The sequence below is a fragment of the Microcaecilia unicolor genome, chromosome 14, assembly GCF_901765095.1.
Source record: "Microcaecilia unicolor chromosome 14, aMicUni1.1, whole genome shotgun sequence".
Classification (NCBI taxonomy): domain Eukaryota; kingdom Metazoa; phylum Chordata; class Amphibia; order Gymnophiona; family Siphonopidae; genus Microcaecilia; species Microcaecilia unicolor.
Window position 1 is genome coordinate 45,112,277 of NC_044044.1, and position 253,264 is coordinate 45,365,540.

Here is a 253,264-nt window from a genome sequence, read left to right on the forward strand (position 1 = left end):
AAAAGCATTTCTGTTACCTAGTTCTTTGATGCTTGTTTTTACTTTTAGTTTACAAGACTTTTGAAAGTCTGTTTCTTTGTCAGTTCCTTACCCAGAATAATTTGTTAAATTCTGAATGGTGACTGGTGATCTGGCGGTTGTGCAAACAGGAGAAGGGAAAGCTAAGAATCAAAAGATACTGTCTTCTTTTTTTTTGGGGGGGGGGGGGGGGGGGAGGGTATTAAAATGAAAGTGATATTCTTAAATTTGACAGATAGCAAGAAGAGAAAAGTGTTCTTAACTGCAGCTGCAAAATGGTGAGCTCCCTGTGAACAATAGATTGAAATTTTCAACCCAGTGTGCTGGAGATGGCAAACAACAATTTTTTTTTTTTAAAGGCAAGAGAATGTTAGAGATTATTCATAAAGACATGGAGAATGAGAATGAAGAATGCCTCTGTAGGGCTTCATGGTACGAGGGGATCTCCAGTATTCTGTGCAGTTTTAATCCCCAAATCTCAAAAAAAGATACAACAGACCTAGAAAGATTCAAAGAAAGGAAACCAAAATGATAAAGGGGATGGAACACCTCCCTTATAAGCAAAGACTAAACGGGTTAGGGCTTTTCCGCTGGGATAAAGGAGACCATAAGGGATCCTTTTACAAAGGCTCGCTGAAAAATGGCTTGCGGTAGCATAGGCGCGGGTTTTGGGCATGCGCCAATCCATTTTTTAGCGTGCCTGTAACAAAAGGCCTCTTTTTTGGGCCGAAAATGGACATGGGGCAAAATGAAAATTGCTGCATGTCCATTTTGGGTCTGAGACCTTACTGCCAGCCATTGACCTAGCGGGAAAGAATCTGGGCGGTTACGATGTACGCACATCAAATGCCACTTGGCGAGCATCAGAAAATAAAAACTATTTTGCGGATGTGTGCCAAAATTGAAATTACTGCAAGGGCCACGTGGTATCTGGGTGGTAAGTTCAATTTGGCTTAGTAATAGAGCCCCTAAGAGGGGATATGATAGAAGTTTAGAAAATCATGAGTGGGTGGAATAGTTACTTCTTGTCAATAGTACTAGGATTAAAGGGACACCCCATGAAACTAACCAGTGGTAGATTTAAAACAAATTGGAGAAAGTATCCCCCTACTACTACTACTACTACTATTTAGCATTTCTATAGCGCTACAAGGCGTACGCAGCGCTGCACAAACATAGAAGAAAGACAGTCCCTGCTCAAAGAGCTTACAATCTAATCAGGACAGACAGGACAAATAAGGGAAAAGGACAAAGAGTAGCAAGATTCCGTGCAGAATCTCAAAGAGTAGCAAGATTCCGGAATCCCACTGTAGCAACATTCTGTGCAGAATCCCAAAGAGCAGCAAGATTCCGGAATCTCAAAGACTACTACTACTACTATTTAGCATTTCTATAGCGCTACAAGGCGTACGCAGAGCTACACAAACATAGAAGACAGACAGTCCCTGCTCAAAGAGCTTACAATCTAATAGACAAAAAATAAAGTAAGCAAATCAAATCAATTAATGTGTACAGGAAGGAGGAGAGGAGGGTAGGTGGAGGCGAGTGGTTACAAGTGGTTACGAGTCAAAAGCAACGAGGAGGCTCTGGGCTCCGCAGCCAACGGGATATGAAAATCGCTGCCGCTCTCTACTGAAACGTGGTGGATGCATATCAAGGTATGGCGTGAGCTGCGGTTCGGAGAGCTCTAAACCGCTTTTAAAGTGACAAATTATAGCTTATGGTGGCAGGCTCAGGTGAGGGGGCAGGCAGCCCACTGAACTGGTCTGCACAGGGCCCCACAATTGCGAAGACTGGACCTGATTCACTCCACATTTGAACTAAAAATCCCAGTGAAAGAGGGGACTGAAAATTCAGAGAAAGAGAGGAATGCTTGATCCAGTGCTGGCTTTACCCCAGTAAATGCTGGAACTTGTACAACCTGCTTCACTTAGGGGAAAATCAGACCTACAAATTCACAGAGAGCTCAAGAAGGAAGATTTTTTTGGCCAGTCCTTGTCTGAACAGTACTGTCCTACCCATTGATAAGTGCTGCTCATGCCAGGGCAGGAAAGCTAAAATCCACTGGCCTCACATCTCACCTTTGGAACTGGGTTGCCGTAACTTGGCAGCTCTGGTAACGGATAAGATTGCCAACTGGATCCAGATTCGCAGGACAGGGTCAATCCAATCCTGGGTTTACCCCCATGCATGCTGGGACTCGTAGTCTTGCTTTTCTTAGGGAATGCAAAGGGAAATCAGAACTACAAATCCCTGCATGCCATGGGGTAAACCCACTCCTGTATCAACCCTGTCCTGCGAATCTAGATCCAGTTGGCAGTCTGAGTAATGGGGGGTGGGGAAAACGGAGCCAATCGACAGCTGTAAGACTTTAAATAATACGTGTAACTTTATTTAGGAGGAAAGAATATTAAAATAAATAGAGGGGGAAGCCGATGATCTCGCTTTCCACTATGTGGGTGGTCTTGCATTATTTATTGCTACCTGATGCCATCTGGAAGAAAAGAAGACCTACTGCAATTTAGTTTAGAGTTGCCCAGAAATATTTAATTTTTATTGCACACTTGATATACTGCTTTTCTGTAGATACAGTCAAGGTGGTTTGCATATACTAATTTTTGTAGGTACTTTTTGTAGTGGGGAAGCAAGTAAGTAGGAGGGGGAGGGGCATGCCTGGTCGAACGGGTCCCTGCTCCAAGGGTTATCACTTGTTCAGAGCTAACTGCTCATTCTCAGTGGCACTTAAACGGTTAATGCCACTGATAATATTTGGTTACAATCTAAGCCTTATAATCTAAGCTTATTTGTTCCCGGGGCAATGGAGGGTTGGTGACTTGCCCAGGGTCACGAGGAGCTGCGGTGGGAAAGGAACCCCATTCCCCAGCACCTCAACCCACTGCGCTATTTGGCTACTCCTCCAGTGAGGATTACTGCCTTAGATGGACACATAAAAGGGAGGGAGAGAGGGGGGAAGCTTGATGGGGCAAGGGCCTGGGTTCTAGATTGGGGGAGGGGGCTGCACAAGGTTGGATTAAGGGAGAGAATGCATTAGCGCAGGAAGTTGAATGCAAATGGTAGGAGGGGGAGGAGGAGGCAACATGGTTGCCATAACCAAGGTAGTGACTGGGGTAGACTTAATCCTCCGAAGTATCAAAAGGGATCACAAGATGTGGGTAAAGCTGTAATTTAAGAATACCATGTGGTGTTCAGTCTAAGGCAGAATAGGTTAGAGAAACTTTATTCACTTTCCCACTTGTTTTTAATACCTCGTTTGGCGTTATTATCAAGGTTGTGTTTTTATTTTGTATTATTTTATTTCTGCTCTAATTCATTTTACTCCGGTTTTTAGAAATCAAAGAGCGCAATGTTCTGCTTTTGCTTATACAGCACCTCTGTGATAGAAGTTTATCTATCTTGACCTCTGCTGCTCTGCATCTGTCGTTTATGCTCACGCAAGTTTATATAGATTTTACCTAGATGAGGCTGAAACAGAGCCATTGTCGGGTCTTCTTTTCAGTGGTGTAGCTAGGTGGGGCCACGGGGGCCTGCCCCCCCCAAAAAAAATTTTGTCCGGGCCCCTGGTTTTGCTGGCAGGGGTCCCCAACCCCCATCAGCCGAAGCCTTCTTCAGCGCTGGTCTCCGGCGTCGCCGCCACGTTCCCTGCCCTGCATGCTCAGTTTCACTTAAAGGAGTGTGCAGGGCGTGAGGAGGAAGAAAGGGCAGGGAATGCGGTGGCACTGGAGACCGACACTGGAGTTGGCGGGGGTTGGGGACCCTGCCAGCAAGGGTATTGGCTGCTGTGGGGAGCAGCGAGGCGGAAGGAGGGCAAGACGACAGGGCGGCAAACTAAAATGTGCCCTCCCACCTTGTGCTCTGGCCCCCTCCCACCTACTTCATTTTTGTACCTAATAAACACTCTTTTTGGAATTGATATCTCGTGTGTCTTGGACCTGGCTTTTGTCCAGTGAGTCCTTGAGATTTTTTATTTAACATCTGTGAGTTATGTTTGGGATAGTGTCATGGATAAGGGGGGGCTAGGGTTTGATGAAATTCTGAACCAGCATGTGGACATTCCTTAATGCATGATTGCAAGGGGTTTACGTGAGTGGAGAACAGGAGTGTCATCAAACAATGCACATAACTTCGCGGTTGCAGGCGTTGTAAAGTTCAGTTTTCCCATCTACACGGCCACTGACATGACGTAAGTTGACAGCTTCACACTAGTAACATATAGTAACATAGTAGATGATGGCAGAAAAAGACCGGCACAGTCCATCCAGTCTGCCCAACAAGACAAACTCATATGTGCTACTTTCTGTGTATTGTAAACGGGCCCGCTGCTCCAGTATGGGAGAGGGCGCTGCCTCCCCTGAATAGCCAGAACGTCACAAAACTGCCACTAGGAAATACTTCAAAAAACATTCCTTTATTTTCCAGATTCATAAACAAAACTTCCCTCCAGAGTAGAGACTTGCTTCTCCGGCAGGGCTGTTCTGCCTTGCTTAGTACATCAACCAATTACACAAAGACTTTGCCCCCTTCCCGGATGGGAATGCATTAGTCCTTTGGAAATCCCTGCTTTTTTGGTCCCAGTCAGTAGCAAACAAATAGTACTTTGTCCCACAAGCAGGATTTCCCCTCAAGACAGTGTTAATCACCAAGCAGCCTTTACTTTCAGGAGGTTCAATACTTTTGGGACTTCCTTCCACCCAAGCTATTTCAGCCTGCTTCAGTTCTTTAGGGACCTGTCTTGCCCAAGGATTTTCAGCCTGCACTGCTCCTCTCATCCTGAACTGAACCCCTCTCCCCCCTCCCCCAGGCAGCCCTCCTTCATAAACAAGCCTTCCAACTTCTCACAATAATCAGGTTTCAAAACAGGGTAGTAATTCCCCCACCACTCAGGGTTTAAACCAAAATAAATTCCCAAAACCATGTAGGTTCCAAACCTTCAGGGGCTGCCTTCCTCAGCTCTCAAGCTCCCATTTCATTCTGCTTTCTTCCCCTGCTCAGGCTGATTAATTCCCTCTTCCATCCAATCCTCCTCCTGCTTCTCAGCCCACCCCTCCCTATTACAGGTGGGCAGCATGATATACAGATTGCTGGTCCCGGGAACTGGCTCCTTCATTCACCCTCCCTCTTGTGGTCAGAGACGGTATATGGCCAGCTTGCCTATCCCCTGGGATCTCACTGCTAGGACTGGAAATGCATTCTGGGATATGTAGTTCCTGGTTCTGCTGCTTCACTCTATACATCGGGGATGTAGCCTTGTCACAGTATACCCTACCTTGATTTGTATCTGTCCTCTTCAGGGCACAGTATTGAATAACGTCTTAGGTGTGCCCACAAGCCATCATAAAATTGGTACTTAGCACGCCCCATCATGGTGCATATTCGCACATAGAGGCAGCAGTATTTAAAGTATCACCTGATGTCTTCTGCAGTGTTGTAGTGATTTGATCTCCACCACCTCCCACGGGAGGGCATTCCAAGCATCCACCACTCTCTCCGTGAAAAAATACTTCATTTTTTACAAACGTCCAGTAAGCGCAATGGAAACCTTCTAGCATGCAGCACTAACTGGGCGGTAATTGGTATTGTATGCATGTAGACCATTACCACCTGGTTAATGCGTGAGACCTTACCGCTAGGTCAATGGGTGGCGGTAAGGTCTCAGGCCCAAAATGGACACACGCCAATTTTTATTCTGCCGCATGTCCATTTTTGCCCCCCAAAAAGGCTTCTTTGCAGGTGCGCCGAAAAATGGATCTGCGCACATCCAATACAAGTGTCTACGCCGTCACAAGTCACTTTCTGGTGCACCTTAGTAAAAGGACCCCTGCATTTCTGGACATAATGCAAAACACAGAGCACAGCCGGCTGTGTTGTTATGGTCAATGTTGATGATACATTGAAACCCTCTGCTCAGTGTGCAACAGAGGCTATGAAAGCAAATAAAATATTTGGAAATATTAGAAAAGGAATGGAAAACAAAACTGACAATGTTATAATGTCTTCGTATTGTGCCACACCTCGAATACTGTGTACAATTCCGGTCACCGCATCTCAAGAAAGATATTATGAAATTAGAGAAGGTGCAGAGAAGGGCGACGAAAATGATAAAGGGGGGTGGGACAACTTCCCTATGAGGAAAGGCTAAAGCAGCTAGGGCTCATAATGAAACTACTAAGTAGTAAATTTAAAATAAACCAGAGAAACATTTCTGGAATTCGATGCCAGAGAATGTGGTAAAAGCAGTTAGCTTAGCAGGGTTTAAAAAGTTTGGATAATTTCCTAAAAGAAAAGAGCATAAGCCATTATTGAGATGGACTTGGAAAAATCCACTGCTTATTTCTAGGATAAGCGGCATAAAATCTGTTTTTTACGCTTCCGGGATCTTGCCAGGTATTTGTGACCTGGATTGGCCACTGTTGGAAACAGAAACTGAGCTTGATGGACCTTTGGTCTGACCCAGTATGACAAAGCCTATGTTCTTAGATGGTATTATTTAAATAGCTGAACTTGTGCACTTCACTGTTCGTTTCACAACCAAAGCACCTCCCTCTTATCCTTGCATTCAACATTGGCGTCACACCTCAGCTCCTTATCCCCTTGCCATTTTTTGACCCATCCTCTTCTACAAAGAAAAGGTTGATGGTCCTTCGTGCTTGAACAAGAGAGGAAAGAGGCATGAAATCCCCACTAAAGCTAGCTGAAGAATGAATTAACATTTTACTCCTTCTTGGAATAAGCATCAAAGCCTCAGTGTCGGAGTATTGTGCTCTCAGCCTTCAGGTCTTCTGTGTACTTCTTTGCATCCAGATTTAACAACTAATACCTTTATTAGCATTGGACTTAGATATGTAATGCACTGTCTGTACAAAAATATTTGTTTAGTGTTTTCTTATGCAAAAACTCCTTTCAGCAGAGGCCAACGCAACTAGCACAGACTCTTGTGCATAAAATCCACGCTAAGCTGTGTGTTGTTTTCCAGTCCCACCTGTTTATTGCATCAGCTCCCAAGTTGCTTTCTTTCATGTCTAAACATCCTCCAAACTAAGGAATCCTTTTAACAAAGGCGTGCTGAAAAATGGCTTGCAGTAGTGTAGGTGCGGGTTTTGGGCGCTCTCCGATCCATTTATTAGCGCACCTGTAAAAAAAAAAGGCCTCTTTTTTTCTTGCCAAAAATGGACGTGTGGCTAAATCAAAATTGCCGAGCGTCCATTTTGGGTCTGAGACCTTACCGCCAGCCACTTACCTAGCGGTAAAGAATCTGGGTGGTAACGACCTGCGTGCCTCCGTTACAGGCACCAGAAAATAAAAAAAATATATTTTTCAGACGCGCGTAGTGGACATGCGCCAAAAATGAAAATTGCCACAAGGGCCACACGGTAACCGGGCAGTAACTCCAATTTGGCGCATGTTCGCGCCTGCGCAGCTTAGTAAAAGGGGCCCTAAGGCAATTTTGCACAACTGCATGTGCGGGGGGGGGGGGGGGGGGGGAAGACACGAGAGACACCAAATTATCAGAAATGTGTATTTTTAATAGAAAACCTCTTTACAACAAATATAGTGAAGAATTGTTTTTCCTTCTTATTGTGTAATAATAATAATAATACAACACCATACAACACACACAAAAAAAGGAATATTAAAAGAGGTGCCTCTCTCTCCTTCACACACACACACACACACAGGTGCTGCTGCCTTAGGAGGAATAGGGTGGGAAGAGAGAAAAAGTGAGCAACTTCGCTAGGATTTAATGATTTGCAATAGTGGAGTTGGGCGTAGGACCAGGAACTAAGGATTCATCCGTGAAAAGAAAAGGTTTGTACAGGGTGAAGTTAGGCATTAAGGGTGCAGTTTTACGAAGCCGCATAGGCGCCTACTTGCACTCAACATGCGGCAATTCGGAACTTCCGCCCAGGCTACGCATTTCATTTCGTACGCGTGTCCAGTAGGCACGCTGAAAATTTTCCTGCATGTGGCGGTAAGCAGCATTCTACGCGCGTTGATGATTACCGCCCAGTTAATGCGCGAGACCTTACCGCCAAGTGAATGGGTGGCGGTAAGGTCTCAGGCCCAGTTTTATTTAGCCGCACGTCCATTTTTGGCCCAAAAAAGGCCTTTTTTGCAGGTGCGCTGCAAAACGGACCTGCATGCGGCCAATACATGCGTCTACACCAGCGCAGGCCATTTTTCAGCGCACTTTAGTAAAAGGACCCCTAAATTTGAGGGTAGGACGCAAATGCAAGGAGAGAGAATAGAACCCAAGAGAAATATTTCTTTCGGTTATCAGCACGTATGTTGTAAATAATTCAGACGTCTTGTGTGATTTACTGCTACATCAGTACTGCTGTCAGAAATCTTCTGCAAGTAAACAGGTGGACTAGAAAACTTGAGCACTGTCAGGACTCATACAATCTCAAGAGAGATACGAGGAATTTTTCATCCCCAAATAGGAGATTAGACACTTCTCCATGCCCAGCTCGGTATTAATGGAAACCTACGTCAGGATGGATGATTAGACGAGAAGTGACTAGGAAGAAAAAAAGGAAAACTTAATGTGGTTTGGCTCTAAAGCTGTGAGAGGGACGTTGCAGAAAAAAAATTCACAGAGGCGATAATCAAAATATTTTGAAGAACAGGGAAATGTGATTTGAATGGAGCAAGCAAATGGCTTCCAGCGCTGTCACATTTTTAGAAATTTCCCGTACAGGAAGCATGATTCTTTCAAAACTTGCTGTCAGGAACAAGGCAGAGAAGAACTGAACGAGAAGATGACAAAGCCACGGAGCTGGCGGGGGACAGAATTCAAGCATGCTTGGACAGATGTGGAGAGAGCGGGATGAGAAAAGCATTCAGAAGTTCAGCAAGAGAGGGACAGGTGTGTGGGTGAGCAGGGCGCTGCTGTTGGTTTTAAGTTCAGGAATTTAAACGCACAGCCACCCAAAGTGGCAGAGAACCAGAGAGGAACTCAGCTGGGCAAACTGGACAAGCCAAGTGGTCTTCATCTGCCATCACCTCCTTACCACTAATGAATAAGCATAACCACTTCAATCTCTATGTCGAATATGGTCTCTCCATAGTCAATGACCTAAAGAATGATACAACTACTACTACTACTTAACATTTCTAGAGCGCTACTAGGGTTACGCAGCGCTGTACAATTTAACAAAGAAGGACGGTCCCTGCTCAGAGGAGCTTACAATCTAAAGGACAAAATGTCAAGTTGGTGTAGTCTAGATTTCTTGAGTAGAGGTGTGGTGGTTAGGTGCCGAAGACGACATTGAAGAGGTGGGCTTTGAGCAGTGATTTGAAGATGGGCAGGGAGGGGGCCTGGTGTATGGGCTCGGGGAGTTTGTTCCACGCGTTGGGTGAGGCGAGACAGAAAGGGCGGAGCCTGGAGTTGGCGGTGGTGGAGAAGGGTACTAAAAGGAGGGATTTGTCTTGAGAGCGGAGGTTACAACCCAATTTCGTACTCAGGAACTTTCATGTATTACCATAATTTATTCTTCCTTAACATATATATGCACATGATATATATCTATACCATGATCTGTTCACGTATGTTATGTTACATGTATGTTACCATGTATGTATGCAACTGTTACCCAGAAATGACAAATGTAAGCCACATTGAGCCTGCAAATTGTTGGGAAAATGTGGGATACAAATAAATAAATACATTTATTTATTTTATTATTTGTGTTACATTTGTACCCTGCACTTTCCCACTCATGGCAGGCTCAATGCGGCAGGCAATGGAGGGTTAAGTGACTTGCCCAGAGTCACAAGGAGCTGCCTGTGCCGGGAATCGAACTCAGTTTCTCAGTTCCCCAGGACCAAAGTCCACCACCCTAACCACTAGGCCACTCCACACCAATCTATTAAGCCACTATGGAGGTAATGCTATAACATAGTAACATAACATAGTAGATGACAGCAGAAAAAGACCTGCACGGTCCATCCAGTCTGCCCAACAAGATAAACTCATGTGTATACCTTACCTTGTTTTGTACCTGTCTTTTTCAGGGCACAGACCGTACAAGTCTGCCCAGCACTGTTCTTGTACTAAGTTCTGAAGCTAACATCGTAACCCCTTAAACTTTACACTCCAGCCCATCCACATCTATTCAGTCACGATCAGGGCATAGACCGTACAAGTCTGCCCAGCACCGGTTTTGCGTCGCCACCTAATCTCCGCTAAGATTCCGTGAATCCATTCTCCTTCTAAGCAAGATTCCTTTGTGTTTATCCCACACATTTGAATTCCATTACCGTTTTCATCTCCACCACCTCCTGCGGGAGGGCATTTCCACATATCCACCACCCTCTCTGTGAAAACATACACATGTACCTTACCACATTCTACAAGTTACGCATGGGAGCCCCGCCTACACACTGCCAAAGTCTACGCCCACCTTTAGAATGTGCTCTATGTAAGATATGCACAATCTATGGAATAGAGCTTAAGCAGAGTTCGGGCATTCTGCACACACATTACACGTACGCCAGTTACGGGTATGACTGGCGTGTAAAATGGTAGTACCAGCATTACAGGCTTATCCCCTATGATGGTAAAAAAATTATTTAAACAAAAGAACTCTGCTCTCTGCTATTTCCAAGCAGAACTCCGTTGTGTGTTAAAAAGTAGGTGGGGGGAAGGGGAAAGAGTCACAACCGTATTTAGGGGGGATTCTTCAGGGTGTGGTCAAAATTCACCTTTTACCGCACCCGATACTCCGTGGGATCCCGGTATCGCAGCTTGCTGAATCGGGGTGCTTGGGATCCCTGGCAGAAGCAGCGTTATTCCCATGACCCGATGCTCCCAGCTCTGCAGTGCAGGTTCCCTCCTCCCTCTCTCCTGTATACAGTTTGTCCATGTAGAGAAAGAACCAACCACTGTGATCAGATCATGGTCTTTTATTCGAACCAGAGCGCCTCCCGGATCCCAGGATTTTCCTATCTTTTTATGTTTTGTTAAATGCACAGCTTAAAAAATTAAGGGGGGGAGGTCAGAAAAAATATATGTCCAAAACACTATTTACATATTTTTTTAATGTTTTTACTAACTGTACTGGTATATAGTTTCAAATTTTATTAATAAGTAGGAAGTACATAAGCTACACTCTTTTTGCTAGGTATAAGTCCCCCCCAAAATGTGAGAAAGCGGGACAAGGAGAAAATTTATTTCTAAGAGTCACCTTATCCTTCTTACCTACAAATGCACTCAGTCTGCTGCCCCTCACTATCTTTCTACCCTCATCTCCCCTTACGTTCCCGCCCGTAACCTCCGTTCACAGGATAAATCCCTCCTCTCAGTACCCTTCTCCACCACCGCCAACTCCAGGCTCCGCTCATTCTGCCTCGCCTCACCCTATGCTTGGAACAACCTTCCTGAACCCTTACGCCAAGCCCCCTCCCTGCCCGTCTTCAAGTCTTTGCTTAAAGCCCAACTCTTCAATGCTGCGTTCGGCACCTAACCCTTACCGTTCAGTGAATCCAGACTGCCCCAATTTGACTGTCCCTATCGGACCGACCGTTCACTTGTCTATTAGATTGTAAGCTCTTTGAGCAGGGACTGTCTCTCTTTGTTAAATTGTACAGCGCTGCGTAACCCTAGTAGCGCTCTAGAAATGTTAAGTAGTAGTAGTAGTTATCCATTCCCCAATTATTCACCCTTTTCACTAAATACCTTAATTTGCGTATTGACCACTTCAGTGCATAATGTATAACGTTTGGTTTTATCTGTATATTTATCTAAGTATCTTTTTATATAAAAGATCTTTGCAGCACATAACCCAAAAAACCCTACACACAAGCCCCAAGGTAATTTTTATATAAATGTTACTGTTTCTTGTTTTCTCATTAAGGAAAAGATAAAGGTTTGTTTTTTTTGTTGCTGTTTCTGGTTTGGGAGGGGGGAGGCCCAACGTTCAGAGAAGATGCTCAGATTTGCTGTTAGGACAGGCGCCACCAACCTACCCACAGACCTGATATGCTAAAGGGTAGACGTTTCCCCATTTCATCTTTACAACAACATTTTTAGCGTATCTGGGGCCCTTCAAGACAGCTAAATTGTCCTTGACGACCAAAAGATGTTCCAAACTATGCTCCCTTACTGAACTACACGTGGTCTATCAGCGCCACCCAGTGGCTAAACTATTTATCACAACTCTAATCTTTTCCCAGCCCGGAAATCATCCCTTCCCTATTTTCTAGCCTCCTCCTGTTTCAATGTAAAACATGAGTTTTCTCATACTTCAGATACATTTTACAGATACTAAACATCAGAGAAACACAGTATATCTTGAAAAAAAAGAGTTAACTGCATAGGAGTCAGCTCTGGAGGTGCTTGGGCGCCCCAGTATGGAAATTCTTTCTCTGTGTCTAAAAAAGTTTTTTGTTTTTGTACCATGCGCTTTCCCACTCATGGCAGGCTCAATGCGGCTTACATATTGTATACAGGTACTTATTTGTACTTGGAGCAATGGAGGGTTAAGTGACTTTGCCCAGAGTCACAAGGAGCTGCCTGTGCCTGAAGTGGGAATTGAACTCAGTTCCTCAGGACCAAAGTCCACCACCCTAACCACTAGGCCACTCCTCCACTGTTGCTACTATCTGATGTACATGCAGGAAGTCAGACTCACAGAAACAGAAGCCTGCGCAGCCTTCTACATGGAATGTTGCTAGTGAAATAGCAACATTCCATGTAGAATCTCCAATAGTAGCAACATTCCATGTAGAATCTCCAATAGTATCTATTTTATTTTTGTTACATTTGTACCCTGCGCTTTCCCACTCATGGCAGGCTCAATGCGGCTTACATGGGGCAATGGAGGGTTAAGTGACTTGCCCAGAGTCACAAGGAGCTGCCTGTGCCTGAGGCGGGAATCGAACTCAGTTCCTCAGTTCCCCAGGACCAAAGTCCACCACCCTAGTCGGCCCTTGCAGATCACCAATTTGGCCGTGCAGGCTTCTGCTTCTGTGAGTCTGACGTCCTGCACATATGTGCAGGACGTCAGACTCACAGAAACAGAAGCCTGCGCAGCCTTCTACATGGAATGTTGCTAGTGGAATAGCAACATTCCATGTAGAATCTCCGATAGTAGCAACATTCCATGTAGAAGTCAGCCCTTGCAGATCACCAATGTGGCCGCGCAGGCTTCTGCTTCTGTGAGTCTGACGTCCTGCACATATGTGCAGGACGTCAGACTCACAGAAACAGAAGCCTGCGCAGCCTTCTACATGGAATGTTGCTAGTGGAATAGCAACATTCCATGTAGAATCTCCGATAGTAGCAACATTCCATGTAGAAGTCAGCCCTTGCAGATCACCAATGTGGCCGCGCAGGCTTCTGCTTCTGTGAGTCTGACGTCCTGCACATATGTGCAGGACGTCAGACTCACAGAAACAGAAGCCTGCGCAGCCTTCTACATGGAATGTTGCTAGTGGAATAGCAACATTCCATGTAGAATCTCCGATAGTAGCAACATTCCATGTAGAAGTCAGCCCTTGCAGATCACCAATGTGGCCGCGCAGGCTTCTGCTTCTGTGAGTCTGACGTCCTGCACATATGTGCAGGACGTCAGACTCACAGAAACAGAAGCCTGCGCAGCCTTCTACATGGAATGTTGCTAGTGGAATAGCAACATTCCATGTAGAATCTCCAATAGTAGCAACATTCCTTGTAGAATCTCCAATAGTATCTATTTTATTTCCCACTCATGGCAGGCTCAATGCGGCTTACATGGGGCAATGGAGGGTTAAGTGACTTGCCCAGAGTCACAAGGAGCTGCCTGTGCCTGAAGTGGGAATCGAACTCAGTTCCTCAGGACCAAAGTCCACCACCCGAACCACTAGGCCACTCCTCCACAAGTATTCATCTTTCTTGAGACTTGGAGTAGCTAAACCTATTCTTGTTATTTACATAACTGTGTTTGTAAGATTATGGGGTGTTTTATGTTTCATGTTCTGGCAATGTAATACCTGTCTCTTGTTATCTTTACAGTGTATATACCATAAAGGTTGCATCGAAGGGAGGATTAATAATCTAGAGGGAGGGGAGAAAATTGTAAAACCTTTGATGATACAATGTACAATCTTGCTTATATTGATGGATATTAGATGTCTAATCTGCTGAATATTGCAATTTTGGGCTGTATTTTGACTCGTTATCATCAACAAAATTGGTTCAGCTTAAAAAGTATTCATCTTTGTATCTACAGTGTAAAAAATGTAACGAAGGATGCTATATTGGAGAAATAGGCCAAATGCTTAAGACAAGATTCAATTTACATAGACATCATATGAACAATACTGGTGCCAGTAGGGCTCCCACCCCTGTTGGTCAGCATTTTACAGGACCAGGACACTGTACCAGTGACTTCACAGTGAGAATCCTGAAAGGTAACTTTAAAACCATACAAGAACGTAAGACCTTTGAAGTCAGAATGATTGAATATTTTAACACCCAACAGAAAGGACTTAACAAGGATCTGGGGTTCCTAGCCCATTATAAACCATAAAGCTGTATGTCTCTGTTGATCACCCCACCCCTCACCTATCCACACCCATCCTGTTAGAATATCAATGATATGCTTTGATGTCCCCATGCATACCTCCGACCCACCCCCATCCTCCCACCCTGTCAGACTGTCATAATGCTTGAATGTTTTCACTTATTTACACTGTCAGCTAGCACATTTGCTTATTTCCGATCTGACGAAGAAGGGCAACCTTCGAAAGCTAATCAAGAAATGTATTAAGTTATGTCCAATAAAAAAGGTATCATCTTATTTTCTTTTCCATGTTTTATTTTGTTTGATTTCTATTGATAACCGTAGGAGGAACACAAAAGATCTCAAAGGGGCACACAAAAGTATATTTGACATGAAAATGACTCGTTTCAACAAACTCTTATCTGGATTTTGCAGAGAATTCTCCAAACCTTGGCCCTTGCTCCTAAGTGGTAGCCGCCACCCTTCTCCTCCAGGTGACTGGATCGCAAAGACCTTGGCACCGGCTGAAGAAAGACCCTGCAATCAATGCCCAGGCACAGGAGGGGAAGGATACCAGCAACTGCTCAGGACACAGGGCAAGGAGAGACCACCTCGAGCAGTCTGGTGCCACACAGCTGCCCCAAACTGGTTCTGTTCATTGCTCTCGGTCTTTATCTGCAGTCCATTTGCACAGCACCAGAATCACATCGACAGAAAGGTCACTCCATGGGATACAGTCTGTGCTTAACACAAGCTACACAAGGATCTGAAGCTGGGGTGTCTCTTCTATCCCTCAAAAAAGAAATTATGAGAAAAGAGCAATGGTCAGGAGAGGAAAGGAGTTATCTGATGCCTCCTGTCCCGTAAGGCAGGCTGGAGATGGAGTTTCTAAGAGGCTCAGTCTGTCCTAGGTGGTATGGAGTCCTTGATAATCCCAGATAGGAGACTGGTACCAGTGCACACATAAATAAACTAGATGGGTTTTATGACAGACTTGCTATAATTTCTCTGCTTTTCTCCCTAAACCTCTCCCGATTTATGGAATTAAAAACAAAGTGCCTGTAACAACTTTGAATATGACCTCTGTGCAGATCTACAGGTTGATCTGGAGGAACAGGGTAATTGTGTATTTCCATGACAGTAATGAACCTCTTTCCTAAGCCAGGGGATTTGGAGAATTATCTCTGTCCCTCACTTTTACTACTAATGCTCGCTGTAGTACCTGCGTCATGCCAAAGAGAGTTTCCTTCTGGAGTTCATAGCAACCTTGGGCAACCTTCAGTGTGTAAGGGCAGCTCAGTGCCTCTTTCTGCAGGGTTGAAATACTCAACAAGACCAAGGGATGTACCAGACTTGGGAAGTGTCCCATTAGGGAATGAAAGAGGCACAGGCTGTACACAAATTTGGGTGGGGCTACATTTTCAGCACTGCCCGAGGCTGCACACTTGGGAGGCAGCGTCATAAGGGTAACCAGGTCAAGGAAAGAAGCCAAAGGGCCAATTAGTTTTCAAACAAGCAGGTGCTTGTGAGTATCCACTTGCCAAAGGAGTGCCCAAATTGTAGGATGATCCCTGTCCAGCCACTGTTTCTGCAGCTCAGAAAAAGTGTCCTCTCATCCCAGGGAATTCTTGTTCAGAGTCCAGTGACGGCACCGTAACACCCAAGCCCACCTCCACCCTTCCTGCATGACTGCAGAAATTCCCTTAACACTGCGAACAGGACACCTTCTTTACTCTTGTGGATATTTTCCCCATCCCCTCCCCCTCTATGTGGTGGGGCCTCCGTTGGAAATGGACTTGAGGCATAAAGAACACAGCACGATTGTAATACATCTGAAGTGATTTAAAATGCATTCAAACCTGCATGATCCAGCCATGCCAGCTGACAAAGGTCTGGTTGGACAGTGTCCCTCTCTTTTGAGATGTCTCTTGGTGTGTTAGAACTTTTTCTGAATGATTCCAGTCCTGGTTTTAACCCCATTTGTAGCATCTACTCTGATGCTGAAGTACAAACACACAAGGGCAAAACATGTCTGATAAATGACAAAGGGGATGGGACTCCTCTCGTATGAGGAAAGGCTAAAGAGGTTAGGGCTCTTCAGCTTGGAAAAGAGACAGATGAGGGGAGATAAGATTGAGGTCTACAAAATCCGGAGTGAGGTAGAATGAGAAGTGAATCGAATTTTTACTCGCTCCAAAAGTAAAAACACTAGGGGACACTTATGGAAGTTAAATGGAAATACTTTCCAAACAAATAGGAGGAATTTTGTTTTTTCACTCAAAGAATAGTTAAGCTCCGGAACTCTTTGCCGGAGGATGTAGTAACAGACGTTAGAATATCTGGGTTTAAAAAATAGATTTGGACAAGTTCCTGGAGGAAAAGTCCATTGTCTGTTATTGAGATAGACATGAGGGAAGCCACTGCTTGCCCTGGGATTGGTAGCTTGGAATGTTGCCACTACTTGGGTTTCTGCCAGGTACAACGTTGCTACTCTCTGAGATTCTGCATGGAATCTTGCTATTCTTTGGGATTCCGGAATCTTGTTACTCTTTCAGGTTCTGGAATGTTGCCACTATTTGGGATTCTGCCAGGTACAACGTTGCTACTCTCTGAGATTCTGCATGGAATCTTGCTATTCTTTGGGATTCCGGAATCTTGTTACTCTTTCAGGTTCTGGAATGTTGCCACTATTTGGGATTCTGCCAGGTACAACGTTGCTACTCTCTGAGATTCTGCATGGAATCTTGCTATTCTTTGGGATTCCGGGAATCTTGTTACTCTTTCAGGTTCTGGAATGTTGCCACTATTTGGGATTCTGCCAGGTACAATGTAGCTACTCTTTGAGATTCTGCATGGAATCTTGCTATTCTTTGGGATTCCGGAATCGTGCTACTCTTTGAGGTTCTGGAATGTTGCTACTATTTGGGTTTCTGCCAGGTACTTGTGACCTGAATTGGCCACTGTTGGAAACAGGATACTGGTCTGACCCAGTAAGGCTATTCTTATGTTGTTATGGGAATAAAACCACAGGACCAGCCCAGCCTTCCAGGTGAGCTATGGCTAGCTGGGAAACTTGGCTCTCTGCAGCCCTAATACATATATTAACTATTATTTAAGTTGTCTAAGTTGACTCATTAAAAAAATGCCTCAATAAACTGGTTGGTCTATAAGGTGGTAACTGTTCTTTATTGTTATACACACTCATAAATGCACCCTCCAACATCATCTTTTCTTGGAATTAAGAGTTTCTGGACACCTCTTTCTTCCTCCAGCTTTTGAGTCTTGCTGATTACAGACTCCCTGGGGTGACAGGTGGATTCACAACCCCCTTCCAAAAAAAAGGAAAAAAGCCAGATTCCCTTCTCAGCAGCCCTCATTCTTATTTCTGTTCCAGGATTGGCAGAATTACTGAGCTCATCATAAAAGACCTTTTCATATTCAAACCATGGGAACCTTGAAAAACAGCTGCATATCTCCACATTTCTACAAAGTTATCCCACACCTGCAGAGAATCTTTGGCTTTTAGCAGGGATCAAGTCAACTCTGCTCGTTTCGGAACTAAAGCCAGAGGGAGATAGGGATAGTCAACCCCCGTCATGTACCTTCCAGGATTTTGGTGCCTTTGAGCTAACACTATGGATATTAACTCTTCACAGGCCTGGATACTCTTCCATCCAGGCACAAATTCTCTAAAACCTATTCATTATACATCCAAAGGTTTGAAGGTTAAGGACTGGAAGGAGGAGGTTTGGGAATGGGAGGGAGGAAGAGGTCAACAACTCAGAGAGTAGTAAGCTGTACAGTTAAGTTACTTTTAAGGTTCAATATTGTTACAATATACTCTGACAAAAATATAAATTTCATTTCATATCAATACAATCAGAAGAAAAGAGTTCCCTGGAACCTGTGCTAACATATTAAAACTCCTTATTTACAATTAGCAAGGTAATACCAATGGCGATGAGAAGGGAAGGAGATGAAAGGGGAGAAGGGAAGGAGGGAAGGAGAAATTTGTCTGGACAGTCACTCATCCCACCCCCCAGAAAATAAGATCCTTCAGAAGTTGATATGAAGAAAGACTACATTTTATGTGTATTATTTTGAAAATTATGTTCTGCAAACCACCAGAGGCCCTTGCAGCATGGAGTGGGAATTAGAAGTGGATTCTGGATTAAAATCCTTTTACTCTTAAGCAGCGAGTAACACAAGACGTTTAGGTAGGTGGTTTCCAAAGGATATTAGAAAAGGGTGGGGGGTATATTTTATTTGTTACATTTGTATCCCACATTTCCCCACCTATTTGTAGGCTCATATGAAAGGAAAGAAGGGGAAGGATGCTTCTATCCAAAAATAGGTGTATTCTGGATACAGTAAGACTGAACTTTCCCCTTAGTCAACCTGACCCAACTCCGGTCTGCTTCAACATCAGAACCCCATGACTTTAGAGTGGCAAAGTGTATTTCTGTCACTCTCCTCTTTCTCCTTACATCACAAATAAAAGATGGCTTTCTGCCCATGTGTTCTTAGGGCTAGTGAGGGTGAATTTTCTAAAGCCGATACCTAGTAAGCCCCATGAGATGATTTGTCAAAGGAAGATATAACAAGTAAAGTTTGCTGTTTGATATCATACTCCGTTTTCCACGGACTGTGACACAACTGACTGGGTCAAGACCACAAAGGATCCTTTCTGAATCATAACCAGCTTTCCTAACACAAGCAGGCGTTCTAGCAAATCATTGTGCAATTTTACTCAACTAAATGAGGTAGAAATCGATACCCTTCCGCCCTCACCCTTCCTTCTCTCTGTCCATCCAAAATCATCAATGAATCTTCAGCCGTTCGAGGAAATTGTAGTTTTTGATGGCTAAAAACAATGATATTTCCAAAACACACAGAAAAAAAAGTTGCAAAACAGTGGCTCTGAATTCTGGTCCTTGGGTACCTCAACCCCAAACGATGCAATTTTCGCATCGATTCACAGATCAAATGAATCCACAACCCCTCTCCAGACAGGAAAACCTCCTGCAAGGAAGGCGCAAAGACGGACTTCACGACCCCATCTCCGTCCGCCTAAACTTTGCCTCAAGGGCACCTATGCACAGATTGGGCATGCAGAATAATTCTAGACCTGGTAGGGGCTTATTCTCAAAAGGAATGAAAGCGCCTACTTGGGTTTAAAGAACACTATCGCATCACTTAAATACGCGTGTGCACGTCAGACACAAGCATTCACGTCAGCCACAGAAGACACGAAAGTGTTCGTGCCCGAGTCTCAGAGATATACATGCACAACTTAGGGTTTTCGATAAGTTATGCACGTGAGAGTTCACCCATGTGTATGCCCACCTGTCAAATGCGCTCTAAGGCGTGGTACGCCTACTGCGTGCTAAGAGATCACTACCACGGGATGCACTGAGGCACCCCATGGTAAGGTTCTGCTTAGACGCGCTAATCCTGTGCTAGAAAAATATTTTTTTTATTTTCCAGAGTGGGCGGCGTGCCTGCACTAATCGGGAAGCGCAGGCATATTACCGCTTGCTACCCGATCAGCGCGGGAGCCCTTACCGCATCCTAAATAGGGGTTCCCATGGCAATGGCCATACGCTAATAGGGAAATTAGCACATGGCCACTACAAAAATAATGACCGCAGTCATTTTACTGCCACGCTAAAAGTGGCCACACCGTGCACGAAACCCACGCGCTGATAGCAGCGTCGGCCACTTTTTAGCATGCGTTTACAGAAGAGCGCTTAGGTGGAATTTTTGCACCTATACTGGTGCCACAATTCTAAACACTAACACACCTAACAGGCGTGTAACTGTTATTTCCGTGCACACCCAATTTCATAGAAGTCCGAGAAGAAGTTTTATTTAAAAAAAAAAGACCCCCGTTGGGCACGAGTGGAACGATTCTTGAGGACCAGACTGGAAAAGCAGTTTCAGTTTCACTTACAAATAGGCCTTTTCCTTTCCATCTGGAATGTTCTGCTCTATCTGTAATCTTTGAGGCACCTGAATATTTCCTTGTGCACCCCAGCTGTCGCCTCCTCTCCTCTAGGGTATAAAAATTTAAGTCTTAAAATCCGATCTTACACCGTTTGCAATACAGAGGTGGCACTGTTTCGAATGCTCTTTTCTGGACTACCTCCAGTTTCATCTAGGTCTTTTTTTTGGAGTTGCAACTCATTCACTTATTCTACCAACAAGACAAGAAGGCCTCTCTCCAAGTTGAATCTAAGAATTTGACCAGTTTTAACCCCATACACCTGAGTCAGCTTCAATCCGACAATTACGTAAGAGTTTTTTTGTGTGTCTGTGTTTGTTTTTTTACTCGTCTGAAAAATCCAGGCACACATGAACTACTGTGGATTTCAGATTGAAAACAAAATAATTAAAGACATCTATGTTTGAAATGCTTGAAAAAAATGGAAGTCTTCGGACATCACAAAATGGAAGCCAAAGTCTGCAAACATTTGCAATGGAACTAGCTCAATGAAAATCCCAAATGGTTTGAATCAACTTGAGAATCGTCCTGGGATCCACTCCGTTATCCAGTTTCTCCAAGGGAACTGGTTTAACCATTAATTGAGAAACTGGCTATCCAAAAAGGACTTCAGTACATCCCACGGCATGAATGACCACCAAATATGTGTGTGGGGTGGGGGGAAGGGTCAGGAGGAATAAGGTAAAGGACAAGAAATGTGTTTTGAGAGGTGGCATCTTAACCCAGAAGGTAAAAGGACCAAGGATTGGGGGTGGGTGGGTGGGGGGGGGGGGGGGGGGGGGGGAGGGAGGGCGGTAAAATGGGGATGTTTCTATTAGACTCAAGAGAAAAAGAGCAAGACAGAAACTTTGGTAAGTAACCACACTTTTAAAAAGCAATAATATATATTTTTAAACATATCAGTGCATACTTCTTATATGAAAATATACACAAATCGTATTTCATTCTCAAAAAAAAAAAAGAAAAAACAAACAGTAAAAGGAACATTAAAAAAAAACAAAACAAAAGCAAACCAGCCAACACACAATATATTAAGTTCTTTTTTTTTTTGTCATTGTTTAAATCTTAAAACGCTACACTTTGTTGAGGTTACACTTTTTTCTCATTTTTGTTATTTTTTATATATTTTTTGTAAATGTTTCTTCATGCATTTTACACCTTTATAGCTTTTTGAGAATAAATAAGCTCATCTTTTTTCTTTTTTTTTTTTTAAACTACACTCATCTAAAAACTGCAGCATTTAACTGTGTTTTTTTTTTTGTTTGTTTCTGCTTTCAAAATCGTGCAATTGTATTTTATTTTTATTTTTTTTGCAACACCCCTTGACAAATTAAAAATGGAAACGAAACAAAACAAGGGAAGAAAAAAAACCTGTCATATACAACGCAAAATTCCAACTTTTGATTAAAAAAAAATATACACAATGTAAAAACACTGTCAACAGCACATATGAGCACAAGAAATAAGATTTAAAATTGGAAACACATTTATACAAGTTAAAACAGGGTGTTTATATAATATATATATATTTATATATATATATATATATTTTAAAGATTGTCATTCTTCAAAAAAAAATCAGCATGAGGTTTAATATACAGTCTGCAAGAAAATTAAGTTACAATTTCACAAAAAAAAAATAGTGAACGTGTAATGCCATTGCTAACACCCGATCTGCCAGACGGCCTGTGTCCCGGCCACCTTGCTTTCATAGTCAGATAACCCAACAGCATTTGAACACCCCCATCGTTTTCCCAACACTTCCCCCCCCCCCCCCCCCCCCACCTTGACATTTCCTTTTGTAAGATTTCAAATTTAGGCTTTTTTTCCCCTCTCAATTTAAGCAGTTTGGCATAAGGTCATTCTCCCTCTCGGGTCCCTCATGCGGGACATGAAGCTGAAGGGGAGAGGGAGGTGGGAGCTGAGCAGGAAGAGGAGAGAGGTGGAGCGGAAGGAGGAAAATGGCATCCATGAAATAAGTTTCCCCTGCACCTCCTGCAGTTCTCTCTATAAAGAGATCCATAACAGGGACCTCGTGATCACCTGCAATTCCTTAGCCATCTTGTTGTTTACCTCAAAGAGCCAACTTCTCCAGAAGAGCATAAAAGGACATTCCCTTCAGTACCACATTTCCCCACTCTCACACCTAATCAAGTGTTCCGACAAGAAACACTTCTGGCCTGGCATATGAAGCCAAGTCAAACAATTCAGGAGGTGACGGGGGGGTGAGCGAGAAGATACCTCCAATTCCACACCTAAGACTTTGTCTACATGGATGGCAGAAACCCTGTCCCTGAATGTGCTGTAAGCCTGTAAATGTTTTTTTCGAAAAGGGGCTGGGGTGAACGGTGGTCCTGTCAGGTAACGGATGGCCTTGAGACTCACGTGACGGGGGCATCAGTCAGCGAGTTCAAGCAGGAAACTGGATTCTTAAACAACATGAAAACCGTAAGCTTACCGAGCAACCTTCCACCGGCCTGTACCCATGACTTCACAGCAGACCAAGGTCTTCTTGGTGTTGAGGAAAGTTGAACACACGATATATGTATATATATATTTTTTTTGACATCACAAGGGGAATTATATTCATACAGATTCTGAAATTGTGCTCGTATCCTCTTCTCCCCTCCCCCATCAAGACTCGGCAGAAGGGGTTAATATGAAAATGAACAGACAGGGCAGTGATAAATTCACTTATTGCCTGGAAAAAAAACCAGCACTGCAAAAAACTATCCTGATCTCCTTTATGAAGGGTAGAAGGGGGAACTGATATACCGTCTTTCTGTGGTTTTTGCAACTACATTCAAAGCAGTTTACATAGTTTATACAGGTACTTATTTGTACCTGGGGCGATGAAGGGTTACGTAACTTGCCCGGAGTCACAAGCAGCCACAGTGGGAATCGAACCCAGTTCCCCAGGATCAAAGTCTGCCGCATTAACCTCTAGACTACTCCAGTGAGGGGGGGAAACTTCCTATAATCCACCAACACCAAAATCACTAAGGGTAAGCTGATACCTGCCCAGCTTACTGTGGAGGGGGCACAGGGTGAGAACAGCAACCAGAATAATTCAGCGGACAAGAGGGCAAAGGAAGCAGTTCTGAGTTTCTGAACAGACTAACCGTAAACTGGCAACTGGTCAAAGGTCTTTGCTAGCCATGTCATTTGCCACCAGTGGGTTAAGGTGCTTTCTTGATTGCCATGGACCCATTTTTGTTTTTCAAAAAAAACGTAACAAAACCTTTTTAAAAAGTTGTAATCGTCGTTTGGAAGAAAGAATTCTCTTGTGATAGCAGGCAGGGTACAGGGTATCGGAGTTCTCTGGCTCTCCAGGCTCATATTGGGACTGAACCTGGAAGGGACAAGTCTATTGCTCCTGAATACACCAGCTAAAAACCCACATTCTTCACAGATGGAGTAACAGCAGGAAGGTATCGCTGCTGGTCAACGGGCTTGAGCAGAAACTGGTTTTGCTTTGGAAACGCACAACACGTAAAGCCTAGGGAGGTTATGAAGATCGGGGACGTGGGGAAAGGGATCTTATCCTAAACTCCAGTGGGGTAGGTGAAGTGGGGTGGGGGGGAGGGACGGAGGGCAGCTTCAGAAGCTCCCAAGACATTCTCAGGTCCCTTTTCCCTGAAAAAATATATATATATATATTTTTTTTTGTTCTCACAAAGACTTTCTCAGTTTTATATTAAATGATAGTTCAAACAAAAATACCTCTATAAATCCTCCGAAAACTGGCTTCAAGGTTAACCCCAGAACTTTAAGAATCTCCACCCAGTCTTGCCTCCCCCACTGGCCTGAAAGGTTCTCCTTTTAAAGGTGATTTTAACCAGTAAACTGACACGCAACCCAGAAGCTGCACAGTGACCACTGTCACCCAAAGGTCAGTTTAGAATCATTATTTTAAGGATCAGGAGCTTAGAAATTGGAGTCCTTTTCAAAATGGAGTTAAAGAGTTGTTTTCTCCTTTGTATAGGAGGAAAATCTTACCAACGCTCAAAAACCAAAAATGAAGTTTTCAAAAAGATACTGCATTCAAAAACCAGTCATAACTCCTTATAAACAGGGGACCGTCTCCATCGTGTTTAAGGAAGGAAAAGCCCGTTTAAGAACAGAATGATTTTCAGCTGCACAAGCAGGTTGTGTGCATGATGTGAAATTTTGGTTGCTGGAGATAAAAGTGACCTGCTTGGGATCACGGAGCTAAGCTTCAGAACCGAGGCACAAGGAGAAAGTGAGTTCCCCAGAGTTAGAGAGAGTCAGGGGCAGAGCTGGGATTACAACCAAGATACAGGATCTGGCCCACTGGTCTAGGTGCCATATACTGTACAACTCCATGCCAACAGTTCCCATTTCGGTCCTCACGGTGAGTCTCCTGCTGCCCAGAGGCAGAAGGAATCAAGGTCATGCGGTGACCAGGTTTCAGAAGAGACTGTAGTCCCCTCCTTGGAAACAAGAGACCTGCTAGACTAATCCCGTTAATAAAATACAAATCGAATGCACAGCTCAAATTCACCTTCAAAGCTATTTCATGGATTGGAGAACAGGAAAGTGGTGGTAAAGAGAGCAACCGTCACCTGGGAGGGGGAGAATTGGCTGGCTTTTATCCTCTTGTGAGCCCTCGTGCCTGCACAGACAAGGCCATGAAGCCAGCACTTGGCAGGTAGACAGTTCACCAATAGTATGGAGCAGGCAGCAAGTGGACGGTAAGAGATCATGACTGCCTTTGCAAAAGACAGAACGCAAATTGAACGCTCACAAGAGCCGAGTGCGATCCTATCCCCCTTCACGATGGTAACTTAACGTAACTTGGCATTGCATATAAAGCTTGGAATAGCAGTAGTCACCAGTGACCAAATCATTCCACTGTGAGTCGCTGATTAGGTGTTGGTGTACGCACCCCCCTTCCCTCCCCCCACCAACACACAAACACACTCACTGCATGTCCCAAAGGAACAGAGCTGTCAAATGGCTCCAATTTAATAAGGACAGCTTGATCCACTCCTGGCTTTATCCTATTGCACATTGAGACTTGTCGTTCCACAGTCCCTACCGACTTCCTTGAAAAAAATGCGAGACCGGAAGCCCATAGAGGGTGTGCAAAAAAACCCACCCAGGACTGGATCAGCCTCTCCCAAAAATCAATAGTCATCTGGCAACCATACATAGGACCCATCTACTCTTTAGGATGTTTTGGGGGGATGGGGGTGGGGTAGTCGGGGCTAAGCATTGAAAGGCACTCTTCTTCAGACTGGAATTTCAGCGTAAAAACGGGGGAACCTGCATCAGCTGGGGTGGGGGGGGGGGGGTTGACTTCTTATTAGGCAAGTTTCCATTTCTCTTCGGTTTGTTTTTGGCCAGGGCCTGGCACTCTTCTGACCTTTTCGTTAGCACTGTGGCTTATTTGAGAAGAGTGAAGTCAGAGGGAGGGCCTCTCCGAGGCAGATCATTCCCAGGGAGGCTTCGGGGTGGGGAGGAGGGAGCAGGTGAAGTGCGCAAAATCTACAGCACGAACTGCAAACACTGCCCAGTAGCACTGGACTTTGTTACAAAAACGCCTACAAAAAAGACTTCTAAAGCTATTTTTTTTTCAGGCAGTTGATACCAGGGCCCTCCCCCAAACCCTACACACACACATACATACCCCCCTCCCTCATTGGTTACAGCCCCTCCCCTCCTCCCTCTCATTCCGACCCCAGGGTGGGGGAGGGTGTGAGCAGAAAGTGGCAGAAGGATAAACGTGCGCTGGGAGCAGCGGTTATGTCACCCAGGCGTCGAGACGCATACGCTTTACGGATGGGCTGTCTCCCTCGGCCTCGGTGACGGGTCTCAGGAGGCTGAGGGTGGAGCTGTAGTCGGCCCGGGTGTCCTCTCGATCGTTGCCCTCGAAGGAGCTTGCGTTGCTACTCAGGCTGTCGACGGGCGAGCGCCCCATGGTTTCGAGCCGTGTCTGCTGGGCATAGGATAATGAGGACGGCGTGTTACTGTTGCGCTCCTGGTTTGGCGAGACCGGCTCTGTCTTGATGTTGATGTTGGAGTTGGTGTTGACAGTCAAGGTGGCAGTGTGAGGCAGCTGTGTCCCAGACCTGAAGAACCAAAATAAGAAAGGGGTTACCAAAGGAATGGTAAAAACAAAAAAAAAGGGGGGGGGGGGGGATGAGAGGCAGACAGACCAATGTAAGAGGGGGGATGAGGGGAAGAAGTGGGGAAAATGTTAGTCATTTATTCTTAGTGATGGTTTCTACCCAATTTCCTCCCGTTAATGACACAGCTGGCAAGGACAGGAACCGTCCTATAAGGGGTGTAAATTCTAAGCCACTCCCTCTCCTCCTGATTCCCTATCACCTCTCTTCCAGGGTTGCCAGGTATTTTCTATTGGCTGCAGAACTGATCAGGCACACAAGTGAGCGATACCTTCCAACAGCACAGGGATGAACTCCCGTCCCCCAGCTCCAAGCTTTTCATGCAAATTTCTGAGCAGCAGTTTCATGGGAAACGGAGCTAGTTCCAAAGCATCAGTTATTAGGCAACTGTCAAGGAAGTGGAATGGACTATGTGCCTGATCAAGCCTGCTATCTAAAGAAAACATCCATTACAGGCGGGGGCATAGCTAGACCTCACGGTGGGAGGGGGCCACATCCCCCGCCGCCATACCGATCTCCACCCACTGCCGCAGAAAACACCTTGGCTGGTGGGGGTCCCCAACCCCCACCAGCTGAAGCGTTGTCAAACACCGGCGTGTGTATGTTTGAGAGAGAGTGTGTGGGTGAGAGATGGAGTGTGTATGTGAGAGCGACTGAGTGAGAGAGAGACAGACAGAGTGTGTGTGTGTGTGTTTGTGTGAGAGACAGAGAGAGAGAGAGTGTGAGAGACAGAGTGTGTGTGTGAGTCTGTGTGTGAAAGAGAGAGTGTGTGAGACAGAGTGTATGTGAGAGACAGAGTGTGTGTGTGTGTGTATGTGTGTTTGTGTGAGAGACAGAGAGAGAGAGAGTGTGAGAGACAGAGAGTGAGTGTGTGTGTGTAAGAAAGTGAAGCCTTCAAGCCTTGAAGCATTCGTGCGCTCTGTAAGGCTCCATGTCCTTAATTGACGACACGTAGTTCCGGAACGTTGCAGGAATGCTTCAAGGCTTGAAGGCTTCACTTTCTCGGCTTCAGAATGTTGGAGGTGCGTTTTATTACATAGGATGTTCCATTTGTATTTATTTTTGATATAACGTCTTCCTCTTCTGTAACCACTGTTTCTTTTTTTGATACAACATATGTGATATGAATATGCTTAGTAGATGATATATATTCTTTTGTAATCCGCCTAGAACTCTGATGATTAATCAGAAATATAAATGTCTATTTGAAATTAAATTAGACCTTACAAAACTTGTAATGATTATTTGGGAGAAAGAATTCACTATTCTTTTGTGATAGCAGGACAGAGGACAGGGCGTCGGGGTTAACCGGCTTTCCAGGCTCATATTGGGACTGGTGCATGGAAGGGACACGTGTGCTGCTCCTGAATACACCAGTTAAAAACCCTCATTCTCCACAGATGTAGTAACAGCAGGAAGATATCGCTGCTGGTCAACGGGCTTCAGCAGAAACTGTTTTTGCTTTGGAAACGCACGATACGTACGGCCTGAGGAGGTTATCAAGATCGGGGGGGGGGGGGGGGGAAGGGATCTATCCTAGACTCCAGTGGGGTAGGTGGAGCAGGGGATGGGAGGGCATCTTCAGGCAATGAGCAGGTAGCACGTCTGATCTCAGGACACTCTCTGAAACATTCCCCATGTCTGGGTATCTATGCCTTTATTATCTGTAGCTTTAGCTACTACAGAAAAGGGTTTTGCTTTGTTGTATTGTATTGAATATTGATGTGTTTTATTGTTATTAACTACATTGTAAGGGGGTTGTTTCCTCTGGTTTTTTTTTTTTTAATTCTGTCTTTGTAATCTGCTTAGAACCTATGGCTTAACGAAATATAAATGTAAAATTAAATTAAACGTCTCCTAAAGAGAGGTGCCCTCTGCAGGCCCTTTTTGCACCGATATATTGGCTACAGGCAGGGGTCCCAAATCCCTCAGTAGGTTTGGATTTCTAGGATATGGAAGCAAACACATGTAAACACAAAACCCATACATCTAATCACAGTGGATGTGCTGAAAGCCGGACCTGTCCAGCCATCCCCTTAGTCTAGACCAGGGAAGGTGAGAGTGAATTGTAAATTCTTCCCTTCGCTCTAAAAATAACATCACGAAATAACAATAGGACTTGATTTTCTGGTCAGCTCCTTCCAGCAGACTCAGGCTTAATTGCTGTTCCTTAATATGGAGCCACCCACGGGGACTCTTTACAGCATATGTGGGGTTTTTTTTTGTTTTTTTTAAATCTTGGATTAATAATGTGTGTGGGCGAGAGCTGGTGGAGGGGCACAGATTACAAGACAGACCCGACAACACCTTCGCTTCCAGCTTATTTAATAGTTAAGGATGAGGGGGGGCAGAAGGTTGTGTTCAGAGGGTAAAACTTCAAATGTCATGGCTGTAAACATATTTAGAGATAAATGGATTCCTTTTTCAGCTTTAGCATCCCTTCCCATGATGAAATAGGCGAGTTGAGACCTTTCATTTCTACTGCAGTGTTCCCTCCCTCGCCATAGGCAAACCCCACCCCCCCAATTCCATGTAGAATTTCAGGTATTTTTTCTTTTACATCATTTTCTTTCACAGCTGTTTCTGCACAGGAATCTTCTCCGGCACCAACCGCTTACACACAACCACCAGACGCTCTGTCCTCTGGCATTTCAGAACCGAACGGCAATTTGGCTACTTCTAGATACATCTCTCAACTCCTCCCTAATCGCTCACGTTCGGATCGAGGACTAGTCTAAAAAGAACCAGGAGGTGCGAGGAGTGACAAACTGTTCTCGGAAAAAAATGTTTCTAATTCTCTCCCCGTCACCCCCCCCCCCCCCCACACACACACACACACACACACACAACAAGCCCTAGAGAATTAGCTATGCAAGCTGACATCTTTAGTTTCCCATGAGTTTATCCGAATTATTTCACACATTCCCTTCCAGCCTTACTGACTGCTTAGGGTCAAAACCTATCAGGAAACATGCAGATAAAAATGAACCTAAACACTAGGCCAGAGCAGGAGCCTGGACCCTATGTTTAAAGGGCACTTGTCCCACTGACTCAAGAGGCAACGTCAACATGGCTGAGCAAACCAGCTCAACTGAAGGGAAGGGAAAGGGAAATGGGACTTGATATATCACCTTTCTGTGGTATTTTGCAACTACATTCAAAGCAGTTTACATGTATACAGGTACTTATTTTGTACCTGGGGCAAGTCACAAGCAGCTGCAGTGGGAATCGAACCCAGTTCCCCAGGACCAAAGTACATAAGTACTTAAGCACCACCACGCTGGGAAAAGACCAAAGGTCCATCAAGCCCAGCACTCTGTCTCCGACAGCGGCCAATCCAGGCCCAAAGAACCTGGCAAAAACCCAAAATTTAATAATGATCAATGGACTTTTCCTTCAGGAATCTGTCCAGACCCCCTTTAAACTCAGCAAGGCCAGCTGCCGTCACTACCTTCTCTGGCAATGAGTTCCAGAGTCTAACTACGAGCTGAGTAAAGAAAACCTTTCTCCGGTTTGTTTTAAACCTTGCACATTCTAATTTCAACTTGTGTTCCCTGGATCTATTATTGTTAGAAAGTGTAAACAAACGCTTCACATCTGTCCGCACCACCCCACTCATTATTTTGTAGACCTCTATCATATCACCCCTCAGCCGCTGCACTAACAACTAGGCTACTCCTCCACTCCACATTTCCGTTTTACAATACTCTTAACCTGGAAGGAGCCATTTTGTTTATCCCCAATGTCAACAATAATTCACAGCATGCTTCAGCATACGCTCAACCGCTTGCCTTTCTTGCTGATCTGACTTTCTTTTGGCCTAAAATGCATCAAAGGCTCACCAGAGAGTAAAAAACAAATAAAAAAAAAAACCACAGAAAAAGAAATTTTTAAAAAGTTATAAAAAAACAAACAAAAAAACATATTCACTATTATTGTACTGAAGGAATGAGTCATCAATTACATCATTATCAAACAAATATGGAGTCGGTCCAGATGACGGCCACAAAATTGGTCAGCAGTCTCTGTCATAAAGTGTATGGGGACAGACTTATAGACCGTACACACTTGAAGAGAGGCGGGATACTATAGACACGTTTAAATACCTCAGTGGAATTAATATACAGGAGGTGAGCCTTTTTCAAATGAAAGAAAACTTTGGAATGAGGGGGTATAGGTTGACGTTGAGAGATTATAGGCTCAGGAGTAAACTTAAGGAAATATTTTTTCACGGAAAGGGTGGTGGACGGTTGGAATGGCCTCCCGACGAAGGTCATGGCGACAAGGACAATGTCTGAATTTAAGAAAGCGTGGAAGAGGCATGTGGGATCGCTTAGGGAGAGGAGGAGATAGTGAATGTTTATGTTTATTAAAAAGCTTGATATCCTGCTATTTCTGAATGGCAGGTCATAGCAGCTTAGAGTTTAAAAACGCCATAATAAAACGGGAAAGCAAAGACCAAGGTTCATACGTACACATTCTGCAAAGATCTGGAAACACACACTGGGTCGCTGGGACAGTCAGACAAAGCCGCCCCCCCCCCCCAAAATAAATAAATAAAGGGGATTTGAAAACTGTTTCAAATAGATGAATTTTCAGTAAAACTGTAAACTTATTAAATGATAATTCAGATCGAGAACAGGGAGGGAGGGAGCAAGAAAGAAAATAAAAAGCAGAACAATGGGTAGACAAGCAAGGCGCAGTGCCACGCCAGGGTGCACGGAGCCAAAGATAATATGGCGCCGTGTCCCGACGGGCATACGCGCCGAGGACAGCGGGGAGCGAGGGAGGCGCAAGGGGGGGGCAGGAGCCCATCTCCGCGAGGCACCCTGCTGGCAACAGGCGGGGCTAGCAAAGGGGTTAAAAGACGCCCAAAAGAGCCTGGACGACCTCTTCCGGCGTCCAGGACAAGCAGACTACACGACTGACCTTCGCGCGAGCGAGCCTTAGCAGCAGACACGTGCGTTTCTGCTCCAGTCCCAAGCTCGGGTGCAGTGAGTACTGCCAGGGCGAGAGCAGTAAATAGGCGGAGTGCGCGGCAGCGGGGGCACAGGATTGAATTGAGGCGCGTTGTAGGCGTGGAGCATGGTCCTCCGAGATGCACGTAGTCAGTCGGCGTGCTGCGAGATACTAGCCCGGACGCTGAACGATAGCGACGAAATTAGCAGATGCATGGCAACCACCGTAGTGGGCAAAATTTTGCTGGCTATCGGGGGTGGAACGGATTGCGACGGGGGCAGGACAAGAGGTTAACTTATCCTTCCTTGCTTACCAAGCATGAGCTTTATCCTTCATTGCTCCTTGCTCATTCCTATTGGGTGGGAACAGCGAGTGTGCATGTGAATGGGGTCCTACTAACACTAATAAAACTGTAAACTTATTAAATGATAATTCAGATCAAGAATAGGGGGAAGCAAGAAAGAAAATAAAAAGCAGAAGAATGGTTGGAATCATAGTGTGCAATCCTGGGAGAAGGAAGAGCCAACCAATGAGCATCCAGTGAACGAAGAGTGGGAATGTAGAGTGCTGAGGACGGGCAGAGTGGATGGGGCCATCTGGCCCTTATCCGCCATCATGTTTCTGCTTCTATAACCATACTACCCGTAGGTTACAGAACATTCTTGAAACTCTGTCACAAATAGGCTCCAATCGGATTATGCAGCATGGGATATCACATGTGACATCACAGTCAACACGGACCAATCAGAGTACACAAGCAATGAGGTCATTTGTGAGCCACTCTGCCAACATGGCTGCCACCACAGGTCCAGTGGTCGTGATTGGCAGTGAGCCAGTGCCCTTCTCTGCTGTATTTTCCATTTGAAATACCATATAGCACAGAAGGCGCACGGTTTTCACCCAACTGTACTGCCAAAGTGCAAGGGCTTCCCTCTGTGACCTTTAACCTCCCAAGCAAGAGAACCCACCATACTTCTTACCTTTACAAACTCAAAGGAGAAATCTTAAACCCTATCTAAGTCTGTATAAATGACTTCTTTTATTTAAATGTATTATTCATTTTTCCGGTCTAGCTACCCCCCAAAAAATAAAATAATTAGGTGTCTCCTACCTTACCCACTCCATATTTCACCTTAGTTTTTCTCTACACACTGAGCTACGCACTGCTTAACCAAGAGCTTGCTTTACCCTCTCTAGGGTACACTTTCGCCAGTAATTCCTATCATCAAACTGAAAACAGCGGATTACTTGATATTAAAGTGAGTCTCTTCAGAAGCTGTCACCTAGAATCTTCACCTGTGTTAAGCATAAATTCTTTTCCCAATTAATATGGTGACCTATTTTAAAGGCCTTTTCAGTGACACACTTCAAAGGCTGATCTAAATAACAAGAACTTACACCTTCTCAATCACCTCTGCAGAAACTGTCCAATATCTGATTTACGGAGACTGGCTTCCATCATACATTAACACCCAAGACAATAAAATCTCCCAGTGAACTGTGAACCAACTTCAATATTGTATGTTCACTCTAATTAAAAATAGCGTACTTGCGCTGTCCGAATTAATTTTGTTATCAACAGCTCCACTATAAATAAACCGTAAGAAGGAGCTCACCACGCCTGAGCTCACATTTCTTGACGCTGCCTACCTCCTGCACCACGAGCATCAGGAGACAACCCAACCAGGATCCCAGGTACAATTTAAAAAAAAACAACCTACATTTAACCCCTTGGGTTACATCTCTTAGGTGTTTAGAAATTGTAAATGTAGGTGGGTTTTTTTTCCAGTTAATTAAGGAGTCTAAAAAAAAAATCAGAGTTTCTCAAGTCTTTATTTCCCACAGGTTGTATTGCGGAAAATCTCCTGGTGGAATCAAATAAGCACATTTAGGTGGATAGGGGAAGGGACTTGATATACCACCTTTCTGAGGTTTTTGCAACTACATTCAAAGCGGTTTACATATATTCAGGTACTTATTTTGTACCAGGGGCAATGGAGGATTAAGTGACCTGTCCAGAGTCAGAAGGAGCTGCAGTGGGAATTGAACCCAGTTCCCCAGGATCAATGTCTGCATTTGTATGACTTCATGACAAAATACTGAGCAGAGGATACAAGATAAGCCAGGGGAGAAGTTACGAGAGTATTTTACCACTGTTCATGTAATAAATGCTTTTCAAATTTCTTTTTGCATCAGGGTGTTTTATCAGTTACAACCTAAAATCAGAAGCCCTAAGTAAGCTTTCTAAGCTTGAAGCTGGTTCCAAATGGCCCAATAGCCTGACGAACAGCATTCAAGAGATGAAGGGTCGATTCCAGGATTGGGTCCTGCTCCTTCTCGGTCCAGCTAGAATTGGGAATGTTGGGGAATCAGAAATCATGGTTCTTCTCTACCCAGAGAGAGGAGACTCAAACATAATGACAGCAGCTACCGGCTCTCTCGAGCGTGCAGGACCTGGTAGGAGAGAGGTACGACAGGGGAACCAGAGCTTGTGCCTCTCAACCAGACGACCGTCACTGCAATGAAGGAGATGGCCGAGAGGGGGAACGGGATTGAGGAAACCTCTCCCACCCCAGGTACATTCAAATGGAGGTCGACGGGGCTGAGTGGTATGGGATCACAGCACCCATCAGACATCGCAAACACTTACACTAAGTTGCTTAGAGAGCTGGGGATCAGCTGCTGGTGCTGTTGCCAGGAAGAGATGTTGCCTAGCGACAACCCACCAGGAGAACTGAACGCTGGGAGCGAAGAGAGGTCCGCGCTGGTCAGCTGATAATCTGAAAAGAAAGAAAAATAAAACCAACGGTCAAAAGCCAGTTTTAACGATCACGCTCAGAGTCTGAGGTACTGGGAGTGCAGACGCTCTCGTTCACCGATCAGAAATGTGTGGTTAACAGGTTCCCTCAAACCTCCTTCCAAGACTATACGGCCTGCCTGCTCATTTCTGCAAGGGTTGAAAACCTCTCCGCCTTCCAGAATTACAGCAAAAATAAGAAAGACGTGGAAAAGACAAAAGGAAAGTGGAGAGGGGAGGTGAAAGGTTTTCTGGAGACACCTTCCAGTGTGTGCATCAGGCATTCAAATCACGTCTTCCTGTCGCAGAAGTCTACAAAAGTGTGCACTTATAGGTATGAGTTGATTATAAGCATAAATAGCACATACACACATGAACCCCAGAAATCCACCACAACACTATTCTTTAAATCAGGGGTGTGGCCTGAACTCAATCTGAGGGGGGGGAGCAAGTATTTCCTGTCAGTTCTCCTCCTTCCTGCACCCCGCCCCAGTTGCTGAAGCCCCACCAGTGAAAGAGACAGTGGCGTTTCTAGGGCGGCTGACACCCGGGGCGGATTGCCGATGCGCCCCCCCCCCCCCCCGGGTGCAGCGCCCCCCCCCGGCGAAACGGCCCCCCCCCCCCCAGGTGCATTTTTACCTGCTGGGGGGAGGGGTGCCGCGTGCCTGTTGGCTTCGCTCATTCCATGCTCCCTCTGCCCCGGAACAGGAAGTAACCTGTTCCAGGGCAGAGGGAGCACGGAACAAGCTGCGATGACAGGCACGTGGCACCCCCCAGCGGCGTGCACCCGGGGCGGACCGCACCCACCGCCCCTCCCCCTAGGAACGCCACTGGAAAGAGACGCTCTGCCGGAGCCGCGCCCGTACTGCTGAAGCAGCGAGGAAACCGGCAGGGTGCTCCAGCTTCCGATGTCGGCACTTCCGCACACGCTCAGTTCGAGGCATAAACTGAGCGTGTGCGGAAGTGCCAGCACCCCGCCAGCTTCCTTGCTGCTTCAGCGGAGGCTCTGGCGGAGAATCTCTTTGGTTGACAGGGCTTGGGCAGAACTCCCAGTTAGGCAGATAACCTAGAGAATACTATCAGGCCGATATTCAAAGCAATTAAAACTGGCCAGAAGCGGCTCTTGGCTGCTAAAACTGCTCGTTTGGGGACAAGCGGCCATATTTAGCGGCATTAAAGCGCAACCAACTCAAAACCAGCTATTTTAGGGGCGGAGTCAGCACTTGACCGGTTAAATGCCGATGTTCAGCACTTAACTGGCCAAGTTAACAGCGTAAATAGGGCCGTATTAATCATAGTCCTATCTTTATACGGTGCCCTATAGCTGGTTAAGCACTGAATATCGACCTTAGCTGGCTCTGCAAACCAGGGGCGTAGCCAGACTTCGACGGGAGGGGGGTCCAGAGCCTGAGGTGAGGGGGCACATTTTAGCCCCCCCCCCCCCCGCGCTGCCGACACCCCCCCCCCCCGCCGCGGCCACCAACAACAACTTTGCCCTCCCCCTCTGCCGATGACCCTCTCGACCCCCCCCCCTCCTGTCACCAACCTGTCACCGCCTACCTTTGATGGCGGGGGACCCCAACCCCCGCCAGCTGAGGTCCTCTTCTTCCCGCGCAAGGCTTCGTTCTGTTTCTGAGTCTGACGTCCTGCACGTACGTGCAGGACGTCAGACTCAGAAACAGAACGAAGCCTTGTGCAGGAAGAAGAGGACCTCAGCTGGCGGGGATTGGCCAGCAAAGGTAGGCGACGGCGATGGCAGGTTGGCGACGGGAGGGGGGGGGGTCGAGAGGGTCGTCAGCAGGGGGTCCAGGGCCAAATCTACACCACTGCAGCAAACCCGGAAATTCAATGCCAAAGCTCGGACACAGCCTGGTATGAATTTCCAGGGGAGAATGCCGGCGGCAGTCAGTAGAACACCGATCGCCACCGGCTGAATATCGAGCCCTATAAGTAACTCTCATCCAGCATTTAAGCACAAACATGCTGGTCTGAGACTGGCCTAAGCGTTTGCACCTACATTATAGGTGAATATTTCATAAAGGAAAAGTAGGTGATTATATCTCTTTATAAGATAGACACCTAATTACAGGTGCCCCATTAAAGAACTATTTTCATACGGACTACGGGGGATGGGAAGCATGGAAACATTCAATAATCATGGCGAAATTTCACACAGCACAATTTTTCAGTCTGCAGGACTATTAAGACCCAGATGGGCCTATGCGGACAGTACATGCCACGCCTCAGTTGAAAGAGCCACTGGACAAACAGAGCGAGCCAGCAGAAAGCCCTCTGCGCATCGATTCCTTCAGAACTGCCGGCCGCTGGCTGGAAACCGAGAAAAGGCGTCCTCAGTTTAAAAAAAAAAAAAAAGTTTCACGAAGTTCTCGCCCCTGGTCTTCGCTGGACTCACCTGTGTTGTATGCTGTAGGCATGGGAGAGAAGGAGAGGCCTTGCGTCAGAATGCTCGGGGTAGCCACGGAGACGACGGGGGTCGTTAAAGCGTGGGCTGCCTGAGAGACCCCTAACCTCTGTGCATTCTTGTATAGAAAAGAGAGACAAGACAGAACAGGGTCACATCACCAGATCTGGGCAAGAAAACCTACAAGTTTTAGAAGTCTCCTCACTACTCTGTCCTTCCCTTGCCACCATCACCACATTTCTGTGTTTATTCCCCCTCTGACCCGAGGAGGTGTTTGAACACCTGGGGACTATGGAATCGTCAGTGTATGGCAGCCTAATCTGCTCCTACCTTTACTTCCCCCCCCCCCCCCCTCCCAACTCACAAGCTCTAATCCATGACGGTAGGGTAAAACCAAGACTGGACAAATCTTGCTGAAAACATAGGAACCAGCTGACAAGCTTTGCACCCCATAGAAGACTCCCCAAACTGCTCAAATACACCCATGAAATCAGGCACGTGTTAAGAAACTATTTGCAAATGGCCGAATGGTTTCTTTGCAGAAGAGATGCTGAATCTGTTCCAACAGATCGGACAGCAAAAGTAAGGATATAACTCTGCTTTGCATCACATCCCCCACAGACATGTACACACCGTTATACATTCAGACAGGACAGCAGTGATAACTTAACCAAATCATATGTTTTAATATACAGACACACACACACCCCTATATAGATAAGGTATTTATTTTAATTTACTTATATTAGAATGAATGGTTCATGCTTACAAGAGAGATGAAACCCCAGCTCAATGGGATGTCACAACAGGCAGAGGGGTTGCAAAACTCTTTCAAATCACATTACGGTTGCAATTGTGGACAGTTTGAGGCCAATTGTGATTTACATCTTTTTAAGCATTATACCAGTCAACATTCAGCCGGCAGCAGCCAGTGGATTCCTAAATGCTGGCTGAATTAGGGGTCCTTTTACTAAGGTGCACTGAAAAACGGCCTGCGGTAGTGCAGGCGCGTGTTTTGGACGTGCGCACATCCATTTTTCAGCGCACCTGTAAAAATACCTCTTTTTTTGACCGAAAATGGCCATGCGGCAAAATGAAATAGACGCGCGTCCATTTTGGGTCTGAGACCTCATTGCCAGCCACTGACTTAACGGTAAGGTCTCGGGCGGTAATGCTCAACTCGCGTCAAATGCCTTTTACTGCCTGGAAGTGCCGCGCGCCAGAAAATAAAAATTATTTTGTGACGCACGTCAAAAATGAAATTACCACCTGGCCCATGCGGCTTAGTAAAAGGGCCCCTTCGTCTCAGATAACGCCAGCACTGAATATCCACGTGTCTGGTGGAGTCCGACGTCATCTGGGCACAGCCGAAATTCAGTGCCATACCCAGATAGCTAACCAGGCATGTTAGGGCTGCATTAAGTATCACTAGTACCTGCACAACGTCCAGGTCTGCCCGAGTACTAACTGGATGGCACTACCAAATATTTAGTAAAACTGTTTGGGTAAGGGGTTCTGTCAGTGCAATTTATTAGGCAGGAATCTCTCCTGCTCAGTTAAATCACTTTCTTTATCTGCCACAAGCAGCTCTTTATTGCTAAAATCTGATCTGTTAACAGAGGCCTGGACGGGGGATGGACACTCTATGCCTCTTCCAGATCCTAAGTACACTGCTTCTTCCCACCCCACCCCAGATTTATTTTTCAGTCTCTTTTTCCTGGTTACTGTGGAGTGGCAATGGATTACACCGCTCAGGCTGTGTTCACTCCATCTATGACAAGCAGCCCATGCCCATTGTCACAAGCACAGAGAGGACCATTTTGAGCTAAACGACGAGACAAGAATGAGATTCAAACTAGAAACCTGGGAAAATGGGACCCATATGACAGAGCATCAAGTTTAACTTTTACCAGTGCAAGATCATTTTCAAATAATGACCGCAATTAAACAAATTTAGTGATCTTTCTGTGAACTTGTGATAACATATTTATAGACTAGCAATACTCATTTTGTTAAGATTTTTTTAACGATAATTAGTCTAGTTGGTCTACGCTCTCGGATGGGGGGGGGGGGAGAGGAAGAGAAGTATCCCATGAAGGCTGTTACTTCCTCATGGCATTCATTCCCGATAACAGGGAACGCTCTGCACGCTCCAGAGCAGAGGGTCTGAAATCTGGTCATTTCCAGGATACAGCTGGCTCTTGAACTGAAAGTCTGCAAAGAGGGAATAGGTTTAGGTGTAACCTAAGGAAGTATTATTTCACAGAAAGGGTGGTGGAGGCGTGGAATGGCCTCCCGGTGGAGGTGATGGAGTCGAGGACTGTTCCAGAATTTTAAAACACATGGGATAAGCATGTGGGATCGCTTAGGAACAGGAAGAATTAGGGGTTACAGAGGATGGGCAGACTGGATGGGTCATATGGCCTTTACCTGCTGTCATGTTTCTATGTTTCTACGTCTCTGAAATATTCACCAGATACATTCTGACAACCAGATGCACTGTGCGAGGGTGAAGGGAGCTGGCTCAAGAATCAAATCTGAAACCTTCTGTTCTAGATACGGAGTCTCGGTCTTCCCCGGAACCACCCCGAAACCTAACATTTCCAACCCAAAATGAGAAGGTGGGTAAACACGCACTCTGTACTGAAACCTCCCACTAACCCCGGCACTGGAATACATCCTAGGACACAGGGTGAAGTTTACATAATCTGGGAGATGGGGAGGGGGGGCGCATTGCTGACCCAACACTGCCAGGTGTCAAGGTGAAACCTGCAATACAAGTGACGTGGGGACATCTAAATAATGCTTCTCCGTGTGGAAAAGGGAAAAACCTCATAGCTTCAGCTAGAGCTGCAGGTCATGGGAGGGGGAAGGGAGAGAATTACAGTGAGGAACGACCTCCCCAGGTAGAATAGACTCAAAACCCCGCACTGTCACACAAGGATAGTGAACAGGGGTCGAGACAGGCTCCCAAGGGCAGAAGCACGACCATACTCAGGAGCTACCCCTGACACAGGACAACAGTGGAGTGGAGGAGTGGCCTAGTGGTTAGAAGTCTTGCAATCCAGAGGTGGCCGGGTTCAAATCCCGCTGCTGCTCCTTGTGATCTTGGGCAAGTCACTTAACCCTCCATTGCCTCAGGTACAAACTTAGATTGTGAGCCCTCCTGGGACAGATAAATACCCAGTGTACCTGAATGTAACTCACCTTGAGCTACTACTGAAAAAGGTGTGAGCAAAATCTAAATAATAAATTAAATAAACAGGGTTTAGCACCAGTTCTGACCCGTTACCCCCTCTAGAAACCTCCCTGGCTTCCCTTGAGCACACTGTGCCAAATTATAAAGTGAGGTGTTTTTTTTTCCTGACGCAGAGGAATGCCTCACAGGGATTAGGTTAAATCCAAAATGATTTCACTTACAGACTCAAATGGATTTTGAAATCAGGTATCCAGGGATAAGAGACTTGGTATTATCACAGCAACTTCTCTTCCATCCTGTTTTCAAAAGCTTCTCTGCCACATATTTATGAAAGTCATGTGACTCTTTTTTTCTGGTTTTCATTTATTCTGGACACGAATAGATGTTTTCATAAATTATTTCTCTGCTGTGGTCTCCCCTCCCTGCCTTGTCATTAATGAATGCAAGTTACATCAAGGTGCTTCCACCTGTTCATCATTAGAAACCTGCAACAGCAGCACCTGGGTAACATCCAGATTATGAACACAGCTGCCAAAAAGGTGACCGCAAGTATGATTTAAAAAAAAATTTGATTTTGAAAGAATTCTGGCTTCACACAAAAAAAACAACCTTGGCAAATTCCATAAAGATGTAAAAACATTCTTGTTTGCATCATTGTTATATTGATAAAGCTGTTTTATTGTTACTTATTCAGAAAGTTTTGATGAATGAGATGTTCATTTGTTTTAAATAAATACAAGCAATTTTCAATTTTTCTGCCCTTATGATGGATTTATTTCATCGACAGCTCTCTGTGCATTTCCCCCTGAGAGATACAGACAGACCCTCAATGACTGAAGGTGGTCACTATAAAACTGTTTTTTTTGTCGGGGGTGGACACTCCCTATACTCCTTACCCCCGCTTCTTTCCATGGTTTGGGTGGTGTGGGTAAGGTTACCATATTTTGTTCCCCAAAAAGGAGGACACATGCTCCGCCCCCACAACACACCCCGCCCCCTTTCATGCCCTCGCTCCGCCCCCAGTCACATTTTCCCCTCCCCCCTGTCACACACCCCGTCACCCCCCTCCCCTTACCTAACTACTGCCCTGGTGGTCTAGTGACCTCTTCGGGGCAGGAAAGAGCCCCCTCTTTCCTGCCTGGAGCACTGCCCTGTATGCATCCTTTCTGTTGGTGATCTCGGCACTGATTCAAAATGGCCGCCGAGAGTTGAAGTCTCACGAGGCCACGTCAACTCTCAGCAGCCATTTTGAATCGGCGCAGAGATCACCAACAGGAAGGATGCATACAGGGCAGTGCTCCGGGCAGGAAAGAGGGGGCTCTTTCCTGCCCCAAAGGTGGAGGAGGTCACTAGACCATCAGGGCAGTAGTAACTAAGGGGACTGGAGGCTAGCAATCTGCCAGAAATCCGGACAAACGGGCAGATTGGGAAAACCCGCCCAGTTGCCTGGACATGTCCTCAAAAAGAGGATATGTCCGGGTAAATCTGGACATATGGTAACCCTAGGTGTGGGGTAACCTGTGTTACTGAATTACACCATGCAAGGATGGCATTAGGTGTCAGGGAGGTGGGTGGGAGGGAGGAAGTCTCTCTGAACCCCCACCCTCCCCCAAAAAGGGAGAATGCTTGGACCCTTTATCTCCAACAAAACACAGATAAGTGGGGAGGACACCGCAGAATGTGAACCAACATGCATGCAAAAAACACAGGCACATGCATGCAAAAACACGCACACGCACACGCACACACACAGAGTGTCTAATGGCTCACCAGCTCCAAGTGTTCCTCCGTCTGGGTGCAGAAAAAGCAGAAACATTTGTGCACTTAGACCAGGCTCCAGCTTGAATCCCTCCTACCACATCCCCTTCCCCATCCCCACCACCACTTAAAATGTGTCAGTGAAAGAAGGCGCATAGCCAGACCTGGGTGGGAGGGGGGGGGGGGTCCAGAGCCCAAGGTGGGAGTGGGGCACATATTAGCCCGCCTCCCCCAGCCACCGACCCACCCCCCGACCCTCCCCTGCCACTTTCGACCCCCCCCCCCCCCCCCCGCCACTTTCAACCCGCCACCACAAGGTACCTGTGCTAGCTGGGGTCCCCAACCCCCGCCAGCCTTAGTCTTCTTCACTCACTTCGCTGATCTGTGCTGTGAGTCCTGACGTCCTGCACGTTCCTTTAAGTGAAACTGAGCATGCTCAGTTTCACTTAAATGAACGTGTAGGAGCTGCTGGACGTCAGGACTCGCAGCACAGATCAGCGAAGTGAACAAACACGACGGACACTGGCGCTGAAGAAGACTAAGGCTGGTGGGGGTTGGGGACCCCCGCCAGCAAAGGTACCTTGCGGCGGCAGGGGGTCGAAAGTGGAGGGGGGCCAGGACTAAATCTTTGGGGGCCCATGCCCCCACTTAGCTACGCCCCTGAGCGAAAGGCAGTGAAAAACTAGCATGTGTATGTGGAGGCGAGTGCATTGTTGCGTTTCAAGAGTCAGATAAAAGCAGAATCACATTTGGGTGTCCCTTATTGTTCACTGCCCTGTCCCTGTACCCCTTCCCTCATGCTGTTGCCGTGCCCCCCCCCCCCCCTTTTCACCATGTTTCTCAGAAGTGGCTACTCACCAAATGATGCATTAAACCTTTCCCGCCCTGCGAAGTGATGACACGGAGGTCAGGCTTGCGGCTGTTGATGCTGAGCTGAGCGCTGAGGGATTGGGGTGGTGGGGATTTTGCCGGGATGATTTTATTTAAACCGTTGCCATTCGATACTGGAAGGAGACCTGGCGAGGCTCTGGCACTGATATAACCGTTTCCTGGAGGACAGGAAGACACAGGGAAATAGTGATCAGAACAGGCTTTCGACACTTGAATATCCACTTTCTAAAGTAAGCTATTACAAATATTGCATCCTTATACCATCCTTTGCTATAAATTTTCAGTATTAAGCTAAATGTTTTAAAACCCTGAATACTGCAGAGTCAACCTAACTGACAAAGTTCAAGCTGCATTCTCTCTCTCTCTCATTATAAACACTCCTCATCTTATGAGACAAACCCTTTAAAGTACCATGTTCTCTCCCACACAAGCAGTCAACTTTAATTACCCAGCATGTATGTGTACCACCTTGCAGAAACCTATAAAGTACATAACAAAATTCTATACAGCAGTCCTTAACAAATGTTCATTAAATCTGGGAGCCAGTCCAAAAACTTAGGAGCCAACAGCTGAGACCTCTCTTGCTTCTCCTTCCCCACCCCTCCAACATTGTCCGCAGTGAATTTTACTTTTTTCTTGGGGAGGGGGTAGAAGCGGGATGGGAATTCCTTGCCAGATCAGCAGCAGCTCTTTCAGATACCGATTACTAAATCTCCTTTCCTATAATATGTCCCTGGGGAAAGAAACTTTAGTAAATCAGTTCCTCAAGATGCCTTTGCAAGTCTCCCTTCCCCAAAGCACGCTGTCAGCTGTGTGGCAGTACTGACTTGATAGGTGAAGCTTTCACATATCACCATGGCCTGGGACCCCACCAATCTTTCTCACTCTCTCTCTCTCTCATGCCCCCCTCCAGCCTTAACCCAGTCAGTCACTCTCTCATGCCCCCAACTCCAGCCTTCACCAAATCAGTCTCTCTCATGTTCCTCTGCTCCAGCCAGGCACTATCTCATGCCTTCCCTCCAGCTTTTCCCTGGTCAGTTCATCCCATGCCCTCACCCCCACCCTCAAGCCTTCACCCAGCCAGTCTCTCATGCCCGAACCTCCTGCAAAGCGTGGCTCAAGTATGTGGACAGCTCGATCGCTCTGCAGAGCCAAGAAAGCCGTTTCAGAGGCAGCGCTGTGAATAGGGGAAAAAAAAAACAAAACTCAAGGGTATGAAATCCTGGGCACCAGGGTGCAATTTGGGATTTGTCAAAGACCTGTTATAAAGTACATGCGTACCTCTTTAAACTATAAAATACACGATTAACTCTTTACAGAGTACTATAAAATACATGCCGTTATATCGCTCCATGTTGCGACCGCACCTTGAGTATTGTGTTCAATTCTGGTCGCCGCATCTCAAGAAAGATATAGTAGAATTGGAAAAGGTGCAGCGAAGGGCGACTAAAATGATAGCGGGGATGGGACGACTTCCCTATGAAGAAAGACTAAGGAGGCTAGGGCTTTTCAGCTTGGAGAAGAGACGGCTGAGGGGAGACATGATAGAGGTATATAAAATAATGAGTGGAGTGGAACAGGTGGATGTGAAGCGTCTGTTCACGCTTTCCAAAAATACTAGGACTAGGGGGCATGCGATGAAACTACAGTGTAGTAAAAACAAATCGGAGAAAAATTTCTTTACCCAACGCATAAGTAAACTCTGGAATTCGTTGCCGGAGAACTTGGTGAAGGCGGTTAGCTTGGCAGAGTTTAAAAAGGGGTTAGACGGTTTCCTAAAGGACAAGTCCATAAACCGCTACTAAACGGACTTGGAAAAAATCCACAATTCCGGGAATAACATGTATAGAATGTTTGTACGTTTGGGAAGTTTGCCAGGTGCCCTTGGCCTGGATTGGCCGCTGTCGTGGACGGGATGCTGGGCTCGATGGACCCTTGGTCTTTTCCCAGTGTGGCATTACTTATGTACACAACTACCTGTTTACAGAACACTACAAAATACAGTATCTCGTAAGGAGGTACACGCATAATGTACATGACTATCTCTTTATAGTATGCATAATGTACATGACTATCTCTTTATAGTATGCTATAAAACACAAGTGTACCTCCTTACGAATACTATAAAGTACACGATTAGCTCTTCAAAGAACACTATAAAATATGTCCTTTCTCGTACAGTACAAAAACAGCTCTTTATAAAATACTATAAAAGATGCATGTACATCCTTACAGAGTATTATAAAATACATAAGTACATAAGTAATGCCAAACTGAGAAAAGACCAAGGGTCCATCGAGCCCAGCATCCCGTCCACGACAGCGGCCAATCCAGGCCAAGGGCACCTGGCGAGCTTCCCAAACGTACAAACATTCTATACATGTTATTCCCGGAATTGTGGATTTTTTCCAAGTCCGTTTAGTAGCGGTTTATGGACTTGTCCTTTAGGAAACCGTCTAACCCCTTTTTAAACTCTGCCAAGCTAACCGCCTTCACCACATTCTCCGGCAACGAATTCCAGACCAGCAATCACTGCTGTATGCTCTGCCAGTGGGCTAGTGTGGAATGATTTTGCTATTAAAGTGAAAAAGACCTCTTATGCACCCAGAAAAGTCTTATGTGCTCATTTATAGAGACAGGAAGCAGTTTTCTCACACAGGGCCAGAACGAGGGGCAGCACGGAGAAATTGAAGGAAACTAATTTTCTACCTGGCTGCGATTACAATAACTATTTCACCTAGTTTCCAAGAATCCTAAATTTGCCCTCTCCTCTCCCCTCCCTTCCTCGTTGCATATTGTTGGGTCACACAAATGGGAGCTCCAGGCTCGTCAGAAAAATTAATACGATAAAAACTGACGCTCCTTTGGTTGGGATGGATTTTGATAAAGTGATGGTAGGGGGGGGGTGCAGGGGTGGGGGATATTGTGATACCCTAAAACAGCTGGTCACCGTTTCAGCACTGTACAGTTTTGAATGTGTCTTTGTGTCTCTTATGTGACCTTAGTAAAATAAAATTTTCAAAAAAAAGAAAAAAAGGTTGGTGCTCCTTTCTGTGCATCACACGGAATATTCATTTTAATACCGATGAGCTTACTGTAATAGATTTGCATAGGATTATCAGTAGTTGCCTCGGCGAAGGGTAAAAAGGGACGCAGAACACCTTTGTGCATTACAAGCTAAATCACGTTTGCATTAGACCGACTACAACGTTGCAAGCAAGGTAAGCTTTGTGCATGGGCCCCTCAGTCTGCACACAAAGCCAGCTGGATTAAGTCAAATGCTTTATTTTCAAGCTGCCCTGAGAAAGGGGGCACAGCGAGATAAAACGACCTTGACTCAAGGTCACGCAGAGAGATGATTGTGCAGGGGAAGGTTGAACTCATATCCCAGGCCTTCTGAAATTCACAGTCCAACGTATCAGACATTAGATCCCACCTCCTCCCTGAGACAGACATGGAAGGGTACCTCTGGGCAGCCTTCTACATGACTTGTCAAGGAAACCAATCATGCCACATAACTGTGCCTCAAGGGCTAGAACTGTTTACCATGCAGTAAAAACTGAAGACTTTTGCCCTGTACATTCCTCGGTGTCAGCAACCAGAAGGGCGGCCTCGCTCCCTTCGCAGAGCACATGCTAAAGAGACCAGCACTTGATTAAAAAAAAGCCAAGGAGATTGCCCTAGGGGAAGGGGGGGGGGTCTAATCCTTAAAATTAATAAGGGAGCTGCAGCAGGCAGAAAAAACTCTGGAGGGGTTGTGGAGTGGGGGGGCAGGGGGAGCTGCTGTGTTGCTCTCCAAGCTCAGTCCTCGCTGGCGGGAGCAGGTCGGCTGTTCTCTCTTCCTGAAGCGGCTGAGGGAATGTGAGGAATCCAGCGGTGACCTCAATGCTGACATTCAGAGAAACCTGCCCTGCTAGAAACTGGAACAGCCGCTCTCAACAGCTGACGCTGACAGGAGAAGGGGGGGCAGCAAAAGGGAGAGGGGGAGGGATGGTGAACGCAAGGGAGATGGGAAAGAAGGAGTGACTGATCCTTACAGGCCAGGTCTTCAAGCTGCTGCTCCCACATGCCCCGATCCCTGCAGCTTCTGGTAAGATCAGGTACTTTACACACCACAACAGCAAAGGGACTGCAAACCAGGGTGGGGAGGGAAATTGGGGTTCAAATCCTGCTTTTTCCACTGACACCTTTTCTGTGACCTTGAGCAAGCCTCTTAGGCACCTACTTAGATTGTAAGCTCTTTGAGGAAGGGGTTTATCATACCAGAAAAAAAAAATACTGTAAACCACCTTATCCCTACAAATGTTTTGTAAAAAATGAATCCAAAAATTAAAAAAAAAAAAACAACATTTAGGGACGTACACAAGGAAAAAATGCAGTTCATTTTCGGCTTGTTTCACACATTCATGTTAATAAACATTTTATGGACATGAGAACTTTTTAACGTCAGTAAATCCACTTTATATTCTGACTATACAGATTAATGTGCGTTAAATCGCTTTTGTGCATGTTCCATTTTTTAAGGTGTTCTACTAAACCAAATTCCAGGCTAATGAATGCGCATCCCTAGCCAAAAAGAACTTAAATTACCAACCAAGACCAGGCAGATATCCGAGCTAAGAGGTCTTTTTGAAGCACAAACTGTTATCCGTCCATGACTCATTTAAGATCAAATGGACCAAGCAAGAACATACCCTTGAAGATTAATTAAGTATACACATTAAATTTATTTTTTTAATGTATTTTCCAAAGCCAGAAACAAACAAAAATCTGTCTTGTGTACCTCCTGCCCTGCCCGCTCACAGATCACTGGAAGATTTGAGAGTCTTGGCACAAATGGAGAAATTACTTCTTACCTGATCATTTTCTTTCCATTCATCCTTCCCACTATTCCAGAACCTGTGGAATAATTCTGTCCATCAAACAGCAGGTGGAGATAGAGAGCTGAAAACTGAGCTGAGAGACATCTCTCTTGGCATCCAGTATTTATGTAGACAAACATTAAGGATAAAGTCAGAATAAACACAACAACCTAACACTAACCAGATAGCAAAAATGTGTGGAACAACTTTCAGAGAACAAAGGTATGCAGTAAGTACCATGCAAGGTAACAGTCATCATTTGACCCATTACTTCACACCGACTAAACATCTCAGAAACCTCGGGCAGGCCTCTGGAATAGTGGGAAGGACTAATGGAAAGAAAATGATCAGGTCAGACCTAATTTCTCCTTCTATTATGTAGCTTCCCACTATTTCAGAATCAGTGGAATGTTGAAAAGCAATCCCTAGAGTGGGTGGGGTCCTGGTGCTGCCACCCTGAGGACCAAAGTCCCAAAACTGGCTTCCGAGCGCACCAAAACATCCACACTGTAGTGCTTGGAAAAGGTAAGTAGTGTCGACCATGTTGCTGCCTTGCAAACATCCACTGGAGACAGTAAAGTAGTCTCTGTCCAGGATGTCACTGTATGCCTCACAGAATGACCCGCAAAGCCTGAGAAGCCTGTTTCCCCACAAGCAAATAAGCTGATGCGATAGTCTCCTTCAGCCATGAGGCCAAACCTCTATTTACCAAAAAGCACAGTCTGTCCGACTTGCGAAACTCATTCACGACTTCCAGATATCTGATGAGGACTCTACACATATCAAGAAGCTTCAAGAAAGAATACTGAGCCTCCTTGTCCTTTCTGTGAAAGGACGGACGCTCCACAGATTGGTTGAGATGAAATGCCGATTCCATTTTTTGGAAGAACGGAAGGAACCGTGCGCAGATAGACCCTCACCTCCGAAAACCAGAGAAACAGATCCCAACAAGAGACAGCCTGATGCTCCGAAACCCTAAGTACTGATTTAACAAACACCAAGAACGTTGTCTTTACCATAAGATCTTTCAAGGAGGCCTTCCGAAGTGGATCAAAATGGAGGCTTCTGAAGAACTCGAAGAACTAAACTAAGGTTTTACTCTGGACATGATGTACAAAAGGGAGGCCACAAGTGGCCCGCTCCCTTCAAGAAATGAACATCTGGGTGAGCCACAAGAGACGTCTTCTATAGTCGGCCCCTGAAACAGGCCAAAGCCACAACCCAACGACAATCCTTTTTGAAGGCCTGCCTGGAGAAACGCTAGAATGTGCGAGATCTGAGCAGAGAAGGGAGAAAGTCCACACTCGGAATACCAGCCCTTGAATGTCCTCCACACCCTTGCATACTCCACAGATGTAGAGCCTTTCCAATCCTTAAGCAAGGTAGTAATAACCAAATCAGAATAACTTTTTCATCTCAACTGAGCCCTTTCAATGGCCAAGCCATAGGACCAAAGGAGCACGGACCCTCCATGAGTACCAGGCCTTGCTTCAGTAGCCATGTACCTGCGGATGATGGAGAGGATCCCCATCCAGCAGTCAAATCAGGTCCATGTACCACGGCTTCTGGGACTACGAGAATTATTCAACCCCAGGTGCAATGTGGATCCTTTTCAACAGGCAGCCTACCATGGTTTATTAAAACTTGCTATACCACTCCAACTGCCATGGCAGAGCAGAGCAGTGTACAATCTAAAAATTTAGAAAAAGAACTCCACAAAGGACAGGAAAGGTGCACACTCATTCTAGTAAAGAGAGAGGATAGAGGAGAACGGTAAAAGCTTGCTTGAAAAGCCAGGTCTTTAGATTGACGTTAAAGGATTTCAGGTAGGGGTCACTACAGAGGGAAAGGGGGAAGTGTATTCCAAATGTTGAGGAAGAGGAAAAAGAAGGCACTGCGTCTGGTGGATTCTATGTGGGCCAGGGAGGGAAGACATTTAATAGATGTATCTCCGGCCAGGGCTGCAGTAGGGAATCGATCCCCAATGAGCCAAGTACTTTCCAACAGCTGAAGAACTTGAGCACTTTGGCATTCCTTTTTGTTGCCTTCAGGTCCAGAAGCAGAGAACCCCATTGGTCCACTAAAAGCTGGAAATCCTGGCTGGATAGTTCCCATTCTCCCAGATCCAAGGAGTGCATCCTGAGAAAGTCCACCTCCACATTCAAGGACCCAGTGATGTAAGCTGATTTTCTCCACCCAACTCATCAGGGAGGTCGCGTACACCACCATAGGACGGCTGTGGGTCCCACCTTGTTTGCTGATATAAGCCACCACCAACGCATTTGTCAGAGAAAACTCGGACCGGAACCTCCGCCAGAAAGGGAGCCACATGAGACACCCCACAGTGCCCTGAGCTCCAAGTGATTTATCGACCACTGAGACTCCTGCTCCATCCAGGTACCCTGTGCCATATGGAACTTGTAATGAGCTCCCCAACTCGACTTGCTGGAGTCCATTGTCTCCACCTCCCATTGTGTTATCAGAAAAGGATCTCCAACAGTCAAATTCCTTGGCAACCTCCACTTCAGCATACTCCGTCTGGCAACCAGCGTGCAAGGAAGATGAAGGTCGTACTTCTGTGACACCGGAGACCAGCAGCTGAAAAGAGACTCCTGTAATGGCTGCATATGAGCTCTTACTTATGGCACCACTTCAATCACAGCCATCTTTGACCACAGAACCTGGACATAGTCCCAGACCCCCTCGGCCTGCCTTGACCGAGGAGAAGATAAATCTGTTGAACCAGCTTTGACCTCCTGCGTTCTAAAAGGAAAATCCTCTCCCTTGCTGTATCGAATAGAATGCCCAGATACTTCAGCGTTTGCGATGGAGTTAGTCTGCTCTTATCAAAGTATCTGCCTTGTCCCTGTTCGACCTGGGGAACTGGAGCAATAGCCTTGAGTGCCAGAAAGGGATCTACAGTGGCCTGAACCTTGACCGCCTTGGTTCCCTTTCGACAAGTAGACTGCAAAAAGAGAGAAGTGACTGGGCAGGAGAACTCAACTTGTAACCTTCGGTATGAATATCCAGAACCCGCTGGTCTGATGTGATTTTGCCTCACTCCTTCCAAAACTCCTGAAGATGTTTTCCCACTGGAGGATGAGAAGAGTGGTCCAGCCATGCATCATAGAAAAGCTCACAGTCTCCACAAGTCTTACTCCAGATGAGAAAGGGAGAAAGGATCAGGACTGATGCTCTGTCCCACACTTTCCAGTAAACCTCTTTCCTTCTCCTTTTTTTTTTTTTTTTTTAAGGCTGTTGTGCTGAAAAAGGACAGCTCCATAGGAAACAGGGCAGAGGTGAAGGGAAGGAAGAAGTAAATTTGCAAGACACCGGAGGCAGGGATCTGAAGACCTCCAGATATGACTCTGCAGACTCAAGCCACCCGCAAAGCTCAACTGGTGGCTTGAACCACAGGCTGAAAAGTGTGTCCATCCACCTGCTGGAGACAGAAAATACTGAGCAGCGGGACTGGATGCCAAGAGAGATATATCTCAGCTCAGTTTTCAGTTCTCTATCTCTACCTGCTGGTTGATGAACACAATCATCCCACAGGTTCTAGAATAGTGGGCAGCTATGTAATGAAATCAATTTTTTTTGTGAGTGTGAAGACAATAGGCCAGACCAGGGGTGGGCAACCACAGCCCTCAAAGGCCACAACCCAATCAGGTTTTCAAGATTTCCACAATGATTATTTATGTACAGTGGAAGCAGTATATGCAAATCAATCTTACGCATGTTCATTGTGGAAATCTTGAAAACCCAATTGGGTTGTGGCCCTCAAGGATCATAGTTGCCCACCCCTGGTCTAGATGACAAAGAAAATTAAAATGTCAAACACTGGGCCTAGCACTCACCTACTGGACTCGGACAGGCGCCATTGGAGTTGTTCAAGTCTCCTCCCAGCATTGCTCCTACATGAAAAGAAAGAAATATTGCACTGGTTAGAAATCTCCGGAGTATCCCTCTGTCCGTCAGCAACTTGAATGAGCGTCTCTCTCATGTCCTAGTCCCCATGTCTACACCACCCTGAAGAACCACCTGAGGATATAGTCTTTGGGCTTGCGATAGCAACTAGAATTATGCAAGCTCCACCATGCTTAAACATGACAGGTCTAAGGATGTGGCTGCCAATTCTCCAAGCCTGGCATCTCCAATTACTCCTAAAGGGCTCCAGGTCACCTAGAAGAGAGCGAGCTGGCCAAGGTTTTGTAGCCAGCCAAAGGATTTTATAGTAATTCCAGGTGTTCTAAGAACTGGGGAGGGGAGGAAGAGTTAAAACAAGAAATTGCTCAACCTGCCATAGCAGCCAAGGAACCATCTGAAACCCTTTCTGGTCTCATAAGCCATAAGCAACTTAGCCACAATTCACCTTGCCGTGTGCAAATCAGTCTCTGCCAGCTTTCCCTATCACCTTTCTTGCCCCCCCACCCCCACCCCACTTTCTCTGTCTCTTAAAATATTTCTTCAGCTCACATTTCCCTCACAGGAGCTCACACGCCTCGGTCTATGTGTGACTGGGAGAGCGCTGGGGGAGCTGACAGAGCTGCAGTCGTCTGTGCTAAGTGTTTGACATTAAAGGGGTGAGAATCTGGAAGGAAATTATGGCTTACGTGTGAAAACGGAGTGCTGTTTGCAACGCCACGTCAAATTCACTCAATTAAAGCCACAAAGCCAGGGAAGGAAAAAAAAATGTCTGTCTGTGCATCTGTCTGCGTTATTATGCAAAGAAACCCAGCGAGACCAGCACCAAGCTAGACTTTCTCTCTTCAGGCTGATACTTTACTTCTGAGGAGCGATTAAAGGGTCTCTAAGGCTAGTCTACCCTACCATTATGAAAATTGGGTTGCTCTGAGGTTTGATGGGGAACATAAATGTTTATGGGCTACTCCACATCAGAGCCCCATGCAGGTGTTACAACAATACTTATGAATACAGCACGGACAGGTGAAGATCAAATTCAGGGAAAACATACAGGTCAATATTCCAATCCTGAGATCAGTGTTTGTTTTAAACACCAGCTATGGTGGTTAAAATGGCCACCTATGTTCAGTGTCAGTGTCTGTAGAAGTGGTGGCCAGACAGTGGCAACATTCAGCCGCTATCTGAATAACTATGCTATTTAAATGTGCTTTTCTACGCTCCTAGCTTTATCCAGATAGTGGCTGAAGATCGCCGACTATCCATAGACCATCCAGATAGTGTCAAGGAGATCTATGAAACTTTTCAGCTGCGCTGACCTTATAGTGCTGATGTAAATTCATGGATAAAGCACTTATCCAGAGAGTGGATAAGTGCAGAAGACTCCCTCCCACAAAGAACCCATCCGGTTCAGGTGCTTTACCATTTTAGCTCTCAGAGATTTAACTAGGTGAGGACTGGGTTGTGAGGAGGAGGAGGAGGAGGAGGAGAAGGCAGTGTCGGGGAGCCGTGGCCACCAATGGGACTTACCTGCACTGGCTGGTCTCTGTGGTAAACCCGGTGACACCGTGTTGCGCTGCATCGTTGGCTGCTGCGGCGATAGGAGCCGGGGGTCTGTTAGTGAAGAGGACATGAGCGACTGGGTCACCAGGGAGCCCCCGGGGCTACTGAACTGTAACGCGTTCTGATTGGTCACCGGGACCGTCACTGGCATGGCGAAGTTCGGGGCTGGCACTGTGGACTGCAGAGACGAAAACAGAACAGAGAGACGTGAAGGAAAACACTTATTTTAGACAACGTTCTCTACGCAGCTAAATTGCTCAGTGCTCGATATTATTTCACGTTTTGTCTTTTGAATTTTTGCTTGACAAACATTTCCCCTGCAGGTAACACTAGCATATAGTGCTACACAATTACAGCGCAATTCCATCACAGTCATCTGTTAAGCGAATAAGTAAGCAAAACAATGTCTTTCATCCATTATGACTTTTAGCATTGACTGGTGACAGTCAACGTACGAAGGGCTTGATCTTCAGAGCAACTTAACCAGATAGGGCAGTCTCCTGGGTGTGGACCGGTTGTATGTTTCTATTTACGTGTAAGACTGTATAGGTTTTTCTAACCAGTACAGGGAACAGCATTGTATTAATGGACATCTCTGAGCTGTCAAAATGACTGGCATTGTTCCTACAGATTTACGTTCTTTGTATAAGCTATTTATCCAACAGTTCATTGTTTCTATATTCTGCACATCGCTATTAAAATAAAATAATTTTATTTGGTTAAATCACTTTGTCCGAGCTAGGGGTCAATATTCAAAGGCAGTTTACCGGACAGGGCAAATAAATATCAGCTCTGACCCTCCTGCCCAAATAGTAATCCAGGTACCGGCAAGGAATATCGGCTACATTCATAACTTCCAGCAGCCACAAAAGCCCTGGACATTCAGCGTCAGTACCCGAATTAGGCCCGGCAGTGAGTATCTGGGTCGAATTTGTCCTTCAGTGGTCTGCGCTTTAACAAACCGTAAGTGCCATGAGATGGGGAGTTAATAGTTCGGTACAGTGAATTTGGCATGTGAAAAGCCAAATCAAGAGGACATGCGTGACCATACCAGTTCTTCCTTCAGTCTGTCTTATCTGAATTCTCACGAGGGCCTTCTCTCAAAATACGGAACCTTCCTGCCACGGTCTGCTTTTCTTTCCCCCATGCTTTGGAGCTGGTTAGGAGCTAGACAGAAATCACCAAGTAATGGTCAAGACGGCAGGGAACATGTGGTGCGACATGGCCACAAGGCAGGCACCTCAAAATGGTGGCCAAAAAAAGGGGCCAGCTGCCAAAGATGAAAACAGGTGAGAAATGAGGTGGACAATATGTCCTCCATCCAGACAAACATTGGTTTCCCTTCTCAGTGAAGCTGAAAAGTCAGTTTCCAGCATTTGGCATGGTCTCTGTATTACGTGCCTCCATTCTGACTGCTGTCGGGAGCCACAGTACCATTCGTGACCTAGAAGTATATGGAAGTCTGGACTAATTTCTCTGGTACATCAAAAATGGATGTCATTTGGCTGTGGGATATGATAACGGATTCCAGGGCCTGGGCTTCTTACAACGTAATCACTTCAGAGCTCAGTCCTTCTTTGAATTACACTATCAACTTTACATCTTGCAAAAAGTCCAGACAGACCAGAAGAAAAAAAATCTTATACAAGCAATATTTTATAAAAGAAACTAGCTCTACAGAAGAGCATCTTGGGACTCGGAAAAGATTACCTTGGTAGTGGTGTACCTCCACCTTTGTGGTGGTTTTTTTCCCTTCCTTGGTAGTTGAAGGCCACAAGCTCTTGGTCAAAGTCTTTTCTAGTAGACCAAGGGCTTATAATTTAGAAAGGTTGACCTCACTAAGACACCCAAGACTATATTAGTAGGCTACTTGTAAAATTCACCTTCTCATAAGCAAGAGAAAAAACTTCAAGTAGAAAGGTCTCCCCAAGCTTCTTTGGACACATGGATGGTTTACACAAGACCATGATGGCTTGGGATTTAGTCTACAAATCAGGGGACAAGCTCAAACGCTGCTTCCCAAAGAACTTGGCATTCAGAAGAACTTTATTTTCCTGCCTCGTACTGAAAGCAAATGAAACACAAATTTCACCATGCAGAGCGGCCTGACTAGCATGTTCTCCCTCAGAAGGTAGGGTTAGTTTCCCAGCGGGCGAGTTGCGTTAGTCTTCAGATGAACGGATGGTTTCGTGAGCACACAAAGCCAGTTAGAGAAACAAGTCACACACACTTCAACCTCAAGAAACACTGTTGCACACGAGACTTGCTGTGCAGCTGCTCTGCCTCTGATATCGATCACTACATGGTCCTGAAGTCCCTCTGTTTTCCAAACACACCCCTTTTCCTCTCATGCCCTGACATTAGTCACTAACTGCTCAACTTTCTTCAGGCCAACAATTTCAACAAAGTAAACGCACAGATATCGTCGGCAGGAAAGGACCACTTGGTTCCCTCAGTCTTCCCATCGGTGACCACAGGTCTTACTTCATCTGTGCTCTTCTCCCTCCCTCCCTCCGTCTGACCCATGAATGCGGGAGTTCCATTCTGATTCCTCTAACCTCTAATGACATCTACTCCAGGTGTCCATCAGCCTCTCACATGCCTTTGGTGCCTCCTTACTTCAGTTTTATACGACCACCCATAGTCTTTGAGTTTGCATTCTATGGTAAAGGCTATTTAAGAACAAGAAAATAAGAATAGCCATACTGGGTCAGACCAATTGTCCACCTAGCCCAGTATCCTGTTTCCAGATTACAAGTACCTGGCAGAAATCCAATTGGAATGATTCTATCACAACTCCCCTTTCTTCAAGGTGTCGAATCTTCACCCCATCTCCTACTGCCTCTCTGCAAGCCATCTCGTTTTGGTGGCCCTCTGATGAAGTGCTTCTGCCTTGTCAGTGTCCATTTGAAGATGTAGGCTCCAGAATTCAAGGCGAAGTTTCACTGGAGACCTGTAGAGAGGTAATACTATGCCCCTCTCCCTTTCTACTAGTAGACCACTCTCTATGTAGCCTAGAATACTATTAGCTTCAACTGTTTTGCCATACTGAACCAATGTCAAAGACTTTATTAAAATTTAGATAAGCCATATCTGCTGTGCCTCCCTGATCTAATCACTTAAGAAACATTGATTATGTCCGTTTGAGAAGATCTTCGACCTTCAAAACTGTGTTCCCTAGGATATTTAATTCCTTGGCTTCAAGGAGCGGTGCTATTCCATTATTTGGTGGTCAGCTCCACTACAGGGGAGGCGAAGGGCCTCGGTGTACAGAGCCAGAGATAACATGGTGCCGTACCACTTTGCCCTGCAACCACCCGCGGGTGGCTCCACGCTATCGCAGGAGCCACATGGAGGCTATAGACATCATCAAGGCCCGCAGGAACCCAGGAGGTTGACTGGAGTGGGCTTCTTGGGCAGGATTGGAGTGGGCTGAAGCAGTCTTAAGCAGCCCCCACGGAGCACAAACACCCTTTGTTCAGGAGCGCATGACAGAGTCCCAGACCATCCACCCCAGAACAGCTCGACCTTGGAGAGACAGCTGTTGTAGCAGCAGGGGTACCCGAGCCAGAAAGGAACGGGATGGACTAGAGACTGTGATTGAGAGAGGGGTACCTGACTTGCAGGGCCAGTGTACCTCTCGGGGAATTGTGCGGCTCATACTTGAGCCTGTTCAAAAGTGGGACAGGGACGCTTTGCTTCACGGCGGGTGCCACCCCCAACCCACACTCATCGTGTGACAAGACAGCCTTGCTGTATCGCATGGCGGGCCTACACGATGGTTAATAAAGTACCAGATAGCTCAGGTACTAAGTTGTTAAAACATGTTGATGTATCAACAAAGATGCGACCTAATGTTTTACCAGTAAGAAACTGTGTAGCTGGTCAATCCTCATTTGGTGGAGAGCTATCCATCGTCTGGGGAGGCAGACAAGAAAGGCAGGAGACAGAAACGGCAGGGCAAGGGGAATGGTCACGGCCGCCTATGCTATCGGCCCATCGCCGAGGTTAAGCTAACAGATCTGGAGTTTTCCCACCCCTGCGACATGGTACTCTGTCGCTCGTCTCCGATGACTTGACATCTCTCCCATTTCACGTGACTTGTTGAACAGATGTGAGGGGTACAGTCAGCACCTTATTCACCTCTTTCCTGTTTTGGTGAACCAGAGCAGACTCTGTTCTCTTCCTCCTGTTACTCAGTCTGACACAATGATCTGTTGCCAAATCCGTGTTGCTTTTTATTGCTAAGCAAAGGGCCTCTGTACTTCCTAAATCCCCTAAATCCTGACCAGGCTTCCTTACTTACATTTATAGGTCCATGCACCCCCAGGCTGCTCCCACCTTAAGTATCTGCCCTGGTCAGTACACAGATCCTCTCCCATAAGAATAATATCAATTAGCTCAGCCAAGAGCCGCCTTCAACAATGGAGGAGAAGAGGTCGCTATGGTCCTGACATTTCTCAACTGGGACGTAATCTTCTAAAAAATAGAATTCAATCCTGCCCAATTACTAGCTTCCCTGACTGCTGTACCAGAAGGCAGCCCACATACGGACCTGAATATATAAGCCAAACCAAGACTAAAGTCACAACCCACTTCAAAAGGCAGGGTCTGTCATGCATTCCAGCTCACGTCCCTCCACTGGTGTTCCTGACCATCAAACCCTTCCTGTGAGGAAGCGATAAAAACATGGTACCCAAGCCAGACTTGATTATGAAGAAACTGCCTGTTCCTAGCCATCACAACATACGTGGGGTCGCTTCTGTTCAGTACCTTCTACACTCCGAGATGACCCAGAGAAACCACACTACCACATACTTCTAGAACGCTACTGGGCCTGCTGTTCTGTCATTTCTGACTAGGCCATGGCTGCAAACTCTCTCCAACCTTCCTATTTCTTACAGGAGGACTCTCGACTACTATCAGTGGACTAAAAGCCATCGTACAGCCGAAGGGACTCTACTTCATCATCGGTGCTGATCCAATGCATCCTCAAATCTAGGCGGCCATCGGCTTCGCTCTCCCCACCTCGGCTCTTCCTTTCGGGTGACAGTACATTTGCAACGTGGTTTTATCATTGCCCGTGAATTAAAATACGGGTTTTTGAAGTCTGCCTGTGGGCAACACATTACAAAAAGATCAGGAAGAAAAAAGGTGGGTAAGATTTTCCTGAACTGCATTCAGTGTAGTGCCCCCATCTCTTTTTTTCAGCATCGAAGAAGGGGGTGGCAGAGCAGTGAACAGACCAAGGCTCTGAAAAGCAAAGCCATGCAAAAAAAAGAAGACAATTACTCCCCCCGCCCCATCTCAAAGGTCTCTGTTTTCTGCAGGCACAGAGGTTCACTCCAACCCAGTACTCACTGCGAGTCTATAATTTTGCATCATTTTATCAAATTCCTCGTCAATCTTTTTATATTTCTCCTCCGTCTGTGGTGTCAGCGCAAACACCTCATCCGTACCGGGGCTCTCGCACTCCCTGTGTTTCTTGTGCAGCACCTGTCGTGTTTCAGATTGTTTCAGGAAGGAGGAAGGTGGGGAGGAAATGGGGTTGTTTCCATTCGGGGGGGGGGGGGGGGCAAGAGGGAGAAGACAGGAGGGAACAACGAAACAGAAAGGGGAGGGAAAAAACATCATGAGACCCACATGGAGAGAGAGGAAAGCTGAGAGTACTTACACCGTAGTGCTTAAAGAGGATGTCAAGGTCCTCGCTTGTTTTGCGGTATTTGTCCTCCAAGAGGGGACTCTGATCAATCGAGTCGTCTCCATCGGGCTCAGGGCTGTCGCAACCGTTAAAACCTTTCTTTCTTAACGTCTGAAAACACAACCAGGAAACTCTCAGGGCTTCATCATCTTGGGCAGGGAGGGGAGAAAATGGGGACATGGGGCGAACAAACGTTTAACAAAGTTATATCAAGTGTGGGATGGGGTTGCAGAAGAAAAGCTGTACCTTCTGGGCACAGCAACACCCAAGCCCTGCCCTTCACTCCCAATGTTCCAGCCCAGCCATTACTGCATTTATCTATTCCTGCAAGCAGTTCCCTTGAACCGCTGGGAGACGCCATATTTGCAATGACATCACCAGTGGAAGGAGGCTCTCATTGGTTCATGTGCTGTGCATGTGTGATGTCATCAGAGCACAACAGGAAGCTGTCAAAGTCTTCTAGAGGATCTTAAAATGCATTACTTAAAAATCATTTTTATTTGATGTAAGGGTGGGGATATGGCAGAGATTGTCCCAAACCCAAGACATAAATCACTCTTAAAGGAACAGCATTAGCAAAAAGAAATAACGGTTTAGATAACTCAGCTAGCAATTCAAACAGAATCATTATGAAGGCCTTTTTGGAAAGCACGTAGCCGCCGAGTGGGGGGGGGGGGGCAGGAGGGGCAAAATTCCCCAGGCCTGGGCCTCCATGGGGGCCTGGCGCAGGGGTCTCTCTCTCTCCTGCTCCTGTCGGGACCCAGGTGATTGCATCCCGACAGGCGCAGGAGAGAGAAAACTCCGGCACCAGGCCCCCCTTGCATTGCCTGACTAGCAGCTGCCGGGCCCTCAGGCCGCGCATGCTCAGTTTTGAGACTGAGCATGTGCGACCTGAGGAAAGCAGTCGCAGGGGCAGGCAATGCTGGGCAGAGGAAGGAGCCACGCTGCCTGCAGCTGGCGGGGTCAGCCAAGGTACTTCGGGCGGGCGGCGGCAATGAAGATTCTGCTCCAGGCCCGGCTCAGTCTCTGGGCGACCCTGGGAAAGCACCTCCTGCCTAGCTATGGCTTTCGTTATTGAACTTACACATTTCTAATATACAGGGAAGGGGCACTGGTGCCGCTGTACTGATCGTCATTAGAGGTTCTCTTAGAGGCATCATACTGCTAAACCTAGGAGGACAACTTCCTAAAGGATCTAGTCTGCTAAATCCACTAGGTCAAAATTCCCCTGAGCAAAGCGGCTGAAGCATAGTTTTATAGTTAATCTACTTCCAGGAACGCAGCAGATATTCGGCTGGCCCAGGAGCGGCACTTAACTGGACGGTACTGCTGAATATCCACTCCGACCACTGCAGCGTTTCTACTTAGAGACAGGGTGGTCTGGGGGCAGGTTCGGGCCGCAGCTGGGAGTTACACAGGCACCAGCAATATTCAGGCCAGTGCAGGCCACACGAAAGCTGACGTAGCTACGCCTGGTGAGTTATCCGGGTGCGGCACTGAATATTGGCCACACTCAAATAGCTTCCAGGCGCTGCCAAAGACTCAGGTATTCAGCGATGGTGCCCAGTACAGGCCTGGCAGCAAATATTCAGGTCTAATTTAGTCAGTGGCAGGAAGTGTTTAAAGAACCACTGACAGCTACAGGATGAATATTGCAGCCATGTGTAATTCAATTTTCAAACACACTCGCTTTAGAGAACTCAGGGGAACCCCAGTCACCAACATATCAGGGGGGTGGGGGGGGAGGGGCAGGCTCTCGTGTCCTTTCCTGCCATGTGAAATGTACCCTCATAAACTACATCACCGCAGGGACAGAGTTTTAAGGAGGTGCACCAAAAAAACACACACACAGCCAGGCAACACCCAGGTGCCGGCTGTATTCCCAGATATTCAAAGTTGGGTCATGTTCGGGCAACAGAACTGAATCTCCGGTTATATGTTGGCTGCTAAAACTTATGCAGTTAAGTGTAATATTCAGCCCTTAACCGCATAAAGGTAGGGTGGATTTTTACGCTGTTCAATTTATGTCGTTATTGTACGCCGTTAAGGGCTGAATACCGGCACGTAGCCACACAAATGCCAACTCTGCCCCTGAAATGTCCACAAGTTAGCTGGTTTCAGCTTAGGTGGAGGAGTGGCCTAGTGGTCAGAGCACCGGTCTTGCAATCCAGAGGTGGCCGGTTCAAATCCCGCTGCTGCTCCTTGTGATCTTGGGCAAGTCACTTAACCCTCCATTGCCTCAGGTACAAACTTAGATTGTGAGCCCTCCTGGGGACAAAGAAATATCCAGAGTACCTGAATGTAACTCACCTTGAGCTACCACAGAAAAAGGTGTGAGCAAAATCTAAATAAATAATAAATAAAAATAAATAAACCTTGGATACTCAGCAACACTATCCGGTTAATATTCGTGGTTAGCCCCGGATGAGCGATTTAAACAGTCGAGAGCCTGTCAGGACCATTTAAATCTCTTTGAATATCGAGCGGCAGGTGAGTGCGTGTAGACGGAAATTTATAATAGGGCATCGAGGCCGTCACAACAAACAGACACACGTGTTATAAAAGCAACACTCGTGCCTATGCGTGTTTCTACAATGACTCTAAGATAAGCAGGTTCACACCCGCTCAAAGATACAGGTAATTGTGTCTGCATATGCTGGAAAAAAGCAGCATATATGTAAGTGGTTTACAAAGCACACACAGAAAAGTACCAGTGCCAGACGTATATCCTATATGACGTAGGTGCTTTGGGGTTATTCTGTAACAGGGGGGCCTACTATCAGTGCTGGTCATCAAGTACCTACTTTCCTTTAAGGTCGTCAGACGCAATCACCCTCAAGACCCGAAGCAAGAGCGGGACTTGGGGGTGATTGTGCCTGACGACCTCAAAGCTTTCAAACAGGTAGAAAAAGCGACGGCCAAAGCCAGAAGGATGTTTGGGTGCATAAAGAGAGGCATGACCAGCAGGAAAAAGGAGGTGATAGTGCCCTTGTATAAGGCCCCATTTGGAGTACTGCGTGCAGTTCTGGAGACCGCACCTACGGAAAGATATAAACAGGATGGAGTCGGTCCAGAAGGCGGCTGCGAAATTAGTAAGCGGTCTTGAATGCAAAAATTATAGGGACAGGCTTATGAACCTCAACATGTATACGCTGGAAGAGAGGAGGGAGAGAGGAGACATGATAGAAACGTTTAAATATCTCAAGGGCATTTATGTACAGGAAGAAAGCCTTTTTCAAATGAAGGAGCGCTCTGGAATGAGGGGGCATACGACAAAGTTGAGAGGAAACAGGCTTAGGAGTAACCTAAGGAAGTATTATTTCACATAAAGGCTGGTGGAGGCGCGGAATGGCCTCCTGGTGAAGGTGGTGGAGTCGAGGACTGTTCCAGAATTTAAAAAGGCATGGGATAAGCTCGCGGAAGTTACGTCAGGTGAGGGCGGGACACGGAAGGAAGGAGTGGTCTGCTGCTGCTTGCTGCGCTTTCGAAGGTGAGGCGCTTAAGTTCAATGCCAGGGAGTGACGGAGGGCGGGTGGGCCGGACTGCAGCGGTGGCGCCGGGCCCCCCCCCCCGGAGGCCCGGGGAATTTTGTCCCCCCCCTGTTCCCCCCCCTCTTGGCGGCCCTGGACAAGCCTGCTTTATAGAGTAGGCTTCTACCAGGCACACAGTTATAGAAATGCCCTCTATGTGGGCATTTGTCCAACTTGGCACCCCGATGCTGCAAGGCGAGGGAGCCCGTAACCCTTTAGAGGGAGCGATATTTTTCTAGTGTCAAGCCAATAAACATCTATGTACATTTTTTTCAGCATCAAGGGAGTGTTTTATTAGTTGAAACCTAAAATTAGAAGCTCTACAGTGTCAGGCCATCTACACACGTAAACCCATTATTTACATGTGCAACAGCTGCTCAAGATTTCTAAAATGATCCTTAGGGTGTCCCTTAATCCTAGCGGGCAATATAATCAGACATAATTCATCAATCTGTAACTCACAGATCGTTCTAGTGGGTTCAATGTTCAATTGACGATCCAGATATACTTCACTTAAGGAGCCCGATGGCTGCCTGAATTTTAAAAAGAAAATGTATAATCAATTCCAAGACTCTGGATTCCAACTGTGCCTTTTAAACTTTCCAGAGGCTTTCATTGCCCACTTGCAACCACCAGGGTTTATTTTTCAAAAAAGAGAACATAATGAGAAACCCCTGAGACGCGAGACGTTCCGTTCCGAAACCCCTGTTGAGTCTGCCCAGCAGGAGAAGCATGGCAGCCATCCACACATATAATGAACACCTTCACTTCAAGAGCCAAAATCTTAGCGACTGTACTAGTGGAACGTTTGAACTAGAGTTGAGTTTTCATTTTGGATGAAATCAAGAGACAGTTTCATCTTTCCTCCCTGAGCCCCCAGACCGGAGAGATTAGCGTTTCGTATGAGGGCCGAAGCTTTGCTCAGGAGGAGCTCGACAACTCTCTACGTTTGACTTGTGAATATCAAGAAATCTGAAACAATCACGACTGAGAAATAGGTCACACTTGGAAGAACCACATCTAGGGATAGCAAGTTGATCCAGTGTCCGTGACAATTTAATCTCTGGTCAGCCAACAAGTTCTGTCTTAGGATCATGGATTTGGTGATGTAGGATACCTGGCCCCTAAGAGATCAAAACAGACCCATCAATTCATTTCACACAGGCCAAACAATGATTTTTAGACACAGGTGAAATTCACTCAGTAATAAAAATGTATCCCGTATTTCTACGTTCATAGGGAGAGGAGGGTTACTGCAAAGTCCATTCAGCCTCAGAGAAGGCCACCTACAGGAATTCAAAAGTTAAAAAAAGGGCAGGTTTCGATGCTGGGATGAGAGTGCAAAACCAGCTACTGAGTTCAGGACCAGAGAGAAGTAAAACAAAACCCAAAACCAATAACTTTTTTTAAGGGGCTTCAGAACTTAGTACACGCCCCCCCCAGCCACACCTATTTTGCCGTTAACGGTTATATGTAAGCCACATTGAGCCTGCAAAAGGTGGGAAAATGTGGGATAGAAATGTAACAAAATCTATATAAATAATTCTCACCTCCAACGTTTAGTGAAGCACTGAATCTACTGTTCCTAGGGTAGACTGGCAGGGCCACTCACCCTCCTAGGCTGTGACCACCACTCAACCTCACTCAGTAGCCACGCCCTCAGCCACGCCCCTTCCAGACATAATTTGCAACCCCAACATTTTTCAACTCCAACTTCCGTCATGGTGTAGATCGCAGGGGAACCATGACTGTCTGCCCCGCCCTCGCGTACAACGTCATGACGTCGAACGCGGAGCCACCGAACGACACACACCAATACACACGCACGAAGCACCAATCAACGAGCTGCAATAATTTTATTTTATTTATTTTTGTTACATTTGTACCCCGCGCTTTCCCACTCATGGCAGGCTCAATGCGGCGGGCAATGGACGGTTGTGACTTGCCCAGAGTCACAAGGAGCTCCCTGTGCCTGAAGTGGGAATCGAACTCAGTTCCTCAGTTCCCCAGGACCAAAGTCCACCACCCTAACCACTAGGCCACTCCTCCAGGATACGGGACCACACGCTGTCGGTATGTCACTGACCCCCCCCCCCCCCCCCACCACATCGCTAAAACAACAAAACCCCGCTAGCGCCCGTTTCATTGCTCTCCGAAAGATGTCTGTTTTAGAGGCTGTTTACCTTGAGAAAAAAAAATCTCTGCACAAATATCACAGTGCTAGGGTGACCCTATAACCAGCCCCTCCAAATGATACACTTTCTAACAAATGACCACTCAACCTGTGAAAAGTTATTCCCTTATTATACTTCCTCTGTGTACAACTGTATAGTGCACAAGCCAGCAATGTTTGAAAATATAAGTGAAATCATTTTTTTTAATGCTAAAAGCAAACAGAGAGGGTAATACAGCATACACAGAAAGTATACAGAGGAAAAAAGCACAACTGGGCCTTCAAGACTGAGACCACAGTTTTTAATTTGACCGACGGCGTTTTCACAGGAGCCAAATGAAGTACTTGCTTGTTCGAGCTGAGACAATGCTTTTACTTCTTCTAATTGGGGAACTGAATTCCCAAACTTTACGTATTTTGCAACTTAAAATTGGACCCCTGAGGCAGGCCTCGTTTGACGCCGAAACACGGCCCGTGTCGGGTCTCTTTTCAATGAAGGGCTCCTGTTGTGCTTTTAGAAATGCTACCCACAATATAAGAATGACAACGTGGACGCAGCAGCTCAGAGGTTACCGTTTTCTTACTTTGTTGAAGGAGAAACAGAGACTAACCTAGTGGCTTCAACTTTTCATCCTGTCTCCCTCCATGGTGCAGTCTCGGAAAAAAAAAAAAAATAGCAAACGCGAGCCGCAGCAGCCTTCAGGCATGCGCTGTCAGCTCCGGGGGCAGAGGACTGTCAGAACTGACAGCGCATGCCTGAAGGCTGCTGCGACTCCGCGTTTGTTTGTTTTTTGTTGTTGTTTTGCCGCCGCTGCTGCATTGGGAGAAGCAGCGGCGGCGGTGGTAAGAAAAAAACGATTCCATCTCAGCGGGAGACTTTCCCGCTTTGGCGAGAGTGCGGCAGATGGCTCTCCAAAGCGGGAATCTCCCACTGAATGCGGGAGACTTGGCCGGTCTGTGCGTATCTGGCGAGAGCTTTTGCCCCGGCTCTGGGGCACGTGGAAGTGCTTTCACCTCCATTATAAGCACAAATCTCATCTGTCGCGCTGCTTTCCTTTAAACGAGGGTCCTATAAGGACCCTCCAGGTGTCCATATACAGCCAGGTGCACTGCTACAGAGTTACCCCCATGTGGCCCAGTTTCAAAATCAGAAACTTGTAACACGTGAATGGAGCCATTTAACTAGCAAGGCCGTGAAAGGTTTATTTTTAATTCTGAAGCAAAAATAAGATCCGGGGGATTAAGGATAATTACTCCCTTAATCCCTCGGTTACAGCCCTGGCCGAATCCAGCACTTCTATAAAACCTACGCGTGCCTCGGAGCTGGCATAAGCACCGAGGGGGAAACTGTGAAATACACATGTATTTCGTATTATACAACGGCAATCGGAGAAATACATTTTCACCTGCCCTGGCCAGGCCTAAAAGGCCCCTGCTTGAAATCTCTGCGTCCTGACCAAGTACACATACATGGCAGCTTTCGAAATTCAAACGGAGACAAACGGAAACCCCATGAAAAAACGCCAAAGAGTCAGGTGGGGGGACAACAGAATAGCCCCACCAGCAAAACCAAAGGCAACTCCAGAGGTGAAACCACGGGACGAATTTACTGAAGCGCTAGATGCTAAAATAGACTGAAAGACTCGACATTGAACTATGTTTCGACGTGGACCGCCTGCTTCAGGAATCAAACAAACAGACTATCTGACTGAGCTGTCTAAATTCACCATTTACACGTACAGCCAAATAATACGCAAAAATGCTCCTATTTACATATGCTTCTGAAATAAGCCCCTTGACTCGCTTATGGTTAGTGTGGTGGACTTTGGTCCTGGGGAACTGGGTTCGATTCCCACTGCAGGCACAGGCAGCTCCTTGTGACTCTGGGCAAGTCACTTTAACCCTTCATTGCCCCAGGTACAAATAAGTACCTGTATATAATATGTAAGCCGCATTGAACCTGCTATGAGTGGGAAAGCGCATGGTACAAATGTAACAAAACAAACCAAACCAAAAAAATGGTATTTCACTATTGACTGGTCTCTTCACACATCTTCACCTGGAATGGTAAACACATCGCTGCCACACAGATCTCACCAATCTTACAGCCAGATGCACTAACTCCACGGAAAAAGCCCTTCCCTTACCGATCCCTTAGCGAATCGGTAAAAAACGGCCATGCATGAAGGAAATCGCATGCAAATGAGCTGCTCACTGTTAGCTCATTTGCACGCGATTTCCTTCCTAAGGAGGGGAAGCCAGTCGGCCAGCTGAGCATGCGCAGAGCAGCCAAGCGTTAGGCTGGCTGCTCTGCGCATGCCAAAGACGGCTTCATACACGTCACTCTCAAAAAAAATAAAGGACGTCCCTGACGAGCACTTGGGCGTTCTTTTCTTCAGATTTTGTGATGGGCGTCCTTCTCTTGGACGTGTTTTTCTTATGTGACCGAAATGACCACCACCAGAGAGAACCGGGGATCGGGACGTGCGAGGACGTCCAAATTAAAACTATTTGGACGTCCCTTTCGATTATGCCCCTCCAGGTCTCTCTCAGCCAATCAGTGCATTTAGCTGACACCAGTGACAGCTAAACGCGCTGTGATTGGCTGAGACCTGGAGGGGCATAATCGAAAGGGACGTCCAAATAGTTTTAATTTGGACGTCCTCGCACGTCCCGATCCCCGATTCTCTCCGGCGGTGGTCATTTCAGGCACCTTAGTCGTAAGAAAAACACGTCCAAGAGAAGGACGCCCATCACAAAATCTGAAGAAAAAAAACCGTCCAAGTGTTCGTGTCAGGGACGTCCTTTTTTTTTTTTTTTTTTTTTGAGTGAAGGATGTCCAAGTGTTAGGCACTTGAAAGGACGTCCCTGACGAGCACCTGGACGGTTTTTTTTTTCTGATTTTTGCAATGGGCGTCCTCCTTTGCATGGGTCCCGCTCACAGCAGCCCCAACGAGAGGTGCAGACCTCCCGTTAGGTTTTCCACGGTGCATGGGGTTGGAAACGGTAGTGCATCACATCGCATCGCATTCACATTATAATAGTAATTAGCTCATTTGCATTCCGTTTTCGTTAGCTGCTACCGTGACAGGAAAATGGCTCGGAGAACCCTTTTGTGCATGTCCCGGTTTACTACTTGCGCACTAAACTGGCTAGAACCAGTTTAAAAACCACGTTGCTGGCTCGTTAAGTTTAGTGCATCGGGCCCTTAGTGTCTAAACCTGTCCTCAATATCCAGGCCAACCACAAAGGAAGGCGACAGGTAAATCTGTCCTCAGTACTAAGGGCACCTTCCGAGGAAGGCAAGGTGAAAATCTGTCCTCAATACAAAGGCCACCCACAGAGGAAAGAAAGGTGTAAACCTGTCTTGACTTCAGAGTCTTACTAGGAACTACACATAAGGTCACCATACTCATAAGGGACGTAATAATCAATGCAGGAGGTGCTGGGGGGGGGGGGGGGGTCTCTCTGAATCTCTCCACAAGCCGCTCAGCTCAGAAACAGAGGAGCTGAGGGATGAGGAGGCAAAGAGACCACGAGGACTCCGAGATGAGAGATAAATTTACAGTCTTTGATCTTCCTACACAGCAAAGAGGTACGCAAACACCCATGAAACCAGATGAAAGCGCCACGTTACAGACGCCGCCAGTAAAGATGACAGTCGGACATTGGATGAGACGGTGAGAAAGGCAGAGACTGTTTAATTACAGATGTGCCTCCGTTTCCAGCCTCTCATCTCACCCTGCTTGACTTTTTCCCAGGAAAGCAGAACACGGGGAGGAGGGGGGAATGTCTCCAGATGTTCCCATGACACGGCTTTCCATGTGACTTCCCACTGGTAACCATTATACTCACATACATGCGGAGAGGTTTCCTGCCGCAGGAGGGTTTACCAAACAATTCACAGGACAGTTTCTTGTTCATATACAGGGCTCACGAGTGACTGTGGACAAACGTAGCAGTTCTCATCCCGGTCCTAGGCTCGGGGATGGGAGTAAAGGGGGAGGGGGGGAGGGGGAACAGACCGCACCATTCCTGGAACCTCACCCGGATGAGCTCTCTCAAATTAGACTAATAGATTTGATGTGCCACTTTTCTGTGGTGCAACCAAAGGTCTTTACATTTATAATATGAAGGAACATCTCATAGATCACAGGAGCAAAAACCTTGTTAAAATGTACACGATCCCCTCAGTGGTTCAACACAGTGAATACAGACGTCCATCCATCCCTCGATCTATTTCATCTACAAATTCAAAACACACAATTCAAGTGGCTTTTATTTTATCCGTTGTTCAGGGAACAGATGTGGGATAAAGCAGCTCTCCTGATATGTATATTATAAAGAAAACTAGTATAGAAGGCCCGTTTCGGTAGGCAATGAAACGGGCGCTAGCAAGGTATTCCCCCCTCCTCCCTCCCTCCCTGTCTCCAGACCCCCCTCCCTCCCTCCCTCCTCCCAAGTTCCAGACCCTCCCTCCCTTGCTTCCTACCTTCCTTTCCTTCTGAGTTCCAGACCCCCCTCCCTCCCTCCCTTCCTTGTTTCCGAGTTGCAGACCCCCCTCCCTCCCAGTTCAAGGCCCCCTGACGGCCGTCCCTCCCTCCCAGTTCAAGTCCCCCTCACGCCCCTCCCACCGAGTTCCAGATTCCCCCCTCCCTCCGATTTCAGCATCCCCCCTCACCGTTACTGATCCCGTGACCCCCGTGCCGTGAGTTGGTGAGTGTGAGTGCTCCGCCCTTGACGTCATCACGTTGTAACGCGAGGGCGGGGCACACACTCATGGGCAAAAGCGATCTACACAACTACGGAACTTCCGGCTTCATTAGAACGTTGGAGGTGCGTTTTATATAGAGAGATATGTTTTTGCTTAAGAGATTTGGGGGTTTCTAATGAAAGCCAGCCCTTCCCCTGCAACTGGACAGACCCCTTCGGATTTCCACCCTCCTCAACTCCCTTTGCTGCATCTGGCTCCACCACCGGTTCATCAGACGTCTCCGGAAGAGATGGGGTGTGAAAGAGCGGAGGTAGAACCACCGTGAACCAGGACGGAATTAAACGCCTGGCATTAGAGAGATATCTGCACATTAACATGTTTAGGGAAGAGGGCACAGTACCCCTTCGAACCAAATGGACAGCTGGTGAGTGAGAGGCGGTGAAAGAGTGTATGAAGCCTTCACCTGCAGCCTTCCTTATGAGCTTTGTCTTCCAATAAGCATGACAAATAAGTGGGGAGGGGGGGGGGGAACCGAACCTGTCTCAGAAGAGACTTCAGTGCTTCTGAAAGATGCGGGACAGATATCACCAGCAACCATAGTACTGAATCACACATAGCGCCACTGAGGGCGGGGGGGGGGGGGGGGAGGCAAGATTCCCCGGGCCCGGCCTCTAAAGGGGGGGCCCAACACCAGAAGGTTCTTCTCCCTTGATCTGTCGCTCTCCTGCTCCTACGTGTGACGACCCGGGTGATTGCGTTAATCAGCACATAGGAGCTGGAGATTGACAAACAGAGGGAGGAGCAGACGCAGGGACAGGGGCAGTGGTGACCCGTGTGGGGGGTAACAGCAGCAGCCCAAGTTGTTGGGGGGGGGGGGGGGGGGTTGGCCCTTCCCCGGACCCAGCTCTCTCAGCAGCCCTGGTACCACTATAGAACCAGCACACACACACACAGCCATCCAAACAGAGAACAGGTAGAACACAAGCAGCAAAAGAGAAAGCGTCACAGACAGGCAGACACACATAGTACCACACTGAGCAGGCAGAGCACAGCACACCACAAAGAACAGGAGCTGAAGGCCAAGAGTGTGTCATATGAGCCTACAAAGAGGACAGCTCAGAGGACACAGGAGCAGCGGAGGGAGCCTGGGACAGACACTAACAGATGCAGAGCTGGTAACAGCCTGAGCACCGATGGAGCTGAAGCACATTTGGGATTTCTAGAGAAGACGATGGCAAGGGAGAGAGAGAGCAACGGGGGATTCAGCTGCACTGACACCCAGCAGCCCGAAAGACTGGCCGGGCCCAAGAGGTACTTAAAGGCCACAGCTACTACTGCGTGTTCCCGGGACCCAAAGTCACCGAGGGCTGGGAAACACACCGGGTCACATTCCACCTCTCCTCATGCCAGCCAAGAAACCGACCCGGCCGAACTCTCCGGAGAAGGCCGGAACTCTTTCCCATCCTGCTGACAGGTTCATTAGGGTCATGCCGTTCTCATGCATACCAACCCAATTTCCCTGTTCTCACCATGAGAAATCCCAACTGCTCTCCCCTCCCCCTCTCCTCCTCCCCGAGTGCAGCAAGTCCCAGAGCAGCCCTAATTACTGAGCAGAAGAACATTCCCCATGGAGGCATGGGAGAAGCCACGTGCTCACCTGCCTCCTTCATGTTCTAGAAACATCCAAGACCTCGTGCCCTTGGCCACTTCACGGACCAGTGGTGACCCCTGCAATGGTAAAAATGCATCTATCTTTAAAGATAGGATGCCGACCCTACATTTCAAAGTATAACTGAGGATGGAACAGAGTCGCGCCCACGTAGAGAAAGTGATGCATCCAGGACTGAACCTCTGAAAACTCGACCAGACAAGGGCAGTGTTTGTCTGCTTCTGAGTGCTGAGCGGAAGGACGCCCTGGTCCGGCTTTGTACTGCTTGCCTACCGATAACTGTGCAAATGCTTTTTTTGTCGTGAGTCAGCAAGCACCGGCTGTCCCGTTGGTGGCCGTGCCACCCTTCAGACTTACCCTGTTTCTGGGAGTCAGTGTCTGTGCTGGCCCCTGCTTGTCTCTGTGTCTGTGTCTGTCTTAGGTTCTCTCTGGCTCTGTGTGCTGATTGCCCTACTGAACCTCACCTGTGTGGGCTTTGCCTCTTCCAAGATGGCTGCCGCCTCTTCGTCTCTGCCAGTATCCAAGATGGCTCCCGCTGTTACTTTCTATGGGATGCCTGCTCTGAGTGTCAAGCCTCTGTTTGGTTGCAAGGTGATTGCTGCACCTGTGGCTCTGGTGTTGATGGGCTTTATTAGTCACCTGAAGACTACAGTCCGGGCCTTTGTATCTAACCTCTACTCACCTCATCTAATCTCATGCAAAGGTCCTGGAGTATAGAGTGCTGTACCCGGTGTCAGTGTTTGCTCTGTGTGAGTGTTCTATGTTTGTTTGACTAGCTAGCTTAGGCACCGTGTAGCTTATAGCCTGTGTATAGCTTTGCTAGTGTTCTATGTTTGTTTGACTAGCTAGCTTAGGCACCGTGTAGCTTATAGCCTGTGTATAGCTTTGCTAGTGTTTTATGTTTGTTTGACTAGATAGCTTAGGCACCGTCTGGCTTGTTGCCTGTGCCTAGCTCTTCTAGTTCTCTGTGTTTGTTTCCAAGGTATGACTAGTTAGCTAGGGCATCGTCTGGCTTGTTGCCTGTGCATAGCTCTACTAGTTCTCTATGTTTGTTTCCAAGGTAGGACTAGTTAGCTTAGGCACCGTCTGGCTGGTTGCCTGTGCTTAGCTCCACTAGTTCTCTATGTTTGTTTCCAAGGTTTGACTAGTTAGCTTAAGGCACCGTCTGGCTTGTTGCCTGTGCATAGCTCTGCTAGTTCCCCGTGATTGTTCCCCATGCCAGCTAGCTGTCCGGTTAGCTATTTCCAAGACTATGTTTGTTCCTCGTGTCAGCTAGCCGTCCTGCTAAGCTATTTCCTAGACCATGTTTGTTCCTCGTGTCAGCTAGCCGTCCTGCTAGCCATTTCCAAGTCTGTGTTTGTTTCTAGTGTTAGACTAGCCGCCTTGCTAGCCACTATTCCAAGATTGTGTTTGTTCCTAGAGTGAGCCTAGCCGCCCTTGCTAGCCACGATTCCAAGACTGTGTTTGTTCTTAGTGTAGACTAGCCAGCTTAGGCCCCGCTGGCTTGTAGCCTGTGTCAAGCCTTGCTAGTCTTCTGCGTTTGGGTCCAGGGCATGACTTGTTAGCTGGGGCACAGCTTAGCTGTTAGCTGGTGTATAGCCTTCCAAGTCTCCTGAGTTTGCTCTGTGTATGTTCCTGTGTATGACTGGGTTGCCCGGGTACAGTGTCCCTATGAGCCTGGGTCCAGCTTACTAGTCATTGTGCTGAATCCTGCTGACTGCCAGAACCCGGATAGTTCCTGCTTGGCTGCCTTGCCTTCGCCTAGGTGCCCGGGGGCACCCCTGGATCTTCATTCCTGCTGCTCCTGTAAGTCCTACCGGCTGCCAGAACCTGAAGGCCCAACCCGAGGGGGTAGGCAGTCAAGTGTAGGTGAAGACTAGGTCCAGGGGGTTCCAGTTCTGTGTGTTCCGCTCCAGTGTGTGTTCCAGCCCAGCGGGTTTCACTCTTGTATGTTCCAGTCCAGTGGGGCCACTCCAGCGTGTCCAGGCCAGTGGGCCCCACTCCAGTGCGCACCCGTCCGGTGCGTTCCAGTTCCGAGGGTTCCGGTGTACAACTCCAGTCCGGAGTTCCGGTCCAGTCTTTTCTCTTTTCTACCTGGAAGGTGATTTTGCCTTAAGGACTCACAAACCCCGCGCTCCCGGGGAAGAAGCCTGAAGGTATGCCAAGGTCCTCGAGAGCGCGGCGAGCGCGTGAGGCGCGACAGAATACAAAGGCCATGAGTTCGGCGAGATCATCAGTCCAGGTGGGCTTCATGCCCATAAGTTCATGCCCCACGGACAACCCGGGGGGAACTTCTGAAAATTTTTTTGATTCCCAAGACAGTCCAGTTTCTACTTTGGATCCCGATTTAAGCCTGGAGGAATACCGAGAGGAACTTCTGTTGAATCCAGCCCTTACGGATACTCCTGAAGCAGCAGCGGAGAAAAGGCGTATCTACCGGAGTCTGGGCCACTATCACCCAGTTTTTGGCCACTCTGACCCAGTTTCTGACATGAATTCTGCCATCACGCTCCGTGAGTACCGCCTCAGACTTCGGGAAGACCCTGCTCTGCGGAATACTCCGGAGTCGGAGATCGAGAGAAGCCGCCGGGAATGTTCTCCGCCCGGGTCTTTTCAACCACCGAGGCCGAGTAGCCGGTGGTACCCTGGTAGAGTAACTCCGGATTCTTACGATGACCTTGACAACCCAGTTTCTAGTTTGGATATGATGATGACTCTCCAGGAATACCGGGTAAAACTGTTGTCTGATCCAGCCCTGGAAGATACTCCTGAGGCAGCCCTGGAGAGAGAGCGTGTTTCAGAGCGACGGTCTGTTGAAGACCCAGTTTCTGCTATGGATCCCTCCACCAGGCTCTTCTTTTACCGCTCCCAACTTTGCGGGAGGCCAGCTCTGCGGTATACTCCTGAGGCTAGGGCCGAAAGAAGGCGCCGTGGGATGCCTCCGCCCGAGGCTCTGCAGCAGCCTCACAGGTCAGGCCAAGTGAGGCATCGGACTAAGCCTCTGACTCCAGTTCCAGTAGTGACGCCACCTAGGAGCCTGAGTCCAGTTCAGGGGATGCTTCATACTGAACCCCCCATTCCAGTCCAAGTAACGAGGAAGTTTAAGGCTCCGAGGCCAGTCCAAGGAAGGTATTCGAGGGAGCCTCAGGTTCCTGTGCAAGTGGCGCTCCAGGTCGAGCCTCCAGTCCTCCTTCAGATGGCACGCCCTTTGAAGTCTCCGAGTCCAGTCCAAGGAAGGTTTTCGATGGAGCCTCAGGTCCCTGTACAAGTGGCGCTCCAGGTCGAGCCTCCAGTCCTTCTTCAAATGGCACGCCCTTTGAAGTCTCCGAGTCCAGTCCGAGGGAGGCCTTCGATGGAGCCTCAGATTTCTATGCAAATGGCGCTCCAGGTCGAGCCTCCAGTCTTCATTCAAGTGGCACGCCCTTGGAAGCTTCCGAGTCCAGTCCGAGGGAAGCTTTCGATGGAGCCTCAGATTCCTGTGCAAGTGGCGCTTCGGGTCAAGTCTCCGGTTCTTGTTCAAGTGACCCGTCCAGTCAAGCCACTGAGTCCAGTTCGAGGGGGGCTTCTAACCAAGCCTCCGGTGCCAGTCCACAGGGTGGTTCAGGTGGCACCACCACTTCCAGTCTTGAGGGCACCTCCAAGCAAGCTCCGAAGCCCAGTTCGAGGGGCGCTTCGGATCGAGCGACCGATCCCTGTCCTAAGGGTGTGTTCGGCCAAGCCGCAGTTAAAGTTTCGTCCCTGCCAGGAGGCAGAGGGCGCCTCGAGTTGCAAGTCCAGTCAAGACGCTGAGTCTGGATCGAGTTGCAAGTCCAGTCAAGATGCTGAATCTGCACCGAGTGCAGAGGTCAGCCAGGAAATTGAGTCTGCTCTTGAGGACGAGATGACGTTCCAAGAGAACTATGAGAGACCTTGTTTTGATTCAGCCGGGGAGAAGACCTCCGAAGCAATAGCTGAGAGAAGGGGTGTTCAACGGCTTGGGGCCCGGAGAACCCCATTTTCTGCATTTCAGCCTGCTAGCATGCCCTGGGGATACCAGGGCCGTCTCCTCTTGAACCCTGCTCGGCAGACGCCGCCTGAAGCTAAGGTGAGAGAGACGTCCCAGTCCGGCCAGAGGGGTGCGTCCAGCCCTGCAGCTGAGTCTCTTCCAAGTCCCAGTTCTAACCAAGATGCTAAGCCTGTTCCGAGTTCTAGTTCCAGCCAGGAGGCTGAGTCCGTGTCTAGTTCCAAGTCCGACCAAGATGTTGAGGTCGTCCTAAGTTCCAGTGTCCGTCAGGAGGCTGACTTTCTGTTGAGTTCTTGTTCCAGTCAGGCCCCTGAATTCAGTTCCAGTCAAGGGGTGGAGGCCAACCCAGATGCTAGGTCTAGATCCATTTCTGTTCAGACTTCTAGCTCATGCCAAGAGGGGAATGCCACCTTGAGCCTCAGCCCAGCTTCTAATGTCAGCTGGGGTAGTGACTCCAGTCCTGTTCCTGTCATTTCCTGGACTTGCCAAGAGGTTCAGGACATTGTGGGTTCCCTCAGGGGAGGGTTACTTTTGAATTATGTTCCTCTTGATGCATCCATGTTCCTGAGATTGCCCCGTGGTGACTCGAAGGAGCTTCCTGGTCACAAGTTCTATTTTAGTTTGCCAGTTTTGATCTTCCTTGTGACTTCCAGCCCAGTGATCTATGTCTGGCTTTTGAGACCTATCAGGAAGTTTCATCATAGTTACCCCTGGATACCCGACCACCTCCGGGAGACCGAGAGGGGGGTCTTGAGGAAGGGATACTGTCCCGTTGGTGGCCGTGCCACCCTTCAGACTTACCCTGTTTCTGGGAGTCAGTGTCTGTGCTGGCCCCTGCTTGTCTCTGTGTCTGTGTCTGTCTTAGGTTCTCTCTGGCTCTGTGTGCTGATTGCCCTACTGAACCTCACCTGTGTGGGCTTTGCCTCTTCCAAGATGGCTGCCGCCTCTTCGTCTCTGCCAGTATCCAAGATGGCTCCCGCTGTTACTTTCTATGGGATGCCTGCTCTGAGTGTCAAGCCTCTGTTTGGTTGCAAGGTGATTGCTGCACCTGTGGCTCTGGTGTTGATGGGCTTTATTAGTCACCTGAAGACTACAGTCCGGGCCTTTGTATCTAACCTCTACTCACCTCATCTAATCTCATGCAAAGGTCCTGGAGTATAGAGTGCTGTACCCGGTGTCAGTGTTTGCTCTGTGTGAGTGTTCTATGTTTGTTTGACTAGCTAGCTTAGGCACCGTGTAGCTTATAGCCTGTGTATAGCTTTGCTAGTGTTCTATGTTTGTTTGACTAGCTAGCTTAGGCACCGTGTAGCTTATAGCCTGTGTATAGCTTTGCTAGTGTTTTATGTTTGTTTGACTAGATAGCTTAGGCACCGTCTGGCTTGTTGCCTGTGCCTAGCTCTTCTAGTTCTCTGTGTTTGTTTCCAAGGTATGACTAGTTAGCTAGGGCATCGTCTGGCTTGTTGCCTGTGCATAGCTCTACTAGTTCTCTATGTTTGTTTCCAAGGTAGGACTAGTTAGCTTAGGCACCGTCTGGCTGGTTGCCTGTGCTTAGCTCCACTAGTTCTCTATGTTTGTTTCCAAGGTTTGACTAGTTAGCTTAAGGCACCGTCTGGCTTGTTGCCTGTGCATAGCTCTGCTAGTTCCCCGTGATTGTTCCCCATGCCAGCTAGCTGTCCGGTTAGCTATTTCCAAGACTATGTTTGTTCCTCGTGTCAGCTAGCCGTCCTGCTAAGCTATTTCCTAGACCATGTTTGTTCCTCGTGTCAGCTAGCCGTCCTGCTAGCCATTTCCAAGTCTGTGTTTGTTTCTAGTGTTAGACTAGCCGCCTTGCTAGCCACTATTCCAAGATTGTGTTTGTTCCTAGAGTGAGCCTAGCCGCCCTTGCTAGCCACGATTCCAAGACTGTGTTTGTTCTTAGTGTAGACTAGCCAGCTTAGGCCCCGCTGGCTTGTAGCCTGTGTCAAGCCTTGCTAGTCTTCTGCGTTTGGGTCCAGGGCATGACTTGTTAGCTGGGGCACAGCTTAGCTGTTAGCTGGTGTATAGCCTTCCAAGTCTCCTGAGTTTGCTCTGTGTATGTTCCTGTGTATGACTGGGTTGCCCGGGTACAGTGTCCCTATGAGCCTGGGTCCAGCTTACTAGTCATTGTGCTGAATCCTGCTGACTGCCAGAACCCGGATAGTTCCTGCTTGGCTGCCTTGCCTTCGCCTAGGTGCCCGGGGGCACCCCTGGATCTTCATTCCTGCTGCTCCTGTAAGTCCTACCGGCTGCCAGAACCTGAAGGCCCAACCCGAGGGGGTAGGCAGTCAAGTGTAGGTGAAGACTAGGTCCAGGGGGTTCCAGTTCTGTGTGTTCCGCTCCAGTGTGTGTTCCAGCCCAGCGGGTTTCACTCTTGTATGTTCCAGTCCAGTGGGGCCACTCCAGCGTGTCCAGGCCAGTGGGCCCCACTCCAGTGCGCACCCGTCCGGTGCGTTCCAGTTCCGAGGGTTCCGGTGTACAACTCCAGTCCGGAGTTCCGGTCCAGTCTTTTCTCTTTTCTACCTGGAAGGTGATTTTGCCTTAAGGACTCACAAACCCCGCGCTCCCGGGGAAGAAGCCTGAAGGTATGCCAAGGTCCTCGAGAGCGCGGCGAGCGCGTGAGGCGCGACACCGGCAGGAAGTCATGGTGGTGAGCTAATGAACAGGAAACAGCAGGATCACTGCAGCGAGGAGGGCACCTGGGAATGTGAAACCGAGTGAAGCAGAGGGTATGAGGTGGGGAGGAGGGGATCCACAGTATGAAAAACATGAATTCAGAATGTTATATTATCCCTTTCGCATTTCATCAAAACCAGGATACCACAACGCTACGCTGGGACATTGGGCCAGTACAGGCTCAGAGGGAGAGTGTCCCCTAACACCATGCTGGGACACTGGGTCAGTACTGGTTCAGAGAGGAGAGTGTCCCCAAACACCATGCTGGGACGATGGGTCAGTACTGGCTGAGAAGGGACAGTGGGTCAGTACTGGTCTGGTTCAGAGGGGAGAGTGTCCTCTTAACACCATGCTGGGACAGGTGGCCAAAAAAAAAAAAGCAAACAGGATGGTCACCGCATCTAAAACAGGATACAGCGGAACTAGAAAAGGTTCAGAAAAGGGCGAAAAAAAATGCTATCGAAAACCTCCCCTGTGAAGAGAGCCAGCTTGGAGAAAAAAACGACAGAAAAGTTTATGAAATCGTGAGATAGCTGGAATGGTTAAAAAGGGAATGCTTCTTTAATCTTTATGCTATGAGTTTATCTTGTTGGGCAGGCTGGACGGACCATACAGGTCTTTACCTGCCATTATCTACAGTGTTACTACGTAAACAACAAAAACAAAAAGGCAGTCCAAGAAACTAATGAGCAGCAGACAGAAAACAAATAGAAAGTTCTTTTCGCACAGCACATTAAAACAGTGGAATCTGTTGCCAGAGAAAGTGGGATTCAAAAGAGGTTTGGACAAGTTCCTGGACGAAAACCACAAAAGGTTATTAGGCAGGTACAGGGGAGCCACTGTTCATCCCTGCAAAATTAACTATGGGAAACAGACGTCCTTTTTGGGACCTGCCACCAGGTACTAGTGATCCAGACTGGCCACCGTCCGAAACAGGATCTGAAGTGGATCAGTGGCTCCGAGTCCAACTCTCCGTGGCTTTCTTATGTCCTTCTGTAAACGACCAGAGCGTCTTCTGAGCCTTCGCTGCCACAATCCATTGGTAAGTGGCGTAGCCACAGATGGGCCTGGGTGGGCCAGGGCCCACCCCCTTAGGGCTCAGGCCCACCCAACAGTAGCACATGTTTACCAGTAGCTGGTGGGGATCCCAAGCTCTGCCAGCTGAAGACTTCCCCCTGATGGTCATGAAAATGCTGCTCTCCACGATACTGGCACCTGCGCATGCTCAGTTTTCAGCGCATGCCTGCTGTAGACTACCGAGGTGGAGAGACGCATTTTCCCAACAGCTGAGATATTTTTGTGGTGGTGGTGGGGGGGAGAACATTTGGTGCCCACCCGCTTCTTGCCTAGGCCCACCCAAAATCTGCTGTCTGGCTACGCCCCTGGGTGGAATTAGCAGGAAGGGGGGCAAGGTTGGCACCTGAACTCCTGGGTTCGTACCTGGAAGATCAGTCCCTTCCATTCCAAATTTGGCTAAAAGTCAATCATCATCTATCCACCACTGATGGAACGCCACTTCCACCATCCACTCCGCCTATGGACAAAAGAAGCTTCCGGATCTCTCTTCAATCTCTCTCTCTCTTCCCTTCGGCCGCTTCCAGTGCTGTTACTAATTCTCCGTGCCTGTGCTCCGCTTAATTATTGTGCCATTTAAGTGTAATCTCTGTTTAAACACTTGATAAAAAAGCACTTTTATAAATAAACAGCGGTTGGTGACACAGCAAGCAAATGTCAACACTGATTTTTTTTTTTTCATACTCGGAAGGAGGAAAAACAGAGAGAGGAATTAAAAAAAGGCAACTGAAAACTATCAAAATGAAGTTATTTAAAGAGGGGGAATGTGAACCTCAAAATGTCTATGTCTACGACAGCTGCTCCCTCCCTCCCCCACTCCAGGGCAAGATGTGATCGCTCTGGGGTAAACTACACCGATGGTCCTTGTAAATTCACCCCAAAAGCTGAGAATTGATCCCAACTAAAGAAAGAGATCCGCACACCCAAAACAGAATGATTTTAAGACTCCCACTCAGGGCTGGGATTAGGGGAGGGCAAACAGGGCAGCAGCCCTGCGCCCCACAGCTCCAGGGGCTCCCCGCGGTCCGGGCATCCCTTCCTCTTCTCCCCCCTTCCCCTCACCTTCTTGAAATTCTTTAAAAAAAAAATTATTTCCCATCTCGGAGGGGCCCCGGTGCAACCATCCTCACAAGCTGCCTCCGGCTGCCCCGAAACTTTCCTTCCTGCCCAAGCTCCGCCCGCTCTGATGCCATTTCCTGTTTCTGCCTGGGCGGTTCGCGGCAGAAAGCGAAAGCTTCGGGGCAGCCGGAGGCAGCTTGTGAGTATGGCTGCTGCGCCGTGGCCCCTCCGAGAAGGGAAATAAATATTTTAACGAAGATCGCAAGGTGAGGGGAAGGGAGGAAGAGACAGAATGTGGTGGGGAGAAAGGTAAGAGATGCCCGAACCGCATAGTAGCTATGCAGGTGGGGGGGGGGGGGGGGGGGGGATTGGGTGAAGGTGGGCAGGAAGGAGAGGGGAATCAGGAGCTCCCTCCTTAATTTCCACCCTAGGTCCCAGCATGTCTAAAACCGGCCCTGTTCCCACTTGTTAACATCTTTTTTACTACATTTCAACAGTTCGGCTTTGGTTTTTGCTTTCAGATTTCTGCTCTCTATAGTTAACCTATACTCCACCCCTCCCCCCCAACAAAAGTATTGAACCCCCAAATACGCCTGCATATGGTCAGACTGACAGCCAACATCAGGTGCTCCACACGCAGTGCAATAATTACAATAAACTGAAGGGCTTCAACCCTCTAACCATCCCACACTGCCCACAGCGCTGTCCAGTACAACAGACCAAGGCCAGGGTCCCACGATCCCTGCAATGCTCCCCAGTATAACAGGAGGTCGATGGACTGCTAAAAGAACGAGCGACAGAGTGGTCAGCGGGGAAAAAGCACAAACTCCAGAATGGAGGATCAGGGGAAGGCAGGCAACTGAAGCCCTAGTTATAATGTACCTCCCACGAAGCTTCATGGCCACAGGAAGACCCTGTTAAGCACGGTTCTCGCGTGGGGCCATTGTCGTAGGCTCAAAAAGCGACAGGAGCTTGAGGAGGAGGAGGAGGGACAGAGTGGAGACACTTAGTCTGGACTGAAAATGAAGAAAAAAAAATACAACGAATGATGAATACTTCAGACTCTCCTTGTCAGAGAGACAGGAAGACCTAGAAAAAGCTGGAAGACATCAACGAAGCCATGGACACTAGACATGAAAACTTCTCTTCAAAATTACCAACACCTAAATGGCTGTTTTCTATACAGAGAGATAAAGTTGACAAGAAAGACCACGAAAGAAAATACACAAAAAATAAAATAAACATATCATCAGAGCTCTGCAGAGCCAGCAGTGTAGCCAGATGTGAATTTCTGAGTGAGCCCAGGGGTGGAATGGGTAGATCCATACACTTCCTTCTCGTACCCCTCCTGCCCAACTTCCACATTAAAAATTACTACCTTGGCTGGCGAGGATCCCCGAGCCCCGCCACCGGAACCCCTTCGGGCCGCCTGAACACTTATGAAGTCGGCAGCGCTTCTAACCGCCAACACTGGCGTCTCCATGCGCACAAACCAAGCGTGCACGGGGACGCCAGAGTCAACAGCTGCGAGTGTGCCGGTGACTTCACCGGTGCTTCTGGCAGAGGGAGTCTTCAACTTGCAGGGGGGGGGCTTGGGGATCCCCTTCTACACCGAGGATGAGCAGCATTGCCGACAGGGCTCCTGCAACCTACACCCACTCCTGGCTATGCCACTGCTTCACAGCTACCCAACCACATCAACTAATTTGGCAAGTGGCCACCAAAGGCACAATGGAAGCAGCACAGTACAAAAGAAGGTAAAAGCCAGGGACATACAGGGAGCGAGAGGACTGTGAATTTCACATTATGAGTGGAGGAGTGGCCTAGCGGTTAGAGCACCGGTCTTGCAATCCAGAGGTGGCCGGTTCAAATCCCACCACTGCTGCTCCTTGTGATCTTGGGCAAGTCACTTAACCCTCCATTGCCTCAGGTACCAACTTAGATTGTGAGCCCTCCTGGGACAGAGAAACAGAAGCCTGCCCTTGCAGATCAGCAACGCGGCTGCGCAGGCTTCTGTTTCTGTGAGTCCTACGTCCTGCACGTATGTGCAGGACGTCAGACTCACAGAAGCAGAAGCCTGCGCAGCCGCGTTGCTGATCTGCAAGGGCAGGCTTCCACATGGAACGTTGCTAGTGGAGGAGTAGCCTAGTGGTTAGAGCACCAGTCTTGCAGTTCAGGGGTAGCTGGTTCAAATCCCACTGCTGCTCCTTGTGATCTTGGGCAAGTCACTTAACCCTCCATTGCCTCAGGTACCAACTTAGATTGTGAGCCCTCCTGGGACAGAGAAATATCCAGTGTACCTGAATCTAACTCACCTTGAGCTACTGCTGAAAAAGGTGTGAGCAAAATCTAAATAAATAAATCTGAAAGTTTAAATCTCTGCAGCTATCCTCTGTCCACCCCACCACCACTGCCATCAGATTGCTCACTTTAACAGCTGCTGCAGCCCCTGGAGCTAACAAAATGAAAGAACGAATGTACAAAGCACAGGGGTGGGAGGGGAATGTCATCCTTTTTCCAAATATATCCTCAGCACCAACTTGAGACGTTTCTATGCACCACACAATGAACAGTTTGACAGAGCATGCACAGACATGGGAGGTGAAAAACCGAGACCAGCAACCCCTGCTCCTCCCAACCTGGCACCATGTAAACTTTCTGCCTATCTGACCTCCCCTCCCCCCCCCCACCTCCCAATTCTCAGTCTGCTGGGCCCTTAGAGCTGTGCAGCAAAAATTTTATTAAGCAGCCAAGTGACCCAGTTCCTGGAGGGGAAACTTTATTCCCGTCCTGGCCCTTCTGCTACCCCTCTATCCTGGCGCATTCGGGTACCTCAGTGCCTGATTTCCAGAAGAGAGCAGCAAAGGGTAGAAACCCCACAATGCATTGGGGGATGTAACGGCAACAGCCAGGGGTGGCCAAAACTCACCCTCAGATTATGGCTGCCAACTGGCTTCATGTCATTAGGAACAGGCTAATCCCGTCCTGAATTTACCCCAGTGCATACAGGGAACTGTAGTTCTGATTGCCCTGCCAAGTCCCTGCATGCAAAGCGGGCGTAAAATCAGGAACGGCCACATAGGACATGGAATGGGAAATACACTCCAGACACCTGGACACTTGGCTGCTCTGCACTCTACTGAAGACTCAGATATTCAAGTCCTGAGGTTGTAAAAGACCCTGGGGCATTCATGCAGAAGGCGGACCTTGACCGGCTTTTACTGGAGAAAGAGAAGAATTGGCCAAAGGTGCCCTCCATGACCTTCCCAGTCCGCAGGGAAAAAAGCTCAGGCAGGCACCGTGTCGGGACAAGTCTTCTGCTGCTCCAAGAAAAAGCCACCGGTCAGCGCAGAGCTGCCGACTCGCGCTCCCAGCCCTCTCACCTCGATAATGTCCGCGTTGGTCCGGCTCTCGTGGGGCTCGTTGTATTCCGTGTACTTCAGCAGCACCTTGTCCATGTCTGTGCTGGCGTACTGGAACAGCTTGTTCGAGTGGTTGAAGATAATGAGTGCGATCTCACAGTCGCACAGGACGCTCAGCTCGTAGGCCTTCTTCATCAGGCCGAACTTCCGCTTTGTAAACGTCACCTGCAGCAGAGGAAAGAAAAAAGAGAGAGAGACGGACGAAAGCGTTACCAAAACAGGCTTCAAAACAGAGCAGGATAGGAGTGGGGGTGGGCGACAACTGGTCTGCGCTTTCAGGTCGCCTCTGCGCCCTGGATGGAGAACTAGCTCAAAGGCCATCAAAATCCAGCACCTGGAAGCTAAAAAGCGACTCTTGGGTTCCTCCAGATGCTGGAAACCGGTGTGGCCCTCATGCACACAGACACAAGAAAGCAACTCGGCCCTTAGCTGCAGCTGCTGCAGAGCTCCTAACCGGCTCCAAATCCAGTCCTGGATTTACACTGGCAGAGGCATAAACTTTATAGTTTAGGCTTTTTTTTTTTTTTAAAGAGAATTAAATTAGGAGGAGTGACCTAGTGGTCAGAGCACCGGTCTTGCAATCCAGAGGTGGCCGGTACAAATCCCGCTGCTGCTCCTTGTGATCTTGGGCAAGTCACTTAACCCTCCATTGCCTCAAGTACAAACTTAGATTGTGAGCCCTCCTGGGACAGAGAAATATCCAGAGTACCTGAATGTAACTCACCTTGAGCTACTACTGAAAAAGGTGTCACTTAACCCTCCATTGCCTCAGGTACCAACTTAGATTGCGAGCCCTCCTGGGACAGAGAAATATCCAGAGTACCTGAATGTCACTCACCTTGAGCTACTACTGAAAAAGGTGTCACTTAACCCTCCATTGCCTCAGGTACAAACTTAGATTGTGAGCCCTCCTGGGACAGAGAAATATCCAGAGTACCTGAATGTAACTCACCTTGAGCTACTACTGAAAAGGTGTCACTTAACCCTCCATTGCCTCAGGTACCAACTTAGATTACGAGCCCTCCTGGGACAGAGAAATATCCAGAGTACCTGAATGTCACTCACCTTGAGCTACTACTGAAAAGGTGTCACTTAACCCTCCATTGCCTCAGGTACAAACTTAGATTGTGAGCCCTCCTGGGACAGAGAAATATCCAGAGTACCTGAATGTCACTTACCTTGAGCTACTACTGAAAAAGGTGTCACTTAACCCTCCATTGCCTCAGGTACAAACTTAGATTGTGAGCCCTCCTGGGACAGAGAAATATCCAGAGTACCTGAATGTAACTCACCTTGAGCTACTACTGAAAAAGGTGTCACTTAACCCTCCATTGCCTCAGGTACCAACTTAGATTGTGAGCCCTCCTGGGACAGAGAAATATCCAGAGTACCTGAATGTCACTCACCTTGAGCTACTACTGAAAAAGGTGTCACTTAACCCTCCATTGCCTCAGGTACAAACTTAGATTGTGAGCCCTCTGGGGACACAGAAAGTACCTGCATATAATGTGTACAGTTCTGTGTACGTTTAATAGTGCTATAGAAATGATTAGTAGCAAGTGGAATCCCGTGCAGGCTCTGCCCAGGCATAGACCCCCCCCTTTTTTTTTTTTAATATTTATAAATGATCTAGAGAAGGGACTAACTAGTGAGGTAATTAAATCTGCTGATAACACAAGGTTATTCAAAGTTACGAAATCACAAGAGGATTGTGAAAAATTGCAAGAGAACCTTATAAGGCTGGGAGACTGGGCTTCCAAAATGGCAGATAACGTTTAATGTGAGCCAACGCAAAGCGATGCATGTGGGAAAGAGGAAATCGAACTATAGCTACGTGATGCACCTCACTTATCACCCCTACCACTGCAATTTCCCCACCCCCTAGCTGTCTGTTCATCTCCAATTTAGATTGTAAGCTCTGTTGAGCAGGGACTGTCTTTTCATGTTAATTTGTACAGCGCTGCGTAAGTCTAGTAGCGCTATAGAAATGTTTAATAGTAGTAGTAGTGATGCAAGGTTCCACATTATCTATTTATTTATTTAGAAGTCACTGCTAGAGAATGACACGGGGACAAAGTTTGTCCCCATCCATGCCCCATCCCCGTGGGTTCTGTCTCCATCCCTGCCCTGTCCCCGCGGGTTCTGTCCCCGTCCCCGTCCCTGCGGGCTCTGTCCTCACCTGCAGAAGCCTCGAACACTTACGATTTTTATATTTAAATCTTTTTATTAAAGTACAATAACAATATGCTGTGCAACTATTGTTTATAAATCACAAATAACAACCCTCCCGACCCCAACAATAACGGACTTCTACTACCCCGAGGAATCCTAATCCACCCTGTTAAAACGTCCAGGGTTACAAAATACAACCCGTTTTGTATGCCCTAGCGGGGGAGAAATATGCCCTGTGAAGGACTGTTATGATTTTTTAATCTGTGGGTGAATAAGAAGTCACCAACAATCTCAGGATTCAGTCTCGCTCTCCTGTCTTCCACAGTCCTTCCTGCAATAGAAGATGTGCTAGTAGCAGAAATGTACAAGATCCCCCCATGCAAATTTTGCTAGTTGTGGCCAGCATGTTTGCTTATCTTTCCAAAAAAAAATCAAAATATTGATGTCTGCATCACTCAAACACATTCATTAAGAGGCTTCAAAACAGAAAATGACAAGGGGACAAAGTTTGTTCCCTGTCCCCACAGGCTATGTCTCCATCCCCGCCCCACCCCCCACCCCCATCGTTACCGCGAATCCCCGTCCCAATGTCATTCTCTAGTCACTGCCCAAAAACAGGATCTCACTGATGATATGTTGAAACCCTCTGCTCAGTGTGCAACTGTGTTTAAGAAAGAAAATAGAATGTTAGGAATTATTAAGAAAGGAATGGAAAACAAAAATGTCCTTGAATCGCTCCGTGGTGTGGCTGCACCTCGAATACTGTGTGCAATTCTGGTCCCCGCATCTCAAAAAAGAAATAGAATTTGAAAAGGCACAGAGAAGGGTGATGAGAATGATAAAAGGGACTGGATGACTTCCCTATGAGGAAAGGCTAAACCGGCTAGGGCTCTTCAGCTTGGAGAAGAGAAGGCTGAGGGGAGATATGACAGAGGTCTATAAAGTACCGTGGAGTGGAATGGGTAGACGTGAATCGCTGGTTTACTCTTTCCAAAAATACTAGGGCTAGGGGGCACGCAATGAAGCTACTAAGTATTACATTTAAAACAAATCGGCGAAAATATTTCTTCACTCAACGAGTAATTAAACTCTGGAATTCGTTGCCAGAGAATGTGGTAAAAGCAGTTAGCTTAGCAGGGTTTAAAAAAGGTTTGAATAATTTCCTAGAAGTCTATAAGCCATTGTTAGGATGGACTTGGGAAAATCCACTGCTTATTCCTAGAATAAGCAAAATAAAATCTGTTTTACTGTCCTGAGATCTTGCCAGGTACTTGTGACCTAGATTGGCCACAGTTAGAAACAGGACAGTGGACTTGATGGACCTTCGGTCTCTCCGAGTATCACAACACTTATGAAAAAAAGACACACTCTGCAAGACAGACATGTATTTACAGATTAGTACTTAGGCAGTATTTTATATATACTGAACTGTCTGCCATATAGAAAGCGCCGCTGAAAATCACTACAGACTGCCCTGCCATTATATGGATCGTGCCGGGGCAGAGTGATGGCAAAGTGTGTTCACTCTGGAAAACGATACAGTGATATTCAGCAGACTGGATGGACCATGCAGGTCTTTTTCTGCCATCATCTACTATGTTACTATGTTACCATCTGGATAACTGCGGCCTGAGCATCGGTTCTGCCCGTTTTTCCAGTGGCACTGAATAAGAACTGCATAATTTAAGCGCTGAAAACAAACACTGACCAGTTTTTCAATATCAGGCCGGGGGATTTTAAGTGACACTTTGAAGGATCTCCATGCGAGGACCAGCGCGTGTCGTTCAAAATTTCCCCCAAAGCCTCCTTACTCTGTGAAGCAATTACAAAGGAGTAATAGGATTCATATATAATCCCCCTCTCCCCTCCTATAAAGTTCACAGCCATGGCAGGTGACCCCCCTATTCACTGGCTAAACTATCCCCCCTCCCCAGTTCTTAGAGCGTGTCATAGCTACATTGACAGCCGTTCTATGACGCTGTTTCCTAGGAAAGCTGCCGATTCCCTGCAGGACAGCAAACTATCATTTCAGGATCGAACTCCACCATCCTCAACCCCCCCCCCCCCCCCCCACCGCTGCAGAGATGATGGGACAAGCTTGAGGTAATCCTGTAGCTACACAGGCCCCAGTTAAAGGGCATCCCATTTCTTTCCAAGTGGAGATTCATAGCTAAGAGTATGGTACAAGCAGTACAAAGCAAAATAGTGGCAAGGTCCCTACTGTGAAGAGCTGACCACTGGAACTCAAGAGCCAGGCTGGAGCTGGGGCAGAATGGGAGGGAAACAGGTTATCGCCAGCTTAATGACACCGTGGCACTTGGATGATGATAGCATTCTGCTACCTGTTGTGTCTGTGGCAGGATTTGATATCCACCCTCCCCACCAGGCTGGATCTTAGCTAAATATATAGACATACTTTGCTTCCCTAGTTTTGGGGAAAGGGGAGGAGAGGTACAGAGGTTATATTGACAGCCAGGGGAGGAGAGACTATTTAGTACTAGCACCTGAAGCATTTGTGGAGAGGCTGCAGCCCTTCAGAGTAGGCCTCAGGAGCTCACACAACAAAGCTTCAGAGTGGTAACTCACAATTATTCACAAACAGAGTTCATCAACTTTAGTCACCTTCTTCATCCAAGACCACCTTAGATAGAACTTAGGCCATCTGCTCTGCCCCTGTCCTCTGCCAATCCTCTGTGGGCACAATGGCCACAACAGATAAAAGTAGGCCTTGAATTGATTTCCAAGTGCTCAGAAGGCCCCAGGCGGCCATGGATAAGCTGTTTGGGGACTCACTGCTGGTCCCTTTTGAACTCTTTTCCGTTATTCCTTCAGTTGAACCAAGACGCCAAAAAACAGCCGTCTATACGATACACCACTGCTTCCGGGCATGATCAGGGATCAACATGAAAGGTTTATGAGTTCTGCAAGTTTATTTCAGAAGACGAAAAATAAAAAAAACTCAGCCTATATCACATGAATATTAAAGCTGAAAAAGGAACAGATTTTGGGGAGAAGACTGTGGTACCTGGCCCTAAGGGACTCCTCTTGGATTGTGCTGACTAATACCATCTTCACAGGCAGCGAGTGTCGGCCCGCTGACATCTTCGGGCGGGGCTGACACCAGAAGATCATAAGCACGCATGCTCTGTGGTGTGCAGCTGCAGGAGTGTGTCCAAAGGGGCATGCCTTGCCCCTTTAGAGTCCAAGCGGAGCCAAGTAGAGCCGAATATTGAGACAACGGGGAAACGTAAGGGTACCTCTAAGAGTAAAAGTATATCTGTGAAGGCAACAGCGGGACCTATGGACAGACATGTAACTCAGAGAGTAACTTATGGGGCAGGAACACTGTCTCGGGAATCTATTTCAGAAGTACTCCTAAATTCGGGGGATGGACCAAAGTGGTGAACTGGATTAGTAGCTGGTTGACATACAGATGCCACAAGTGGTGGTCAATGGAATTCACTCGGAGCCGGAGGAAGGGAAGGATGAGCAGTGGAGTGCCTCAAGGATTGGTGCTAGGGCCAATTCTGTTCAATATATTGCCGAAGGGGTAAAAGGTAAGGTTTGCCTTTCTGCAAATGATATCAAGATTTGTAACGTAGTGGACCCACTGGAGGGAGTGGAAAACATGAAACAGGATCTACAAAAGTTAGAAGAATGGTCTAATGTGTTTGGCAGTTAAAATTTAACGCAAAGAAGTGCAAAGTGTGTCATCTGTTGTCACCTGAAATGTTGCTGGCGAAATATTTCAAAGAAGTACTACTGTTCTCAGATGCTGACACTGTAATTATTATTTCTTCATACTATTATATACCTAAATCCTCTGTTCTGGAGAAAGAGAAAGCATTGGCCTATGATGCTTTGTCTAATTCTGAACCGTTTAATTTTTGACTATGTCTCTTTAAACCTCTCAAGATGACATTCCTCTTAGAGCCACCCTTCTTGTTACTTTCTCCAGTGAGCTTGATAACACCTTCATTTTAAGTACGCAAGTATTGCCATACTGTGGCAGACCAAAGGTCCATCAAGCCCAGCATCCTGTTTCCAACAGTGGCCAATCCAGGTCACAAATACCTGGCAAGATCCCAAAAAACTACAAAACATTTTATGCTGCTTATCCCAGAAAGAGTGGATTTTCCCCAATTTAATAATGGTCTATGGACTTTTCCTTTAGGAAGCTGTCCAAACCTTTTTTAAACTCCGCTAAGCTAATCACCTTTACCACATTCTCTGGCAACGAATTCCACAGTTTAATTACACGTTGAGTGAAGAAACATTTTCTCCGATTCGTTTTAAATTTACTACATTGTAGCTTCAATGCATGTCCCCTAGTCCTAGTATTTTTGAAAAGCCTAAAACAGATGCTTCACATCTACCCCTTCTACTCCACTCATTATCTTATAGACCTCTATCATATCTCCCCTCAACCGCCTTTTCTCCAAGCTGAAGAGCCCTAGCCGCTTTAGCCTTTCCTCGCAGGGAAGTCGTCCCATCCCCTTTATCATTTTCGTCGCCCCTTCTCTGCACCTTTTCTAATTCCACTATATCTTTTTTGGACATGCAGCGACCAGAATTGAACACAATATTCAGGGTCGATATTCAGACTCCGGGAGTCAGACCAGCTAACTCCCACGGTCGTCACCGAGACCCGGATATTCAATGCTGGGCCGTTTCCAGTGACCAACTGAATATCCGGCTTATTTTTGGCAGGTTAAAAGATAACCGGCTACATCGACATTCTCTAAACCAGTCGAAGGTATTCCACCGTTAAAGGCGGTCAAATATGGCCGCTAAACCAGCTTTAAAAATAGGCATATAGTCAGTTATATCTGGCGATATTACCAGCTATCTGCTAGCCGCTAAACAAGGATATTCAGCGGGGGATAGATGGTTAAATAGCGCTGAACATCGGGTGGTTCCTGTATTGTGGTAATGAATTACAAGTTTTTCCTGATGCAACTAAGAGCACACAAATGACAAGGAAAACGTTTCTTAAGCTTAAAGATCATTCACTTGCATTGAGTGAAAATTTCTTTTTGAAATTTCCCTGAAAGTGTCTAATTAAAATGGCTAATGTGGACTATGTTTTCTTTGACCCACTTCAATTAGAAAGATTTCTTATTGATAAAGAGGTTACGTTGTTAATTTCCTTCGATTACCATTCTGTTTTTTCTCTCCTTCTTCTCATTGATGTGGGCTTTGCGATGATTCTTTGTTAATCTCTTTTTTGTGTGTGTGTGTGTGTGTGTGTGTGTGTGTGTTGTGTAGAAATATTGTTAAAAATAAAAAGAAAGGAACAGATTTTCTTCTGCAGGCTCACGTCACGATTTTCTTTACAAACCAGCCGGGGGTGTCAGGCAGCATGTTAGGATGAAAGTTCACCGTCGCCTTTTTTGCGCCCGAGAGCACGGAACGCTAAAGAGGCCCTCCAATTCTTCATCTCATGGAGGATCCTGTGAGAACGCAGATGCTGAACACCTCAGAAATTAATCCCCAAAGTTCTGATTACTCACTGAGGGCCAACAGATGACAGATGCTGTGCTAGCCCTCAAAATGAGATCAGTTTGAAAACAATTACAAAGCACCAAACCCTTTTAAAAGATGGTAAATAATCACTTAATATTTAACCTCCGAGTTGCCTATGAGTACTTAAGACTTAAAATTATTCATACTTCTCCCCTCCTTTTTTTTTCCCATGTGGTTACTGCTGTCTGAAACTGGAACAGAAAGCTCAGGATGTGTTCTTCCCAGAGAACTCACTTGGTATCACAACAAGGTGTAGCTGCTCTTTGAGTTTATGGTATCAACTTTGATGAAATCAGTATCCTGAGGGCTTGCAAGCCAGTTTCGATATGCGGTAGAAAAACATAAAAATATTTGTAACAGGGGAAAGCAGATTTAACCCACAAGGTAAGTAACCATTTTTGACAAGAAGGAATCACAACTGTTTCCTGCTGCTCCCCAAGATCTAACGTAGGGTCAAACAGGAAGCAGGGTTTCCCATCAAACCTGGGCAGGATGTGTGGAAGCAAAGCAATACGCAAGCCAGAAAGGGCCGGGAGAGACATCTCGTTTTACTTTTCCCTGTGCTGGTCTTAGCCCTAAACCAGCCTCTACTTAATTCCCATGGTCTCTGCTCCTGGCTCCCTCCCCACTAATCCCTGGTACAAAGAACAGGGAATCAGGTCTCTCTTATCCCTGAATTAGTGAAGAAGTCTCCAAATTAAATTCTAAGCTGCTACCGTAAGGAAGGTGGTGGGTTGACGGACACAGATGGTGGGGGTCAGGGCACAAGTGGCCATATCTTATCCACCAGGAGGTAATGGGACTCCGGGCACAGGAAGTGTGCGAGCCTTGAGAACAGAGAGGCCATGTGCTTCTGGGGGGGGGGGGGGGTCAGCTAGGGGGTAATCAAGACCGTGGACTGTTTCCCAAGTTCTCATTGTAGATCAGTACAGACGTCCACATCTAATAAGAAAGAATCAGAACGAAGCGGTGTATGATCGGACGGTATCGGGCTCCGGGTTGCTGGTGGGGAGTGTTAGAGCAGGTCTCTGCACTGGGGAGGCAGTGGCACACAGGAGCAGGAGAGAGAGAGACAGACCCTGGTACTGGGCCCCCCTTGAAGGCCGGGCTCGGTGAATTTTGCCCCCCCCCCCCCCCCCTGCACACCCTCGTCAGCCCTGGGCCATGCCTGCCCTTCTCTGCTGGTAAATGCCAGTGGCCCCTGCTGCAGGGCATTATGGGGGAGCCAGGTGTGTGACACCAAACTCATGTCTCCAAATTTAAAGGCAAAAACAGCTCATTCCAGACCACACAATGTCTTTCTGGCTAGCCGGGCAGCAGTGCACCTTTATACAGATTTCCTAAAGTGGGCAAAACACACACGAGAAGGGAGACTGGAAAGAGAGAAAACTTGCTCCCGGCTCTTGAGGTTTTGCCAAAATTTCTAATGGGAAGATGGCCAAAAATGCTGCAGCCAGATTCTGTCAGTTCATTCCTGCCACTTTTATTTACTACATGGATCAAACACGAGTTGCTTTCTGACAATCCCCCGCCGACACTGAAGAGATCAGTCCGCACAACCGGTTCTGAGATTAGTTTTAGGAGCTTTCCTACAGATCTGAGCCCAAGCTGCAGTGCCTGGCTCTGGTTCTGAAACCACTCAGCTGCCTCCTGGCATGTCATTAGATCACGCTTTCAACAGGACACACCAGTGTGGGGAGCCTGCGGACACCTCGTCCCTGCTTCACTACTCACGCTTATCGAGCGAGGTGCAGCTGCACTGTTCGTCATCCAAAATCCCTGTGTCACACCCTGCGTTCCCAGGGTGACTGCAACATTTGAAATCACATAAGTTAAACAAGTCCTGCACTGGGAATCTTCTGTGCCTACCAGTCTTCGAGAACTGCGGTACGTTACATCAGAAGAGGTAAAATCATCCTGTATCGATAAAAATTCTTCTTTCATAAATGACCAACTCTCTGGACTCCCTGCAATTTCTCCCATTCTCTGGGATCGGCTCTTGCAACACCCGGATCCACCTGGTCTGTTGACTTCCCATGTCGTTAATTCGCTTTGAATTATTTGGAGGTAAGACTTCAGTTCTGGATGACAAATTTCCACAGCATGCCGTAAGAAATTTCCAATCCCAACTCTGTATTTCCAAGGAACTCCAGCGTGGACATGACCCCCTTCCTTCCCTGCCTGTGTCCCGCCCTCGCCGACGTTAGGTCACACGAGGGCGGGACACAGGCAGAGAAGGAAGGCCGACGGGAGCTCAGCTGATCTGCCTGCTCCGGAGATGTAAGTTGAATAGCAAAGAGACGGGCCGGGTGGAGGGGTGGCAGCGGCGACCTCGGGGGGAGGGGGCAGCGGCGACCCAATAGCCCGTTTTAACGGGCTCAACGGCTAGTTATAGTATAACCAATGGAAGTGGTTATTTTGCACTATAAGCCTTTTTGCATGGGTCCACCTCTCTGGACATATGTAGGAATATCTCCTTAAAACACCTGTAACCATACAGTTATGCAAATTAAGACAGTTTTTTTTATTTGGCATTTAGTTTTTGATAAGGAGCCCCCTCTAATTTGGCACATAATTTAACTGTATTGCTAAATCCAACATAGCAAAACAAGGATGAAGCCTAGATAAAAACCAAAGTAAAAGGGCTAATTTCATTAGGAACGGGAAAGAGGGATGGGATTTGATATACCGCCTTTCTGTGGTTACAATCAAAGCGGTTTACATACTGTATAAGGGTACTTATTTTGTACCTGGGGCAACGGAGGGTTAAGTGACTTGCCCAGAGTCACAAGGAGCTGCAGTGGGAGTCAAACTTAGTCACCCAGGTTCACAGGCCACAGCACTAACCATTGGGCTCCTCCTCCACTCCATTTCCAGGCAGATCTAGGTTCATTTGCTCCCAGGCCTGACATGCTCTAGAGGTAGTTTTCTCAGCCTGTCGTCACTTCATGGCAGAATCAGGGTACGTGAATACCGTGGAGGGGGGGATACAAATGGGGTACTCCTGAAACCACCACCACTAATAGGTGTGTGTGAGTGAAGACTCACAGGGCCGCAGCCCAACAGAGGCCAGTTCGGACTGAGTTGGAAGCCCAAAGAAGCTTCTTTCCCATTCCCCATTCAGAGGGTCTATAGCAGTGTTTCCCAAGTCCAGTCCTGGAGTGCCCCTTGCCAGTCGGGTTTTCAGGATAACCACAAATGAATATGCATGAACTTGATTTGCATATACTGCTTCCATTATATGCAAATACCTTCATGCATATTCATTGTAGATACCCTGAAAACTTGACTGGCGAGGGGCACTCCAGGACTGGACTTGGGAAACACTGGTCTGTAGCAAAGAGCATAGCCCTTGACAAGAGGTACAAAATTCATATGAACCAGGGGCTGGACAGCCAAAGGCTTTGCTGACAGATCAGGCCCAAGGTAAGGGAGTAGCGAATACCACAGAGTACAATTTTCAGTGCCGCCTGCCCACACAAGACTCAGAAACAAAACAGCTGCACTAGCATTTTCAAATTATATATCACCAATTCAACCTCCACCTCTCCCTAACTCCGAGTCACCGGAGAGCTTTTCCCGACAGCTTCAACTGCTACAAAGGGGATAATTTTGAGATTTAGAAAGGTGATATCAGCGAGGTGTATGGAGGATTACTTGTGGTTTACGCCTATAGGGACGGAGGTCTTTGTGCGATAGCCTCACTGTGCAGAGAGGTTTTATGGTTGGCTATTTTATTTATTTATTTAGATTTTGCTCACACCTTTTTCAGTAGTAGCTCAAGGTGAGTTACATTCAGGTACTCTGGATATTTCTCTGTCCCAGGAGGGCTCACACAATCTAATTTTGTACCTGAGGCAATGGAGGGTTAAGTGATTTGCCCAAGATCACAAGGAGCAGCGGTGGGATTTGAACTGACCACCTCTGGATTGCAAGACCGGTGCTCTAACCACTAGGCCACTCTTCCACTCCAAGGCAGTGTTGACGGGGCGGGGGGGGGGGTGCTACAAATCCAGAAAGTTGCTCACAGATTCTATATTGTTCTATCTGTATTAATCTGGGTTGAGATGATCTGCCGATATCACTTTCATAAGAAAGGAAGAAACCTTGCAGAGGGATACCCCCACCTCCAAAAAGCAGAGAATGGGAACCCGAAAAGAGAGCCTGAAGCTCCGAAACCTTACGTACTGATGCAACAGCCACCAAAAATGCTCTCTTTAGTGTAAGATCTTTCGAGGAGGCCTTTCAGTGCGTCTCAAAAGGAGAGGTCTGAAGAGCCGAAGGACTAAATTAAGGTTTCACTCTGGACATGGTGTAAATAAGGGACTTCTGACCATATTGCTGATGACCAGGCTGGTACCGTCTGCCATCTTGAAATTGAGATCGAGAGCCCCCCTGAAGATAGACGACCAGACGCTGTGGCTTAGTTTCCCTCAGTTCTTTCATCAAGTTACTGAGTTCACCAAATAGCCACTTGCCCCGAAAGGGCACCTAACCACCATACCTCTAATCAGGAAATCTTGACTGCCTCAACTTGACACTTGACATTTCGCTCATTAGATTGTAAGCTCTTTTGAGCAGGGACTGTCCTTTGTTGTTAAACTGTACAGCGCTGCGTAACCCTAGTAGCGCTCTAGAAATGTTAAGTAGTAGTAGTAGTTTAACTGGAAATCACTTTGACGCTGCCTCCGCTGCTCAATGCCACAACCAGGAGTTGCCGATGTGCCATGACAGAAAAGGATATACTGCAGGCTGTAACCAGTAATGTCATCAATAACATCCAGCAAGTAGGCCAACCCCATTTCCAGCTGGGCGTTAAGGTGTCCATCTTGTGTTGCTGACTGACCCCACTTCAGGCATGCTCTTGCCATGAACACTGTCGCTTGAAGGCCCAAAGAGGCCACTTCAAAGGCTCGTTTCAGCGAGCCTTCTAGCTTCCTATCCTGTAGATCTTTTAGAGCAATGTCCTCTTCCACCAGCAAAGTGGTCTTCTTAGTCACAGCCATAAGAAGGGAGTCCACCCTGGGATGCTGCAATTTATCTTTCTCCTCCAGAATTAACAGTCATGGCTCTTCCCACTCTTGGCCCCACATCCAGCGAGACCCATTCTGCTGTAATCAGGTCTTAAATGTCTGGATGCGTAAGGAAGGCCTTTCAAAGACCTCTAAGCCCCTTCATGATCGATGAAGATGTAAACTGAAGTAGAAGGCTTCTCAATGGAAAGCACCGCCAGTGCCTCAAAAATTAGAGTACTGAGCTCCTTTGAACAGACCAAGGCCATATCAGATAACGAGGAAGAAGCAGACACAGACCTCATCTGCCCGCTCCTGGAGGTCTAAACGAGATCTCTTAGGAGCCGGAGGGGCAGCGAGGTGAGAAAACGAAGATCTAGCAGAATTAGAAAAGGTTCAAAGAAGAGCAACCAAAATGATAACGGGGATGGAACTCCTCCTGCATGAGGAAAGGCTAAAGAGGTTACGACTCTTCATCTTGGAAAACAGAAGGCTGAGGGGGGATATGATTGAGGTCTATAAAATCCAGAGTGGAATAGAACGGGTAGCTCTGGAACTCGCTGCCAGAGGATGTGATAACAGCAGTTAGCGTATCTGGGTTTAAAAAAAATGTTTGGACAAGCTCCTGGAGGACAAGTCCATAGTCCGTTATTGGGATAGACATGGGGGAAGCCACTGCTTGCCCTGGGATGTGTAGCATGGAAAGTTGCTACTAATTGGGTTTCTGCCAGGTACTTGTAACCTGGATTGGCCACTGTTGTAAACACAATACTGCACTAGATGGACCACTGGTCTGACCCAATTTGGCTAGTCTTATGTTCTTCACTCTGATTGTCCCCGCTTCAGTAAATAGGCCTGGCGTAAGAGTAATATACAGCTGAATTCTCTGTTGGGTCTGGAGGTTGTAAAATGGCAGTTGTGCTCTACACGTGATCAGATAGAGGCTGTTCCTCCCTACCAGTCGGCCCCGACAAAATGGTGCTTGTTAGCACGCTCTCCTGTCAAACTGTGAAAATGCCATGCCGGAGAGCCCGACATCTCTGGCATGTTCAGATGACGTGCCAAATCGGAAGACATGCTGCTGCCAATCATTTCCTCCGCGTCCTACAGGATTCCTGGCTTGAACGCACTGCAATGCATCGACACAGGCTGGTGAGTCCCACAGCGGGAAAACCACTTAACTGCCTCCGCAGGAGTCACTATTCACTTCGACTGTCACAAGCGCAGCACAACACATTCCCAAACAGTGAATCAGGATCCCTCCCCTCCAGCAAGTAGAACTTGCAGCCCTACAAGCGGTTCTGAGTCAAACATTAATCGGACTTACCACTGCCGGCTGCTCCCCCCACCCCAAGCTCTACAAGTCTTACCCCAGATGAGAAAGGATCAGGACTGACACTGTGTCCCAGGCTCTCCAGTAAACCTCTTACCTTCTCCTTTCTTTTTATTTTTTTTCTTTCTAGGTTCTTGTGGTGGAAACAGGTGAAGGGAGGGAAGAAGTAAATTTGCGGGCACCATAGACAGAGATCTGAAGACCTCCAGATATAACTGTGCAGGCTCAAACCATCTGTAAAGTTCAACTGAGGACCAGATAACTAACTGGACCAGTAGCAAATCCCTCAGAACCGGAGGCTGAAAATTGTGTCCATCTACCTGCTGGAGATAGAAAATACTGAGGAACTGGACTGGATGCCAAGAGAGATGTGTCTGAGCTCAGTTTTCTCTATCTCCACCTGTTGGTTGATGGACACAACTATCCCACAGGTTCTGGAATAGTGGGAAGCCATGTAATGGAGTGAGCTGGAGAGACCCCTTCATTAAAAAAAAAAAAATCAGCACATCCCCAGGTCATGGTCCCAGGAGATGATTAGCATCCAGGGAGAGGCCATGCAACACAGCACACTTTCTTCCAGCCCCAAAGCCAAGACAGTACCTTCCGACCCACCACCACTAACCTGTCGGTTCCGCTCATCCGTGATCCGCTGGATCTGAATTTTTTTCCTGCCCATGGTCGTTGGAAATCCTCACCGGTAATACAGGGACGATATATATTCCAAGGGTGGTGGGGAGAGATCTGTTTTAATGTTTAGGGCGTCGTTTAAAATCTTTCCATTAAATAATTATTCACTTTAAAAAAAAAAAAAGAAAGAAAGAAAAAGCCAGGTCCTTTTTTCCCTCAGTTCATTCTAATCTTCCGCTTCTCGTTAATTCCCAGTGTCTCGAGGTTTTCACGCTGGCTTCAGACCTAGAGGAAATAAAAACAGATTAGGGTTTCAACAAAACTCCTAAAAGGAGCAGCAATTGTATAACTTTTAAGAAACCGACTTCTCCACATTCTGCCTGGTTTAACAACTGACAGAGCGGGTCTAAGAACAAATCGTTTTCTAGAAACATTTCCTTTTTTCTTTACAGTATTAGCTTGAGCCTTTTTACAGCAGTGGGATTTGTAGTATGGAATGTTGCTACTCTGAGATTCTGCATGGAATCTTGTCACTCTTTAGGATTCCGGAATCTTGCTATTCTTTGGGGTTCTACATGGAATCTTGTCACTCTTTAGGATTCCAGAATCTTGCTATTCTTTGGGGTTCTACATGGAATCTTGTCACTCTTTAGGATTCCAGAATCTTGCTATTCTTTGGGGTTCTACATGGAATCTTGTCACTTTTTAGGATTCCAGAATCTTGCTATTCTTTGGGGTTCTACATGAAATGTTGCTACTCTGAGATTCTGCATGGAATCTTGTCACTCTTTAGGATTCCAGAATCTTGCTGTTCTTTAGGGTTCTACATGGAATGCTCCCACGATTTGGGTTTCTGCCAGGTACTTGTGACCTGGCTTGGCCACTGTTTGGAAAACAGGAACCTGGGCTAGATGGACCATTGGTCTGACCCAGTATGGCTACTCTTATGTTTTTATTTGCAATTGTCAATTTGGGCCCTCTTTACTAAGGCGGTTAACGCGCATACATGGTTAACGCACCTATAACGCAGCTTAGTAAACAGGGACCTTTGTTTCTTTTTCTATCATTCTGCCCCTCCCCCCCCCCCCCAATTCTTAGTGCAAAATCCTATGTAATTTTCATTTGTATGTTTGTTTTTAGGTTCATTACATAATAAATGGCGACCAAACATTTTCAAAATTCTGCCTGCTCTGGTTTTTCAGCAGTATATTTATGACAGTCATGAACTTATATTTCTGATTGTTAATACATTAAAATACACTGAAAGAACTAAGAGCATTGGGTCAAACGACATGCACAATACTGTAATCTGTTTTTATCACTCAGACCCGCAACACACTCTTGTCAAATCAACGTTACATTATGAGTTTTATAGTTCGCAATTACATGTAAAGTTCAATTCAGATCAGTGGCATTGTCACGGGTGGGCCCAGGCCCACCCACTTTAGCTCACAGCCACCCAAAATTCTGGCACCTTTCCTATGGCGGGTGGGGATCCCCAAGTCCTCTGGCAGCCAGAATAGATCACTATCCTACTTGTCCACGTGTTGCCGCCTCACCACACCAGCACCCCCTCCCCTACACCGCATGCATGCACGGGAGGAGAGAGGCCGGCACAGTATTTATTTGTTGCTGGTCGCTGGTGCAGGAGTTGGGGGCAGAAAGCAAAGGGAGATTGTCTGCCCACCCAACTTTGGGCTCAGGTCCCCCAAAATATCATGCCTGGCTATGCCTCTGATGCAGATAACCAAATAAGGTAGCTAGAAACACATTTTTAGAGACGACTGACAATTCTAATCTAAAATAATATTATCACTATCCAACAGATGAAATATGGAAGGAGCAGCATGATATCGACTGATCTGGAAGGGAGACAGTTTGGCACCGGTCCGGGACCAGCGGGCTTCAGAATTCAAACTCAGTCAAGCGCCAGAAATTCGGGACTGTGTTAAGTCCCATTTTGCACGAGTTTGCAAATCGAGTTGTTCATAATTTTCCCAGTCTTTTACAAAAAGCTTGCTGAATGCTGAGCCTTTTGTAAAACAGCTATAAGGACGTATGGGGGTACACCGTGTATTTGACGACACGTGTGGGTAGAAAGTGACAGTCACGTAAACGTGTTGAGCGCCAAGTCTCACAGACTGCACAGACATAAAGCAAAGGTCTAAAATGTAACATTTTGGCTTTATGAGGTGGTTTTTAAGGCCAGAGAGATAAGTACAATTAACCCCTCACTCACTCCTCGAAACCCCAGGTCCGAACGGGCAGTTTGCACACCGCATGATTCCGAGGTGTCAGTGCCGACAGGGAAAGTTGCTGGAATACATGTGCGTTCTCCATGTAAAACGGGATGTGCAGATAAAATTTTAAAAGGTCACCCGCATCACGCCATCTTGAAACTGGTGTGTGTTATGGACATACGTGTAACAGACAGCGAAGAGGACTCATAAAGTGGACGACGCTCCAGATAAAAATAACCGTTTACTGAAGAATGAACAAGACTCGACACAGCTGTGTTTCGGCCGAAGACGCCTGTATCAGGAGTCTCTTGTGTCCAGTAAAAGCACTTTTTTTTTAAACAATGGACCTAAATTGGAGCTGCTGTGTCTTATGTACCGAACAAATATATATATATATACTAGTAAAAGAGGCCCGTTTCAGAGCAAATGAAACGGGCGCTAGCAAGGTGTTCGTCGCCAACACCCCTCCCTCCCTCCCTCCCTGGCCAACCCCTTCGTTATTCTTCCATTGCTCCGCCCCCAACGTCATGACGTTTGACACGAGGGCGGGGCCCGGAGCGATTTCCCACCCCCCGCCTCCCTGCCTCCCTCCCTGCCAACCCCTTCGTTGTTCTGCCATTGCTCCGCCCTCGAGGGTGGGGCCCGGAGCGATTTCCCACTCCCCCACGCCTCCCTCCCTACCAACCCCTTCGTTGTTCTGCCATTGCTCCGCCCTCGAGGGCGGGGCCCGAAGCGATTTTGGTGGCTTCACCACCACGAACCTTTGAACCTTTTTGAAGGAAGTCAGGGCTTGGCTTCACTGACATCAGTGTCCTCAGAATGTTGAGGGTAAGTTTTATTATAGTAGATATATATATATATATATATATATATATATATATATATATATAAAGCTTAAGTCAGCAATCTAACCTCGAGGGTGCACTCGCGGTTAAAAAAACTGGAGACAGATGGATAGGGCTACTGACTGGACCCCGTTTTCAAGGGCAACTTAAGTCCGTCCTGGCTCTTTAACCCCACTGCATGCACAAGGTCATGGAAGAAGCAGAGATTATCCTTATTGCTATCTCTAATCTTTTCCTCTCCATCTTCCTACGCCCACCTCCTAACATCCATTTCCTTCTACACCTCATTCCTCCTCTGTTCAATGTACTTATCCATTAACCCCACTAATATTACGTTTACTACAAATTGTATGTGCTTCTTATGACTTGTGGGAAAGCGCGGGGTACATATGTAATAAATAAATAAATAAATAAATTACAAAGAGGTTAAAATCCAGGACTGGATTAGCCTGTCCATGGAGCCTGCTGATAGTCATGCTCTGGAAGCCTTTAATGTCTCCCTCTCCCCAACATGGGTTATTATCCACACATGTAATTCAGCACCATAGTATCTCGGCACCCCCTGGATACAGATCTCCAAATGCCCAATGTTGGGCTGGTTGAGAACAACCTCTGGACACAACATCAGGTTCACAGCCGAGTCTGAAATGATTCCCCTTCTCGCACTCCTCAAATATCGTTAGGCTTAAGCTTCTGAAAAGTAGGCCCCGGGCCACACGCCTTTCAGTACCAAGCGATGCTTCAGAGCTGGAGCAGAACCCATCCAGGACCTCAGACCGATTACGTCAACTTCATGCTCATGATCAAAGAGGTCGGCCCCTTCCTTCCCCTATCAGGAATGGACAGGATTAAACCAGCTGGAAGTGCAACTATTCCTGCACCCTCCCTTCTGCAAATATCTATACAAATCCATCCTGCCCTCCCCCCCACACACATCTGCCCAGATCTATCCTGCCCCCCTCCCTCCCGTACATTATCTGCACAGATCCATCCAGGCTGAGAGTACTTCCTTGTATACCGTTTACATGGGTCTGAAACCATAAAGCAATGAGCCACCCCTATATAATTACTGCTCCCTAAGGTTTTCTATTAAAAAAATTAAATCCAGAAGAAACCCAAGACAACTTCATATCATACGAAAGGCTTAAGAGGTCTGATCCACTTTAGTAAGAAGAAAAATCACCATCCCTGGGACTTAATGTCCATCTATAACAGCCAAGCATGGTGTGGGGGTGTCACACGCTCTCCCAAAAAAAAGACCATTTCCGAAACAAGAGACTCAGGAGTAACAGTGATTCTCGGCACCTAAACGATATCTTGGACCACCCAAGACTGCCTGATCACCCCCAGATCGTCGCTGTCCCTATAGTCTCCAATCCATAGGTGCCAGCTATTGAGCAAACTCACTTACTGTGACTAGAGAGCATTAACTTCTGTTGCGTTTAGCACGTCATACATAAGTATATAAGTAATGCCACAGTGGGAAAAGACCAAGGGTCCATCGAGCCCAGCATCCTGTCCACGACAGCGGCCAATCCAGGCCAAGGGCACCTGGCGAGCTTCCCAAACGTACAAACATTCTATACATGTTATTCCTGGAATTGTGGATTTTTCCCAAGTCCATTTAGTAGTGGTTTATGGACTTGTTCTTTAGGAAACCGTCTAACCCCTTTTTAAACTCTGCTAAGCTAACTGTCTTCACCACGTTCTCCGGTAACGAATTCCAGAGTTTAATTATGCGTTGGGTGAAGAAAAAGTTTCTCCGATTTGTTTTTAATTTACTACACTGTAGTTTCAACGCATGCCCCCTAGTCCTAGTATTTTTGGAAAGCGTAAACATTTTGAAAAGTTCAGCTCCTATGCTCCAATGAGCTTCCTTCCTTCCCAGCTCTCATCACCCACCTTCTGCATCAATCCCCAGTGCTTCAATTCTGCCACCATGTTGCAAATGGGTGATTGCATGACACACAAAAGGCCCAAAAGACCTGAAATGTTATTTTGGGTCCCCTCAGGCTCTTAACTAAAACGAAGGAACTGTAGAAGTTCTACTGAAAATCTTGGGGTTCAGATCCAGGGCCCGAGTCATTCGGCAAGTGTGCATCCTTAAGGGAGGGCTGCCGAGCAGGTCAACAACTCATCCGTTGACATCTGTGGGAATCTGCAGAAAGCATTCCTTGCTGTGGCTCCCCTACCCTGATGTAGTTTAATTATAAGATTCCTCAGCAGCTACTAATTAAAAATAAGACAACTTTAATTTCTATATATGGCTCCAAGAATGCTACCTGCAAGAAAACGAGAGGCAGGAATTGTTTGGCAATAAGACATAAGACATAAGCATCGCCATGCTGGGACAGACCAAGGGCCCATCGAGCCCAGCACCCTGTCTCCGACAGCAGCCAAAAGAACAAGCATTTCGTCCCGCCTATCCCAGAAATAGTGGATTCTTCTTACATCCATTTAATAACGTTCTATGTCCTTTTCCTCCAGGAAGCCGTCTAACCTTTTTTTAAACTCCGCTAAGCCAACCGCCCCAACCACCTTATCTGGCAACGAATTCCAGAGTCTAACCACGCGTTGAGTGAAGAAAAACTTCCTCTGATTCGTTTTGAATTTACTATACTGCAGCTTCATCGCATGCCCCCTTGTCCAAGTATTTTTTGGAAAGCGTAAACAGACGCTCCACATCGACCCCTTCCATTCCACTCATTATCTTATAGACCTCTATCATATCTCCCCTCAGCCGCCTTTTTTTTCAAACTGAAGAGCCCCAGCCTCAGTCTCAGCTTCATCTACCTACCTACCTGTCTTGGCCCTCCGAGCTTGCCTTTAACACTGCTGCGCTAAAGGCAAGCTGCTTCTCTCACTACCCGAAGCCTATCTCTCTAGTGTCCTGTCTCCTCTTACAGGACTTCCTATGTCCGGGCGGGATGATACAGAGAGAGGCTTAGAGTGGCGAGAGAAGCAACATGTCTTCAGTACAGCAGCATTAAAGGCAAGTTCGGAGGACTGAGAAAGGCAGGTAGACGGAGCCGAGAGTGAGAGGATGTGGACTGCGGTGGGGAGTGTGCGGGGGGGGGGGGGGGGGGTATAGGAGTGCCAGGAAAGGTAAGCAGAGGTGCCTGGAAGAAAAAGGAAAAGAGAGAGATGCAGACCACAGGGGGAAGGGGTTTCAGAGGGCCAGAGGGTGGTGCCCATGGAGTGGGAAGAGAAAGAAGGGAAGAAATGGTGACCATGCAGAAGAGAGGAGGGGAAGGGGAGAGAAAAGGCAGGAGAAGGTACCCATGGAGAAGAAGGGAGACGAGATTGTGTCTATGGATGGAGGGAAAGGGAAGAGATAGAAACTAGATAGATTTGAAAAGAAGGAAGAAAATTTGAAGAAAGCTGAATGCGAAAGATGGATATAGGGCAGGAAACGAAGAAGGAACAAAATGACTAGAAAGATAAAATCACCAGACAACAAAGGAAAGAATAATGATTTTATTTTAAAAGTTACATGTGCCTTTTGGTGATACTAGGAGCTTTCTCATGACCACTTTGCGGCCCTTTATGTGAAAAGGGTTGGAGACCACTGGTCTAGTGGTTCTTCAGGGCAAGAGTGATTCCCAATTGCTGTTGCCCCCATGGGTTCTTCCGCCAAAACGGCTGCCAGGACATCCTGTGGCAGCCTCAGAAGTGTGCTGGAGGTCCTGGCAGCCATCTTGGGACTGGAAGCAGCATAAGCAGCAGGCAAACTCCTGTCACTCCTGCTTATGCTGTTTCTAGTCTCAAAATGGAAGTCCCAGCAGCCATTTTGGCTGCAGAACCAACGTGGAGCAAGAGTGACTGGGCAGGGCCGGTCTTAGGCATGGGCGATAGGGGCGGCCACACAGGGCCCCGCATCTCCGGCTCGTCTGTCCTCCTGTCTCAGAACATCTCCCTGCTCCTTACCTTAATGTGCATCCACATTTCAGTAGAGAGCATCAGGCAGCAAAAGCGATTTCCATATCCCATCAGCTACTGAGCCCAGAGCTTTCTCTCTGCTGCGTCCCGCCCCCTTTTGATGTCACTTCCTGCTTCCGCAATGACGGGATGCAGCAGTGAGGAGGGTTCTGGGCTTGGCAGCTGACGGGATATGAAAATCACTGCCACTGTCTGCTGCTCTCTACTGAAACGTGGTGAATGCACATCAAGGTATGGGGTGAGGTGGGGTTCCAAGAGCTCTAAACCTCTTAAACTCTGATAAATTATGGCTTATGGTGGCGGACGCAGGAGGGGGGTGCAGGCAGGGGGTGCTGGTGGGGGGAGGTGGGCGCAGAGCCCCACTGAACTGGTCTGCACAGGGCACCGCAATTGCTAAAACCGGCCCTGTGACTGGGGATCGCTCTTGCCCTGAAGATCCATTAGATAACCAGGAAATTTAAAGGTAAGGACGGGAGGGCCTTTGAATAGTGGGTGGTGGGAGGGAAGGAGGGGGGCACCGACAGTGATCGTGGATGGGGGGGGGGGGGGACTGAGGTGGTGGCAAGAGTGATGCGAGGGAGGCAGGGGTTCGGTTTCAGTTTCATCCAAAACCGAACTGTAAATTTTGGTTGCTCTTTTAGTTTCGGTCAAAACAGAGAATCCCAGTTTCAGTTGGCCTCTAGCCCCCAATAAACTCCAAGGCAACAGGCAGACATTGGATCACTGCTGCCCAAATGAATCTGAATAAAATGGTTGATTGTAAAAAATAATTTTGGATTTTTCATGGCTGATGCTGTGACCAGCTGACACCAAAATCTAGTTGGCTCCAGGATTCAGTCAGCTGCGTCCCTGACCTGATTGGACAATTCAACTGGAAAGTTGCCTTTCGTCACCATCCGGCTTTCCCAAATTATCAAATAAAAGTGATTGGAAAATTTAAAAAAAGAGAGAGACATAGGATAAACACTTAAATGCATAGAGCTTGGTGCATCTCAAAGTCGGGATGTATCTTGCAGACATGACCAGCAAATTTATTTGCATAGCTGAAGCCCCCCAAACTCACATGTCCTCTGTACAACTTTGGAATCACTGCGCCAAATAACATTATAACCTAAAACAGACAAACACCAGACCCTCAACGGACTTTGAACCCCCTCTCATTCTGATATATTCAGTTAAAACCTTACACAGCAAGGCTTACATTAGGGAAAAGAGCTGCATTTATACAACTTGCAGGTCACCTCGTCCCTGACCTCCTATGACCATCAAATATTAATAAAAATTTTACTTTAAAACCCACAGAGCGACTATGGAAATATTCCCATTAGAGTCCCACCTTCCTGTTGTGACCGAATCACGGGCCTTAACACAAAATAAATGAGCCACAGAGAACACAGTGAAATGTGATATTTTTCGCACTTCTAATGCCAGAAATGTGCTAATGTTAGGATGTTGTAAATTATTTCACTCTACACTTGCTCTCCTGCAGCTTTTTGGGTTGGGTAGCCACAGGCGGGATACAAGTACAAGCCAATCATTCCAGTTGCTGTCACTGAAGTCAACTGGATGGGAATGATATGGGGTAGAGATATTTAAGAGGGTGACGCCATTGAGTCTATGAAGGGGAACGCTGTGGGGAAGAGATATTTAAGAGGGTGACGCCATTGAGTCTATGAAGGGGAATGTGGTGGGGAAGAGATATTTAAGAGGGTGACGCTATTGAGTCTATGAAGGGGAATGTGGTGGGGAAGAGAGATATTTAAGAAGGTGACACCATTGAGTCTATGAAGGGGAACGCTGTGGGAAAGAGATATTTAAGAAGGTGACACCATTGAGTCTATGAAGGAAAACGCTGTGGGGAAGAGATATTTAAGAAGGTGACGCCATTGAGTCTATGAAGGAGAACGCTGTGGGGAAGAGATATTTAAGAGAGTGACGCCATTGAGTCTATGAAGGGGAATGATGTGGGGAACAAATATTTAAGAGGATGATGCCATTGAGTCTATGAAGGGGAATGATGTGGGGAAGAGATATTTAAGAGAGTGATGCCATTGAGTCTATGAAGGGGAATGATGTGGGGAAGAGATATTTAAGAGAGTGATGCCATTGAGTCTATGAAGGGGAACACTGTGGGGAAGAGATATTTAAGAAGGTGACGCCATCGAGTCTATGAAGGGGAATGATGTGGGGAATAGATATTTAAGAGGGTGACATTATTGAGTCTATGAAGGGGAATGATGTGGGTGAGAGAGTTTTAAGAGGTCTATGAAGGTAATGATGTGGGGAAGGGAGATGGAAGAGAGATTTAAGAGAGTGACACCACTGAAGTCTATAGAGTGCAGGGGTGGACTGACCACTGGGAGAATAGGGCAGTGCCCGAGGGCCCACAAGAGTAGGGGGCCCACTGTATTCTAGCCTCTATCTAGTTTAATCACTTTTGATAGGTGGTTAGGGGTCCAAGACCCTTTTTGTCAAGGGCCCAGATCACTTTCAGTCTGCTCCTGATGGGGAGGAATGATGTGGGGAAGAGAGATTTAAGAGTGACACCACTGAAGTCTATAAAGGGGGAAAATGTTGGGAAGAGATATTTACGAAGGTGACACCACTGAATTCTATGGAAAGCGGGAGCGGACTGAGCACTGGGACAACAGGGCAGTGCCTGAGGGCCCATAACAGTAGGCTCTAGTTTAATCAATTAATAGGTGGTTAGGAGCCCATGATCCTTTTTGCCCAAAGTCCCAGATCACCGTCAGTCTCCTCCAAATGGAGAGGAATGATGCGAGGAAGTGATATTTGAGAGGGTGACTCCATTGAGGTCTATGGAGAGGAATGATATGGGGAAAAGATTTTTGAGAGGGCGACTCCATTGAGCTCTATGGAGAGGAATGACATGGGGAAGAGATTTTTGAGAGGGTGACTGACTCCATTGAGGTCTATGGAGAGGAATGACATCGGGAAGAGATTTTTGAGAGGGTGACTGACTCCATTGAGGTTTATGGAGAGGAATGACATGGGGAAGAGATATTTGAGAGGGTGACTCCATGGATGTCTATAGAAAGGAACGATATGGGGAAGAGATATTTGAGAGGTGACTTCATTGAAGTGTATGGAGAGGAATGATGGGGGGAAGAGATGTTTAAGAGGGTGATGCTATGATGTCTGAGTAGGTAGACGGTGAGGAAGAAGAAATACCACTAAACTCCGTGGCATGGAATGAGAAGGTAAACAAGACGTCTCTCTCACGGTAAGTACACAGCTTTTGGTGGACCCAGTCCTGAGTGGACAACATTTTGCAGCCAAATCCCTCAATATTTAATTATTGTGTTTGTTTTAAAGCACTTGACTCCCTTCTCGCTCCTTCTTCCCTCATTCAGAGTTGCTAACACACTATCTAACCACAAATGTGTTTCCTTGTGAAGGGACGGGGGACTGGGGGAAAGAGAGACTGGTGGCAACAGACATTCACCCAAGTACAGGTTGCTGTAGAGTAACCGATGCCTGTGACCACTACACCCTGGCAAACTAAGCTCTGAACGGCACCCTCATCACTAAAAAAAAAAATCCACTGACCCAAAGAATCACAGCAAGCGATAACCACAAATTAGCACTTCAGCATGTTACCAGAATGCCGAGTCTCCCTGTTCCCCATGGTGCTGGCTACACACCCTCCCCACCCCGAAAATCAAGCTAATTACACAAAGCACACTGCGTGGCACCCTGCACACAGACTGGCAGCATGAAGCTGTAATAATTATTTCTAATTGGCACAACAGCAAATTTAGCACACGGCTAATCAGAAGCTCTCCCCCGCCCTGCCCTTCTTTGCTCTTTTCCTTTTAATTCAGATATGGCAAACATTACCACAAGCTACCTGACCTAACTGTGACATGCAAAGAAAGAATTTTGCATGCACGTACAAATATTCCAGCCGTGAATGTTGCACTATGAAAGCATGGGGGGGGGGGGGGAAGAGAATATGGCCAGCCTGGTTGAGAAGGAGGACTGCAGAGGAGGCAGAAGGGGGGGTTACTGTTCCACTACGAATCTTTCCATCAGTCTTTTCCCTGGAAAAAAACTGGAGGGCAGACCACTGTATTTCTCTAAAACTTAGCAAAATCCTTCTGGCTCCACCAGAACACCAATCTGCACAGTGTGGAGAAGCCAATGTCTTATTTTTTATTTATTTTTTTATTTTTTTTTAGCAAATGTGTGTTTTAATTGACATCTTTCTATTTTTTAATAAAGAGCGTACCTGAGGAATTGAGTATGGAATGCATAATCCCTCATCTCAGAAAACTAAAGAAATTTAAAAAAAAAACTTTAAGACAAATATTTATTAGCTCACCAGAAAACCAGCTAAGGCTGACAACCTCACCCCAGGTGGATCCAGTCCTGGCTTTGCCCCACTGCATGCAGGGAGCTGTAGTCCCGATTTCCCCAATGTACTGCAGGTACTGGGATAAAACAAACTTGCTCATTGGTCTGTTTTGGTGACCTGGGGTGAGGCAGAACTCCTAAACGTATCACCTGAGAAGGCAGCAGGTGATTTACAACAGATCTTTATGGAGCCCACACTCACCAGCATGGTGGGGACACAGACACCAGCGCAGTGCCGGGGAGGAGGAGGAGGAACAGGGACTGTCAGAAACCAAGGAACGCCCAAGCCACAGCCACTCCTGGATACCCTTCTACCGATCCAGTAGTTCTCAGCCCAGTCCTCGGGGTACCCAGTCGGCTGATAAAAAGAACTAATCACAGCCACGTTCACTGTGGATACCCTGAAAAAGTGACTGGCCTGAAAAAAATGTGGAGACAGTTTTTTCCTGCTCCCCCCCCCCCCCAGCCCCACCCAGGTCAGAAGTTTAAAAAAAAACTTGAAGTGTTTGAAAAGCTCAGGAGGAATAAGTGGTTAAAAAAAGAAAAAAAAAGTCCCTCTCCTCCCCAAATGTTGCCAGTGTTTTTCCAGGACTTCAGATCTCTAATCCCAGAGGACCAAGTTGAGAACCACAATGTTGAGCTACTGTAAGGAGAAGCTGAAGGTGATGGAGCGCATTGAGTTATCTAGACCATGATGGTCACAACAAGATGAGATAGATGATCAGGTCTGCTGAAGGCTCAGTCAATGATCCCCCCTCCTCCCATGATCCATTTCTAGACTGGTCTAACAAAGACCATCAGAGCCCAGAGTGAATCCAGGGATCTCTCCCTATTGAATAACCAAGAAGAAAAGATTCAGGGTGGATGTGGGGGGCACTGCGGCTCCACTTAAATATGTCATCTCCACCCCTGCTTCTCCTCCTAAACACCAGAACACAAAGTGAGAAGGGATGTGCTGAAAACACAGATACCGATGAAGTAGTTTCCAAGGCAACAGCTTTCATGCAGCAGCCGCGCCACTTGGAGAACAAGGGACTTTATTTGTGTCATATGAAGCCACTGCGGCGGAAGGGTGCACGGATACAGAAGCAGACAATTGGTGCAAACTGGACCCGAAGGTACCTTCCTCTGAAAGAATCACTTCCCAGACGTATACACACATGCAAACTCTGTGTACAAGGCTGTGCAATAGATACCTGCCATTACTGGGGTGAATCTGGTGGTCAGATCTCCAGTTGGGAGTCCAGGGGCACACAACATCTCTGGGCAGAGGGAAGAGACTTTCTGTTCAAAGAATCACTCATAGCAGAATGAAAACAAATATAAGAAAGTCCCATTCCGCTCAACTAACAATCGAGCAGAGGAATTTGCTGGTGGAGAACCCACGGAGGCCATCTAGCATAGCTTCCTTTAGAAAAGATTTGAGCAAGTTCCTAAAGGGGAAAAAAGTCTAAAAAACCATTGTTAGCCAGTTAGACTTGGGGATAGCCACCGCTTATCCATGGATTGAGCTGGAAGGAGAGGATCAGCTCACTAGGATCTACTGGGTACTAACTAGTGACCCAGACTGGTCACTGTTGGAGACAGAACACTGGACTCAACAGATCTTTGGCCTGGCCAATAATGAAATACCCTACATAAGCAGGCCAAAGAGAGGCACAGTAATCACAAGAGAAGTTTCAGATGCTCAGTTGTCCCTGGTATTGGAATGAATTTCAGAAGATGAGTCATTAATTCTCAGGAGAAATCTAGCAAAGCTAGAAGAACAGTCCAGAAATTGGCAAGTAAGACTTAATGTTTAAAAACATAGGGACATGCACTTGGGCTACAGAACCCTAAGGGAGCAGTACCATTTAGGAGAAATACTTCTGTGCTTGAAAGAGGAGAAAGACTTCTGGCGGGGATCATTTCTGAGAATCTTAAGGTGGCCAAACAGGTGGAAAGAGGGATGGCAAAAGCCAGAAAGATGCTTGGGTGCATAGGAAGAGGATGGCCAGAAGGAAAAAGGAGGTGATAAGACTCTGGTGAAACCCCACGTACAATCCTGGAAGCTGCATTTTCAAAAAGATATAAACAGGATGAAGTCAGTCCAGAGGGCGACTACTAAAATGGTCGGGGGTCTTCATCACAAAGCATACAAAAATAGGGTTACCATATTCTGTCCTCTCAAAAAGAGGACACATGTCCCGCCCCCCCGGCCTGCCCACGCCTGCCCCTTTCGCATCCTCGTCCCGCCCCCTGTCACATATTCCCCTGCCCTCCCCCGGGTCACATGTTCCCGCATCAACTCTCGGCGGCCATTTTGAATCCCAATACCGTCACAGCAACAGGATGCAGGGCAAGGGCAGCGCTCCAGGCAGGAAAGAGGGGGCTCTTTCCTTCCCCGAAGAGGTCACTAGACCACCAGGGCAGTATATAGTAAGTAAGGGAAGGGGAAGCTAGGACAGGCCCGCCCGCCCGTTTGTCCAGAAATCTGGACAAACGGGCGGACTGGCAAAACCCGTCCGGACGCCCGGACATGTCCAGGTAAATCCGGACATATGGTGACCCTATACAGAAATAGACTCATAGACATCAATATGTATACTTTGAAAGAAAGATGAGAGCGAAGAGATATGATCGAGACATTTAAATATCTCCACGGCATAAATGCATAGGAGGCAAGTCTCTTTCAACTGAAAGGAAGCTCTGGCATAAAGATGAAGTCAAAACGGGATAGACTCAGAAGTAATCTAAGAAAATCCTTTTTTTTTTTTTTACAGAAAGAGTGGTAGATACATAGAACTACCTTCCAGTGGAGGTGCTGGAGACGAGAACTATCTGAAATCCAGAAAGCATGGGCCAGGCAAGCAAGATCTCTTAGTAGGAGGAAGAGATAGTGGATGATATGTATGGACAGACTGGATGGGCCATATAGCCTTTACCTGCCCTAAGTTAGTTACACATACTGATGGACTGAATACCTAACTCTCCAAAATGGTGCCTTCAACGATAAGACATAAGCATCGCCACACTGGGACAGACCAAAGGTCCATCTAGCCCAGCACCCTGTCTCCGACAGTGGCCAATCCAAGTCACAATCACCCAAGATCCACGGAGCAAAGCATTTTGTACTGCTTGTCCCAGGAATAGTGGATTTTTCCCTACGTCCATTTAATAACATTCTATGGCCTTTTCCTTCAGGAAGCCGTCCAAACCTTTCTTAAACTCTGCTAAGCTAACCGCCTTAACCACATTCTCCGGCAACGAATTCCAGAGTCGAATTACGCGTTGAGTAAAGAAACATTTTCTCTTATTTGTTTTAAACGTACTGCACTCTAGTGCCCGTTTGAAGCTTTCCTCTAATTTAGACTGAGTCTTATCAAGGCCTCATCCCAGGTGCTGCCCTAGAGACACGGTACCCATTCAATCAGATCAGACACATACAACGTGACCCTCGTCATTGCCTGGCGGTAAGTGGCAGCGCAGTCATGTTTCCGTGGAGGCAGAAAGGACAGTGTGTCCTCCAGGAACTACTTATAGCCTCGTGGTTGAAGGTTAGCAAGCAAACATTCCTCCGCAAAGATCCCCTGACACACTGCCCCACGTCTTCTGGAGCTGTGCAGGAAGACCTGAGTTTAGGAGGCCTCCAGGTTGGCAAAGAAGCTCAGCACATATTTAAAAAGACTCATGAGCTGTATAATACCTGTTCAGAATTGAGTTGGGGGAAGGAAGACTGGGAAGGGTACGAGTTTCTCGGAAAACTTACAGTTAAAAATGTGGTTTATTCGTTGCATTGTACTTTGACCATTTGGTATTTCTAAAAAAAAAAAATGTTTGAAAGTAAAAACAAGTGATTTGAACAAAAGGTGGTTTCAAGTGCTTTTGTAAACTGGGCACGTGAAAACAATTTATTTTCTTGTGCTACAGGCACACTGTATAATAAACAGTGAAGAAACGTCATGAGCTGCTGCTGAAACCCTTTCAGTACACAAATCCTGCTCCCTGGCCAAGTGCTAATTAAACGTAACAAGCTTTAAATGCATGCATCACTGGTGTTTGGAGCGCCATTAAGGTACACATCCCTCCACTTCTCCCTGCAGCCTGTGGCTGGGCTGCCTTAAAAGCAGTTTCCTCCCTCCCCTGCACCTGTTGTGGCCACATCTGCTGAATCAGAGACTGGCTTGACAAGCCGTGCCATGTGGGTTGAAGGCCGGACTGTTCTGCTTGCATGGCGCAATTTCAACAAAAATTTGAAAAAACTACTCCTAAAAGAAATGTCACCATAATTGTGTGGGTTCCTGATGTCCCTCCCCCCTCTCCAGGTCCAGACACGTTTTCCCCCTCCTTTCCTCCTGACCTGGAATGATAGGGGGAGGGCGGCAAATGTCATCAGCAACTGGATCATTTCCACTGGAATCCTAGCTGAGGTACAAGAACTTCAAGCTATTTAAACTAAGAGGATCAGAACCTTATTTCCAGCACTGCTCTGGTGAGGGATGGGGAAAAGAGAGCGCGCAAATTACGATGGGCACACAAAGGGAAGTAACAGCCCCATACTAGAGGGAGGAGATGTTACAGTTCTCAAATGGTACAAGAGTTTTCATCTGTTCCATGTTTCATTATGAACTTTATTTAATAAAAAAACAAAACAAAAATCTCTCACTTAAACAGATAAGAAGCTTGGGAGTCAGAGGTGCCAACTGGCTCCAAATTTCCTGGGTGGTTTAGTTCTGTCTTGGTTTTACTCCATTGCTTGCTAGGAGTTGTAGCTCTCATGTCTATATTGCATTCCCTAAGAAAAGTCCATACATGCAGCAGGATAGAGAAATTAGGTCTTACCTGATAATTTTCTTTCCGTTAGTCCTTCAACTCTTTCCCACTATTCCAGAACCTGTGAGATAGTTGAGTCCATCAACCAGCAAGTGGAGATAGACAACTGCTGGCATCCATGGCATGAATATTTTTACTGTTCTAGTTGTCTATTGCTCATGTTTGATTTATTCTTACTGTACACTGCCTTCAGTGAATTCATTCAGAAAGGTGGTAAATAAACAAATAAACAAGGACTCCATGCACATTGAGAAGCTTCAAGGAAGAATACTAAGCCTCTTTGTCCTCTCTGCGAAAGGACGGAAGCTCCACAGATTGGTTGAGATGAAATGCTGACACCACTTTCGTAAGACAGGAAGGTACTGTACATAACAAGACCCCTGCCTCCGAAAAGTGAAGAAAGAGATCCTAACGAGAGAACCTGAAGCTCTGAAACCCTACGTGCCAACAGAACAGCCACTATAGCATACGACCTTCCGAGAAGGCCTTCTAGAGTGGCTCAAAAGGAGGCTTCTAAAGAGCCCAAAGGACTAAATTAACGTTCCACTCTGGACATGGTGTACGAAATAGAGGCCGCAAGCGGCCTGCTCTCCGCAATAATCGAATGATGTCTCTTGTGGCTCATCCAGATAGCTTCTATAGTCGGCCCTTGAAACAGGCCAAAGCCACAACCTGAACTTTTAGAAAACCCAACACCAATCCTTTCTGAAGACCTGCCTGGAGAAATGCTAGGATTTGCGTGATCTGAGCAAAGAAGGGAGAAGTCCATACTCAGAACATCAGCCCTCGAACATCCTCCACACCCTCACATATGCCATGGATATAGAGCATTTCTGAGCCTGAAGCAAGGTAGCAATAACTTAATCACAGAATAACCTTTTCGTCTCAACCAAACCCTTTCAATGGCCAAGCCATAAGACCAAAGGGGCACGGATCCTTCATGAGCACCGGACCTGCAGAAGATAGAGAGAAACCCCATCCAGCAGGCCAATCAAGTCCGTGTACCACAACCTCCACAGCCAATCCAGGACTACAAGAATTGACCCCAGTGCAATGCAATACTTCTCAATATACAGTCTGCCACGGGCCAAGAAGGGAAGACATACAGTAGGATATGTGTCCAGCCAAGACTGCAGTAGGGCATCGATTGCCATCGAGCCCAGTTCTTTCCAACGGCTGAAGAACTTGGGCTCTTTGGAATTCCTTTTCACCGCCATCAAGTCCAGAAGTGAAGAACCCCATCAGTCCACAATCAGCTGAAACCTCTAGATGGAGAGTTCCCATTCTTCTGGGTCCAAGGAATGCTTGCTGAGAAAGGACCCCATGATGTGAGCTGTCAACAAGCACAGAGTTTTCTCTACCAAACTCATGAGGGAGGCCACCTCCACCATCATAAGACAACTGCCGGTCCCACCTTGCTTGCTGATATAAGCCATCATCATCACATTTTCGGAGAAAACTTGGACCGTGGCCAAGATTTAATCGACCACTAAGACTCCTGTTTCATCCTGGTGCCCTGTGCCATATGGCACTTGTAATGAACACCCCAACCCGACTTGCTGCCATCCTTGTCATCGCCACCCATTGTGTTATCAGAAAGGAAGCTCCTATAGTCAAATTCCTAGGCAACAACCACCACTGCATATGCGGTCTGGCAACCAGCATCAAAGGAAGATGGAGGTCACACTTCTGTGACATCGGAGACTAGCGGCTGAGAAGAGATTCCTGTAATGGCCGTATATGAGCTCTTGCCCATTGCCACTGTCATTGACCCCAGAACCTGGAAGTAGTCCCAGACCCTGGGTCTGCCTTGACTGAGGAGAAGATGAATCTGTTGAACCAGCTTCCTACGGAGCACAGGAGGTCGAAGATCCACTCCTACACTGTGTCAAATAGAACGCCCACATACTCCAGCGTCTGCAAATGAAGTTAGTCTACTCTTCTCGAAATTGATCACCCAATCCACAACTGCTGAAGACGAATCACTTTGTCCGTCGCCACCACACTGTCCAAATAGGGTGATGCACGAATGAACCAGTCATCGAGATACAGGTGAACTAATTCCATGGCACCAAAGGAAGACCTACACCACCACTGTAAGCTGGGCATTATGGTGCCCGTCTTGAGTTGCTGACTGCTGATGCCATTTCAGGCACGAACAAGCTGCACACTGTCATTTGAAGGACCAGAGAGGCCACTTTAAAAGCTTGTTTTAGCAAGCCTTCTAGCCTCCTATCTTGTAGGTCTTCTAGGGCAATGCCCCCTTCCATAAGCAAGGTGGTCTTCTTAGTCACTGACATAACCATAACCCTGGGAAGCTGCAATTTATTCTTCTGCTCCGGAACTATGGGATGGAGACAAGCCATGACTTTTCCCAGTCTCAGCCCCACCCCCACATCCGGTGAGACCCATTCTGTTGTAATCAGGCCCTGAATGTCTGGATGCACCAGGAAGGCCTTAGAAGGACATCTAAGCCCCAGGATCGATGAAGATAGAACTTGTTAAAGGAAATCAGGGACGCAAACAAACTGGGCAACACAATAATAATGGGGGATTTCAATTACCCGCATATAGACTGGGGTAATGTAACATCTGTACACGCAAGGGACATAAGATTTCTTGATGAAATCAAGGACAGCTTCATGGAACAGCTAGTTCAGGAGCCGACAAGAGAAGGAAAAATACTAGACTTAGTCCTTAGTGGTGCTCATGATCTAGTGCAGGGGGTAACGATACGAGGGCCGCTTGATAACAGTGATCATAATATGATCGGTTTTGATATTGGCATTGAAGGAAGTGAAACTAGGAAATCAAGTACGCTAGCGTTTAACTATAGAAAAGGTGATTACGACAAAATGAGAAAAATGGTGAAAAAAAGACTGAAAGGAGCAGCTCGCAGAGTAAAAAACTTGCATCAGGCGTGGATGCTGTTTAAAAACACCATCCTGGAGGTTCAGGACAAATATATTCCACGTATTAGAAAAAAGGGAAAAAAGACTAAACGTCAGCCGGCGTGGCTAAACAGTAAGATAAAGGAAATCATTAGAGCCAAAAAACAATCCTTCAGAAAGTGGAGAAGAGAACCAACTGAAAGTAACAGGATAGATCATAAGGAATGCCAAGCCAAATGCAAAGCGGAGATAAGGAGGGCAAAAAAGGACTTTGAGAAGAAATTAGCGTTGGAAGCAAAAATACATAGTAAAAACTTTTTTAGATACATTAAAAGCAGGAAACCGGCCAAAGAGTCGGTTGGGCCGCTGGACGAAAATGGTGTTAAAGGGGCGATCAAGGAGGACAAAGCCGTAGCGGAGAAATTAAATGAATTCTTTGCTTCGGTCTTCACCGAGGAGGATTTGGGGGGGACACCGGTGCCGGAAAGAATATTTGAAGCGGGGGAGTCGGAGAAACTAAACAAATTCTCTGTAACCTTGGAGGATGTAATGGGTCAGTTCAGCAAGCTGAAGAGTAGTAAATCACCGGGACCTGATGGTATTCATCCCAGAGTATTAATAGAACTAAAAAATGAACTTGCGGAGCTACTGTTAGAAATATGCAATCTGTCCCTAAAATCGAGTGTAATACCGGAAGACTGGAGGGTAGCCAATGTTACTCCGATTTTTAAGAAAGGTTCCAGAGGCGATCCGGGAAATTATAGACCGGTGAGTCTGACGTCGGTGCCGGGCAAGATGGTGGAGGCTATTATTAAGAATAAAATTGCAGAGCATATACAAAAACATGGACTGATGAGACAAAGTCAGCACGGATTTAGTGAAGGGAAGTCTTGCCTCACCAATCTAATGCATTTTTTTGAGGGGGTAAGCAAACATGTGGACAATGGGGAGCCGGTTGATATTGTATATCTGGATTTTCAGAAGGCGTTTGACAAAGTGCCGCACGAAAGACTCCTGAAGAAATTGCAGAGTCATGGAATCGGAGGTAGGGTATTATTATGGATTAAGAACTGGTTGAAAGATAGGAAGCAGAGAGTAGGATTGCGTGGCCAGTATTCTCAGTGGAGGAGGGTAGTTAGTGGGGTCCCGCAGGGGTCTGTGCTGGGTCCGTTGCTTTTTAATGTATTTATAAATGACCTAGAGATGGGAATAACTAGTGAGGTAATTAAATTCGCCGATGACACAAAATTATTCAGGGTCGTCAAGTCGCAGGAGGAATGTGAACGATTACAGGAGGACCTTGCGAGACTGGGAGAATGGGCGTGCAAGTGGCAGATGAAGTTCAATGTTGACAAGTGCAAAGTGATGCATGTGGGTAAGAGGAAACCGAATTATAGCTACGTCTTGCAAGGTTCCGCGTTAGGAGTTACGGATCAAGAAAGGGATCTGGGTGTCGTCGTCGATGATACGCTGAAACCTTCTGCTCAGTGTGCTGCTGCGGCTAGGAAAGCGAATAGAATGTTGGGTGTTATTAAGAAGGGTATGGAGTCCAGGTGTGCGGATGTTATAATGCCGTTGTATCGCTCCATGGTGCGACCGCACCTGGAGTATTGTGTTCAGTACTGGTCTCCGTATCTCAAAAAAGATATAGTAGAATTGGAAAAGGTACAGCGAAGGGCGACGAAAATGATAGTGGGGATGGGACGACTTTCCTATGAAGAGAGGCTGAGAAGGCTAGGGCTTTTCAGCTTGGAGAAGAGACGGCTGAGGGGAGATATGATAGAAGTGTATAAAATAATGAGTAGAATGGATCGGGTGGATGTGAAGCGACTGTTCACGCTATCCAAAAATACTAGGACTAGAGGGCATGAGTTGAAGCTACAGTGTGGTAAATTTAAAACGAATCGGAGAAAATTTTTCTTCACCCAACGTGTAATTAGACTCTGGAATTCATTGCCGGAGAACGTGGTACGGGCGGTTAGCTTGACGGAGTTTAAAAAGGGGTTAGATAGATTCCTAAAGGACAAGTCCATAGACCGCTATTAAATGGACTGGAAAAATTCCTCATTTTTAGGTATAACTTGTCTGGAATGTTTTTACGTTTGGGGAGCGTGCCAGGTGCCCTTGACCTGGATTGGCCACTGTCGGTGACAGGATGCTGGGCTAGATGGACCTTTGGTCTTTCCCAGTATGGCACTACTTATGTACTTATGTACTAACAGAATGAAAAGCACCGCCAGTGCCTCAGAAATGAGTACTAAGCTCCTCTTTATGACTTGTGGAATATTCCGCTCCTCAAGAGGGAGTTCTTCCTCCTCTGAAGGCTCCTTCAGCGATGGCTCCTCTGATTAGACCAAGGCCACATCAGATAAGGAGGGAGAAGCAGAGATAGCCTCGCCAGCCCTCTCCTGGAGGTCTGAGATCTCGTAGGAGCTGGAGGGGTAGCGGGACGAGAAACTGAAGAACGTTGCAGCAACTCTAACTGTCCCTGCTTTAGTAAATAGACCTGGTATAACAGCAATATAAACTCCAGAGAAAACAAAGATCCAAACGCAGCTGAATGCTCTGTCGAGCCCTGAGGCTATAATATGGCAGCTGTGCTCTGTGCGTGATCAGAGGCTGCTCCTCACTGCCAGTTGATCCCAACAAAATGGCAACTGTTCCCGCGCTTTCCTGCATCAAACAGTACACCAGCCCTGCCGGACAGCCTGAAGTCCCTGGCACATTCGGATGCTGTGCCAAATCCACAGATGCACTGTTGCCAACCATCTCTTCCACATTCCACAGGATTCCTGGCTTGCACACACTGCAACGCTCCGACGACGGTTGGTGGTCCCACAGTGGGAACACTGCTTAACTGCCTCTGCAGGAGTAGCCATTCACCCCAAATGTCACAAGGGCAGAACAATGTGTAGCGAGCAGTGAATCAGGATCCCTCCCATTAACCAAATAGAACTTGCAGTCCTCCAAGCGGTTCTGAGTCAAACTTTAGTCGGACTTACCACTTCAGGCTGCTCCCCCCAAGCTCACTGTCTCCGCAGATGAAAAAGCCTCAAGACTGATAGACTATCCCACGCTCTCCAGCAACCCTTTTTCTTTCTCCATTTTTTTTAGGTTGATGTGCTGGAAAAGGAAAGCTCCACAGGCAACAGGGGAGAGGTGAAGGCAGGGAAGAAGTAAATTCATGGGGCATCAGAGACAGGGGTCTGAAGACCTGCAGATATTTATTTTTTTATTTTGTTATATTTGTATCCCACATTTTCCCACCTATTTGCAGGTTCAATGTGGCTTACAGAGTACCAGAGAGGCGTACGCCGACTTCGGTATGAACAATTACAAGGTGATGTAGTAGTGGAATAGGACCATTGGAACAGACATATAGGGAGTATGATTCTTCAGACTCAAACCACCCGCAAAGCTCAACTGGACCATGAGCAAAAATCTCAGAACCAGAGGTTGAAAAGTGTGTCTATCCACCTGCTGGGATAGAAAATACTGACTGGACTGTATGCCAAGAAATGTTTCTCAGTACAGTTTTCAGTTATTTATCTCCACCTGCTGGTTGATGGACACAACAATGCCATATGTTCTGGAATAGGGAGAAGTTACATAATGGACTAAAAAAAAAACTGGACCAGCCTCCCATTAGAGAGTTGCACGGGGACAGAAATCTAACCCGTCCCCACAAGAATTTAATGGTACCGAAAAAAAAATTCTGGTTGGCTCTCTCAAGTCTTTCTCTGGGTTCGAGCCGCAGCACTGTAGGCAAAGAAGGAACAAAGTTGGAACTTGGAACACTCTGGCGTTCACAAGTAAGACTTGTCTTGCTGGCACTGTGTGCTGAGAGGTCACCACATGCATGCACTGGTAGGTCAAGTGACCTCTAATGCTCATGCCTGTGTCAGAGCGGAGGTCTGCGCATCAGCACGGGAGCAGAGATTAATGGAAGACTTTCCACATCTGCACTGTTAAATCAAAGAGGAGGAGGTGGCACTTGGTACTTAGTAGGCGAGAGGCTGGTACAGGGAACCTCACAAGAAATCCACAGAACTGCTTCCATCCCAACGGAAACCACACAGCCCCAGAAGGGATTCTAGCAAACCCCGTTCCCGTGCAGGCCTCTACCTCCCATCCGCCACCCCTTGACAATCAAAAGCCAGGTGGCAACCCTATTTGGTATATTTAAGCTCTAGCAAGACCTGGATCAGATGAAGCTGCTGCCGTAGTCACTAGGGACTTCAACATGGTGGTGACCAGGTGGAAATCTGGAGTAGCTACTACCACCACCACACCCATCTCACTAAAAAAAAGTGAATGAGACTTACCCGCTTCTTACCGCTTCAAATGCAGCCCTGGGCTTCTACCAAATCCTTCTCTTAGGGCACACCAAATGGGAAAGAAGGTCACAGCATTCATCTTCTCCCACCGCCAACCAAACCCCACCAGTGACTTCAGTGGTCTCTCTGGGAAAACAACACTCTCTTATATGCCCAAAAGAAGAGGTCTCATTGTACAACTGGTAAGTCCCTTGGCCGTGGTTTAATGCTGTACTGGCATTTCTATCAGGTAGCCAGCCTTTGCCCAACTCAGCCATCAATCCTGATTTCAGTTGATATTGAGTACCCAGTCTTAGCTGGGAGGAAGCGAGGGGTAGGGCAAAGATGAATGGGAAAGGCAATGGCAAAATACCCAACAAATAATAAGCCAAGAAAACATTAAGCAAATGGCAACCAAGACTATATAAGGAAGGTGTGCAAAACCAGCTGCTGTATTTCCGAGCTGGTCAAACTTTAGGATGAAGAAAGCATGAGACACAGAACTCTACATTCTACGTCTGTCTCTTACTCCCAGCTTTTCCGCCTGCTTTTTTCCATATTTCTGCATTTCTCTTTCCTGTATCTATTGTTACAGTATTTACAAAGCCAAACCTCACTTTGTTTTCCACATTAAAATGTTTCAACTGAAGGGAACTGATAACAGAGGCTGGGGAAGGGGGAGGGCAAGAAGGGAACGGAAGAGCGCAGAAACCTGGCCCTATTCCAAGGAAAGCATGGGATAACCTTGGGCTCTTTTCACTTAACCTCCACGGACTCAAACATCTACTGGACACCCTCTAAGCCCACAACACAGTGATCTGAACTGCTAAGCTAATGTGCCGTCTCTGGTTTAACTCAGTTACTGAACGCAACGGTGGGGGAGCAGAAATCGTCAACCTCGTGTATCACACAAAGGGATTACAAGCGTCAAAAAAGGTAGAGAAGTCCATGAACACACAACGCACTCCTGCTTTTGCTGTATTCTCCACAGAACTAATCCAGCGGTTTGAATACACTGAAATGTAGGACATGATACCAGGACTTATCATGACTTGCAGCAGTCCAGGTAATAAAAAAAAAAAAATTCTGGGTGCGATATGTACACTGTAGCCTCGTTTTGTGCAACTTGGAGGCAGTGTCCTTTCTTCTGACCCTGACGAGCCAGCCAAAAATACACCTGGAGACCCGCTAGAACATGGACGCAACATCGGGTTGACAGCGTTATACAGTATGCGATAAAAAGAAAAAAAAAAAAAAGAGTCCAACTGATGACCACATTCAAAGTGACCCCATGTTATATTGAGCCTCCTGTGTGTGCGCATGCGTGCATACATATATGATTTTGGCAGCATACATAATAGGTGACGGCAGAAAAAGACCTGTACGGTCCATCCAGTCTGCCCACAAGATAAACTCATGTGTATACCTGACTTTGATTTGTATCTGCCATTTTCAGGGCACAGACCGTAGAAGTCTGCCCAGCACTAGCTCCGCCTCCCAACCACTAGCCCCGCCTCCCACCACCGGCGCTGCCACCCAATCTCCACTAAGCTTCTGAGGATCCATTCCTTCTGAACAGGATTTCTTTATGTTTATCCCACGCATGTTTGAATTCCGTTACTGTTTTCATCTCCACCACCTCCCGCAGGAGGGCATCCCAAGCATCCACCACTCTCTCAATGAAAAAAATACTTACTAACATTTTTCTTGAGGCTGCCCCCCTTCTGAGAAAAAAAATCACCTACTGGTTGGTTTACACAGCTCAGGGATCCTGCAGAACCAATGCCTACATGACTTCAGTCTGCCACTTTATGCTGCTCCTCATCAGAGCCTTTGCAGGTATTAAACTGCTGCAAAGAACACATGAATACAGCGCAGAGAGCTGCATGAATACAGCACAGACAGCTGAAGAGGGCACTTCATCTGAGTCCCGTGTGGATGCTGCAATGATTTCAACCCGCAACCTTCTGGCTACAGATCTGAGACTCTGAACTACAGGAAAGGCTCTTCCACATGAGCTAGTTGGAGCTCCCCCATCTCTCACCTTATTGCTCATCCGCTACCCCTTATTACTGTGCTGTGTCACACATGGACTGCCTCACTAAGTCAACAGTGAGAACCGCCAACCCTAAAGGTAGTATGAAAAGACCAATAAAAGGTTCATATTGCTAGGGTGAAGCTTCTGGAGGCTGCTATCCTCATCCCAAGGCCCTCGCCTTCTTCCGTTGTTGGTCAAATGTAGAGTTCAATATGAGATGACTTCTCCAGAATAAAAGAAAGAAAGAAAGCTTTATGTTAATAGAACGGTGACTACTGCCTAAACACAGGATCTCTGAGCGGTACTAGGTCACTATAAAAATCAGACTGGTCTGCTCATCAGTTCATTTCACATTGACTGTAATACAGTAGATGATGGCAGATAACATCCAAGCTGCCCCTCCAGTCTGCCTAGTGAGCTCCAGTCCAGGGGCATCCCAAAAGTTTGCATCTTTTTCTTTCAGCTATCCAATCTCCCGTACTTACCCCCCACCTACCCAGACACATTTCACCACAGCACTTTTGTTAAAATCTCAACAGCCACTTACAGTAGAAAGGCCGTTATCTGAATACCTGGCCTGCAAATTCCCTGTGGATTCATTGGACACCACCCATCCACCATATCCTGTAGGCATCGACCTGGTGGGTTTCTGTAGTATCTTACTGTGCTCATCTCAGCTACCAAGGGGGGCCGCTGGTTTAGCTAAATTCTTGGGTTTTTGCCTATCACAACCTTGCTGGGTGGTACCCAACTACTATGTACTCTCATAAAGTGCCAAACCTCTACGAGAAAAATTACACTGGCTCCCAATCAAAGAACGTATTGCGTTCAAAATCTGCACCCTGATTCACAAAATCATCTACGGCAATGCCCCGGGATACATGACTGACATCATAGAGCTACCATCCAGAAACGCAACAAGATCAACACGAACAATGCCTAAATCTCCACCACCCAAGCTGCAAAGGACTCAAATACAAATCAACACATGCATCCAGTTTCTCTTATATAAGCACGCAAATATGGAACGTACTACCAATCGCCTTGAAAACAACATACGATCACCTAAACTTCCGGAAACTCCTAAAGACTAACCTGTTCGAAAAGGCATACCCCAACGATCCAACCTAAATGCCTTAACCCCGCAACACAACAATAAAAAAGTTCATACTGGACACAACCTAACTCTTGCTCTTATGACCCCCAATGTGTTTATCACACGTGATCATTACTTTGTCATAACCTCACTTTGTATTTGTTCATACCGGTATTGGCGATCGCCTCTACTGTACTATGTAAGCCACACTGAGCCTGCAAAAAGGTGGGAAAATGTGGGATACAAGTGTAACAAATAAGCAAAAAAAAATAAATCTAATTACGTGCATTGTTTTATATACATCAAATTCAGTTTAAGCAGAATATTCTGGAGATGGTGGAGAGAGGTACGATTCAACACTGACTCCAGGAGCAGCTGAAACACATGGAGACAGCTGGTCTTCAGCTGATAGGAAAAAAAACATTAACCTCCTGCAACCTGTCTTCGACCACACACAAATGGCCTTTAGGATTTGTCATAGGCACACCAGAGAGACAGGTTTCTGCCCTGCATGCTTAGGATGACTCTCAAACCAGAGTCAAAAAGTTTCCACAGAACATGCTGTCGGCTCCTCCCAGTCCCTCACTGGCGAGATACGGTTCCAGCTGCCGTGAGTAAGCTTTTCCCTGCTGGGGAAATGTCTCTCCCTACTCAAAGGGGCGATTTCTCCTAGAGTCCATGTGTCAGCCCACTTCCTGACCGGGGAGCACTTCAAAAATCAAAGGAAAAAAATCAGCGATGGCAGACAGGCTGGAGCCAGATTAACCCCAAAAAATCATCTCTCAAGCTCATTGGGCGACTACCAAACTTTACCTGCTCTAAAAAAACTTAACAAAATTATAAAAAATAAAAGCCACCCATCCCATACTGGCTGTGGGGAAAAATTAAGGGAGTAATTTTATAAGAGATTTGATTATATAAAACAGAATTTTATGTAGTTAAGCTCTTAGAAAACTGCCCTGGGGTATATGCATGTAAAAAGCAGACATACGGGCACATACTGCCTGCTTCACATGATATTTGTGTGTAGGCATTCCTGGGGATGGACAAGATGAAGCTGGGCAGGGATTAGCACCTATGCTAGTATTTTAAGAACTGCATATATGCCCATTGAGCAGCACACAACGGCACACAAGATTCCTGAGGGAAAAGTCCATTGAACATTATTACATTTTTTTTTTTTGGGGGGGGGGGGGGGGGTTTGCCAGGTTTTTGAAGCCCGGATTGGCCGCTGTCGGAGACAGGATGCTGGGCTTGATGGACCCTTGGTCTTTCCCAGTATGGCGGTGCTTATGTACTTATGTACACCTGCCATGGAGCAGCCATAAACGTGGACAGGCACTTTCCCGGGGGTAATTTTAACGAGGCACATTGGTGAATATGTTGTGTCTATCCAAGATTCCTACTTAGGTGCTCAGTTATAAAATTAACCTTCAACGATACACAAAAGGGTGCAAAATTTCCCACACATAAAAATACAAATGTCAACATAGCCTAAAGACAAGAACGATATAGTGTCAGACACCCACGGCCAACATTGCTTCCGAACAATCCTTGTACCAGGCCAATCCAAGGTACAGATCCCGGAGTTTCCCAGGACCGATACAACCCCGCAAGACAGAAATTCTGGACACCAATCCAATTTGTAGAAGAAGCACAGGGGCTGGAGTTTGGCTACTGTAATCCCACAGGCCACAGAATTTCGGGGTGGCCTGTGTCATATTCAGACTCCGTACATCCAAGATGTTGGTTGATTTAATATTAAAAGGACAAGACCACTCAGCTCGGCACATGGTGGATTCTTTCTCTGGGGCACCACTGCCCGTGTATCATGGAAATATGAAGGATGCACAATCACGACACACACTGGAAAATAAGACCAGCAGGCATCTCATGAACTTATGTGGCCATGGAGGACAACAGGATAAATAAAGCATAGGTACAGCCCTGAAAGACTCAAAACCATTTAGAATTTAGTAAAGAGAATTTTCACACTCGACACTTTAAACGGAGAAAATAATGGCACAAACAACTATGTAAGCAAACTTCTAGACCAACTGAGTTGGACTGGCTGCTGCGTGTGGCCCATCTTCGCGATTTGGCCATCTTTACTGATCGCTTTAAGGGACAGTATGATCCGACTGTTGAAGAGTGGACTCATTTGGCCCTTTTGTTTTCCCCACCGCTGATTAGAAAAGGATTGGGTGGGGGATCTTGAGGGAGGGGTGGAGAAGGTGGTGATAATTTATGTAGAGTGCCGGACTTCAATGGGAAGCGGGGGAGGGATACAGGATGTTGTTACTGTTTGTTTTGTTGGCTTTGGGGAGGGGGCTACTTTGCATGTTTTATATTTCTCTAATAAAAATGTATTGATACTAAAATGTTAAAAAAATCTATGTCCCATCCAGTCTGCCCATCCATACCAACTAGTAATTCTAGTATGTACATATCCCAAGCTCTCTTGAATTCAGATAGAGTCTTCATCTCCACCACCTCCACTGAGAGGCAGTTCCACGAATTCACCACCCTTTCCGTGAAGAAGTATTTTCTCAGGGTACTCCTGGGCCTGTCCCTTTTCATCTTCATCCTATGTCTCCTCATTCCAAATCTTCCTTTCAATTATTTGAGATTTGCTTCATGTGCACTTATGTCATAAATGAATTTAAATGTCTCTATCATATCTCCCCCTCTTCCTCCTTTCTTCATAGTGACATCTTAAATTCTGTCCCCATAGGCTTTATGATGAAGATCACTGACCATTTTAGTAGCCGCCTTCTGGACCAACTCCATCCTGCTTATATCTTTTTGAAGGTTTGGTCTCCAGAGCTGTACACAACATTCAAAATGAGGTCTCACCAGAGTCTTATACAGAAGCACTATCACCTCCTTTTTCCTCTTCCTATGCACCCAAGCATCCTTCTAGCTTTTGCCGTCACTTTCTCTACTTGTTTGGCCACCTTAAGAGCATCACATATGATCACACCCAAATCCCACTCTTCTTTCATGCCCCAAAGTTCTTCACCTTCCTAAACTATACCACTCCCTTGGGTTTTTGCTGCCCAATGGCATTACCTTGCATTTTGTTTTGCATTGTCTTAGCTATCAAAATCTAGACCAGGGGTTCTTAACCATTTTGGGTCCTTCATCCCTTTAACTGATCAATGGAACCCTCGCACCCCCTTCCTAAACCACACGTCCATTAGTAACTACTAACAGCTCAATTATTAGCCACTAACAGGTCACTAAGATTACAGTAATACATGATTACACTATCAATAACTGCCTTCACTCCGGCCTAGAAAATTTCAATAAATTGAATCAGGTTTCAAGACCATTCTCCGCACTCCACCTAACCTCTTCCCGTACTCCCTGTTCTAGACCATTCTTCAAGCTTCTCTAGGTCCTTCCCTCCTGTTTTCACACCATCAGAGGCGTCTATCCTATTGCAAATTTTTGATGACATCGGCATAAAGGCAAACTTTACGAGGCAGCCCTTCCCCAATATTTCTTACAAAAATGTTAAGAACCAGACCTAGGCCTGATCCTTACAGCACCCCATGGTAACGTTCCTTTCCTCTGAGTGAGCTCCATTTACCGCTATCCATTGTTGCCTCCCAGTCAACCAGTTCCTAGACCAGTCTGTCAATTTAAAATGATACCTCAGTCCAAATCATAAAAATGTCATCAATATATCAGTAGTATTTTAGGGGGTTAGTTGGATATGTATTTAAGAATGTCTCCTCTAGTTCTGCCATGAAAAAGTTTGCATATTGTGGTGCCATCCTGGTACCCATAGCAGTGCCCATGATTTGCACATAAATATCATTATTGAAATAGAAATAGTTGTGAGTTAGAATGAATTTTCCTTTGAATTTCACCAAGCTCCGCTGACAGCCTCATCCTGGTGGAACGGGGGGAAGTTGTCATTTATCACTGCCCTTGTACCAGATCCTCAGGAGCTTAGTCGAGATCGGGTGGCAGAGCCGGTGGTGGGAGGCGGGGCTGGTGGTTGGGAGGTGGGGATAGTGCTAGGCAGACTTATATGGTCTGTGCCAGAGCCGGTGGCGGGAGGCGGGGCTGGTGGTTGGGAGGCGGGGATAGTGCTGGGCAGACTTACACGGTCTGTGCCCTGAAGAGCACAGGTACAAATCAAAGTAGGGTATACACAAAAAGTAGCACATATGAGTTATCTTGTTGGGCAGACTGGATGGACCGTGCAGGTCTTTTTTTCTGCCGTCATCTACTATGTTACTATGATACGGTGCTCTAGAAAAGTCCAGTATTTACCAGTCTAAACAGATTCAATACAGTCCTCTCTCCCTCCTGTGGAAGGGATCTGATAAAAAATGAGTCTTTCCCCAGATCACTTTTCTAAACTCGAATGACAGGATAATATATTCCCAGTCACCAGTTTATGGTCAATTCCTAGCAAAGCCTAGAGAGATTCCCGGGAAGTGAGAGAGGAAGGCACTCAAATTCTCAACCCATCATGATATGTTTGGGCTCTTTTAAAGGGGACACAACGGACTTCGTTTCCAGTTACCAACAGGCCATCACTCTGCCACCCCTTTCTCCTGAGAAAATTGAACCCATATTCACACACATACACATGCAGTGGAAGTCAATCCGGAACTGGATTGGTCTCTCTCTGCAGACAAAAAAATGGAACCTTTTCACCACTCTATTGGTGTCCGGAAGGCTCCAAATCGCAGGGAATGAGCCCAGGTTCCTGTGCTGTCCCACCATAGCATGCAAAGGTCTGAAGCCCCGCGTTCTGAACTCCTTAGGAAACCGATGTTCAAATTAAAAATAAAATTAATCAATAAAGGGACCATATTTTCATTGAACTAACAAAACCTCTCTCTAAGTTTTTATTAGGAAAATTAAAGGGAAAATCTGAATTACAAATCCCTTCATGCAACCACTCAGTTCCTTTCCACGGAGACATGGCTCCAGTCCCTGGGACCAAAGAATGGTATTACCTCTCAACAAGCAGGGTCTATTTCCACTATGCAACAGGGCAGAGAAGAGGAGGAGGAGGTGAAGGTGGGGGGGGGGGGGGGGCAGTCCTGGCCTTCTTTCTGCTCATTTCCCCAAGGTGGCCTTGACTGTGAAAATCCTGTCCTACGCTTACCAGTCAAGATGGGGGACGGGACGGACACTGAACTTTCATGAGAGTATTCACAGACTTGATGTTCATCAGGGGAATCCCTCCCCCCTCCCTGGGAGAAAAAAAAAGATATCATCCGAAAACCATTACTTAACAGATAAATATTACTAGGACCCCTTGGGCGTGGTGTTTAGTTGAAATGGGAGCTGCCAGAGTTGCTAATGTCCTCTCCCCCCTCTCATCCTACCATATTCACTATTTCTGGGATGAGCAGAGCAGAGAGCGCTAATCCCAGCCTGGCTGTAGGGCAACAACAGGCTACAGCCCCAGCAGTAAGATTAGGTTATAATCGGTCTGGGAAGAAATGCAAGCCTTATAAGGCATGCAGCATGCTTAGATATTTTTTGGCTAGGGAGATGGGTGTACAGCAGCGAGATCACTCTGAGAAACACTGGAAAAACAAAACTCACCGCAGGAAAAAAAAACAACACAAAGTACTTACTGAAAAGGAAGCCGGTGAATGGCCTGTCCTTGCCGTTTCCAAGGTGTCCCCCATTCCCACCCTCCTCTCCCGGCAATGCCTGACAGTGGAGCCTATGGGGCAAAGAGTGCTCTCAACCCCACCCCCACCCAGAAAACAACTGGGCCCAATCCGTCAGTGACAGGGGACTGATCTCTGAGCCCTAATCCCAGAAGCTCGCCTGCCCGGCTGTGATTAAAGAGCAGTAACAGATGTCAGAGAGTGGGGGAGGGGGGCGATGAGTGCATGTGTGTTGGGTGTCAGAGGAGTGGGGGAAGGGAGCGACCCACCAGACCGACTGCCTGAGTCTACTTGCCTTGCCTGAAAACAGCTGTTGAAAGCGGCTGCCTGCTTTTATTTCCTTTCAAGCAAGAAAAGTTGAGCAACTTCACAGCCCCCCCCCTCCAAACGAAAGACAAAACCTCTTCCATATCCAACAGCAATGAAACAAAAGGCGGGGGGGGGGGGGGGGGGGAGACAGAAACCATGGGAAAGTAGGAAGGAGCAGTCAAGGAGAAGTGGGGAGCAGTTCCATATATAGCCAAAGGAGAGGGGATGTAGTGGGCCAGCGCCACTAAATCTAAAGGAAAAGGGGGGGGAGTGTGGCCCCCACCAAAACAGCAGGAAGATCCCAAGTAATACCATGTTTCAGCGTCAACACTGGGTTCTACAAGCTACGTCTGTCCTGGAAATAAACGGGAACCTCTGTGGCCTGCGACAGCTTTCAGTGGACCAAAACAGAAAAAGCACAGAGCCAGAACTCATGAAACCACATCATCAGTCTCCAACAATTGGACCAACAGCTACTATAATGATGGGGCCGGAGGGTCGGCTGCCTCCGTGAGGGTCAATGACATTTCAAAGGAAGTTTGCTCGTCACAACAAAACCAAACCAGCCTGAAGAAGGTACATTCAGAAGTTAGTGTAGTGTAGTGTGTTTTGTGTATATGTGTCTTATGTGTGTATTTGTGTATGTGTGTATTTGTGTATATGTATGTTTGTGTATTTGTGTGGATGTTTGTGTATGTGGATGTTTGTGTATTTGTGTGTATGTATGTGTATATGTTTGTGTATTTGTGTGTATGTGTGTATGTTTGTGTATTTGTGTGTATCTGTATGTGTGTATGTTTGTGTATTTATGTGTATGTTTGTGGATGTTTGTGTATGTTTGTGTATGTGTATGTTTGAGTTTTGTGTGTGTGGTGTGTTTGTTTGTTTGTTTGTTATTGAACCAATATTCAGCCCATGGCAGTCACCAGGTTTTAAGCTGCCAAAAGCAGTGGGCAGAATTAAGCCCAGACATTCAAAGCCAGTCCTCGTCTTGGAAGTTACGTTATGATATTTGGTCCAACACCCGTGTAACTAAATGGGCAAAGACAGAACCGCCTTTTGTGTGCTTCCTATCCGCCTGCTTAGCTATTCAGGCACAGACACTGAATATGGGCGTCAACCAATAACCACTGGCTCCTCCCAAACAATGCTCATGGACCACTCTGGCACTCACCGGGCAATGCCACAGCAGTCAGAGCCAATATTCAGTGGCACTTAAAATGGACAGTGCTGCTGAATAATCAGCACCCTGGACCGACTGCAACTGTTCAATTAAAGCACTTTGAATATTGCGACCTATAAATAAACACACACACACACGCAAACAATTTTTAGGAAAACTTCCTAAAAGCATTCTATATAGACACCATTGTACGGAAACCCCTAAATGCTACACATTCAGTAGACCGATATCAGCGATGTATGGTGGGAGAAGGGAATAACAATTATTTCAAATATGTATTTTCAATTTTTTTAAAAAGTAAAAAAAAAAAAAAGAAAAAAAAGTTTCTTAAAAAAAAAGTAAAAAAAAAGTTTCTTAAAGGAATATTTTTAGGAATAGAAAATAAACAATAAACTACCACCTTTCCACCACAGCTGATTCCCACGGAGCTATCTATTCACCGGCTAGTCAATGACTACATCAGTGCCTGCCCCCCCCCCCCAACCAAGAGAAGCATTATACAGGGTTATAAGTCCATATGCTCCATGCTTTGCCTATAACTAATATAAGCTCCGATGGTAACATAAGCTTGAGTATTAACTAAAATTATTATACAACAATGCTTTGTGTATATCTGCTTTATTTTTGTGTTTTGAAGACCTCAGCCAAACGGAGTTGTGGAGCGTCCGTTCGTTCAAGCCGCCACTCTCCTATCGTCACTGGTCTTCATTGATTTTTTATTTTATTTTGTTTTATCTTTTCTATAGAGTGTGGTCTCTTATATTCATTTAGAAAAATATGTATTGATCCCAATATGTAGCTTTTTGGGTCATTTTCGAAACTTAGAAGAAATAACAATAGTCTCAAATCCATTTACTTTACTTAACTACAAAAAATCCCCCTGGAACCGACTTGCCTAAGTTAAGTACATTAATTTGAGACTATTGTTATTTCTTCTAAGTTTTGAAAATGACCCAAAAAGCTACATATTGGGATCAATACATATTTTTCTAAATGAATATAAGAGACCACACTCTATAGAAAAGATAAAATAAAATTAAATAAAAAATCAATGAAGATCGGTGACGATAGGAGAGTGGCGGCTTGAACGAGCGCGTGCTCAATAATTCCTTTTGGCTGAGGTCTTCAAAACACAAAAATAAAAAGCAGATACACACATAAGCATTGTTATATAATATTTTTAGATGCCTATAAGTAAAGCCTGGAGCATATAGACTACGTAAAGCTGAACTAATTTTATATTCACAGGCTCTTCATTAAGTCAGGGCTTCGTAGCCTAGCCAGTTGGGTTTTCCGGATTACCGCAATGGATATGCACGAGACAGTGGAAAATATGCATGCAAATCTATCTCGTGCATATCCACTGTGGTAATCTGCAAACCCGACTGGCTAGCCGTTTCTCCAGGAGAGGGCCGAGATGCTCGGCATTAAATCATAAGATTTGTTCTCATTCTTTCAGCCACCCTTACATGCCCCAATAATGAAAAGAGGTTTACCAAGAGTGTCGCCTACATAAGTACATAAGTAGTGCCATACTGGGAAAGACCAAAGGTCCATCTAGCTCAGCATCCTGTCACCGACAGTGGCCAATCCAGGTCAAGGGCACCTGGCACGCTCCCCAAACGTAAAAACATTCCAGACAAGTTATACCTAAAAATGCGGAATTTTTCCAAGTCCATTTAATAGCGGTCTATGGACTTGTCCTTTAGGAATCTATCTAACCCCTTTTTAAACTCCGTCAAGCTAACCACGTTCTCCGGCAACGAATTCCAGAGTCTATTTACACGTTGGGTGAAGAAACATTTTCTCCGATTCGTTTTAAATTTACCACACTGTAGCTTCAACTCATGCCCTCTAGTCCTAGTATTTTTGGATAGCGTGAACAGTCGCTTCACATCCACCCGATCCATTCCACTCATTATTTTATACACTTCTATCATATCTCCCCTCAGCCGTCTCTTCTCCAAGCTAAAAAGCCCTAGCCTTCTCAGCCTCTCTTCATAGGAAAGTCGTCCCATCCCCACTATCATTTTCGTCGCCCTTCGCTGTACCTTTTCCAATTCTACTATATCTTTTTTGAGATACGGAGACCAGTACTGAACACAATACTCCAGGTGCGGTCGCACCATGGAGCGATACAACGGCATTATAACATCCGCACACCTGGACTCCATACCCTTCCTAATAACACCCAACATTCTATTCGCTTTCCTAGCCGCAGCAGCACACTGAGCAGAAGGTTTCAGCGTATCATCGACGACGACACCCAGATCCCTTTCTTGATCCGTAACTCCTAACGCGGAACCTTGCAAGACGTAGCTATAATTCGGGTTCCTCTTACCCACATGCATCACTTTGCACTTGTCAACATTGAACTTCATCTGCCACTTGCACGCCCAATCTCCCAGTCTCGCAAGGTCCTCCTGTAATCGTTCACATTCCTCCTAATTGAAGCCAAGTAAATTGAGGAAGAAAGGAACACTGCCTTGGGTCAGGGAGTCCACGATAAAAAAAAAAAGCACCAGTGTCAGAGTTTGCACTGGAACCAGTGCTCCTGAGGGTGACAGGGAAGTCCCTCCTGGCTCATATCCTATATAATAATTCTCACCTCCAACAGGATGTGCCTGGGACCGTGCCTGCAGGAAGTGGTCTGCTAGGCAGGCACCACTGACATCAGTGACAGACAATTTGGCAAAGCAAAACAATCTGAGTGCTGGCCATTAGGACACAGGGTAGATTGGGGGGGGGGGGGGGGGCAAGTTCTGAATGAATGAAAGAAATGAAAATTTACGAGAGGAACACAATCTGAATGCCGGGCATTTGTACACAGGGTAGATAGGACACTTTTAAAAAAAAATGAAGGACGTATTACATCTTGGGGGAGGGGTGAGGAGGAAAGCGGTGGGGTATCCGGATACTGGGCGTTAGGGCACGGGGGTACATAGACTTTTGAAAGCCTTAAGGAACCCAAAGTGTGGGAAGGAGGAGGAAAATGAGGGGAGGGAACGGGGTGAGGGGCATTAGGAACAGGGGAGGGGGCCCTGTCACGCACTCTCATTCTCACACAAACACTGTCACACAGACAGTCTCACTCTGTCACACACCCGCACATTCTCTCTGGCTCTCTCTCTCAAACATACACACTCCCAGGAAAACCTTGCTAGCGCCCGTTTCATTCCTTCCAGAAACGGGTCTTTTTTACTAGTGTCTGCATAAAACTGATGCCTACTCCCTCAGTTCCGTGTCTGATTTTCGTTTCTTCCATCCAGCTGTACTGTCTGGAGCTAGATGATAGCTGAATTCATTTGACCCTCAGAGACCTGGTCTGAAGGAAAGATTCTTTGCCAACATTTGAATAAACCAAAAATACAATATGTAGGCTTCAAAATATAAATACTTTTTTCTTCAAATGAAATGTTCAGTAAGGAAAATATATATAACTTAGCACAAAAAAACTGAAGGCGGCATATTAAGGGTCTCATGTTTTCTTTGGAAACCACACGACTTTGAAACCAGAACGGTTGCCCTAAGACAGCACTGGTTCTTCTGTTTGATCTTAAAAGTGGAGAGTCCTGATGGCTTGCTGGCTACCAGACTAATCTTTAATTTGTCTCCCTGGAGAGAGAGAGGAAGAGAGAAACAGTTTGTTCTATGATCAGGGTTTCAGATCCTTCACTCCAGTTCCAAATTGCCATGTGGAAGCTGCCACATTTTTCAAGTTGGTCAAACCACTTTCCAGGGCCTCAAATTATAGACGTCTACGTTACAGGAGCCAAAGATCTAACCTAGAGCTCTCAAACAATAACAGGGCAGACTCAAATCTTTCCCCTCCCCTTCATTCTTTTGGGGGATAGACCGAGACAAACATAGTACCAACCTCACATCCCTTACGATGCGTCCTAGGTTACATCCAACTCAAAGAGGTTACAGGGTTATTATTAGAATCCATAGACCAGGGCTCCATCCACATCAAAGAGAAATGGGAAAATAATCCCTTAGAAATTCACCTCATGTTTGGTGTGAGGGTGCAAAGAAAAAGCAGAGGAAGTAGGAGGCTTCAACGTATCATCCTTGCCTTGATACATTCCAAACGCCCGTACCAACAGGACACACCATTAATAAAAGTAACAACGTAGCAAGTTCTCCTAGTTCACCCACTTCACCAGCCAATTCAGAAACTAGTTTCAAACTGGTCTTAAACACTGCAAGATGAACTGGTTCCAGCTCAACCATCTTGAAAATGCACTAAAACAATGGCCTTCAACATATATACTACTACTACTACTATTTAGCATTTCTATAGCGCTATAAGGCGTACGCAGCGCTGCACAAACATAGAAGAAAGACAGTCCCTGCTCAAAGAGCTTACAATCTAATAGACAAAAAATAGAGTAAGCAAATCAAATCAATTAATGTGTACAGGAAGGAGGAGAGGAGTAGGTGGAGGCGAGTGGTTACAAGTGGTTACGAGTCAAAAGCAATGTTAAAGAGGTGGGCTTTCAGTCTAGATTTAAAGGTGGCCAAGGATGGGGCAAGACGTAGGGGCTCAGGAAGTTTATTCCAGGCGTAGGGTGCAGCGAGACAGAAGGCGCGAAGTCTGGAGTTGGCAGTAGTGGAGAAGGGAACAGATAAGAAGGATTTATCCATGGAGCGGAGTGCACGGGAAGGGGTGTAGGGAAGGACGAGTGTGGAGAGATACTGGGGAGTAGCAGAGTGAGTACATTTATAGGTTAGTAGAAGAAGTTTGAACAGGATACGAAAACGGATAGGGAGCCAGTGAAGCGACTTGAGGAGAGGGGTAGTATGAGTAAAGCGACCCTGGCAGAAGACGAGACGGGCAGCAGAGTTTTGAACTGATGGGAGAGGTGACTAAGTGGGAGGCCAGCAAGAAGCAGATTGCAGTAGTCTAAACGAGAGGTGACAAGGGTGTGGATGAGGGTTTTGATAGAGTGCTCGGAAAGAAAGGGGCGGATTTTACGGATGTTGTAAAGAAAGAAACGACAGGTCTTGGCGATCTGCTGGATATGATCCGAGAAGGAGAGAGAAGAGTCAAAGATGATAATCTTGGTTTCTTTCTCTCTCCATTTTCTAGCTGAAAACATAACAACAGATTTGTGGTTTTATGGTTAAGAAAGAAAAAAAGAAACATAAAAAACCCTCTATTTGAGAGTTGCTTCACCTCAATACCTCAGAACCAAGCCTTCAGTTAACCTCAATTTCAAAATCAGTTTTTAACTTAAAAAAAAAAAAGGGTTGGAGGAAGAGGCTTCTTGAATATTTTCAGGCTTTCTTGAAAAACAAAGAAGTGGGTCATTCATACAAGAACATGATAGAGGTCTATAAAATAATGAGTGGAGTTGAACGGGTAGATGTGAAGCATCTGTTTACGCTTTCCACAAATACTAGGACTAGGGGGCATGCGATGAAGCTACAATGTAGTAAATTTAAAACGAATCGGAGAAAATGTTTCTTCACTCAACGTGTTACTCTGGAATTCGTTGCCAGAGAATGTAGTAAAGGTGGTTAGCTTAGCGGAGTTTTAAAAAGGTTTGGACGGCTTCCTAAAGGAAAAGTCCATAGACCATTATTAAATGGACTTGGGGAAAATCCACTATTTCTGGGATAAGCAGTATAAACTGTTTTGTACATTTTTGGGATCTTGCCGGGTATCTGTGAGCTGGATTGGCCACTGTTGGAAACAGGATACTGGGCTCGATGGACCTTTGGTCTTTCCTAGTATGGCAATACTTATGTAACGTCCGACCGATCTCATGAGCGGTGTAGGGGCTGCTGCTAAAATATCGGACTTTAGCTACAGGTACTGCGGAGGACATAACTTTCTCTTTACTTCATGTACAATTTATCATTCATAATATATTTTCTAAATGTTAATATCCACAGTTATCCCAATATGTTTATGATAATGTATTGTAAAATTGGATTCTTACAACAAATTACTTTCTTATGCATTATTCTTTGTTATGTATCCTATACTGTTTATTGTAAGCCACATTGAACTCAAACGTGTTTGGGATAATGTGGGATATAAATGTCATAAATAAATAATGACCATACTCAAGCCCACCCCCAAAGGATAATCTTAATCCATTTTCTTTATAAATCTAAGCCAGATTTTTCATGGCAAAATATTTCCAACAGGCTGTACACATTTATAAATATATTCTTTCAGCATTCTTTCACAAGAAACCCTTCCAAAAAAAAAAAGAAAAAAAGAGGTGAAACAGTCAAATCAAAGACAATAAAGGATCAGCTATACGGTGGGTGATGGACAAATGGTACAAAAGAAAAAAGAGTAGGGACAGACCAAAGGGCATAAAAGTGAGACAACTTCTTCACAATGCAAAATACTCAGTCTATTTCAAACAGACTAAAAGGAAACTTCGAGGGCCTAAATTACAGACCCCAAATAACAGAGTACCGAAAAGGAGGGCTCGATATGGTGTCGTGTTTCTGCACAACATCTAGGAAAACTGAGCACAGACTGTATGGGTAGAAAAGATCCCACATAAGAATGTTCTCTAAAACGGCTAAAGTTCCGTTTGCTATTCACACCAAATGTTGTTAAGTGTAAAACCAAAACTCACTGCCTGGTTACTGGTAAAGTAAAAGGTGTACAGTAAAAATAAATAAATAAATAATGAGGAGAGAGAGAGGTGTCTCTCCAAAAAAAGACAATGAATGGATCATGTGGACTATGAAAATCGGCATCTCACCCCTATCCTACTACTACTACTATTAAACATTTCTATAGCGCTACTAGACTTACGCAGCGCTGTACAAATTAACATGAAAAGACAGTATCCTGGCAGAATTACCCCCCCCCCAAAAAAAAAAAAAGACTGCTGTACTGCAGAGATCTGTTCTTTTTAACATTTTTGTAAGGGCTGTTGGGAGAGATTTGCTTTTATGAGGATGATAGACTTCTACATGACAGGAAGATGTGGAAAACTTGAAGAAGGATCTAGCAAATTGAAGAGTAGCAAATCACCTGGACTGGATGGTCTTCCTCCCAGAGTACTGATACAATTGAAAAATAAACTTGCAGAACTACTGTTAGTAATATGCAATTTATCTTTAAAATCAAGCATGGAGATTGGAGGGTGGCCAATGTGGTGCTGATTTTTTAAAAAAGGTTCCAGAGGTGATAAGGGAAATTATAGACTGGTGAGCCTGACATCGGTGCTGGGCAAAATGGTAGAGACTATTATAAAGAACAAAATTACTGAGCATATTCAAAAGCACAGATTAATGAGACAAAGCCAACATGGATTTAGTGACGGGAAATCTCCAATCTATTACATTTCTTTGAAGGGGTGAACAAACGTGGAGAAAAATGAGCCAGTCGATATTATGTATCTGGATTTTCAAAAGGACTTTCACAAAGTACCTCATGAAAGACTCCAGAGGAAAATGGAGAGTCATGGGATAGGAGGTAGTGTTCTATTGTGGATTAAAAACTGGTTAAAGGATAGAAAACAGAGAGTAGGGTTAAATGGTCAGTATTCTCAATGGAGAAGGGTAAATAGTGGGGTTCCCCAGGGGTCTGTGCTGGGACCGCTGCTTTTTAACATATTTATAAATGATCTTGAGATGGGAGTAACTAGTGAAGTAATTAAAGTTATTCAAAGTTGTTAAATTGAAAGAGGATTGTGAAAAATTACAAGAGGACCTTATGAGACAGGGAAACTTGGCATCCAAATGGCAGATGACGTTTAATGTGAGCAAGTGCAAAGTGATGCATGTGGGAAAGAGGAACCGAAACTATAGCTAAGTAATGCAAGGTTCCACATTAGGAGTCACCGACCAGGAAAGGGACCTAGGCGTCATCGCTGATGATACATTGAAACCCTCTGCTCAATGTGCGGCAGCGGCGGCTAAGAAAGCAAATAGAATGTTAGGTATTATTAGGAAAAAATGGAAAACAAAAATGAGGACATTATAATGCCTTTGTATTGCTCCATGGTACAACTGCACCTCGAATATTGTGTGCAATTCTGGTACCCGCATCTCAAAAAAAAAGATATAGTGGAAATAGAAAAGGTGCAGAGAAGGACAACGAATATGATAAAGGGGATGGGGCGACTTCCCTATGAGGAAAGGCTAAAGCGGCTAGGGCTCTTCAGCTTGGAGAAAAGGCGACTGAGGGGAGATATGATAGAGGTCTATAAAATAATGAGTGGAGTGGAACGGGTAGACGTGAATCACTTGTTTACTCTTTCCAAAAATACTAGGATTAATTTTCCCCGGCACTGAAGTCAGGCTTACCAGTCTGTAATGTCCCTGATCACTCCTGGAACCCTTTATAAAAATCAGCATTACATTGGCCACCCTCCAATCTTCAAGTACTACAGATCATTTTAAAATGATAGGTTACAGATCACTAACAACAGATTTGCAACTTCATGTTTGAGTTCTTTCAGTACCCAGCAATGTATGCCATCCAGTCCAGGTGATTTATCACTCTTTAACTTGTCAATTTGGCTCACTACGTCTTCCACGCTCACCAAGATTTTGTTCAGTTCCTCCACATTGTCACCCTTGAAAACCATTTCTGGTACACATAGATCTTACATCTTCTTCCGTAAAGACAAAAGCAAAGAATTAATTCAATCTCTCCACTATAGCCTTGTCCTCCCTGAGTGCCCCTTCTGCTCCATCATGATCTAATGGTCCCACAGATTCCCTCACAGGCTTTCTGCTTCTGATGTACCTGAAAAAGGTGCTACTAAGAGGCTACTATCACACATGATCACCAAGGCCTCAGAATTGTCATCATTGCTCTCCAAATATGGAAAATCAGAAAAAAAAATGTCTAAATCTCACTTCCTTAGCATTATCAGAGCCAGACAAAATGAATGAGTATTAAGGTCCAAAAATATTCAGAGAATTTTCTGCTCATGTCTTGTTGTAAACCTGATCTTTATTCACTTCCTTTAAAGAACTTTAATCTTCGTCAGCACTGAATACAAAGAAATAAGCACTTACAAGCCCGGAGCCTGGAAATATTCCCAATATTCCCAATTAAGGACCCGCAAAGTGCAGCCATCTCTGGGGTGGAAAGCCTTACGCTGTATTTCTAGCATCCAATGAACATGAAAGATGGAACAAAAGTGTCACCGCCAGGTCCACTCGAGGGGAACACCAGGGACCAGGAACAGATGCTTACAGCCTTTCAGGTTGAACCCTCTGTACATGAAAACCACCAGGGCTTAAAGCACAGGAGTTCCAGGGAAAAGAAAATGGACACCAGATGTCAAGTGGAGATGGGGGAAGCGGTGGCACAATTCAGACTCCAGGAGATCAATAGAGAACAAGGCACTCAGAGCTCCATGAGAGGCCTACACGAGGAGGAGAGAGAACTGGGAGTTCCAGGATATATATACGTGAATTGGGGGGAGGGGGTGAAGACCAATCAGCAGAAACCTTCTACAAGGACCACACAGCCCAGGGAATTCAGGAAGTGGCTAATTGGGTGGAGCCACCTCATAAGTATAAAAGCAGGATAAGGCCTGAGCTCGCCTATTTATGCTCCAGGTCCTGTGTGGCAACCGTGTGACAAGATGTATTTGTCTGGAAAATGCATTATTTGATACCACTGCACATGGACGTGATCTTCTGCATTGCCGAATAGGCAGCTAAGCATCATCCCTGGGGCAGATTCATTCCAACCTCCACCTCCTTTTCCAACAGAAAACCGTACGGTGTCAGTAACTTCCGAGACATTGCCAGATACGCTGAGACAGCACATTTCACAACATGGCTGGTGGCTGGAAAAATCATGAAACAGGAGAATAACTGCAAGGTCTATGCACCCCGGAGTGAAAAGAATTGGTCAGTTTTGAGCTAGCGCATCCACCGTGGGACACCCGGCTGACCTACAGCAGGACTAAGATCACTCAGGCCACATACCGATTCATGAGACGCCCAGCTGACCCAGATCAGGACAGAGATTACTCACTCGGGCCTCACAAGATGTAAAGTGGAGGAGTAGCCTAGTGGTCAGTGCAGTGGACTTTGATCCTGGGGAACTGGGTTCGATTCCCACTGCAGCTCCTTGTGACTCTGGGCAAGTCACTTAACCCTCCATTGCCCCTGGTACAAAATAAGTACCTGAATATATGTAAAGCGCTTTGAATGTAGTTGCAAAAACCTCAGAAAGGCGGTATATCAAGTCCCAATTCCCTTTCCCCTAAAGTCTCTTTCGCACATTGCAAGTAAGAAACTTTACATCTCCACCTGCTCAAGCCAGAAGCTACTATATGTCACTTAGTAAACAGAGGTAGCACAAGGTCCGACAGCTTCAGAGCGACAGCCAGTGCACATAAAATTCCAAAACCCAGAATCCAGGGAGAGCAGAGCTGGGTCTCCATCAGAGGATTCAGGCAGTATAAAAACAAAAAAAAAAATATGGTGGACATGAAAACGGTAACCGAATTCAAAAATGTGTGGGATAAACATAAAGGAATCCTGTTCGGAAGGAAGGGATCCTCAGAAGCTTAGCCGAGATTGGGTGGCAGAGCCGGTGGGGGGAGGTGGGCCTTGTTCTGGGAGGCGGGGCTAGTGCTGGGCAGACTTCTACGGTCTGTGTCCTGAAAATGGCAGAAACAAATCAGGGTCAGGTATACACATAAAGTAGCACATATGAGTTTAAATTGTTGAGCAGACTGGATGGACCGTGCAGGTCTTTTTTTGCCGTCATCTACTATGTATGTTACTATGTATATACAGCTGTTCTGTTTGTACCACAACCCTTCCCCTCCTTCCTGTGAAAACCCATCCAACTTAGTATTCTAAACCAGTTGTGGAGAATTACACACTACCAGATCTCCTGGGGACCTAAAAATTGGTGCCCCATACCTACTGTTATCCCAGGAGGTGCCACTGTAGCCTGAGACCGCCCCCCCCCCCCCTGCCAGCATTAAAAAAAAAAGAGCTGAAGGAAAGCAGGGGAAAAACAAAGGGGAGGGGGAGGGAGATAAATGCAAAGAAAAAAAACACAGACATAACAAAACATCAAAAGAAATCAAACATGACAAAATAATCCAGAAATAATGGAAAAAAAAAAATCAGAAAGAAAGGGGGGAGGAGAAAAACAGCAAAAATCCCCACCCCCTCAAAAAAAAACCAAGCACCTAAGCCATTGTAGCTAGCATCTCTAGCTAATTTTCCCAAACGATCCTTTTAACTCTCCTTCCTATCCCCGAGCTCTCAAAATTGATGATAAAAATACCATTTTAAAAACAACTTGGGAAGTTGCGTTTTAACCTGTGCTGGAGGTGCCTTCCTTAGACTGAGGAGTCAGGAGTAGTGTAAGCACAGTGTACCAGGCAGGAATAGCACAAGTAACATAGTAACATAGTAGATGACGGCAGAAAAAGACCTGCACGGTCCACCCAGTCTGCCCAACAAGATAAACTCACGTGTCATTTTTTGTGTATACCTTACCTTGATTTGTACCTGTCTTTTTCAGGGCACAGACCGTAGAAGTCTGCCCAGCACTAGCCCCGCCTCCCAACCAGCAGCCCCGCCTCCCAACCACCGGCTCTGGCACAGACCGTATAAGTCTGCCCAGCACTATCCCCGCCTCCCACCACCGGCTCTGGCACAGACCGTATAATTCTGCCCAGCACTATCCTCGCCTCCCACCACCGGCTCTGGCACAGATCGTATAAGTCTGCCCAGCACTATCCCCGCCTCCCAACCACCAGCCCCGCCTCCCACCACCGGCTAAGCTTCTGGGGATCCCTTCCTTCTGAGGAGGATTCCATTATGTTTATCCCACGCATGTTTGAATTCCGTTACCGTTTTCCTCTCCACCAAGTGGCGTGATAACCCCCAAAAAATATTTTAAAAGGCAGCAAAGACGTTTTCTTCCCTCTTTATGAGGGAGGGAGGAAAGGAATGGTCCATTTTGGGCCCACCATCACCAAGATGTTGGGCTGCACCGGATAAAACACTTGCACTGTGAGCAAACTTCAATCTACACATAGCTTGTTTTCTTCTAGAAAAAAAAAAAGAAGAAGAAAACGAACAAAAAAAAAACTAGTCTCTGAATAAAAGACAACAGAGAAGAAGTGATCAGCACCTGCGCACGTGATGAAGAGGTGACCACACGCTCCTGGTGTCCCTACAATTGCAGAGAATAAACAGCTCTCTAGCCCGCTGCTTTGTCTTTTTCTTTCCTGCCTCAGTCAAAATCCCGGTCCATGAAACCAGCCTTTTCTCTGCCATAAGCCACACAACGTCCTCCTCCTATTCACGCTGCTTGCAAGACATTTAACTGTAGCGAGGGACGGGGAGCCTGGAACTACTTTATGAAAGCCGGAATCGCAGCAGATCGCCTAATTAAATTGTTCCAGATTTATAGGGCAACGCTGTTGTTGATTTTCCTTCCCCCCCACCCCCAAATAGGAGAAAGAAAACTCAAGAGCAGAATCGCTAACAAACGTCAGCACGGACTGAGTGTTCTCTACCGTGTAAAGAGAGACAGACCATCATCAACGACCAAGCGACGCAGAGCTCAGAAAAAACGTGGTTTAAATGCGGCTTAAAGAACTAGAAATTCTGGCCTTGTTAAAAGACCACTGAAGTCCACCTTGATATATGGCGTGTACAGCTGACACAATGAAGCTCGCTGCGGCACAGTGCAAGTATTAAAAGACGGGCACTGTCGATAAATCGGAGAATCAGATACTGCATTCGACAGACTCAAATTTAAAGCAAGGTTCAGTTCTCTCGTGGGACATACAAAACAAATTCATTTGGAGAGAGACATCCGGAAGACACGAGGTCGATATTTCAAATCGCCAACTCAGATCATCTGGTTAATGGATCCACGTGCGCCCTGAGAAACAGCAGGCCGCTGCTGTACCCGCACCTTCCTTCGAAGCTCTGCAGAGAAGCTTCACAACAGGAACAGATGAAGACCAGGATCTTTCTACTGGTCATTTGAGCAAGATTTTGAGACGGCTCCCCTGCCACCCCGAAACCTTCTGATCCACTCAAAGAAAAGACAGAGAGATTAAACAAAATAATGAGTGGAGTGGAATGGGTAGATGTGAATAGTTTGTTTACTCTTTCCAAAAAATACTAGGACTAGGGGGCATGTGATGAAGCTACAAAGCAGTACATTTAATACGAATCAGGGAAAAGTTTTCTTCACGCAACGTGTAATTAAGCTCTGGAATTCGTTGCCAGAGAATGTGGTAAAGGTAGTTAGCTTAGCGGGGTTTTAAAAAGGTCTGGATGGCTTCCTAAATGAAAAGTCCATAGACCATTATTAAATTGACTTGGGGAAAAATCAACAGTTACTTCTGGGATAAGCAGCATAAAATGTATTGAACTTTTTTGGGATCTTGCCAGGTATTTGTGACCTGGATTGGCCACTGTTGGAAACAGGATGTTGGGCTTGATGGGCCTTTGGTCTGTCCCAGTGTGGCAATACTTACGTACTTAAGCACTTAAATGTTAATAAAGGAAGGAAAAGCCTCAAAGAGCTCCAAACTCAAAAGTTACCAGAGCCAGGTACGATCCCTAGGATCTTCTCTTCATCACTGGCATAAAAAAAAACCTTCCTTTAATTTGCTAAACTTGCAAAAATCTTCTTATTCAAAATAATCTCATATAAAAATTGCACAGTCACATACGTTTACAAAATTAATGCTGTACTTCTCGTTAACTGCAAGTCAGCAGACAGTGGTAGTGTCAGATTCTTAGAACCGATCTCCTTTACTCTCCGGACCAACGTCGGCCAGCGTTTCGCTCAGCTGCTTCAGGGTCCAAACAACCGGGAGATTATTAGCAGCGTAGAAACTTCCAAATGCTGAATATCGGCTTTCCTCTCTTTTTTCTTTCAGTGGATCATTTTGTTTTGGATAATTTTCTTATCGAAAGTGTGAATCCGCAGCAGAGTTGTATCGATTTAAAGGATTCTAATATTATTTCTAGACAAATGGGGGGGGGGGGGGGGGGGGGTCAATATTCAGCCATTGGTGAGCAATATGCTCATCGCCGATGGCGTTATTCCCAGATAGCCAAAGCCGAGACCTGTGGGGGCTTCAGCTTTGAATATCCGGTTATTTTTAAGCCGGTTAAGACATAACCACTTAAATCGAAATTCAGCACTTAAGTGGCCATGGGTTAAGTGTATAAAGACAGGCCAGGCTTTTATACGGTCCCATCTATGTGGTAAAGCTGGCCAATTATGGGATGAATATCAGCACTTAAATGGCCTAGTGCTGACTCCAACCCCAGAATGCCCCCAACATAGTTGAGTTCAGCACCAACCATGATATTCAGCAACACTTAGCCAGTTAAGACTCACCAGTTTGTTTCCTTTCTTTGAAGGCGTGAATAAACATGTGGATAAAGGTGAGCCAGCTGATGTAGTGTATGTAGATTTTCAGAAAGTTTTTGATAAAGTTGCTCATTAGAGACTCCTGAGAAAATTAAAAAGTAATGGCATAGGAGGCAAGGTTCTGGTGTGGATTAGGAATTGGTTATTGGACAGAAAACAGAGGGTAGGCTCAATTGGCCATTTCTCTCAGTGGAGGAGGGTGAATAGTGGAGTGCCACAGGGATCTGTCGGTGCTATTTAACATATTTATAACTGATCTGGAAATCGGAGCGTCAAGTGAGGTGATGAAATTTGCAGATGACACAAAACTATTCTAAAACACAACTGGGCCCCTTCAGGACTGAGATAAGTAGAGTCCTTTAATTCTGAGAAAAGACCCGACACGGGCCATGTTTCGGTGTACAAACGCCTGCCTCAGGGGTCCAGGTAGTTCTTATAAATAAATTTAGACAAGATTGGAGAAGCCAACCGGTCAGGTTAAATCGCCTAAGGTGAAGTAAAACTCCACACTATCGTGCAGAACGCTGTCAGTAAAAGGCAATTTAACCAGTTCATCGCTAACCGGTTATTTTCAGCAGGCACTAACCAATTACGTTCTGTTAAAAGTGGCTGCTTAGCTCTGAACAGGCAACTTAGGAGCCATTTCTGGCCAGTTAAATCGCTTGGAGTATCATCCCATAATTTATTTAGATTTTGCTCACACCTTTTTCAGTAGTAGCTCAAGGTGAGTTACATTCAGGTACTCTGGATATTTCTCTGTCCCAGGAGGGCTCACAATCAAAGTTTGTACCTGAGGCAATGGAGGGTTAAGTGACTTGCCCAAGATCACAAGGAGCAGGAGTGGGATTTGAACGGGCCACCTCTGGATTGCAAGACCGGTGCTCTAACCACTAGGCCACTCCTCCATTCATTATCATTTGAGAGGGCAATTAAGACATAATAGGGATCACAGTCATATGTACAAAACGGTATTTGTTTCATTCCTTTTTTGAAAGGTTACTGTGAAAAAAAAAAACGCTGAGAAGCTGAAGCTAAAAACCCAGGAGTGTTGCAAGCCCGAAGCGACTGGAAGCCCCACACACTGTTCGGATGCCTGTCTAACCCACACGATCCTCAGGCTAGTGCTTGTGGTTTCCAGACTCATATTGTCTCCTTCTATCAGAGATCAACGCTATTGACTGAGCACAGGGGAAAATGCTGCATTATTATAAACCTCGTATTTTACAAACCAGCTCTAGGAAGGAGGCGGGTGCAGAGCGGCTGCTCAGTTTATGGCCTGAATGCTGCAGGCAACCCAGTGACTGACTGGCCCGTGAGGCAGGAGGGGAGTACTCTTGGGAAGAAATTAAAAAGAGATTCTCTCTCAGAAGGGAAGAGAGACCCAGAAATTGGTCGTGCCATGTCATATTTGGCATTTTTTTAAAAAATCTAGTCCAAAAATGGAAACGCGGACACAATGTTTACAGACCTGGTCTCAGCTATGCAGAACTATCTGCAGCCTAACCTCAACCAACTCTTTTTTTGCACATAAAACTCACTGTATTAGGCTGACACCTGAATTGTGCTCGGATACAGCAAAGCTGCTTAACTCCAGACAGGAATATACTATGTTTTTCTCAGTCCGTTTTTTTCTAGCAAAAAAGGTGCCAGTATTCTAATGCTAGGCCACCCTTCAGGAGTGGGGTGATCACTGAGGGACCCACCCCATAATAGCCAGACCCCCTGCAACCAGTCACAGAATCTATTAAAAGACAGAATTAGTGTGTAGAGCCTGAGCTCTATCATTAAAACTTGGGGTCCATGGGTCAATTTTAGCAGACAATGGAAAAGGTGCCGGTACTGAGTATCATCTCAAGGCGGTGGCATGCTTTACAGTAGGACAACAAACAGTCATAATGGAGAGGAGGGAGGAGAAGGGTGCCTGGAAAATGCATGATCATTCGTTGCCAGAGAAGGTGGTAAAGGCGGTTAGCTTAGTGGAGTTTAAAAAAGGTTTGGAAGGCTTCCTAAAGAAAAAGTCCATAGACCATTATTAAATGGACTTGGGGAAAATCCACTATTTCTGGGATAAGCAGTATAAAATGTTTAGTGCTTTTTGGGGATCTTGCCAGGTATTTGTGACCTGGATTGGCCACTGTTGGTCTTTCCCAGCATGGCAATACTTATGTACTTATGGTGAAAGTTCCAAGTGAAAGCGTTTCCTCCTGACGCAACAATCTGCGAAGCAAAGTACCCTTGTCGTGGTCTTAGGACTTGCGCTTCAATATTGGATTTTGTGGAGTTCGTCCGAAGATGCAGCTTTAAAGAATTGAGAGCAGTGCTTTCGGGAGAAATATTCTCATGCTCCCTGGAATCGAGCGACAGCTCTGACTGGAAGTTATACTTTGAAGACAAATGTTCAGATTAATGTTTCCATATTTTTTTTTTTAAATCTGTGCACAGCCCTTTGTTTTGGAACAAATTTTGATGATTACACTGTATCAGTTCATGGGGGTGGGGGCGGTTATGAAACACCTATTTCTCCATTGTTTGGAGGGTATTTTTCTGTTTCTTTTTTCTCTGTGTTCATTTGAAACCTTTGATAAAACTGGGAGTGTAACACTATTAACATTAAACAGTCTCCTGGAGTTTTGAGGTTTCATTTTGTAATATCGATTATCGACATGTACGGCATTTCCTCTGAACAGCTGCAAACTAATTTTTTTATTTGTGGCTTTTTCTGTCTGTCACTTCCCACCCACGGCAACTTTTGAACCACGCGTCCAATTCCATTCAAATTGCTGCTACAGCCGGTCGAGTATCCTGCGATTCCTGCCTCCCACTTTCCGTATCCTTTATACCCTCCAGCACTTGGAATCTAGAAGGAAACAAGCCAGTTAGGTTAAAATTTGGAGGGAGTCGGCATGCAATCTGATGTCAGAGAATTTTTAAAGCTGCCCTGCCATTGGTTAGTGAGAGTAATCACCAGCTGACTGTTTTTTTGCCTCATCTCCTATAAGTGAGCGGAAAACTGTCTACCATGCAACAATTTATTTACAAATTTATATACCACATTATCTAACAATCTAAGTGGTGCACAAAAATACACTCATACTAAAAATATACAAAAACACTTAAAAAAAACATGGAAACAAATACTTTACACAATGTACTGATTAGACGAAAATCCACACGGCACAAGCATTAACATGCAAATCTCCGACTCAAAAGGAGGAAGAACGTAAGAGTAGCCATATACTGGTTCAGACCAATGGTCCATCTAGCCCAGTATCCTAACAGTGGCCAAGCCAGGTCACAAGTGAAACCCAAACGGTGGCAACACTCCATACTTCGAATCCCAGGGCAAGCAGTTGCTTCCCATGTCTGCCTCGATAGCAGACTATGGACTTTTCCTCCAGGAATTTGTCCAAACCTTTTTTTAAACCCGGATATGCTAACCACGTCATAAAAATATTCACACGTCCCCTTGTTTTTGTTTTCGAGGAAGCTTGTACAAAAATACAATTGTGAAAAACAACATTACTGCAAGCTTTCTCTTGCTAAGTATCCTGGAAAAAATAAAAAACAAGGAAGAAAATGAAGTCCCTTGAGAAGCATTTAACACTGTCTCTCTGCTGCTGCTCTTGTGCAGTCAGCGTGCCTGAACAATATCCCACTTCGTTACTGTCTCGCTTGGGTTTTTTTTTTTTTTTTCCTTCAGATGGTGCCTTCTTGCTCTCTGTTCTGTCCTTTGACACCCTCAGTACGGAACGAAGTGCCTGCTTGTCCTCCTGGCTCAAAGCTTCGCCTTCTAAACGACCTTGTAGCCAAGCTGATAATCTTGCAGGAGTGAAACCATGATCTGGCATGAGAGCGATGGCCCTAAATCCTTTGCGCTCGCTACCTGTGTCAGGGATAATGCGCTTGGGTGCACACAGAAAATATTTCAGCACAGTCACACGCACGAGAAAGATGATGTTCAGAAAAGCAAGTGCTGAGAGAGGACAGAAAGGCGGCATCAAATGGAATATATCCGAAGGGTTAGTAAAAACGTCATTTACTGCTTAAGGCGGCCCATCCGGTTCCCAGATAAAAACTCGGGCCCGAGGCTGCAATTTGGGAAGGTCAGTTTTGAGAGAAATAATTAATGAATCGTTTAAAAAAAGGGGGGGGAGGGGATAAAAATAACATTTTAAAAAACTATATAAATTATTTGTAATACCTCAACAAAAGATTTGGGCAGAACTTTCTGCTAAAAAAAAGAAAAGCAGCAAAAGCAATATTTTAAGCAAAAGTAAGGGAGAATTTGAAAAGAAGAAATGAATCTTAAATCAGCTGAGGTTTACTCCGTTAAGAAACCTGCCTGCAAGTGAAAAGGCCACCTTCCCTCCCCCCCCCCCCCCCCCCCCGTGTCCCCCTCTTTCATGCTATCCCAAGTATAAGGGACAGCGAGTTTGCTGTAGGTCACTGATCTGACATGAGAATATCCGATTCGGCTATTCTTGAAACATGTTGCAAACGTGAAATCTAACCATTATCCCAACCTCTGCCCAAAAGACTAAAAAAAAAAGCAGTGGCCGATGGCTGCCCCTCAGAACAAACGTCATCCCGTTACTGTCTGCGCAGGCTTCTAGTGTTCATTTCCCTAAAAGAGCAGGCCTGGGGATGAAGCTAGGCTGGATCAGCCTGTCCAGTGGGGGGGGGGGGGGGGGGGGGGGGGGGGGGGAGGGGGAGAGCAAGAGCCAGTGAACAGCCCTGAAGACTGGTACCCTCATCTTTGCACATGATGCCCTGGTTTTCAGCTCAGGTCCAATTGCTGGCGTAGACAATTACCTTCACGGTGGAGCCGGTTGCTATGGTGACTATTACTTAAATGGGTCAATCACAGCTTATTTTAAGGCATTGCTCTGTCTCTCTCGCTTGCCTGCTCCTTTTTTACCTGACTTTCATGTTCCAGCACCCTGGAAGCAAACTGTTCCCAATCTGGAGCCCCCACTAAACCTGCCCCGGGGCAGAACCCTTCCCCCCTCCCGGAAGGTGAGGAAGGGGTCCTGACATCACTAAACTGCGGCACCCAGCTGTCTTGAGCGTGGCTAAGGAGGCAACCCCCCCCCCCCCCCCGAAACGAAAGGCAGAACTACCAGCTCCAGCATGCCATGGGGTAAAATGAAGCCTAGATCAGCCTGGTCCTGGACAAAAATGGATCCAAGGGTCAGGGGCATAGACAGACCGTCGCGCTGGGAGGGAGCCAGAGCCCGAGGTGGGTGGGCACACATTTCGGTCTGCCGAACCCCCACCCCCACCCCCGTCGCCCTGCTGCACCCCTACTCCGCCCTGCCGCTCCCCACCGACTGCTGCAGCAAATACCTTGGCTGACGGGGATCTCCAACCCCCGCCAGCTGAAGCCTTGTCCAGCACCGGTCTCCGGCGCCGCCACGTTGCCTGCCCTGCTCTGTCTTCCCCTCAAGTCCTACAAGCTCCTTTTAGTGACACTGAGCATGCAGGAGTGTGCTGGATGTGAGGGGAAGACAGAGGAGGGCAGGCAACGAGGCAGCACCGGAGACCAGTGCTGGACAATTCAGCTGGCGGGGGTTAGGGACCCCTGCCAGCAAAACCAGGGGCCCAGAGGAAATATGGGAGGGCCCAGGCCCCCGTGGCCCCACCTAGCTACGCAACTGCCAAGGGAAATCTAGGTATAAAACTCCTGCTCTCCCTTTCTAAATCACACCACTGTCCAAGCTGGTAACCCAGCCCACTTGTCAAACACTCTCTGGATCTCTCAGATACTTCTAGTGACCAGATTGGCCACAGTCGAACACGGGACGCTGAGTTGGATAGATCTTTGGTCTGATCCAGCATGGTATTTTCAAGTTCTTGCGCACAGTGGTTTCCAGAGGGAGCTGCCGCCATCTCTGGATCAACAGTGCCATGGAGGTAACCTGCCAAAGTCCTAAATCATAAATCAACCAACCCTACAAATGGTCCAAAGTCACACATCCGGAAATAATAAAAAACAGAACAGGTAAACATAAAGATTACCCTCTGGATCACAACCAGCATCTTGTGTCCAACCGTGGTCAAATTCAGGTCACTAAGAAGTACCCGGGAGATTCCTGAGCCCCTGTCATCTGAACCATGTGGATTTGAGGAGACAGCATGTAAAAAGTGAAATTCCCACTGGATGCTCCCAACATTTAATCACCAGTTTGTCACAGACCCAGAAGGAGATATGTTCTTTTTGTGTGTCGGGGGGGGGGAGGAAATCACCTGGTGCTCCGAGGATAGAAACAGTAAAGGTTAGAGCCGACTGATACCAGGATTCTCAATTTGAATGAATTTGAGAATCGGCAGCCAAAATTTGCTGTTCAGTTCCAGTTGAAAACTGAACCTGAAAACAAAATGGAACCCCCCCCCCCCTTAAAGCAAACAGCAGGTTCTCCCAGGCTGCTAGCACTATCCCACCCACCAACCCACAGAGACTCTTGGCTGGCCACCTGCCCTGCCCTCCCCTCAGGAGCGCAGGTGCCACCAAGCCAGCCCCCACCCATTCGAAGATCCTCCCCGGGCCAGTCCTAACTTCCCCTGGTGGCCTCATCAGGGCAGAAGCTATCCCAATCACTCTTGTCATGCTCCTGCCACAAGAGGCCACTAAGGAAGTTTAAGGTGGTCTTCAGGGGTGTGCGGTGGCCAGTGCCAGCCCTGTCTGTCGAAGCCAAGTATCTGCGAGAGGGGGACAGTGGACAGTGGCAGCGATGGTGACGGGGAGCGGAGGCAGGGCTGCCGAGAGACTGAACATGAAGAGACAGTCCCTGCTCCACAGAGCTTACATCTAATTAGGACAGACAAAAAGGACAAATAAGGGATAAGGACAAAGAGTAGCAAGATTCTGTGCGGAATCCCAAAGAGCAGCAAGATTCCGGAATCCCAAAGACTAATACTGCTACTTATCATTTCATATAGCGCTACTAGACGCACGCAGCGCTGTACACTTGAACATGAAGAGACAAGTCCCTGCTCCACAGAGCTTACACTCTAATTAGGACAGACAAACAGGACAAACAAAGATAAGGGAATATTAAAGTGAGGATGATAAAATAGGGTTTCTGAAACAGTGAATAGGGGGTTAGGAGTTTAAAGGGGGGCTTTTAGCTGTGGGAATCTTGAAGACGGCCAGAGATGGAGCTTGACGTACCGGCTCAGGAAGTCTATTCCAGGCATATGGTGCAGCAAGATAAAGTCTGACGAAGGATGATCTCATGTGTGTATATTATGCTTGTATTGAGTTTATCATATTGTAACATTAGACTTTTGACAGCATGTATTTGTGCTTTATCGTCAATAAAAAAAAAACGCGTTAACAAGACACTAATGCACCTTAGTAAACAGGATCCTGTTTGTACCTGAGGCAATTTATTTATTTGTTGCATTTGTATCCCACATTTTCCCACCTATTTGCAGGCTTAATGTGGCTTACATAGCACCGAGGATGGCGATCGCCAATTCCGGTAAGAGAAATACAGAGTGAAAAGTGTTGATGACAGAGTATATTAAGTATCCAAGGAGAGAGAGTTAAATTTTCTCCAGTTCTGGTAGGAGTTTCGATTGTGTTGCAGGGTTCAGGTGTTTAGGTTGGATCATTCTGGTATGCCTTTGTGAACAGGTTGGCTTGTATTAAACGATTTCTGGAATGAAGGGTTAAATGACTTGCTGAAGATCACAAGGAACAGCAGTGGGATTTGAACCCGGTGCGCTAACCACTAGGCCACTCCTAGACATCTCTACAGCTGACTATTCCATACAGAATGTAACAATAAACAAATTTAATTAATCAAATAATGTTTTAAATTAAAAATAAAAGTCTTCAAAATAGGTAGACTACAATGTGCATCCCTGCAATTTCATAACCTATACAAAGTTATTGTCTAAAATCAGGGGTTCTCAACCCAGTCCTCAGGGAATCCCAAGCCAGTCTGTTTTTCAAGATGTCCACAACGAATATCCACAAGATATTATTTGCATACAATGGAGGCAGTGCATGAAAATCTCTCTCATGCATATTCATTGTGGATATCTTGAAAACCAGACTAGGTTGTTGAAAAAAGCCTGGAGTATTCAGTACCTTACATAATTGTACCCATGGAGGAAGATTCATTCATCTGAATGAGCTTCCGACAAGGACAAAAACATTTCATGCAAGTCACGATCACAACGTTTATCATGTGAAATTCCATGTAGCGAAAAGTGCATCGCTAAACGTCGAGACATTGTTCCCCATTGGTAACGAGGCAAGCAACGGAGTCGGCTGATAATACAGGCACTAACCAATGACAGGGAAGCTTTCAAAATTCCCAATGACATCACAATGTATGATGTCACCTAAAATGCACCGTCCTACAGGAAAGAACTTGTTCAGAACCCTTATTTTATCATCCTCACTTTAATATTCCCTCATCTCTTGTTTGTCCTGTTTGTCTGTCCTGATTAGATTGTAAGCTCTGTCGAGCAAGGACTGTCTCTTCATGTTCAAGTGTACAGCGCTGCGTACATCTAGTTGCGCTATAGAAATGATAAGTAGTAGTAGTAATCTTTGGGATTCCGGAATGTTGCTACTCTTTAGGATTCTACACAGAATCTTGTTACTCTTTGGGATTTCGGAATCTTGCTACTCTTTGTCCTTTTCCCTTATTTGTCCTGTTTGTCTGGCCTAATTAGATTGTAAGCTCTGTCGAGCAGGGACTGTCTCTTCATGTTCAAGTATACAGCGCTGCGTATGTCTAGTAGCGCTATAGAAAATGATAGGTAGTAGTTGTAGTAACTCAGTAACACGAGTTGTTCAGTGAACAGGTTCGATGGGGCGCTTGAACTTACTATCAAGGTAGAAAAATTAGGATTTACAACTAGGACAAGACCAAGTCATGTGTAAAATGATCTCCAGTCACCATTCTAGAACAGCAGGAAAGGGATTTTCCAAGTTTTGCCATTAAATAAAAACACAGATTTATTTTTACAAGGTGAGGATGACAGGTTGGGGGGGAGGAGAAAAGATGTTCCAGCATCCCACTAAAGTATGGGTCACAAGGGGAGTGAAAGGCAGGCCAGACCAGGGATCATAAAGCAGGCACAAAAACATAGAAACCTTTTTTTTTCTTCTTTTCTTTCAGGACCGTTAGAGCCATTGGTTTCGATCTCACTGACCAACTTCCTCCTTTGCCTCAGGGATACAGAAGTGAAACTGGCAGCTGGACCGAGTAGGGTGGGAAAGGTGGCAGCGTGCAGGGGAAGGTGGGGGTGGGATGACAACTGGATTAGGAGATAGAAGTGTAGCCATAAATGGGGGGGGGGGGGGGAAAGAAGGCATAAGAATGTAACCAGAAAAGAAAAAAAACAAGATGAACCCCAAAAATAGTGAACGAAAAAGCTAATGTTGCACATCCGGGAAAATTCTAGACAAAAACGATAGCAGTCCTTTCCGAGGAGGCTCAGTTTTGAGCAGCATGTGGGGACCCAGCCACAGCGCGCACAGTGTACTGGGTTCTGTAAAGGGAGCTGTGGTCCATGGCTTCCCTTGGTCCAAGATCATCATTATGGCAACCAGGCAAGAAGCAAAGACTCCCAGCAGCCAGGATTGAGAACTCCGAAGCTGCTGGAACTGGTGAGATCCAAAAATGAGATGCTAGGTTCTAGATTCCTCAATTCCTCTTCCTTTCCCTCACCCTAAGCACACATTCCCACTCTCTCCCACCTCAACTAACCCAATAGAAACATAGAAACATGACGGCAGATAAAGGCCATATGACCCATCCAATCCGCCCATCCTCTGTAACCCCTAATTCTTCCTGTTCCTAAGCGATCCCACATGCTTATCCCATGCCTTTTTAAATTCTGGAGCAGTCCTCGACCCACCACCTCCACCGGAGGCCATTCCACGCTTCCACCACCCTTTCTGTGAAATAGTACTTCCTTAGGTTACTCCTAAGCCTATTCCCTCTTAACTCTGTCATATGCCCCCTCGTTCCAGAGCTCTCCTTTAGTTGAAAAAGGCTCACTTCCTGTACATAAATGCCCTTGATAATTTAAACGTCTATCATGTCTCCTCTCTTCCAGCGTAAAGTTGCAGTGACAAGTTGTAAGGATTAGACAATTTAAGTCAACAGATATTGCTGTAGTACGATCCCTGGGCCTCCCACTCCCCTCTAAGAATACTGAGTCTGGGTCACATGGCAGGGCTCTTATTGGCGCTCTAGAGTCAGAAGTTCTCAGTCTCCACCTGCTGGAAGGAGTGCACAACCCATCAGTCCAATCCTGGGCTGGTCCAGAGGGATGCTAAGGAATCTGTGTATTGCTATGCACATCTGGCAGTGCATACAATGATGACGATGACAATAACGACCTCTGCTCAGATAACCACAGTGGTGCCAGTCAGCACTGAATTAATTTAAGCGGTGGCAGTTGAGGCGGCGGGGGGGGGGGGGGGGGGGTAGTGATACAGGCACCTGTCTACTGGGAACCAGAGGAAGGCCACCAACTCACTTCACAGAGGTCAACGAATGACGTTTAGATGGTAATACATTTAAGTCACCAAAGGCGACAGGTTCTGTATCTGTGCTGTCCACTCAGTCATCCATCCACCCTCCCCCCCAACCACACATACACCCCTCCTTTGTTGTAAGAGTTATGGAGGCTCATTTTCAAAGCACATAGACTTACAAAGAGGTGTATTTTCAAAGCACTTAGATTTACAAAGCTACATTGTAACCTATGGATCTTTGTAAGTCTAAGTCAGGGCCGCCGAGAGGGGGGGACAGGGGGGGACAAAAGTCCCCGGGCCCGGGCCTCCGGAGGGGGCCCGGCGCCACCGCAGTCAGGCCCGCCCGCCGTTGCTCCCGAACTAACTAACCTTAAACGCCTCCTTCCTTTCCTTTCACCACCTTCGCGGCAAGCAGCAGCAGGCAGACCTCAGACCTCTCCTTCCTTCCGTGCTCCGCCCTCGCGGACGTTACGTGCATTGAAAATTAGCCCTTTTAAGTAACTAAGCAAGTCTATGTGGTTGAAAATGAGCAGCATTGTCTACGTTTGGTGTTTTTCAAATCTGTCACACTCTCCATAGACCATCTCACATAATGCGAGACATCGCCGCAGACCTACCGATTCACAAAAGCGCTAACCAAAGGCCTGCACCAAATAGCCTAATCTATAGCTCACTGTAAACACCAACGGCTGAGACTTAATTGTCCAGGAGAGAAATTAATCAGAACCTCAAGCACTTCAATCTCAGATCAGCGGAAACAGCTAGCAGACTCTGATCTCAATTTATCTTTCAATGTCCATAGCAACCCCTGAACGGAGGCTACAGAAGTCCCTGCTCCGAAGGTGTTGAGGCGTGAATGATATGCCCATGGGTAGGCAGGCTGCGATACCTGGAGAACGCCACCTCCCCTTACTCAGATATTACAACTGGCCGATACCATTTTAAATCAGCACGAGCAGAGGTTTAATTAAGTTTTTCACACTTTGGAGGTGAAAAATGAACCTCGACATCTCCAAACTTGGAAACAGGAGCCATAATCAGAACACACAGCTCAGAGTCGTACAGTTTAATAAAAGAATTGCGGGGATGTTCCTAGCCTGCAAATTTCAAAGATGTTCAAATGAAGGGGAAAAATAAAACACAGCACCAGGAGCTGAATCTTCCTCAGGCTGCATATCAGAAAAACAAAGGATTCATTGACAAGAGAAGGTCTTCCAGACTGAGTTTAGCTGGAGCAGACAGTATATGTAAAACCCAATAGTTTAAATATATATATATATATATATATACACACACATATACATGGAGTGGAGGAGTGGCCTACTGGTTAGAGCACCGGTCTTGAAATCCAGAGGTGGCCGATCCAAATCCCACTGCTGCTCCTTGTGATCTTGGGCAAGTCACTTAACCCTCCATTGCCTCAGGTACAAACTTAGATTGTGAGCCCTCCTGGGACAGAGAAACAGAAGCCTGCCCTTGCAGATCAGCAGTGCGGCCGCGCAGGCTTCTGTTTCTGTGAGTCTGACGTCCTGCAGGACCTCACAGAAGCAGAAGCCTGCGCGGCCGCATTGCTGATCTGCAAGGGCAGGCTTCTACATGGAATGTTGCTAGTGGAGGAGTAGCCTAGTGGTTAGAGCACCAGTCTTGCAACCCAGAGGTGGCCGGTTCAAATCCCACTGCTGTTCCTTGTGATCTTGGGCAAGTCACTTAAACCCTCCATTGCCTCAGGTACTAACTTAGATTGTGAGTCCTCCTGGGGCAGAGAAATATCCAGTGTACCTGAATGTAACTCACCTTGAGCTACTACTGAAAAAAGGTGTGAGCAAAATCTAAATATATAAATATATACTAGTAAAAAATGCCCGTTTCTGGGAGAGATGAAAGGCGCTAGCAGGTTGTGGTGTGCAGGGACGCATCTTGTCTCACGGCGTGTGCAGCCTCCCCAGCCATCGCCACCCATCGTCAGCGACCCAGCTGTCCCCCAACCCCCGGTTTTGGTGTGCAGCGATCCTCACGGGGGCCGGCACGTGCAGCCTCCCCACCCATCCGCACGCATCGTGAGCGACCCAGCTGTCCCCCAACTCCCGTGCAGGCACGGGAGATCGCGTTTCCCAGCCCCGGCACCCCATCGTCAGCTACCCAGCTGTCCCGTGGTCAGCGACCCACCTGGCACCGCCGCCCACAGCGACCCAGCTGGGACCCGAAGCCCCCTCCAGGCACCTGCGCAACTGTGTGATGCGGGCCCCATCTGAACCATGGTCGCCGAGGGGCAGGGTGAGATCGCGTGTGGCCCGTGGACTGTGCTACGCCCTCGTCATCACGTTCTGACGCGAGGGCGGGCCACAGGACGCCTCACAGTTTCGGTTTTGAGCCATGGGCAAAAAGGATATCTCTGGCGCCTCACACTTCCGGTTTGTAGGCTTCATTTAGAACGTTGGGGTCGCGAATTATGTCCGGAAGGGGCGTGGCTGAGGGCGGGTCTATGAGTGACAGTGAGTGGTGCATGAGTGAGAGTGAGTGAGCTGACAGCCTAGCCTTCACTGTTTCCCTCCCACAGAGTGAGCTTCAGAATGTTTTCCCCGGTGAGAATTATTAATACAGATATATTATACATACACGTAGCCTGATCAGCGAAAAGGTAGCAAAAGTGGAGCATGTGACTTTTATACACAAGACAGAGGGATTGCAACTGCATAATCCTGCAAAATTTCAGCCCCAGGTATAGACTAATTACATCTTTAAAAGAATGAGAAATATTTATCAATAAAAAAAGTAATTAACCCCAGAAATTCACAGACCCCACTTGAGGCACCTGCGCTTTTAGGAACAACATCAAAGTTTATTTATTTATTTAATTTATTTGTTGCATTTGTATCCCACATTTTTCCACCAATTTGCAGGCTCGATGTGGGTTACATTATGCCGTAATGGCGATCGCCATTTCCCGATAGAGATTACAGGTGACGTTGCATTAAGGCGCATACATGGTAGAGTAGAATGATACAGTGGTATTACTAACTATTAGCATTTCTATAGCGCTACAAGGCGTACGCAGCGCTGCACAAACATAGAAGAAAGACAGTCCCTGCTCAAAGAGCTTACAATCTAATAGACAAAAATAAAGCAAACAAAATCAATTAATGTGGGGGGAGTGGTTACAAGTCAAAAGCAATGTTAAAGTGAATTCATAAAATGAGTTAGATAATCAGCTCTAGAAAGTTCATTTCGGCCTGAGACATAAAGTGGTAGTGCGTACTGCAACAATTTTCAAGTAGCGACAACGGCGGTTATCAGTCTAGTGTAGAGCGTTCAGTTTTGTCTAGTTCATGTACAGTCTAGTTATCATACACAAACAATCAGAAATAAGACCGAAACGACATAACACTGCCCAACACTATTACTCTCACCATAATACCATCATCTGAGCAACTACATAAAGCCGACACCTACACAAGACCACAATGTATTCTTCTACCACATACATACGCACTTGATTGCAAAACCACGTGTTAACAAGTACGCAAGCACACAATGCATTCTTCAACCATGTATGTACGCACTTGATTGCAAAATCATGTGCATATCTAAAGTCCGGAAATGGCAATCGCCATAACGGCAAATGTAAGCCACATTGAGCCTGCAAATGGGTGGGAAAATGTGGGATACAAATGCTACAAATAAATAAAAATAAATAAATCTAGTGTTTACGATGGATCGTTACGGTTCTGCCTTCTTGAACAAGTTGGTTGTCAGTAGTTTTCAGAAGGTTGTAAGGTCAGTTGCACTGTTTTTATGGCCTTTGGTAGTGCATTCCAAAGTTGCGTGCTTATGTAGGAGAAGCTGGATGCATATGTGGATTTATATTTAAGTCCTTAAGTTGTGAAAAACAGGACACTACCTTTCAAAAATGAAAGTTGCCCCTCCAAACTTTTATAGCCTTTATCTCTGTTATTTTTAAACCCCACTTTTTGCTACCTTTCGCCCAGTGGGTCATATATACAAATACATATTAATTCATATCAAAACAAACTATGGTTACAATTCTTGGCACTTCCGACAAATGAGATGATTCCCCGGATACCCACATCCCATCCCCTTCTGCCCCAGATAATCCCAGAGACAGAATAAGTTCTGTCGGGCTCGGGGCTGCAGCTCAGTGGCCAACCCTCCCGAGGCTTCATTTACCCACGTGAGGGAACCCGAGATGTCAATTTATCCTCAGATTCTGGCTCACAAAACCAAGGGTGGAACATCCCAGGGCGCCAGGTCATCCGAGTTATCCGATACGAGGGTGGATCCAAACAGAAATTCTTTCTCTGGGGCAGGTCTGAAGAGACCGTTGGTCGGAGAGGGGTGCGGTGGTCAGAGGAGTGCGGGGAGGGGGGAAAGAGGCATGAACATGGAGGAAGAGAGGGTAAGACAGGCTGGCATAAGGGGATGCAAAGAAAAAATTAAAGAGACACAATAAAGGTTAAAGAAAAAAATCCTTATTCTTGAAATTCATTGGGTGGCACCTAACTTTTTCGAAATCTTTGTTCAACCCCCTGCTAACCACTGTCATAACAGCAGCCTGCAACACACATGCAGCTGAACTTACATTTGAGAAAAATCGGGGGGTGGGTGGGTGGAGGAGCTTCTTTCTCGAGTGTTTAGAGGGCCCAGAGAGTCCGGAATGACCCTACCCATATTCTCTCAGAGGAGAACTGCAGGTGGCGTGCCCAGCACTCGGGCAGTCTTACACCTGCCCCATGGAGGTCGTGCTGCGAATCGGGGATTTCACTCTGTGGGCAACCACATGCATCTTCTCTGGTCACAGGCTGCAGGTGTTCACAGAAACCACTATCTTCCAACTTACTTCTGAAATATCACATAGGGAACTTCAGTGTATCTCAGAGGACAGGGTGTGCCCCATTCCTGGTTCCAGATTTCATGATTTTCCTTGGCCGGCTTCGATACCATGACTAGGGGTGGGCCACATGTAAAACACTCCTTCAGGTATTTCGGACCATTAACTGCAAACCTCTGATCGGAGCGTCAACAGCTGAAATCATATCTGGACACCTCCCAGGCAGACAGCATAAATCACTCGTAACCCTGTGATAGTCTGGACACCTGCATTTGTCTTTGAAAATGTTGAGATCTATCTGGGTGGCAGCTGTCGCTTAAACCCCAATCTTTCATTATTCCAATTGCTACTCTTAAAGCATCAGAATGCATTTATTTATTAACGGCATTATGATGAAATTCTCCCACTGGATAATTTGTTTGGTGCTTAGGACAAAGAGAATCTTACTGATTCAGAGTCGATTCCTAAGGAAATATTAATGGTTAAGGGCTCCCCCCCCCCCTAACAAAGCTAAGACGGAGTGCTGCTGTACTGTTGGTATTAAGAATACAGCACAGACGGCTGAAGAGCGAACTGAAGGAAGGACATTTTAAAAGCAGGCGTGCTCATTTTAAAAAGTGCAGAAAATATAAAAATGTAAACGTTTTAGAACATTTAAAAAGGGCATCTCTCAATCAAAGAAGAAATTAAAATGCCAAGATTGAAACAAGCAGTTCACTGAATCTAGGCAGGACACATGGAGACACAATACAGTCTGGCATTCCCCACAGAAACCAAGCCATCCATCACTACATCACCAGTGTCAGCAAACCATCCCAGCTATAACCGGAGTTTCCCACAATTTTTTTCCATTATAAGGCAAAGCCGGCCATTTCGTACCCACGCCCCCGCCTTCACTACCCTACCAACACGCCCCCTTGAAGGTTGGCCGGAGCCGCGACGAAAAAGCAGTTGGGGCCAGCTTTCGATAATACCAATTTGCCCGGGATCAGGAGATCGCCGGCGATCTCCCGATTTGTGTCGGAAGATCGCCGGCGATCACTTTCAAAAATGAGCTGGATAGTAACATAGTAAGTGACGGCAGAAAAAAGACCCGTACGGTCCATCCAGTCTGCCCAACAAGATAAACTCATATGTGCTATTTTATGTGTATACCTGACCTTCATTTGTATCTGCCATTTTCAGGGCACAGACCGTAGAAGTCTGCCCAGCACTAGCCCCGCCTTCCACCACCGGCTCTGACAACCCAATCTCAGTTAAGCTTCTGAGGATCCATTCCTTCTGAACAGGATTCCCTTATGTTTACCCATGTATGTCTGAATTCCATTACCGTTTTCATCTCCACCACCTCCCGCGGGAGGGAATCCCAAGCATCCACCACTCTCTCCATGAAAAAATACTTCCTGACATTTTTCTTGAGTCTGCCCCCCTTCAACCTCATGCACACACGGGTCTGTGCTAGCGGCAGCTATATCTTGCGCCAGTGGTCCCTAAACCTGATCCCGGAGGCAGCCCAGTGCTGATGACACAAAGTTATTCAAAGTCGTTAACTTACAGAAGGACCTTACGAGACTGGGCGGCTAGATGGCAGATGACGTTTAATGTGAGCAAGTACAAGGCGATGCATGTGGGGAAAAAAGAACCCAAATTATAGCTACGTCATGCAAGGTTCCACGTTAGGAGTTACGGACCAAGAAAGGGATCTGGGTGTCGTCGTCGATAAGACACTGAAACCTTCTGCTCAGTGTGCTGCTGCGGCTCGGAAAGCGAATAGAATGTTGGGTATTATTAGGAAAGATATGGAAAACAGGTGTGAGGATGTTATAATGCCGTTACATCGCTCCATGGTGCGACCGCACCTTGAGTATTGTGTTCAATTCTGGTCGCCGCATCTCAAGAAAGATATAGTGGAATTGGAAAAGGTGCAGCGAAGGGCGACTAAAATGATAGCGGGGATGGGACGACTTCCCTATGAAGAAAGACTAAGGAGGCTAGGGCTTTTCAGCTTGGAGAAGAGACGGCTGAGGGGAGACATGATAGAGGTATATAAAATAATGAGTGGAGTGGAACAGGTGGATGTGAAGCGTCTGTTCACGCTTTCCAAAAATACTAGGACTAGGGAGCATGCGATGAAACTACAGTGTAGTAAATTTAAAACAAATCGGCGAAAATATTTCTTCACCCAACGCATAATTAAACTCTGGAATGCGTTGCCGGAGAACGTGGTGAAGGCGGTTAGCTTGGCAGAGTTTAAAAAGGGGTTAAGACGGTTTCCTAAAGGACAAGTCCATAAACCGCTACTAAATAGACTTGGGAAAAAAAATCCACAATTCCAGGAATAACATGTATAGAATGTTTGTACATTTGGGAAGCTGCCAGGTGCCCTTGAACTGGATTGGCCACTGTCATGGACAGGATACTGGGCTCGATGGACCCTTGGTCTTTTCCCAGTGTGGCATTACTTATGTACTCTATAAGACGTATAGCCCTTTACAGACTAGCGCTTAACGCTGAATTTTTACAGCACAGTGTATATAATTCCCTCCTGTAAGAGTCTCCAGAGAGTAGGGATGTGCTTTCGGCTCGTTTTTTTTTTTTTTTTTTTTTAAGGCACACTAAACTGATTTAGTGCACATTAACCTACAAATAACATGGTAATGCTGATTAGCACATGTTAAAAAGCTTTAATGTAGGTAAGAATAGTCACTAGTGGATTCCTGTGTTTTCTAGATTCGGATCTCCCCTTTCTGGACTAACATTATAAGAAGCATACAGATATTTTTATGTGGATTCTGCTTATTTACTTGTATCTCAACTCTATGCTGTGATCTCCTATTTTTGTTTTATGAAAACATTACATTACAAATTGCATTTATAACCCGCCATCACCAAACTAGTTCTCGGCGGGTCACAAAAGACTAAAACTGAGCAATTCTCAGGATAAACAACAAAGACAAACAACATGAGATTTAACAGTCCCACATTAAATCTGCTCAGGAAGTACATATTTCTGAAACAGAAACTCTTCCAGGAGAGCACGGTAGTAGACAGACTCCCAATTTGTTGTGGCTTGAAAAGTGAAGGTAGTAGAAGTGTATCTAGCCCCTGACACACCTGGATAACGAAGGGTTAAAAAACGTGTAGCTTTACTGTGCATTCACTTTATTAAGATTAATTTTTATTTTCCTCTATTTCTTTAAAAGACTTTCTAGCCCACCAATCACTTAAGATCAAGACAGAGAAAACATGCAAACTAATAGCATTCAGACATAAGACAAAACATGCAAACAACAAAAATCAAAACAAACAAATAAAATACCCCAAATTAAGGGAAAAAAAGGGTCAAGGAAACAGAAAATGAACAAAAGTGCATCCCTCTACCAGACAGCTGGCTCTACCTCCCAACTGTACTTATGGACTTGTAATTCTAACCAGAAAGACAGATCCAGGTCCTCAACCGCCCTATGCTATGTGCAGAGACAGAAAGGCTGGGTGACCGGCCACTGACCAGAGCCACCAGAGTGCTCTGCACCTCCCAAACTCCAATGCAGCACGGGCCACATGTTTCATACAAGGGGATACAAAAGTCATTTAAGTCTAAGACTGCCACAAATATTTATTTATTGCATTTATATCCCACCTTTTTGCAGGCTCAATGTGGCTTACAATTCATCGAGGATATGGGAAATAGAAGAGAAAATACATTTGGTTACAAGGAGTTTCGGGTAAAATGATAGTATTGAAGCAAAGATAGTATAGGACACTTCCGGATAAATCAAAGACTGTACTGTTAAATGTGTTGATCCTTGTGCTATATCTTGTCGAAGAGATAGGTTTTCAATAGTTTGCGGAAATTGGTCAGTTCGTAGATAGTTTTCAAGTTGCGTGGCAACGCGTTCCAGATCAGCGTGCTCATGTAGGAAAAGGTAGATGCGTGCGTTGATTTGTACTTCAGGCCTTTACATTTGGGAGGACGAAGATTGAGGAAAGTGCGAGAAGATTTTTTTTGCGTTCCTGGGTGGAAGTTCTATTAGGTCTGACATGTAGGCTGGGGCGTCCCCACGGATGATTTTATGGACTAAGGTACAGAGTTTGAACGTGATGCGTTCTCTGAGTGGGAGCCAGTGTAATACACCACCGCGGCCAAGGCAGGCACACTGGCAGCTGCCCACCCTCCAAGGGAGGCGAGAAAGCAGAGGGGCACAGTTCAACAGGTGTTAGAAGAGCTGTAGGCACTGCTGCAACTGGTCACCAGCCAAGGCCCCCATATCTCTGGCCAGGCAGGTCAGAAGCCAACACAAACAACCCCTCCCCACCACTTCTGCCTTCGCATCCCCTCTGAACACATCAGCCAAATACACCCTCGCTGCCTTTATAAACCCCTCTCCATTTCACAGCAAACGCAGAGAGAGAGCGAGCAGGATTTCAGAACCTCTTTGGGACCCGAGATGGTGGCCAACAGATGCCCAACAGCTCGCAGGGGCTCTCCTTTTTCAAAGTGGTGGACGTCAGTTACACAGAGGATGTGTAGTGGCTCCCAGGCCGAAGATTCAGTTCATTGGGAAGCACTAGAAGGGTAAGGGAGAAAGAAGAAAACTTGAAGGGGTGGCATACAATTTAAGTGGTTTCTCACTCAAGCAGAAACTACAATTTGAACAGAAGCACTGCAGCCGACGAGGGTTTCCAAGAAATCTGTGTTTTAAGAACGAGAAAAGCGTTCTTGGTTATTGGGTTGACCGTGGGGTTGGATGCCGATGGGGAGACAGAGGGGGAGGGTGTTGGACTGGAAAGAGGGAAATGGACTGGGAAGAGGTGAGTCAAAATACCAGTGACAGCAGCGAAATTCAGGAGACTTAGGCGGGTGAGGGCGACAAAAGTGCAATGAGAGGGAACACGGAAACAGGAAAATACTGGAAAAATTTAAAGTAAGTAAGCAAAAATAAGCTCGATCTACACATTTTAGACAAGAGAAACATTTGAAAGGCACTGAAGGTTAAATCTAGATGACAAAATAAAAAAACAAAACCGAGGGATGAGCCATCGAAAATATTTTTTCTTGTCAAAATATTGCAAATACTACAAATCTCTCTGCAGGGAGGGCAAGAGGCGCAGGTGGGCAGTGAAAAGTGGCAAAAGGTGACCCCCCCTCCCCCGTTCTTGGTACAAGGTTTTAGTCTCAGAAGGCATCTCCCTTTTCTGTACCAGGCCAGTAAAAGTTTGGGTGGGGGGAGGGGAGGATAGACATCACCTCAACTAAAGGATAGTTTTCTGGAGGTAGAGGCTGCCAAAAAGATAAAAGCCAAGAAAAAAAATCCCAAGCCACCCCCCCCCCCCCTTCGCCCAAGTTTTCAGAAGCAGGGTGTCAGAAGAGCTGGTTTTTAATGTGGTGTGTTGGGAATCTTATTTTACCACAGTAACTCGGGGTCTTTATCGAGGCAAAAATCCCCAAGCCTCTTCCTCAAGGTCAACAGAACAAAATCAAATCTAGTTATCACAGCAGGCCAAAGACTGGATCGGCCTAGTGGATCGGCCTGGGGATGTGAAGTGGTTCTCCTCATACCTCACCTCCCATCAAAAAACTGGTTCCCTCACACTTGCCCGGCTGGCTGGTTGGTTGGTTTCACTTTCGGGATTTCGAAAGGAGGACGTGAGTCAGCAACCGCAAGCGCCTTCAAAGGCACAAGCTGAGGCCATAAGGAAGCGTGGCCAAGGTGCAGCTCAGGCAAGGCACACCCCTGCCCCCGACCACAAGACAAGCTGCTTGAGTGATGGCATCTGTCCTAGATCCAACACAAGGAGCCTAGGAGGGGTGGGGGAGGCTGTTCTCACCATGTGGGTCCAAAACTGCCAAGCACCCTGTCCTGACTGACCACAGGCCTGCTGAGAGCAGCTTCAGGCACAAGCCACCCGTCCCAAATAACAAATACAGCCAAAACCTTCCTTACCATCAGCAAACCTTCAACCTACCCACCCCCATCCTGTTAGACTGCCACTGAAATGCTTTGATGTTTCACTTATATATATATATACTGTCATCTACCAACATTTGCTTATTTCCGATCTGACGAAGAAGGGCAACCTTCGAAAGCTAATCAAGAAATGTATTAAGTTATGTCCAATAAAAAAGGTATCATCTTATTTTCTTTTCCATGTTTTATTTTGTTTTATTTCTATTGATGAGTCCCTAGTGAGAATCGAGGTGCGTCCAGTTTACTCCAAATCACAGCTGTTGCCTCTCCCCCCCCCCCCCCCCCCCCCCCGAGGCCACTGAGTCTCCCGCCATCATCTTCTCAGCACACAACTAAATACAAAATTCAAACCACTATCCTTCCACTGTAAAAAGAAACAACAGATCTACTATGACTTTTGCCGCCTGTCGAACCTACGAGCTGAGTGCAGAGTCCAAGAAACACTAAGGCCAGTGGATTGGACTGTAGCCACAATTCAGCCTGTGCACACGTGCGTGACCCCGACACAGGCCACGGCCTTCTGAGTGGTCAGATAACATGCAAGCATATGAAAAAAATGTTAGTGGCTGCATGAAGTTGGGGGCCACTGTGCAGACCACAGGGGACATGGCTAGCTTTTTATGCTTCACATGGATTTGACAGCCTTTGGACTCCCAAATGTGTTCGCCTCTAATCTTACTGTAAGACAGCACTAATGCCAAACCACTACTCTGGGTGCCAAACTGGCCATACTTCTCTTTTCAGGTAATCTATGGGCATCGCAGAAAATCAAAAGTAACTCTCGCTCAGCCGCTCTTTTGCCTGACAACTGTCCCATCTGTAGATTTAAAAAAATAAATAAATAAAAATCCCGAGGATGACATGAGGGGTTGGGTATGAGCAGTTCTACAGATTTTCATTTCTTATAATTCCACCGTCCTGCCCTCGCTGAGACACAGATCAGACTGACCCATTCCCCCCCCCCCTCAAAGAGGCCAGTTTCAAACGAATTTACCCAAGGACCCATACGAATTCCCCCAGGCTGAAACCTGCTCTCTCCTCAGCGGCTTACAGTAGTTGGGGTTATGGGAGGGGGGGGGAGAACAACAGCATACATGTGGGGATTTCACAGTGAAATTCCCACACCTACCTTGTTTTGGAAAAACAGACACATAGGCCATTGGTACTAAGTATTGTCCGTCCCCCACCTCCCCAACCACTGGCCCTGAATTTTCAAAGGAAAATGGTATGGAGAGTACCTGCAGACTTTGATGGCACCCCTTCCTCCCCGCTGTGGGATTTCTGCAGGAGTGTAGTCAAAATCTATGGCGATTCCAGAATTCAGTTTGGAATGTACGGAGAGGCAGCTGGAACACCAGATTGAGGCTTGGAACGTCCAGAGAGGCAGCTGGAACACCAGACTGAGGCTTGGAACGCCCAGAGAGGCAGCTGGAACACCAGACTGAGGCTTGGAACACTCATTGGTTGAATATCAAATACCATCCAAAACACCATAGGAGGCTGTTGGGGTTGTGAGGAAACAGAGGGCTGCGAGCAAATAAGCAATAGCGTTGACTTTTGCAGGTGTGGGTGGGGATGGAGCAGATTAATTGTGGGGATGGAATGGATCTTAGTGAGTACGGGTGGGGATGGGTTAGATTCTATTGGTGATGGGCGGGGATGAGTGAAATTTCTGTCCCAGTGCAACTCTCTGCACCCCACTCCCACACCCATTTAATGGGAGATTAACCCTTTCAGGTCTCTGCCTATGAAACCACCACCAGGTCATCTAGCTGTACCTCCTGGCATCTAAGGGTACTCATGGTGCCACCTCACCTTGAGTACTGCGTTCAATTCTGATCACCGTACCTCAAAAAAGATATAGCAGAAGGTTCAAAGAAGAGCGACCAAAATGATAACGTTGATGGAAGTCATCTCATATGAGGAAATGCTAAACAGATTGGGGCTCTTCAGCTTGGAAGAGACCGCTTAAGGGGGATATGACTGAGGTCTACAAAATCCTGAGTTGTGTAGAATGAGTAGAAGTGAATCGATTGTGTACTCTTTCAAAAAGTACAAAGACCAGGGGACACTCAATGAAGTTTCTCACTCAAAGAATAGTTGAGCTCTGGAACTTGTTGCCGGAGGATGTCATAACAGCAGTTAGCGGATCTGGGTTTAAAAAAAGGTTTGGCCAAGTTCCTGGAGGAAAAGTCCATAGTCTGTTATAGAGATGGACATGGGGGAAGCCATGACTTGCCCCAGTTCTGGTACCATGGAATGTTGATACTAATTGGGTTTCTGCCAGGTACTTGTGACCTGGTCTGGCCACTGTTGGAAACAGGATACTGGGATAGAAGGACCATTAGTCTGATCCAGTATGATTATTCTTATGTTCTCAAAGGTTAATTCTTAGTCATGTGCTTTTTGGCGAGTGTCTTGGGGGATTTTCTTTTGTTTTGGGGTGGATTCCCAACGTTGCTGCTGCTGCTGAGCTGATACAGGGGGTTTCCAAATCTGGAAATATCCACCCCCCCCCCCCCACCAACACTTTTGATTCCAAAAAGGAAAAAAAAAGTCCGGGGGGGGGGGGGTTTAGAGAGGAAGTGACCCAGTAGTTAGAACAAAGGCCTGCAAAACTATGGAACCTGGGGTTCAAATCCCGCCTCTACCACGGACATTCCTTGTGACCTTGGGCGAGTCCCTTTATCTCCCATGACCTCAGGCAGCCACAGATTGTAAGCTCGAGGACAGGGACATATTTATGCTTTTAATTTAATTAGGATTTATATAATACATGAATACTTATCACTGTATAATGCTCCACACAGCCAGTAGTGCTATAAAAATTATGGGGCTGTGTTAAGTGAAACGCGTGCTCAATGAAGCAAAAAATGGAGCACAGTGGACGCACTTCAACATCATATGATAGCTTTGGATTGTGCATGAATACAGCATCCAATATTATACTTGGATTTCAGCAAAGCCTTTGACACGGTTCCGCACAGGCGACTGATAAATAAATTGAGTGCCCTCGGTGTGGGACCTAGAATAACTGATTGGGTAAAAAATTGGTTGAATGGTAGGAGACAGAGGGTGGTGGTAAATGGAGTACCGCAGGGATCGGTCCTAGGGCCGGCCCTTTTTAATGTCTTTGTGAGCGATATTGCGGAAGGGCTGTCTGGTAAGGTTTGTCTCTTTGCGAATGACTTGAGGAAGGACCTAGCGAAGCTAAAGGAATGGACCGATATTTGCCAACTAAGGTTTAATCCCAAAAAACGCAGGGTCATGCACTTGGGTCGCAAAAATCCAAGGGAACGGTACACGTCCAAAACTGTACCTCGAAGAACAACAATGGCCTCCGGAGCCGGGATAGCACAGAGTGAGCCGTACCCGACACATGCTTCTGCAGCTGGTCTCTTAATTTGGATAGCTATTCTCATCAGACTGAGGCCAGGGCCGCCGAGAGACTGAGCTGGGCCCCCCGCCGCCACCCCCCCCCCCCCCCCCCAATCGGTACCACAGTTGCCTCCCTCTCCTGCTCTGAGGCCACCGGCGCCACAGTCTCCACCCGCTCATCCCCAGCCCCGTCTGCCACTGGGCCCCCTGCATTCAAATCGGCAGCGCCTCACCTCTGTGTGAAAGCGGCAGATCGCCTCCCTTCGGGCCCTCCCTCACTGTGCCCCGCCTTCGCGGAAACAGGAAATTACATCAGACGAAGGCGGGACACAGTGAGGGAAGGCCCAAAGGGAGGCGATCTGCCACTTTCACACGGAAGTGAGGCGCTGCCGATTTGAATGCAGGGGGCCCGGTGGCAGACGGAGGGGGACTGTCGACGGAGCCGAAGGCAGACAGGTGAGACCAGGGACAGTGGCACCGGCGGCCTGGGAGCAGGAGAAGGAGAGAGACCCCGGCGCCGGGCCTCCCTTGGATCCCAGGGCAGGAGAATTTTGTCCCTCCCTGCCCCCTCTCTCGGCGGCTCTGCCTGAGGCAGGCACTGTTGCCGAAACACGGCTCGTGTCGGGTCTCTTAATCAAGAACTCTTTGCTATCCCAGCTCCAGAGGCCATTGATACTTTTTGGGTTTTTTTGGTTGTTTTTTCCTACTTTGGATTCTTTGCCTCAAAATTATACGTTGGACAAACATCAAGAAAATGAAAAATTAGACTAGCAGAACATCGAGTGCCCTTAATCTTGGCAAACGTGAGGCACCCATAGTGGAACACTGTTTGATTCATCATCACTCCTTTTTAGATTTGAAATGTTTTCCGATGATTTGGCTCCTATGGACTACAGACGCTTGCAGCTGCTGCAAAAAGAGCACTGGATTTTTAAACTTGATACAGTACAGCCTAAAGGCTTAAATTCCAGTATTGCATGGCATCACTTTTTACGACTCTATTCCCATGATTGTTGTGCGTAAACAACATTTCATTGGTTTTAGTCTAACCAATGAACTAAGAGCTTATGTCTGATTGGTCAGATTTTGATTTAAATATCATGAGGTACGCCAGGCCTATACTACCCGCTGAAGCAACAGTAAAGTTAACAGTGGCCAATGCTGGGCCCATTACCTTTGTGAGCCAGGGAAATCTAAGGGGCTCATTTTCAAAAACAAACAAACAAAAGAAAACTCTCAAAAATGTCCAAGTGGCAATTTTCAACACCCCAGTTTTAAAAGTTTTGCTCTACAGTTCATCCAAATTTCAAGGGGGTGTGTTTTGGGTACGATATGGACGGCACCAACATATAGACATTTTTCTGCTATAGTGGAACAAAATGAAGACGTCTAGGGCTAAAATTAACCCTTTTTGGCTAGATCTGTTTCAATCCCAACTAAATGACCAAAAGATGCCCTAAATGACCAAATGCCCTCTGGAGGGATTAAGGCATAACCCCTTTAGGGAAGGGGAAATGGGACTTGATATACCGCCTTTCTGTGGTATTTTGCAACTACATTCAAAGCAGTTTACATATATACAGGTGCTAATTTTGTACCTGGGCCAATGAAGGGTTAAGTGACTTGCCCAGAGTCACAAGGAGCTGCAGTGGGAATCAAACCCAGTTCCCCAGGATCAAAGTCCGCTGCACTAACCACTAGGCTACTCCTCCACATAATCCCCCAGCGGTCACTGACCTCCTCCCAGCCCCCTAAGGTGTGGCAGTGACAGTACATACCAGGCTCTGTGACAGCTGCAGATATAATGGCCATTCCTATTAGAGCAGCAAGCGAGTCCCAGGAGTAGCCTAGTGGTCAGTGCAGTGGATTGTAGAGAAGGGGACCCAGGTCCATATCCCGCTCTAAGTGTTACACTTGTGGTGGAACATGTGAGCCCTCAAAACACTACATACCTATTGTATGTACCTACATACTGGTGACACCTGCAAGCTTGAGAACTAGTGTAGTGGTGTACAGTTGGGAACAGTAGGTTTTTAGTGGGTTTCGGAGGGCTCACCATACAATATAAGGGGGTTAGTGTTGAGATATGTACCTGGGACCTTTGTGAAGTCCACTGTAGTGCTCCACTGGTCTGCTGGGATGTCCGTGTGGCCAGTCTACTAAGAATGATGGTGGCCAGACATCCTAATGGCTGCATTTTGGGTGTTCTTCTCTTGGACACCCAAAAGAAAAATGCACCGAGCACAAAAACGCACCGAAAAATGCACCGAGAACAAATGGCTACGTTCACCACTCGCGTTTTAGGCATTTTTAGCAAAACACTCAAAATCGGACTTAGACGAAAATGCCCCTCCACACGTCACATTATCTGGCTGAATTTTGAGTTCACCGTGTTTGACGACATTAAATCATTTTGATACGAATGTTCTCAGATTGAAGGGGTTTTTGCCTACGATTGATATTTTGCATGACTAAATTTAAATGTTCATGCTATATCGGAGGCTTTTTCCTTCATGATACATTGTGGTCTTTTGTCATTGATGATTTTAATGTCTGAACACAAGTCCGGGGAACGTATTTTTTTTATCGTGAAAAGTGTATTGCAGCCAGAGAAAGGAATCAGTGGGGTTTGATATATTTAGATGGAATGATCTATTTTGATTATGTTGTATTTTAGTGTATTGCTTATTATTTGTTTTATTGATTGTATATATGTTTTTGTGCTCTACTTAGATATAGGTGGAATATAAGTGAACTAGCCGTTAAGCCCGTTAAAACGGGCGAGATTTCCAGCTACCCTCCTCACCGCTGCTCCCTCCGCCCTCCGTGCCGGGCCCCCTGCACTGACCTGATCGCTCTGCTGCTGCCTGCAGCGCTTCCACACGGAGGTGAGAGGCGCTGTCAGGTCAGTGCAGGGGGCCCGATACGGAAGGTGGAGGTTGGTGTGCGCGAAGTTCGTTTCCAAGCAGCAGCGTCCGACAGTCCGACTCCGTTTCCCTCTCTGTTCCGCTCTCCGACGTCATCACGTCATGACGCGAGGGCGGGACAGAGAGGGAAGTCTCTACTGCGCATTTGCAGGTGAGTCGGTCACTTGCCATTTATATGTTTGATAAATTAAACTAATGCATGACAGCAGATAAAGATCATGTCTTCCTCCTCCTCCCCCCCCCCCCCCCCCCAATCCAGCTGTGTCTCTGGTTCCCTGTACGTATTACAGTACAGTCTCGCTTATCTGACATACCTGAGTGACGTCACAGCAGTGTCATTGAGACGCATGAGGGTTTCTCTCTTTCCTGGCATCGTGTTTAGTTAAAAAGACAGCAGCGCTAGGTGAGATTGTGCACTCTTTTTTTTTACTGCTTCCTCTTTTGAAACGTACATTCAATACACTTCTATTTCATCCCTTATCCACTTTTTCTATATCGTCCGGCATTACAATTATCCAACACCCTGTCAGTCCCACCGCGCAGCATTTCCGGGGGCTTACCCAGCAGTAATCGGGCGTGCTGTGTTGCGCAGTTACCGGCAGGTTAGTGCGGGAGGCCTTACCACCTCCTAAATAAGAGGCACTAAGGGCTTCCCCTGGAAATAGCCGCACGGCAAGTGTTACAAAAAATTATGGTGTTGCAGTAAGTGTAAGTCTTTCCCAATGGTGATAAAAGGAGACCTTGGCGCATGGCAAACCCACACGCTGACGCTAATCATCTACGGTGAAGCTCCGGGATACATGAGAGACCTGATCGACCTACCAACTAGAAACACACCCAAATCAACAGGAACGTACCTAAATCTGCACTACCTAAGCTGCAAAGGACTCAAATACAAATCAACTTATGCGTCCAGTTTCTCCTACATAAGCACACAACTGTGGAACGCATTACCAAAAGCCTTGAAAACTACGTACAATCATCTAAACTTCTGGAAAACACTAAAAACTAACCTGTTTAAAAAGGCAAACCCTACCGATCCAACATAAACGCCTGATCTCTGCAACACAACAAAACTAAAGAACGTAATGGACATAACACAACTCTTCCGTTGTATGATTCCCTAGTGTGGCTGTGCCACACTGAGCCTACAAATAGGTGGGAAAATGTGGGATATAAATGTAACAAATAAAGAAATACTTCAGGGATCCTTTTACCACTGCTTGGTATTGTAATTTGGAGTGGGCACTGTGCAAGTTGTTAAAGATTCCTAAGAAGTACTGGAGTACGTTGACCATAGGCGCCGACTCCGAGGGTGCTGTGGGTGCTCAAGAACCCCCAATATTTCAACCACTGGAAGTTCCCTTTGTCCCTCCCTCCCTTCGAGTTCCAGGCCCCCTCCCTGCGAATTTTAAAAGTCATCATCTTACCTAGTCGGGGTTACGGCGGCAGCAGCGGTGAAAAGCGTGCAGGCTCGGCGCTTAGTTCAGTCTCCCCTTCTCTCAAGGGCGGGACCAGAGCTGAGAGAGAGAGAAGACTGAACTAAGCACCGAGCCTGCACGCTTTTCACCGCTGCCGCCGCCGTAACCCCAACGAGGTAAGATGACTTTTAAAATTCGGCGGGAGGGGGCCTGGAACTCGAAGGGAGGGCGGAGGGGAGCCTTGGAACTCGGAGGGACCCTGAAACTTGGAGGGAGGGGGGACAACCCTGGAACGGAGGGAGGGAGGGGGACCCTGGAGCTCAGAGGGAGGGGGGCCCTGGAGCTCGAAGGGAGGGAGGGAAAGGAGAGAGAGAGAGAGAGGGAGGGACTGGAACTCGGAGGGAGGAGGGGCCTGGAACTCAGCGGGAGGGGGAGGGAGGAGGAGGGGACTGCACCACCTGTAAAAAAAAAAAATTTTTCAGCACCCCCAATCATTTTGAAAAGTTGGCTCCTATGACATTGATGGTGCTTCCGGCATTTCTGGATAAGAGGATCAGACCTTAGTGCAGCTACATTACCTCACACTGTTTAAAGCAGGATTGGCTCATGAGCCCTAACCACCTACAAAACAGGAGCCCGGCGGTAGTTCCCACCTCCAGTACAGGCCATGTGCTGCAGAGTTACTGCCGGGTAAGCGCAGAGCCCTTATCACCTCAATGGGTGGTGGTATGTGCTGCCCCCTGAAATGGTCACACGGTAAGTGGTTCACTTACTACACAGCCATTTCTTTTCGGGGGGGGGGGGGGGGGACAGCCTTTTACCTGCTGTGGTAAAAGAGGGCCTCAGCGTGCGTCAAAAACAGGCCCCCTTTTACCGCAGCTTAGTAAAAGGACCCCTAAGAGCTCATGCGCTAATTTTTTTTTAATGGCAACATTAGGGCCTGAACACTAACTTCTGGGAGTGTTAAACTAATAACACCTTAACCTTGAAAATCACTAAAAAGGTTAAGATTAAATATTATAACTAAGCTTTTTATTTAAATAAATTTTATCCAATGCTAAGGGGCCCTTTTACTATTTTATTATTTATTGATTTATTTATATTTTGCTCACACCTTTTTTCAGTAGTAGCTCAGGAGGCAATGGAGGGTTAAGTGACTTTGCCCAAGATCACAAGGAGCAGCAGTGGGATTTGAACCGGCCACCTCTGGATTGCAAGACTGGTGCTCTAACCACTAGGCCACTCCTCCACTCAGCAACATTCCGTGTAGAATCTCCAATAGTAGCAACATTCCATGTTCCACTGCACTAACCACTAGGCTACTCCTCCATTAGCAACATTCCATGTAGAAGCCTGCCCTTGCAGATCAGCAACGCGGCCGCGCAGGCTTCTGCTTCTGTGAGTCTGACGTCCTGCACGTACGTGCAGGACGTCAGACTCACAGAAACAGAAGCCTGCGCGGCCGCACTGCTGATCTGCAAGGGCAGGCTTCTGTTTCTCTGTCCCAGGAGGGCTCACAATCTAAGTTGGTACCTGAGGCAATGGAGGGTTAAGTGACTTGCCCAAGATCACAAGGAGCAGGAGTGGGATTTGAACCGGCCACCTCTGGATTGCAAGACCGGTGCTCTAACCACTAGGCCACTCCTCCACTCGTAATGTGAAATTCACAGTCCTCTCACTCACTGTACTTTTTAGATTAGGGGGGCATGTTTGGGGGCAGAGAGTTAAGCATGCCCTGCGCTAATCTCCAAATTACCACACGCTGCTGATTAGCGTGGGTTTAGCATGGGACAGTTTACCACCTGGTAAAGAGGTGGCAGTAACGACCTTCCGTGCTAATGGCCACACGCTAATTGGGAAATTAGCACGTGGCCATTAAGGAGAAAATTGAAATTGTGGCCATTTTACTGCCACACTTAAAGTGGCCTCAGCACGAGAGAAACCCAAGTGCTAAAAATTGTGTAGGCCGTTTTTTAGCACAGCTTAGTATGAGGGCCCCTTAAAATACTCCAAAAATATATAGATGTCACGATCGCTCCCGCTTACCAACACAGCAACTAGTGTTGCGTGGAGCTCACTTCCAGTCAGCAGGGCAAGGTCCGAGAGCAGCGGCCAGCCACTTCCAGTCAGCAGGGCAAGATCCGAGAGCAGCGGCCAGCCGCGCGGTGTCGGAGCGTTCTCCGAATGGCAGCGTAGGGCCCGGGGGGGGCGGGGAATGGCTCGGCGCTTCAGCTTAGAGTCTCTCTGCCTGTGTGCCAAATGGAATGACTCAACTCGACACAGAGCAAAATCTGAAACTATTCCTACATATGGCACAGATGAAATCAATAAAGCCACGCTCAGGTAGAAATTCTCTCTTTGTGTGAAATCCTTTGTGAGAAAGGTTGTTTTTAGAAGCCTGACCACCCGGGCACAGAATGATGTGGCAAAGCCGTTCGATCCATCGCCAAATCGGTGCTGGGCTCCAGCGGATACCGAGGAGCTCTGCCGGTCTTCACTTCAGTCACAGAAGGAATTCACTAAACAGAAACAAATGTACCCCCCCCTCCACAAAAAAGATGGGCCTGCACCTCCACATAGAAACATGCCCCTCCCCGTCAGAAGTCCGTGGTATTTACACGTGTCACACAGTCTGCAACAGAGAGAAAATTCTTTAAATTCATGGAGTCAAACCCACAAAGATTTTTCTTTTTTTTGTACAAAATTATTTCCCTTTTCTCCAAACCTAGCTCAGATGGTTATGGTGTTTCGCTGCAAACACAGTTATCCCCTTCATTCTACATTTGTACCAGGATTAAATCTGGAACACTGCCACCAGATGCAATTACACAGACGGAAATTAAGAATAAAAGCTGGAGATGGAAAACGCAGCCATGTCAGCTTCTATGCTCTGTCCAAAAGGCTCGGGGCCTCGGTCTTTGTGATTTTCCAGAAGCCGTGGATGCCACCAGCCACTTAACTCCGTCTTAGGATGCTACGTTCCCGGCCCTTCCCCGGAAAGGCAGGACCAGGCTGACTCACTAAAAAGCAACCTTGAATAGCTGTTGGGGCACCAGACAAAACAGCAATTAAGAAGGAGGTGGTGTGTTGTCCTGCTGATTTAGCTCGACATACTCCCTCCCCTCCTTTGGGATGTCAATCCTGATAGACAGCCATCACTCCAGTGTTGAAAGGTGCTTTTTGAAAAGGTACCTGGGAAAACCAAATATCTGTTCAATATTGACTGGATGCTCTTCTGTATCCAGGGCGGCTGAGAGACACAGCCTCCCCCCCACCCCCGCATCTGGGTCATCCTGTGTCTGCTCCACCCTCAGTCTGTCACCTCCTGCATGTCGGGACCTGGGTTATCACATTAACACAATCATCTGCACACAGGAGCAGGAGACAGACAGGACGGTGCGGCCCCCCCCCCCCCTTGCAATCTTGCCTCTCCTATCCACCCACCCCCCTATCGGTGGCCCTGCCACATACTGTACAGTGGCAATAGCCTGTGAGAACATGGCTACGTTTTCACTGAACAAAACAGCCAGCATAGAGGACGGCCAAAATTCTGCAACATGATGCTTGTAAATTCTAAGTCGCGCAGTTGAAAAGGGGGCGTGGCTATGAGCGAGGAATTTTATTTATTTATTGCATTTGCATCCCACATTATCCCACCTATTTGCAGGCTCAATGTGGCTTACATAGTTTTGTTAGCATAGTCATTGCAGGGTGACAGATACATTTTAAATGGGCAGTGTCATGGCGTTTTTGTGCATTTTTACAGAATACACCCGGTCCAGATGTAATTTAGGCGTCGGCATTTATACCAGGTGTTGATGCCCCTGTACAAGTCAAGTCGTTGGCGAGGCCCCATTTGGAATATTGTGTTCAGTTTTGGAGGCCGTATCTTGCTAAAGATGTAAAAAGACTGGAAACAGTGCAAAGAAAAGCTACGAAAATGGTATGGGATTTGCGTTGCAAACCGTACGAGGAGAGACTTGCTGACCTGAACATGTATATCTTGGAGGAAAGGAGAAACAGGGGTGATATGATACAGACGTTCAAATATTTGAAAGGTATTAATCCACAAACCAACCTTTTCCGTAGATGGGAAGGCGGTAGAACTAGAGGACATGAATTAAGGTTGAAGTGGGGCAGACTCAGGAGTAATGTCAGGAAGTATTTTTTCCACAGAGAGGGTGGTGGATATGTGGAATGCCCTCCCGCGGGAGGTGGTGAAGATGAAAACGGTAACAGAATTCAAACAATGGGATAAACACAAAGGAATCCTGTTCAGAAGGAATGGATTCTCAGAAGCTTAGCGGAGATTGGGTGGCAGAGTCGGTGGTGGGAGGCCGGGGCTAGTGGTTGGGAGGCGGGGCTAGTGCTGGGCAGACTTCTACGGTCTGTGCCCTGAAAATGGCAGATACAAATCAAGGTCTGTGTACATATAAAGTAGCACATATGAGTTTATCTAGTTGGGCAGACTGGATGGACTGTACAGGTCTTTCTCTAACGTCATCTACTATGTTACTTGGCGTAACTGCCCGTGACTAAATTTAGTTGTGCGGAAAACCATTATTCTGTAATCACGTGCGTAACTCAAAACCACATCCCCGTTCCGCCCCGAAATGCCCATGACCCTCCCATTTCTGCATCCCATTTTTTTGAGCCGCACCTAACTTTACGCGTGATGGTCCCAATTAAATCTCATTAGTGCCAATAATTACTTGCTAAAAAGCTAATTATCGGCACTAATTGTCTTGTTAATCAATTGTACGCACAAATCAGGAACGCATCTAAATTTGCCCATGCAATTTTTGGCGACCTTTACGGAATCGGGGGATAGCAGTCACATCTCGGGGAGGGGTGTTGGAAAACAACCCCCCCCCCCTTACACACAACACCAGACAGTGTGGCTACAATTGAAAATAAGGAGTTCTGTGTGGAAGTCAGTTATAGATACGTAAAGAACTAGATTTTATATATCACGCCTGAAAAAAAAAATTGACGCCCGAACAAAATACACCTAGGCATATGCTATAAAGCATGCCTCAATTTAGGCGTACTTTATAGAATAAGCCTAAATTTCTTCGCGATTTATAAAATATGCCGCGCACATGTCCACGCAACTAAATTTACTCACAGGCAGTTACGCCAAGTAAAACTAGTTAGGTATAAATGCTGACGCTTAAATTACGTCTGGACCGGGTGTAGTCTGTAAAAATGAACAAAAACGCCATGACCCGCCCATTCCTCACTCATGGCCACGCCCCCTTTTCAACTACGCGACTTAGAATTTACGAGCATCACGTCGCAGAATACGCTTAGACCGTTCCGCACGTAAATTCTAATTAATGCCAATTTGCGACGAGAATTGCTTGTTAAGTGGCAGTTATTGGCGCTAATTGGATCAAACTTAGTTGCGCGTGGAAATCCAGACCGTATTCTGGATTTCCACGTGCAACTTAATTCACACTATATAGAATCCGGGGAAAAGTTACCGTGTGCATCAACAGCCCCCACCCCGAACAGAGGTGTAATCCAGGGATAGGGTTAAGGTTTCAAAAACACGCGAAGCAAAATTCTGAAATGTACGCACTCACAGAAAGACGCCTATGCGCTTCTCTGCAAATACCCGCTTAGGGGGACACTGTGTAAAAGGTGCCGATGAAAATTCGACGCTCAGTTCTGGTACGAGGTGTAAAGCCTGTTATGCAAGATGGGCGCAGGTTCCTGCAATTCGACATGGTAAACCACAATTATATTAATACTAGTAAAACATGCCCGTTTCAGGCGCAAATGAAACGGGCGCTAGCAAGGTTTTCCTCCCTAACTCCCACCCCTCCCTGCTCACCCCTTCGGCGTTGTGAAGGCACTGACCGCCATTGTTGCGGACCTCGTCAACGCACGTCAACGCCACCTTCAATGTGCTGAGTCGTTGGTTGTGAAGCCACTGACGCCACTGCTCCGCCCTCGACGTCATCACGTTTGACGCGATGGTGGGGCCCCAACACAGTGATTTCGGTGGCTTCACCACCACGAACCCTTCGAACCAGAAGGAAGTGCCCGGAGGAACTGACAGTGACGTCAGTGTCCTCAGAACGTTGAGGGTGAGTTTTATTATATAGGAAGATTACTAGATAAATTCAGGATTGGTCGAAACATACTTAGCTGGATCAAGGGTTTCCTAACCACAAGGACATATCAAGTAAAATCAAACTCAAACATATCATCACCATAGAAAGCAGACTGCGGATACCACAAGGATCACCACTATCAACCTAATGATGACCCCACTAGCCAAGTCCTTATCCAACCAAGGCCTTAACCCCTTCATCTATGCAGACGATGTGACAATATACATTCCTTACAAATCTAAACTGACAGAAATCACCAACGAAATCAAGATCAACTTGATCATGGACTCTTGGGCAAATGCATTTCAACTAAAACGCAACAAAAACAAAACTCACTGTGTTATCCTCTCATCCCAACACAGCGCGGACAACCCCACAATTATCAACATCCCAGATTACACCCTCCCTATCTCAGACAGCCTGAAAATCCTCGGCGTCACGTTGGACCGCAACCTAACACTAGAGAGCCAAGTGACATCCACAACAAAGAAAATGTTCCATTCAATGTGGAAACTGAAACGCATTAAACAATTCTTCCCGAGGGAAACATTTCGCAACCTGATACACTCAGTGGTACTAAGCCATGTAGACTACTGCAATGGAATTTATGCAGGATGCAAAGAACGAACATTAAAGAAATTTCAGACCGCTCAAAACACGGTAGCTAGGCTTATCTTCGGAAAAACGCGATTTGAAAGCGCAAAACCTCTCCGTGAAAAATTACACTGGCTCCCAATCAAAGAACACATTGCTTTCAACATCTGCACTCTGGTTCACAAAATTACCTACGGTGAAGCTCCAGGATACATGACAGACTTGATCGACCTACCAACTAGAAACACATCCGAATCAACACGAACGTACCTAAATCTGCACTACCCAAGCTGCAAAGGACTCAAATAGAAATCAACTTACGCGTCCAGTTTCTCCTACATAAGCACACAACTGTGGAACGCATTACCAAAAGCCTTGAAAACTACGTACGACCACCTAAACTTCTGGAAAAAACTAAAAACTAACCTGTTTAAAAAGGCAAACCCTACCAATCCAACATAAACGCCTGATCTCTGCAACACAACAAAACTAAAGAACGTAATGGACATAACACAACTCTTCTGTTGTACGATTCCCTAATGTGGCTGGGCCACATGAACTTTATCTTACCACAGCATCACTTTGTATTTGTTTACACCGGAGTCTGCAAACACCTCTCCCGGTACTATGTAAGCCACATTGAACCTACAAATAGGTGGGAAAATGTGGGAAATAAATGTAACAAATAAATAAATAATAACACTGCACCTATCTTTTGTGAAAGCCCCTGACCAGTCGATGCCCCTCCCATGGCCACGCCCCCTTGAGTTGCATGCAATCCAATTTAGTCACCCATTGTTACAGAATAGCACACAGCCAGATTGGCACCCAAATCATAATTACTGCCATTTAACTGCTGCTTAACTCCAATAATTAAACCGCTGGCTCCCGTTAACTAATTATTTTCGGCGCCGATCTGAGATCTGTGCCCTTTATAGAATCCGGGGGTTAACATACATAATGTGTATTTGAAGGGGGTGTTTACAGGGGCACAGCATGGGCAGGAGGTGGGCTCCCTGCAAATGACATAATGCTGAAAGGTACACGTGTCTGCACCAACGCCAGCTGTGCAGCTGGAGAAGCGCCTAGATGTCTGGCTACACTGGTATTCTATAGAGGAACGTAGAGGGGCATTTTCCATATGATGTCCAAGTCGGACTTTGGACGTATCGCAAATCCGAACAGAAAACATGAACATTTTCGAAATCACAAAATGTCTTTTTTTTTTTTTCAAAAAATACCATTTGTAACAAGTTTTTGTGCTCTGTGCGTTTATCTTTTCAGGCAATTAAAAAAAAACGGGTGAAGGGGTCACCTATATGTGGGTACAACGGATTTCTGGTTAGTTTTGGAGGGCTCACAGTTTCCACCACAGGTGTAACAGGTAGAGGGGAGGTATGGGCCTGGGTCCACCTGTCTACAGTGCACTGCACCCACCACTAGACTACTCTAAGGACCTGCATGCTGCTCTAATGGACCTGAGTATAACATCTGAGGCTGTCATAGAGGCTGGTAAGTACTATTTTTATTCACGTTTTTTGGGGGGGTAGGAGGGGGTTGTGACCACTAGGGGAGTAAAAGAAAGTTATCTGGTCATGCTTTTGGAGTACTGCGTGCAGTTCTGGAGACCGCACCTACGGAAAGATATAAACAGGATGGAGTCGGTCCAGAGGGCGGCTATGAAATTAGTAAGCGGTCTTGAATGCAAAAATTATAGGGACAGGCTTATGAACCTCAACATGTATACGCTGGAAGAGAGGAGGGAGAGAGGAGACATGATAGAAACATTTAAATATCTCAAGGGCATTTATGTACAGGAAGAGAGCCTTTTTCAAATGAAGGAGAGCTCTGGAATGCGGGGGCATATGACAAAGTTAAGAGGGAATAGGCTTAGGAGTAACCTAAGGAAGTACTATTTCACAGAAAGGGTGTTGGAGGCGTGGAATGGCCTCCCGGTGGAGGTGGTGGAGTCGAGGACTGCTCCAGAATTTAAAAAGGCATGGGATAAGCATGTGGGATCGCTTAGGAACAGGAAGAATTAAGGGTTACAGAGGATGGGCAGACTGGATGGGTCACATGGCCTTTATCTGCCGTCATGTTTCTATTTAGGACACCTTTTTGTGCCTTATTCATTCCAAAAACAGGTCTAGACCAAAGCGTTTATATTTTCGCCCTGGAAGTTTTCATTTTGTTCCACTATGGCTGGAAAACGCCCTAAGCCCGCCCTAATCCCGCATTTGAAACGTCTTTTGGTACGCCACCTTGTGATATGGATGCGCTCCAGATGAAATGCATAGACAAACGACTGCAAAACAGGATTCCAAAATACCAGTTTGGACGTTTTGAAAAGATTTTCATCCAAATGCTGCTTTATGATACTTTTTAAAACATTTTTCTCTTTGGAAAATGAGCCCCCCAGTCACCTCAGTCCCATTAGAGAATGAGTTCCCGCCATGTGTTCTCGGGGTGCCTAACTGGAGGTGCCCCCCAAAATGCACAGTCGCAGAGTTATCCGTGCAAATCACGTGCTTTCTCCTGTGTATCTCGGCACCTCCTTTTGGAAAGAACTAAAAACACGTGTGTGTTTAACCGTGCAACGACCCGACCTTCCGAGTCAGCCAGCTGTGTGTATCTGAAGTTTGGGAACTGGGCTGGTGTTGTGCGAGAGGAGACGAGGGGCACTTAAGGGGAAGGCCCAGCCTTAAGGTGCAGAGGATTGCTTGCCGAGCGGGCGTCCGTGTCATTTCATGGAACTGCGTCAATTCAGATTATCTAGGCTTCGGAAAGGTATCAAACAGCTCTGGGCCCTTAGGGAAATAGCACGCAAAAAAAAACAGCACAAAGGGCCTTTAAAAACAAAAGGGAACACAGTTCTTTCATTAAAAAATCCTTTAGAGTGAACTTTGATTGAAGAAAGACCCGACACGGGCCGTGTTTCGGTGCTACCGCACCTGCGTCAGGGGTCTTCTTTCCGCCTGGAGTGGGCACTCTGGCCACCTCTGTGTCACGGTTGTTGTTCTTCCTGTAAGCCAAGCCTCACTTTCAAAGTGAGGCTTGGCTTACAGGAAGAACAACAATAGGAAAAAAGGCAGACTGGAGAGGTCACAGAGAAACAGTAGGTCTGAACATAAAGGCACGCCCACAACCGTGACACAGAGGTGGCCAGAGTGCCCACTCCAGGCGGAAAGAAGACCCCTGACGCAGGTGCGGTAGCACCGAAACACGGCCCGTGTCGGGTCTTTCTTCAATCAAAGTTCACTATTAAAAGATTTTTTAATGAAAGAACTGTGTTCCCTTTTGTTTTTAAAGGCCCTTTGTGCTGGTTTGTTTTTTTTTTGCTTGGTCTTTTTCTGTACTTGGTTCCCTCTCTTTGTCACATTACCGTTAGGGAAATAGACACACTGGCTTTGGTTTTGACTCACCCAAGACAGTCATGGCTGTGCGTTGAAGAAACAAAAGGTACCATGGCCTTTTTTTTTTATTTAAATCTGTGACGCACTGCCCCGCATCCTCCATCGCTGCTTAGGATAGGGACACAGCAGCTTAGGCCGGTGGGCTTGGGACAAAGCAAAGAAAACAGACTTTACAAGTGAAAGGTCAGATATACAAAATGTTTTTCCTGGGAAAAGCTCTTTAGTGCATTTGACCGTTACTCTGGCAATACGTTTGGGCCACTGTAAGCATACATCTCTGCTGGGTGGGGTGGTGGGAGGGGAATGGCAGGGTTTCTAGCATATTTCCTACTAGGACCAGCCAGAACGCCACCAAATACAACCGCTGAAAGGGAGCAGAAAACTAGAGTGTTTATTTTTGGGAGGAGAGGCAGGAGAGAGAAAATTTGCAATGCACAACCACCGAGGCCCAAAAAACAGATATAATCTATCATTCTGCCAACAATGCCTGATCTTAAAAACAAAATAGGTCTTGCACACAGGGCCAAGTCTCCAGCTATTTCAGTGGGAATGGTCCCCGACCAAATGATGCTCTCCCCCCCCTCCCCCAACTAAGGTTTCGAAAACACAATGGCAGCCTGGAGGATTCCAGCAGCTCCCCGGGGCCAGACGTGCCCACTCATGACCAGGATAAGGCTGGCGTTTGTACATCAGCCCTTCTGGCCACCCTCTGCGGGGCCAGCCAATGCCTCAAGTTCCGTGACAACTGCCTTGGAAGACACGACTCTGCTCCATAAACATACAACCCCTCCCATCAAAAGAAGCAGATCATGAAATAAAGAAACAGCTCTGTATGACAGGATGGAACAAATCACAGGACACGCACAATGTGTGAAAAAGAAAAACAGATATATTATAACAGGGCATTGCACTGATGGAGAGTGGACAACGCAGCACCTTTTTACGTTTGGGGAGCGTGCCAGGTGCCCTTGACCTGGATTGGCCACTGTCGGTGACAGGATGCTGGGCTAGATGGACCTTTGGTCTTTCCCAGTATGGCACTACTTATGTACTTATGTTGATGGAGGATGAATATGTTTGGGTTTTTTTTTAATTTTGTGTTATTTTTAATACGTATGTTTTTATGGAAGCCGCTTAGGATATAAGCGGGTTAGAAGTGCTTAAAATAGGTAACAGTGTTTGCCTCAGTTGCAATGGGGCAGGTCCATACAATATAACAAGCGGCTACCATTTTCAACTTGGAGGTGTTTCTGACATACTGCAGCCACTAACCTGGTGCTTTATCCTTCAAGCCTCAGTGTCCACATGGACAATGCAGACAGAAAAGGTCACTGGCCCCAGGGGCTACGTGACTCCCTAACGCCCCTCCATGCTCCAAGTCTCAACATTCTCCTCTGCTGGACTTTAATGATCTCTTTCAGAGGCAAAGCAGGCACAACAACAGAGTCTGCTTCACCAAAGATCTGTCAAATAGTTAAGCATCTTTGTTTCGCTTGGCTTGCCCCTGACCATCCTCTTATTTGTGTAAGAGGGTTCTACACAGAGGTGTGGTTAGTTTCATTTTCTTCCACCTCCCTCTCCCCCCCCCCCCCCTCAAACCAGTTTTGGAAGCTGATAAATCCAGGGGCAGTGATACTCAAAAGCGATTTAACTGGCCAGAAACAGAACTTGGCCAGTTAAATCGCTTAAAAACTTAAAAACTCAACCCACCTATTTTGAGAGCATTCTGGGGGCAGAGTCAGCTGCTACTCTAAAAGGGGACAGGGTGGGAAAGGCAGCTTCCGACAGGCACGTGCCGACACCTCCCTGAATCCCCCGGCTTTTTGAAAGGTTAGCCGTGCCCTTGTCTCCCCAAGCAAAATTTCCAGACCACAGTGGGGCAAGAAGGGCTTCACGCGGGGACTCGCCTTTTAAGGAAAAAGGATGTGCCGTGACACTGCTCTAGCATCCAAATACTGTCATCAATTTACACCTTCTGAAAACTATGCCATGCAATAAACAGCCATCAGAGAAGAAAAACTTGATTTATCTGAAGAGTTGAGAAACTGGAAGCACAAAGGGGCGGGGTCAGAGTGGCACAGGGTGTTGGATTCGAACGCGGAACCTCCCTGTAACTCACCTTGTCACCCACTGGATCACACTTTCACCCTCAGGTTCCCACCTCAAAGCATTCTGGGGCTGAACTGGTTTTTTTTTTTTTTTTTTTTTTTTTTTTTTAAGTATGGTACCTAGAAAACAAAACAAAACCCCTTTTTGGAGACAGATACCCCCTTGGGCTCTAGGCTGCCTTCAGTTTGTTTTGTCTTTGTGCTCAGAAAGCGTTGGAAGACCCTCCAGGTTGCCAGGTCTGACGTGTCATCTGCCACCATTCACCCCGCACAAACAGAATGACTCGCCCCGTTTTCTTTCCGGTATATAGAACTACAAGTCCATACTGGCAGTGGGACAGGAACGGGACCAGTTCAGCCTGTTAGTAATGACCTAGTGTCATAACCCAGTGCCCCACCCAAAAATACATCTTGCATTTCTTTTTCTTCTCTTACAACTGCGTATTCACAGCACAGCGAAATAAATACACAACACTTCCCCTACCTGCCGACAAAAGCTGCCTCACCGTGTGCCCTCGACCTTTACCCTGGGGTTCCTAACATTTTTGGTCCCGCACCCCTTTACCTGCTCTATGAAACCCTCAAACCTCCTTTCTAAACCATGTGCTCTTTACAGACATTACAGTGATAATAGGTCACTAACAATACACTAGTATCATGGTTTATAGCACCAATCGCAGTCCTAAAAACTGCCTTCACTCTGTCTAGAAGGTTTCAATAAATAGCCTCACACCTTAAGACCCTTCTCCACATCCTGTCTGTCCACTTCTCGCACCCCTGGGCGTGCAGGCTTCACTGGTTAAGAACTCCTATCCTAGAGAGAGATTTTGTTGTCCGTTTCCTTTGATCCAAGAGACTTCCAGCCCTAACCCAAATAAATGAACTGGAGATCTGTCTAATTTTCTTTTTTTTTTAACCCAAACGCTCTCTTGTGCACCACAATTCCTGGTAACCAGTGGGTGGTATAAGCGCACCTGCCCTCTGTCAAGTCCAAAGGGCAAGCAAATGACAAAAGACAGGTGTGGATTAGGGAACTAAGGCCAGTGCCGGACAGACTTCTACATCCTGTGTCCCGCAAATGAAGCAAGACAGATGAAGATCAAGTCTGCGTATTGTATATGACTTTATTATCATACTAGTAAAAAAGGCCCGTTTCTGACACAAATGAAACGGGCGCTAGCAAGGTTTTCCTCGGAGTGTGTATGCTTGAGAGAGTGTATGTGAGAGAGAGAATGAATGTACGAGTGTGTGTGTGTGAGAGAGAGAGTGAGTCTGGGTGCTAGTGTGTCTGTGAGAGAGAGAGTGTGTGTGTGAGAATGAGAGTGTGTGCAAATGCGTATGTGAGACACAGTGTGTGAGAGAGAGAGAGTGAGAGAGTGAGTGTGTTTCACACAGATACAGTGCAAGAGAGAGCGTATGAGACCAAGAGAGAGTGTGAGTGACTGTGTGACACATAGAGAGTGAATGTGATACAGTGTGAGACAGAGTGTGTGAGAGACAGTGTGTGAGAGTGAGAAAGACATTGACTGTGAGAGAGAGAGTGTGTGTGTGTGACAGAGATACCCCCCTCTCTGGTGTCAGGCCCCTCCTCCCTCCCTCTCTCTGGTGTCTGAGCGTTACTGTGCAGGACGCTGAGCTCTGGCTGTGCTTCAAGGAACTGACCAATCCTATTTAATAGAATGCACCTGCAACATTCTGAAGCCGAGAAACCTCGTGTGGTTGGTCACTTCTGCTTGTGACGAACCCGGAAGTACGTGATGTCAATTCAGGAGATGGATACAGAGAGCAGGAATGCCTCAGCCATGCAGTCAGCTTCAGAATGTTGGAGGTGCCTTTTATTATATAGGAAAGGAACTGACCAATCCTATTTAATAGAATGCACCTCCAACATTCTGAAGCCGAGAAACCTCGTGTGGTTGGTCACTTCCGCTTGTGACGAACCCGGAAGTACGTGATGTCAATTCAGGAGATGGATAGAGAGCAGGAATGCCTCAGCCATGCAGTCAGCTTCAGAATGTTGGAGGTGCGTTTTATTATATAGGATGTTTTCAGTGAGGATTCTGTGCATCTCAAGGGGGCGGGGAGAACATCTTAATGTCGAGATTAGCAAATTACATACCATGACCATAAAATATTGTCCCAAGACTGCATCATATTTAACTACTTATATGTGGTTGGCAAGATGGCAAATTGCCAACCAGTGATTAATGATGAATGACTATAACCTGCAGAGTGGCAGGTGCAGCTTCACCTTTGTTGGACAGACCGGAAGGACCATGTGGGCCTTGTGACGCTGGGCAAGTCATTTACCCCTCCATTGCCTCTGGTACAAAATAAATACCTGAATATATGTAAACCGCTTTGAACGTAGTTGCAAAAACCTCAGAAAGGCGGTATATCAAGTCCCATTAACAAGATTCCATGCAGAATCTTAAAAAGTAGCAACATTCCATGTAGAACCCCAAAGAATAACAAGATTCCAGAATCCCAGCCTATCTGAGATTCTACATGGAATGTTGCTGTTCCACTAGCAACATTCCATGTAGAACCTGGCCCTTGCAGATCAGCAACGCGGCTGCACAGGCTTCTGTTTCTGTGAGTCTGACATCCTGCACTCCTAAGAATTAGACATTTTTCAGTCATAACGGAACAAAACAAAACCATCCAGGAATAAAACTAAGGCGTATTGAGCTAGACCTGTTTTTAGAATTAATAAGTCAGAAAAAGGTGACCTAAATAACCAGATGACCACTGGAGGGAATCAGGGATGACCCTCCCCTTATTCTCCCACTGGTCTCTAACCCCCTCCCAACACAGATTTTATACTCAGGTCCATTAGGTCAGCTTGCAGGTCCCTGGAGTAGTCTAGTGGTGGGTGCAGTGCACTGCAGACAGGTGGACCCAGGATCCTACTCCCCCCCCCCCCCCCACCTGTTACATTTGTGGAGGAACTGTGAACCCTCCAAAACACACCAGAAACCCACTGTACCCACATATAGGTGCCCCCTTCACCCGTAAGGGCTATGGTAGTGGTGTACAGTTGGGGGTGGTGGGTTTTGGGGGGCTCAGCGGACAAGGTAAAGGAGCAATGGTCAGATGTGTACCTGGGAGCATTTTATGAAGTCCACTGCAGTGCCCCCTAGGGTGCCCTACTGCTGTCCTGGGATGTCGGGGGGGGAGGGGGGACCAGTCTACTAAAAATGCTGGCTCCTCCTACATCCCGATGGCTTGATTTTGTGCATTTTGCACTTGTACCTTTTTTTTTCCGAAAATAGACCAAAAACAAAACGTCCAAATCTCAAAATCTTGTTCAAAACAGTATTTACGGGAAAAAAAGATAGATGTTTTTCCTTTTTGAAAATGACCTTCTTTCCTACTTAGATTTTAGATGTTTTTTTGCAAAACGTTCAAAGTCGGACTTAGACGTCATATTGAAAATGCCCCTCTACGTAACTCAGACATGCTTTGAAAATATGCCTCCGCGTATCGGAAGAAGATCTCACGCAGCCCAATTCATTCATTATTACGAAAGTGGAAGGGGAGGGAAGCTCTGTGTTATATTAGTGGTACATTAAGATGGCCTGGGGTCATAAGAGTCCAGACCACAGGCCATCACGTCTGTACTCGTGCATGGTTTGGGACGGGGGGATGATAGAATGTTATCTATAACAATCAGGACCATATGTTCCCTTTGTTTTTTCTTTATTATACAGCTTTGTTAGATTATTTAGTTTTTGTTACATTTGTACCCTGCGCTTTCCCACTCATGGCAGGCTCAATGCGGCTTACATGGGGCAATGGAGGGTTAAGTGACTTGCCCAGAGTCACAAGGAGCTGCCTGTGCCTGAAGTGGGAATCGAACTCAGTTCCTCAGTTCCCCAGGACCAAAGTCCACCACCCTAACCACTAGGCCACTCCTCCACTGTTGCTACTATTTGAGATTCTACATGGAATGTTGCTATTCCACTATCAACATTCCATGTAGAAGTCGGCCCTTGCAGATCACCAATGTGGCCATGCAGGCTTCTGCTTCTGTGAGTCTGACGTCCTGCACATATGCAGGACGTCAGACTCACGGAAACAGAAGCCTGCGCAGAATAGCAACATTCCATGTAGAATCTCCGACAGTAGCAACATTCCATATAGAATCTCCGATAGTATCTATTTTATTTTTTGTTACATTTGTACCCCGCGCTTTCCCACTCATGGCAGGCTCAATGCGGCTTACATGGGGCAATGGAGGGTTAAGTGACTTGCCCAGAGTCACAAGGAGCTGCCTGTGCCTGAAGCGGGAATCGAACTCAGTTCCTCAGTTCCCCAGGACCAAAGTCCACCACCCTAACCACTAGGCCACATCAGTCCCTTTACGATTATGTATCATTGATTGTTACTGTATAGTTTAATGTAGACTTTGTATTGTGATATTAGTCGGCAGCTTGTTGTACTGTTATTTTGATCCTGAATAAAAAAAAAACGTTCAAACTTAAATTTATTATTAAGAGCACATATCACCCTAAAATGTCAAGTACAATTTGAAAGCAAAAAGAAGTAGCTGTGGGCTTACTTTAGAACGTATTAATGGGCAGCTGCCCAACAATAATTCTTAAATTTGCTGAAATGCCTACTGTAACAAAAGAAACCTTGTATGAGTTGAAGGGTAAAAGAAAGAATGCAAGTCTTTTGAAACGATGGACGATCTTGCCAAGAAGTTATTAACCCTCGTTAACCAAATTGAGGGGGTCGGTAAATCCGAGTAAGAACTAAAAACAATCGCATCACCGAACACTGAGCTCAGGCCTCTGGGCCTGCACTTTTCATTTTCCTCAACTTTTTCACTTTTTCTTTGTTACCGCTGTACGCTTTATTTCGAAGCGTGCTTCAGAAAAAAAAAAAAAAAACAAACATAAAATTGCTTTTTGAAAGGCTGAAGCGGAGGAAGTGCAGGATGCAGCCCTCCTGGAAGGCCGTTTGAGCACTCAGAGAGCACGAGATGAGATGCAAATCGGCACACCATCACTGCTAAAAGGGAAAAGCATTATACCACTGCTATTAGAGGAGCAGAATCTCCTTCTCCCATTGAATTATTTAAGGGCACAACATTACCGACAAGGAACAGGCAGAGCAGAGCATCTCTCCCAGTGAGCCACTGAGCCGTGAGGTCCGACAGGCAGCCGACATTCTATTTCAACCAAACATCTTATATCAAATCGCCACAGGAATGCGAGAAGGGTTATTTCACCGAATTCAGATTTTACATTTCATTGTTCTTGGTTTGTCCTCAAAAACATTTTCCCTGAAACCCAATTCAAGACCTTACTGTCCCGCATTCGTCCATGCCACTGGCAGCCTTTCATACTTATCCCGCTCATTCGATGCTGGCCTACTATATTAATTTTTGATTTTATTTTATAGCATTATCTCTTTTTACATCTTAAAATATAAAATCAAGCAGCTTAATTAGAAATATTCTCTTTTAACAAATTCACCAGTCCCCAACAAAACTGGAACAGATCAGCCTCATGCCGAAACACTATTAAAGATGACACCACTGTATATATCAAGACTCCTGAGGCAGTCATGCAGGTGCCGAAACATTGTACCGTGTCGAGTCAACGTAAACAAACACCTATAATTTCATTTCGGAGTCCCGAGTCTGTTTTTTTGAAGTGACTGATCCAGTTCCCACTCCTTGTTCTATGTCATGGTTACTGGCAACAGATTGTTGAACTAAATCTCAAAATGAGAGCCAGATGCGCACGGATCTCTCCTTCCGATGTCTCAGCGACATCTCCTTCATACATATCAAACTAGTTCCATTAAGACCCTGAAACAGTCTGTCTAATTAAAATATGATGTAAGGAACTCCACAGTGCACTCCAAGAATAATTCCATAATGGATGTTAGCATTGTGGACACAACGCAAGAAAGCACAAGACATATGTCAGTTCACAGTTAAGAAAGGCTCACCCTCCCCCCCCCCCCCCCCCCCCATTCTTTCTGAAAAAATGGTTACAAAAAGAGAGATCCTCCCTAACTTTCTGCTCCCATCTAAGTGGCAGAAACCAAGTCTCTTACATCTTGCATGGCTTCATAATATACCCCATGTGCTTCTGGAAGGGAAAGGGGACTTGATATACCACCTTTCTGTGGTATTTTGCAACTACATTCAAAGTGGTTTACATATATACAGGTACTTATTTTGTATCTGGGGCAATGGAGGGTTAAGTGACTTGCCCACAGTCACAAGGAGCTGCAGTGGGAATCGAACCCAGTTCCCCAGGATCAAAGGCCGCTGCACTAACCACTAGGCTACTCCTTCACAGGGAGGTTGGGAAGGGAGCAATGAGACAGGCGAAGGGGGTCAGAGAATTGAAAAAGAAGCCCGAATTTCACTGGCATAGATGCAGCAACATCCAATACAAAGCACCAACTAACACTGCTTTTCTTGGCTTTGACTTTTGGCACAGTGTTGGCTCCCTTCAAAGATGCCTCATTCTGGCCATAGGAACCAGCTCTGTAGGTACTTGAGCACTCCCAATTTTGAACAAACTGCTTGAGTTTGTCCATGGAGGGGTAATTTCCATTGGGTTTAGCACCCCCAATGAAAATGTGGCTCCTATGATACTGGCAGCAAACGTCTCCATGACACGATGCAAAGCAGGACCCTTTTCTGAAGGGGCTCAGAGCCGGGCCTGCAGAAATCCTTCCAGGACTCCAGTTGAGCGAGTTAGTTATGTCATTTGTATTCCATCTATCCCTAGGCGGATTCCAACTTAAAACACATACAAAACATCAAATCACAGTAAAAGAATAAAGCATAAAAGTATAACAACAATATAAAAATAAAAGAAATGATCAAGCTGAAAACATACTAATACAACACCATGGCTGAAAAGACCAAAACCTGCTCAAGGAGGACCCGGTTTAGCTATTTCTAGTCTTGCTTGATGATAATTACAATCGCTTTATTTCAGCATGTGTTCCAACTGCCACTACTGCCCCGATACCCTAAGCTGCTGCTTCTGCCAGGATGAGGTTTCTCCCCCCACCCCCACCCACCATTCTCTTGCCTGCCTCCCCCCGTTCAGCGAGTACAAGTCCTACCGTAACAATAAAATGCCAGCGCAGGGGAATGAGAGAAAAGGGAACGAAAAGGAAACGCACATTCGACCAAGCCAGCCTCCAGCAGCGTGAGAAATTTTAAACACACATAACTCCTTGAAACGGCAGGAAGAGAGAAACAGCCTGGCCGGATGACAATCTCAGTACTGCCAGAGTCCAGAGAATGACTACAGTACAGCTGTCAAATGGAAGGGGGGGGGGGGAGCCAAGAGACACACCATATCTCTGAGCCAACACTCAGTTAATGACGACCATTCACTGCTTTAAGAAAGGGAAGGGGGCAAGCGTGTGTTCTGAAATCACCAAAAAGCAGTGGACCGAAGTAAGGAGCTCATATAATAACTTTGCACAGGTTATCAGTATTCTAGCTACCATACGAGTCTCGGAGAACTGAAAGGAGGGGAAGGCGGATGCGGGGAACAGAATCCTGGAGGAGGCAACCGAGACAGGAAACAGTAACGGAACTCAAACCAAGACCAGGACAAATGATTAGAACCGTATGGCCCATCTCATCTCTGGCTTTTCCCCTCACTTCTCTACAGCTAATGCTTCTCTGTCTCTATCCTGGGTGTTCCTCAGTGTTGTTACTATTTTAGCCTCGGATGCCCCCCCAGTCTACTCACCACCCTTTCTGTCAAGAATGCCTGAGGAAATCCAGACAGGAATTGAGGAGTCTAGTAGTTTAAATGGCCGGGTTGAGAGCCAGAGAGGCTGGGGTTCAAATCCTGCCAAGTCACCCTCTGTTTCCTCAGGTACAAATTTGGGCCTCAAGTCACTAACTAGGCCCCATGAACGGCGGGTTGAGAGCCAGAGGCCGGGGTTCAAATCCCGCCAATTCTCGGCACTTTGGATAAGTCACTTCACCCTCTGTTTCCTCAGGTACAAATTTGGGCCTCAAGTCACTAACTAGGCCCCATGATACTTAAGCTATTCAACATGCATGAAATTGAATTAACACATGTTAGTAAATGAGGCTCGTAGATTGTCAGCCCTCTGGGGACAGGGAAATACCTGCTACACCTGAATGTAACTCCCCTTGCACTATCAACGAAAAGGCATCAGCTAAATCCAAATAATTAAATATCAACCGAGGTCTTTAGCCCTGCACCAGGCATGAAACAGGGTACACTGGGATATCTGCCTAAGTCCATCTTGGCCAAAATGTATCTGTTTAACTTGAGGAGGGGTCCACATTTATCCAGAAAGCAATAATCCATATAAGTGAAAGCAGATAGCCAGATAGCATTAGGACTGCTATAACATGTCTGTATAGGATATTCAGTGCCTTGACTTTTATAGCTGAAAATACACATAAAAGATGTCTACATAACTTACACAGATATGGAAATGGGGTGACCGTCCCTCTGCCTTTCTATGGATTTTGTACAAATTAGGTCACCTTTTAAACACAGAAATCCCCACATAGATGTTAGCAAGAAACCAGACATGATAGAAAGGGATTTCAGCCTTGCTTCTTAACAAATCTTGAGGAAACTAGTGAACAAGATTTTAGTCGGGAGGTACAGCAATATGGGCATGATGCCACGCAATGAACTGGTAAATGCCAGCCACCTCTGGTGTGGGCAAGCTGCCCGAGTGCTAGAGATCACATCAGCATACACAAAAGGCAGGGCCTAGCATCAAGAACAGGAAAAAGAAATGTTACCCACACATTTTTACCACAGGAGGAGCCTGTGCCGCCCAAAAACAGGTGAAGCCAGTTTGGGTCTGCCGGGTATGCGTAAAGATGGCAAGAAGAAGCGTGACAGTCTCCAGCCAGGGCTGCCGAGAGACTTGACCGGGCCCGAGGCAGAGCCGCTTCCGCCCCCCCCCCCCCCCCCCCCCCCCGATTGCTGCTACTGCCTAAATACCTTGGCTGGCGGGGATCCCGAGGCCCCACCAGCAGAAGACGTCCTCCTCCAGCACCGACTGCCCGCCCCAACCGAGAGGAAAAGCAGCCGCTCAGCAACGGGCAGAAGAGCAGCGTTGAATGAAGCTCCGGGTCCTCGGCACCGGACTTTTCTCTCTCCTGCTCCTGTCGAGACGCGATCACTCAGGTCCCGTCAGAAGCAGGAGAGAGAGACCTCGGCGCTGGGCCCCCCTTAAAGGCCCAGGCCTTTGATTTTGCAACGTGCCTATTGCAGAAAATAACTGGACACAGAAGAGCTGATGCCTCAGAATTTATACCCCACATTTTCCCAAACATGTTTGGTTCAATGTGGCTTACAATTTTAGTAAGTACAGGTGGAAAATTAAATTTTGAGGGGATGGAGGAGGAAGTGTAGAAACAAGTGAATTACATTTTAACAGAGTGTTAGTGAATTGCGTCTTTAGAGACTAGGCATAAATGCCGGACCAGGCAACGCGGATCGACCTCTACCCACTTGTGAGAATATTGGAGCCTGTTTTTCCTCAGAGAATTGTTGTTTCACAAAATAAGGACAACCCCCCACTAGGTGCCACAACACTTTATATCATTCTTTTCACCAGGAATGGAGCATGAAACCTTCGGCTTCGTTCATCTTAAGGCATGAACCAGCGATTCAAAATGTGGCTGAAATGAAGCAGGATTCACAGCTGACAAAAGACCAGCTGACCCATTCACCCCGACTAGTCATAAGTACATAAGTAATGCCACAATGGGAAAAGACCAAGGGTCCATCGAGCCCAGCATCTTGTCCACGACAGCGGCCAATCCAGGCCAAGGGCACCTGACAAGCTTCCCAAACGTACAAACATTCTATACATGTTATTCCTGGGATTTTGGATTTTTCCAAGTCCGTTTCCAATGCTGCAGCTAAGGATACCTCCTAGCTATGAACCGTACAGGCCCGACCTCATGCAAGTTATCGCTCCATCTCAGGCGCATGAACATACGAGATCCCAACCTCATCCTCCCCTCCCTACTGCATCCGTCCCAGATGTACTTCAATTCTGGCACAGTAAAATCGTCAACCGCTTTCTTCCTGCCAAAAATACTGGATTCTTTTTCACAACAAAAGTGGCCAGTGCTACTCCACAGCAGTCCCGCCCTGGTAAGAACACTTTGGCCTACATTCACTGAGCACCGAAGCCACTTAGCAGAGAGGGGTATCGCAAACAGCCGTTCCGATAAACAGGAGAAAGTAGACCTGCTGAGAAATCATCCTGGGAAACTTGTTCTCCCGCCCACAAGGCAATCTAGCAGCCAAGCTGTAAGCATCATGCAAAATGGGTTAACAGATGTCACACGCTAAAACCTCTTATACCATAAGAGTGCACCACGGAGACAACTGGTTCCGCCAACCCAAACTGCTTCGTACTACTCTCAAAGGCCCACATTGCCAGGCCGAGCGTTAGATTCATTCCGAAATTGGACTGTCTTAAAAATAAAATGTTTCGTGCTCGGGGCTAATGAGGTTCCATTTAACACAGAACCAAATGTACTTAAGATATACAGAGCAAAGATGATTAGTCATAAAAATTCCAATCAAAAGTGTTATGCTCCCCCCCCCCCCTCCCCACTAACCCCTGCTGCGATACACCAGAGACGCACTGGACCCCCACCGGAGCCCATCGCAAAGCGAACGGTTAACGAACAGCAGTACAACAAACACATGGGGAAACAGACTGTAGCAAGGAACATTTAGCAGATTGTTAAAAAATTCACTGTCCCTCTCAGCAAGCATATAAACACATGGGCAAGAGCGTATGACTAAGATTCCAGTAACGAAAGCCATTTGCATAAATTTCTGCATGTTCGGAAAAGCAAGGCTCAGACCTTCCTGCTCGAAGGGGAGATAACCTGTCCCTGGGGAGAAGCCACCAGCCCTGTGGTACTTTTAGTCATGGCATATCAGAATGTTTATCATCAAGAGATAGCGGCAGGCGGAGGGAGCAATTACGAGGGTAATTCTCGAACTGCGTGCAGGTTACCAGTCCCTATGCTGGTAAATGTACACTCGGGGGCTATTTCCGTACTGAATTTTCAGTGCAACAAAATCATTCTAACAGATGCAAGACACCAAAATGGAGGTGGAGAACCAGCCTAGGGATCAGCGCAGCAGGTTTTGATCCTGGTGATCTGGGTTCGATTCCCAACTGGTACAAGCTTAGACTGTGAGACCTCTAGAGCAGAGACAGAGCCAGCGTATAACGTGTACAGTGCTGTGTATGTCTAGTAGTGCTATAGAAATGATAAATAGTAGTAGTAGTCTTTGGGATTCCGGAATCTTGCTACTCCTTGGGATTCTACACGGAATCTTGCTACTCTTTGGGATTCCGGAATCTTGCTACTCTTTGTCCTTTTCCCTTATTTGTCCTTTTTGTCTGTCCTAATTAGATTGTAAGCTCTGTCGAGCAGGGACTGTCTCTTCATGTTCAAGTGTACAGCACTGTGTACATCTAGTAGCGCTATAGAAACGATACGCAGTAGCAGTAGAAATGGGAGATCCATGCAAAAGCACACTTACACGTCCATTTATAGATCAGCGCACAAGTGTTTCACACGGATCTGCAAAGGGGGTATGGCACTAGGCGGGTCAGGGGTGTTCCCTTAAAATGCACACAGTATTATAGAATTTACACCTGGTTTCAGTGAGTGTAACTTCTCACGTCGATCCCAGAACGCCAGCTATAGAATACCATTCAGTGCCAATGTTTGAGTTCATTTCTAGAATTTTCCTCTTAATGCAAAGCAACTAAACAGCTATACTGCATGGGTGCTCATATGCATGGGGAGAGTTGCATGCATGTCACCTCTGTTATATGCAAATCTCTCTCATGCATATTCATTAGGGATATCTATTTTATTTTTGTTACATTTGTACCCCGCGCTTTCCCACTCATGGCAGGCTCAATGCGGCTTACATGGGGCAATGGAGGGTTAAGTGACTTGCCCAGAGTCACAAGGAGCTGCCTGTGCCTGAAGTGGGAATCGAACTCAGTTCCCCAGGACCAGAGTCCTCCACCCTAACCACTAGGCCACTAGAAAAACCCAACTGGCCTGTGGACCTCTAGGACAGGTTTGAATACTCCTGGAATAGGTTCTAACTACGTGGCATCCGGTACATAAAAGGAGCCCCCCAACCCCCCCCCCCCCATTACAGAACTGCCCCCTATATGACCATGCAAAAGCAAGCCACTTCATCTCTCTAGGCCCAAACTGCTTTCAGCTCCTCAGGGAAGGGACCCTGAACTTCCGGGGATGACTATGTTAAGGGCCAAATAAAGAGAGGTCACATTGTCATTACGATGGCCAAAGAAGCCAGGCAGCACCGGTTGGGGAGATTCTGCAGCTCCCTGAAGCAGTCGATCGGGTACAGCGTGTATAGCAGTCCATTACGAAGCTGATACCTCACAAGAGGAAGCAAGATGCTCTCCAGAATCGGGACAGAAAATTCTTATGGTACCAGCCCCCAACTACTATAACATATGTGAACAGGAAGGGACAGCAAGCGAGGGCAGACGAAAACCAAAATACCACCTTTCCCCAGTCTGCCCAACTGAGATTTGTCTGTTTTGATGGGTGGAATGTAAACCAATTGTTTGTTTGTCCTTGAGGTAGTCTAAATCCCTGGTTAATTACTGCACAGGTATTAATTTGCTTCTTTCACACACAGCAGAAAAATTACAAAATATGTAGAACATGAAAACAATTCCCAAAACTCCAACCGTCCTATCGCTAGTCCAAAACATCTTTACAAAAACAGATTTGAAATTTCTTTGGGAACAATAAGCAATTCCTCTTACATAGTAACATAGTAGATGACGGCAGAAAAAGACCTGCACGGTCCATCCAGTCTGCCCAAGAAGATAAATTCATATGTGCTACTTTTTTTATTTGTACTGTCCTCTTCAGTGCACAGACCGTATAAGTCTGCCCAGCACTATTCCCGCCTCCCTACCACCAGCCCCGCCTCCCGATCTTGACTAAGCTCCTGAGGATCCATTCCTTCAGCACAGGATTCCTTTATGCTTATCCCACGCATGTTTGAATTCCGTTACCGTGAAGGTGAAGCGCTCCAGCAAACCAATGCCCGATAACTACAAGTTCTCTTCCAAGTAGATGACAAGTGAATTTCAGATAAAGAACAGAGTGGAGGAGTGGCCTAGTGGTTAGAGCACCGGTCTTGCAATCCAGAGGTGGCCAGTTCAAATCCCGCTGCTGCTCCTTGTGATCTTGGGCAAGTCACTTAACCCTCCATTGCCTCAGGTACAAACTTAGATTGTGAGCCCTCCTGGGACAGAGAAACAGAAGCCTGCCCTTGCAGATCAGCAGTGCGGCCGCGCAGGCTTCTGTTTCTGTGAGTCTGACGTCCTGCACGTACATGCAGGACGTCAGACTCACAGAAGCCTGCGCGGCCGTGTTGCTGATCTGTAAGGGCAGGCTTCTACATGGAATGCTCCTAATGGAGGAGTAGCCTAGTGGTTAGTGCAGTGGAACATGGAATGTTGCTACTATTGGAGATTCTACACGGAATGTTGCTGAGTGGAGGAGTGGCCTAGTGGTTAGAGCACAGGTCTTGCAATCCAGAGGTGGCCGGTTCAAATCCCACCACTGCTGCTCCTTGTGATCTTGGGCAAGTCACTTAACCCTCCATTGCCTCAGGTACAAACTTAGATTGTGAGCCCTCCTGGGACAGAGAAATATCCAGAGTACCTGAATGTAACTCACCTTGAGCTACTACTGAAAAAGGTGTGAGCAGAATCAAACTAACTAAAATAAATACATTTCACCCCCTATTGCAAGCTCCCCAAATCTTTAGCAGACTTCTCAACCCTCTGCTTGCTACACACGTCTCAAACATGCCAAAAATCTGTCACGTGTAGACCTCCATCACAGGCCTCGCCAACCTCAATTTTGATTCTTACAAGACCAATACTGAAGCCAACAGCAAAGCCCCCCCCCCCCCAACAGTACAGGGACAGGGCAAAACATTATATAACTCCTCCCTCTATACAACATGATGAAGGAACAGCACCCCGTACCAATAATTCTTTATCTTAGGAACGGTGGAAATGGGGGGGGGGAGGGAAGGGCCTCAGGCAGACTTCAGTCTACACAACTCATCAATAAAGGTGGTGGATGAACCAAATGAAACCAGGAACAAAAAATATTGGCTCCCTTGTACCTTACCCGGGGCCTTCGTTTGAACAAACAGGTTACAAATTACTACTACTATTTAGCATTTCTATAGCGCTACAAGGCGTACGCAGCGCTGCACAAAGAGCTTACAATCTAATAGACAAAAAATAAAGTAAGCAAATCAAATCAATTAATGTGTACAGGAAGGAGGAGAGGAGGGTAGGTGGAGGCGAGTGGTTACGAGTCAAAAGCAATGTTAAAGAGGTGGGCTTTCAGTCTAGATTTAAAGCCAAATTAAGCCAAATAACATTTCAAAAAAGTAATTTTGTTTCCTTACCGGCTTCTCCTAAAAACAAATGATACTAGGACACCATCTCCACTACCCCCCCGGCCTTGGAGAAATCAAATGATTGAGAATTCAACTTTGGCATGTGACCTCTTACTTTGAAACATTCGCACGTGCTTACGCGGTACAGCGCTACATCCCGGAACAACTTACCTAAGGAGGCGCCGAGGGCGAGCCAAACCTCCTCGATAAGTCTAACATTTTGAGGGCAAATCTAAAGCAGTGGGGTCTAGAAAGGAAAGTAGAGGGATGCCCACAACTTCTAGCAGTCTATAAATTACCATAATACTCAAACGTAAACCCATCCAAATATAAACGGAGGTAACATTTTTCTCCTAAAAGGGGGGAAAAATGTTAACTTGACTATAAACCAAGGGGTTATGTTCAAGTAGTCTTTTCCTTCATCCCTCCGTCATGGTGTCAAGAATTCCTCCCCTCCCTTTTCCCCACCCCCCCCAAACAGAGAAAGCCCCCTCCTGACACACCCATAGGCCGACCAACCCACCCACCCTCTCCTACGGCATCCTGCCAGTAGTGGCTCCAATCCCAAAATGGCCGACGAGCTTGCCGCTGGAAGTCACGGCAGCCATTTTCAATGAGAAAGACAGCATGGGCAGATGAAACAGTAGACCTGGGGGGGGGGGGGCGGGCCTATGGGTGTGTCGGGAGGAGGCACTCTTTCCGTTCGGGAGGAGTGGTGTGGTGGTAGAGGAGGTACACCATGGGGGAGGGGGAAAGTAGAGGAGTGCCAGCAGACTCGAGTATAAACCAAGATTTAAATTTGGGCCCTTTTTTTGACCAAAATAAATCTCGGTTTACACTCCAGTATATACAGTATATGTAAATGTGGGTCCTGGCAAAGCTCTGCCCAGAATCTGCCATGCGAACCTTAAAATAAGCACATATTTACAGCATAGTGCTTAGGTTGTATTTTGGCCTATACATTTACACACACATATGCATTGATCCCATTATCTTAATCATTTCAATGTACAAATGTTACTGCCCACTTTTATTGAATTACCCCCATCATGCAAACATTACAAAGGGTGGAGGAGACCTTTCATTTCTGAGATTCACAGCCATCTTGCTGCTTCTCTCAGCGGGTGCCATGATGTATCCCAAGATGCACCTCTCTCAGCAGCATCATAGCCGCTGCAGGGCTCTCCCAGAGAGCACTGCCAATACACACAAGCCCTTCCCCATCCGAGAGGGCATTTCACGGCCAGTTCCACAAAAGGGTCCATCTGAACTGAACAGGCCAGGAAAGCGCCAGATAGACAACACCAGCAGAGCGCTGCGGCCTTGGCTTTTACAGAACCAAAAATGACAATTCTCGGGGGAGGGGCAAGAAAACAACTTCCAAAGTATTTTTACTGTAGAGACATTAGAAAAACCAGGAGGCGTGTCAACAATAAGATACCTAGACTTTGCAATTAAGGACACTCACAGCAGGCCTTCTCAACCCAGTCCTCAGGGCATATCAAGTCCCATTGGGGTTTTCTGGATATCCACAGTGAATATTACATGAGATCGACTGGCATGCCCTTCCTCCTCAGCATGCCTCATGATGGAGATCCTGAAAACCCGATGTTGTGCCCTGAGGACTGGGTTAAGAAGCCCTGATTTCGAGGTTAGTTCTATCTGGAGACTGCCACGTGGAGCCTCATCTATAAAAGAATGTTCCCTTCAAGAATTACTAGCAAAATCGGAGCCTACACATTTGCAACTTAGTGATTTCACCTCACAGACACCTGGTTAAAAATCACACGAACACTGTAGTATTCCAGGATTTACGCCTCACCCGCACTCTGCCCAGATTCTGCCCATGCCCACATCTACAAACACCACGCCAATTTATGGACTAGAGTGTCACAGGAATACGGGCACCAACGGGGGTATCTGTACACTTCAATTAGGAGCCAGTACGTCCGTCACTTACTTTGGCATCTTACTTACAGGATTACCCCCACGCTGTTTTTTCCGCCCCTTTAAAAGCCGACAAATATTTGCCAGGTTTCAAGTCTAACGCTGAAGAACATAACAGAACCCTGGTCCTCTTCACAGAAGGTGTCCATCATACCGTATAGAAAAACATCCTCCCCACCCACCCCCAAATCCCAACCCCCTGAAGTGTCATGGAGAAGGCCCGTCCTGCCCCCAGACCAGCTCCGCAGGGCACAGAGTGTGGCCGGGATGTCCAAAATACATGGAAAAAAGTGGATACCCATTAAAAAAAAAAAAAAAACATTTAGGTGCCAAGATAAATTATTGTCCTTTATTTTCTAATAGAATTTTCTTTTTCACGTTCTCCCCATCAGCCTCTATCATCCCTCCCTCCTTTCCCCACCTAACCTCACTGACTGTTTCCTGTTGTACATGGCAGAGGACCGCACCACAGTCAGGAAATAAACTAATAACACCATCGTCTCTTCCTATTCCTCCCCCCTCTGTGTCTAAAAGGTAATCTGGAAGTCTGTGCTAAACAGCTCTAAATCTCATGTTTAAAAAAAATTACAAAAAAGATAATTACTGGCATAGAGGCCAGTAAGACGCAACGAATGCAGAGAACCAGGTAACCAAACACCCACCAAAATGTTGCTCAGGCTAATACAGTCTGTTCGTATATGATACTCCGAAATTATCTGGCACAGAGGTGGGTATGGAAGTTAAATCAAGACCCCAGAAGGGGCTCTCCAAAGCAGATAGTCATACAGAGAAAAATACATAAACACATATCTCTAACACTTCCGCAGAAACTTCAAAACTTCTGAAAACACGTCAGCTTTACACGTGTTCGTATTTAACACACCATCAACATACGTGAGCAAACAGGATGCAGGGAACATGAGGGTAGTGGAAATAAACAATGGGACCTTTTCAATGTCCCAGCCCCATAGAGCTTACAATCTATGCATAGACAATGGAGAAGCCAGACCACGGGGTTCGGCCGTCCGGTACCAATGGCCCCTAAGCACTCTGTTCCCCTCAAGAAATGGGGATAAGGGAAACCAATTTTGCATGCCCCCTCCCACCATATATCTATACATAAGAATGCCAAGAGGGGTAACTTGCAGACTGTCTCAGCCTATCGCTCATGGGAACCTGTTAATCAACCCTACTAGGATCTAGTAGACCTGTGGTCACAGAGAGAAATTGATTCTCTGTTGTCTACGATACCTGACACTTCAAGGAAATCAGAAATACCCACATATTTATTTGTTACATTTGTATGCCACATTTTCCCACCTATTTGCAGGTATCCCGGCCCATACTCCCATCACACACTTTCTTAATAAAGTCCTCTCAGACTTTGTGTGTCTCAATCCTTTGAGGTCATGTGACTTAGACTGAGGGGGGGGGGGAGGGGGGAACCCACGGATCACAGCTGGCAGAACAAAACTGACGGAAAGCCGTCCAAGTACAGTTTTAGGGCACCACGCGTAAATCCAAAATAACTAGGATGATGGTACGGAGGTCGTACCGTCATCCAGCCATTATCACATCCTTTAGGATCGGTCATCCCCATGTTCTTCATTTGAGATCTACACATGCCTGGTATACAAAAGCAAACAGATAAAGACACACAAACAAACACACACACCACACATTACATTTACGATGCTTTCTCCAGGTAAGAATTAAAGAAACACCGGGGATGCGCACCACATGCATGAAACAGAAGGCACATATATTTATTTCATTTTTGTCAACTACTTAGGTTTCAGTCACGTTTGAACATTCGAGAATGTGTGAAACGAGCAACAGAGCAGCCTCGGAAGCCGGTCTGTTATTGTCAGCTCTGCCAGCGGCACAACACCGGACAGGAGGTCAGAACCAGCTGTCTGCATCCCCAAAATGATATGAGCCTTTGGAGGGGTCCAGGACTGAACAGCCCTCCCCCCACCCCCCACACACACAGCTGCCAGGGTTGGAGCCACCTCCACAGCCCAGCAGTGCATGGGTAAGTGGCAGGTGCTCCGTGTACCTGGGTTTAGCCTAAACCCACAGATTTTTGTGGATAGAGAAGCCAGGGAGGAGGAGGAGGAGGAGGAGGAACACAGCCATCCAAAAGAATTCAGAGCACCAACACCAAGAATGGAACTCTGCTTATCAACTTATTCACCTTTCCAAGGTGGAAAAAAAAAATACACACACGCATTTTCAAAATGTGGAAGCACAACTATCCACTAGTATTTTCAACTGCAGGGGGGGGGTCCTTTAAAAGTAAATAATGTTGAAAATCTGGGGGGAAAATGTGACACTAAATAGAAATCAGTGAAAAACTGTAGATCCAGCCACTTGGATGCGTCATTTCTTAGCAGGCTCCGTAGCCGTCACAAACGGATGGCGTTGGATTCAAACAGCTCTCGGCCACCAAGCTCAGGCCACACATTTCAAAAAGGGTGGGCCACGTCTGAAGAAAGGGCCCGGGGGGGTCTAGATAGTTTCACCGTAGGGCAGTGAGCTCCGTCAGAGCCTGCTGGGGAATGGACAAATGCTAGGATCTGTATTACTTTACATGACACTTACAACCCACACATACCATGAAAGTTTAGTGTGGCTCACAGAACGAAGAACCTGGAACACCTCCAAGAATGATTATACAAATTAATAAAACAATGGAGAACTAGAAATATATATATACTAATAAGACCAAAAAAGGCAGTTGGAAAACGGATCCAACAGGCTTAGAAAATGCATATTTTAATGTGTACATGAGAACAGGGTTCTTGGGGGGGGGGGGGGAGGTCCCCATTTTAACTATTAGGCCCAAGTCATCTTCGCTGTCAGGGGGAAAGGGTTAACACCGCACTATGCCAGCCTCCCATCTCATAATCCCAAAATAAAACCCCATCTGGCCCCCTTACCTAGATATCAAAAAGATGTCATGGGAAATTAAATTATAAATACAACAATTTTAGCCCCCCCCCCCCCCTGTCTCCGCATAACCCTTTCCCACAGGCGGGCGTCTATATCTTTTGAAGCACCCAGTCAAAAAACTAACATGTAAACAGATTGAGTCACTGTAATGCGTGCATGATACACAGGGCATGTTAAGCTATGTGACACTTGAAAATGCTGTCACTGGGCTCCTGAGATAATCAAAGCAAGGAACAGAATCCTCAGGTAAGCTGCAGGGACAAACGGGGGAATGGGAACTCCTTCCACCCCCACCCACCCCAACCCCCTTTCTGACAGCCACCATGGCCCACATGCAGAGAAGAGACAGCATTTTCAGTAGCTGATCTCTCCTCTCACCTCGAGATTTGTTTTCTTCTCAGAAACGCACAGCCACAATTCTTGCCACCCAGCAGAATCATTCACGAAACCCACGCACCCATCACCGCCAATCAAGCCCGCAGCAAAAGTCATTTATCAAAGAAGTCGAGGTGGGGAGGGGGTAGAGGTGTTTACCACCCCAGAAAAAAGCAGTGAATAACATTCAGCTATCATAAATGTTTTGTTTATGGAATAAGATTCCCCCACCCCCCCATTGCTCTTTGGCAAAGGTCCCAGGCAGTCAACACACTTTGGCCTCTGATGTAAACACAGTCAGAAAAGCTTTCAGATTGTGATAAAGGCAAAAGGGCTGAGGAGGGGGGGGGGGAAGAGTGCGACTAGCAGCAGATGAGGGGGGACAGGTGCCAAGTCACCCCCCTCCCACTCCCCCCAGGTGCCGCCCCACCCCCTTCACTAACAGGAAAAAAAAAACAGGAGATCGGGCAACTCTCCCCCCTCTCATGATAAATGCCATTTCCGAACGAAAAGTAGCCATTTGGTTTTCTCTCGTCTCCCCCCCCCCCCCCAAATCCTATTTTATGTTACCCTTCCTTCCTTAACACACATCTAGAGCTATGCCATTTAAACGATGGGGGGGGGGGGGTGTCTCAATGTCAATACAAGAACAGCAATCAATACTTCCCCCCCCCCCCCCACAAACAGCTTTACCATGTTGTCATTTTCAGCTCCATGTGTTAAACTCAATAGCAAAGACCCCCCCCCCCCCAATGTCACAGCGATCGCCACTGCCTGTCATTAAAATGCCACTGAAACATGATCTAGCCAGGGCTTACCAGCAGGTCCAAATGCTTAGGAGGGACCCTCCTCCGATCGGGGCCTTGAGCTCGTCCTCCCCGGGGGATCCGATCACTCGCTCCCGCCAGATCGCCCCTTTTTTCCCATTCCTTCCTGCCTTTGCTACAATGTAACTCTAATCCGAGCCCCTGGAAAAGATACAACGTAGCCAACGCCGGCGCAGCCAAGCCCGCTGGCGGGGAGGCGGGGCGGCGGCAGAGCGACAGACGGGCGACCAATGACAAAGCGCGCTGCTGGGCGGGGGAGGTGGCGGCGGAGGCTGCTCCGGCGGCACAGGACCTGCGAGGGGCGGGGCCGGGCGGCCTCTTCATTCCACCTCCTCCCTCCACCGCCGCCCCCGCCACCCCGTTCGGCTGCGGCGCGTCGCCGTGTGGATCCCTCCGCCTGGGATGATGCGGCTGCTTTGGATTCTGGAGGAGGAGGAGGAAAGGTCCCGGCTGATTCTTAAAGGGGCCGCGGCCAGGCTTCCTGACGAGGGGTGGGGCCAGCAGAGACAGGCCACAAGCCTTCTGCCATACGTTTGCTTGTAATTTCTTAAATGGCTCGCCCGCCGAACCTCTTCCACTAGCCTTGATGCCTAAGCTGACTTGCACTTGCAGATTCAACTACAAGTCCATACATGCACTTGAATAAAACCAGGACTGGATCGGCCTGTCTTGCAAACGCTTTGGCAACGCTAGGCTCCTAAGGCGGAGCCAGTCCGACTTGTAGTTCCTGCTCTTATTACAGAACTCATACAACAGGCCCCTGGATCCAGGGTTTGTTAAAGCCAGGACTGGCAAAGCCATGTAATGTTGGGGTTACCATATAAGGAGGAGAGATTGAGCCAGTCTGGGTTTTACTTCCAGTGCTTTCAATGGAAGCAAAACCCGGACTGGATCAATCCGCCCTCCTTTTTCTGGAGCCATATGGTAACCCTATACAGTAATGTTATACATTAGCGTTTCCCAAATCCAGTCCTGGAGTACCTCTTACCAGTCAGGTTTTCTGGATATCCATAATGAATATGCATGAACTTCGTTTGCATACACTGCCTCCATTATAGGCAAACTCTCTTTTATGCCTGACTGACTGGCATGGGGTACTCCAGGACCGGACTTGAGAAATGCAGAACTGCCAAATGACCCATTTCTAGGAGGAAGCTTTGAGGCCAGTTTCATCCCCCTCCCCTCCCCCCGCAGCCTGATGGATTCTGATATCTGCAACCCTAATTCGAAAAGTGACCCAGTGGTTAGAGCAGTGGGCTGAGAGCTAGGGAAGCCAGCATTCACATCCTGTTTGTGTCACTGACACAGTGTGACCTTGGGCAAGTCACTTACAGAGTGGCACGCTGATCAGGAACTACCACCGGCCAAAGGCGGTCACTGGCGCTAGTTCTAGCTCTGGCGTGAGCCATTTGCCATGCCAAGGAAAATAGCTAGATATTTTACAGCACGGCGGCGCTAACCCAGCAGTGCCACGTGCTACCCGGTTACCGCTGGGTTAGCACAGGAGCCCTTAATGCCACCTCTGTGGTGTTAAGGGGGAAAGAGAAATGGGACTTGAACTTGATATACCGCCTTTCTGAGGTTTTTGCAACTACATTCAAAGCGGTTTACATATATTCAGTTACTTATTTTGTACCAGGGGCAATGGAGGGTTAAGTGACTTGCCCAGAGTCAGAAGGAGCTGCAGTGGGAATCGAACCCAGTTACCCAGGATCAAAGTCCACTGCACTAACCACTAGGCTACTTCTCCACTAACAACATTCCATGTGGAACCTCAAATAGTAGCAACATTCCATGTAGAATCTCAAATAGGCTGGGATTCCGGAATCTTGCTATTCTTTGGGGTTCTACCTGGAATGTTGCTACTCTTTGAGATTGTGCATGGAATCCCTGTTAATGGGACTTGATATACTGCCTTTCTGTGGCTTTTTTGCAACTACATTCAAAACGCTTTACATATATTCAGGTACTTATTTTGTACCAGGGGCAATGGAGGGTTAAGTGACTTGCCCAGAGTGACAAGGAGCTGCAGTGGGAATCGAACCCAGTTCCCCAGGATCAAGGTCTACTGCACTAACCACTCCTCCCCCCACACACATGGCCATGGGGTAAATAAAATCTTACTGCATGGCCATTCCATTTTTTTGGCCTTTTTATCCACTACAGTAAAAAAGCCGCAGCTTGTTAAAAGGACCCCTTTATTCCTCATTGTCTTAGGTAACTACGTAGCATGTAAGCTCTTTGGGCTGGGGGGTATCTACCTGAATGCTTGGGTTTTTTTTTGTTTTTGTAATTCATTCATTATGACACTTGTATCCAGCATTATCATAAACAGGTTCAATGTGGCTTACAATCCAGACAATTTAGTACGTACATATTATAGTTATAAATCTTCTATATATGGCCGTATGAAAGTTTACAAAAATTAGTTTATAAATTATTTTACAAGATTGCATTGTGTAGTAAACATCATATTATAAGCAGTTATACAGGATAAAGTCTGAAACAGCATTTTGCAGAAAAGTGTTTATTCCTATCTTCCATTATCTTGTCACCCAGCGTATACCGTGTACCACTATAAATATGATAAAGATTATAATCTAATTGACCACAGTGAAAGACAGGATGCTGAGCTCAGTGGACGTAAGGTTTGACACATTTTGAGGCTCAGAAAAAGATCCAAACGCAATGCAAAGCAGCAGATGGAATTTGTTTCTTCACAAAAACACCCAAATCGTTTTACAAAATTCATTTTTAAGCTGTTCTTCTATAAAGTTCATCTAAATCTCAAGGAAGCATGTTTTGGGTGGGACTAAGGCGGGCTTACAATTTGCATGTTTTTCTGCGATAACGGAACTTTGTAAAAACGTCCGGGGCAAACAAAAAAAATTGGATGTTTTTGGCTAAACCTGTTTCAATAATCACTGTGCCCAAAAGATGCCCAAACTGACCAGATGACCACTGAAGAGATAAAAGCATGACCCCCACCTTTAATCACCCGGTGGTCACTGACCCCCTACCCCCCCCCCCCCCCCCACAGAAGTGAACATGACAATCCATACCAGGCCATAGGAGCCAACCTTTCAAACGTATTGGGGTGCTAAGCCCAATGAAAAGAACTCCTCCCTGGACATATACAAGGAATTTTCTCAATATTGGGGGTGCTCAAGCACCCACAACACCGGCTCCTATGTACCAGGCTCTATGACAGGTTCAGATGTTTTAGCAGGTCCTGTTAGAGCAGCAAGCCGGTCCCTGGAGTAGACTAGTGGTCGGTGCTGCAGAGAAGGGGACCCAGGCCCATATACTATGCACTGTATTGTATTTACTTAATAGTTTATTGTAAGCCGCTTTGGGGCTGCAAAACTGTGACAAAAGGCGGGGTATAAATGGCCATAAATAAATAAATATCCCACTCTATCTAAATACTAAAGCTAACCACCTTTACCACATTCTCTGGCAACGAATTCCAGAGTTTAATTACACATTGAGTGAAGAAAAATTTTCTCTTCATATTAAATTTACTACTTTGTAGCTTCATCGCATGCCCCCTAGTCCTAGTATTTTTGGAAAGAGTAAACATAAGTACATAAGTAATGCCACACTGGGAAAAGACCAAGGGTCCATCGAGCCCAGCATCCCGTCCACGACAGCGGCCAATCCAGGCCAAGGGCACCTGGCGAGCTTCCCAAACGTACAAACATTCTATACATGTTATTCCCGGAATTGTGGATTTTTCCCAAGTCCATTTAGTAGGGGTTTATGGACTTGTCCTTTAGGAAACCGTCTAACCCCCTTTTAAACTCTGCCAAGCTAACTGCCTTCACTATGTTCTCTGGCAACGAATTCCAGAGTTTAATTACACGTTGAGTGAAGAAACATTTTCTCCGATTCATATTAAATTTACTACATTGTAGCTTCATCGCATGCCCCCTAGCCCTAGTCCTAGTATTTTTGGAAAGCGTGAACAGACGCTTCACATCTACCCATTCAACTCCACTCATTATTTTATAGACCTCTATCATATCTCCCCTCAGCCGCCTTTTCTCCAAGCTGAAGAGCCCTAGCTGCTTTAGCCTTTCCTCATAGGGAAGTCATCTCATCCCCTTTATCATTTTTGTCGCCCTTCTCTGCACCTTTTCTAATTCCACTATATCTTTTTTGAGATGTGGCGACCAGAATTGAACACAATATTCGAGGTGCGGTCACACCATGGAGTGATACAAAAGCATTATAACGTCCTCATTTTTGTTTTCCATTCCTTTCCTAATAATACCTAACATTCTATTTGCTTTCTTAGCCGCAGCAGCACACTGAGCAGAAGATTTCAACTTACTGATAGCAAATTATGTCACTTATTTTATTTGCAACCAAAGCCCAGACAGAATTTGAGCACGCTTGGGACACACACAGAGGATTGTGGTAGGGAGAGGGACAGCAGAATTCAAACAAGCCACCCTTCATCCTTCCAGAGCGGAGGAGAGATGAGGAGGGCAAAAGACAAAGAGCACATGACCCAGCGACACCGCAGGCCTTGGGGAAGTGGGTTGGAAGCAACAGGTGAGAACTTCCCAGAAACCAACCAGTTTGAAGAACACAGGGGCATAAGCACATGGCTGTTTGCATAGCTGCTTCAATGATTACAAAGCTGGAGTGGAGGAGTGGCCTAGTGGTTAGAGCACCAGTCTTGCAATCCAGAGGTGGCCAGTTCAAATCCCACTGCTGCTCCTTGTGACCTTGGGCAAGTCACTTAACCCTCCATTGCCTCAGGTACAAACTTAGATTGTGAGCCCTCCTAGGACAGAAAAATAACCAGAGTACCTGAATGTAACTCACCCTGAGAAACTACTGAAAAAGATGTCACTTAACCCTCCATTGCCTCAGGTACAAACTTAGATTATGAGCCCTCCTGGGACAGAGAAATATCCAGTGTACTTGAATGTAACTCACCTTGAGCTACTACTGAAAAAGGGGTGAGCAAAATCTACATAAATATCATGGGAGCAAGAAAGGTTTATGGGAGATGAGCTGGGTGTTGGATCTCATAAGCACATGTACTTAGGATGGTGGGGAACCACAGAAGATGACAAACCCTGATCTAGATAAGATGCAGCATCCTATGGCTGGGAGATAACCTTGGCCAGACCAACTGGGCAGATCAGACAGGCTGACTGTCTTTATCTGCCATTATCTACTGTGTCACACGGTTTAGATCTGCAGGCTTTGCTTCCTCCTGCGTCCTCAAATTTCCTTTTTCTTGTGAAATGCTCTATCACTTTTCCCTACCCATATCTGGCAATAACCTGCACAGCTGAAGCTCGCATGGGCTCCGGCTCCGCATACATTGAACATACTTATAAAATCTACGGGAATAGGCTCACTTGTGGGAATTGAGTTGATGGGCTGGAAAAATAATTGAGTCCTTGACAGTGTTTCATATTTCTGCACGCATCCATTTCGATTCATTTTCCTGCACATGTTTTGCGGTCTCAATTCCTCCGGTACTGCACAGGTGATAGGTAAGCCTGCCTGCCCTGCTCAGCCCACTGACTGGAGGAACCAAGGGTGAGAGGGTAAGTCTGTGGCCCTGTGCTCTTCGGATTCTCTGCCCAAAACCATCCCAACAAATGCCAAAATGGGATCATTTTTGTAAATGTATACTCATGGCATTATTTGTAGGCAGGGCCAGTCAAACGCAGTAAGTGGGGTAAGCACCGCAGGGGGGTGCCTGCCTTCCAGGGCGCCACTGCGGCACTGCACCGCCATACCGCGCTGCCCTTGAGGGTTTAAATCTTTTATTTACCTCCGTCCCAGCGGCCACGTCATCTCAAAGCCCTGCCCGTCTCTAGTCTTCCCTCCCTTCGTGAGTTTGTTCCCTCAGAGTCCCGCCTTCTGATGTCATTTCCTCTTTCCTCGAGGGCGGGACTCTGAGGGAACAAACTCATGAAAGGAGGAAAGGCTAGAGATGGGCAGGGCTTTGAAATGACGCGGCCGCTGGGACTGAGGTAAATTAAAAAAGACTTAAACCACGCAGGGTGGCAGGAAGAAAAAGGGGGATGTTGGGGGGAGCCGGAGAAGAGGGCGAGCAGGTGGCCATAAATGGGAGGGGGATGGGGCGAAGGAGAATCGCACTGGGCTGGAAAAGGGGGCAGGGAGGGAGAAGAGAGAAAGCAGATGCTAGACGGAGGGGGGGGAGGGCGCCAACTGATAGTCTGCAGGGGGGCACCAGAGACCCTAGGGCCGGCCCTGTTTGTAGGGCTTGAAAATATGATATGTAATCCTATCATATTTTGATGATAGGATTACACCTCTCTTATACCGTCTTCACTGGCTCCCTGTTGAAGCCAGAATAAAATTTAAGATTCTCACTCTGACATATATATATATTGGCTCCATCATATGTAGCCAATCTCATTATACCATACTCTCCCATACGAACACTTCGATCACTTACAGATACTAGATTAGTAATTCCGTCACCCCAAAAGGCCAGATGGGAGTCTACCAGAGCCTCGGCTTTCTTTTTTCTAGCCCCTTCGCTTTGGAACTGCCTTCCAAAAACTATTAGAATAGAAGAGTCCTGTATTCACTTCCGTAAATTCCTGAAAACATATTTGTTTCAGAATACGTTCGACAATAATCTGGGATGAAAGGGAAAAACAGACAGAATGAATACGTATTAACTAGTAATATGTATAATTATATTTTTGGCATGAATGGTTGTCTATTGTCTACATACACAGTGGCGTAGGAAGGGGGGGCGGTGGGGCGCCCCGGGTACACATCGCTGGGGGGGTGTCGGCTCGCTGGTTCCCTGCTCTTTCTGCCCCGGAGCAGGTTACTTCCTGTTCCGGGGCAGAGAAAGCAGGGAAGCAGCAGAGCCGACGCAGCTCCCAGTGACGTGCACTGGGGGTGGATCGGCCCTCCCGCCTGCCCTCCGCTGCAAGGTAAGGGTGCGTTTCGGGGGGGAGGGTGCGTTTCGGGGGGGGTGCGCTCTGGAGGGGGTGTGCGCCATGCCCTGCATAAGTACATAAGTACATAAGTAGTGCCATACTGGGAAAGACCAAAGGTCCATCTAGCCCAGCATCCTGTCACCGACAGTGGCCAATCCAGGTCAAGGGCACCTGGCACGCTCCCCAAACGTAAAAACATTCCAGACAAGTTATACCTAAAAATGCGGAATTTTTCCAAGTCCATTTAATAGCGGTCTATGGACTTGTCCTTTAGGAATCTATCTAACCCCTTTTTAAACTCCGTCAAGCTAACCGCCCGTACCACGTTCTCCGGCAACGAATTCCAGAGTCTAATTACACGTTGGGTGAAGAAAAATTTTCTCCGATTCGTTTTAAATTTACCACACTGTAGCTTCAACTCATGCCCTCTAGTCCTAGTATTTTGGATAGCGTGAACAGTCGCTTCACATCCACCCGATCCATTCCACTCATTATTTTATACACTTCTATCATATCTCCCCTCAGCCGTCTCTTCTCCAAGCTGAAAAGCCCTAGCCTTCTCAGCCTCTCTTCATAGGAAAGTCGTCCCATCCCCACTATCATTTTCGTCGCCCTTCGCTGTACCTTTTCCAATTCTACTATATCTTTTTTGAGATACGGAGACCAGTACTGAACACAATACTCCAGGTGCGGTCGCACCATGGAGCGATACAACGGCATTATAACATCCGCACACCTGGACTCCATACCCTTCCTAATAACACCCAACATTCTATTCGCTTTCCTAGCCGCAGCAGCACACTGAGCAGAAGGTTTCAGCGTATCATCGACGACGACACCCAGATCCCTTTCTTGATCCGTAACTCCTAACGCGGAACCTTGCAAGACGTAGCTATAATTCGGGTTCCTCTTACCCACATGCATCACTTTGCCCTTGTCAACATTGAACTTCATCTGCCACTTGCACGCCCATTCTCCCAGTCTCGCAAGGTCCTCCTGTAATTGTTCACATTCCTCCTGCGACTTGACGACCCTGAATAATTTTGTGTCATCGGCGAATTTAATTACCTCACTAGTTATTCCCATCTCTAGGTCATTTATAAATACATTAAAAAGCAACGGACCCAGCACAGACCCCTGCGGGACCCCACTAACTACCCTCCTCCACTGAGAATACTGGCCACGCAATCCTACTCTCTGCTTCCTATCTTTCAACCAGTTCTTAATCCATAATAATACCCTACCTCCGATTCCATGACTCTGCAATTTCTTCAGGAGTCTTTCGTGCGGCACTTTGTCAAACGCCTTCTGAAAATCCAGATATACAATATCAACCGGCTCCCCATTGTCCACATGTTTGCTTACCCCCTCAAAAAAATGCATTAGATTGGTGAGGCAAGACTTCCCTTCACTAAATCCGTGCTGACTTTGTCTCATCAGTCCATGTTTTTGTATATGCTCTGCAATTTTATTCTTAATAATAGCCTCCACCATCTTGCCCGGCACCGACGTCAGACTCACCGGTCTATAATTTCCCGGATCTCCTCTGGAACCCTTCTTAAAAATCGGAGTAACATTGGCTACCCTCCAGTCTTCCGGTACTACACTCGATTTTAGGGACAGATTGCATATTTCTAACAGTAGCGCCGCAAGTTCATTTTTTAGTTCTATTAATACTCTGGGATGAATACCATCAGGTCCCGGTGATTTACTACTCTTCAGCTTGCTGAACTGACCCATTACATCCTCCAAGGTTACAGAGAATTTGTTTAGTTTCTCCGACTCCCCCGCTTCAAATATTCTTTCCGGCACCGGTGTCCCCCCCAAATCCTCCTCGGTGAAGACCGAAGCAAAGAATTCATTTAATTTCTCCGCTACGGCTTTGTCCTCCTTGATCGCCCCTTTAACACCATTTTCGTCCAGCGGCCCAACCGACTCTTTGGCCGGTTTCCTGCTTTTAATGTATCTAAAAAAAATTTTACTATGTATTTTTGCTTCCAACGCTACGGCACTGTACATACCTTTTAATATAGATGTTTGTTTTTTGTTTTGCTGTGCTTTTCTATCATAATTAATGGATTTTCTGTATGTTTTTAATATAAAATTTATTTTTTAAGATGTAGACCGTTCTGTTTTGCGAATGCAATAAGTAACAAATAGTAAATAAATAAACGATATTGCATTTTTCCATATCCAGCTCTGCTAGGCCAGGAGCCATCAGCTAAGTTACCTGAGGGTTAAGCTTCATCCTCTCCCTCTTAGTGACAGTCCTTGCTTTTGGGGGGGGGGGTAGGGGTAGAGGGGAAGTACAGGTCCCAGCTCCTTCCAAAATACAGGGGCCCTTTTACTAAACCGCGTAGGTTCCTATGCGCACCCAATATGCATCAGTGTTGAGTTACCGTGTGGCCCTTGCGGTAATTTCATTTTTGACATGCGTCAGCTATGTGCACCAGAAAATATGTTTATTTTCTGGCGCGCGGGCGGTAATCGGCATTTAACGCGCATAGACCATTACCGCCCGGTTGCTGCGTGAGACCTTACCGCTAGGTAAATAGCTGATGGTAAGGTCTCACACCCAAAATAGACGCGCGGCAATTTTCATGTTGCCGCACGTCCATTTTCGGCAAACATTTTTTTTAAAGCATTTTTTTTACAGGTGCGCTGAAAAATGATTCTGCGTGCGCCCAAAACACAGGTCTACGCTACCGCAGGCCATTTTTCAGCGTGCCTTTATAAAAGCGGCCCACAGTGTTAAGCACCACCAGTTCCAGGTGGCTGATGCCAGGCTCAGGAAAGATGGTTATTTGGTCATTTAAAGTCATCAATATGTTCCCATAAACATGCCTAGCAGTGTCACTCTAATTGATCTCAAGTGGAGAAAAACAACCTCAGAGCCTACAGCTCAGGGACGTAGCTATAGGGGGCCACGGGGGCCTTGGGCCCCCCGCAAATTTTGTCTGGGCCCCTGCGTGCACAGGAGGAGCAAGACAAAAGCAGAGCAGGGGGCAGGCAGTGAACGCGGCTGTGCCGGAGACCACGCTGAAGAAGGCTTCAGCTGGCGGGGGTTGGGGACCCCCGTCAGCAAAGGTATTTGTGAGGGGGCGAGGCGGTGGGGTGGGGCGAGGAGGCGAGGCGTAGCGGGGGCGGCATTCAAAATGTGCCCCCAACCTCGGACTCTGGCCCCCTCCCACCGTGAGGTCTGGCTATGCCCCTGCTACAGCTTTGCTCAGGATTGTATGATTGCTATTTTAGGTCTTTCCTGTCTGATATTTGGAGTTCCTTTCTTACACATCATCTGTATTGTTTATTTTTAATGTCATTGTTAACTGCCATGATCCTAAGTTTGGCAGTATATGAAATAGTGTACTAAACGTCAAAGGTAAACATATCAGCTACACAAAGCTAGAGCAAATCTAAAACCATCACAGGTCAGAAAGAAACTGCACTTAAGAATAATAAAATCATCAAAGAAGGTTATATAGTGTCCAGTACGATCGCTGGATTTGCTGTGTTGCAGAGTGTAGGCATCTATGTTGGGTCAGTAGGGTATGCTCTTTTGAACAGGTAGGGTTTTAGTGATTCTTGAAGGTCGTAGATTATTTTTACTGCTTTTGGCAGTGCGTTCCATAGTCGCGTGCTTATATAGGAGAAGCTGGATGCATAGGTTGCTTTGTATTTGAGTCCTCGATGGACCCTTGGTCTTTTCCCAGTGTGGCATTACTTATGTACTTTGCAGTTTGGGTAGTGGAGGTTTAGGTATGTTCGTGCTGATCCGGTTCTGTTTCTGGTTGGTAGATCTATGAGGTCTGTCATGTATCCTGAGACTACGCCGTAGATAATTTTGTGGATCAGGGTGCAGATTTTAAAGGTAACACGTTCTTTAATTGGGAGCCAATGCAGTTTTTCTGGGAGGGGTTTGGCCTTGAATGACCTTCACACTTCACAGAGGGACACCTTAAAGACACCGAGGGGTGTAACGTGCACAGAGCAGCCCGATGTAGCGGTGTCCCGAGTGTCATGGAGGGATCCCCCTCAGATGTTCCATCTAGCTGAGGTGCGGGACCGGGAAAAGGTGTGGGATCTTCTTTGTGCTGCTGTGCTCCTCCGCCAGCCTGGCACCCCAGGTTAGTGGCCATCTTGCCCATGCCTTCCAGTGCCCCTGGCCACCCTGCTTTTGTTCTCAGCAAGGTATACAGAGGGAGACATCACCACAGGGAAGCTGCAAAGGGGAAAGCCCAAAATCAACCTTGGCCTACAGCACTGTAACAGGAAGTAATTAAAGTTGGCTAGATAAGCTTTATGGATACTGCTCTCATATTTACTTTCTATGGGATCCCGCCTGCCCCTTCCCCACCTAAAAATATATATCTTTGAAAAACATGTCTGTCCTTTTCTCTCATCTGTAAAGAGCCAGAACTTAACCTATATGCTTCCTCTCAATTCCACCCTGTCCAGCTCACTCTCATCATGCCTGGGGCAACACCCTCACCAGGAGGCACTGGCACACCCTCCTTTCTCCTGCCCTCTACGCCCTGCCCCGCTCCAGGAGAAACACCCGTATTAGAAGCAGGGTGAACCCATCACCGCCCCTCTCCTCTGGCCTTTGCCTCTCTTCTCAATTTCACCACCATCACCATCTCCAAGGCTTCTGAAGGCAGCCACATCCCCACTCAGAGCCACATCCCTGCAGAGCTCATACAGTGAAGGGTAGAGAGAAGACCTTTATTTACCATCATCTACAGGCATTAATTAAAATCTGTACACACTTTGATCCACCCACTGTATTTCCACATAATAATTTCTCCCTCTGGCCCTGTAGAATGGATAGACTAGTGGTCCGAGCAAGGGATTCAAGCCCCCTCCACCTCCCCCACTGATACTCCTCGTGACCTGGGCCAAGTCACTTTATCCCCAATTGCTTCAGGCTCCCACTTAGACTGTAAGCTCTTCAGGGCAAGGTCTTATTGTACCCAAGTTCTAAAAAAAATCCCTCCCCCTGTTAGACTGGCACTGATGTATGGCCTAGTGGTTAGGGTGGTGGACTTTGGTCCTGAGGAACTGAGTTTGATTCACACTTCAGGCACAGGCAGCTCCTTGTGACTCTGGGCAAATCACTTAACCCTCCATTGCCCCATGTAAGCCGCACTGAGCCTGCCATGAGTGGGAAAGCGCGGGGTTCAAAAAAGGTATCATCTTATTTTCTTTTCTAGGTTTGATTTTATTCTATTTCTATTGATTACCTAAAAAATGCCATAAACCTGCTCGTGGATACATTTTTTAAAAGTCAGACAAAATTAATATTTATGATTATATCGCTTTGTGACCTGAAAGCACTTTTTACACAGAGGTTCGTGAACCCCCCCCCCCCCCAATCCAAACTGCTATTTTACTGTACTGCTCGTGTGAGTGTGAATTTTCCTTTCGGTGCAGGAAGAACCCTATGACGTGTTGTTTCATGGGTGACTCAGAGGCAGATCTGCCAGCTTGCTACAAGGGAGACTCCCTCATTTCTCGGGCCAAAAGATTCAAAAGTTTTTCGACAGCACTCTCCCTTCACTTCCTCCCCACCAGGGCTACCTGACAGGTACAGAATTCAACTTTCTAGCAGGGACAGTGCTTTTGGAGACACTTGCAGTGACCTTCATCTGAGTTTTTGAGAAGGTGATTTATGAGACGGAAGTGTTATTAAATATGACAATATGTTTTCGACCTTTGCACTGCGTAATGTGATTATGGTTTAATAAATCTGACACGAAATGCATTCAAGTATCCCCAACAGAGTGGAATATACCAAAAGAAACTCTCCTGCCTGATATTACAGTAGTATATTAGGCAGTGGAGGAGTGGCCTAGTGGTTAGAGCACTGGTCTTGTGATCCAGAGGTGGCCGGTTCAAATCCCACTGCTGCTCCTTGTGATCTTGGGCAAGTCACTTAACCCTCCATTGCCTCAGGTACAAACTTAGATTGTGAGCCCTCCTGGGACAGAGAAATATCCAGAGTACCTGAATGTGACTCACCTTGAGCTACTACTGAAAAAGGTGTGAGTAAAATCCAAATAAATAAATATACACAAACAGGTGGAAATACATTACCACTGTAGCTTGGTGGCAAAGTTTGTGGAGGGTTGTGGGTTCAATTCTAGAACCCTCCAGTTAGAAAATGAGGCCAAAGCCCCTTCAGGAAATAGCCACATGTCACTTAAAGTACACAAATCATTCGTCATTGTTGTCACCCGGGTTTCAGGAGTCTCTGTGGGACACCGAAAATATATTTTGAACTAGATCTGGAGTCTTGAAAAAGGCCCGAAGGGGCACCAAAGTGCAGGTTATTATTAAAGCGTATACCTTTTCAATCAGTAGTTAGAAGAGTTCAATTTTATGTCAAACCCTAATCATGCACAAGACTCCAGTTTGTCATAACTTGATTACTATAATAAGGAAATTGTACATTTAGTCTAATGACACATTAAAGGCACTTCACCCCACCTGACTTGAAATGTTGACTAAGTCAAAGAAGCACTTGAGGGCAAATGGTGCTAGAACATGGACTGCTAAATCCCCGGAAGAAAGCGATGGCTTCATTCAGAGAGGATTATATGTATAATTCAGGGTCTGGTGAGTTCCAGGAACATATTCAGCCCCAGTGCTTGGGGTATATTAAACCCTTCAGAGCTCAGGGGACAGCTTCAAGTTCCATCCCACCAGAGAACAGGCAGCAACAGTGCGAGCTTGACACAAACACACACACACAAAGGCACAGCACACACACACACACAGGTACAGCATATACACACGCATGCATGCATGCACACACACACACACACAAATGCAAAGGCACAGCACACACATGCACACACACAGATACAGCACATACACACAAACACACACACAAATGCAAAGGTACAGCACACACACACACAGGTACAGCACATACACACATGCACGCACGCACACACACACACACACACAGGTACAGCATATACACACGCATGCATGCATGCACACACACACACACACACACAAATGCAAAGGCACAGCACACACATGCACACACACAGGTACAGCACATACACACACACACACACACACACAAATGCAAAGGTACAGCACACACACACACAGGTACAGCACATACACACATACACACGAATGCATGCACACACACACACAAATGCAAAGGTACAGCACACACACACACAAAGGTACAGCACACACATGCACACACACATGTACAGCACATACACACGCATGCATGCACACACACACACAAAGCTACAGCACACACACAGGTACAGCACATACACACACACACACAAAGGTACAGCACACACACACACACAGGTACAGCACATACACATACACACACACGCATGCATGCACACACACACACACAAATGCAAAGGTACAACACACGCACACACACAGGTACAGCACATACACACACACACACACACACACACAGGTACAGCACATACATACACACACACAAAGGTACAGCACATACACACACACACACAGGTACAGCACATACACACACACAGGTACAGCACATACACACACACGCATGCATGCACACACACACACAAATGCAAAGGTACAACACACGCACGCACACAGGTACAGCACATACACACACACAAAGGTACAGCACACACACACACACAAAGGTACAGCACACACACACACACACACACAGGTACAGCACATACATACACACACACAAAGGTACAGCACATACACACACACACACACAAACAAAGGTACAGCACACACACACACACACACGTACAGCACATACACACACACACATGCACGCATGCATGCATGCACACACACACACACACAAACACAAAGATACAGCACACACACATACACACATCACAACTTCCTACCAGGTACAATACAGACTGCAGCAGTGCAAGCTTGGCACACACAAAAAGCTACAGCACACGCATGCACGCACACCACAACTTCCCACCAGAGAACAGGTACAGCACAGGCAGCAGCAGTGAGAGCTTTGCCCACTACATACGCAACTCACATACTACAGCTGAAAGTGTACAGAGAAAGCTCAGAAAAATCAGATTCAAGAACAAAATGACGCAAAGTAACTGTGCCTGAATCTGTAAGTCATCTCAGCTCAAATTTGGAAAATCCAGACAGAGACAGAAGAATCAGCAGCTAGAAAAGGTCCATTTCTGGTTCTCCTAAACTTTCCATATGCCCCTTATGGTTTTACTGAATGAAACAATGGCTGTTGGAACCTCCTATTGGTCCACCATTACCCTCCTTCCCCCATGAGCTTACAGTCCAAAGGTAAGCACAATAAGATAGAGTGACCGTCTCCAGTTACACATTCAGAGCAGAGCTGGGATTAGAACCTGGGCGATGGAAGAAAAAGTCAAAGAAACCAGAGTGGGGAAGAGCTGAAATTAGATCAGAGGTACAGCCAGATAAAGTGATAACCCCCCCCCCCCCCTCAAAGGTTACACGCATATTCATTGGCAGAAGCAGGGACTTGAAGTCAGACCTCCTGGTTCCTGGCCCACTGTGCTCTCCATCTTCCCTTATTTGCATCATCGATTCTCACTCTCTATTGTTACATATGTGCTTATTTTGTCATTAATTGCAAACGTATGGCTAAAAACCAGAATGTTTAGCCTCTGTTTCTCTGCTTATCATCTGCTGTGGTGGTTCAGAATTGGAGTTTAATCTACAGCTTTTCCTGGAAACCAAACGAACGCTGGCACAGTCGGAGAATGGCATGCACTGCACAAGAAAAGTGTTCTCTCCTGGGTGAGCAGGCACACGTTCCCGGTCTCCTCAAATTCATCAGGGGCGAAAGGTTATGAAGGGTGGGTGAGTGGTGGGAGGGAGGGAGGGGGCAGCTGACACAATCCACTGAATTAAGGGCATTAAGTTCAAGACATCCCCTCAGTCAGTATTATTTAGAAGAGGGTTCAAAGTCTGCTTGCAAACTGTGCATCCTTCAGAGGGCCCAGGACAACTGCCCCGGTTGCATCTCCTTAATGCTAACCCTGCCCTTCCCAAGAGAAGTAGAAGGTCCCTCTCCAAATTCAGCAAAGATGTGCAGCTCAGTGAAAATCATTATCCACCAGGATAGGAGTGGAGGAGGTGGAGGAGTGGCCTAGTGGTTAGAGCACCGGTCAACATCCAGAGGAGGCGGGCTCAAACCTCTCTGCCCTCAGGGCCGGTCTTAGGTTGAGGCGACCGAGGCAACCGCATAGGGCCTCGTGCTCAAGGGGGCCCCGCGCGGAGTGCCTGAAGTCGCCCCGCCCCAACCGCCCAAGCTCCAGTCCCCCCGCCCTCTGAATTTTAAGATACCTTGTCGTCGACGTCGGAGCGGCCGGCAGGTAGCAGCAGCAGTGAAAAGCGTGCGAGCTGCTGGGCGGCACTTCGGGAGCCTTCCTTTCCCTCGAGGGCGGGACCAGAGCTGAACGAGGGAAAGGTAGGCTCCCGAAGCGCCGCCCAGCAGCTTGCACGCTTTTCACTGCTGCTGCTACCTGCCGGCCGCTCCGATGTCGACGACGAGGTAACTTTTAAAATTCAGAGGGTGGGGGGCCTTGGAGCTGGTGGGTGGGTTGGAGGGAGAGAGAGAGAGAGACCGGCCTTGGAGCTGGGTGGGAGGCCGGGAGGCCTTGGAGCTGGGAGGGAGGGAGGGAGGGAGCTGGGGATGGCCCAGGAGCTCAGAGGGAGGGGTGGCTGGCCCTGGAGCTAGGGTGGGGGCGGGTCTAGGATGGGGCCCCATCAGATTGGTCTGCATAGGGCCCTGCACTTGCTAAGACCAGCCCTGTCTGCCCTGGCTCTGTAGAGATGAAACATGGCCCCATATAGTAGTTATAGACATCTTCCTCCTCCCCCCCTTCAAAAATAAAACAGTACTTGAATATTCACCAGCCTGCTCTCAGGCCCAGGGCTAGATTTATGTCTGGAGACGCAATAGGTTATATAGGTTGTGTGTGAGGGAGCCCTCTTGGGCTCTAGGAGCAAGGTGAGAGGGGACAACCTTGAAAGATGCACCATGAGGATCAAGTCTGCCAACCGGATACAGTCCTGGGTTTACCCCAGTGCATGATGGGACTTGTAGCCTTGATTTCATTAGGGTATGCAATGGGGAATTCAGAACTACAAGTCCCTGCATGCAACAGGGTAAACCCAGGACTAGATCAACCCTGTCCTGCGAATCTGGATCCAGTTGGCAGCCTTAACCATGATCAATGGGGCACCTTCTTCTTCTTACAGATATCCCTCTTGTCTGAACCCCCTAATTCCCAAGATGAGTGACAATGTCTGAACACAAGGCTCCCCAATCAGAACATACTTCTTAACCATCTTTTTTGCTTCACTTTTTCCGTTTATTTATTTTTATATTTTATTATTATTTATTTAGTTCTTTTCCAGCTGAAAACTTGGCTTCAGCTTCCTCCCTTCACTTCCTCTGAACACCAGGGAGCAGCCATGTTTAGAACGGTATCACAGACTATGAACCAATCAGAACGGTGCTCTTGGTGAGGTCATTACAGATTGTTGCTAAGATGGCTGCCCCCGGCGGATCACAGAAACAGGAAAGAAGTGACTACAAAATATGGCGATGAAACCAGAAACCTGTCATTTTTTTAATTGATGGGGTGGAGCTTGGAGCAAGTTACAAGACGATGCATGGCCTGAGTGCTCTGGAGCAGCAGACTGGATTAAGATAATTATGTACAATTTTTCCCACTTCTTGGGACCAAGCAAATGTTCTTGAAGCTCAATATTGCTTCCCTCATCATTTTTACAATATCTTGCACCAATGGAGGTCAAACAGATCATAATTAAGTGATCCCTTCTGGATTAAAACAACATAAAGTGGACACCTCATCACTGGACAAGATAATGGCAAAAGTCACTACCTCAAACTGTGACCCTCTAACGCAAGAAATCCAGTCACTGAAAGCACTAATATCTGCATACGTTGACGCTACCAATGAGGTGAGGATGGAACTAGAAACCCTCAACTCTCAACTCAATGCTTCGCAATGATGACTGGAAAACTTCGAGCAAAAACCAGTACAACTTGAGAATGAGGTGAAACGTATCGCAGAACATAACGCCGACAAACGAAAATTGAAAAGAGACATTGAAGACCTGGCAAATCAATGTCGTAGCAACAATATACATATATTAGGACTAACAGAGGGTGCTGAAGGAGATAACTCAGTTTTCCCAAGGTCCTAGATTTTCAATTTCCAGAACCACTAGCATTTCAGCAGGCACACGATCGAGTCCCTAACTTAACACAAAGCGCTCACATCCAGTTGTGGCAAAACGTCTCTGATATCCACAGGCGATCAAGATGTTGATTGCCACCAAGCAAAGATCTCAATTATTCTATCAAGGCAGACGTCTCTTTGTTGTCCCAGATTCAGCGAAGAGCACTGCAGTCAAAAGAAGAGAGTTACATCTGTGACAACAACTAAAGCATCTAGGAGTGAAGTTTGGGTCAATGTACCCTGCATGTATGAGAGGTCCATCTAGCCCAGTATCCTGCTTCCAACAGTGGCCAATCCAGGTCACAAGCACCTGGCAGAATCTCAGAAAGTAGCAACATTCCACATCACCAAACCCAGGGCAAGCAGTGGCTTCCCCGTGTCTGTCTCAATAGCAGACTATAGACTTTTCCTCCGGGAACTTGTCCAAACCTTTTTTAAACCCAGATACATTAACCGCTATTACCGCATCCTCCGGCAACGAGTTCCAGAGCGTAACTATTCTTTCAGTGAAAAAATATTTCCTCCTATTTGTTTTTAAAGTATTTCTATGCAATTTCATTGAGTGTTCCCTGGTCTTTGTACTTTTTGAAAGAGTGGAAAATAGATTCGCTCTTAGCAGTTCTACACTCAGGATTTTGTAGACCTCAATCTTATCCCCCTCAGCTGTCTCCAGTGGCGTACCAAGGGGGGGGGGGCAGTGGGGGCGGTCCGCCCCGGGTGCACGCCGCTGGGGGGGTGCCGCGGCGCGCGCCTGCTCTGAGTTCGCTAAACTTCTTTGCTCGTTCGCTGCAGCTCCCTCTGCCCCGGAACAGGGGGGGTGTCATTTCGCCGGAGGGGGGGAAGGTGTAAAGGAGAGCCTGCAAAGTTCCCTATTTGCAATCAGTGCGTTATGGGACCTACAACATAGATTTCAAAGGTTAGAATCGGGGATCATAAATCTCACACTGCTTTGGGGTATAAATTCCCCAAACCAGGTTTAGCCAAAAAGCCTCACTCCTGGAACTGGGGAATTTTGAAATCTCTGCTTAAAAGTGGTAGTTTGGGACAGGTCAATAATTATTTAATGGACTTGGGTGTCTCCACCTCATATTCCCTGGAATGAGTAACATGGAAGGGATCTTCCTGTTGGGATCTGCTGGGCATGGGAGGGGAGATGCTGAGCTGCAAAGATCATTGCTCTTATGTTTACAGTCCGACTTATTTCTAGAGGCCTGCTTTAAATAACTGGAAACTACCACTCATCTTTAAAACCCAGGATCTTAATGGTGAAATTATATTGCTCTTTTTAACGCCACTGTACTATAACATTGGGTGGCAGAGCCGGTGGCGGGAGACGGGGATGGTGCTGGGCAGACTTATGCGGTCTGTGCCAGAGCTGATGGTGGGAGGCGGGGCTGGTAGTTGGGAGGCGGGGATAGTGCTGGGCAGACTTATACGGTCTGTGCCCTGAAGGGGACAGGTACAAATCAAGGTAAAGTATACACAAAAAGTAGCACATATGAGTTTATCTTGTTGGGCAGACTGGATGGACTGTGCTGGTCTTTTTTCTGCCGTCATCTACTATGTTACTATATATAACATATAGCACACACGCTATCCAGGGAAAGCTTAAGGAAAGGATAAGAGCATCCATTAAAAGACAGAAGAAATGGTAGGGAAAGAAACTGAAATCCCGCGACGCCTTAAAACAATAACAACATTTATCTGTTGGGTCACATCTCTGGGGAAGGTCAATTACTTTGCATGTGCCACTTTATCTAAGGCGATCACCAGGAAGACAGGGCTGGGGACATTTTGGGAAGTGGTCACTTTATTTGCCCGATTGCCCCGTGGGTGTGAGCTGTGGCTTTTCCGGAGACTGATGGAAGGAAACTTGCAGATTGCAATCAGCACGTGATCCCTCCCTCCGCTCCTGCCCTTCCACTCCAACCGCGGACTACTTTTGCGTGTCACGCGGAAGGCTACAATGTTTACCGTGAGACACAGAGCAGCGAAGAGACAATGGCAGCAGGAGAAAGTGGAAGCGAACGTTCGGACGACTCTTAAAGGGGCCGCGGCCCCCTGCAACGCCCACGTGGCTCCAAGTGCTCTCTCCTTCTAGGCTTTTACCGCTTTTCGGGGCCGTATAGCGGGGTAAGGGGCCGATGAGCACAAGAGGGTTAAAACACGGCCTCCGATCTTCTTATTTATCGCTTTGATTGAGGGGCTAAATCTCTCAAGGCTCCCATTGACGTCAGAATTGCGTCACCGTCTCCAAAACTACCAGACAGCACGTGGGAGAATTTAAAGGGACAAGCACCTTCCATACCTCCCCCCCCCCCACTCCCCCCCCACTAAAAAAAAAGAGCCAATCGACCACGCAAAACAAACATAACTTAAGAGAGTGGTGGGAGCTCGAAATAGGTTTCTGATTTCTCAGCCAGGGAGGCAGGATGGGAATCGGGGAGGGGAGGATTTGCAGCACCAAATGTGCCCGTTCAGCTCTCGTCGAGCTGTCAAAACAAAGCTGTTGCCATCGCTCTGCCAAGAAAGCGTCATGTTTGCTCTCAGCAACAACCCCCCCCCCAGGGATCGGAACCTCCAAGTGGCTGAGATGAGCTGTCTTGGCCTCAGCCCGATTTCTCTTTCCGATCTCCGCCCTGCAATTAAGGGTAAAAAGACTTGGGTGTGCCAGGGCAAGCAGCAGGTGAAAGGCACGGGCGAGAGGAGCCGAGGGTGGCTGCAGCTGTTTACAGCTAGTCAGGTCTACTGAAGAGATTTCCGCTCAAATACGCGTCTTTTCATGTTTAGACGTTCAAAACAAACAAAATGACTATTCTCCAGTGCCCTGTACCAGTGAGACAAGTTTAATTGTTCTTTAAGATTTTAATAATATGAAATCATATGTTCTGACTTTTTTTTTTTTTAGACAAGACAGGATTAAATAAAAAGTCATATAAATAATGAAGAAATGCAGTTTAGATAGCCAATGAAACGATCTGTCTGCAGGAAGAGCCAGGTATTCAGCTGAGAGGTAACACTGTAAACAAAGGGAGACAGTGAGGCATATTTTCAAAGCACTTTGGGAGGCTAAGTTCCATAGGTTTCTATGGAACTTTGGGAGGCTAAGTGCTTTGAAAATGAGCCTCAAAGCCTGGCTGTGACGTCCTAGTGCCTTTCACTTTCCTACCTCTGTCCTGCCCAGTCAGCTTGAGGTCTCACTTCATCAGGTGACTGCAGCAACTCAGCTCACCAAAATCATAAAACATTTTGACACTCACCAGACAGGACTTAAAGATCTGGATTTTCTGTTACATTATAAACTATAAAAAAATGATACTTCCTTGTCACCCATTCATCTCTCCTGTTTTGCTGCTACCCCACCCTCTCCCTGTGAGACTGCCTTTGGCATGCTTTTGCCTTTCAATTATATATTTATTTCTTTGCATTTGTATCCATTTTCCCACCTATTTGCAGGCTCAATGCGGCTTACAGAGTATAGATATGATAACGTCGTTACATGATTTAAAAAAAACAGTCGATCATGAATGCCAAATCAAATTCTATTATCCAAGCTATCTAAATTACCCTGGTTTAAGAAGTGAGAATTGCAGTCTCTGCTCTGAAATGGAGGCAGGGGCGGAGCCAGACACCCAATTTTGGGTGGGCCTGGGCCCAGGATGGGTGGGCAGAAGAACTCCGCCTTGTCCCACAAGTGATTTGGTCTCTCCCTCTCTCGCCTGCATGCCATTTGGTCTCTCCCTCGCATGCAACAACTAATACACACTGCTCATGTTGGCCTCACAGCCTTCCCTCTGATGCAAGTTCCTGTTTCCGCATAGGTGGGAATACATCAGAGGGAAGGCTGCGGGGCCAGTGCGAATCGTATGTATCAGTCACTCCTCGCTGCAGGCGAAGATCTGCTATTTCCAAGGTACTGTATGCAGGAGGGACAGTTGTTGGGAGTTTTTGGCTGGTGAGGCTTAGAGATCCCTGCCATCCACATAGGTGTGCTGCTACTGGGTGGTCCTGAGCCCTGGCCCATCCAGGCCCACCCTTGGCTATGCCACTGAATGGGGGGGGGGGGGGGTAGCCTAATAGAGCTGGGGTTCAAATGCTGCTGACGTTCCTTGTGGTCACTTAACCCTTCATTGCCCCAGGTACAAACGCAGATTGTGAGCCCTCCAGGGGTAGGAAAATACCTAATGTAACTGGGTTTGAGCTACTGGAAAAAGGCATCAGTTAAATTCAAATTCCTTTGCTCCTTTTAGAATCAGCTTGTGCAGAGGGTACCACAGAAATCCATGACTGTGTGTTAAAACGTCCTCCCCTTGGGGGCCTTTGGAAAGGACACTGGTTTGTTTCAGGCTGCCAATAGGATCCAGAGTTGCAGGACAGGGTGGCTCCAGGCCTGGGTTTACCCTGTTGCACACAGGAACTGTGTAGTTCTGATTTCCCCATTGCATTCCCTAAGAAAAGCAAGACCACAAGTCCCAGCATGCATTGGAGTAAACCCAGGCCTGAAGGCTGTCTGTGGCCTTTAATTCTGGGGAAGATGGAGATTCCAGAGCCTAGGCTTCAGTACACATTTTAAAATTCGAAAAGGAAATGAAGTCTGCTGAGCTGAATAAAAGCACCAGGTCTTTAAAGCACTGAAACAGGTGGCCACGGAAGGAGGCCCAGCTTTAATTAGCAAACAGCAGCCTTCTTCAGTGTATCTGTCAATAGCAAAGCACCAGCACATCCCTGTGGTGATTTAGAGAGCTGGAAAGAGAGGAGGTTTGGTTTCCTAGGCTATAAGCGCCTTCAAAAGGGACATTCAATCCCAAGGTGATCACCTCTGATGAAGAGAGGATGCAAGTCAGCCAGCCCAGATAGCTGGTGGGAAAATGGACTACACAGGAAAGATTTAAAGCCTGATTCACTAGGTCATTCCCAATTTTATTTTGTAAAGATTTTTGCTCACACTTTTTCCAGCAGTAGCTCAAGGGGAGTTACATTCAGGTACCCTGGGTATTTCCCTGTCCCTGGAGAGCAAACAATCTAATTTTGAACTTGAGGCAATGGAGGGTCATGGGGAGCAGTGGTGGGAATTGGGTGGCCCACCTCTGGATGTCAGGCCTGCCGCCTGGTGCTCTAGCCACTAGGCTACTCCTCCACTCCATCCCACCCCCCCTAGATACAGTGGCTTCCTCAGAGCGTCCCCTGCATTGAAACTTGACCCGTTACACACCTGCATATAAGCAGCCCTATCCCAAGTGGGCAAACTCAATGGATCAAACTCAAGCTTAAAGACATACACAAGTTTTTCATGATCTAACTGTGGGAGAAAAATGGGTGGTCCTCTCAGCTGTTACAGCATCAGGGCAAGAGGAGGGGGGTCCTTCTATACAGAGCTGGTGCAAGGACGTTGGACATCTTAGGCAAACCTTCAGTTCTATGCCCCCAATTCATCTTTAGGTCCCATGCCTCTTCCTCCCCCCCCCCCCCTCAGCAATCATGTTCACTCCAACACCACCCCTGATAATCTGGGTAAATTGCCTATGTGACAACTGCCCATACTGTCCTCACTCCCTATTGGTAAAAAGCACCCCCTGTTGTTCCTCTGAGTCTGTATGGCTGTCAGGATGTATTTGCTTTGACTGCTACAGCTGTTTGTTGCCACCTATAAGCTGCTGCCCTAGGCAGCTGCCTAGCCCCACCTAAGGCCCTGGTTCTATAGATGCCCCACCTTCCTGTAGGCCAGTGGTTCTCAACTCAGTCCTCCAGGCACAGGCAACCAGCCTGGTTTTCAGGATATTCATATAGAATTATGCACGAAATAACATAGTAACATAGCAGGTGACGGCAGAAAAAGACCTGTACGGTCCATCCAGTCTGCCCAAAAAGATAAACTCATGTGCTCTACTTTATACGTATACCTGACCTTGATTTGTATCTACCATTTTCAGGGCACAGACCGTAGAAGTCTGCCCAGTACTAGATAGATCTGTGTATATAGATTTGAAGGCACCACCTCCAATGTACGTGTACATGTCTTCATGCATGTTCATTGTGAGAAGCCGGAAAAGGTGACTAGCTGGGGTTGAATCCCACAGCTCTGGCATATTGGACTTGCCTCGGAGCCTGTAGTCCGCTGCCTACTCTGCATAATTTATGTATTATGCAACAGCCAATCAGATACAGCCTCTTACCAGCAGCCAAAACATATGTAAGCTAGATCAATAAAGAGCCTTTGTCCACAGCACCAACCGTTAAAATCTGAGGATACCCACCATCTGCCCTGTGACAGCCTGGGTTTCAGCCACTACCTTGGCTATTCAGTGTAAAGGATTTAGTATGTATTCCAACCCCCCCTCCCCCCCCCCAAAAAAAGAGAAAATGGCATGAATGCAGTGAATAGTACACAAAACAGAAGAAACCAGTCTTCGCAAAAAACACCAAAAAATCAAAACAGCGAAGACGACTAACAAAAACAAAAATAACCCAAAATTAAAAACAAAAAAAGATCAAAATACAAATACATAAAAGAATTAAAAAATGAAAAAGACGACACTTGTTTATAAAAAAAATTAAAACACTTTATTAATTAAAGGATAGCAGGGAGAAAGGGACTCGACACAGTTGTGTTTTGGCCGTGCAGGCCTGCGTCAGGAGTCTTCTCACCGTGTGTTGATTTTAACTTCTATCCAATTATAAAGAAAATATGTGTGTCTCTTTTTAAAGCTGTAGCGTTAAATGATCCTTGTAACAAAGTGAGGCAAAAAGCATCAGAGCAACATCTCGTCTCTGTGGTAAATGGAGCTTGCTCTGAGGAAAGGACATCTGTAAGGACATATCCTGAAACATAAGTACATAAGTAATGCCACACTAGGAAAAGACCGAGGGTCCATTGAGCCCAGCATCCTGTCCACGACAGCGGCCAATCCAGGCCAAGAGCACCTGGCAAGCTTCCCAAACGTACAAACATTCTATACCTGTTATTCCCAGAATTGTGGATTTTTTTCCCAAGTCCATTTAGTAGCGGTTTATGGACTTGTCCTTTAGGAAACCGTCCAACCCCTTTTTAAACTCTGCCAAGCTAACCGCCTTCACCACGTTCTCCGGCAACGAATTCCAGAGTTTAATTACGCGTTGGGTGAAGAAGAATTTTCTCCGATTTGTTTTAAATTTACTACACTGTAGTTTCATCGCATAGTAAATGACAGTAGATAAAGACCTGAACGGTCCATCCAGTCTGCCCAACAGTCACATTCATTATCAATTCAAGATTTAAATCAACAGTGAACGTGATATTATATACTTGATCATGGTCTTTCTTTGGTGTTTCTGGAAAGTAGACCATAGAAGTCCGCCCGGCTCTGTCCTTATGTTCCAACTACCGGAGTTGCCTTCAAAGCCCACTCCAGCCTATCCAAATCCGTCTTGTCATTTGCAGGACTGAGACCATAAGCCAGCCCCAGCACCGGCCTCAGTTGATGCAGCCAGAGTTGTCATCACATACAAACACATATGCAACCCTTATACCATTCATTTTATAATCAGAGATCCTCTGTGTTCATCCCACGTCTTTTTGAATTCAGCCACAGGTTTTTTTTCCCCACCACTTCCTTCAGAAGGTCATTCCAGACATCAACCACCCAGGACAACAAAAGATCTTCAGGTACATTCCTGAATCTTCACTTCCCCAGCTGCAAAGGACTCAAATACAAATTAACACATGCATCCAGCTTTTCCTACGTAGGCATGCAGCTTTGGAATGCATTACCCAGTGGCGTACCAAGGGGGGGCGGTCCGCCCCGGGCGCGCGCCGCTGGGGGGGTGCCGCACGCCGGTCAGCGTCGTTGGTTTCCATGCTCCCTCTGCCCCGGAACAGGGTGCCACGCGCCGGTCAGCGTCGTTGGTTTCCATGCTCCCTCTGCCCCGGAACAGGAAGTAACCAACGACGCTGACCGGCGCGTGGCACCCGCCCAGCATCGTGCACCCGGGGGGTTCTTTTGCCAGGGTGGGGGGTGTCCCTTCGCCGGGGGGGGGGCGCTGCACCGGGGGGGGGGGGGGCATCGGCGATCCGCCCCGGGTGTCAGCGCCCCTCGGAACGCCACTGGCATTACCACTTGAAGTGAAAAAAAAATGCGTGACCTAATCAAGTTTCAGAAATCACTGAAGACCTCTTCGACAGAGCATACCACAACGATCCATCATTTGAACTTTAGCGCATTACTACTTGAGCTGTTATTCCGACAGTGATCTCTGTCTACCTGATGCTTTACTCCATTATGTTACCCATGTTCTTATGTAATTACTAATTGCCATGGCGGAACAATGTAAGCCACGTTGAGCCTGCAAACAGGTGGGAAAATGTGGGATACAAATGCAACAAATAAATACATAAAACCACCCTCTTCGTGAAAAAGATTTTTCTGGCATTACTCCTAAGTTTACCATCCCGCAACCACAATTCGTGTCCTCTAGTTTTACCATTTTCCATTCTCTGGAAAATATTTGTTTCTATATTAATACTCTATATTGGAACTCTGCCGCACGTCTTATATTCCGCCAGAACCGATATACTCATATCACCCCTCTCCTCAGGTCACTTCACTGGCTTCCGATCAGATACCGCATTCAATTCAAGCTTCTCCTTCTTACCTCCAAATGCACTCAGTCTGCTGCCCCTCACTATCTTTCTACCCTCATCACCCCTTACGTTCCCGCCCGAAACCTCCGTTCACAGGACAAATCCCTCCTCTCAGTACCCTTCTCCACCACCGCTAACTCCAGGCTCCGCTCATTCTGCCTCGCCTCACCCTATGCTTGGAACAACCTTCCTGAGCCCTTACGCCAAGCCCCCTCCTTGCCCATCTTCAAGTCTTTGCTTAAAACCCACCTCTTCAATGCTGCGTTCGGCACCTAACTCTTACCGTTCAGTAAATCCAGACTGCCCCAATTTGCCTGCCCCTATCGGACTGACCGTTCACTTGCCTCTTAGATTGTAAGCTCTTTGAGCAGGGACTGTCCCTCTATGTAAATTGTACAGCGCTGCGTAACCCTAGTAGCGCTTTAGAAATGTTAAGTAGTAGTAGTAATACCTTTCAAGTATTTAAATGTCTGTATCATATCTCCCCCGTCCCTCCTTTCTTCTAGGGTATATATATTCAGATGGCAGCAGTGGCTGCATTGGCGAAAATGAAAACCTCCTTGGGTGGAGTGGGTGGAGACCAGCTTCAGCCTTGTGACATCATGCCGTCTCCTGTTCTCAAACCTCCTTGGTCTACCCATTGAAATCAGTGTTGTGGGTCCCATAAAGCACCAGAATGGGTTTGCTATACATCCAGGACTGGCCTTAAATCTCTCCTGGAACTGGATAACTTACAAGCTCTGCAACACCAATGCAATTTAACTTACAAATACTGTATATGTTACAGCAGTGTCTCTGAAATCAGACATGTTGATTGGGCTTGGTGAACTGGAGGGATCACAAGGGCTCAAGGCAGGGGCTGGTGTTAGGAGATGGCAAACAGGGCAATTGCCCTGCCCTGGCCCCCACCATATTACAAGGGGCTCTCAAGCCTGCCTCTTGCTGAAGGAGGCATAGGTTGAAGGCCAACATCTGAGCCCCTGAATGTCTAACACCAGCCCCGGCTCAAGATGAGAACCAGTGATGTTTATCTTTCCACCACCGTCCCATTGCATATAGGGAGATGTAGTCCCAACTTCTCACAGGGAAAGCAAGACTAAAGCAAAACTATAACTCCCTGCATGCAATTCGCGGGTGGGGTCGCACTGGACAAACCTGCCCGAGGAGGTGGGATACAAGAAGCCATATCAACCCTACCAACAGTTCTGAGGGTCCAGACAGCCATGATCTAAGCTCACCTGGTTCTCCTTCTAAATGGATGCCCTCTCCCAAAAAGAATGTGACGATGTGGTCTATAATATTTTGTTCTCAACTGATAAAACAGTTCTGCCCAACAAAATGTATTCCCTTTATGGAGGGAGAGGGCAGAAAGATGATTTTTATCACTTTTATCATTTCTACAACCTTCTAACTTCCCGTGATCCACCGTTGCTATGGTTTTCCTAGCTCTGCAAAAAAAAATGTGTGGATAAAATATGAAATCGAAAACCGTTCGCCAAAGCTTTGTATACAGCTCAAAGCATATTGCAAGGTTCCATGTCAAGGCTACTTTTCATTTTGCCTAGCAGGATTTAGGATCCTAGCCTCCTCCAAGCTTCAGTAACGATAATCATAGAAACAGAGAAAAGTGTTGGCAGATAAAGACCAAATGGCCTATCCAGTCTCTGCACCATCTCTCTTCCTTAAAGATCCTATGTACTTGTCCCAAGATCTCTTCAATTCAGGCGCAGTTTTCATCTCCACCTCCTGCACCAGGAGGCTGTTCAAGGAATTCACCACCCTTTCAGTGAAGAGCTCCTTGTGACTCTGGGCAAGTCACTTAACCCTCCATTGCCCCATGTAAGCCGCATTGAGCCTGCCATGAGTGGGAAAGTGCAGGGTACAAATGTAACAAAACTAAAATAGATACTATTGGAGATTCTACATGGAATGTTGCTACTATTGGAGATTCTACATGGAATATTGCTACTGTTGGAGATTCTACATGGAATGTTGCTATTCCACTAGCAACATTCCATGTAGAAGGCTGCGCAGGCCACATTGGTGATCTGCAAGGGCCGACTTCTACATGGAATAGCAACATTCCATGTAGAATCTCAAATAGTAGCAACACTGGAGGAGTGGCCTAGTGGTTAGGGTGGTGGACTTTGGTCCTGGGGAACTGGGTTCAATTCCCACTGCAGGCACAGGCAGCTCCTTGTGACTCTGGGCAAGTCACTTAACCCACCATTGCCCCAGGTACAAATAAGTACCTGTATACAATATGTAAGCCGCATTGAGCCTGCCATGAGTGGGAAAGCGCGGGGTACAAATGTAAGAAAAATAAAATAGCTACTATTGGAGATTCTACATGGAATGTTGCTATTCCACTAGCGCGGCCACATTGGTGATCTGCAAGGGCCGACTTCTAGTGGAATAGCAACATTCCATGTAGAATCTCAAATAGTAGCAACAGTGGAGGAGTGGCCTAGTGGTTAGGGTGGTAGACTTTGGTCCTGAGGAACTGAGTTCGATTCTCACTTCAGGCACAGGCAGCTCCTTGTACCCTCATCTCCCCTTACGTTCCTACCCGTAACCTCCGTTCTCAAGACAAATCCCTCCTGTCAGTACCCTTCTCCACCACCGCCAACTCCAGGCTCCGCCCTTTCTGCCTCGCCTCACCTCACCCCATGCTTGGAACAAACTCCCTGAACCCATACGCCAGGCCCCCTCCCTGTCCATCTTCAAAGCCTTGCTCAAAGCCCATCTCTTCAATGTCGCCTTCGGCACCTAACCACCATTCTATTCAGGAAATCTAGACTGCCCCTACTTGACATTTCGCCCATTAGATTGTAAGCTTCTTGGAGCAGGGACTGTCCTTTTTTGTTAATCTGTACAGCGCTGCGTAACCCTAGTAGCGCTCTAGAAATGTTAAGTAGTAGTAGTAGTAGTAATGTCTACCCTACTGCAGATTTTGGTATCATCCGCAAAGATGTAAACCTTACCAGACAGCCCTTCAGCAATATCACTTACATTAAAAGAATTAGCTCAATCGTGAAGGTGATAAAAAAGGTTTATGGGCAACTTTTGTTTCCAATTAAAACCATAAATCGAGAAGAAGCATTTAGTGATATTTCTTGAGGCCCTGGCTACATCTTTTGTGGGCTATTGTCATGTGCTCTCTATAATAATCTTCCATGTAGACTGCTGTGGAATTCGTAGGTAATCCAGAACGTCACATCACAGGAGTCATCTGAGTGTGTATTCCATGAACACTTCTGTCCTGTACTGAAAAAGCCTACATTCGTTCCTTGTCCTCTTAGAGTCTAGTTCAAGATCTTATACGTGGCTCGCCAAGGGGAAGCTGGCTAGGGGAGAAGTTGTCTCCATAAATGGCTTACGGAAGCACATAAGTATTGCCACACTGGTACAGACAGACCAAAGGTCCATCAAGCCCAGCATCCTGTTTCCAACAGCAGCCAATCCAGCTCACAAGTATCTGGCAAGATCCCAAAAAAGTTCAATACATTTTATGCCACTTATCCCAAAAATAAGCAGTGGATTTTCCCATGTCAATTTAATAATGGTCTATGGACTTTTCCTTTAGGAATCTATCCAGACCTTTTTTAAACCCTGCTAAGCTAACCGCCTTTACCACATTCTCTGACAATGAATTCCAGAGTTTAATTACATGTTGAGTGAAGAAACATTTTCTCTGATTCGTTTTAAATTTATTACTTTGTAGCTTCATCGCTTGCCCCCTAGTTCAAGTATTTTTGGAAAGAGTAGACAAACGATTCACGTCTACTTCATCGTTGCTTTTCAACTCACGTTTTGAGATCCCAAGATCGAGTCTTCTGGCCAGCAGTAGTTCCTGGAAAGAGGAGTGAACCTTGTCTAGCAGATTAACCACATTAACAAATTACAATATCAAGGAGGTTTACAATAAAGGCCCTGAGGACAAACAGGACAAATAAGAGATAAGGACAAAGAGTAGCAAGATTCCGTGCCGAATCCCAAAGAGTAACAAGATTCTGGAATCCCACTGTAGCAACATTCTGTGCGGAATCCCAAAGAGCAGCAAGATTCTGTGTAGAATCCTAAAGAGTAGCAACATTCCGGAATCCCAAAGACTAATACTACTACTTATCATTTCTATAGCGCTACTAGACGTATGCAGCGCTGTACACTTGAACATGAAGAGACAGTCCCTGTTCGACAGAGCTTACAATCTAATTAGGACAGACAAACAGGACAAATAAGGGATAAGGACAAAGAGTAGCAAGATTCCGTGCCGAATCCCAAAGAGTAACAAGATTCTGGAATCCCACTGTAGCAACATTCTGTGCGGAATCCAAAAGAGCAGCAAGATTCCAAAATCCCAAAGACTAGTACTACTACTTATTTCTAAAGCGCTACTAAACGTACGCAGTGCTGTACACTTGAACATGAAGAGACAGTCCCTGCTCGACAGAGCTTACAATCTAATTAGGACGGACAAACAAGAGATAAGGGAAAATTAAAGTGAGGATGATAAAATACAATATCTATCAATTAAGAAATAGACTTCCTGTCCTGGGGCAGCCCAGCAGTTGACACCTCAGATAGAGTGCCAGAGGGTCCTCAGAGGATGCCCCGCCCGCTCCATTCTTTTGTGATCTCAGAAGGCAGTGCATTCTGGGAGACTCACCCTGGGCCTTGCACCCTCTTAGGGTATCTGGACATGGAAGGCTGCTGGATACAGTGGTCTGCAAAAGCTGAGAACAGACCACTGCAGGGTCCTGCTAGGAATGTCACAGTTACCTCAGCATGGTCATGACCACCAGCCTATAATGTACAAGGTATATCCCACCTCATGTGCTTCAGAGGCCATTGTTAATAGCAGCCCCTTAACCAGCTGATGGACCTACTCCCCTTCCCCTCTCCACAAATGTGGACAACTTTCACCCTCCACTGCAACCAATAGCAAATCTACCTCTCCCGCACCTCACCTCACACCTCTGCACATCCACCAGCTTGAGGCCCCACTTACTTAGGAACTAGGAGATTATAATGATGACACCCCAACTTCCTGCCTATAAAGCCATCCCGAAGGTTGACTGTCTCAGTGGGGTCTTTATGCAATTTTCCTGCCTTGTGTTAACTTGCTCTTGGGCACTTCAGAGCCATCCTGCTGTGGTTAATGAGCAGCCGTGTTCTTGTGCTTTAAATAATGTAATTCTCAGAATCATTTGCTTTTTTTTTCTTTGTCCGCACGGGATCCCCTTGTGCATTACCATTGTAGATATGTCACTGGGACACAGTCAGACATTTTTTTTTTTGTTCTTCAAGTAGAAAGGAGCATCTTGTTAACTTGCCAAGGATAAAAAGAGTTGAAAGAAGCCCAGCAGAGGAGCTAGGAGAGATGAGACGTTTATTGATCGGAGTTAAGATAAGAGGGGAAACTCAAAGGAGGAGGCCAGGCTGTCAGGACCTTGAGGGACCCTTCCTGTCTGGTGGATGCATGGAATCCTCCCAGTGGGAGACAAAGTAACAGGGATCAGTCTAGACCAGGGGTTTGTAACTCGGTCCCTGGGACATATCTAGCCAGTCAGGTTTTCAGGATATCCACAAAGAATATGCAATGAGACAAATTTGCATGCCTGTCACCTCCATTATATGCAAATCTCTCTCATGCATATTCATTCGGGATATCGTGAAAACCAGACTGGCTGGTGGTCCCCCAGGACAGGTTTGAGAACACCTGCTCTAGAGCAAGGGTTCTCAACTCAAACCTCGGGACGCGCCTAGATGGTCAGGTTTTCAGGATGTCATTAATGAATATGCATGAGAGGGATTTGCATATAATGGAGGTGACAAGCATGCAAATTTGTCTCATTGCATATTCTTTGTGGATATCCTGAAAACCTGACTGGATGGGTTGTGTCCCAAGGACTGGGTTGAGAACTCCTGGTCTGTCATCCTCCATCTTTTAGGACCAAGCTGGTGTATTTCCTGCTCCGCCTTAATCATATCTACCTGGGGAGTTTTCACTTATTATGTGTTCTCTGCACCTACACAGTCTGGTCATAGCAGCATCAAACAGCAGCCTAGGGGTTTGCACCAAGCAAGCAATGTTGCCTACTGGCTCCAGTTTTATCTGAAAAGGGTCAATCCAGTCCTAGGTTTCCCCTTCCCTTGCTGGAACTTATAGTTCCGATTTCCCAGTTGCATTCTCTAAGCGTGTAATGGACTGTAAAAACCTTATCAGTCGCATTGGGACCCAGTTACCAGAGTTTTTCTGGTACCCTGCAAGCGTGGGCCCTAATTTGGCCACTAGGCGTCACCCTTAAGCAGTGACAATGACCTCATCTCTGCCCTTTCCCCGGAGTCCCCAACTTGGGGATGGAACTGGTGACCTCTCGCATGTACATAGCGCATACCAGCTGCGCTAGCAGGCGCCCCCTCTTTTTAAAATATACTACTACTACTATTTAACATTTCTAAAGCGCTACTAGGGTTACGCAGCGCTGTACAATTTAACATAGAGGGACAGTCCCTGCTCAAGGAGCTTACAATCTAAAAGACAAGTGAATGGTCAGTCCGATAGGGGCAGTCAAATTGGGGCCGTCTGGATTTACTGAACGGTAGGAGTTAGGTGCCGAACGCAGCGTTGAAGAGGTGGGTTTTAAGCAAAGACTTGAAGACGGGCAGGGAGGGGGCTTGGCGTAAGGGCTCAGGAAGGTTGTTCCAAGCATAGGGTGAGGCGAGGCAGAATGAGCGGAGCCTGGAGTTGGCGGTGGTGGAGAAGGGTACTGAGAGGAGGGATTTATCCTGTGAACGGAGGTTACGGGCGGGAACGTAAGGGGAGATGAGGGTAGAAAGATAGTGAGGGGCAGCAGACTGAGTGCATTTGGAGGTAAGAAGGAGAAGCTTGAATTGAATGCGGTATCTGATCGGAAGCCAGTGAAGTGACCTGAGGAGAGGGGTGATATGAACCTTTATTCTCAAAGCTGGCTGAGAAAAATGGCTCCAGGGAGGGGGCTGCAGGGGAAAAGATCATTTGAACAGAAGGAAGACAATAAACTTAGTTCAAATCTAGTCATGTGGAGGCAAGGATAACTGAATTCAGTTTCACCTGAGTTTAGCGCACAGAGAGAGGTCGCTGCCCGGTGGGTCCCTCTCTGCCCCTGCCGGCCATGGGAGGCAGCGGTCATTCCTATGGGACAGTTTAGTTTGGCCCTGTCTGAGCACCCCAGAAACAGATTCCATCCCACAGCAGGTGAGGAGAAAAGCTCGTGTCACATCAAGTCTAGATATTATATAATGTTGCATATTATTATACACACACACACACACACACGTGTACCTATCGCATGGCTAATGAAAGGTCCCTTACATTCAGCTCAGGCTTCTAAGTGGCGCATTTGCAATGCCACAGACCTTTTTTGAAATTAACAAACATAAGGGTGTCACGGTTGCCATGGCGACGGGCACTGTTGCTAAGGAGACCAGAGCGCCGCAGCACCCGTGGAGCATAATAAGGGGGTCACATGAAGCCGGCGTGCAGGAAAAAAAAGGGGGGGGGGCAGCTGAGCCCACGCAGTTTGGCAGCCCCACGTGAAGCTGCAGCCGCCCTCCCTCCTCCCATTTCTGCAAGCTGCCAGCCCCCCCTGACCCCCCCTCCCTCCCCCTGGCACACACACATAGACAAAACCCAGCTCCAAGCTACAGCTGAAGCTTCTGCATAAGAGCGCCCACCTCACTATTCATTCCCTTTAAATTGGGGGGGGGGGGGAGTGAGGAGGGTAAGGTTGCTCGTGTGGGAAATGAAGGCATGGACTAATATGGCGACGGATGAGGGCTGGGGAAACCGGGATTCAAATCCCATTTCTCCCTGTGACATAGGGAAGCCGCTCCGTCTCTCGTAGGCTCATTGCAGAAGAGACATCTTGTAGCTGAGTTTGATCGACTATAGTTCAGAAACTCTAACGACCCCCAAATTATTTATAATTGTGACAAGGGAGGTAGGGGCAGCTACACGTGGAGTTTTTTGTTTTTCACAAGCTCTACATTGTTTTCACGAAGAGAGGCAAGAAAGCTTTTGGCAGACCTGCCACTGCTGCATCAGGAGACTTACCACCTCACCTGGAAAGGCAGGGCTGAAGCTAAGATGTCAGCCTGGGAACCCTGAAGCTCTCCCTTGGTGACATTGCTCAGATTGGCCAAGAGCACCTCCTTGTGGGCTGGGGTCTCAGGCAATTTATAAGAATATAAGAATAGCCATACCGGGTCAGACCAGTGGTCCATCTAGCGCAGTCTCCTGCTTCCAACAGTGGCCAATCAGGCCACAAGTACCTGGCAGAAACCCAAATAGTATCAACATTCCATGCGACCAATCCCAGGGCAAACAGTGGCTTCCCTCATGTTCATCTCAATAACAGACTATGGACTTTTCCTCCAGGAACTTGTCCAAACCTTTTTTAAAACCCAGATACGCTAACCGCCGTTACCAAATCCTCCAGCAATGAGTTCCAGAGTTTAACTATTCTTTGAGTGAAAAAATATTTCCTCCTATTTGTTTTAAACGTATTTCCATGTAATTTCATTGTACTTTTTGAAAGCGTGAAAAATCAATTCACTTCTACCCGTTCTATACCATTCAGACCCCAATCATATCCCCCCTCAGCCATCTTTTATCCAAGCTGAAGAGCCCTAACCTCTTTAGCCTTTCCTCATATGGGAGGAGTTCCATCCCCTTTCTCATTTTGGTCACTTTTCTTTGAATCTCCCTCCCAAAGCTAAGCCTTGACCAGAGGTATCTACTGCCTTTCCAGAAACCGCTCATCCTTCAGATCTGAAGAGTGCTACAGCTATTGCGAGCAGGTCCTTTGCACTGCTGGGACTGGCAAAAGGCATACCAGTCTGAACTGACGGGCCAAACAGTGGCCCGGGACATCTTACCTGCGGGTCACTGATGCTAACAGGTCCTGTCCCACTGTGTGAAGTAGAGGGCATCAACTGGAGAAGAGTCAGGGCCGCCACTGCCTCTCCCCCTCCTGCTGCCCCCGCTCTCCTTACTTTCCTGCATCTGCTCCTCCCTCAGAAGGGGACCTGGGTTATCTTGCTAACGCAATCACCTGGGCCCCGACACACAGAAGCAGGAGACAGACCGAGGGAGCAGAACCTTCGGGCACAGGGTCCCATTTGGAAGCCGCTTCTGGGAAGAGACTCACTGTTCCTATACTTGCCATCATTGTACAGGGCTGTGTACTGCAGTAGCACCCTGCTTGGAGAGGGAAACCTCAGTTCAACATCAACTAACTCCAAAGACTTTGGTTCATTTTTAAATCTATTTACTTTGGGAAGGGGTGTGGGCCGAGTGACCTAAGCCTGCTTCGCTACACCAGTGGTACCGAACCCAGCACACACCCAGGCAGTCTGGTTTTCAGGATCCCCGCAATGACTATGCCTGAGAATAGATTTGCATATGAATCAGAACGGGATCTGTCAGGCATATTCTTTGTGGATATCCTGAAAACTGAACTGGCTTTGGTGTGCTTGGAGGTCTGGGTCGAGAACCCCTGCATTAAAAAGCAGGATCTCAATGCAGGCTTAAAAGGATTCAGATCCCTCGATGCAGCTTACGAACACTAGAGGAAAAGGATGAAGAATGCATCCATTGCGACGGGGTAGTGAGGAAGGTAGATGAGGGTATGCACTCAACGTGTAATTAAATTCTGGAATTCGTTGCCAGAGAATGTGGTAAAGGCGGTTAGCTTAGCAGAGTTTAAAAAAGGTTTGGACGGCTTCCTAAAGGAAAAGTCCATAGACTGTTATTAAATTGACTTGGGGAAAATTCACTATTTCTGGGATAAGCAGTATAAAATGTTTTGCACTTTTTTGGGATCTTGCCAGGTATTTGTGACCTGGGTTGGCCACTGTTGGAAACAGGATGCTGGGCTTGATGGACCTTTGGTCTTTCCCAGTATGGCAATACTTATGTACTTATGAGGTAAGATCTATAAGAGGCAGAAGGGGGAAATCCAGCACTGGGTAGGGTACAGCTCTGATCACTCCCACCTCCTCAAGTTAGCTGCTTTATGTACAAAGATCTCCTGGAAATGATTCCCAGTCAGACTCTTGGCAAGTTTGGCCCAAAAGAATTTAATCACAGGGAGTTCCCACGGTGTGAAAACTTTTAATGCTTAGATTTCAGGTTGGTGTAGGATGCTGGAGCAGATGGCTAGCTGAATTTAGCTAGCTGAGAAGGGTACGCTGATAAGTCATGGCAGTATCCTCAAACACCAACCACCGCAGTGACAGATGAGGGTTTGGGGGGGGGGGGGGGGCAGGTTTCAGATACAGGCTGAATTGTGAGAAGTTGTTCCACAGTCTCAGCAGTGAAACGGCAATAAAATGTCACAGCAAGTCAAGAAAAGACAGGGGGAGGTTTTGAGAAATAGCACCCTTTGGTACTTCCTAGTCCCAAGCTGGCCCAGCTCAAATCTACCAGAGAGTGTGCCTTCTGCTTTCAGCTCCTTTCCACTGGATTTCCCTCCCTCTCCAAATCCGCACTGAGTTTCCACTCAAACAATTCTTGCTTGCTATAAAAACCTGACTTTTTCACCAAGCATATAATATCTCTTAGGATTGTTACTGCTACTGTCAGTAGTGGACTTTGATCCTGGGGAAGTGGGTCTGATTCCCACTGCAGCTCTTTGTGACTCTGGGCAAGTCACTTACCCTCCATTGCCCCAGGTACAAACAAGTACCTGTATTTACTATGTGAACCACTTTGAATGTAGTTGCAAAAACCACAGAAAGGCAGTATATTAAGTCCCATTAACAAGATTCCATGCAGAATCTTAAAAAGTAGCAACATTCCAAGTAGAACACGAAAGAATAACAAGATTCCAGAATCTTAGCCTATTTGAGATTCTACATGGAATGTTGCTATTCCACTAGCAACATTTAATGTAGAAGCCTGCCCTTGCAGATCAGCAACGCGGCCGCTCAGGCTTCTGTTTCTGTGAGTCTGATGTACGTGCAGGACATCAGACTCACAGAAACAGAAGCCTGCGCGGCCGCATTGCTGATCTGCAAGGGCAGGCTTCTACATGGAATGTTGCTAGTGGAGGAGTAGCCTAGTGGTTAGTGCATTGGACTTTGATCCTGGGGAACTGAGTTCAATTCCCACTGCAGCTCCTTGTGACTCTGGGCAAGTCACTTAACCCTCCATTGCCCTGGTACAAAATAAGTACCTGAATATATGTAAACCGCTTTGAATGGAGTTGCAAAAACCTCAGAAAGGCGGTATATGAAGTCCCATTAACAAGATTCCATGCAGAATCTTAAAAAGTAGCAACATTCCATGTAGAACCCCAAAGAACAACAAAATTCCAGAATCCCAGCCTATTTGAGATTCTACATGGAATGTTGCTACTAGTTGAGGTTCTACATGGAATGTTGCTATTCCACTAGCAACAGTCCATGTAGAAGCCTGCCCTTGCAGATCAGCAACGCAGCCACGCAGGCTTCTGTTTCTGTGAGTCTGACGTCCTGCAGTGGAGGAGTAGCCTAGTGGTTAGTGCATTGGACTTTGATCCTGGGGAACTGGGTTCAATTCCCACTGCAGCTCCTTGTGACTCTGAGCAAGTCACTTAATCCTCCGTTGCCCCAGGTACAAACAAGTACCTGTATTCACTATGTGAACCACTTTGAATGTAGTTGCAAAAACCACAGAAAGGCAGTATATTAAGTCCCATTAACAAGATTCCATGCAGAATCTTAAAAAGTAGCAACATTCCAAGTAGAACACGAAAGAATAACAAGATTCCAGAATCTTAGCCTATTTGAGATTCTACATGGAATGTTGCTATTCCACTAGCAACATTTAATGTAGAAGCCTGCCGTTGCAGATCAGCAACGCGGCCGCGCAGGCTTCTGTTTCTGTGAGTCTGACGTACGTGCAGGACATCAGACTCACAGAAACAGAAGCCTGCGCGGCCGCATTGCTGATCTGCAAGAGCAGGCTTCTACATGGAATGTTGCTAGTGGAGGAGTAGCCTAGTGGTTAGTGCAGTGGACTTTGATCCTGGGGAACTGAGTTCGATTCCCACTGCAGCTCCTTGTGACTCTGGGCAAGTCACTTAACCCTCCATTGGCCCCAGGTACAAAATAAGTATCTGTATATAATATGTAAACCACTTTGATCATAACCACAGAAAGGCAGTATATCAAATCCCATCCCTTTCCTTCCCCACTCTCCCTACCTATTTGACCTGCTACCTCCTTAACTAAGTTTTGTGGTTGTACTTGAGCGAATGGTATGCTTTTCTCTGTGCATGCTGTGTAGTTCCTTTTGGAAATTCTGATTTTAGAGTGCAAACCACCTGGATCTGCTAGTTAGTTCAGGAGGTAAATTCCGAATAAACTATAAAACAGCTCCCAGATTGGAAAAGCCAGAGTTATAATGAAGAAAATGAAATGGGGATTCCTTCTAGAGAATAAAGAATATTTTTTGTCCCTTCGAGCTCAGTGCAGCAGACGGTGCAGGGAATAAAGACCATCCCCAGACAAATTCATAGGGGAGGTCCTGCAAATCAGAGGGTCCAGGTGGTGCACTGAGCAGTGGGTGAAGAGCCATTGATCTAATGCGCTCCCAGTCTGCAGGCAAGGTCCACTGTGCCTCCAATTTTCTATTCCAAGCCCCCCAAGAGGGCCGTACTGAGGACACGACAGTGGTGGACTGCCAAAATCCCTTCCCTTCCATGTTTCCTCTGCTTGGCTGTGGGACCTTGGGTGAGGCGGAGCTGCCAGGGCATGTTGCATAGGACACGATTCCAGCTCAGTACAGTTCTCCTCCCAAGGCCGGATTTAGACATGGTGGGGCTCAGGGCAGAAATTAGGGAGGGGGCCCCTGATCCCCCTCTACTTCTTACTTCTAATCATTTCTATAGCGCTACTGGACGTACGCAATGCTGTACAAATTATATGCAGGTACTTTCTCTGTCCCTAGAGGGCTGACAATCTAAGCTTTTGTACCTGGGCAATAGAGGGTTAAGTGACTTGCCCAAGGTCACAAGGAGCTGCATTCCAGAAAAAGGAGGACACATTGATCCAGCCCGGGTTTTGCTTCTATTGAAAGCAATGGAAGTAAAACCCAGACTGGCTCAATCTGTCCTCCGTTTTCTGGAGCCATATGGTAACCCTACTACTCCGCAGTCCGGGCATCTCTTCCCCTTCTCCCCACCACAGTCCATCTCCCTCCCTTCCCCCTCACCTTGTGGTCGTCTTTAAAAGGTTTATTTCCCTTCTCAGAGGGGCCCCAGCACAGCGACCATCCTCACGAGCTGCCTTGCAGCTTTACCTCTCTGCCACGATCCACTCAGGTGGAAACAGGAAATTGCGGCAGAGAGGGAAAGCTTTGGGGCAGCCGCAGGCAGCTTGTGAGAATGGCTGTCATGCCGGGGTCCCTCTGAGAAGGGAAATACATTTTTAAAGACGATCGAGAAGGGAGGAGGAGACGGACTGTGGTGGGGAGAAGGGGCAGAGATGCCTAGACCATGTGGGCCCCCTGCTGTGGCGCCCAGGCAGCTGCCCTGTTTGCACCCCCCATAACGCCGGCCTTGCTCCTCCCCAGTGATGGAGATTTTATCACCCCCCATAGGAAATCTGGTTCAGCACCTCACTGCTCTCACAGGTGAGGCAGCCCTGTTTGGCACGGTGCAATTACTGAGACTAGCATTAGCAGGGAATCCAAGAGACCGAGATCATCTCCAACATACCCTGGCCTTGGGGTGTGCTTCATTCCTATCATTGTCAAATTAATCCAATTGAAGACAATACACCATTAGAAAATTCTTATGACTAAAACATTTCCAACACAGGCTGGCCTAGTAGTTCAGGATCTGCTCCGGTCTGGTTGGGGCTGCTGGAGATGGTAGCGTTCACAGCCTTTGGTGAAGGAGGAAGCCATGTCCATCATTAAGGGCGACACCTGGTGGCTGAATTAGGGACCCACCATGATACAGGGTTCCGCACATTCTCCAGACTCTGGATCATGAGTGCCAGCCTAGGAAGTGACGACGACTAAAACACGTAGAAAAATCCCCGATGTGTTATGAATCAAGGTTCTCGGTGCCAGATTCCCAGCACTACTTTCATATGAGTTGGAAGTGAAAGAGAAATAAGGATCGAAATGGGCAAAAGGCCTTATAGCAAACTTTAAGCAGGGACACAGAAGACACCAGGGAGGCAGGTTGATGGATGGTTTACGGATGGGGCAGTGGAGAAGGTTGGGGAGGGGGTGGTAAATGGTACTTTTTGCTACACTAGGAGCAGAAGACAGTAAAGGGAAACAAGAGAGATGAGATCGGCCACACCTCTCCTCTCAGCAAAGGCAGCTTGCACTGGAAGGACAGAATGGTCCTGCCTTCACAGGGCACAATTCCTTGATTTTAGTAATGAATTATTTCTGTCCTTAAAAAAAAAGGAATTCATCCAAACCCGTGCATTTGAATGGAGCTTTATGACATTCCCACCGCACATGCCAAAACAGTGTCTCAAAATAGCTCTGGGAAGCCAGCCACCCTGACCTCAAAGAGCAGCAGTGTCTGACTGCAGAGCCAGGGTAGCAAGAGGCGGCAGAAAGCTGGAAGTGGAAAGAGCATGGCTGACAGGAGGACGGAGCTGAAACCACCCCTGCCAAATAAAGCATTAGCTGTGCAGAGTAAACACCGTTCCTTCCTTGCCCACCCACATCAGAAATGGAGGTGCTCTGCGTTGGCCTCCTTTCAGCTGACACGTATCACCTACGACCACCACTGAGTTACAAAGAATTCTTTTACAGAAGCCCTGGTGCCCGTCACTTCCCCCAAAGAATAATTAACATGAGCTCCTGGTTTCTCAAAAAGTAAAGCAGCTTGTTGGGTTAAAATAAGCTAGAAAATGAAGGAAGGCTGAGTGGCACTTTATCCATGCCGACTACTGCAACAGCATCTTCATCGGTTGCAAAGCCCAAATCATGAAAAAACTCCAAACCGCCCAAAACACAGCAGCCAGACTCATTTTTGGCAAATCACAATTCGAAAGCGCAACACCGCTTTGTGAAAAACTTCACCGGCTCCCTATCAAGGAAAGAATAAACTTCAAAGCCCACACAATGATCCACAAGATCCTCAATGGTGAATCTCCAAGCTACATGTCCAATTTGATCGATCTTCCAGCCAGGAACTGGCCCAAATCTTCTCGAACATATCTCAATCTTCACCTTCCCAACTGCAAAGGCCTCAAATACAAAACCTACTACACATCCAACTTCTCTGTTATAGGCAGCCAACTCTGGAACGCCTATCCTAGACATATCCGAAAAACCAGTGAACATCTACCCTTCCGTAAGCTGCTGAAGACTTACCTCTTCAAACAAGCCTACCCAAATGAACCAATTTAATCCTTGAACCTAGACCACACCACCAGTACTACCCACACTCCAATCCTTTCCCCACATCTTTTACTATTGTCCCACTCTATATAACTATGTTTCTCTGTGATACATTGTACCATACTTTGCACTGTCTCTGTGATACATTGTATTGTATCTGTGATACTTTGTACCATACTCCGTAAGCCGCACTGAACCTGCTATCGAGCGGGAAAGAGCGGGGTATAAATGCTACAAATAAATAAATAAATCCTGGATCTTCCCCTCCCCCACAGTACAGCTAACTATCCATGGGTGGTTACAGCACATTGTCACATCTTCCCGCTTACTTCCTGCAAATATTCTGTAGGTGCAAAAAGCAGGTGTCAGGTGCTTCGTACCCATGGCAAGTTGCAAAGGAAAGATACATATGAAATTTCATTTTGAGATTCTTATAAAGTCCTAACAGAGACTGTTTGAAAACTGCAATTCTGGTCGCCGCATCTCAAAAAAGATATAGTGAAATTAGAAAAGGTACAGAGAAGGGCGACGAAAATGATAAAGGGGATGGGACGACTTCCCTATGAGGAAAGGCTAAAGCAGCCAGGGCTGTTCAGCTTGGAGAAGAGATGGCTGAGGGGAGATATGATAGAGGTCTATAAAACACTGAGTGAAGTGGAATGGGTGGAAGTGAATCGCTTGTTTACTTTTTCAAAAATACTAGGACTAGGGGGCAAACAATTAAGCTACTAAGTACTAAATTTAAAACAAACCGGAGAAAATATTTCTTCACTCAATATATAATTAAGCTCTGGAATTCATTGCCAGAGAATGTGGTAAAAGCAGTTAGTTTAGCAGGTTTAAAAAAAAAAAGGTTTAGACAAGTTGCTGGAAGAAAAGTCCATAAGCCATTAGGAAGATGGACTTGGGAAAATCCACTGCTTATTCCTCAGATAAGCAGCATAAAATCTGTTTTATTCTTTTGCAATTCTGCCAGGTACTTGGCTTTGTCACTATTGCAAACAGGGCTGGGCTTGAGCATCGCCATACTGGGACAGACTGAAGGCCCATTATGTACTTATGAATATTGATGACATATTTACATTCATGGGACACAGTGCATACACGTTGTACATGTTGATAGGGGAAATCCTGAAAGTCAGAATGGGTGACCAGTGGGGGCTAATTTTCAAAGCACTTAGACTTACAAAGTTCCATAACTTTGTAAGTCTAAGTACCTCGAAAATACGTCTTGTTCATGTGTAATTGATTATTCATGTTTACTTTGTAATCCACTGTGGAATATGCAGAACAGAAATGTTTTAAAATAAATAAGGACGGGCTGGCTTGAGCCACAAATTAAGTCCATCCTCTGACTCTAGGCAGCATCTACCGTACCTAACCTAGCCTTCATCCTACCAGCAAGGTGATTCTTGAACTGTGTTAATGCTTTCCTAACACATTACTAGTTGCTGCAAACACAGCCAACACATTAGGTTCAAGTTTCATACAAACATTTCCTACAGAGCTGTGGCCTATGCAATGTCCTACAAAATTAGAAGCATGGACTGGAGAGAGGTATAACCACCAGAAGCAAGGTGGTGATAATGCCATGTACAAGTTGTTGGCCAAGGCCAAAGCGCACTTGGAATATTGTGTTCAGTTTTGGAGGTTGTGTCTTGCTAAAGATTGACTTGAAGCCATTCAGAGGAAAGTGACCAATGGTAGAGTGTCTGCCAGAAGACTTGAAACAATGTAGCCAGATGGCCAATTTTGGGTGGGCCTGAGCTCAGAGTAGGCGAGCATGGAATTTCCTGTGCCCCACTCAACGGCTCTCCCAGTCTCTCAACCCCTCTTCCCCATGTACCTTTTCAAAATTCGACATGTCGAGCGCATTCGACATTAAGGTAAACCACAATCTATTAATAAGACTACTAGACAAGTTCGGGATTGGTGGAAACATACTCAGCTGGATCAAGGGTTTCCTAACCACAAGAACTTATCAAGTAAAATCAAACTCAAACATATCATCACCGTGGAAAGCAGACTGTGGAGTACCACAAGGATCACCGCTATCACCTCTTCAACTAGCCAAGTCCTTATCCAACCAAGGCCTTAACCCTTTCATCTACGCAGACAATGTCATAATATACATTCCTTACAAAACCAAACTGACAGAAATCACCAACGAAATCAAAGCTAAGCTTGAACATCATGGACTCATGGACAAATGCATTTCAACTAAAACTCAATAAAGAAAAAAACACATTGTCTCATCCTCTCATCCCAACATAGCATGGACAACCCCAGATTACACCCTCCCTATCTCAGACAGCCTGAAAATCCTCAGCGTTATAATGGACTGTAACCTAACACTGGAGAGCCAAGTAAAATCCACAACAAAGAAAATGTTCCACTCAATGTGGAAACTCAAATGCGTGAAACAATTTTTCCCGAGGGAAACATTTCACAACCTGATACAATCAATGGTAATAAGCCACCTAGATTACTGCAAATGGAATCTATGCAGGATGCAAAGAACAAACCTTAAAGAAACTTCAGACCGCTCAAAACAAGGCAGCTAGGCTTATAGTTGGAAAAACGCGATTTGAAAGTGCAAAACCCCTCCGTGAAAAAGTACACTGGCTCCCAATCAAAGAACGCATTGTCTTCAAAATCTGCACCCTGGTTCACAAAATTATCTACGGCGAAGCCCCTGGATACATGACAGACTTACCAACCAGAAACACATCCGATTTAACACGAACATTTCTAAATCTACACTACCCAAGCTGTAAAGGACTTAAATACAATTCTACCTACGCATCCAGCTTTTCCTACATAAGCACACAACTGTGGAACACATTATCAAAAGCCTTGAAAACGACGTACGACCACCTAAACTTCCGGAAATCACTAAAAATCAACCTGTTTAAAAACGCATTCCCTTCCAATCCAACTTAAATGCCTGATCTCGGCTACACAAGAAAACTAAAGCACGTAATGAACATACATAGTAACATAGTAGATGACGGCAGAAAAAGACCTGCACGGTCCATCCAGTCTGCCCAACAAGATAAACTCATATGTGCTACTTTTTGTGTATACCTTACCTTGATTTGTATCTGTCTTTTTCAGGGCACAGACCTTATAAGTCTGCCCAGCACTATCCCTACCTCCCAACCACCAGCCCCGCCTCCCACCACCAGCCCTGGCACAGACCGTATAAGTCTGCCCAGCACCGTCCCCGCTTCCTGCCACCGACTCTGCCACCCAATCTCGGCTAAGCTCCTTAGGATCCATTCCT

General features: G+C 46.6%; 1 protein-coding gene across 3 annotated transcripts; it reads right to left on the bottom strand.

Moving 5' to 3' along the window:
- Window positions 1-23,380: 23,380 nt before the first annotated feature.
- MEF2D (myocyte enhancer factor 2D) lies at window positions 23,381-207,903 on the bottom strand. Of its 3 annotated transcripts, none has more exons than XM_030187834.1 (11): window positions 207,724-207,903; window positions 97,749-98,038; window positions 83,045-83,248; window positions 58,409-58,543; window positions 53,015-53,225; window positions 51,421-51,477; window positions 42,669-42,859; window positions 41,823-41,843; window positions 36,845-36,971; window positions 34,285-34,414; window positions 23,381-26,618 (listed from the first exon to the last, which is right to left on the bottom strand). In XM_030187834.1, the coding sequence occupies exons 2-11, from the start codon at window positions 97,800-97,802 to the stop codon at window positions 26,291-26,293; spliced, it is 1,458 nt and encodes a 485-aa protein (XP_030043694.1). In that variant the 5' UTR covers window positions 97,803-98,038; window positions 207,724-207,903; the 3' UTR covers window positions 23,381-26,290. The 3 variants fall into 3 exon arrangements, with proteins under 3 accessions (XP_030043694.1, XP_030043693.1, XP_030043695.1); XM_030187833.1 differs by lacking the exon at window positions 58,409-58,543 and adding an exon at window positions 58,722-58,859 and having other exon boundaries at window positions 207,724-207,901; XM_030187835.1 differs by lacking the exons at window positions 41,823-41,843; window positions 58,409-58,543 and adding an exon at window positions 58,722-58,859 and having other exon boundaries at window positions 207,724-207,901.
- Between the last annotated feature and the right edge of the window lie 45,361 nt (window positions 207,904-253,264).

Bases quoted from the DNA above. Each gene is read 5' to 3' on its own strand.
- MEF2D (XM_030187833.1), bottom strand. From the start codon at position 97,802: ATGGGCAGGAAAAAAATTCAGATCCAGCGGATCACGGATGAGCGGAAC. The intron at 51,478-53,014 runs GTAAGTCCCATT...CTTTTCATGTAG, and splicing joins ACAGAGACCAGCCAGTGCAG to GAGCAATGCTGGGAGGAGAC. The intron at 34,415-36,844 runs GTGAGTCCAGCG...CTTTCTTTTCAG, and splicing joins GCCTACAGCATACAACACAG to ATTATCAGCTGACCAGCGCG.